The 262,895-nt window shown below is 39.9% G+C and overlaps 12 protein-coding genes and 1 non-coding gene across 24 annotated transcripts; 5 read left to right on the top strand and 8 right to left on the bottom strand.

Annotated features, from left to right (window-relative positions):
* Nucleotides 1-32,733: 32,733 nt before the first annotated feature.
* On the bottom strand, nt 32,734-34,725 carry LOC120288720. Its single transcript, XM_039302832.1, has one exon. It carries the CDS (start codon nt 34,723-34,725, stop codon nt 32,734-32,736), a length of 1,992 nt encoding a protein of 663 aa, XP_039158766.1.
* A 9,112-nt stretch (nt 34,726-43,837) lies between these two features.
* LOC120288927 lies at nt 43,838-45,342 on the top strand. Its single transcript, XM_039303205.1, has 2 exons — nt 43,838-44,139; nt 44,460-45,342. Exons 1-2 carry the CDS (start codon nt 44,056-44,058, stop codon nt 44,715-44,717), a joined length of 342 nt encoding a protein of 113 aa, XP_039159139.1. The 5' UTR covers nt 43,838-44,055; the 3' UTR covers nt 44,718-45,342.
* Nucleotides 45,343-55,485: 10,143 nt separating this feature from the next.
* On the bottom strand, nt 55,486-56,856 carry LOC120288721. Its single transcript, XM_039302833.1, has one exon. It carries the CDS (start codon nt 56,854-56,856, stop codon nt 55,486-55,488), a length of 1,371 nt encoding a protein of 456 aa, XP_039158767.1.
* Nucleotides 56,857-72,790: 15,934 nt separating this feature from the next.
* LOC104421952 lies at nt 72,791-164,450 on the top strand. 2 transcript variants are annotated; one of them, XM_039303467.1, is made up of 3 exons: nt 72,791-73,108; nt 73,453-73,793; nt 162,374-164,450. In XM_039303467.1, the coding sequence occupies exons 1-3, from the start codon at nt 72,910-72,912 to the stop codon at nt 164,237-164,239; spliced, it is 2,406 nt and encodes an 801-aa protein (XP_039159401.1). In that variant the 5' UTR covers nt 72,791-72,909; the 3' UTR covers nt 164,240-164,450. The 2 variants fall into 2 exon arrangements, with proteins under 2 accessions (XP_039159401.1, XP_010032439.2); XM_010034137.3 differs by lacking the exons at nt 72,791-73,108; nt 73,453-73,793 and adding exons at nt 160,965-161,292; nt 161,637-161,977.
* A 908-nt stretch (nt 164,451-165,358) lies between these two features.
* LOC104421951 (polygalacturonase) lies at nt 165,359-168,337 on the bottom strand. Its single transcript, XM_010034136.3, has 9 exons — nt 167,961-168,337; nt 167,671-167,799; nt 167,316-167,483; nt 167,186-167,206; nt 166,872-167,079; nt 166,629-166,710; nt 166,379-166,487; nt 165,807-165,923; nt 165,359-165,692 (listed from the first exon to the last, which is right to left on the bottom strand). The coding sequence occupies exons 1-9, from the start codon at nt 168,231-168,233 to the stop codon at nt 165,477-165,479; spliced, it is 1,323 nt and encodes a 440-aa protein (XP_010032438.2). The 5' UTR covers nt 168,234-168,337; the 3' UTR covers nt 165,359-165,476.
* A 4,640-nt stretch (nt 168,338-172,977) lies between these two features.
* On the top strand, nt 172,978-180,898 carry LOC104421950 (cellulose synthase A catalytic subunit 3 [UDP-forming]). 2 transcript variants are annotated; one of them, XM_018864164.2, is made up of 16 exons: nt 172,978-173,030; nt 173,155-173,312; nt 173,596-173,810; nt 174,256-174,451; nt 174,791-175,002; nt 175,090-175,204; nt 175,351-175,549; nt 175,786-176,052; nt 176,164-176,509; nt 176,633-176,770; nt 177,215-177,340; nt 177,458-177,670; nt 177,861-178,125; nt 178,434-178,636; nt 178,991-179,341; nt 179,993-180,898. In XM_018864164.2, exons 3-16 carry the CDS (start codon nt 173,787-173,789, stop codon nt 180,575-180,577), a joined length of 3,240 nt encoding a protein of 1,079 aa, XP_018719709.2. In that variant the 5' UTR covers nt 172,978-173,030; nt 173,155-173,312; nt 173,596-173,786; the 3' UTR covers nt 180,578-180,898. The 2 variants fall into 2 exon arrangements, with proteins under 2 accessions (XP_018719709.2, XP_010032437.2); XM_010034135.3 differs by having other exon boundaries at nt 172,999-173,312; nt 173,608-173,810.
* A 688-nt stretch (nt 180,899-181,586) lies between these two features.
* Nucleotides 181,587-190,573, bottom strand: LOC104421949 (protein DETOXIFICATION 43). 2 transcript variants are annotated; one of them, XM_010034130.3, is made up of 14 exons: nt 190,491-190,573; nt 187,971-188,160; nt 187,628-187,749; nt 186,523-186,801; nt 186,073-186,266; nt 185,110-185,245; nt 184,184-184,280; nt 184,002-184,102; nt 183,520-183,683; nt 182,985-183,056; nt 182,646-182,762; nt 182,466-182,561; nt 182,258-182,379; nt 181,587-181,815 (listed from the first exon to the last, which is right to left on the bottom strand). In XM_010034130.3, the coding sequence occupies exons 2-14, from the start codon at nt 188,045-188,047 to the stop codon at nt 181,752-181,754; spliced, it is 1,641 nt and encodes a 546-aa protein (XP_010032432.2). In that variant the 5' UTR covers nt 188,048-188,160; nt 190,491-190,573; the 3' UTR covers nt 181,587-181,751. The 2 variants fall into 2 exon arrangements, with proteins under 2 accessions (XP_010032432.2, XP_010032434.2); XM_010034132.3 differs by lacking the exon at nt 190,491-190,573 and adding an exon at nt 188,415-189,039.
* Nucleotides 190,574-202,279: 11,706 nt separating this feature from the next.
* Nucleotides 202,280-204,319, bottom strand: LOC104421948. The gene is made up of 3 exons (XM_010034129.3): nt 203,794-204,319; nt 202,896-203,084; nt 202,280-202,815 (listed from the first exon to the last, which is right to left on the bottom strand). The coding sequence occupies exons 1-3, from the start codon at nt 204,289-204,291 to the stop codon at nt 202,522-202,524; spliced, it is 981 nt and encodes a 326-aa protein (XP_010032431.1). The 5' UTR covers nt 204,292-204,319; the 3' UTR covers nt 202,280-202,521.
* A 2,361-nt stretch (nt 204,320-206,680) lies between these two features.
* LOC104423595 (7-deoxyloganetin glucosyltransferase) lies at nt 206,681-210,489 on the top strand. Of its 2 annotated transcripts, XM_039303142.1 has the most exons (4): nt 206,681-206,966; nt 207,463-207,709; nt 207,746-207,982; nt 209,219-210,489. In XM_039303142.1, exons 1-4 carry the CDS (start codon nt 206,892-206,894, stop codon nt 210,199-210,201), a joined length of 1,542 nt encoding a protein of 513 aa, XP_039159076.1. In that variant the 5' UTR covers nt 206,681-206,891; the 3' UTR covers nt 210,202-210,489. The 2 variants fall into 2 exon arrangements, with proteins under 2 accessions (XP_039159076.1, XP_018718882.1); XM_018863337.2 differs by lacking the exon at nt 206,681-206,966 and having other exon boundaries at nt 206,973-207,709.
* A 9,002-nt stretch (nt 210,490-219,491) lies between these two features.
* LOC104423594 lies at nt 219,492-222,884 on the bottom strand. 7 transcript variants are annotated; one of them, XR_001981617.2, is made up of 5 exons: nt 222,396-222,690; nt 222,110-222,258; nt 221,481-221,576; nt 220,672-220,765; nt 219,492-219,911 (listed from the first exon to the last, which is right to left on the bottom strand). It is a non-coding gene; the product is annotated as an uncharacterized LOC104423594 (transcript). The 7 variants fall into 7 exon arrangements; XR_005546870.1 differs by lacking the exons at nt 222,110-222,258; nt 222,396-222,690 and adding an exon at nt 222,764-222,884; XR_005546874.1 differs by lacking the exons at nt 222,110-222,258; nt 222,396-222,690 and adding an exon at nt 222,739-222,878.
* A 1,284-nt stretch (nt 222,885-224,168) lies between these two features.
* LOC104421947 (glutathione S-transferase TCHQD) lies at nt 224,169-226,814 on the bottom strand. Its single transcript, XM_039303709.1, is given in 5 exon segments — nt 224,169-225,048; nt 225,343-225,397; nt 225,400-225,461; nt 225,463-225,609; nt 226,681-226,814. Coding segments are annotated over 4 exon segments (837 nt in total). The 5' UTR covers nt 225,540-225,609; nt 226,681-226,814; the 3' UTR covers nt 224,169-224,405.
* A 19,488-nt stretch (nt 226,815-246,302) lies between these two features.
* LOC104421946 (probable L-gulonolactone oxidase 6) lies at nt 246,303-249,168 on the top strand. Its single transcript, XM_010034126.3, has 4 exons — nt 246,303-247,096; nt 247,753-248,008; nt 248,106-248,207; nt 248,304-249,168. Exons 1-4 carry the CDS (start codon nt 246,362-246,364, stop codon nt 249,023-249,025), a joined length of 1,815 nt encoding a protein of 604 aa, XP_010032428.2. The 5' UTR covers nt 246,303-246,361; the 3' UTR covers nt 249,026-249,168.
* Nucleotides 249,169-257,981: 8,813 nt separating this feature from the next.
* On the bottom strand, nt 257,982-262,068 carry LOC104421945. 2 transcript variants are annotated; one of them, XM_010034125.3, is made up of 6 exons: nt 261,340-262,068; nt 261,177-261,238; nt 260,698-260,753; nt 260,101-260,604; nt 259,486-259,657; nt 257,982-258,542 (listed from the first exon to the last, which is right to left on the bottom strand). In XM_010034125.3, exons 1-6 carry the CDS (start codon nt 261,518-261,520, stop codon nt 258,387-258,389), a joined length of 1,131 nt encoding a protein of 376 aa, XP_010032427.2. In that variant the 5' UTR covers nt 261,521-262,068; the 3' UTR covers nt 257,982-258,386. The 2 variants fall into 2 exon arrangements, with proteins under 2 accessions (XP_010032427.2, XP_010032426.2); XM_010034124.3 differs by having other exon boundaries at nt 259,486-259,660; nt 261,340-262,060.
* Nucleotides 262,069-262,895: the final 827 nt, after the last annotated feature.

Here is a 262,895-nt window from a genome sequence, read left to right on the forward strand (position 1 = left end):
CAATATCGTGATCAACTGCATCAGGTCCAAATCAACATCAAAGACTGATGTCTCTCACTTGGAAGCGAAGTTGATGTACACCATCAACATTGGTTACAAGTTCTCACTACCTCACACTATCCTCATGCACATGTACAAGACAGTTGTGAAGGACAAGGGTCAACTCCCTTACTCTGCGCTAATCACTCGACTCTTCAAACACTTCAAAATTCACATTCCCGCATCTCTGTGTGTTAGAACCATTGCTCCAATGGTGATTGGACTGAAAATGGTTTCAAAGATGCATTTGAAGGAACTGAACAAAGTTTTGGAGCACATGAAGGAGAAGTCCCCTATCAAAGCAAAACAAGACTCTGCAGCAACAAAGAGAAAAAGCAAGGAGCCCATGAGCACTCCAATGAAGAAGAGGAGAGCCCTTATCTTGTAGGACGAAAAAGATGAGGACGAGATCACTATCTCCGCCTTTGTTTTAAGGAATTTATGAAGTTTTGTTAGCTTTCAGGAGCAAGAGGACAAAGAGACAAGAGAAAGAGAAGAGAGATGAAGAAAAAGAAGGAAGGAGAATAGAGGAAGAAGAGAGAGGAAGAGAAGAAGAAGAGAATGAATAGAGAGGAAGAGAAGAAGAAGAAGAAGAAAAGGGTCAAGATGACTCTTTTGAGCCGACATTTGTTGTATCCTTGTCCAATGACTTGGAGAAAACAAAGAGTGGAACTGTAGGAGAAGGAAGAGCAAAACATCACTTCGGTGTTGAAGCAGAGTAAGAGCAGGAAGGAGAGTTCTTTTCTCCACCTGAAGGCACAGAAACAGGGGGAGCTGCTAAAAAAAGAGGTACTTCTTCGCCTGTCTTTACTAGTGATGTTAGTAAATCTCCAGTAGATCCAGAGGATGTGTATGTTTCTCAATACCCTGAAGAAGATGTTGAGGCATCCACTCTCAGTCTTGGTGATCGAACTGTTGATGTTCCCTCACATCTCAAGACTCCTAGAACTGATTCAGCTAGACCTAGTGCTGCACCAGAACAAACAGCAGACTTTTCAAGACTGCTAGATATCCTTTTAGATTTGAAAAAACAACAATATGGTTTAGAGTTTGAGAAAAAGGACCTTAAGAAAGCTTTCCAGGCTACTTCAGTTTCTTTGCAAGAACAGCTACAAGCCCTGAAGACTCAAATGCAAGAAACTATAAAGAGTGAAGATTTAGAGCAACTGAATGAGACTATAAGAAAGCTTGAGGAGACTGTCAAGTCTATGGGGGAGTTCCAGCTCGTTCGTATCCCAAAGCAGCTATGATTTTTTAACCCAACTGTTCTTATGGTTATTCTCCACTTTTTGCTATTAACAAAAAGGGGGACAGGTTGTGCAGATTTGACCTGACTTAACTTTTTGGCACTTTTTGTTTGGTTTGGACTTTGGTAATTTTGGTTTTGGTTTTGGACTATTATATTTGGACTTTTGACGGTTGCTTGATTTTGAATTCTTTTGACGTGTGCATTAACTAAGCTTGTGATATTGATTACGGATGGATAGTTATCTTATCTTACAGGATTAACATATTTTTTGTGGTTGCAGAATCGATGCTATCCAGGTCCTAATCAACTTATTTTTATAAGATATCATGTATTGCTTATGTGTTGTTTTGCAGGAAAAAGGTTTTCAAATCTACAGGAAAGTTTTGTCACCATGAAAAATGGGAAGATTGTTGGAAAAAACTCATTTACTGTTTTGAAGTTGACAAAACGTTTATGGAAGTTTAGTTTGAAGACTTGCAGACTCAAGTGTTATAGTCTAAAGAATTTCAGACTCTTCTGTCAAATTTTGAAGACCGCCAGACATAAGATTCAAAGTCTGCCCTCACTGACAGTTTCCAGACCGAAGAATGAAGACTTATCTAAATGACGGATTATCTTTGAGGATTCGATTCGAATGGTTTTTGGAAGACCTTATGGCTGGTTATAGCATCTACATGATTGATTATTCTTATTGGAATTTACTCCGATTTGAAGATCTTTTGAAAGGCGAGTAAACTTGGAAGGTTCTACTTATGGAAACCAAAGATCTTGATTGTATGGGCGAACAGGATTGCCGGGCTTTCATCACAATCATCTAACGACTCGAGATCACCTTAATTGATTCTATCCAACGGGTTGATTGGAAGAATTCCTTTGGTAAGTTCCAACAGTCATGAAGGCATGAAGGAGTATTTAAGGTGGACTCTCCAGTTGTTCGAAAGAGTGCATGAAAAAACAATTTCAAAGTCTGAGGCTTTTTTGTTCCTTGCTCTTTCATTCATCGAGCTCAAAGTTAAATCCAGCCAGTGGGCTGTCAACGCGGGAGAGTGGACGTAGGCTTGATTTAAGTCGAACCACTATAAACTTTGTGTTCCAATTCTTTTTCCTTGAACTCTTTACTTTTATCCGTAGCTTTATATGATTGTTTAAAGCTATTTACGTCCTTAGTTCATTATCTCCAAAAGGAATTTACTTTTACTAAGACTTGTGAAAAATTTTACACCTATTCACCCCCCCTCTAGGTGTTTGCACTAGCCCTTTCATGGCCATCCACCCCCGGTCCCAGCTCGTCCAGCTCGTCGTCTCGCCACCTCAGCCGCACCAACCAGCCACCTCAGTCCAGCTCAGTCCAGAACTGATCATTCCAACTGGGCCGTGAGCCTAGCAAGGCTTTTTCAGCCCCTTCCAGCCCTCCGTTGGAGACGTCGTAGGCCCAAGATTTCACCGCTGTCGTCCCGCCGTCGCCGTGAACCCATTTGCTCTCCAATCCGGTGAGTTAGCATCCTAATCTCTAATTAGGGGGTTAATTACACTTAGTAGGATTAGTTTAAGTTAATTATGGATTAGGGATTAGTTTAAGTTAATTAAGGATTAAGGGTGGTAAGTTCATGTAACTAGGTTAGTTAGGATTAGTTGGTTAGGCCAATTGGTTAGTTAGGTGGTTAATTAGGGTATTTAGTTAATTTAATTTGATAATGTAGTTAGCTTTGTAAATTAGTTTAATTAGCTTAAGTAGAGTAGCTCGGTTAGCTTATGTAGATTAATTAAGTGGTTTAATTTAAATAATTTGCAATTTATTTAATTAATTATTAATTAGCGTAAATTATATCGGGATAGCCGGTTTGTAGAATTTTACGCTGATCGTCATGAATGCATTGATTTGTGAAATTGAGTGTTAAATTATGCAATTGGGTGCTTAGTGATGATTTTTAATTATTATTGCAAAAATATGATTTTATGGTATTAATTAGAAAAATATTGGTTGTCGGGTTTTGATGCCAAAAATATTTTAAGTACTAAATAAAATCGTGGAATTTTCAAATGGGAGAATATCACGCATTATGGTTCGATTTGACTGTGTGACCACGCACAATTATTTTACCGGGTATTTTTAATACGAAAAAAATTGGTCAAGTCCATTATTTGAAATGGGAGTATTTGAGTGCAAAATACGATATTCTTGACCGAGCATGGATGTGCATATGAGCGCTATCGGAACCCATCACCCAATGAAAGTCTGGGAGGTGATGCCTGATTAAGTTCAAATGCCCTTGACAATGGATGCTAGTCGCAGTGGAGGCTAGGCCGATGCTCCTTCGAGAATGCCATCTAGATGTAGGCGTTGCCATGCCCGACGAAGCGGGATGACACCCAGTTATGCCAGATGACCGCCGATTGATGAGTTGGTTGTGGCTGTTAGGTCTTAAATAATTAGGACACGCTTGAGTGATTGAAATAGCCACGCCTAATTATGGGACAAAATTGTGTGACACGAAATGGGACGTGTCATAACGATTTGACCTTATAATCGGGACTCCTGTGAATATTTGATGAATGAGTTGAAGTGTTTCAATTATTGATTACGCTTGCCACATTTATATATGTTATATGAGATGTACTAATGTGTAGGGAGGTACTAAGGCGAGGTAAGTCCTATATGGTGCATGTTTAGGCTGCTTCTATGTGAATTCTCGTCCTAATTGAGGTTTAAGGTGTAAACTCGCAAAGACTTTGTCTTACCCCATCGTGGTTTAAATTTTTACAAGTCCTTAGACGGAGGTGCGTCCCGTTCGTTTTGGGTAGCCACGAGAGGCTGACACCGAGCGTACGATTCTCCCTATCCACGGGACCGACTGGACCCGTGAGCTCGTCGTTATCACCATTTAGGTCGATGAGGGCCTACCTCAATTGGTACCTCATTGTTTCAAAGCGTGGCTCCGCCACGGGCCTAACGAGGTTCGGGAGGGCCCCTTGGATGGTTTTAATGGACCTACCATCGATTTTAAGTATGTTGAGGTACTCGACCCCATCATGGATGCCGATATTTTAGCAGATAACGAGGCGGACCAAGGGCCCAAGACTGAAAAGCCCGTAGTAAAGGTAGCTGACCTTCTTGACATCAACATCCCAGACAATGTCGTGGTAGACCTAGAACCCAAGTAGGTAGGGTCTGGGGTAAAGTTAGCTTGGTAACTGCTTTTTAGGTCTAGATCTTTTGTGTAAAACTTTGTATAACTAACTTGGTTCGTTTATAAAATTTGTTTTGTGTTAATTGGCTGTCCTGCTTCTACTATCCCATGTGTTTGTTTGTTGTCTGGAGTTTATTAGTTCGCTTCCGCATGTGCATAAAATAAAAAGGGTTGGCGACGCGTCCTGGAACATCGCAATTTTATCGACCATCGAAAGATGTTCGCGCGCTCGAGATTCGGGGCATGACAGTATAGAAAGTAGAGCTTAGAGTAATTTCTTCACAATCAATTCACTCATCTACTAATAATATTGAGTTTGAAGAATCTGAAAAGGAACAGTATTCTATTGCTAGCGATAGACCCAGAAGGACAGTGAAGCCTCCACAAAAATATGGTTTTCAGATTTTGTTGCTTATGCTCTTTTCATTGCAAAGTCAATAGAGTTCAGTGAGCCTAAAACCTATAAAGAAGCCATCTCTTCAAAAGATTAAGCAAAGTGGTTGGTTGCTTTGAATGAAGAGGCGGAATCTCTTAAAAAGAATCACACTTGGGAGGTTGTCAAGCCACCAAAAGAAAAGAAAATTGTGAGTTGTAAATGGGGTTTCAAAAGAAAAGAACGTACTCCTAGAGTTCAAGACATCATATTCAAAGCTTATCTAGTTGCTAAAGGCTATCGTCAGATTGAGAGAATTGATTTTAATGATGTGTTCTCACATGTCGTTAAACACAGCTCTATTCGGGTTTTTCTTGCGTTAGTTATTATGCATGATTTAGAGTTGGAAAAACTCAATGTGAAAACAACTTTCTTGCATGGTGAACTTGAAGAGGAAATCTATATGGCTTAACCAAAGGATTTTCAATTTGAAGGTAAGGAAGATCACGTTTGTCTATTGAAAAAGCCTATATCTGGCTTGAAGCAATCACCTAAACAGCGGTATAAAAGGTTTGATTCGTTTCAATGCAAATTGGCTATTGTAGGAGCAAATGTGATAGCTGTGTATATTTGTGCGAACTTCCAAGTGGCTCTTTTATTTATTAGTTATTATATGTTGATTGCGGCAAAAGATAAATTTGATCTATAGAATTTGAAGGCACAGTTGAGCGTTGAATTTAAGATGAAGGTTTCAGGTGCAGTGAGGAAAATCCTAGGCATGGCAATTTGACGAGATCGAAAAAGGGGAAAATTATACCTCTTCCAAAAAAGCTACATCGAGAAGGTGTTAGATCATTTTGGTATGAAATATGCCAAGCCAGTAAGTACTCCTCTTACTATTCATTTTAGATTATCAGCTAATTTATGTCAACAAATAGATAAGGACATAAAATATATGTCAAATATTCCATACTCTAATGCAATTGGTAGCCTTTGTACGCCATGGTTTGTACTTAACCCGATATTTCACATGTTATTAGCATGGGAAGTAGATATTTATCATGCCTAGGCAAAGTTCATTGGCAAGTTATGAAGTGGATTTTGAAACATTTGAAGGTTACTTCTGATTTTGGTTTTGAGTTTGGGAAAACTGACGACATTTTGATAAGATATGTTGATTATGATCATGTTGGTGACCTCGATAAGAGAAGGTCTTTGACCAGGTACATCTTTACTATTGGAGGTTGTGCAGTGTGACATCCTGATTTTCAGGTTCTGTTTTCGATTGAATAAGTTGGGCTTTTCATCGACGTGCCTATAGTTCTTTTCCCTGAGCTGATCACTCACGGGATAATTAGCCTATCAGGTGAAGCCGTTAAGAAATCTAAACGCCATAGACTTGAGAATTCAACCAGAAATCGACTACTTGACCTTGTAGTACTCAACTCCGTCACCCTCCGAGACTGACCATAACGTACTGGAGGGGCCGCAATCTAAGGACCTGGAAAAATTGAGTCCACGACGGGGTGAGAAAATGTCTCAGCAAGTTCACCCCTTAAACCTCGACTAGAAGGAAATACGCCTAAAGGCAGTCTATACACACAAAATAGAGTAGCCGGCAGGGTCACCAAGCCAGAGACTGTCTTAGAAAATCGAGGAGACTACAACGGTTACCGCTACCACCACCAATGGGTCAGAATAGAGGGTTTGCGCCGCAGATTGCATAACAGAGTGGACCAAACAAACCTCCAGCGCAAGGATGAGTGTACGCCATCACTAGAGGACAAGTAGAGGACTCGCTTGATGTAATCACAGGTATGGTTTCGTTGAATGACCACGCTGCTTATGCTTTATTTGATCCTAGCGCGACTCATTCGTTTATAGTTGAGCAATTTGTTAAGCTAGTGGTCTTGAGTTGTTAGAGTTAGTGGTTAGCATATCTATACCGTTAAAGGATAAGGTGTTAGCTGCAGTGGGTTGTCCTAGTTGCAAGTTAGTGATTGGTGAGCGAGAGGGGAAGATAAATTTGATATTTAGTCATGTATGATTTCGATGTGATAATTGGCATAGACTGGCTAACCAAGCAACGAGCTAAGATGGATTGATATCGTAAAGTGATTCAGTTTAACCCGTTAACAGGTGAAAGTTTCGAGTTTATTGGGAGTCAAGGAGGACTCGCGATTACCTTAATCTCGTCGCTTGAGGCAACCCATTTGTTAGACGGGGGTTGTCAAGGTTACTTGGTGACTATCATGGATACGACAATTGAGGAGCTGAAGATTGAGGACATCGATGTAGTGCAAGAGTTTCCAAATGTGTTTCCAAAGGAATTGCTAGGCCTACCACCAGAGAAGGGGATGGAGTTTGTGATTGAGTTAGCCCCTCGGAATTGAGCCAATCTCTAAGGCTCCTTACTGGATGGCGTTGTCTGAGTTGAAGGAACTGAAGGTGCAGATACAGGAGTTGTTGGATAAGGGATTCATACGTCCCAGTGCATCACCTTGGGGAGCACCAATTCGGTTCGTGAAGAAAAAAGATGGTTCGTTGCACCTGTGCATCGACTATCGTCAACTCAATCAGGTGACAATCAATAACAAGTACCCATTACCGAGGATCGACGACTTGTTTGACCAATTGCAAGGAGCGTCGATATTCTCTAAGATCGACTTGAGGACAGGGTATCATCAGCTGAGGATCAAAAAGGAGGACATACCGAAGTCAGCATTTCGGACTTGTTACGGCCATTATGAGTTCACTGTAATGCCGTTTGGTTTGACAAATGCCCCAGCTGCTTTCATGGATCTGATGAACCGAGTTTTCAAAGAGTATCTGGATCAGTTTATGATCGTGTTCATCGATAATATCCTGGTGTACTCGAGAAGTCCTGAGGAGCACGAAAGGCATTTGAGGATAGTGCTTTAGACACCAAGGAATCATGAGCTGTACGCCATGTTAAGTAAATGCGAGTCTTGGTTGACTCGTGTGGCATTCCTAGGTAACGTGATTTCAGGCGAAGGAATCTCCGTGGACCCGACCAAGATCGAAGTAGTTATCAACTGGCCAAGACCGACGATACTGACAGAGATCAAAAACTTTTTGGGTTTGGTAAGGTATTACAGAAGGTTTGTGGAAGGGTTTTTTAACGCTAGCTTCGCCATTGACTGGACTATTGAAGAAGGAAGAGAAATTCATGTGGACAAATAAGTGCGAGCATAGTTTCCAAGAGCTTAAGTAGAAGCTGACTACCGCACCTGTGTTAACGGTTCCATCTGACCCTAGAGGATATGAAATCTATAATGATGCTTCATTAAGAGGACTAGGTTTTGTGTTAATGCAGCATGTCAGGGTTGTTGCATATGCGTATCATCAGTTGAGACCTCATGAGTTGAACTACCCGACGCATGACTTAGAACTCACAGCGATCATTTTCGCTCTGAAGATTTTGAGACATTATTTGTGCGGAGAAATATTCTAGATCTTTACAGATCATCAAAGTCTCAAGTATTTATTCTCTCAAAAGGAGTTGAATATGAGACAGCGTCGCTAGATGGAACTTATGAAGGACTATGATTGTGACATTCTGTATCATCTTGAAAAGGCGAATAAAGTCGCAAATGTGTTGAGTCAGAAGTCTTCAGTTGCGCAGATGATGGTTAAGGAATGGATTTTACTTGAGAGAGCTCGAGATTCATTTTTCAAGTTTGAGGTAGGCCACCTTTCAAAACTTATGGCCACCCTCAGAATTGAGCCAGAAGTGCGGATAAAATCAAGACGCTTCAGCCGATAGACCTAGACCTGCAAAAGGATACCAAAAAGAGAAAGGCTGACTTTCAGATTTCTGAAGATGGAACACTAAGGTTCCGAGGACAATTGTGTGTACCTGACGATGCAGAGCTTAAGGAAGAGATTTTGTCAGAAACTCATCGTAGTAGTTACAGCATTCATCCAGGTAGTACAAAGATGTATTAGAATCTGCGTCAACACTATTGGTGGTCCAATATGAAGGCAGACATCGCCAAGCTTGTCGCCAAGTGTTTGACATGTCAGCAAGTGAAGGCACAGCATTGTAAGCCAGAAGAACTTCTACAACCTCTCGAGATTCCCAAGTGGAAATGGGAACACATCACAATGGATTTTGTGACAGGCTTACCAAGGAGTCAGAGGGGTAATGATTCCATTTGGGTAGTGGTTGACAGACTGAAAAAGTCGGCACATTTCATCGCCGTACGAAATGACCTTACTTTGGAAATATATGCAGAGTTATGCGTGCATCAGATAGTTCGTCTGCATGAAGTGTCAGTGACGATTACATCAAACCGAGACTCAACGTTCATGGTTGTCTTTTAGAAAGTTTGTAAACTACTTTGGGAACGAAGCTGCAGTACAGTAAGACCTATCATCCTTAGATGAATGGCTAGTATGAGAGGACGATTCAAACCCTCGAAGACATGCTGCGAGCTTGCGTGTTGGATTTCAAAGGAAGCTAGGAGGAACAACTTCATCTTATCGAGTTCACCTACAACAATAGCTACCAGCAAAGCATTCAGATGGCACCTTTTGAAGCATTGTATGGCAGAGCGTGCAGAATGCCAGTGTATTGGGATGAGGTCGGAGAACGAAAGATCACAGGCCTAGAGTTGGTTCAGCAGTCAGTGGATGGAATTGCCGTTAACAGAGACAGATTAAAGACCGCTCAGAGCCACCAAAAAAGCTATATTGATAAGCGTCAAAGACCATTGGAATTCCAAGTTGGTGAGCACGTCTTTCTGAAGGTGTCACCGATGAGGGGTACTTTGCACTTTGGCAAGAAGGGAAAACTAAGCCCGAGATACGTAGGTCCCTTCAAAATTTTGGAAATGATAGGGACTCTAGCGTATCGTCTTGCATTGCCGCTAAGGTTGGCGCAAGTGCATGACCGCTTTTCACGTGTCGATGTTGAGAAAGTATGAGTTTGACCCGACCCACGTGCTGAATTTTGAAGAATTAGACGTGAACGACATGGTGTCATACGTGAAAAGACCAGTTCAGATTGTAGATTGAAAGGAGCAAATTTTGCACACCAAGACAATTCCGTTAGTTAAAGTAGTCTAGCAACACCACGGCACTGAAGGAGTAACCTGGGAAAGTGAAGATTCGATGAGATGACAATACCCCCACCTTTTTGTTTAAAGATTTGTAATCATTTAAATTTTGAGGACGAAATTTTCATAAGATGTGAAGAGTTGTACCATCCTGATTTTCAGGTTCTGTTTTCAATTGAATAAGTTGGGCTTTTCATCGACGTGCCTATAGTTCTTTTCCCTAAGCTGATCACGCATGAGATAACTAGTCTATCAGGTGAAGCCATTAAGAAATCTAAACGCAATAAACTTGAGAATTCGACCAGAAATCGACTACTCGATCGCGCTAATCTGCAAGGGTCATTACGGCACCGTCAAAATCAATTAGAGACCGGAGATAGGTCGATTCGACAGAGGTATGTGATTAGTGTGTGGGTGATTCCACCTGATTGTAAAATTTCTGTCGAACGGCACTAAACCGATTTTTCTGTTATTTCTGTACCCTATGCCCATATTTGAAACCTCAAGATTTTCATGACAATTGAAAGTCGCTAATGTGTCGAAGATGTACAATGTGGCTCGAAAATAATTGATCACGGGTCAAATGCGCTAAAAAAAATTCCTAAAAGCTACTCGGTAGGTTAAGTCACGCTAAAATTGCACCCGATTGAAATTATCCGTGAAATTGAACCTGATTTCAGAAATTTAAAGTTTTGTCATGTCATGATTCATTTTAGGAACATCAACTCAACCTTCGAAGACATTTCGGCAAATCGGGATTTTCGGCGAAAAATCAAGTTTAGGCATTTTTGGATCAAGAAAATTAGAGGGCCGTTTTTTGTTGCATTTTTGCCGTCAAGTTGGTTCAATTAACAAGGAAAAATCATGAGATGGACGATGGCACCTTGGCTGATTTTATGGGCTCCAATTTGAGCACAATTGGAGATGAATTGAATTCAATTTGGAGGGAAATGTGTCAAAATTCGTAGGTCCAAGGAGGCAACAACTTTTGAACCTCTTTAATGGCTTCTAAGGGAAGATTGGTGAGGGAAAGTGCTCAAGGGATAGGGCTGAAGGTGGTGGGGCATGGAACTTGAGTGAAATGGGATATTTAGCTTGACTTTATGGCTTGGTGGTCCCCCCTCTTCAGCAGCTCACTCCTTCTTCCTCCCTTGGCTTGCTTTCTCCATTTGTGTGCTAGTAGAGAGCTCAAATTCCAGAGAGAACCGGAGAAATTCCCCCCCCTTGCCGTCGACCGCCTGCCTGAAGCCACCGGACCCGTCGCGAGCCAGCCGCTCGCCTGTGAGCTCGATCCGCACGTCCCTTGCCGTCCCACCTCCTGCTTGGGCTCAAGCTGCCGTCAAGCCTTCGTCTAGCTAGCTGAGCCATGTTCGTCGCTGTTCTAGCCGCCGTCCACCTTCGCCATCACTCGCTTGGTCCGCCGCTGCAGCCCGCCATCTCGCCTAGCTGTTTCAACCCAAGCCGAGCCCCAACCAGCCCTCCATCGGCCCTTAGATAGAGGCCGAAGCTCAGCCTAGCTGAGAGCTTCTAGGCCCATTTTAAGGTCCGTCTGGACCTCCGTTGGCGTCGCCGCAAGCTTGGTTCTCGCCTGCCTTGGCATTACCATCGTCGTGAACTCATCAAATCGCAAAACCGGTGAGTTTACTTGCTAAAGTTTGCTTAGGGAGTTAATAATGCTTAAGGGTTGATTAAGTTTGGCTAATTATGGATTAGGTGGTTAGTTAGTTTAGATTAGTGATTTAATTGTTTAATTATGCATTTTAGGTGGTTAGATTTGATTAATTAAGGGCTAGATAGAATGTACTATTTATCTAGATAGATACATTAATTTTCTCGGCCCGTTTAGGTGGTTAGATTAGTATTTCCGGCCTAGGTTAGCATTTAATGTATTTAAATTGCATTATTTAATTAATTTTGCTATTTATTTTATTATTTAATATTTATTTTGGAAATTATACCGGGATAGTCGATGACCGGAATTTCATGCTGATTGCAATAATGTGCTTAGTTTTAACAATTAAATGTTAATTTGTGCAAATTGAGTGGTGATTGTAATTTTGAGTTATTATTTCAAAATTGTAAAATTTTGGTATTTAATTAGAAAATACTGGGCATCGGTTTTTAACGCCAAAAATGTTTTTAGGTACTATATTAAATAGTGGAATTTTTGAAAAAGAAGATATCGCATTTTGGCTCAAATTGACCGTGTACCCACACATGATTATTTTTATCGGGTGTTTTTAATACGAATAAAATAGGCCAAGTTCATTTATTTAATTGAGGTATTTAAGTGCAAAGCACAATGTCATTGGCCAGGATTAATTGATCGTGTGATGGCTAGGTAAACCCGTCCTCGACATGCGTCGGTAGGACGTTGCCCATATATGCGATGCCCCTAGACAACGGAAGCTAATCGCAGTAAATTTTGGACCGATGCTCCTTCGGGAATGATGTTCCCGATGTGTGTTGGTGGATGTTGCCATGCTCAAAAGAGTGAGACGAAGGCTGGCTACACCAAAAGACCGATGTGCGTCGGTATATTGTGCCTGTGCGAGCAGTAATCGAATTAGAACGTGTGATTGATTGAAATTGACGCGTCGGATTATGGGAAAAAACTTTGTGGCACGGTATGGGACATGTCATAACGATTTGGTCTTATAATCGGGACATTTGTGATTGATTGAGATCGATTGATTGATGGATCAATTGTATTAATTGAGATCGATTGATTAATTGACTGATGAATTGATTGATTGAGTAAATGAATTGTACTAACATGAAGGAGGGAACTGAGGCAAGGTAAGTCCTCTGTTTTGTGTGTATAGACTACCTTTAGGCGTATTTCCTTCCTAGTCGGAGTTTAGAGGGCGAACTTGCTGAGGCATTGTCTCACCCCGTCGTGGGCTCAATCTTTTCAAGTCCTTAGATGGCGGCCCATTTGGTACATTATGGTCAGCCTCAAAGGGTGACAGAGCTGAGTATTGTCTTTCCTGTTCCTGGGAGTCATTGGGTCTATGAGCTCTTGGTGACCATCGTCTGGGTTGATGAAGGCCTACCACAGAGGGTACCTCATCGATTTAAAGCATGGTTTCGTCACAGGCTCAATGGATACCGAGTCGGTCCCCTTCAGATTTTGAGATTCCAGCTGTGGTGGTAGACGCTGCTCTAGGCGAGGGTGCAACTGACCCTCTTGATGGGGCTGTGGAGGACCCAGAACCCCCAGAGGCTTCGGAGATTTCGAATGGGGATTCATGTGCCTAGATGGCTTGACGGATTATCTTTTTGGAGTAGGCTTTTGGTTGTAGACTTTTGTATATAAACTGGTGTGTTTATAAAAGTGTCTTGGTTGTGAAATTGTTGTTCTGCTTTTCTATCCCATGTTGGTTGTTGTCAGGGGTTATCGTTTCGTTTCCACATGTGAAATAAAATGAATGGGTCAGCGACGCATCCTATGACATTGCAATTTTATCGACCACCGAGGGATGTGCTTGCACTCAAGGTTCGGGGCGTGACATGTAGTTAGTTAGAAAGCTATTTGGCAACATACAGTTGCTTTGTCTGCTACAGAAGTAGAATATATGGCTATTGCAAAAGCAGTTAAACATGCCATATGGTTAAGAGGCTTATTTGAAGAGCTTAGTGTGGATCATGATGTGACTATTGTCCATTGTGATAGTCAGAGTATTATACATCTTACTAAAGATCAGATGTATCATGAGAGAACAAAGCACATTAATGTATGGTATCATTTTATTCGAGACATTCTTGCTAATGATTATATTAAGGTCTTGAAGATTGGTATAGAAAACAATCCAGTTGATATGTTGATGAAGCCTTTGCCTATTGCCAAATCCAAGCAATGCTTGGATTTGATTAATGTTTGTTGCAACTGGGTTTTACTCTAATGGGAGAAGAAAATTGTTTGTTATTATTCTTACCTTTCACCCAAAAAAAAAATTTGTTTGTTATTTATGTAGAATTCAAGCCAAGGTGGAGATTTGTTGAGTATGTCATTTTCTTTTTTATGGGCTTGGGCCAACGTTAGGGCTTAAGGGCGATATAAATATTGATTTTACGCAAGCTATTAGGTTAAGAAGTTGAGACAAAAAAAGTCTTCTCTTTCTAGAGCCACCTTTTTCTGTAATCCTCGAAATTTTATAGTGGATTTTGCTTCTCATCCTCCCGTGATTTTTCCTACAAGGGTTTCTTCATAAATCTAGTGTTATTTTATTTTTCTCACTTTCAATTTCATTAATGTTCCCGCATCTGCCATAATATCTACAAGCTAGAGATTGTGGGTATAGCAACTTGATTACACTACATTTCTCTAATGCCCTATCGGTACTGTTCTTTTATTAAAAAAAAATATTTGGCAGACAGTTTAAATCCATTTTATTACTTCATAATATGTGAGGTGACCATGGAGGTGCACAAATGACCAATTTAACACCCAATAAAGCAATAAATAAATTGCAAGACTCATTCATAACAACCAAACCATCTACAATGTTAGCTCTAAATCACATCAACAACTTTAAATATGATTTATAATTAACAAGTAGTCACTCAATCTTTTAGGGGTTTTCGCTTATTTAATGAAGCCTAAAAACTACATGCTATGCGTACAAAAGGTCAATACTAACACGACAGACAACATACAATTAAATACACCTAATCATGCAAAATTATATGTCATGTGAAATTAGTTAAATGACCTAATCTAATGACGAAATTAAATGCAACTATCCTAACATGTCACGCATTTTGATTTAAATGATCCTAAACATGGAATCTACAACATGGCGTGCGATATGCAAACTAATCCTACGTGTCATGTGCATGATATTTTTGTGTTTTCTCTTTAACTAAAAATTGAAATTAAAATTACCTCATATTTAAACATGCAATCTATTATAAAACAAGTAATATTTTGACAAGAATCAAATCCAATTCAAATATATTTTTGGCTTTTCTTTTCAAGGAAAGCAATCAAACAATGGATGGAAATTTAATTAAATAATGCAATCCACAATCTTATGTTATTTATCTAAATAAAGACACAAAATAAACCGATGATTGTATCCAAGTAGTTATGGATATTGTTAGAAGGTTATCTCTTCAAATTTGGAAACGGGTAAATCAACAACTGTATCCAAATAGTTACGGATATGATTAAAGATACTCAAGGTATGTTGTTAAGTTAGGCAAGTTTCCTAACTTGAGGAGGCATCTTAGGATTTTGTGGATATTACATTATTTAAGTAAGTATCCAACAGAATATACCTAATATCTAATGGAATATACCTAATATCTAACATAATAAATCAATCCATTCAAATAAGGCGGTTAAATATTCAAAATCTACTAAAGATATGCATCTTGAATTTTATTTTTCAAATTTGAACCAAGGGCAATCGGATCGGGATTGCAACCAACTCCTTGAAGCGGCACGATGACGAGTGGCGGCAAGCCTGTACGGCGACAATGGCAATACAACGGGACAGTGAGCTTGGGTAGTAGGGACGTTGAGCTCGCAATGGCGGATTGGCACAGCAGCAGGGATGCGATCGGGGATCAGCACGTGTAAGGCTCGACGGCAGCAGCAAGCGGCGGCAGCAGCTGGTGGCTGATGGCCAAAGGACGGTCGACTAGAGAGCTCGCGGAGAGGACCCACGGCAAAGGATCTCCACGGTAGTTGTCGTGGTGGGATCTCAAAAAGGCTCTATGAGACCTGAAAACGGCTCGAAGAACTGACAGCGGCGTCAACTTTTGGCTTTTTCCTCTTGGAGCTTGGACCAAAGAAATAGTGCGCTCCCAATTTCAATTTCCAGCACTTGAACTCCCTTCAGCAATAAAACAAATTTTCGCCCTTTGCTCTTCAGTCTTGTCTTCTTGCGTCAATAATTTTTGCCCTTGATGCACACGCGAGTGATCGTTAAGATTTTTACATCGGCTCATCGGAAATTGTTGGGACCGCCTGGAACAAGGACGCTGCTCGCGGTTGGATCATTAGTGGAAATTCGTTAGAGCTTGTGTCTGGTCCTCAGTCCCAAGCTCAACAAGGTCGGTCCTCTATTCCAAAAATTGAGACCAACATTGTGTGGGTTGGTCCCTGGGTTAGGTGCTAGACCGGCTCAATTCGGATCGTACTCACCTCTAGTATTGTTAGAAGTATAATGTGCAATTATACTGTCAAACATGAATTATATACAAAATAATAGTCAATCTAGCATTGAATAAATTAAAAAAAAAAACCAAAGGAAAAACAGAGATGTCATGACTTACAAGGGAAAACATGGCAATCGTGTTCATTAGATAAGATTCATTTGTGAGAAAATTATTATTTTTTTCTTTTTGCAAGGAAAAGAGCACACACTTTGCCCGTAGAAAAAAACAATAAAATCTATAAAAACAAAACCCAAGACTTACAAGAGGCTTCACAACTGCACTTCAGACATTGACAACTTATTATCATAAAGCGTCACACATTTAACAGTGTTCTGAACATCAACCAAGCTCAATGTAGTGGCTTCATTCCTTCGCGAGAATATGCAAATTGATCACCTCAAAGTAAATCAGACGCTAGTTCAGAACTTCAGACGGTAAACAACCAGAATACCAAACCAAAGCAAAAACTTGATGTAATGCAAATCCAGTCCCTAACCTTTAGCACTAAACCTGATCAACAACAAAGAGAAATCTGAAAAATCACGATGAACGCTGTTTCCGCGTGATGCCAACTCTGAAATTCAAGGCTTCCAAGAATGCCGTTGGAAAAATCTAAGATCTATTAGTCTAGGCCATTTATAGCTGATGTTTCAGCTATAGGCATTGGATTGGTCACTTAAAGGAAATTCAATGTTTTATTTGGATTACGACTGCTTTGCATCGAGCCTTCCTTATGAGATTAGGTAGAGGAAGCGCCACTACGAAGCATTTGCTTTGCTAGGCTCAGGCTATGGCTTTAATCCAATACGAGTGAACAATTGCAACGCCTTGGTTGGGGATAATATAATGTCAAGCTAAGGAGGGATGCTTTTACGGAACAAAAGAATTATTAATCTCACAAATATTTAATTATTTACAGTTTCTTGACTACAATTGTCTGCCTCTTTTTGGACTCGGTTCACTAGTTTTGAAGGCCACTTTAGCAAAGATGATTAACTACTGTATAAGTTTGGTAAATTTACAGTTTCCTGACTACAATTGTTTGCCTCTTTTCGTTGAACGACCATGCTGTTTATGTTTTATTCAACCATGGCATGACTCATTCTTTTATTGCTGAGCAATATGTTAAGCTAATAAAATTAAGTCATGAGTTGCTGGAGTCAATGGTTAGCATTTCTACACCATTAAAGGATAAGATGTTGTCTGCATTGGGTTGTTCTGGTTGCAAGTTAGCGATTAGTGAGTGAGAAGTGAAAATAGACTTGTTAGTCCTAGCCATATATGACTTTGATTTGATAATTGGTATGAACTGGCTCACCAAGCAACGAGCTAAAATGGACTATTATCATAAAACGATTCAGTTTAACCCATTAGAGAGTGAAAGCTTCGAGTTTGTCGGGAAACAAGGAGGACCCTCGATTACCTTGGTCTCCTCGCTTGAGGCAACCCGTTTGTTAAACGGGGGTTGTCAACGTTACCTGGCAACTATCATTGATACGATAGTTGAGGAGCTGAAGATCGAAAATATTTCGGTAGTGCAAGAATTTCTAGATGCATTTCCAAAAGAATAGCCAGGATTACCGCTAGGGAGAGAAATTGAGTTCATGATTGAATTAGTACCTAGGACCGAGCCAATCTCTAAGACTCCTTACCGGATGGCATTATCGGAGTTGAAGGAACTGAAGGTGCAGATGCAGGAATTGTTGGATAAGGGATTTATACGTCTCAGTGCATCACCTTAGGGAGCCCCAGTTATGTTCATAAAGAAGAAGGATGCTTCGTTTAAATGAACTAGGCTTTTCATCGACGCGCCTATGGTCCTTTTCTCTGAGCTGATCACTCACAAGATAACTAATCTATCAGGTGAAACCGTTAAAGGATATAAACGCGACAGACTTGAGAATTCGATCAGAAATCGACAGCTCAACCATGCTAATCAGCAAGGGTCAATACGGCACTGTTATAATCGATTAGATATCAGAGATAGGTTAATTCGATAGAAGCACGTAATTAAATTGTAGGTGATTCCACCTAATTGCAAAATTCACATCGAACGACACTAAATCGACTTTTTTGTCGATTCTGTACCCAGTACTCGTAATTGAAACCTTGAGATTTTTACGATAATCGAGAGTCGCTAATGAGTTGAAGATGCACAAACATGGATCGAAATGATCGACCATGGGTCAAACGCGTTAAAATTTCCTAAAAGCTACCGGTAGGTTAGGTCACGCTAAAATTGCGTCTAATCGAAATTAACCACAAAATTGAGCTCGGTTTCGGGAATCGAAAGTTCTAGCGTGTCACAATTTATTTTTAGGACATCGTCTGATCCTTTGGAGAATTTTTGGCGAGCCCGGATTTTTGACGGTAAATCAAAATTTGGCAAATTAAATTCAAGAAATTCGGAGGGCTACTTTTATGTAGATTATTGGCCTTCAAAAGGGATGGGTTGGTGATGGAAATGGTGAAAGTTGGTTTAGGCTGCTACCATGGCATTTTGGGCTATCAATTTGACTTGATTTAGTGAGGAATTGGATGGAAATTGGATGGAAATTCGTAGGTCTGCTGGGCTGTTGCTTTTTGGCCTTCAATTTGGCTTGTTTGAGAAGTTTAGGAGACAAAAATTGGCTGCTAGATAAGGCTTGAACTTTGGGGGCTTGTTCATCATCACATTGATATTTTCGCAAGCCATAGGATTAGCTCAAGGCTTGACTTCCTCTCCCCCTTGTCCCCTCGTCCCCCTCTCTTCCTTCTTGTCCCCTCCTCCCTCCTTGGTGTGCGACCAAATGCCCCTCCCCTTGCAGAACACTCCTTCTTCTTCTACACTTCATCTTCTCCATTTTTCATTCCCTCTTTGTGTGTTGCTGCCATCCCTTGCACCAAATAGCTAGCCAAGCTGCCCAGTCCAGCAGAGCCGCTCAACTACCCGCCTACTCGATCCGCCACCCCCCGTTCACATCTCTACCATCCCCGAGCTCGCTGGTCCAGCTCGCCCGTTCACCGGTTCGGCCGCTTGACCGACAGCTTGACCGAACCATCTGCAAGCTGCCATCGTCCACCTAGCCCCGTCCATCCCAGCAGTGCCGCTCGCCACTAACCCAAGCCAAACCACCTCAACCCCTCAGTCCAGAACCAGTCCTTCCAGCTCCAAGCCGTGTGTTGCAAGGCGTTTTTTAGCCTCCTCCGGGCCTCCTTTGGAGTCGTCATAGGCCCAGGTCTTGGTCGCCGTCGCGTCGCCGTCATCGTGGACCCGTTTTCACGCTAAACCGGTGAGTTAGCATCCTAATCTCTTATTAGTGGGTTAATTATGCTTAATATGATTAGTTTAGGTTAATTAGGATTAGGGTGATTAGTTTGTATAATTAGTTATTTGGTTAGTTAGTTGGATTAATTAGGTGGTTAGATAGATTAGTGGATTAGCCTAATTAGTGTAATGTACTTATCTTAGTTAGATTAATTTAATTAGTTCAATTAGGTGGTTATATTAGCTTATGTAGAGTAACTAAGGGTTTAATTTAAATAATTTACAATTTATTTAATTAAATGTAATTTATTTAATTAATTATTAATTAACGTAAATTATACCGGGATAGCCGGTTGTCAGAATTTTACACTAATCATCATGGTTGCGTTGATTTGTGAAATTGAGTGCTTGGTGATGATTTTTGAATTATTATTTCAAAAATATGAATTTTTGGTATTTAATTAGAAAAATATCAGGTGTCGGTTTTTGACGCCAAAAAGGTTTTATGTACTATATAAAATTTTGGAATTTTGAAAAGAGAGTATATCACGTTTTATGGTTCGATTTGACTGTGTGACCACACACAATTATTTTACCGAGTGTTTTAAATATGAAGAAAATTGGCCAAGTCCATTATTTGAAATAGAAGTATTTAAGTGCAAAGTGCAATGTTCTTGGCCGGACATGGATGTGCGTGTGATCGCTATGAGAACCCATCACCCGATGAAAGTCGGGGGCAATGCTCCTATATGGAATGCCCCACATCAACTGATGCCAGTTGCAGTGGAGGCTGAGCCGATGCTCCTTCGGGAATGCCGTCTAGATGTAGATCTTGTTGTGCCCGATGAAGCAGGACGACACCCGGTTATGCCGGATGACCGCCGACTGTTGAATTGGCCATGCTCATTGGGTCGTAATTAATTAAGACATGCTTGAGTGATTGATATAACCGCTCATGATTATGAGATGAAATTATGTGGCACGAAATGGGACGTGTCATAACGAGTTGGCATTATAATCAGGACCCCTATGATTGATTGATATATGATATGAGGTGTTCCAATTAATAGTTTACGCTTGCTACGTTTATATATGTTATATGAGAAGTACTAATGTGTAGGGAGGTGGTAAGGCGAGGTAAGTTTTATATGGTGCATGTGTAGGTTGCCTCTAGGTGAATTCTCGTCCTAATTGGGGTTTAGGGTGTAGACTCGCTAAGATTTATCTCACCCCATCGCGATTTAAAATTTTACAAGTCCTTAGATGGAAGTTCTACCAATTCGTTTTGGGTGGCCGCGAGAGGCCGAGACTCAGCTGTGACACCCCGAACCCTTCGCAGGTCGTCACCAGTGCCAATGTTACTCCTAATTACCTTTCTGCTTTGAAGAAGATGCGTCCTAATTCATAGACACATTTTTTTTTAAAACAAAACGGTCCCAGCGCGACTCATTAGCGGAAGCAAATTAAAACATCACCGTCTCTCCCCCTACCAACCATGATACAAATACACACCACTAATCACCATAATTTTTTTATAAACAAGCCACGACACTTTATTTACATATATTTTCAAGATGGGACTACTCTTGGGTCGGTACATCAAAAAGGAAAAGCTAGGACTCAGCCATGTCCAGCCTAAAACCTCAAAAAGAAACCTCAACCCTCAACATCACACGTGCAACAATCCCCATCATAAGTGTCGGCTAACTATCCCCAAAAAGAAACAACCCCTACTCGTCACACACAGGCCTCACACCCAGTCCGGTGCGTCAGGCGGCGGCGGTGGCAGCATCCCTCTCATCACCCCATCGCGGCGAACGTGGACAGAAACAAACTCTTGGACAATCGGGCCCCCAGCCAGGCCTATGTCGTACGAGACAAAACAGCGCACACGTATGTAGGTGAGTCTAGGCACGGAAGGACAGCTGAACTCCTCACACTCTACCTCGACGTCGGACGGTAACCCATAAAATGCACCACGCGTGACGGCAAGAAGCGGCATATTGCTAATCTGAAATGTGGGTCCCCAAAGGGGTGAGTACAACCACTCAGCAGATAGGGAAATCCAATAACAACTCAATGCATCATACAATCATGCATGCATTGCAGGCGCTACTTACCTTGAAGCCATGCACATACTATCATGTATCATCATATCAATTTATAACACATACATGTGTATCATCATCGTATCATACATGTCATCATCATCATCATCATCATCATCATCATCATCATCATCATCTCATTACACATGCCATATCATATGTCATCATCATTATCATCATCATGCATATCATCATGCATATCATATCATGGGTGATCATCATTATTTCACATCACATATCATCATCATCATCATCATCATCATCATCATCATATCATGGGTGATCATCATTATTTCACATCACATATCATCATCATCATCATCATCATCATCATCATGCATATCATCATGCATATCATATCATGGGTGATCATCGTTATTTCACATCACATATCATCATCATCATCATCATCATGCATATCATCATGCATATCATATCATATCATGGGTGATCATCGTTATTTCACATCACATATCATCATCATCATCATCATGCATATCATCATGCATATCATCTCATGGGTGATCATCATTATTTCACATCACATATCATCATCATTATCATCATGCATATCATCATGCATATCATATCATGGTTTAATTTCCACTTTTAGCTTTCAATTTGATCACCACATCACCCATTTCTCAAATCATCAATTTCATCATCCCCTCGGGCAAAGACCTCCGAGGCTTCCGGCATTCGCCTCCCAGCCACGGCATCCGGCCCCCCACATTCCGGGCATCTTGCATCTCAACTAGCATCACGAGGCATTCCCTTCGGGCAGAAACCTTCGACAAGGCTTCCGGCATTTACACTCCCTGGCCGGGCATCCCGCACCCCAATCCTAGCATCGCGAGGCATTCCCTTCGGGCAAAGACCTCCAACAGGGCTTCTGGCCCCCCACATTCCGGGCATCCTGAATCTCCCAGGGAATCCGGCAATGCATCTCTATACATTCCGGCCTCATCCTCCACCACGACCACTTCCTCACTTATCATTATCCACATTTACCATTATTTTGATCACAATTTAACATGGCATATGGCGTGACATCAAAACAAGTCATACTTGGCACACATGCATCACAATTCAATGTCATACATACACCAATATCTCATTATACATGCAACAATGTATAATTATTTATTAATAAATTCAATGGAATTTATGGCCAATAAAATAATCCATTTTATTTTATTTTATTATTTATTTATTTATTTATTTTCAATAAATAAATATTAAATTCAATATCTATAAATTCCCGAAATTATAAAAATTCAAGCAGTCATTAAACAAACCAATAGGATGACAATTTCATGCAAAATTCATGGCCAAATTGAATTTCACACAATTTCACAATTTCCACAAAACAGCACATAATATTCGGATAAAACCAGAATGCACAGTTTCCGAAGAAATTCGATTAAAATATCCATATGGCCTCCAAAACTTACGAACTTTTACAGAATGATAGCCAAGACATTTTCGTACAACTTTCATGAAGAACTCCAAACCAGATTATTTTTAGATTATTTTATACAACCTCACGAAGCTTCTGGATCCATTACCGCATCGTCCAGTGTACACATCTTCGAAATATTGAGATTTCACCTACCTATTCTCTTTAGTTTCCTCTGAAATTTGGATATGTTATACATCAAGGTATCCTATACAAGTTTCATGAAGATATCTAAGTCAAATAACCAGAGTAGAGTCATCATTTAGGTCCTTGAAGTCTCGGGTATCTCGAAATACATCACCAGAATCATCTCCTTCAAGATCTAGTCGATTTACTAGGCTATACTTGTTCATTTCACTTCAAATTTTAGTATGTTGTATTTTAAGATGTCTCCTACAACTTTTATGAAGAAACCGAAGTGATATTCTCAACAAAAACCAACATGCAACCACGAATCCAGCAAGAGGTCAGTAAAAACTCTCCAGATCTGAGGTCTCCGTATAATGAGACTTTAACCCCTCAAATCTCCATCAGTTTTCACGAAATTTCAGTATGTTTAAGTTCAAGATGTTAGATACAACTCTCATGAAGAAATCGAAGCCAAAATCGGACTCTAAACACACATGCAAGCTCAAACAAGTTACTGACTCACACGATCCAAGCACAAACAGTCACACCATTCACACACAACTCATCCATGCTTCGGTTTTTCTCATCTAACACCCAAAAATTCAACATGCAAACAACACACAAGCATGCAAGAGAAGCTAGAGGACTCCCACTTGCCTCTAGGATGGACGGTCGACGGCGTAGGGCAGCGAACACGGCGGACGGACGGCGATTCCCTCCTCCTTTCTCTCTCGGCCGCTCCTCCTCTCTCGCACAACTCTCTCTCTCTCTCGCACACCTCTCTCTCTCTCTCTCTCTCTCTCTCTCTCTCTCCTTGGGCGAGCAAAATGGCCAGCCACCCTCTCTCTCTTCCTTCTTATACCCCCAAATCCTCATGATTAACAATCATTACTTGCCTACAAACCAACCAATGCATGGCTTTCCCCCTTGCCACTTGTCATATTGAATTTTTTTTTTTTTTGAATTTGGGCTTGGGCTTTTTGGGCTTGGGCTTTTTGGGCTTGGGCCATCCGGCCACTTCTTGGGCCTCCTCTAGGGCTGGTCGACAGCCTACTTGGGCCGCCCATCTTGGCCCATTAAAGGCTTAGGCCAATGGGCCTAAGGCCCATTCCAAAAATTAACCTTCTATAAATATTTTTCAATTTCAATTTTCATCTTGGCCAAAGTCTTGGGGCATCTTGGTTATTGAAATTTAATTTATAAAGTACATGGCCAAGCATAAATTATTAATCTATCAAATTTAAATTTCCACACTCATATGCACAAATCATCTAATTAAAGACTAAGGGCTAAAGCATAAGCCGTGGAAATTTTTATCACCTAATTAGAAACTTTAACACACCTTATGGCTTGGCTTTGAATTTTGGGATGCCACATCAGCGTACTATTCTCCCTATCCACAGGTCTATTTGGACTCGTGAGCTCGTCGTTACCATGATCTGGGCCCGATGAGAGCCTACCTTAGTTGGTACCTCATCGATTCAAAGCGTGATACCACGATCTTGACGGGGTTGGGGAGGGCCCCTTGGATAGTTTTGACGGGCCTACCATCGATGATGAGTATGTGGAGGAACTCGACCCTACCATGCACGCCAATATTTTGGCTGATATCGAGGCGAACCAGTTGCCTAAGGCTGATGAGCCCGAAGTAGAGGAGGTAGCTAATCCTCTAGACCTCGACATCCCTGACAGTGTCGTAGTAGACCCAGATCTCAAGTAGGTAGGGTCTGGGGTAGGGTTTGCCATTCTGCTTCTTCTATCCCATGTGCCGGTTTGTTGTCTGAAGATTGTTAATTCGCTTTCGCATGTGTATAAAATAAAATGGGTCGACGACGTGTTCTAGGAACGTCGCAATTCTATCGACCACCGAGGGATGTGTACGCGCTCGAGGTTCGGGGTGTAACACTAACACTACTACACTGACTGAGGAATATAACAAATTAAAGAAGAAGAATGCTGGCCCGAAGAAAGGAAAACTGGAAAGAGGAAGAACTACAGCAATGGAGGAAGACTTCCCCCAACAGGAACAAAATATCAGGATGCAAGGTTAAGAGAATTGAAACTTTTAATTCTAAAGTTTGAAGAATGTTTTCCGATCAAATATATTTGATTTTGTGAACAACATTGTGTAATCATTTAGAGGTTGAGAGTGTGTGAGAAGTTATTCACATGAGCTTGAATATTTATTACTCAAATCTTGTAACTTTTGATTAGTTTTTAATGGTGTAATCCAACCAATAGGCTGTTAATGCGGTAAAGTGGATATAGGCTTGCAAAAGCCAAACCACTATAATTTTTAGTGTGCAATTCTCTATCCCTAACTCTCTTTATTTTATTTGTATTAGAATTGCATATCGATAAGATTTGACAACTACACTCTTTGTCACTAGAAGTTGTATCTTCGCAATATTAGTTTAAATTCTCTTAATTTCTGCAATATCACCTATTCACCCCCTCTAGGTGATCAATCTAGCTATAACAACCTCTTATATTTTTCCTGTCATTTTTGCAATAAGAGTTTTGTCATTGATGGAACGATTCGAACAGCGGCTATTAAACAGGGCTTGATTTGAAATAATGCTGATTTCAAACTGTGGATGGTACATAGCACTAGAACAATCAGCGCACTTCCAAGAAAAAAAAACAAAACAAAACAAAAATTTAACATGAGAACTCAACAACTCAAACTGCCAAAACATCCGAGTTATCAATATTATAGAAATTGAACAGCTGGAGTTTACAGAGAAGAACACTTCTGACATTATGTGTAATATCCTAAATTTCGACCCCGTCTTGATAATATGAAATGGGCATTTCGTTGATGCGCCTATGGTCCTTTTTCTCAAAGCTGATCACTCTCGAGTTAATTAACCTATTAGGTGAAGCTGTTAAGGGATATAAACACGATAGACTTGAGAATTCGATCAGAAATCGACTACTCTACCATGATAATTGGCAAAGGTCAATACGGCACCGTTATAATTGATTAGTGATCGGATATAGGTTGATTTGATGGAATGGCGTAATTAAATTGTAGGTGATTCCACATGATTGCAAATTTCACGTCGAACGGCACTAACCCGATTTTCTATCAATTATGTACTCGGTACCCGTAATTGAAATCTTGAGATTTTTACGACAACCGAGAGTGGCCTACAAGTCAGAGATGCACAAATGTGGATCGAAATTATCGACCATGGGTCAAACGCGCTAAAATTCCTAAAAGCTACCCAGTCGGTTGAGTCGCGTTAAAATCGCATCCGGTTGATTTTAACCACGAAATTAAACTCGATTTTGGGAATCGAACATTCGAGCATGTCACGATTTATTTTTAGGACCTCGTCTCATCTTTTGAAGAAATTCCGTCAAGTCGGAAATTTTGCGGAAAAATCAAATTCAACAAATTAAAATAAGAAGAATTCGTATGGGCTGCTTGGTGTGGTAATTAGGCCACCAAAAAGGTTTTGTTTGTGAAAGAAATGAGGGAAAATTGACCATTGGTTGATGCTTGGGCTTTGTGGGCTGAATTAGAGGAATTTTTTATGCCAATTTGGTTTATTTGGTGAAGAAAATGGAAGAAATTCATTGGGGTTGCTGCATGGGCATTTTTGGGCTGCCAATTGGTTTAATTTGTGGAGAAAAAAAGGGAAATTTGTATGGCAACTCTAGCTGGATTTTTGGGACACCAAAATGCATTGTTTTGTGAAGATTAGAAGGGAATTTTGCCATTGGATGGAGCCTTGACAAAAATGGGCATGAATACTTTGTGGCACAAGTCAAGAGTGCAAGATATTTCCTCTTGAATGGTCATTGGCTGCATGGTGGACTTTCATGGCCTTTGTCTCCCCTCTCTTCCTTCTCTCTTCTCTATCCCCCCCATGGTGCAAGAACCCTTGGCCGACCCTTGCTTCTGCTTTCCTCCTCTTCTTCCTCATTTTCTTCCTTCTTTGCTCTGGTTTTTGCTTCTCCTCATTCTGTTCTTGCTAGCACGTCCGATGCCCATCTTCAATGTCAACCCTTCCCCATAAGCCTTATCGCTGCCACTCTTGCTAGCTCCCACTTGTCCACACGCCAACCGTCCTCCATCATTCCTTTGGCCACGACACAACTGTCCAGCCATCCCCACCAACCTGCCGCCTGCTCATCCAGTGCTCGAAGCTAGCAGCTTCTTTCCAGTTCACCCCGCCAGCCACCGTCTGATGCTAGCTACCACACCACCTTGAGCCCAATAGCGTCGCCTCAGCCGAGCCCAATCGCAAGCCACCAAAGCCAACAATCCACAAAACCAATTTTTCCTCTTCAGTCATGAGCCTTGTAGGGCTTTTCAGCCTCAGTCGATCCTTCATTGGAGGCCCTGTAGTTACGGGATCTCACCGCCATCACACCGCCGTCACCGTGGACCCATTGCCTCGCTAGTCCAATGAGTTAACGCCCTAATCTTGGATTAGGAAGTTAATTGCACTTAGTTAGGTAGATTAGTGTTAATTAAGGATTAGTATTAATCTTTAGTTAGTTGAACTAGTTAGTTAGGTTATTTAGTTAGGCCAACTAGTTAGTTAGGTGGTTAGTTAGGTTGTTTAGTTAGCTTAATTAGATTAAATTAGTTAGCTTAGTTAGATTAATAAAGTTAGCTCAATTAGGTTAGTCAAGTTAGCTTAATTAAATTAATTAAGTGCATTAGTTTGAATAATTTGCAATTTACTTAATTAATTGTAATTTATTTAATTAATTTTAATTAGCGTAAATTGTACTATGATAGTCGGTTAGTGGAATTTTACGCTAATCATCGTGGTTGAATTGGTTTGTGAAATTGACTGCTAAATTATGCAGTTGAGTGCTTGATTGTCGTTGTGAATTATTATTGCAAAAATTTGATTTTATGATATTTAATTAGAAAAATACCGGGTGTCGGGTTTTGACGCCAAAAATATTTTATGTACTATATAAAATCGTGGAATTTTGAAATGGGAGAATATCACGTTTTATTGTTCGATTTGATCATTTGACCACGCAAAATTATTTTATCGGGAATTTTTAATATGAAGAAAATTGGCCAAGTCCATTATTTGAAATTGGGGCATTTAAGTGCAAAGCACGATGTTCTTGGCCGAGCATGGATGTGTGTGTAATCACTTAAATACCCTGAGGCGTTTATGCAGGGTAGTGAACTCGTCCTAATACATTTACGCGGGGTAGTGAACCCGTCCTGATGCGTTTAGGTGGGCCGATGCCTGATTAAGTTCAGATAACCTTGACAATGGATGCCAATCGCAGTTGTGACAGCCTGAATTTTCAGATTTCATTTTTTATTAAATAAATTGGGCATTTCATCGATGCGCCAATAGTGTAATTCTCTAAGCTGATCACTCACGATATAACTGGGCTACCTGTGGAAATAATCAAGGATTCTAAATGCAATGGACTTGAGAATTCAACCAGGAACCGACTGCTCAACCGTGTTGATCTGCAAGGGTCATTATGACACTGTCAGAATCGATCAGAGACCGGAGATAGGTCGATTCAATTAAGACATGTGATTAGTGTATGGGTGATTCCACCTAATTGTAAAATTCTCGTCGAACAACACTAGACCGATTATTCTGTCATTTTTGTACCCGATATCCGTATTTGAAATCTTGAGATTTTCACGACAACCAAGAGTCGCCAATGTATCGGAGAAATACATTGTGACTCGAGATAAATCGATTACTAGTCAATTGCACCAAAAATTTCTAAAAGTTACCCGGTAGATCAGGTCGCACTAAAGTTGCGCCGGAGTGAAATTAACCGTAAATTTGAATCCGATTTTAGAAATTAAAAATTATGTGTTGTCACGAGCCATTTTAGGAACGTCGACTCATCCTCCAAAACATTTTCAAAGATTCCGAGATTTTTGCGGAAAACCGTTTCGGACGTTGTGGAAAATTAGTGGAAATTCAAATGGGCTAAATCGATGGAAATTGGGACTTCCAAGCCTAGCCTTTCAGTGTTGGGGATTTACGAAAAATTATTTGGGATTTTTCTACAGCGAAATCGGACCTTGATTTGGGCAATCGGAGAGGAAATTGAAGTTTATGTGATGAAATTCGGAGCTTTGGTTGGGGGGTGCATTATTTACATCAAAATTTAATTATTATGGACTATTTTGGTGGAAAATTGGTTGGAAAGTATTAAGGAAACATTGCAATTAATGGAGGGGATAAAGATGTGAACTTTGGCCCCCCTCATCCTTAGCTTATTCAACACCTTAGCTGGCTTCTTCTTTTTATCCTCGTGCGTCTTCATCCTCGACCCCTTCTTCTGTTCACATCTCCCTTTTCATTTTCTGTCTCGCGCACGCCAACACCGCTTGAAGACACGAGCAGCCCCTTGCAACGCCACACGTCGGAAGCTGTCCGTCTGAGTCTTCATTCAGCTCAGTCAGCGCTGCAACGCCACCGACCTTCATCCTCCTTCGCTGCTTCCTCGTCCAGCATCAATCGCCCACGCGGCTCTTCACCGAATTTGCTCATGCCATAATCATCATCCCACCACCTGTCTCCTCTCCATCGAAAACAAACCCAGATCTGTCGCGCGTTCCCTCCGGTCAAACCAAGCGAAGCCTCCACCGAAATTTGACTCCAGCGGCTTCTTCGTGCAATCACATCTCCACCGCCCGAGGCTGACTTCCCGCTCAACCCACCGAATTACCCGACCGCCTGCAATAGAACTTCTCCTCGTGTCTTCGTCCGCACGGTCAACCTTCGGCAGATTTTTCCCCCGAAGTTGACCCGGGGCCTCTGCCAGTAGCTGCATCGAAGACGCCGCAACTCCTTCCTTGCATCGACACCAACGAAGCCAGGTCTTTGATCAGCCCAGTAGCGGCCGTTGCTGCTTCTTCTTCGTGCCAGCAGCCCATGAAACCAGCCCATCTCCAGCAAATTTTTGGCCCACGCAAGTCCAGCTTCAGTCAGTTTTGGAAGCCCACCTTCAGCAGCAATTCGGCCCAGTGACTTCCTCTTCGATCAGCCCAAGTCTTCAGCAAGCTTCAGCCCATCCAACCCAGGTTTTGGCCCAACTTCTTCAATGTTGGAGCCCAGTCCAAGTCAGCAACAAATCTCAATTTGGGCTGACATTTGTTGGGCCAAGTTTAGGCCCAGTCTGAGTGTCCACCGACGCCGCCAAAAATTCAAATTTCGGCTGCTATCACCCCGTCGTCGCGGTGAACCGATTTCCGCAATTAACCGATAAGTTTATACTTTAAACTATTCTTAGTAGGCTAATAACATTTAAGGGGTGTTTAGATTTATTTTATTAGGAATTAGGTGGTTAGTTAGATTAAATTAGAAATTTAATTATTTAATTGAGCATGTTAGGTGGTTAGCATGGTTTAGCTAAGGCCTAAATAAATTATACTATTTATCTAGAAGGGTTCGGGAATTTTCCGAGTCCGTATTAGTATTTAATTTAATAAGTTTGGTCAAGGTTAGTATTTTTAGAAATTAAATTGAATTATTTAAGTAATTTTTGAAATTAATTATTTTTCTGGAAATTAGTTCGGGATAGCCGATGACCGGAATTTCGTGCTGATTGCAATGGTGTGGTTAATTTCTGCAATTAGGTGTTAATTTCTGCAATTTGAGTGCTTTGAATTGATTTTTGGTATTTAATTCCAAAAATTTAGAATTTCCAATATTTTTTAGAAAATCCCGGGTGTCGATTTTGACACCAAAATGGTTTTAAGTACTATATAAAATAGTGGGATTTTAAAAGGAAGAATGTCAATTTTCTGGGTCAAGTTGACCGTGTACCCACACATGAATAATTTCATGTGAATTTCTAATACGAAGAAAAGGGCCAGGCTCACCATTTTAATTGAAGTATTTGAGTACAATGTACGATGCCCTGGGCCATATTTGAGTGATCATGTGATGGTTAAGAGAAATCGTCCCGGGCTGTTAAGCTTGACATTATCCCTATTTAGGATGCCCCCTAGACAACGGGAAGCCAATCATAGTAGATTCTAGACCCTATGCTCCTTCGGGAAAGCCATCTGAAAGAGATGTGCCGTGCTTAATGGGGTGAGACAAAGCCTAGCAATGCCAAAAGACCGCCAAACAAAGAGTAGGTCGTGCTATATGCCGAGATCAAAACTAGGAACGCATGTTTAATTGAGTTGAATACGCCGGATTATGAGACAAAATTGTGTGGCACGGTATGGGATGTGTCATAACGATTTGGCCCTATAATCAAAACTCATGTGCTTATTTGAGGATTTCAATATGGCGTTCCAATTGATTGAGCCTAGTTGTTGCTCATGCTCTCATGCTTTCTGAGTTATAAACTATACTGACCTGCAGGGTGGATCTGAGACCAAGGTAAGGCTCTGTGATTGTATGATTGCATGATTAGGATACTTCTAAGCATATTTCCCTCGTAATCGGGGTTTAGAGCATGGACTTGCTGAGACATTGTCTCACTAGTTATTGTATAACCATTTTCAAGATCTTCAAGTGGAGGACTTGGAGCTGAGAGGAGGTGAACTAAAGCGTAGGACAGTTAGGACCACTTCTTTTTGGAAAGCTAGTCTTTTGTAGTCTTTTGGCCATAGACTTTTGTACATGACTTAGTATGTTTATAAAGGCATGTTTGTTTGTGAATTTGTTGTCCTGCTTTTCTATCCCGAGATGGTTACTGTCAAGGGATTTATTTTTCGCTTCCGCATGCACAATAAAATGAAAGGGTCGGCGACTCGTCCTGGGAAGTCGCAAAATTTTAACGACTAGAGAGGGATGGGCACGAGCTTGAGAATCAGGGCGTGACAGCAGTGGAGGCTGGGCCGATGTTCCTTATGGAATGCTGTCCTAATGCATTTATGCGCGACGATGCCGTGCTCGATGGGGTGAGACGACCCCCGGTAATGCCGGATGACCACCGACTGATGAGTTGGCTATGGCCGTTGGGTCGTAAATAACTAAGATACACTTGAGTGATTGAGATAGCCACACCTAATTATGGGACGAAATTGTGGCACGAAATGGAATGTGTCATAACGATTCGGCCTTATAATCGGGACCCCTGTGATTGATTGATGAATAATATGAGGTGTTCCAATTATTGAATACATTTACTGTATGCATATGTATATGAGATGTACTAATGTGCAGGGAGGTGTTGAGGCGAGGTAAGTCTTATATGGTGCATATTAGGCTGCCTTTAGGTGAATTCTCGTCCTAATCAGGGTTTAGGTGGTTGACTCGCTGAGACTTTGTCTCACCCCGTCGTGATTTAAATTTTTTTCAAGTCCTTAGATGGAGAACCCGGGACCCGAGGCTGAAGGGTCTAGATCATAGGTGGCTCAATAGTTTCTTTTTGGGTCAGACTCCTATAAATAGACTTGTAGGTTTAACCGAACATGTATATAAAGTGTGTTTTATGAAAAAAGTGTTGGCATATGTTTTGACTATCCCTATGTTGATTGTTATTTGAGGTTTGTTCAATTCGCTTCCGCATGTGCATTAAAACGAAAGGGTCGGCAACGCGTCCTGGGAACGTCGCATTTTAATCAACCGTCGAGGGATGTACGTGTGCTCGGGGTTCGGGACGTGACATTGTGCAGTCAAAGCAAATTAGTACAAGTCAAAGCAAATTGGTACAAGAAGAAGAAGCGAAACAAAGGTGTAAAAAAGGTGAGATCCCCCGGCAATAGATTTTCAATGAAATCTGCGGGTGGGAGCCTCATCCTTTGCCGACCCGGCAGCTCGGAGGTCAACTGATCCCAAATTTTGATAGAGGCCAAGCTGTGCCATCAATAACCAAACCAAGGTGACAAGTTCTCCTCCTTTAATAAGTTGTTGAGAATGTGCGCACGGTCGACAATGAACTGCAGCATACTCCAGTAATTCCACCCATACTTCACTCATGATCCTCCACCTGTCTTTCCCGTCAATTTCCAGCAATCGTTTAGCGAGGATACGTGCATCAAAAAGCACAGAACTGATAGTCGGTACTTTCCCTGGATCTGGTTTCGCTTCTGGACCAACAAAAAAGAGGAGATTTTTGCACGCAGTTTCCTTCGTTTTGTTCGTTTTGCTCCCATCAGAGATATTTTCGCTGATGAAATTGTCCATCGCAGCACAAGTGCATCGGAACCTTATTTCGCCAAACCCAGCCACCGCAGACATCATATCAGGTTGTTTGATCATAAGATGAAGCATATAATCTGACAAGATCTTACTGTTTTCACGATTATTCCTACTTTCTTCAGTGTTGGAGCTGGTACTTTCATCAGTGTCAGTATTGTAACAAAGCTCGGTGGCAACATGCCACAGCAAAAGGCTCGCATCATAATCAAAATCACAGACGAATGGAAGCAAGTTTTTGGAATATTGCTCTGTTTCAAAATTCTCCAGAGCCCATTTACCTCGAGCAGCACATAACTTTTTCACGCTTGGTAAATCAAGGCCAATTATATTCTTCCGTGTCAGTTGATCAAGAATCAGATCACCTAATTTTTCACTGTATTGTGCTACTCGTCTAGGCTTCAAGTCTTCAAACAATTCGCCCAGAGAAATGAGACCAAGGAGTTTCTCAATCCATTTTGGCCACCTACTCAGCCGAGAATCTATCAAATTGTACTGGGAGATTGATCTAGACCACCTAGCATGTAGTATATCCAATGCGAATGGTGAGCTTTCGGATTTGAATTTATGGAGGAACTTAATGAAGATGCTTTTTCTAAACAAACTTTTACCATGTTTCTCAGACGCCCCTATTTTTGCAATTGTCCAGTCAGAGCAAATGAGCATACTAAGAGCTACAAATTCCAGGCCCACAGCTCCAAGGAGCAAGGTGTATGTAATCCATATATCATATTCGTGAAAACCATGCTTGTTCAGGACATGGAAAAGTGCAAAAGCAGTAACGACAGAGCCAACTGAGATAGCTCGGAAAAGGTACCCGGTTGTACAGTGAACCACGGCGGCCTTGGTATAAAGAACATCATAAAAGAAGTTGAGCTCAGCCTCAATGACCCGAAAAGCATCCTTTGCGGTTATCCTCCGGAAAAATGCATTGCTATAGTTCATTTGAAAGAAGCCGAAGGGGAGTTCCACAAGGAGGCCCTTGAAGGTTGTGAAGTAAAAAGACGCGACTATTATCACTACTCCGTCGTCCGAATCGGTTTTCTTTTGCTCTCCAACATCTCGGGATTCATCATTTGTCCCCGGCATCATCTTTATTGCAGCATCGCTATCCCGAATAACTTCAACAGACGAAAGCAGGGAACCACGGAATTTACTGAAGCTTGCAAGATACAGAGCACGTGTTCGCTCTATATATTTTATGGTTCCTCCAATAAACACGAGGATGGTTGGGACAATTAGCTTGTTACTGGGGAGGGATTGGTAAAACACATAGCATGCAGTGCCTAGTTGGAATAAGAGATTAAGCAAGTGCCTATGCCACAGCTCATTGTCCTCGAGCGCGAAAGCGGTTATGGTGTCTGGTCCTCCAAGGTGTAGCAGAAGAAATGGAGCCCAAAATGCGAAAAGGTCACCATATGCCTCGACCTCGAAGTCAGAAGTACCACCATTGATTTGGGCTTTGGCAATGAGTCCAAAGGCATAGATAGCGACCGAGTCGGCACCCAAGTAAGCTAACCACATGAGAGTGCTGATCCACCTGTTTGACCACCTCTTTCGCATGGGTGCAAAAAAGATGAGAAAGACTTGTAGAGATAGGCTCGTGAGGATCGCCCCTCGGAGATTGAGTTTCATCCATAAATTCTGAGCTTCCCCAAGAATTTTCATAATTCCCGTTTGATCTTTACTCTCTCACTAGATCCTAGAAGAAAATGTTTTAGCCAGCATGACCATTACAGTAGGGCAACAATGATTGAACAAATATGCAAACCGGAGAACATAATAACAGAAAAGGTTACTATTAAGGGCAGAGAGTCGATAATACCTCGAAATTTTTTTAGATCCAATACGAATGGACGTCTTGCCTCATGCAACCGAGTGTCAAGCAATGTGTAGTTATAGAAGAGTTAGAAGCGACGGGCTCGAGCAGAAGTCAGTACGAAATAGGATGAGTCGCGAGAAACTCGTGGAATAGAAATTAAAGGCATGAAAACCAGAGCGCTTTGGCTGTTGTTAGAGATGTACATTCTACTCTTTATCACACTTTAACCTTTCTTCTTTATCTTTAACCTCTCTTCTCATTCAAGCATCGTCATCGAACCTGCCACTCTCAAGCAGATTCTAGAGATGGTAGGGGAGAGAGAGAGAGAGAGAGAGAGACTTCTCTTGTCATCTGGTGCTTCTTGCTTTCGAACTAGCTTTAACACTGTTTGTTTCCAATTTTAGCTTTAGCCTCATTCACATTTCTCTTTTTTTCATTGTCTTGCTGGTTCTCATCTTCCTGACGAAGAAGGAAAACAAGAGGCTTCACAATCACAGCTACACTTCAGACATTGACAACTTATTATCTATAAGAAAGCATCACACAGTTAACAGAGTTCAGAACATCATCCAAGCTCAATGTAGTAGCTTCATTCCTTTGCAAGAATGTGCAACTTAATCACATCAAAGCGAATTGGACACTAGTTCAGAACTTCAGACGGTAAACAACCAGAATACCAAACCAAAGCAAAAACTCGATGCAACGCTAATCCAGTCCCTAACCTTTAGCACTAAACCTGATCAACAACAAGAAGAAAATTGAAAAATCACGATGAGCACTGTTTCCGTATGACGCCAACTGGAATGTGAGGTGCCGAAGAACACCATTAGAATAATCTAAGATCCATTAGTCTAGGCTATTTGTAGTTGATGTCTCAGCTATAGGCATTGTATGGGTCACTTATGTGAGCATTACCTTGTCAAGAGTAGTCCAGCACCAAGAGGATCTATCATGGATAAACTTAAAATCTCGCGTATAGTATTTGTTGCTGCAAAGCCATCATTAGCATTTGGAAGCAAATTTCCGGCTTATCTGCTTTGGAATGTTGGCAGGTGCGATGGATCATCTGTTTCTTACATGGCCAAGACAAAGCTTTATCGATATTTCTATTGTTAACATGTTGCAGCCTTTGCTTGGTCTTTTCCATTGGGAGCCTGAAGATGGTTTGTGGAAGCGGAAAGCTGATGCAGCTTTCTGTTTGTATATTAGTCTGTTCATTTTGATTGTATCATGTCTTATAGTCTGACCATTTGATTAACTTTAAGGCGGTCTTTGTAACTTGTAAATGATGAAGGGTGCGCGTGGTTCAACATTTTGAAAGCTCATTAGAAAAATACAAAGCAGTTTAACCTAAAGGATTTTTGGTAAATATAAAGACCATTTGGTAAATTATACTTTGAGAAACAACTTTGAGAGAAATGCCCTTCGGTAGAAAACACATTTGAAAAGCCCTTTAAGTGAGTAATATTAGTATTTTTATTTTTATTTGTTTAAAATTGAAAAATATAATATATGCAACTTATAATGCTAAAAAAATCAAATATATATAAATGCTAAAAAAATCAAATACATATAATTTTTTTAAAAACCAAACCCTTTGTTGGTTTGGCGAAGGGCTATGGCCACCGACAAGCTAGATTTGGTGCCGACGGCCATCAGTCGAGGTCACCCAACCCTAGCGAGGGCCGTTGAAGGTTGCCCAACCTCGAGCGACCCTTGGCAAGGGTCATGGGACCTAGGCGACCTTTGTTTGGGTCTCATAGCCTCAAGCAGCCCCTGCTTGGGTTGCACGCTGCCTAGGTCGCTTGAGGTTGTGTGACCTCCTACGGCCCTCTACAAGGTCGCATGCCACCTAAGTTGCCTGAGGTCGTGTGACCTCCAGCGGCCCTCGCCAAGGTCAAATGATCCTTGCCAAAGGTGGCCCGACCTCGAGCAACCTCGACCGACGATCATTGGTGCTAGATCTGGCTCGCTGACGGCCATAGCCCTTTATCGATGGCGCGCGGTTGGTTTTTTTTTTTAAATATATATATTTGTTAGCATTTAAAAAAATAATAACAATGGCAAAATTGGAAATTTGAAAGATAGGTAATGGTAGTTTTAGAAGAAAAAATGAGTTTCAGTATTTGGTTAAATGCTGAAAGCCCAATGCTAGTTCTTACTAGCTTTGAACTTTCAACCTTTCCAATACTGACTTTTATTTAAAAGCCGGTTGCCAAACGGTTCAATATTTTTCCAAGGAGCTTAAAAGGCCGAAAATCTCTTGGGAATGCTGAACCAAATGCACCCCAAGTCCTTTTTTGAGGAGACAATGAAATTCCCGGCTCTATGTTGGACGCACCTATTGCAGAGATTCCGCCCAGTTCAAAAATCCCTTTCGGCCAAAGTACAATATGTACTGCCTCCTCCATACGAGGAATGGGAACAAGAGGCGTGATATGCATAATCATCATTCTTTAGTTTGTGCTACGGCTCCCTCAGGTATCTTATAATACCAAAGTCGATAGAAAATGGAGAGATATTAGTCACGTAGGTCATCTATCATCACTGTTTTGGAAGGTGGTCTTTCTGCACTGTCATCCCATGCACCATTTGTGATCAAGAACTGTATAATCAGACAAGTGGTCACGGTTATCTTGTCCGTATCACCTGGTGTTTGCAATTTTCACATTTGTTTTGTTGTTTCTGAAAGTAATGATGAGGCTCTCAAGACAATCAGTCGACAATTAGTCTCATCGTCTCCCCACACTTGCCAAAAGGAGGTCAACGTGGTAGCTGTGATTATGTTTAGCCGTTGAGATATTACTCAGTGGAGGCTGTGTGATAGGAAACTGAATTCCCAAGAACCATCCTCTCTTTTGGTTCATTAGAGAGACAAAGAAGAATTATCCTAAAGAAGTCATTAGTGACTTCAAATAACATCACGCTATCGCGTATTTCCCATTGAATAAGCCAATGGACCTTAATCTAATGCATAATCACACGATGAAGCCCATCAACATTGTTCCTTTTTTTTCTTTTTCTTTTTTTGCGCACCATGCGAACAAAGTGGGTAATTGAATAGAATCAAAAGATAAAGATAGACCATAGAAAAAAGCTATAAAAAAAAAAAAAAAAAGATACCTATTTCCCTTCATTAGAGAAGTGGAAAGGCCTCTATTAGTTTGTTTGATCCAAATGAGTTAATTTTCATTTGAACCAAGAATAGCGTCTAAGCTTTTTGTCTCCTTGTTATCTTTAAACATTCCAAGCATATGGTTGTAATTGGTGTATGAACATATCCTCTTATCTTTTTTACTTTTCAAATGGGATGACATCGAGTATTGTTAATAGTATAACGTGATATGACGTCAAACATGAATTATATACAAGATAGGAGTCAATCTGACATTAAATAAATTTAAAAAATAAAATAAAGGAAAAACAGAGATCTCATAGCTTACAAGGGAAAACATGGCAATTGTGTTCACTAGATAAGGTGCACTTTGTGGGAATTTTTTTTTTTTTTTTTTTTTTTTTTTTTGCAAGGAAAAGAGCATACACTTTGCCCGTAGAAAAAACAATAAAATCTATAAAATCAGAAATAAATGTGTCCTTTTCCTTTTTTGAGAAATTGGGTCTACTTAGGAGACATAGACTTAATTTTTTGTAAAATAAGAGAGATTCAATTTGACAAAAACAAGAAAAGTTTATACTTAAGATTGAAAACTGCTGGCAATTTGATATAACTAAGATATTCCATGCACCGATGGAATATCATTCACAAGCAGACCCACTCAACTACACTAAATAACCTATTTTTGTCGGCCAGAGTAAATCTAGTAAATTAATTAGAAATTCCTTTTATAAAAAATTAGTGTTTATTGTCAGATCTTTCGCCAGTGTAAATGTGACATCCACATTTTCAACCCTACTTTCGACTAAATGGATTGGGCTTTTCATCGACACGCTTATGCTCTTTTTCTCTGATTTGGCCACTCACGAGATAAATAGTCTATTTGGTGAAGTCGTTAAGAGATCTAAACACGACCGACATGAGAATTCGATCAGAAATCGACTGCTCGACCGCGCTAATATGTAAGGGTCAATATGGCACCATTAAAATCAATGAGAAACCGGAGATTGGTCGGTTCGATAGAGGCATGTAATTAAAGTATGGGTAATTCCACCTAATTGCAAAATTCGCGTCGAACTACAATAAACCGATTTTTCTGTCATTTCTGTACCATGTGTCCATATTTGAAACCTCAAAATTTTTACGACAACCAAGAGTCACCTATGAGTCGAAAATGCTCAATGTGGATTGAAAATAATTGACCACGGGTCATTTGCGTTAAAAATTCCTAAAAGCTACCCAGTAAGTTAGGTTATGCTAAAATCATGTCCAATTAAAATTAACCATGAAATTGAACCCGGTTTCAAGAATCGAAAGTTCTAGCACGTCATGATTTATTTTAAGAACGTTGACTCATCCTTCAAAGAATTTTTGGCAAGCCCAGATTTTCGGCGAAAAATAAAGATTTGGTGAAATTGATTCAAGAATTCGGATGGACCAAATTGAGTGCATTTTTGGCATCCAAGATGGATCAATTGGCGAGGAAAATTATGGAATTTGATGTGGGTACCTTAACTTATATTTTTTGGCACAAAATGGGATTGAATTGGAGAACTTTGGTGGGAAATTGAAGGTGAAATGCTTGAAATTCGTAGGCCAAGGGGGCTGCAACATTTCAGCTTCAATCTTTGCTTGTTGGGGAAGCTTGAGGAGGGAAATTGCTGCTGGATCATGGCTATGGACTTTTGAGGCATAAACTCAAGTGTTTAAGATATTTTCCAAAGACTTTGTGGCCTCTTTGTCCCATCTCATCCAACAGCAATCTCTTCTTCTTCTTTCTTGCTCATTTGTGCTCCATTGTTACTGAAAAACCTCCATTCCAGAGCAAGTAGCCAACCACCACCCTCTGCAAACCAAACCAACCCCTGCCGTCGACCGCTCGACCTCGCTGAAGTCGAGCAACCGCACGCCCACCGGTAGCCCACGAGGCCAACGCCATCCTGCTCGTGCGTCCCCCGCCATCTCAAGCCCTTCGTCTACCCACGTCGCAGCCGGTCGAGCCACCTCTGCCCGCCATCCGCCACTCTAGCTCATCCCCGTCGCCCACCTAGTCTCACCATACCATTCCCGCGCCAACCAAGCAACCCGATCCAGCCTCTTCGGTTCAGCCACATAATGGAACTCTCAGCTTTGGGCTAAGAGTTTCGTGAGCCTTTTCCAGCCCTTTCCCGACCTCCCTTGGCGTTGCCCTAAGCTCGAGTCTTGCTCGCCTCCGCGTTGCCATCGCCTGAACTCATCGGCTTGCTAATCCGATGAGTTTACTCTCTAAACTCTACTTAGGGAGTTAATTATGTTTAGAGGAGGATTAGTTTAGACTAAGATTGGGTTAGGAGGATTAGTTAGTGTAATTAGTGATTTAGTTAGTTAATTAGATTAATTAGGTGGTTAGATTAGTTTAGTTAGAGGCTAATTGATTATGTGATTTATCTAGTTTAGTACATTATTTATTTAAGTCCAATTACGTGGTTAGATTAGTGTATACAGCCTAATTAGTGATTTATTTAATTATTTTACATTTATTTAATTATTTATTAATTAGCGGAAATTATACTGGTATAGCCGGTCATCATAATTTCATGATGATTGTCGTGGTGTAACTAGTTTATGCAATGGAGTGTTAAATTGTGCAATTAGATGTTGGTTGGTGATTTTTGGATATATTATTCCAAAATTTTGAATTTTCGGTATTTAATTAGAAAAATACCAAGTGTCGGTTTTTGATGTCAAAATTTTTTTAAAATACTATATCAAATAGTGGGATTTTTAAAAGTGAGGATATCACATTTTATGGCTCAAGCTAACCGTGTACCCACACATGATTATTTTACTAGTGTTTTTAATATGAAGAAAATAAGCCAAGCACATTATTTTAATTGAGGCATTTGAGTGCAAAGCACGATGTTCTTAGCCGAGATTGGACGTGCGTGTGATTGTTATGAGAACCCGTCACCCAATGAAGGTCGGGGGGATGATGCTCCTATATGGAATACCCTTGTCAACGGATGCCAGTCATAGTAGAGGTTAGGCCGATGCTTCTTCAAGAATGCCGTCTAGAGGTAGATGTTGCCGTGCTCGATAGGGCGAGACAACGTCCGTCTATGCCGGAAGACCGCTAACTATTGAGTCGGCCGTGCCCATGGGGCCGTAATTAACTAGAATGCTTGTCTAAGTGAGATATAACCGCGCTTGATTATGGAACAAAATTGTGTGGCACAGAATGAGACGTATTATAACGATTTGGCCTTATAATCGAGACCCATGTGATGGATTAATTTGAAAGTAAGGCATTCTAGTTATTGATTACATCTACTGCATTTATAAATGTTATATGAGTCGTACTGACATGCAGGGAGGTGCTAAGGCGAGGTAAGTCTTATGTGATATGTAATTAGACTGCCTCTAGGCGTATTTCCTTCCTAATCGAGATTTAGGGCGTGAACTCACCGAGACATTGTCTCACCCCGCCGTAGTTTAAATCTTTTTCAAGTCCCTAGATGGAGGCACAACAAATGAGATATGGGGTTCTGCAGACGATGGATTTTGTATTTGCCTATTTCCCTATCTCCGAGACCACCCTAACCCGAGAGTTAGTGGAGTCCGTGGTATGGGTCAAGGAGGGCCAATCTTAGTTGGTACCTCATCAATTTGTAGCATGGTTCATTAACTTTCCGCAATGGGGTCGGGAGGGTCCCCTACAGGATTTTGACGAGCCTCCCGTTAGACGGGGAGTGGAAGGTAGGTCATCCAATGGATCTTGACATAGGTCATCCGATGGATCTTGACACCTCTAATGGTATCGTGGAGGATCCGGAGCCCCTAGAGCCTATGGACGAGGAGTCTAGTGTCTAGATGGCTTAGGGTGTGTTTGTTTGTGTTCTTTATTTCTGTTCGTGAACACAATTTGTGTTTTTCTGTTTCGGGAAACAAAAAATGTTTGCGTTTTTGTTCCAAATCTATTTTTTTATTCCCGGGAATAAATTTGGAACAAAACAAGAAACAAAAATAAAAAACTTGTTTCTTGTTTCTGGAACAATTTTGAGAAACAAATTTTCTCTCTCTTCTTTATTTTCTTCTCTTTCTTTTCTTCTTCTTTTCTTCTTCTTTTTTCTTTGGCCGATTGCCGGCCTCGGCCATGACCGGCGACTGGCCGTTGAGGACCAGCAACCTCGCCGCCCAGATTCGGCGAGGCCGAGCCTCGCCGTGGCTAGGCGAGGCCGCTAGCCCTCATCGACGGTCGCCGGCCATGGCCGAGGCTAGCGACCAGCCAAAAGAAGAAAAAAAGAAAAAAAAAAAAAAAAAGAAAAAAAAGAAAAAATAAAATAAAATAAAAATATTTAAAAATTAAAAGAAACAAAAAAAGACAACAAATTTACCAAACGTTTTTCTTTCTTTTTTTATTTTTGAAACAAGTTTACCAAACGCGTTTTTCTGGTCAAAAATTGTTCCTTGGAACAGAAATAGTTTTTTCTATTTCTATTCCCTGGAACAATTTTTGAACATAAATGTTACAAAACGCACCCTTAGTAGCTATTCTTTTTGGAGTTAGGCCTTTGTGTATAAACCAGTTATGTATATAAACCTATTTATTTATAAAGTGTGGTTTGGTTGAAATTGATTGTCCTGCTTTTTTATCACATGTTGATTGTTGTCTGGGAATTATTTATTCCGCTTCCGCGTGTGCATGAATCGTTATGGGTCGACGACACGTCCTAGGAACGTCGCATTTTGATTGACCATCGAGGGATGCGAGCACGCTTGAGTTTCGGAGCGTGACAATAAATATTTTTACACATTCACAATTGGACTTTCTTATTGATTCATGAGAGATGTGGGCAATTTAATGGGTTTCCATTAGTGATGTAGGGATTATTTGAGCATAATCATCTCGAGATTAAAAACTTTTGGCATTTCTAACGTACTTACCTCAATTTAATATAATTAAAATATTCCATGCACCGATGGAATATCATTCTAAGAAGACCCACTCAATTCAAATATGTAACCTATTTTTGTCGGCCAAAGTAAATATAGTAAATTAATTAGAAATTCCTTTTAAAAAAAAACCTAGTGTTTATTGTTAGATCTTTCGCCAGTGTAAATATATTTTTACACATTCACAATTGGACTTTTTTATTGATTCGTGGGAGATGTGGGCAATTTAATGGGCTTCCATTAGTGATGCGGGGTTTATTTGCACAAAAATTGAAATTGCTATCTGTTGAGTTGGTTTGGAAAGAAAAAAAGAAAAGAGAGAGAATATTTTTGATTAATTTTACTGGATTAACTATAGTAAAAAGGGACCACCGCCTGCGGTGGCCGCGATGGTTAGAGCTTTCTCCCCCACCGAAGAGGGAGGGATTCGAAACCCCGCGACCCCATTGCGTGACTCACCTGCTGCTGGATCTGTGGTGACGGCTCACCCGCCCCGGGTTTACCCCGCCATGCCGCCGTACGGGGTTTCCCTGGTCATAAAAAAAAAAAAAAAAAAAAAACTATAGTAAAAAGGGGGAGGTTGATGGAAGATTTTTCGGAGGGGATATTTACGACTTCAATTTTTTTTTTTCTATGAAGTGTCAAATTTTCATATTTGCATAGTAATTTTTAAGGAAATTAAAAATTTTCAGCCGACATAAAAAATATAATCTTCCGATTTTCATATATGTAAAATATATATATATATATATATGGAGTCCATTGAGAAATCTGACATCACTAGACGTAAAATGGCACGCATCCCCTCCTCCCTCCTCCTTCCTCCTCCTTCTCTTCCTCCCATCCAGATTATCGAAATCGTCGCCGTCGCCGAGTGATTTCCATCGCTTCCCAGTTGAAGATTCAATCATGGGCTCGATCGCCGGAGAAGACACCGCTTGGCACGGCATCGCAACGAGCTGGACCGTCTCAGCCGGCCGTCTGGCCGACTCAGTGACCGTCGAATCGCCTCTTTCTCCGATCGATGATGGCGCGGCCGGCTCCGCTCCTAAAACCCCTCTCCCGCTGCGCCCTCCGTCGCCCGATCTCAGCCCCTGCGAAATCACTAGTAAGCTTTGCTGACTCACTCGCCGCTTACCAAGTGTCGGTGGGTTATATCGTTTTCATGCAGTGAATTTATTAATTAGTTATAATATATCCAAGTTTCGTCATTTATTGCGTTTGAATTTTCTTTGTCCTTGATTTGAAGCATACGAGTCAGACCATCGATTAGTGGCTTTCGAATGATTCATGTTAATGTGATGTCGTGGTTTGTGTGTCCTTTTCACCTCGAGTACCCGATCATTACTTGCTTAAGCATCGAAGAGAATTATTTGAGTGCCTTTGTTACGGTTATTATGAGTGACAGAAGAGTTCTGTGTGCTGCAGTTAGTTTCGCTCAGAGACGCGAGGTGCGCCGAGTCTATGTCCGAAGCACTGCTCGAGTTTATGAGATTTACTAAGACGGCCAATGAGTATCTCTGTAAAGTTCGATGTGGCATTGTCAAAAGGGACGGGGTTCGTGACGAGGATGTCCCTCAAGCAGCTAATCTTGCTTCTCATGGGGACTCTGTGGATGAGCTTGCCGAAGGAAGATCCAAAGTGAGATCAATTCGAATGCTGGTGAAGACGACTGGGTTGAAGTGAAGGCGTCCAGCACTTCATTTGAAACAAACACAAATGTCGCTGCGTCTTTGAAGTCCTCTGTCAAAATGGTTATAGACTTCTCTCTTGTGGATGTAGATATGGCTTCCTCCCCTTTCTCATTTTATGGTCTCATATCCTATAGTTGATTCTGAGCTATGCGTGTGTCGTATTTGTTGAGACCTCAAGGTGATTCACGGTTGTTATGCTTGTACGGTAGGCAAGACATATGTAGGACCTGAAGGTGCTTGGAGTGCTTATGAGATTGTATGTGGATCCAAATTTGGAAATAGGAGGCAGCCTTAACTTTGAAAAAGGAAAGAACAGAAAACAATGGATGGAATTTTGTCGGCATATCAAAGGAAGAGTCGGCTCGACTTTCTGAAATTAGATATCACTGTTGGAGACAATCACACTTTTATTTTTCTCCTTTGCTCTTCTTTTTTTATGCTGATTAAATCTTGTTCAGGATTTTTACGAGGCAACAGCTGAGATTACCAGTGCAAACCCCTGCAAGTTTCTCATGATTCGTCTTTTCTCATTTCAAAGTGGAGATTGCGTCTATATATATGTGGGACCAGAGCTTCATCACACTTTAGCCTTTCTTCTTTATCTTTAACCTCTCTTCTCCCGCATCCCTCACGACATGATCTACCGGTTTGAAGTCACGTGGGGAGGGAGGGAGGGAGAGAGGGAGAGAGAGAGAGAGTCTTCTTTTGTCATCTGATGCTTCTTGCTTTCGAGCTTTAACACTGTTTGTTTCCAATTTTAGCTTTAGCCTCATTCACATCTCTCTCTTTTTCATTGTCTTGCAGGTTCTCATCTTCCTGACGAAGAAGAAGAAAAACGAAACCCAAGACTTACAGCAAACAAGGGGCTTCAGGTTCTCATCTTCCTGACGAAGAAGAAGAAAAACGAAACCCAAGACTTACAACAAACAAGGGGCTTCACAACTACACTTCAGACATTGACAACTTATATCATAAAGCATCACACAGTTAACAGAGTTCAGAATATCATCCAAGCTCAATGTAGTAGCTTCATCCTTCGCAAGAATGTTCAACTTAACCACATCAAAGCAGATTGGACACTAGTTCAGAACTTCAGACGGCAAACAACGGGAATACAAAACCAAAGCAAAAACTCGATGCAATGCAAATCCGGACCCTAACCTTTAGCACTACACCTGATCAACAACAAAGAGAAATTTGAAAAATCATGATAAACACTGTTTTCGCACGATGCCGGCCCTGGAATATGAGGCTTCCAAGAACACCATTGGAAAAAACTAAGATCCATTAGTCTAGGCCATTTATAGCTGATGTTTCAGCAGTAGGCATTGTATAGGTTACTTAGAGGAAATTCGATGTTTAATTTGGATTACAACTGCTTTGCGCTGAGCCTTCCTTATAAAGATTAGAGTTAAGGTAGAGGGAACGCCAACGGAGCACTTGCTTTGCTAGGCTCCGGCTATGGCTTTAATCCAGTACGAGTGGGAACAATTGCAATGCCTTGGCTGGGTACGATATAATGTGAAGCCAAGAAGGGATGCTTTTACGGACCAAAAGAAATATTAATCTCACGAATATTTAATTATTTACAGTTTCTTGACTACAGTTGTCTGCCTCCTTTTGGAGTTGGTTCACTGGTTTTGAATGCCATTTTAGCAAAGATGATTAACTACCGTATGTGATTCCGGATTTCGTCAGACCTCGAATACGTAACGGTCCGTGAAGGGTCGACGAATTTGTCATCGGATTACATCATCGGCGCCATTTGTGGACGTCATTTCGTTACTATCATCGCCGGACCGAGACGTCACATTACGTGATGATCTTATGATGTACCTCGTAGTCACATCTTTGCCGCGCCGAGACGATCTAATTTTCGGTTAGCTTATCATCTCGTCGAAAATCTTCTTGCATAACGCCACACGCAAGGCCGCGGTTCATTCCAACTAATGCGTCGCCAAGCTATATCTCCCCCGGATTTCAACCGTCCTCCATGTGTGCGGGCACGAGGCCCGGGGACCGAGAAATTTCAGTCCACGCACGTGCAGGAGCGGAGCGCCCACGGCCACGCCTTCCCCTTCATTTCACCGGTCAACCAAGAGGGAGGGTTGACTCTTTGCACCCACGTCCTGCATGCGAGGACTGACCAGCTGCTGCCACGCTCCTCTCTCCTTCGACGGCCATCCAATGACTGCACCAGGACAGAACGCCCGCGCTGTCCTCGTCCCTTACTGCCACCAAGCCGGATTTGTTGATTTGCAAAGTCAACAAAAGAAGAGAAGGGACGCCAGCCTTCATTCGGTGAAAACAGAAGCCTCTCCTTCTTCCGCTCACAGCTTTCCCCGACCATCGACCCGAGCAACGGCACCAGCAAATTTTCTCTCTCTCGCCCGTACCTTGACGATCACCGCCCGCCGTTGCACCGTCCAGCTCGCCCCAGCCGCGCTCGTAGCTGCAGCTCACGGTGTACCTCGCTGCCGACACTACCGGACCTGAGGCAAGTCAATATCTACTAACCTAGATTATGTAGATGCTATCGTAGCTTGGTGAGACGTACTCCGTCGAAAATCTATAATCTAGCATTTGATTCGTGATATTTGCGTGAATTGGTAATTTCAGATGTCGTCGAACTAACTACGAACATTTGATATCGAAATTCCGTGCTTTCTATGACCAAACTCGGGTTGGGAGACCAGTGCGTGTATCGACTTGGGTGTTTCAAAAGTTTAAAATTTATTTTATATAAACGGGTTCAAAACTTTTCGAGTTATATCTTGAGATTATTGATCCATGGACTTACTGGCTTTGATGTTTACCAAAAATGTTTGAAGCTTTATATACAAGCTTTTCAGGTGGGAAATTCAAGTCCATGCATATGAATTTCGAAAGTTTTGGGGTGAGACCGTGGAAAATTGAGTGTGATGAATTCGATATTAAGCCCTCGATTTTATGAACTGTTTTCATCGACGTGAGCTTGGCATATTTTTAAAGAGTTGTTTGCACTATAGTTTATATTATGATTCGAGATTTTGGGAGTAATTTATTCCCATGCATGAATGGCATGAAAGATTTTTGGCATGAAATCGTTTCATTAGACTACTACACATAGTTGAAACGTTATTGATGCCGTCAGATCCTGAGACGACAATGTCTCGGGTTTCGGGTTGCCTGGAGGATCGTGAGGGTGATGCGTCTGGATGCCTGGGGACCGGTGAGCCCCGAAGGTGCCTCGGGTGTCGGGATGCCCGGAAGTGTGACGTAACACGTATCGGATGCCTGTGGACATCATGACATGATGAGCCCCGGAGGTTCCTTGTGATGCCAGATGAGGTGTGAGATGCTTGGGGATGTAACGTAACACGCTCCAGACGCCCGATGACTGAAATATGGAACCGGAGGTCATCGTGATGCCAGGTAGGATGCGAGAGCCTAGAACGGATGCAAACACTGGTCCTTCTGGAAGATGGTGGTAGTGAATTGAGATTTATTGAGTTCTAAATTCTCATTGGTTTTGGATATGTCGTTTTATTATAATAATCTTCTGATCTGATGCATATCTTTTGCTCCCGTTGTGTGTTCTGTTTTGGATTGCGTGAAATCGAGTAGTGGTAGACATACGTAATATAGTTTAGTAGAACTTTGACTGCTAAGTAGTTGTACTCCCCCCTTTTGAGGCTAACATATTACAAAGTGATAAAGATGCCATTGCAGCCCGCGTCCTCTGGTACATTTTATGGCATCCCCATCGACCTGCGATGGGAGCAGACAGAGCACCCTAACCTCGACCTGCCAGGACTCATCTTCACCCGGATTCGGGTAATTCTGACTATAGACACCGGACTCGCCTCGAGTTCAATGCACATGGAGTTCGTGGTCTTGTACGCTCAAGCAAACGGGCACACCATGGGGCCACTACCATCGCCGCCGGAGGATGATGATGGTGGCTCGAGCGGGGTGGAGTAGTGAAGGACATGGGAGGACGGCTGTGACATCCTGAATTTTAGGTTCTGTTTTCGATTGGATAAATTGGGGTTTTCATCGACACGCCTATAGTTCTTTTCCCTGAACTGATCACTCACAAGATAACTAGTCTATCAAGTAAAGCCATTAAGGAATCTAAACGCAATAAACTTAAGAATTCGACTAGGAATCGACTGCTCGACCGTGCTAAACTGCAAGAGTCATTACGGCACAATTAAAAATTGATTAAAGACCGAAAATACGTCGACTCGATAAAGGGATGTGATTAGTGTGTGGGTGATTTCACCTGATTGCAAAATTCTTGTCGATCGGCACTAAACCGATTTTTTTGTTGTTTTGGTACCATGTGCCCGTATTTGAAACCTCATGATTTTCACAACAACCAAGAGTCGTCAATGCGCCAAAGATATATGTTGGGGTTTAAAAATAATCAACCACGGGTCAATTGTGCTAAAAATTCCTAAAAGTTACCCGATAGATTAGGTTACGCTAAAATCGCGCTAGACTGAAAATTAATCACGCAATTGAACCCGATTAAGTTTTGTCATGTCACGATTCATTTTAGGAACGTCAACTCATCTTCCGAAGATTTTTCTGCAAACTAAGATTTTTGGCGAAAATTCAAAGTACGGTTGTTTTCGATCGGAAAAATCAAAGGACCATTTTTGGTCGCGTTTTTGGGATTCAAGTGCGTTCAATTGGTGAGGAAAAATGTGAATTCAAGTGTGGTACCTTGGTGGGATTTATGGACATCAAATTGGATCCAATTGGAGAGGAATTTGGTTCAATTTGGGGGAAAATGTTCCAAAATTCGTAGGCCATGGGGGAGGGAACATTTGGACCACTTGGTTGGCTTGCTAGGGAAGTTTGAGGGCTGCCAAGGGGCCATAGATGACAGTCATGGCTGGTGGGACCTTGCCAAGGGACCAAGGGGGATAAAATAGAAGATTTTTGGGTCAAGGGGGACCCTCCTCTATCTCCAGCTGTCTTCTTCTTCTTCATGGGCTTACTCATAGACGACGAAGTCTTTCTTTGAGGAGACACTCAATGCAATTCCCGGCTCTGTGTTGGACGCACCCATTGCGGAGGTTCTGTCCAATTCAAAAAGACCATTCAGCCAAAATCCAATATGTGCTGCCTCCTCCATACAAGGAAAGGGAACAAGAGGCGTGATATGCATAATCATCATTGTTTTGTTTGTGCAACAGCGCCCTCAGATATCTTTTAATACCAAAGTCGATAGGAAAAGGAGAGATATTAGTTATATAGGTCATCTGTCGTCACTGTTTTGGAAGGTGGTCTCTCTGCACTCTCGTCCCGTGTCCCGTTTGTGATGAAGTACCATATAATCAAACAAGTGGTCATGGTTATTTTGTCTGAATCACTTGATATATGCAATTTTCACATTTTGTTGTTGTTGTGTTCTTAAGACAAGTAATTTCATTTTTTTCCCCACACTTGCCAAAAGGAGGTGAACTTAGTAGCTGCAATCATGTTCAGCAGTTCAGACATTCAGTAGAGGCTTTGTGAGGGCAATTGAATTCCCAAGAAGCATCATCTCTTTTGGTTAATTAGACCCTGGTAACCATTCTATTCCCCTATTTTTATGTTCTTTTATTCCTCGAAACTGAAAAAGAACAAATTCCGTGTGATAATGTTAGCTAATTTTTCTATTCTTCAGAACAAATTGGTGGTCAGGAATAGTTTTAGAACAAAAACAAAAAGTGAAAAAATCTACTTCTTTATTCCCAGGAACAATTTTTTAAATAAGGTCATTTTTTTGTTCTCTTTCTTCTTCTTCTTCTTCTTCCTCTAGCCGATGCCGGTAGTTGAGCCTTGGTGATGGCCATGACTGGCTAAAGACAAGGGCTGGCAAGGTCAACCTCGCCGACCTCGCCTAATCACCACAAGATCGAGCCTCACCAGCTCTCATCTCTGGCAAGTAGCTGGGCCTTGGTGATGGCCAACGATCGACCAAAGACAAGGGTTGGCAAGGTCCACCTTGTTGACCTTGCCTAGCCACCACAAGGTCAAGCCTCACCAACTCTCATCTCTGGCCAGTCACAAGCCATCACTAAGGACTAGCGACTGAAGGATGAAGAAGGAAAGGAAAAAGGAAAAGAGAAAATTAAAAAAAAAATTAGAAAAATCTTAACAAATTATTAAAAAAACGAAAAAGAGTTGTACTGGACAAAAAATTTTGAGGGTACCAAATATATATTTCTATTTTTATTATATTGTAGGAAAAAAAATTGTACGGTTTCCATATGCGTTCAAATGCTCATAAATTCATTTAAGGAATGGAAATAGAAAAAAAAAACTATTTATGAATAAAAATTATTTCTAGAAACAGAAATATTACTAAATGCACTTGTAGGAAAACAAAGAAGTATCATCTTAAAGAAGTTAATAGTGATAATTTATACAACTCTGGACAATTTTCAGCTCAATATGGTGTTGCAATTAGGAACTATTGAGGTAGAGGGTACTTGTGTGATAATTTACACCGACGACAAGGCTTCACCTATAGAGCTAGTGGAGATTGACATTGCTAAGTTTGATGAGATCCAAGTTCGATCTTTTAACAACGATTGATGCAGTGGTGGCTGTGTCCGCAAATTCTTTTGCAATAGTTAATGTTGCAGGTGAAGTTGATGTCTTAATAAGTCCCCTGGTTACGACGAAATTCAAGTGCTGATTGGACTTGGAAGATCTTTATGGTGGTTGAGCCATGGAGGGTCATGGGAGAATAGCAGTTATCAGGTTCCAGCAAAGTGACTTGACTCAAACATTAATCCGAGGTCAAGATTGTTACATAATGTCTCGAATTTGAGAACATTAAAAAAAAAAAAAACTAATTTAATAATGTGCGTGTGGAGATCCTAAATTTGAATTTCAAGCATTTCCATGCTAGGCAAAAAGGACCAGACTAACCTTAAATGGAAGTGTTAGAGTAATTAAATATAAAATCACGTTTTTATTTAATATTTTAAGCTTTCGGAACAGTTGGCAATAATCTCATAAAGTCTCACATACACCCTAAAGAAATCTAAGGGCATTGAAACCAATGTAATATCATGGCTAAAATTTTCTATACTACTTTGTGAGATTGAGAGAGATTATTTCACGAGTAATTGTGATGGCTAAACATCGTGCGAATTATTGGTAAATTGGGAATTGAGAAATAATGAGAGTATTTGAATCAACTCAAGCGTTTTTATAATCTCTATTGTACCACTTGATTTATGATGGAATCTTGTGCTACTCTCTTCGTGAAGTAGGTTACGTTGATCGAATGACATGAATCCACTGTGCAATCTATTTCCTTTGTTTCTGGATCACTTGTTTTTCGCAACACCTTGCTCTTATAAAAAATTCAACTTAAATCATTCAAGAAGAGAAACGTTTCCTTGGGGTGTTCAAGGAAAACATAATCCGGACGAAATCAAACCATGGTTCATCAGTTTGGTTTTTGTTGGGGAGTAAAAAGAATAAACCAATGGGTTTGGCTTAGTTTTGGTTTACATTTTCCCATTTCAACCAGAGCACCGTTAAACGGCCATGGACATTTTAGCATTTATATAAGTATGGTCATTTATATGAAGAATAAGTACGAGATGAAGCGAGCGATATTCTCCAATTTTTACTTAAAAATATTACTTTTTATTGATGGTACAACATTAAACTTGCGATACGAATATAAAATTGGTGTAACTGGATATAATTTGTGTGAACTTCTCTCATTTGGTTCAAAGAAGTGCACAAAATCGCAGGATATTAGAGATATTGAACAACTAGAGTTCCCAGGAAAGGACACTCGATAATGTGTGTCGCGATCAATTTTTCGAGTGCATCACCTAAGGTTTGACTAATGGATTGCTAAATCTAAACTTAGCTCGCTCTCCCAAACCCATACCAATTCGCGACTTAGGTTCACATTCTTAACATGCAATTGATTCTTAATTATGAGTCATCACTAATCGGTTTATGGTGAGTCGATTAGAAACCCAAGTAAAATAATGAGAGGATTATTTTACTCTTACGAACCAAAGACTTTGGGTACGGGGACTTAGTTACACTAGACTTCTCTAATGCCATTTCGGTACCTTTCTTTTTATTTTGAAAAATGTTTGGCAAGCAGCTTGAATTGATTTTAATTTATTTCCCTAACATGTAAAGTTATCATGTGGGTGCGCAAACCATCAATTTAACACCTAGATAAACAATGAATAAACTGCAAAACTTACCTCGAAGTAACGAAAGCATCCGCAATGTTAATTCAAAATTCACATCAACGACCATAAATATGATTTCTAATTAACACGCAATTTCTTTTTTTTTTTTTCATTTATTTAATGAGATTCATGCAATGCATCCCACTAATTTAACATGAAATGATATGGCATGGCAATATGATTTACCTATATGGCATAAAATGCTGTCTATACTAAAGAATGAAATTGATTTCTTCTAAAGACAATTTTTTTTTATATTAATTTTGAAACTAGAAAAATGTGATAATTATCTAGCTAAATTAAGATTCTATCCAATTTAAACTAAGGATTAAGTCAGACTAAATCCCACTTTAAAATAAGATATTATCTTAACCTAAATAATCCTAAAATGCAATCTATTTAAGAAAATACCTAAACACATAATAAACTAAGAAAAATATTATCTAAAATTAAACTAAGTGCAATTTTACCATAATATGCAATGACGTGCAAAATATGCCATAACTCTACATGACATAATGATTTTTTTTTTGTTTTTCCTTTTTTCCTTTTTTTTTTTAAAAAATCGAAATTAATAATTGCCAAATAATTAAACATGTAATCCAAATTAAGAAAGAACTAGCAACCTAAATTAATTGATTTTTTTTCATTTTTTTCATTTTTTTCATTTTTTCATTTTTATTTTCAAAATTCGGAACTTCTATTTTAAACATGCAAACCCTAAAACAAGAAATAAACCTAATTCAAACCTACATTTTTTTTTTACTTTTTTTAAAAGAAAATTAACTTAAGTGATACCACAGCCAATCAAGCAAAATTGATACCCAAATTAATGAATCATACCTCGCGCATGAGATCGAGTTGACCAATTTTACCTAAATCACAAATCGAATCTCGGGCGGAAAATCGTATTAGCGATTTTTTTTAAGTGATTTCGAGTCGAATTTCGGGCGCGAAAATCGAATTGACAATCACTAATTTCAAGGCAATTTCGTATCATGCAATTTCAATTTCACATAAAAAGGATAATTACACTAAAAAGAGAAAATAATGAAATAACAATAATAATAATAAATCAACAAAAGATAAATAAAAAATAAGACTCACCTAAATTATTTTTTTCTTTTTTCTATCTTTTTTTAAAAAAAAAGAAAAGAAAGGAGGCTGGTGGCCGGTCCGGCGAGGGGGAAGATCGCCGGCTAGGGTACCGGCGAGGGCTCCGGCGAGGGTTCCGGCGAGGGAGTTGTCACGGGTCGGCACGGGGCAGCGTCGCGGGGGCGGCGTCAGGGCGCTCGAATCACGGGCTTCGGACAGCGGGGCGCTGCAGGGATGGCAGGAGGCCTCAGGCGGCTGCGACGAGGAGCTCCGGCGTCTGGATCTGGCTGTTGGGCGCGGCGTCCAGCGAGGCAGATCTATGGCAACGGCGTCGTTGGGTCGCAGCGGGGACGAGGAGGCAGGGACGGCGTCGGATCTGGACCGGCTGCTGTGGGGATCTCAGATCTGCAGGCGGCGTCGGGGCGGAGCGAGCTTCAGACGCCGGGGCACGCGGCGGAGGCCAGCGAGAGGTTGCAGGCGGAGCGCGACGGAGCAGGTGGGCGTCCAGATCTGGCGCGGCAGCAGTGCTGGTGTGGTGGCGACGCGGCGGAGGCAGAAGCGCGGCGGCGCGAGCGCGGGCACGACAGGCGGCAGCAGCAGACGCCGGCGGGGCGGATCGGTGGTTCAGGCAGAAGGGGGCGGCTCCGGCAGGGACGTGCTCGCTGAAGAAGAAGACTGTTCCTCTTCTTTTTTTCTGTTTTTTTTTTTCCTTCTTTTCCTGCTGCTGCACGCCCTCTCACGCTCCTCTCTGCTGTACTTCTCTCTGTTTTTACTTTTTTTTTTGGACCTTTTTTACCGAAAGAAGCCCCCGAATTAAATCGCACACCATGTCTTTTATAGGTCAAAAAAAATGTATATTCGCAATATATTCTTTTTCCATTTTGTTTGCGCATGATACCCCTAAATATATTGTTGAAATATACACAACTCGTGCAATATTCCCCTTTTGTATTTTTCGCATATTTCATCCAAAAGATTCCCTTTTTGTGCAAAATACATCCCTTAGTGTATATGTGAAAAATCTTAATGGAATATGTGAAAAATTCTTCCCTCAGCGGCGGTCTAAAATAAAACAAAATAAAAATAAAATGTTTCTAAACTATATGCCATGTATTTTTTTTTTTTTTTTAGTAAAGATTAACCTCAAGAATTATGCAAAATTTTAGGTGTCCACAATGTGCAATTAGAACAAACAAGGATAACTATTACATGAAGAAACAAAACAAAGGTGTGAACAAAGCATGAGTGATAACCGTCCATCAATCCACCGAAGTATGAACAGTACCCCCATTATATTTGGAACTGTTCGCTCAAGCCAAGATGTACCATCAATAACCAGGCCAAGGTGACAAGTTCTCCTCCTTTACTAAGTTGTTGAGCATGATTGTAAGGATGGCAATGAATCACAGCATACCCTAGCAATTCCACCCATACTTCACTAAGGATCACCTATTTGGTCTCCCCAAATTTCCCCAACTCTTTTGCAAGAATACACGCATCAAACAGCGCAGATTTACTTTTGTCTCCTTTCACATCAGCAGGCTTCACTTCTGTAGGAACAGAAAGGAGACATTGGCAAGCATATTTGTTCGTTTTGTTCTCATCAAAGAGTTTTTCATCGAAGAACCTATCCGCCTCAGCACAAGTGTCTCGGAACCTTATTTGGCCAATCCCAGCCACCATAGACATCATCCAAGGCTGTTTGATCATAAGATAAAGCATGTAATCTGACAAGACCCTACTAGTTTCTCGATGGTGGTTTGTACTTTCATCAATGTTAGTGTCAGTATTGTAACAGAGTTCAGTGGCAATGTGCCACAGTAAAAGGCTCTCATTGTAATCGACATCACGGACAGCTGGAAGCAAGATTTCGCAAACTTCCCCTATTTTAGTATGCTCCAGTGCCCATTTACCTCTAGCAGCACACATCCCTATGATGCTTTGCAAATCACCTGCCATTGATGCCTTCCGTTTCAGCTCATCAAAAATCAGTTCACCTAATTTGTCGTTGTATGGTTCTACCCGTCCAAACTTTAAGTCATCAAACAATTCTCTCAGAGGGATGAGACTAAGGGGTTCCTCAATCAATCTTGGCCACTGTCTCTGCCGAGCATCTATCAGTTTCTCAATCCATTTTGGCCACCTTCTTAGCCGAGAATCTATCAAATTGTACTGGGAGACGGATTTAGACCATCTAGCACTTAGTATATGCAATGTAAATGGCGAACTTTCAGATTTGAATTTAAGGAGGAGCTCGATGAAGATGCTTCCTTGAAACAAACTTCTATGATGTTTCTCATATGTCCTTATTTTTGCAATTGTCCAATCTGAGCAAAAGATCGTACCAAGGATTGCAAATTCCAGGCCAACAGCTCCAAGGAACAAGGTGTAAGTAATCTGTATATCATATTCGTAAAAACCATGCTTGTTCAAGACAATGAAACTTGCAAAAGCAGCAACAATGCAGCCAACTGAGATAGCTCGGTAAATGTACCCTAATGGACAATGAACAATGGCAGCCTTGGTACAAAGAAGATCATAAAAGAAGTTGAGCTCAGCCTCAATGACGCGGAAAGCATCCTTTGCAGTTCTGCTGCTGAAAAATCGCACGCTATTGTCGCATACATGCGAGCTGAAGATAAGATCCACAAGGAGGCCTTGGAACATTTTGAAGTAAAAATACGCCTCTTTTATCACTGTTCTGTCGTCCAAAATATTTTCATCTTCCGCTCCTACATGACAGGAATGATGTTGGGCCTTTGGCAACGAGGCTATTAAAGGCTGGATATTAGCTTCCCCCAGAGCAATGCATTCTTCCATGATCTTGGCATAGTTCGGCCCATTAGTATTGTTCTCCTTTTTTTTTTCGCACAAGGTGTGCGGGTCCAAATAAAAAAATAAAGGGTTACTACCTGAAAAAACCCCAAACAGGTACACCCGTAACAAATTTACCCCGAACTATTTTTTTGACAATGAAAAATCCTAAACTGGTACACCTATGACAAATTACCCCTACTAATCATAAAAAACCCTAAACTGGTACATTTATGACAAATTTACTTCAAACTAATTTATTCGACCGCAAAAAACCCCCAAACTGATAAATTTGTGACAAATATACCCTTCGCTAAATTTGATTAATACCACAAAAAAATCACAAAAATTGTAAACTGTGACACGGAGCGTAAAATTCTAAATTGGTATACCAGTCAATTAAATAGAAAAAAATAAAGGAAAAGCAGAGGTGTTATTACTTACCCGGGAAAAATAGCAAATCTCGTTCATTAGATAAGATTGGCCCTGAAAAAAAAAAAAAAAAAAAAAAAAAAAAAAAAAAAAAAAAAAAAAGATGGGAAAATTATTTTATTTTTCTTTCTGCAAAGAAAAGGGCACACACTTTGCCGGTAGAAAAAGAAAATACAACACAATCTATAAATTCAGATATAGACGTGTTCTTTTTTTTTTTTTTAAGAAAAAGGGGAGTCTACTTTTAAAAGGGGGGTCTACTTAGGGGACATAGACTTAATTTTTGTAAAATAAGAGAGATTCCAATTGACGAAATTAAGAAAAGCTCATACTATAGAAAAGTGCTAGCGAATTGGAGTTCCTCATAAAAAAAAACTAGTGATTATTGTTAGGTCTTTTATCAGCGTAAAAATATTTTTACACATACACAGTCAGACTTTCTTATTGATTCAAGAGAGATGTGGGCAATTTAATGTGTTTCTTTTAGTGATCCAAGATTCTTTAAACGTGCTAGCCTTATCATTAGATAAGATTAGCAATGGGAAATTGAAATTGTCATTTGTTAAATTGGTTTGAAAGGAAAATGAACATTTTTTTTTATTAATTTAGTGGATTAACTAAGGTAAAAAAGAAAAGGGAGGTTCATGGAAGATTTTCCCGTGGGGATATTATGACTTCTTCTTCTTCTTCTTTTTTTCCTATGAATTGTCAAATTTTCCATATTTCCATCATAATTTTTAAGGAAAAATTATCAAAAAAGTCTTACACCTACTATAATTGTGCCACTTCAATCTTTTTTCTTTTCTTTTTTTTTGTATCAATTCAGTCTTAAATTTTTTGTATTTATATTAGTTTCATCAATCTTGCCAATTTTAGCCGCGACGTGGACATCGACTTATGCCGACCATCTAGTCAATATTAACGTGAAAAATATTTTAACAATATTTTTATTTTTCAATTTTTTTAATTTTTTTTTTTCTTTTTCCTATTCTTTTTTTTTTCTTTTTTTCCCTTCTTTCTTCTTTCTTCCTTTGGCGACTAGCCAAAGGCAAGGGTTAGCGCAGCTCGCCTTGTCGAGCACTAGCAAGGGTGAGGCCTCGCTAGATTTGAAAAGGCCGTGATCTACCCATGGCCGACAAGGCTCGACTAGCACATGGCCAAGCTTCCCTAAGGTTGGCAAGGGAAGCTTGGGGAAGCCCATCTGACTGGGTGAGGCTCAACTCTTACTAGTAGTTAGGCGAGCCTCGCCAGCCATAGGCAAGTCGCAACCTTGCCAAATCTAAGGGGACCTTGCCTTGCATTGGGTGAGGCTCGCCCTTGCCTTAGCCTCGTCGATCCTTGCCTCTGGCTGGCAATGCCCAACCAAAAGAAAAAGGAAGGAGGAAAAAAGAGAGAGAAAAAACAAAAAATTAATAAAAATTAGGAAATTTAAAATATTATTAAAAAATTGTACACGTTAGCATCAGTCGCTTAGCATTCACATCAGTACTAATCGGCTGAATTGATATAAATGCAAAATATTTATAACCGAATTGACACAACCGTCCAGGGGGAAAAAACATAGGTTTAGAAGTATTACTTAAAAGGCGGGCCTACCTCCCTCGATTAGGTGCAGGCTCTCTCAAGTTTATACCTTGCATGACATTAAAGGTATTTAATTGACACTATAAGGATTTTGTAATGAGAAGTTGCCACTAATTTATTGAAGTCAGTCGGAAATTAAGAAGCATAGGAGTATACATTGCTGCCTACGCAACCAAAAAATTTAGGGCCGAAAACTTAATTACATTAATTGATCAACTAGTGCATTTTTGGTATTTAATCTTGTTCATTTTAAGCTTTCTAGATTGATTTTAAATTTATCTACTAATATATGAGATGATCATTTAAGTGTGCGATAAGTAAAATAACAATCAACAACCAATTGATAATTAAAATAGAAATGCGCAAATGATGACCTAGCATTTATCTCCAAAAACACTCAATTCCCAAGGTAAAGCCCTAAGAATTTATTCAATTTTAAGCACAATTTTTATTAACAAGGATTTGCACACATTTTAGTAGAAAACTACTAAAAAACAAATTTTTTAGCTCAAAATTCAGTCCATCCAAAAAAGAAACCTAAATAAACTAAGCTTAGACCAAAACAAAAAAAGCTTAATCTACAATTAAACGGCCCAATGGCCTTGCTTCAGCCTAGACGCGGCCGGCCCGAAGAACAAACAAGCCTGGGTCGGCCAGACCCGCAATCCGGGCTGACCGACCGGCTCAAGACCTGCTGCTTCGCAGCGGTCCAGCCGCGATGGAGGCAGCGTAGTGACAGGGTGAGGCGCCTTCTCAGTTCGGCCAAGTCACGACGGCGCCGCCTCGGCCAAGCCAAGCCTAGTGCTCTGCCCTCGTCTGACCGGCGGCGCCACCGCTATGGCCACGATGGTCGCCGCTCGTGCCCCGGAACTAAAGAGACCCGCGGCCTCCGTGGGTCACCACAAGGGCGGCCGCGGGTCCAGTGGTGTCAGCTACGCCTGGGACACCAAAAATCGCAGGAACGCCTCGACTACGCGGGACGATGCCCGGACGACTCGACTCCGGCTCAAAACAACGAAACAAAACTGGATCTCATTCAGACATTTTACCGAGCACGTGGAGTGCACCATCAAAACGGAGATTCCCGGCCCGAACGGGACCCGAATCGGCGTCCGGACTTTCAACACACGACGTACAAGACACACAGCGACTCGACGGGGAACCGGCGGGGCCAGACTTCGCGTGAGCCGGACGGCCGCGAGCTCCGCTTTGACGTGCCCAAAACAGGGCAAGAACAGGGCACAAAAAGGGGCTTACCGGGTTCAGCTCAAGGACGTTGGCCGAGAGAGGTCGTCGGACGGGGCTCGCGCGCGACCGAGGGGTTGGCTGAGGCTCTCTCGCTCTCTCTCAGTCGCTCCCCCTCGGTCTCTCTCTCTCGGACCCCGATTTCTCTCCAAAAAATCCCCCCTTCTCTCTCCACCTCTCTTTCATTTAATAGCCACCGGCGAGTATGGCCTGTGCCATGCCAGCTGCCGGCTGGCACCCGACAGGACCATAACGCCGCGACGTCCTTGCTCTCTCCTGTTCTGTACCGTCCCTTTCGTGCCGTCCTTCTCTACCACAGCCCGGCGTGAAGCACGAAGTGAAGGTGGGAAAAGGAAAGAAGAGAAGGCCGGGCCAGAAAAAGCGAAGAATGGGCCAGGGCCAGGCCCAGGAGAGAAGAAAAAGAAAAGAGCCGGGCCGGCCTGGCCTCGACCCGGTCTCATTTTTCCTTTCCTTATCTTCTTTTTTTCTTTTTCTTTTTTATATAATAATAAGATTTAAATAGATCATATTACTATTAATCCAAATGCACGTATGCCATGCAATTTAATGATAATTATATTTGTTAAGAGTTAAAAATTAATCCCTAACTTTCTATACATTTAATGAATGATTAAATGAATCATAAAAATTTAAGTGTCCACCATTTTGAACTTTTTGGTAATTTTCCTAATTTTTATTGAAATTAAATTTCTCAGCCGACATAGTATGGCCCCGTTTGGTTCGGCTTTAGGGGAATGTCATTGGAGAAATGCAAAGGCCTTTAGTCTAAAGGGGTTTGACGAAATGCAAATACTGTTTGGTAAACTAAAATTGAAAAGATGCCTTGAGATGTAACTTGGGAAAAATGTTGTTTGGTAAACACATACATTTGAAAAGTCCTTTCGTGTGCCAATTTTAAAATTTTGCAACTTTAATTTGTTTAAAATCAAAAACAAAAATCAATGGCCTTAATTTTTATATTTTTTTTTCAAGTTGAGAATAATGTATAAGAGACATTAATAAAATTTAAAATAAAAAATCACATCAAACTCAATTAAAAATAGAGTAATTTCATTACAATAAACATGACGACATATGTCCCAAAAAAATAATAATAAATTATCGTAACATATTACAAACGTCCTTAACTATTTATCAAGTTTATAGTTATTTCATCACGTAAACGTGCCATGTCAGGGAATGCATTATCATTTGAAGCATTTGTCCCCTCATTTACAACATCATGATCGACTGAATATCCATACTTGGGATCCAAATCTGCTGTTTCAAAATCCGTATCAGTTACGACATTTTTTCTTATAAAATTGTGTAAAGCCATTGTAACTATAACAATTTACACTTACTTTTCATAAGGATAACTTGTCATAATAGTTAAAATCTTCCACTTCATTTTTAATATGCCAAAGGCTCGTTCAATTTCTGAGCGAAGTGAGAAATGTGCACGGTTGAACACTTCTCGATGACCCATAGGTGTAGGACCTTGTCGAAATTCTGGTAAATGATATCTAACTTCTCTATATGGCCCCAAATAACCTGTGAGATTTGGATATCCGGCATCTACTAGATAATATTTACCTACACAAATATAATATAAATTTAATTAACATATGCCACATAAATATATATATATATATATATATATATTATATAGATGTACATAAACCATTAATTAACTAACCTAGAGGTGGATGGGAAAATTGTGCATCACGTCTTCCAATGGCATCATAGAAGACACGAGTATCATGAGCTTGTCCCTCCCAATTGGCACTAACATAAATGAATTCCATATTAAAATTACATACGGCCAACACATTTTGAGTAATCTTTCTTTTTCGACCAATAAAGCGAATTTGATCATACACCGGTACCATTGCTAGGATATGTGTACCATCCATAGCTCCAATGCAATACTAAAACAAATAATGCAAATATTACATGATTTAAATTTAGTTTTTCGTTTTTATTGTACAATCGTAACTTACCTTAAAATATGGATAAAATTGTCGATCTTTTCTAATCTTCTTTGGAATTTCCCGAAATTGTCGATCACTTGGTTGGATCAAATATTTTTGCATATTGCATACTTTATTTAAAACTTAACTAAAGTGCCTACTTATGGTTTCCCCAGAGCGTTGAAAGCGATCGTGCTACCCTGTTACCTATACCATGTCCCAACATATAAAGAAACATTCCAACCATTTCTACAATATTAGTATTCTTAGATCCTTTAAGGCTATAACATGTTACTAAGTCACGTGTTAAATTATTAAATACATCCCTATGCATTCTAAACATATTATAGCATCTTATTGGATTAGTATCTTCGGCCATCAACTTTATCATCCATGCATGACCTGTATATGATGAAGTCATAGAAGGTTGTTTGCAAAGGTGCGTTGTTTGATAAACAATTGAAGCATTAGCAATTGAAAGCAAATCCAGGAATTCATCTTCCTCTTGTTCACGATTTTCCTTTTGTTGAGAATCATCCATAATTGTCTAACGTAACAAAATATTGAGTTAGGATAAGAAAAAAAAAATGAATAATCTAGACAATCCATTAAGAAAAACAATAGTATCAATCAACATATATATGAAAGTCAACCACATAAAGAGAACCTCAATTAGAAACAATTCTCACATTAAAAATATTAATATAAATTAGGTCCATACATAATTTAAATAGAGTTCGGATATAAAAATAAAATAGCATATTCAAAAATTCAAATAAGAAGCTATGACAACATCTTAGTCATGATTAAGTTCTTCCATCTCAAGCTTGAGATACTTCACCCTCAAGGCATCGGAATTCAAGCTCATGAAGACCTGCCTATTGTCTATCTTTTGCTTAAAATGTTTGATTGCAAAAAAATACAGCTTTTCATCTTGCACAATCTCCGGTATGGCATCCAACATATATATGAGGTCCTTGTAAGGACTAAATCCATCATGTGCTCGAGAGACAATGGCATCGGCACTCCTACTTTCAACAGCAGAACAAAGCCTATTAATTTGACTTCCAAGCAATTGTGCCGGACTCAAATTCTTATCTTTCTTTCCTTGAGTTTGCCTCATTGAAGTCTACGCTACTCTTTTACGAGCTTGAGTTTGAATTGGTTCATCAATATTTTCACCAATATGATATTCCAAATTATCATCGGTAGATCCTATGACATCATCAATGTCGGGTTGTGTGGCATCAATACTCTCATCAACACATAAACATTGCGCGGGATACCAAGTGATTCCTCCAGTAGCAACCGTATCCCTGAACATTCTATCTAGCAACACTTCAAGATCAGGAGGTATGCTTTTCGTCCTAAAAACTTTAACCTTAGGATTAGCCTGTTATAAAAAGCATTTGAGTAAGTTGTCTATAATTGAAAATGAGAACTTAATAGAAAAGTAAAAGAATAAGTGATAAACACCTGGATTTTACTCTCCCACCATTCATCACTCGCATCAATGGTTTTCTTCCTTGAATCCCATCCTAATCCCGTTTCATTATAAACTAATGTCCTTTATCTTTTCCATTCTTCTTTAAGATTATCTCACTTACTCTTCATTTGAATTTTATCGTACTTTTTGCCCCTCAACTCCTTGAACTTATTAATTATGGCAGTCCATCCATCTCTCTTGTTGGTTGCAGGACAATTACCATTATCGATTTGTTCAACACACAACTTACAATATGTTTCCACATCTTCGATGGTCCAATATGCCTTTTCCTTTGTTGAACTTGCCATCTTCCAACAATATGAGCATGAACAGATTTGAGAGACATATAATAAAGAAAAAATTCAACAATTGAATTAAAGCCAAATCAAGGTGAACTAGTAAAAAACAAATCAAAGTGATATTGCAATAGGTATCAGCCCAAAAAACAAGAAAAAAAACCAACAACATGTCTAAAAGCCAACCATTCTAGCAAATATTTCTTGAAGTTCTTGATTTGCTACATTGCATGAGAACCAGGATCTAGGGTAAAGATCAAAATCAGCAGATATTTTTACGTCTTATGAAAGATAGAAAGGCTGACTATCATCTTAACCATTAACATTCTTCACTCAAGAATCGAATCAACAGGCAAAGTCATAAAGCATGTTACTTGGATGAACACAAAAGTCAGAACCTAAACCTCCTATGTCATGCAGTGCATTAGTGCATATGACAATCTGTAAACTACTCTCCAAATGAATACAACAGATCATTTGATATAATTATCGTTCAGCCTTGTGACATTTGGATTCAACGTTTTCCAACAACATTTCCAGCACAAAGAAAATGGGGAAAAAATGCTCCAGCCAATAGGACATCCCCTTGAGCCAAGACCTCAATCTTATGTAGAAAAGAGGAAAGCATGAAAAGCAAGTATATCCACTCTATCTTCCCTTGAATACTAAATTCCCAAGGACTCCCGAAGGGAGAAAATCTACACCCTATAAAAGATGGAAAGGCTGGCTTTCATCTTAGCCATCATCAACGTTCTTCATTTGAGAATTGACTCACAAGGCCAGCCATGGATAATAGATGATATTAGGTGTAAAAGAGCAGCCAGTCAATTCTCCTCTTTATCTTCTTACAAGGAACTTAGATGAATCTGCATCAGCATGCACCTTGGCTCTTGTTTCTCACTTAACAAAAGCCACCTAGCATAGTATGCTATCAGCTACTTGGGGTGAAATCTAAATGCAATACATAGCATTTCGTGACCAACAATTGAATTGCAAGCTTTTGTTTGATCACAACATTCAATGAGGAAATATACAAAAATAAATAAAATAGAAAACCTGCGGGAACCAAAACCAGACACGAACTGCAGACTCTTATTCAGGTTTGTAACCCGATCCGACGGCACAATTTTGGTGATGAGAGAAAGGAGAGCAGAGCAAGGCGTGAACCAGAAAAGCTCTGCAAATAGGAAGGAGGGCTCTCGGTTCACTCTCTGTCGTATTGAAGCTAGGATATGTAGGATTGTAGAAATTCCCTTGCCTGGTGACGCAACAAGTTCATCTTCTTCTTGGAAAACAGAGATTTTCCAATTTCATCCAATTTTTCATCAGAAGCTCATCATATGTGCAATGTACAGAGAGGAGTGTGTGTTTTGTGTAGGTGTGGAAGTGACCATTTGCTTATTTTGGGTTCTTGATTCACACTTACAACTTCCTCCATATCAAGATAAGTATAGAGAGCTAATCTGTATCTATAACGGAAGGGGTCAAGCTCTCCTCTCGGTGGAGAGCTTAAAAAGGGTCAAGCTCATGCATGCAGGTGAAATGGCAGTCTGGGATTTGCTTTATTGTCAACACAAAGAGACTCTGCGTTTGCTACAAGTCAACAATCGTGCTATGTCATCTTCTCATAAAAGAGCAACCCTGGATAATGTTGCACGCACTGTGATAATCTTTCTTCTTTTAGAGATAATAAAATTCTAACAGTGCTACAGCACACCACGCTTTACACAAAATGTTCCGGAAAATATTGAATTTCCAGAGTTATCAAATACCAGCATATCAACTGAGAAATGATGCTATTACATAAACATTTTCTTCACTGAATAGCTTTCTCCATAATAAGAAAGCAAACTGAGAAATGATCCAAAATAACATACATAAGAATTCACAGACCTATAAAACTTTGGTGACACCTAAACCCACACACATTAATAGCATCTACTTCTATTATAACCATCTTCTTATGCTACATAATCGCCAATATAACAAGAGCTACTAGCCTACATACCCTGCTGGTTAAATCCCATATTGAAACTTAACCAAGACTAAACCATCCGACGAGAAAACATTACAGCGAAAGCTACCTCAGAATCCACATTGCGCCTCGACCTAATAACATGCTACGATCTCTCGCCAAATCAGATAAGATATTCAATTACCCACACGAATTTCCACAAAAATTGCAACATGAATAAAGAAAATCTAACCTAGAAAGAAGTGAGCGTGAGCGCGAGCGCGACAGGAGAGCTCGAGGGCAGCGAGCGTGAAGGAGTGATGCGAGGCAGAGAACTTAAACCCTTGCCAACCGTGAGGGAACGCTGCTTCAAGCACGAAAGGGGGAGTCAGTCAAGGTAAGATAAAGGCGAGGGACTTCCATACATCCAAACAAAACCAAGGAAATCTTACCTGGAGAGGCGAGTGAACGTGAGGGTCGGACACAAACCAATCGTGAGGTAGAGAGAGTCGTGAGAGCGTAAAAAGAGTACTGCCCGCAGCCCTCGTGAGTAATCTTGTGTGGAATCTTCAGTGGCAACCGCAAAATCAAATGAATGAGTGATGGAATCAAAGCTTCCAAGCTTACCCAACTATCCTGCTACGAGCGCGACGCGAGCGTGAGAGCAGAACGGCGGGAGGTGATCTTCGAGGTTGGGATGGCTGATCTCCGATGGACACCGGAGAGCAACTCGCGAAGGAGACGGAGGGACGACAGAGAGAGGTGTGAGGCTACAAAAAGTGTGAGGATCTCGGATGGACACGGGAGAACAGCTCGCGAAGGAGAAGGTGAGGGACGACAGAGAGAGAGGCGTGAGAGTGTAGAGGAGGCGTGAGGCTGCGTGAGGCAACGATAAGGAAGAGGAAGCTTATGGTTTTCTTATTAGAAAAGGGCAAAAGTAGATTTTGGTTAATAAATGAGGACAAAATGGGCAACTAACAAATTTTCATTAAACAAAGAAGTTGCATCCCGAAAATGCTACTTTGAGAATGCACCTCCACCCCTCCATACCCCTAAAGGCCTTTGAAGCCCCTTGGAGATGCAATTACATCTCCCCAAAGTCCTAAAAAAAAATGAACCAAACACCACAGCATTTGGCCAAACCCCTTTAGAGCCCAAATGAGCATTCCAAATGTTGAACCAAACATGGCCTATATACAATCTCCTGATTTTCATATATGGGGCCATTGAGAAATCTGAGATCACTAGATATCCATTGCATGCTCCTCCTCGTCCCTTCCCCAACTATTATTTCTAAATTTCGAAATCGTCACCAGCATTGAGTAATTTCATCGCTTCCCTATTGAAGAATCAATCATGGGCTTGATCGTCAAAGAAGACATCGATTGGAACAGCGTCGCGACGAGCTAAACCAACTCAACTGGCTGTCTCACCGATTCAGTGACCGCTGAATCTCCTCTTAAGTATATGATATAACTTTTAAGCAATCTGTTATGAATGTGGAAATCGGTTTATGTACTTCACATTCTCAGTGGAAAGTTTGATTTGTAGCAGAGCTGAGCTAAATGACAATCAACTTGTGTCGAATAATAGAGACTTAATCAATTATCTCATGAAATATAAGTCTTGGCTTAGTTAATCTCAAATATGAGCTTGAGCTCAAACTCAAGTTTCATAACTACAATATAATTGATAATTTGTTATGCTTTACATGTCCTGCAATGAAAACAAAACAAAAGTTTAATTGCAAAATTAGGCTTAGGTGTAAAATATAGGTTTAAAGTAAAAAAAAAAGAGGGAAAATAAAAAAATAAAAAAACAAAGAAGGAAGAAGAGTTGAATGGTCAAAAGAAGAGAAATAAGAAAAAGGAGGAGGATAGATTGACAGCCTTTGGGAGACTGGAAGAAAAAGAAGAGAGAGAGAGAGAAGGAAAGAAAAGAAAGAGGAGATAAAAGGGAAATAAAGAAGGAAAAGAAGGAAAGAAGGAGAGAGAGGCACGACCAAAGAGCTCATGCAAGGGAAAGAAAATAAGGGAAAGGAGAAAGAAGAAAAGGGGAGAAGAGGAAGAAAGGAAAGAAAGGAGAAGGGGAAAGAAAGGAGAAGGAGAAGAAGAAGGAAAAGAAGAAAAAGGGTTTCACGCGATCTCGCTACGAGAGTCTCACCAAGCCAATTCCATTGCGGATCGTAACACTTGGCAAGCGCTCGTGCCCTGTTCATTCAATTAGAGTAGTTTTGGACTTAGGGCTTGAAATTCGGAATTATTGGAGATTCGTGCGGTGAAGTACGATTTTTGAATCGTTGATAGCTTAGGGTATTGTGAAGTTATAGGATTTGATAGACCTCAATTTGAACATATGGTTTGCCAAAAACAAAATTTCGAAATTTCCCGCGTGTAATGAACAATGCGCATCCAGCAACTTCGGGGCCATATTTTGTCGGTTTTCGACTTGATTTTGGAACAGTCAAATTGGAATCTTTCTATATATTGAAAGAACTTTCTATTGGCTATAAGAACATTTGAAACGAGGCTCTGTGAAAAAAGTTATGACATGACTAAGTTTTGTGCTCAAGCTTTGCATTGTGGACGGCTTAAATAATCGCTTTGGATATGAGATTCATTAGTGCGTAGGTATCGTTTTATTAGTCGAGTCGTTAATTGAGATAGTGTTTTACTTGATTTTGATGATATTTATCGCTTATATGATAGGAATTCGAGTTCATTGATTCGAGTGAATTTTGTTGTTTGGCATGGGGCATATTCAATAAGTGGTGTTATCTCTTCTAAAAATTCGTAATTTTATGTCTTCAAAATGATAAAATTTGATATATTATTATATATGAATAAGCATATTTGTTGCACAAAAAGAATTTGAATCAGGCATTTGCTACGTTTTGGTATTTGTGAATGGTATAAGAATTGGTTGGTGGAAAAATATATTATGTTTGAGGAACGAAGTTCAACAATATTATATATTTTGGGTTTGCGAAACTTTTTTACAAAAAGCTCTTAATTTTGAGATGATTTCTATAATATTATAAAGATATCGATTTGTGAAATGCTTTATGACATGCATTTGATTTGATTTGATTTGTAAAACTAGTTTATAAAACGAGTTTTGGAATGATTTGAGAAATATTTTACAAAAGGTATTTCTAATGGATGAGTTGAGTTATGAGAGTTTTTGGTGAAATATGAAATGAATTCTGGATTTGGCTTTGTGGATTATGGAGGATGTTATTAATTAGTATAGATGCTCAATATTGCTATCAACCCAGTATGGGGCCTGTAAGTATGCAGATATTAGTCTAAGATATCTTTGTGAACTAAGCCACAACCTAATAATAGATGGAGACCTTACCAAGGGGGAGTCTTAGTTGCCTTACCATTAGACATTGTGTCGTGATCATGATTTGATATTGAGCAACAAATTAGTCAATGGAGTTTACCATTGACATGTGATATAAGTTTGGTCAATAGAGTGGGCCATTGACATGTGATTTAGTCAATGGAATAGACCATCAACGCATGATTTGACATTAGTCGTTAGAATGGACTGTTAATGTGCGATTTCATTAGACCATTGATGTGTGGTATAAGATTAACCAACAGAATGGACTATTGGGTGTGATCAATGAGTTTGATCAATTGATTAGATCATTGATGTTTGTTTTGATATTATTGTGAAATGAATATTTTTGTTATAAATATAGTTATATTGAAATATATGTAACATATTCTCTTATTGTATGTTTGTTATATTCTAGATTTGGTTTAAAGAGTTGTGGTTTGGTTTTGTGAATATGCATAGTGGGTATTCGACTTGCTTAGAAGAGATGCACTACTTACTGAGCTGTAATTGTTCACCCCTCTATTTTCTAATCTTCTTCAAGTTTCTCTACTAGTGATGAGTAATAGGAGAGCGATATTGACGATGGGACTTTTAATAATTAGATTTTGGTAGTTTGAGGCTACATCCTTCGAGTAAAAGGATGGCCATGTCGTCCCCATTCTTGATGGTTTTGGGGTGACATTAGGAGCTACTTGGGTTCAAAAATTGAACTCAAGCTAACTGAACTCAATTATCTAGCAGTTCAACCTTGATCGAAATCGAATTGATTAAGCTGACCTTGAGTAGCTGCTCATGGATAGATTGAGATCTTGATTTGGTGATACTTAGATAGGGGAAACTGCCATTTTGTTTTGAGCTTGTGTAATAATCCAAGGGAATGTTTTATGGAATCGAAGAAAGGTATTATTTTGTTTTATGATATAAAAGGCAACGACGGAGATCATACTTGATTAGATTTTTAACTAAGTCAAGCTGTGCTCGCTTCATGGTTGTAAAATTTGATCAATGATTTGAAGTTGCTCATAAATTTTAACAGCCCACGGCAGACTTTGGCGTATGTAGATAGCGCCGTTTATGGTGTTCCAAGCAGTGGTGTCACTCTCCGTCAGGTATAGTTGTGCGTGTGGCTGGATAATTATTATCTGCTTAAACTGCCTCTGGTTTGCTTCGATTATTTCCCTTCTCTTACAATCATCCAATTCTCAGGTCCCTATAGAGAATGAAGTTTATGGAGATGCTTTTTCTCGGAATATATGGAAAGAAACCAACTCTACGTGACGTGGCGAAGGTATGGATGGAGGAAATGGTTTAAGTAGATAATCTCTTCTTTTTTGTAGTGTTCTACGGGTGGATATTAGTAGCCTTTGCTTTACTATGCGACTGTTCGGAAAAAATTAAGATCTTGTTGTAGGCCTCTTGGAATGTCGCCGAGTGGGATAGATCATCTGTTTCTTATATGGCCAAGACAAAGCTTTATCGACAATTCTACTGTTAACATGTTGCAGCCTTTGCTTGGTCTTTTCCACTGGGAGCCTAAAAATGGTTTGTGGAAGCGGAAAGCTGATGCAGTTTTCTGTTTTAATATTAGTCTGTTCGTTTCGATTATATCGTGTCTTATGGTCTGACCATATGATTAAATTTAAGGTGGTCTTTGTAACTTGTAGACGATGAAGTCTTTCTTTGAGAAGACACTCGATGCAATTCCCAGCTATGTTGGACACACCTATTGCGGAGGTTGCACCCGGTTCAAAAAACCATTTCGGCCAAAATACAATATGTGCTGCCTCCTCCGTCCAAGGAAAGGGAACAAGAGGCGTGACATGCATAATCGTCATTCTTTTGTTTGTGCAACATCTCCCTCAGATATCTTTTAATACCAAAGTCGATAGGAAATGGAGAGATATTAGTCATAGAGGTCATCTATCATCACTGTTTAGGATGGTGGTCTGTCTGCACTGTCATCCCATGGCCCATTTGTGATCAAGAACTGTATAACCAGACAAGGGGTCACACGGTTATCTTGTCTGTATCACCTGGTGTTTGCAATTTTCTCATTTGTTTTGTTGCAATGATGAGGTTCTTAAGACAATTAGTCTCATCTTCTCCCCACACCCGCCAAAAGGAGGTCAGCGTGGTAGTTGTGATTGTCTTTAGCCGTTGAGATGTTACTCAGTAGAGGCTGTGTGATAGGCAAGTGAATTCCCAAGAACCATCCGCTCTTTTGGTTCATTAGAGAGACGAAGAAGTGTCATCCTAAAACAGTCATTAGTGACTTTAAATAACATCACGCTGTCATGTATTTCCCATCGAATAAGCTGATGGACCTTAACGTAATGCAATCACATGATGAAGCCAATCGATATTGTTCCCTTTTTTTTCCACGCTATGTGAACGAAGTAGGGCATTGAATAGAATCAAAAGATAAAGATGGACCATAGAAAGAAGCTAAAAAAAGGTACCTATTTCCCTTCATTAGAGAAGTGGAAAGGCCTCTACTTGTTTGTTTGATCCAAATGAGTTAATTTTCATTTGAACTAAAAGTAGCGTCTAAGATTTTCATCACGTTGTTATCTTTAAACATTCTAAGCATATGGTAGCAACTGGTGTATGACATATCCTCTATCTCCTTTACTTTTCAAATGGGATGACATTAAGTTTTTGTTAGAAGTACAATGCGATTATAACATCAAACATGAATTATATACAAAATAGGAATCAATCTAGCTTTGAATAAATTAAAATAAATAAATAAAGGTAAAAACAGACATGTTATAGATTACAAGGGAAAACATAGCAATCGTGCTCCTTGGATAAGATGCTTGTTATGGGAAAATTATTTTTTTCTTTTTTGCAAGGAAAAGAGCACACACTTTGCCCGTAGAAGAAAAAAAAACAATAAAATCTATAAAATCAGAAATAGATGTGTCATTTTCTTTTCTTTTCTTTTTTCTTTTTAAGAAATTGGGTCTACTTAGGGGACATAGACTTAATTTTTTGTAAAATAAGAGAGATTCAATTTGACAAAAATAAGAAAAATTTATACTTAAAATTGAAAATGCCACTCAACTCCACTATGTAACCTATTTTTGTCGGCAAGAGTAAATCGAGTAAATTAATTAGAAATTCCTTTAAAAAACTAGTGTTTATTATTATATCTTTCGTCAGTGTAAATATTTTTTTACACATTCACAATTGGACTTTCTTATTGATTCATGAGATATGTGGGCAATTTAATGGGTTTTCATTAGCGATGCAGGGATTATTTAAACATACTCGTCTTATCATTTCATACATAAGATTAGCTATTGGAAATTGAAATTGTTATATGTCGAGTTGGTTTGAAAGGAAATGGAACATTTTTTATTAATCTTACTGGATTGACTATGGTTAGAAAAAAAAAAAAAAAACGGGCGGTTCATGGAAGATTTTCCGGGGGCGATATTGCGACCTTTTTTTTTTTTTTTTTTTTCTGAGGACCATCCGATTTTGATATTCCCATCGTAATTTTTGGGGAAATTAAAATTTTCAGCCGACATAAAAATATAAAATCTTCCGATTTTCATACATACATACATATATATATATATATATTTATATATGGGGGCCCACTGAGAAATCTGAGATCACCAGACGTCAATTGCACGCTCCCCCTCCTTCTCCGCCTTCCTCCCATCCCGATTATCGAAATTGCGACGGCCGCCGAGTTATTTCCATCGCTTCCCAGTTGAAGAATCAATCATGGGCTCGATCGCCGGAGAAGACACCGATCGGAACATGGTCGCCACGAGCTGGACCGTCTCAGCCGGCCGTCTCGCCGACTCGGTGGCCGTCGAATCGCCTCTTTCTCCGATCGATGATGGCGCGACCGGCTCAGCTCCGAAAGCTCCTCTCCTCCTCCGCCCTCCGTCGCCCGATCGCAGCCCCTTCGAAATCACTAGTAAGCTTTTTCTGACTCACTCGCCGCTTCTTTTCGTGCAGTGAATTAGTAATTAGTCATGACTCTGAGATGAGATGCAGTCGCTCTGTCGCGGGGTTTTACCAAGTTCCGTCATTTATTGCGTTTGGATTTTATTTTGTCCTTGATTCGAAGCGATACGAGGGAGACCATCATCGATTAGTGGCTTTCGAATGATTCGTGTTGACGGGATGTAGTGGGTTCATTTGCGTGTATCCTTTTCACCTCGAGTGCCCGATCATTACTTGCTTAAGCCTCGAAGAAGAATTATTTGAGTGCCTTTGTTACGGTTGTTATGCGTGACGAAAGAGTTCTGTCTGCTGCAGTTAGTTTCGCTCAGAGACACGAGGTGCGCCAAGTCTATGCCCGAAGCACTGCTCGAGTTTATGAGATTTACTACGCCCCCAAGCAGCAGACGGCCAATGAGTATCTCTGTACAGTTCGATGCGGCATTGTTGAAAGGGACGGAATTCGTGACGGGGATGTCCGTCAAGCAGCTAATCTTGCTTCTCATGGGGATTCTATGGATGATCTTGCCGGAGGAAGATCCAAAAGCGAGATCAATTCGAATGCTGGTGAAGACGACTGGGTTGAAGTGAAGGTGCCCAGCACTTCATTTGAAACTAACAGAGATGTCTCTACATCTTTGAAGTCCTCTGTCAAGATGGTAATAGACTCGCTCTCTTGTGTATGTGGATGTAGCTTCCTTTCCTTTCTTTTTTTATCGTCTCATATCCTATAGTTGATTCTGAACTATGCGTGTGTCCTATTTGTTGAGACCTCAAGGTGATTCGCGGTTGTTATGTTTGTGCGGTAGGCAAGACATATGTAGGACCTGAAGGTGCTTGGAGTGCTTATGAGATTGTATATGATCCAAATTAGAAATAGGACGCACCTTAAATTTTGAAAAAAGAAATGAACAGAAAACAATTATAAGAAATGTTGTCAGCATATCAAAGGAAGATTTCAACATGCTTAAATTAGGTATCATTGTTGGAGACGAGCGCAATTTTATTTTTCTCCTTTGCTCTTGTTTTATGATGCTGGTTGAATCCTGTTCTGGATTTTTACGAGGCAACAACTGAGATTTCCGGTGCAGACCCCTGCACATCTCTCACGATTCGTCTTCTCTCAGTTCAGAGTGGAAGATTGCGTGTATATATGTGTAGGACCAGAGCGCTTTGGCTGTTGTTAATGATGTACGTTCCGTTCTTTATTATTCTTTAGCCTTTCTTCTTTATCTTTAAAGTATCTTCTCACTCAAGCATCGTCATCGCACCTGTTACACCTGCCCCGCATCCCTCAGGAGATGACACAGAGAGAGAGACAGAGAGAGCCTGCCCCGCATCCCTCACCTCAGGAGATGATCTCCCAGTTTGAAGTCACAGAGTCTTCTTTTGTCATCTGATGCTTCTTGCTTTCGAGCTTTAATACTGATTGTTTCCAATTTTGAGCTTTAGCCTCATTCACATTTCTCTCTTTTTCATCTTGTTGCAGGTTCTCATCTTCCTGACGAAGAAGAAGAAAAACGAAACCCAAGACTTAAAACAAACAAGGGGCGTCACAACTACACTCCCGACATTGACAGCTCATTATCATCAAGCATCACACAGTTAACAGAGTTCAGAACATCATCCAAGCTCAATGTAGTAGCTTCATCCTTCGCGAGAATGTGCAACTTAATCACATCAAAGCAGATTGGACACTAGTTCAGAACTTTCAGACGACAAACAACCGGAATACCAAACCAAAGCAAAAACTCGATGCCATGCAAATCCAGTCCCCAAGCTTTAGCACTAAACCTGATCAACAACAGAGAAATTTGAAAAATCACAATGAACACTGTTTCCGCATGAGGCCGACCCTGGAATATGAGGCTTCCAAGAACACCATTGGAAAGATCTAAGATCCATTAGTCTAGGCCATTATAGCTGATGTTTCAGCAATAGGCATCGTATAGGTTACTTGGAGGAAATTCGATGTTTAATTGCATTACGACTGCTTTGCATCGAGCCTCCCTTATAAAAATTAGAGTTAAGGTAGAGGAAGCGCCACTACGGAGCACTTGCTTTACTAGGCTCCGGCTATGGCTTTAATCAAATACGAGCGTGAACAATTGCAATGCCTTGGTCGGTGACAATATAATGTGAAGCTAAGAAGGGATGCTTTTACGGACCAAAAGAAATACTGGTCTCGCGAATATTTAATTATTTACAGTTTCTTGACTAAAAATTGTCTGCCTCCTTTTGGACTCGGTTCACTGGTTTTGAATGCCATTTTAGCAAAGATGAATAACTCCTGTATAATATAAATTCTGATTTTCCTCTTTTGGCCACATTACATCCCAAAAGTTCTTTGCACTATATAGTTTTCAGTAAAATCATAACCTTTTAGTGAGCTGTCGTGATGCCTCAACATTTAACTTTATGGTGCTTGATTACTCTACAGGTGATTTCATTTTGTAAGGAATCCTCTCTCTCACCAACGAGACATTTCATTATACATTCTCATAAGGCCTTACTCTATGGCAACAACCCTGCTAAAATTCGTTGGGAAAATCTCAAATAAGGACCTAAAATGACCTCATTTTCTCAAAAGATGATCTGAAGTGGAATCTATCTCAATTAAGGTCCCAAGGTAGTCATTTAGTCTCAAAAAAGGACCTAATTTGCCGGCCGGCGAACTAATGCATTTTCAATGTGTATTCCAGCAACCTAATTTGGGGTATTTTTGTCCAAAAAATATTTTATTTTTATTTTCCTTCTCCATCTTCTTCTTGATCTACCCATGGTTGTCCCTGTTCATCGTCTTCTTTGGCGATGTTGAAGATAGGCATTGCACAAATCAAGAACATCAGAAGTGGGGAAGGGTCGGCGAAGGTTGCGAGACTGGTGAGGGTCGACCTCGCCTGGGGCCAGCGAGGGCTTGACGCCCATCGCCGGCAACAGGCGCTGGCAGGCCCTCGCCCACCCTCACCAATGGCCGGTGAGGTCGGCGAACCCTTGCCAGCCTCGCTGAACTCACTAAGGACAAAACCGCCCTGCAATGGCATCTTCTTCTTCTTCTTCATCCTCTTCATCTTCGCTTCCCTTGCACGAAGCGACCTAGACGTACTCCTGAAGCTCAAAACTGCCTTGGTCGAGCCTCCCTCCGCTGCCATTAGCAACTGGGTCGACTCCTCCTCCTCCTTGCCGCCGCCCTTTCCGCATTGCTCCTTCACCGGAGTCACGTGCGACGCCGGCTCATAGGTCGTCTCACTCAACATCACCTTCGTCAGCCTCTTGGGCTACATCCCACCCAAAAATTGGCCTTCTCCGCGACCTCGTCAACCTCACGCTTGCCACCAACAACCTCATCGGGACCCTCCTATTGAAGCTTGACAACCCCACATCCCTCTGGTTCCTCAACCTCTCTGGAATCTTCCCCAACAGAGTCCTGCGGGCGATAACCCAGCTCGAAGAACTCGACTTGGGCAACAACAAGTTCATGGGGCCACTGCCGCCGGAGATGGCGAGGTTGAAGAAGCTGAAGTGGCTCGATCTCACCGGCAATTACTTCACCAGTGACATACTGGAGGTTTGCTCGAAGATGGAGAAGATGAACAGGGGAAAGGAAAACAAAAAGAGAATATTTTTTGGACGAAAATACCCTGATTAGGTCACCTGAACATGCATCAGAAATGCATTAGTTCACCCGCCCAGCGAGTAAGGTCTTTTTTTGAGATTGAATGACTATTTTGGATTCTTATTTGAGATAGACTTCACTTAAGATCATTTTTTGAGAAAAAGAAGTCACTTTAGATCCTTATTTGAAATTTTCCCAAATTCTTCGGATTCCTCCTCTCAAGCACGTACCTGAAAATATGTTAGGGAAACCTATCTTTGGTTTTTTGTTTCTTTCTTCGCCTTTTTTAACGTTGTTTCTCATTTTTGTGCCGAGTATTTTCTTCAATGGTTTAATTATTGTGCTTGGGAAACAGTACAGTATGTTTAGCTTATCATATAAGTCTCTCATTTACAGATATGAATACCTTTTCAGTCTATTGCGTGAATTTTCAGACTTGAAGTTTGCAACAAATGGAGGCAAAGCGATTACTTGGTTGGGGAGTAAAGAGAATCAACCAATTTCGTTTGGCTGAATTGTGGTTTACATTTTCTCCATTGTCAACCAGACCACTGTTAAACAGCCACGGACATTTCAGCATTTATATTGGTATGATCATTTATACGAAGAATGTGCATTAGACGAGGTGATCGATATTCACTAATTTCTTACTTAAAAATGTTACTTTCTATTGATGGTACAATATTAAACTTGCAATCCGAATAGTAAATCAGAGCACTCGGACGTAATTTGTGGAGTGGGGGAGAGACGGAGAGTGACCGGAATCAATTAACGCAGCAACGCTAACACTACTGCAGTGACTGAGGAATATAACAAATTAAAGAAGAGATCTGGCCTGAAAAAGTAAAACTGGAAAGAGGAAGAACTACAGCAATGGACGAAGCCCCCCCGGGGGAGGGGGCGATGGGAACAAAATGTCGGGGGATTAAAGAGAAAGAAATGGAGAGGAGGAGACAAGCGTGGTGAGTTCGCGCCACGTGGTGTTGGACGCTTCCTATTTCCGAATTTCCCCCTACATTTTTCCGTCATTGTTGCAATAGGAGTTCTGTCCCTGATGGAGCGATTCGAACAACCGCTATTTAACAGGGCTTTTGAAATAATGCTAATTTCAAACCGTGGAGACACTTTTGACATTGTGCAGACGGAGCAAATCAGCACGCTCAGTAAAAGAAGACGAAGCGAAACAAAGGTGTAAAAAAGGTGAGATCCCCCAGCATTAGATTTTCAATGGAATTTGTAGGTAGAGAGCCTCATCCTTTGCCGACTCGGCAACTCACCATAACTATTTTAGAACAATCAGTCCTCTGGAGACGCGACTCGTCCCAGACGCTTATAGAGGCCAAATTGTGCCAGCAATAACCAAACTAAGGTAAGAAGTTCTCCTTCTTTACTAAGTTGTTGAGCATGCATGAACGGTCGGCAATGAATCACAGCATACTGCAGCAATTCCACCCACACTTCACTCAAGATCCTCCACCTCTCTTCCTTTTCAATTTTCTGCAATTCTCTAGCAAGATCACACGCCTCAAAAAGCACAGGTTTGATTATCTCTCCATGCACTTGTGGAATTTGTCGTGGACCACCAGAGAGGAGCCATTTGTACGCACTTTTCTTCGTTATGTTCGTTTCCCTCCCATTAGAGAAATTTTCAGTGAGGAGCTTGTCCATCAAATCACAAGTGTATCGGAACCTTATTTTGCTATATTCGACAACTGCAGACATCATATTAGGTTGTTTGATCATAAGATAAAACATGTAATCTGGCAAGACCTTACTGTTTTCACGATCAATGTTAAAGTTGGCACTTTCATCAGTGTCGACATTGTAACAAAGCTCGGTGGCAATGTGCCACAGTAAAAGGCTCACATCATACTCAACATCACGGACAAACGGTAACAAGTTTCTGTGAACTTGCCTTGTGTTAGGATGGCCCAGAGCCCATTCACCTCGAGCAGCCGTCACCACTGTCATGTCTCTCGCATAAGGAGCACTTAGTAGTGCCTTCTCTTTCAGCTTATCAAAAATCAGTTCACCTAATTTGTCATTGTATGGTCCTATCTGTCCAGACTTCAAGTCATCAAACAATTCTCTAATAGGGATGAGACTAAGGGGTTCCTCAATCCATCTGGGCCATTTTCTCAACCGAGGATCTATCAGTTCTCAATCCATTTCGGCCACCTACTCAGCCGAGAATCTATCATATTGTACTGGAAGATTGATCTAGACCACCTAGCTCGTAGTATATGCAATGTGATTGGTGAGCTTTTGGATTTGAATTTATGGAGGAACTTAATGAAGATGCTTCCTTTAAACAAACTTTTACCATGTTTCTCAGACGTCCCTATTTTTGCAGCTGTCCTGTCAGAGCAAATGAGCATACTAAGAGCTACAAATTCCAGGCCCACAGCTCCAAGTAGCAAGGTGTATGTAATCTTTATATCATATTCGTGAAACTATGCTTGTTCAGGATATAGAAAAGTGCAAAAGCAGTAATGACGGAGCCAATTGAGATAGCTCCGAAAAGGTACCCTGTTCGACAGTGAATTACAGCAATTTCGGTATAAAGAACATCATAAAAGAAGTTGAGCTCAGCCTCAATGACGCGAAAAGCATCCTTTGCTTTTATCCTCTCGAAAAATTTCCGGCTGCCATTCATTTGACGAACGTGGAAGGGGAGATCCACAAGGAGGCCTTTGAAGGTTGTGAAGTAAAAAAATGCGGCTATTATCACTTCTCTGTCGTCCAAATCGGTTTTATTTTGCTCTCCAACATCTCGGGATTCGTTACTGGGCCCCGGCATAATCTCTATTGTAGGATTGCTACTCCGCTCAGCAGCAACAGGCGAGAGCAGGGAACCACGGAACTTACTGAAGCTTGCAAGATACAGAGCACGTGTTCGCTCTATATATTTTATGGTTCCTCCAATAAACATGAGGATGGTTGGGACGATTAGCTTGTTACTGGGTAGGGATTGGTAAAACACATAGCACGCAGTGCCTACCTGGAATAAGAGATTAAGCAAGTGCCTAAGCCACAGCTCATTGTCCTCGAGCGTGAAAGCGGTCATGGTGTCTGGTCCTCCGAGGTGAAGCAGAAGAAATGGAGCCCAAAATGCCAAAAGTTCACCGGACACATCGATCTTGGAGTCTGAAGTGCAACCATTGATTTGAGCTTTGGCAATGAGTCCAAAGGCATAGATAGTGACCAAGTCGGCAACCAAGTAAGCTAACCACATGAGAGTCCTGAACCACCAGTTTGACATCCTCTTTTGCATTGAGAAAGACTTGCAGAGATAGGCTCATAAGGATCGCCCCTCGGAGATTGAGTTTCATCCATAAATTCTGGGCTTCTACAAGAATTTTCATAATTCCGATTTGATCCTCACACTCTCACCAGATCCTGGAAGGAAATGTTTTAGTCAGCATGAGTATTAATATAGTGAGGCAACAATGATTGAACAAATATGCAAACTGGAGAATGTAATAACAGAAAAAGGTTACTATTAAGGGCAGAGTGTCGAGATTATTGGAGAAAACTTCCTTACTTAATTTGAAGTTGACAAAATGTTTCCATCAGTCTAGTTTGAAGACTTACAGACTCTTTCGTCAAAGTTTGAAGATCACTAGACTCAAGATTTAAAGTCTGCCATCATTAACAGTTTCTAGACCGACGAAGAAGACTTATCCATATTCAAGTGTTTCTTTAAGGTTTTTGTTTCGAGCGGCTAAAGAAGATCTCTCGGCTAGAGATAGCATCTCAAGATCTATAATTCGAGTAATTTGGATCCATTGATTGACGAAATATACTTGAAAAATTCTACTTATGGAAACCTAGATTTTGATTGTATGGGCGAGCATGATTGATGGGCTATCATCACATTCCTTAAGTAGATCTCCCTAATTGATTCTGTCCAACGGGTAAATTGGAAAAACTCCTTTGGAATGTGTCATCAGTTATGAAGGCACGTAGGAGTATATAAGGAAGATGCTCTAGTTATTTGAGGGGGTGTGTGATAGAAAAATTTCAAAGTCTGAAACTCCTTGTTCTTTGCTGATTCAATTGTTGAGCGAAAATTTGTACTCAAAAGAGAGTTTAGACATTTATGAGACCTTGAGGAAATATAGCAGAGTCTCTACATTATGGAATCAAGGACGTGATACTGTAACGACTCTTTTGATTCATAGTGAAATCCAGCCGGTGGGCTATCAGTGCGGGAGAGTGGACGTAGGCTTGGATTAAGCCGAACCACCATAAACCCTGTATTCTTTTTCTTTTCCCTGAACTCTTTTATTTTGTTCGTAACTCTATTTAGTTGATAGAGTCTGATTTTCTTTGCAAAGTCTATTGTCAACCAGACTCAGGTTGAAAGTAAAGTTTTACACTATATTTTGCAATATTTATTTTTGCACCTATTCACCCCCCTCTAGGTGCTCATACTAGCACTTTCGATTGGTATCAGAGCATGTGTACTCATTTAAATTGAAGTGTTTTTACTTCAGAGTTAAAGATCCATGGCCAGTATGTTGGCTCTAGGTTTGGTTGAGGGGCAAAGTATCACCAGACTGCCTTATTTTGATGGAAATGAATACAACATATGGAAAAACAAAATAAAAGCATTCCTAAGATCGAAAGATCCTCTAGAATGGAATGTCGTAAACAAAGGAATCATTCCTAAAACTACAACAGTCTCAGAAAAAGGAAAAGAAGTTGCAGAGGCTAGCAAGATGACTCAAGAAGAGATAACTAACAGACAAACTCTTGATGCAAAAGCAATTACTTCCTTATATTTTGCATTATCTTCTACTGAATATAATATAATATTTTCTTATGAAACAGCTAAAGAAATCTGGGATAGGCTACACATCACCTATCAATGAACCGATCGAGTGAAAGAAACCAAAATCAATATTCTGCTCGGTTAATATGAAGCCTTCAAGATGAAGTCAGGAGAATCTATCAATGACATGTTTAGTCGTTTTATAGAAATCGTGAATAGTCTTGAGTTTCAAGGTCAACCAATCTTAAGACCCATGAAGGTTAACAAACTGCTGCATGGACTGTCCAAAGATTGGAATCACGTAAAAACATCAATAAGGGAAACACAAAGAATCATGCCACTCTCCATTGACGAATTAGTTGGCACTCTTCAGTCTTATGAAGTGGAGCAAATCAATGAAGATGAAGATCCCAAAGGTAAAAAATCTATTGCTTTAAAATCTAATGATGACTCTGATATTATAGATTCTGAAAACGATATGGATGATGAAATGCTTGCTCTCATGATAAGAAGGTTCAGAAAATTGAATAAAAAGGGAAGAAGATTCAATTGGAAGAAATAAAGCTCTCAAAAGTTTCAAAATAAATCAGCTGAGGACGATGAATCCAATAAAGATGTGATTTGTTTTGAATGAAAGAAAAAGGGACACATCAGATCCAACTGTCCCTTGTTAAAGAAAAAGAAAGGAAAAACTGAGAAATACAGAAAGACACTCAAAGCAAAAACTTGGAGTGATACCAAATGCGAAGAAAGTGATGATGATTATGCTAATATTTGTTTAATGGCAAAATCAGAATCAGATTCAGACTCTGAGATAGAAACAGACTCAAACTCAGACAGTGAAATCGAAGTAAGTAATTTAAAAATTCCTACTAAAATCTCTAAATATATTGATGAACTGTGTCTTAGTCTCAAAACTTCTCTCAAGAGGATTTCCGAGCTAAAAGGGAAAATTTAACACTGAAGCAACAGGAGATTGTTTGGAAAGAAAAGTTCGAAAATTTAGATAAAAGTTTTATTACTTTGAAAGAAAATGCAGACTCTCTTTAAAAAAAAAAAAAAACACTTTTGAAAAATGATATTTCAAGTATTTCAAAAAGGTTTTCTATAGGATCCGAGAAATTGGAAGAGATTCTTTTAGCACAAAAACCTTACTTTAACAAATCAGGCTTGGGAATGACTTCTAAAACCATTTATCTAATTGATTTTCCAAAAGTAAAAGAAAGAATGAAACAAAGATTTACAAAATAATTTTATAGAAATCATTTTCAAAAAATCTTTGTAAAACCTGTTGGCCGTAGTGTTCTTAAATATTCTAAGTGCAACAGCTTAGAACACTTTGAGAAAGAATGTCCCATGGTTTGGAAACCTGTTAAGAAGGATTGGGCAAAGACTGTATATTGTACTAACTCCATTGGACTCAAGAAAGTGTGGGTACCAAAGAAAACTTGAGTTTCTTTTTCAAATGCAGGTCAATATGAAGAAAAAAGTCAAATGGTACTTGGATAGTGGATGCTCAAGACATATGACAGGAGATTCAAGTTGTTTCATAAAGCTTATGCAAGTTAATGGTGGAAAAATTTCTTTTGGTGGAAATAGCAAAGGAAAAATTGTCGGATGTCGAACAGTAAAAATTAGAAGACTCACAATCAACAACGTCTCCTTAGTAGAATGACTCAATTACAACTTGCTGAGTATCAGCCAATTGTGCGACACAGGTTTCAAAATCAATTTTCAAGAAGGAATATGTTCGAGAACTAGTAAAGACTTATCTCAGATTTTCATAGGGCGAAAACATGGGAATATCTATCTTTTGGATATCAAACCAGAAAAATCCCAATGTCTAATTTCAATACAAGAAGAAGCTAATCTATGGCATCGGAAACTTGGCCATATCAACATGAAGCAAATTGCCAAGATCTCTGCAAAGAAGCTTGTTCGTGGACTACCCAACCTAACATACCAAAAATTTAAATCATGCACACCATGTGTGTTAGGAAAATAGGTTAGAAGTTTTTTCAAACCAATTAATCAAGTTTCCACTAATCATGTGATGTAGCTCCTACATATGAATCTCTTTAGACCAACTAGAACTTAAAGCATTGATGGAAATAAATATTGCTTAATAATAGTGGATGATTATTCATGATTTACTTGGGTATACTTTCTAGCAAGTAAGTCTGAAACCTTATCTTATTTTTTAAAGTTTGCTAAGAAAGTACAGAATGAGAAATGGTATGTTATTTCAAGCATACAGACATATTATGAAGGTGAGTTTGAAAATCAAGACATTACTAAATTCTATGATGAATTTGGCTTTCAGCATAAGTTCTCCTCTCCATACACTCCCGAATAGAATGGAGTTGTGGAAAGGAAGAATAGAACGTTACAAGAAATGGCTAGAACACTTTTAATTGAAAGCAACATTTATTCTCGTTTTTGGGCTGAAGCAATTTCTACAGTATGTTATATCATTAACAGAGTTTTCCTAAGGCCGATTCTGAAAAAAAAAAAAACTCCCTATGAGTTGTTCAAAGGAAAGAAGCCAATTGTTTCCTGTTTTCATGTGTTTGGTTGTAAATATTTTATATTGAAAAATGCAAATGATCGAATTGGTAAGTTTGAAGAAAAATTATATGAAGGAATCTTCCTTGGATATTCAACCACCAGCAAAGCTTACAAAGTATACAACAAGAAGACTCAATTTGTGGAAAAATCGATGAATGTCAAATTTCAAGACCTTATACAAAATCAATCGATCCAAACTCAACCCGAAGAATCTGAACCTACTCCAAACTCTACAAAGTCCAATTCTCCAGAAGCAGCCCAGACTACTAAAGGTCAACAACAAACGAACGTTGAAGAATCAAATGAAGAAAAAGATCAGCAGTCTATCAAACCAACCAGTTACTTGAAGCACAAGTCTAGTCATCCAAAAGATCTCATTATTGGTGACATTAATGAAGGGATTCGTACAAGATCCAAAAGGCATGAAGAGTCTAGCGCTATGGCTCTTATTTCTGAAATAGAACCCAAGAGCATAGAAGAATCTTTAATTGATGAAAGCTGGACTGAAGCTATGCAAGAAGAGCTCAGACAGTTTATAGTTAATAATGTTTGGGAATTAGCACCTAAACCAAAAGGTAAATCTGTTATTGGAGCTAAATGGGTTTTCAGGAACAAGATGGATGAGAAAGAAAAAGTTATAAGGAACAAAGCAAGACTCATTGCCAAAGGATATATGCAAGAAGAATGGATAGACTATGATGAGACTTACGTACCAGTAGCAAGGTTAGAAGCAATTAAATTATTACTTGATTTTGCTTGTTATAAGAATTTTAGGTTATTCCAAATGGACGTCAAAAGTGCATTCCTAAATGGATTTATCCAAGAGGAAGTCTATGTGGAATAACCTCTCGGTTTTGAAGACCCAAGGAAACCAGACTCTATATTCAGATTGAAAAAGGTGCTATATGGTTTAAAGCAAACACCTCGAGCTTGGTATGACATGTTAAGTAAGTTTTTAATTCAAAATGGTTTTGTTAAAGGTAAAGTAGACACTACTCTGTTTATTAAAAGAGAAAGTAAAAACTTTTTACTTGTTCAAATCTATGTTGATGATATTATTTTTGGATCACCTAATGAAAATCTGTGCAATAAATTCTCTAAGTCTATGTTAGATGAATTCGAGATAAGTATGATGGGTGAACTATCCTTCTTTCTCGGAGTACAAGTGAAACAATTGAAAGAAGGAATTTTCATTCACCAAGAAAAATATGCCAAAGAACTTGTTAAAAAGTTCGGTTTGGAGAATTGCAAAAAGACTGATATACCAATGTCATGTTCTTCGAAGCTGGACAAAGATGAAGGAGGAAAGAAAGTTGATCAGAAATTGTATAGGAGTATCATTGGTTCACTTCTTTATCTTATTGCCTCAAGATTTGACATTTTGTTCAGTGTTTGCATTTATGCCAAATTTCAATCAGATCCCAAAGAATCTCATCTAAGTGTTGCAAAACGCATCATCAAATACATTGCAACTACTTCGAAGTTAGGTCTATGGTATCCTAAAGAATGAGACTTTACTCTTCTTGGATACTCAGACACAAATCTAGCAGGATGCAGAGTTGATAGAAAGAGCACCTCGGGCACTTGTCAATTGCTTGGTAACAGGATAGTATCTTGGTTTTCAAAAAAGCAAAGTACTGTAGCTCTCTCAATAGCAGAAGCAAAGTATGTGGCTTTTGGGAGTTGTTGTTCTCAAATCCTATGGATAAAACAACAACTAAAATACTTTGGAATCAAAGACTCATGCATTGAGATCAAATGTGACTACACCAGCGCAATTAATCTTACCAAGAATCCAATTCTTCATTCAAGAGCAAATCATATAGAAATTCGACATCATTTTATTAGAGACCATGTTCAAAATGGAGAAGTCTTGATTCAATTCATTAACTCAAAGAATCAGCTGGCGGACATTTTCACAAAGCCACTGGAGAAAAATCTATTTGAATCTATTCGATCCAGACTTAATATTTTAAAAGCCTAAAGATGCTCAGACTCAAAAGTTCAAGAATCTTGACTGTAAGTCATTTCAATTCTAGCAATTTATCTTTCAGATAAAATCTCGAAAAGGTACGATTGTTTATCTGCAATTGATTGATGTTATCTTCTCAAGTTTTTTTTTTTTTAATTTATAGCAATTATTCTTTTTCGAAAAGGAAGTTATCTTTTTGAAGATGACGGTTATCTATTTTCAAAAAGGCGGTTATTTTTTAAAAGGCAATTTTTATTTTTCCTTTCATGACGTTACGTATACCTTGTTTCAATTTCCTTATATATTGTTTTTCTTCTTCGTTTTAACTCTCAAACCCTAAAAGCACAAAACATCACCTTTCTTACTTTTTCTCTCTAGTTTAATCCTTAAAGTTTTCATCTTTCTCGCGAATCGAGTTTGGAAACTCTCTCAAAGACTGTGATAATGTCTTCTGAAAGAAAGTCTTCAAGGATTGCAAGAAGGGGACCACATCATATGCGTGAGGGTCCTATGCATTTTGACCTGACCGAGGAAGAAAAATCTCCAAAACATCAACAGAGTCCACAACATTCTCAACCGCGCCATTCTCCTCAGGCTAGACCACATAATGTTCAGCAACAACAAGCGAAGGAAGAAATTTTGGAGGATGTCGAACTTGTAAGGACTCTTAAGCCTGTTTTTACTTTCAAGCTCTACTTTGCCTTAAAGAATGGAGGTTCTTCAATGAACTTTATTGATGAATTTTTGAAAGAAAAGGGGTACAAAAATGAAACCATTTCTTACAAACGATGGAACGTTTGGGGATTGCTCCTGTTGGCTCGGCAAAAAGGACTTTCGCGAATTTTCCAAGTGATCCACGTGTTGGAGGTTTTAGTCAACCTGATGGAACGAATGATGATGAAAATATGTTCACTCATTTTAAGCATAGAATAGGTGTTGGTGCGAACATTCGAGGAAGAAGAACTGATCTGTTTCGTTTTGAGGAACATAAGCGAGTTTACTCTAAGTTGCTGAAGCGAGGGGTGATGAACCCCATAAGTGTGGATTTTGATTTTCTCGACTCTCTGAACGTGAAGTTACGAGAAAATTTTACTTTACTTTAACTTGAACGATTTTGCTCTGAGACGACAGTTGCTCATCAAGAACTTACTGCGTATTTCTATTCCAATCTAAGCTTTTTGGATGCGAATAGATTTTCTTTCAGTGTTAGAGACCAGGATTATGTGGTTGATATGGACACTATGGCTGACGTGATTGGAGTATGAGAGAGATGTTCCAACCAATTAGTGTGTCTATTGGTCGTGCGATTGTGGAGCTTGTTCGAGATTGAATGGCAGAAGGCCAAATTTAGTACTTGAGGATGAATGCTTCAAATATCTTGCTTCATAAGATTGTGATTAACTGCCTGAGACCCAAATCCACATCCAAGACTGACGTCTCCAATTCAGAAGCGAAGTTGATGTATGCTATCAATGCTAGTAAAAAGTTCTCTGCCACATACCATCATGTTTCACATGTATAGATCAATGGTAAAAGACAATGGTCAACTTCCTTATTCAGCATTTGTTACTCAGCTATTCAGACATTTTAACATTCAGCCTTCCAAAATTATGTGTGTTCGAACTTGTGATCAAATGGTGGTAGGACTGAAGATGGTTTCAAAGATGCGTCTGAAAGAGCTAAACAAGGCTTTAGAGAGATTTAAGGAGAAGACTCCTGTCAAGACTCATCAAGACCTTGTAGCTGAAAAACGGAAAGGCAAGGAGCTCATGACAACTCCATTTAAAAGAAGGAGAGCACTCATATTGCAGAATGAAGAAGATGAGGATGATATCACCATTTCCGCTCTTGCCTTAAGGAATTTATAGTGTCTTGCTCCAGAGAGAGACAGAGGATAGAGAGAACCAAGACAGAGAAGAAGCAGAGCAGAGGAGTGAAGAGAAGGAAGCAGAGGAAGGAAGAACTGAAGAAGAAGAGCAAAGCAGAGAACAAGATCATCATGTAATTGAAGAATAAATAGAGCATGAAGAGTACTTCTCTCCACTTGAAGGCACTGAAACAGGGGGAGCTGGTGCTAAAAGAGGTACTCATTCACTTGCTTTTACTAGTGATGATGTTAGTCATTCTCCTGCCGATCCAGAAGATGTATATGCCTCCCAATTTCCTGAAGAAGGTCATGAAGTTTCATCTCCGAGTTTGGGTGCTCATGTTGAAATGCCATCATCTGCCAATACTCCACAAACTGATCATGCTGAAGCAAGCACTCAAACTGACAATTCAGCAAACTTCGGAAGGTTATTTGATGTTCTCATGGAGATGTGAGGTCAGATTAATGCTTTGGGATGCGAATTTCAGAATATGCAGAATGCTAATCAAGCCTCTTCAGTTTCATTGCTCAATCAAGTTCAGGCCCTTAATCTTCAAGTTTAGGCAACTGTCAAGGGTGAGGAAGTAGCGTAACTGAAGGAGGATCTGAGAAAGCTGGAGGAGACTATCAAGTCAATGGGAGATTTTCAGCTTGTTCGCGTTCCAAAACAATCTTAATTTTATCCCATTCTATTTTTCGTCTCTACCTTAATGCTGACAAAAATGGGGAGAAATTGGTGCAGATTTGTTTGGAATTGACTATTTGACTTTAATTCTTGTTTGGTTGTGACTGGTTTGAACTGTGTTTTCTGGTTTGGACTGTTTGATTGTTTAATGCTTGCAGTATCTTAAGCATTGTTGGTATTCATGGCAAATATAGTTATTTTTACAAGACTAATTCATTTCCTGTGGATGTAGATTCGATACTATCTTTATCCTAATCCATTTATCTTTTATGAGATATCCTTGTTTGCTTGAGTATTGTCTTGCAGGTCAAAAGTATCCAAATCTGCAGGAAAGTTTTGTCACCACAAAAAAATGGGAAGATTGTTAGAGAAAACTTCCTCACTTGTTTTGAAGCTGACAAAATGCTTCCTTCAGTCTAGTCTGAAGACTTGTAGACTCTTTCGTCGAAGTCTGAAGATCGCCAGACTCAAGATTTAAAGTTTGCCCTCATTGACAGTTTCTAGACCAACAAAGAAGACTTATCTAGATTCAAGTGTTTCTTTAAGGTTTTTGTTTCGAGCGGCTAAAGAAGATCTCTCGGCTGGAGATAGCATCTCAAGATCTATTATTCGTTTTGAAATTAATTTGAGTAATTTGGATCCGTTGATTGGCGAAGTATACTTAGAAGGTTCTATTTATGGAAACCTAAATCCTGATTGTATGGGCGAGCAGGATTGATGGGCTATCATCACATTCCTTAAGTAACTCGAGATCTCCCTAATTGATTCTGTCCAACGGGTAGATTGAAAGAACTCCTTTGGAAGGTGTCATTGGTTATGAAGGCATGGAGGAGTATATAAGGAAGATGCTCTAGTTATTCGAGGGGGTGCGCGATAGAAAATTTTCAAAGTCTGAAGCTCCTTGTTCTTTGCTAATTCAATTGTTGAGCGAAAATTTGTACTCAAAAGAGAGTTTAGACATTTGTGAGACCTTGAGGAAGTGTAGCAAAGTCTCTATACTGTGGAATCAATGACGTGATACTGTAACGACTCTTTTGATTCATAATGAAATCTAGCCGGTGGGCTGTCAGTGTGGGAGAGTGGACGTAGGTTTGGATTAAGCCGAATCACTATAAACCTTGTGTTCTTTTTCTCTTCCTTGAACTCTTTTATTTTGTTCGTAACTCTATTTAATTGATAGAATCTGATTTCCTTTACAAAGTCTATTGTCAACCAGACTCATGTTGAAAGTAAATTTTTACACTATATTTTGCATCATTTGTTTTTGCACATATTTAACCCCCTCTAGGTGTTCGTACTAGCACTTTCAGAGAATACATTTGAAATCTTTTGACGATCCGATACAAATGGATGTCTTGCTTCATGCAACCAAGTGTCCAGCAATGCATAGTTCTAAAGGAGTTAGAAGTGACAGGACTCGAGTTGAGGTCAGTACAGAGTAGGACGAGTTGCGAGAAACTCGTGGAATGGAAATTAAAGGCATGACAACCAGAGTGCTTTGGCTATTGCTAGGAATGTAAATTCTACTCTTTATCACACTTTAACCTTTCTCCTTCATTGTTAACCTCTCTTCTCAATCAAGCATCGTCATCGAACCTGCCACTGTCAAGCAATATTTGGAGATGGTAGACTTAGAGAGAGAGACAGACAGACAGACAGATAGATAGACAGACATACTTCTCTTGTCATCTGGTGCTTCTTGCTTTCGAGCTTTAACACAGTCTGTTTTCAATTTTATCTTTAGCCTCACTCACATTTCTCACTTTTTCATTGTCTTGGTTCTAATCTTTCCTGATGAAGAAGAAACATAAGCCAAGGCTTACAACAAACAAAAGGCCTCACAACTACTCTTCAGACATTTGACAACTTATTATCTTAAAGTATCACACGATGGACAGTGTTAAGACAATTTAGAACATCATCCAACTTCAATGTAGTAGCTTCATTCCTCTGCCACAAATGTGCAACTTAATCACATCAAAGCAAATTGGACACTAGTTCAGAAATTCAGAGGGCGAGACCAGAATACCAAACCAAAGTACAAATTCGATGCAATGCAAATCCCGTCCCCAACGTTCTACACTAGACCTGATCAACAATAAAGGGAAATTTGAAAAAAGATAAATACGGACCATAGGGACAAGCTGAGAAGGTTATCTATTGCCTTTGATTGGAGAAGTGGAAAGGCATCTACTAGTTTGTTTGATCCAATGTATAATTTTCATTTGAACCAAAAACAGTTGTCTTTAAACTTTCTAAAAATAGTGTATGGACATATCCTCTATCACCTTTACTTTTCAAATGGGATAATATCGACTATGGTTAGGAGTGTTAACATGATTAGGACATCAAACATGAATTATTTACAAAAATAGAAGTCATGCTAGCTTTTAATAAATATATATTTAGGAAAAACATAGGTGTTGTAACTTACCAAGGAAAATACAGTTCATTAGATGAGATGCATTTTATAGGAATTTTTTTTTCTTTCTTCAAGAAAAAGAACACACACGTTGCCCGGAGAAAAAAAATACAACAAAATCTATAAATTTAGAAGTCGATGTGTCCTTTTTTTAAAATAAAGAAATTGGGTCTACTTAGGGGACATGGATTTAAATTTTTAAAAAAATAAGAGATTTAATTTGACGAGAATAAAATACTTAAAATTGAAAAGTGCTGGCGATTTGAGATCATTAAGATATTCCATGCACCGATGGCACGTATCTCCACTATCTGACCTATTTTTGTTGATAGAGTTAATCTAGCAAATTAATTAGAAATCGATAATTAAGACATATGTAAGACCTGAAGGTGCTTGGAGTGTTATGAGATTGTAAATGTATCCAAATTTGGAAATAGGATGTGGCTTTGACTTTGAAAAGGGAAATGAACAGAAAAGAATGGAAGAACTGCTGTTGGCATATCAAAGGAAGAGTTGGTTCGACTTGCTTATTTTAGATTTCACTGTTGGAGACGATCACAACTTTATTTTTCTCCTTTGCTCTTTATTTATGATGCTGGTTAAATCCTGTTCAGGATTTATATGAGGCAACAGCTGAGATTATTGATGCAGACCCCTGCACATCTCTCGATTCGTCTGCTCTCAGTTCAAACTGGAGATTACGTGTGTGTATATATGCAAGACCAGAGCTTTTTGGCTTTTGTTAGTGATGTGCATTCTATTCTTTATCACACTTTAGCCTTTCTTCTTTATCTTTAACCTCTCTTCTCGTCCAAGCATCGTCATTGGACCTGTCACCCTGCCCTGCATCCCCCAGGAGATGGTCTACCAGTTTGAAGTCATAGAGAGAGAGAGAGAGAGAGTCTTCTTTTGTCATCTTGTGCTTCTTGCTTATGAGCTTTAACACTGATTGTTTCCACTTTTAGCTTTAGCCTCATTCATAGGTTCTCATTGAAATAGCTAGTATAAACACCTAGAGGGGGGTGAATAGGTGCACAAACAATTTATCGAAATACGGAAGCAATTCTTAGCATATGATAGAAAGGAAATTTTCTCTTGATTAACAAAATGAAATACGATCGAGGTAGAGAGAGTGAGGAAGAGAAAATTGAACACAGGATTTATAGTGGTTCGGCTTATTCCAAGCCTACGTCCACTCTTTCGCACTGACAGCCCACCGGCTAGATTTCACTATGATCAAAAGAGAAGTTACAGCACAGCTTTGCCTTGATTCCGCAGTGTAGATGTTCTACCACACCTCCTCAAAGTTTCTCACAAATATAGACTCTCTTTTGTATACAAGTATTCGCTCAAAGGATTTGTCTAAACAAATAGGAGCTTCAGACTTTGGAATTCTTCTATCACGCACCCCTTGAACAACTAAGACAGTCTTCCTTATATACTCCTTTATGCCATCATACCCATTGGCACTTACCAAAGCAATTCCTCCAATCTACCTGTTGGACGGAATCAATTAGGAAGATTGTTCAAGCTATTAAAGGAACGTGTTGATAGCCCATTAATCATGTTCGCCCATACAATCAGGATCTCGGTTTCCATAAGCGAGAACCTTCCAATAATATTTAGGCAATCACCGGATCTTCAATTATCGAGTCAATCTTCGATCAATCAAAGGACTCCGTTATGTCTTCTCCAGCCACAAGATCTTCTCCGAGTTGATAAGGTTAAATCCTTAACGAAACATCCAGTTCTAGATAACCTTACTCCAACGGATTAGAGACTCAATCAATGAGGATAGACTTTGAGTCTTGAGTCTCGCTGTCCTGAGGAGGTCTTCGAGACTTTAAATAGCGAGTCCGCAAGCCTTCGAGACTAGACCGATAGAAACATTTTGTCAACTTCAAAATACTTCAAGAAGATTTCTCCAACAATCTCCCCCTTTTTGATGGTGACAAAACTTTCCTGCAGATTTGGATATTTTTGACCTGCAAAACATTTCTCAAACACATATGCATATCTTATAGAGATAAATGGCTAATAGAATAACACTAGAATCTGTAACCACAGAAAATAGGTTAGTGCAGTATATGATGAAGCCATTCATAAGATATCAATATTGGTTAATAGAAGCAGTCAAGTCCAAGTCTAGTTCAGTTCTTATCCAGACACAAACCAAAGTCAAACAGGTTCAAACCACAAAACAATCCAACAAACAATTAAAAGTTTAATGAATGAAAAGATTTTGATCAAATCTTGCATCTCTCCCCCTTTTTGTCATCATTAAAAAGGATGAGATGAAGTCGGGATTGCTTGGGAACGCGGACAAGCTGGAAATCTTCCATAGATCGAACGATGCCTTCCAGCCTTTTAAAGTCTTCCTTTAGCTGTGCAATCTCCTCACTCTTAGCATTGGCCTGATTCTGAACAGAGAGGGCTTGCATTTTATCATTCAATGAACATGAAGAAGCTTGACCTTCATTCTTCAAGCTTTGAACTTTGCATTCGAAGGCAGAAATTTGACCTCACATCTCCAAGAGAATATCCATGATTCTGCGAAAATCTGCTCCATTATCTGTCTGAGTACTTGCTTCGGCTCGATCTGATGGAGTAAATATAGACGATGGTAGATCAGCATAATCTTGCAGGTTTGGCGATGAAACTTCATGATCTTCTTCTGGAAATTGAGATGCATAAACATCCTCTGGGTTTGCTGGTGAACGACTGACTCCTTCACTTGCATCAGGACATGAAGACTTCACACCTTTCTCCTGATCTCCCCCTGTTTCCATGCCTATAGGTGGAGAAGAGTGTTCTTCAGGTTCTCCTTCTTCTCTTCTTTCTTCTTCTGGTCTTTCCTCCTCTGTTTCTTTTTCAGCTTCTATTTCTTCTTCTTCCTTCTCCTCTGCTTCTTTCGTCATTTGCTCCGATTCTTTTACGTGGAACAGACGACTTAAATTCTTCAAAGCCAATGCGAGAGATGGTGATGTCTTCCTCAAAGATCTTCATCCTCAACGAGGAGAGCTCTTCTTCTCTTGGATGGAGTAACCATGGGCTCTTTCCCTTTTCTTTTAGCTGCAGAAGATATTTGATGAGATTTTGCAGGAGTCTTCTCCTTGAATTTCTCCAACTCCTTGCTCAGTTCCTTCAGACGCATTTTGGTCACCATTTTCAGACCTACCACCATATGATCGCATGGTCGAACACAAAAGATTTGTGGAGGCTGAATATTCAGATGTCTGAATAACTTCGTAACAAGGCTTGGGTAAGGGAGTTGACCTCTGTCCTTCATCATTGCTCTATACATGTGAAACATCACAGTGTGAGGGAGAGAAAACCTTTTTCCAAAGAGAATGACATACATCAGCTTGGCCTCTGAACTTGAAACATCAGTCTTGGAAGTTGATTTCGGTCGGAGGCAATTAATCACAATCTTGTGAAGCAAGATGTTGAATGCACCCATCCTTAAGTAGGTGATCTTTTCATCTGTTCTCCTGTCCTTCACTAGTTTAAGTGTGGCCCGAGCAATGGAAACTTTGATTGGCTGATATCTTCCTCTTTCTACTTCTAACACATCTGCCAGCATATTCATATCCACAACATAGTCTTGGTCTTTAACGCTGAAAGAGAATCTATTCGCATCCAAAAAGCTTAGATTTGAATAAAAATATGCGATTAATTCAGCATATGCCTCAGAGAGTCGGAGCGAACTTTTCAAGTTGAAGATAACCGAACTTTTCCCTCAAGTTCACATTCACAGCATCCAGAAAATCAAAATCAACACTCCTAGGGTTTATTACCCCACGCTTCAGCAATTTCGAGTACAGATCCTTTTGCTCCTTTGATCTGAACAAATCTCCCATTTTTCCTTGATTTTCAACCGCAACACCCATTTTCGGTTGAAATTGACTGTATAGTTTATCATCATCATTCCCATCTACAGATTCGGCCCCATCACAAGGATCACTTGGGATATTTGCAAGGGTTTCCTCGGCCACCCATTTTCGAGCAATTCCCAAACTTTCCATTTTTCGCGAAAGATATATTCGTTCCCATGTCCTTTGTCTTTAAGAAAATCATCAATGTAGTTCAAAGGAGTACGAATTCCTTTTAGGGCATGATATAACTGGTAAATATAAGCGGGCTTTTGAACTCTTACAGGGTCTGCATCCTCGATGATTTCTTCCTGTTGTTGATGATCAACGCCTTGAGGACTAGATGGAGGAGAATGACGCTATTGAGAATGTTGTGGGCTCGCTTGCTGTTCCGGAGTCACTTCATCTTCATAAGATCGAAGTGCGTAGGCCCCTCACTCATCCGTCGTGGTCCCCTCGCTTGCGATTCTTGAGGACTTTCTTGAAGATGACATCTTTCTCAGTTTTTGGAAGTTCCTTGCTTGACTTTCCCAGGAAAGATGACAACTTTTTGAGGATTAAATGAAGAAGACAAACGGAAATGGAGGATCGATGCTTTCTAGGGTTTTTTGAGAGAAAAGTGAAGAGGAATCGACAGTGCACGATCGGTTAAAAAGAGGGATAAATGAACCGTCACAAAGGAAATAAAAGAATGCATTTTCAAAATAATTGTCTTTTTCCGCAAAAATAGCCATTTCAAAAATAACTTCCTTTTTGAAAATGAAACGATGCAATATTTACGTCAATTAAATATAGCAACAATTTACACACAGTCGACGATCGTACCTTTTCAAGATTAGATTCAAGGGAGAAAGACTTACGGTCGACGGACGTACCAAGACTCGTCTTTCGAGATAAAGTCTTGTAAGTCTCGAGTCCGAAAGTCTTTAGACTTTGATATCCTCATACCTTAAAATGTTGAGTCCGGGAACGAATAGACTCAAATTGATTTTTCTCCAAAGGCTTTGTGAATATATCCGCCGTTGATTCTTTGAGTCAACAAATTGAATTGAAACATCTCCATTTTGAACATGGTCTCTAATAAAGTGATGTCGAATCTCTATATGCTCTGCCCTTGAGTGGAGAATTGGATTGTTGGTGAGGTTGATAGCGCTGGTGTTGTCGCAATTAATCTCCGTGCATGAGTCTTCAATTTCAAAGTCTCTTAGCTGTTGTTTTATCCATAGAATTTGTGAACAGCAGCTTCCCAGGGCTACATACTCGCTTCGTTGTTGAAAGAGACACGTGCTTTGTTTCCTTGAAAACCAAGACACTCACCCCGCTTCCAAGCAACGGCAAGTTCCCCGAAGTGCTCTTTCTATCAACTCTGCAACCGGCCAGATCTGCATCTGAATATCCCAGAAGATTAAAGTCTCCCTTCTTAGGATACCAAAGACCGATGCTTGATGATGAAGCAACGTATTTGATGATGCGTTTCGCAGCACTGAGATGGGATTCTCTAGGATCTTATTGAAACCTTGCACAGATGCAAACACTCAACAAAATGTCAGGTCTAGAAGCAGTAAGATAAAGGAGTGAACCAATGATGCTCTGTACGGCTTTTGATCAACTTTCTTCCCTTCTTCATCTTTGTCTATCTTCAAAGAACTTGACATCGGTATGTCGGTCTTTTTGCACTTTTCCAGTCCAAATCTTTTGACAAGATCATTAACATATTGTTCTTGATAAATAAAAGTTCCTTCCTTCAATTGTTTTATTTGAAGACCAAGAAAGAATGTTAACTCTCCCATCATACTCATTTCAAATTCATCCTGCATAGACTTAGAAAATTTCTTGCACATATTTTCATTAGAAGATCCGAAAATAATGTCATCCACATATATTTGAACAAGTAAGAAACTTTTGTTCTCCTTTTGATAAATAAAGTAGTATCTACTTTACCTTTGACAAAACCATTTTGTATTAAAAACTTACTTAATCTGGTCGTACCAAGCTCGAGGTGCTTGCTTTAAACCATACAAAGCCTTCTTCACCAAGACCGAGTCGGCTTCTTTGGGTCTTCAAACCCTGGTGGTTGTTCCACATAAACTTCCTCTTGGATGACTCCATTTAGGAAGGCGTTTTAACGCCCATTTGGAATAACCTGAAATTCTTATAACAAGCAAACGCAAGTAATAGTCGAATAGCTTCTAACCTTGCTACTGGATCGTAAGTCTCATCATAGTCTATTCCTTCTTCTTGCGTATATCCCTTGGCCACGAGTCTTGCTTTGTTTCATACGACTTTTCCTTTCTCATTCATCTTGTTTCTGAACACCCATTTAGCTCCAATAACAGTTTTGCCTTTTGGTTTGGATGTCAATTCCCAGACATCATTAATGCTGAACTGTCTGAGCTCTTCTTGCATAGCTTCAATCCAGCTTTCATCAGATAAAGCTTCTTCTATCCAGCTTTCATCAGATAAAGCTTCTTCTATGCTTTTTGGTTCAATTTCAGAAACAAGAGCCACAGCACTAGACTCTTCTCGCCTTTTGGATCTGGTGCGAATTCCTTCATTAATTTCGCCGATTATAAGATCTTTGGGATGACTGGACTTATGCTTCCAGTTACTTGTTGATTTGTCTCGGTTGATGATCTCTCTTTTGTTTGGATCTTCACGAACATCCCGATGCTGGTTTTCAGTCGAGATGCTTCTTGAGTTGTAAGCTTTGGAAGGTGCGGAGCGGTTCAGACTCTTCTTGATGAGTCTGACTTGATTCATCTTGCGTTGAGTCTTGAAATTTGACATTCATTGACTCCTCCATAGACTGGCTCTTCTTGTTATAGACTCTGAAGGCTTTGCTTGATGTAGAATATCCAAGGAAGATACCTTCATCTGATCTTTCTTCAAACTTACCAACTCGATCTTTTGCATTTTTTAATATAAAACATTTGCAACCGAATACATGAAAGTATGAAACAATAGGCTTCTTATCTTTGAACAATTCATAAGGGGTTTTCTCTAGAATAGGTCTTAAGACTCTATTGATGATATAACAAGCTGTTGAAACACTTCACCCAAAATCGTAAAGAAATCTTGCTTTCAATTAAAAGAGTTCTAGCCATTTCTGAAGAGATCTGTTCTTTCTTTCCACAACTCCATTTTGCTTAGGAGTATATGGAGAGGAGAACACATGATTTAAGCCAGATTCATCACAAAATTTTGTAAAATCTTGATTTTCAAATTCACCTCCATGATCTGTTCTTATACTTGATATAACACATCCTTTTTCATTTTGAACCTTTTTAGCAAACTTTTCAAAATATGAGAAGGTTTTGGACTTACTTGCAAGGAAATATACCCAAGTAAAACGGGAGTAATCGTCCACAATTACTAGGCAATATTTCTTACCTCCAATACTCGTGTTCTGGTTGGTCCGAAGAGATCCATATGCAGCAACGTAGTACATGATTAGTAGAGACATGATTTATTGGCTTAAATGAATTTCTTACCTCTTTTCCCAGAATACATGGAGTGCATGGATCGGTCTTTTGATAAGGTAATTTGGGTAGTCCTCGAACAAGCTGTTTTGATGAGATTTTGGCTAATTGCTTCATGTTGACATGACCAAGCTTTCTATGCCATAAGCTTGCTTCGTCTTGAATTGAGATAAAACATTGCGATTCATTTGGTTTCACATCCGGAAGATAGATGTTTCCATGTCTTCGACCCATGAAAGATCGAGTAGAGTCTTTACCGATTCCGAACATATTCCTTCTTGAAAGAAGATCTTGAAACCAAGATATCACGCAATTGACTATGCTTTGAGAAGATTGTAATTGAGTCCTTCCACTAAGGAAACATTACTTATTGTGAGATTTCCAATTTTCACAGTTCCAAATCCCACAATACTTCCTTTGATGTTTCCTCCATATGAAACTTTTCCACCATTTACTTGAGCAAGCTTTATAAAACAATTTGAGTCTCTGTCATGTGTCTTGAGCATCCACTTTGTCAAGATACCACTTTACCTTTTTCTTGACGGTGACCTGCATTTAAAAAAGAGTCTCAAGCTTTCTTTGGTACCCAAACTTTCTTGGGTCCTTTGGAGTTAGTAACATAAGCAGTATTAGCCCATATTTTCTTAACAGTTTCCAAACCATAGGACACTCTTTTTCAAAGTGATCCGGACTGTTGCATTTTGAACATCTGAGAGCATTTCTACCTACAGATTTTACAAAAACCTTCTTGAAGTGATTTTTGTAAACCTCTCTCAGTATTTTCTTAATTCTTTCTTTTACTTTAGGAAAATCAATCAAGGGAATTGTTTCTGCTGTCATACCTAGACCGGACTTATTGAAGTAAGGTCTTTGAGCTGAAAGAATTTTCTCAAGTTTTTCAGACCCTATTGAAAATTTCTTTGAGATATTTGATAAGTCTGTTTTTAAAAGAGCATTTTCTTTTAAAAGATTATCTTCATTTTCTTTAAGAGTGGAAACAGTCAAGTCTAGACTTTTAACTCTTTCTACTAAAACATTTTCCTTTTGCTTTAGAGCTGAGTTTTCCTTTTCGGTTCGGAAATTCTTTTGAGAGAAGTCTTAAGACTAAACACGGTTCATCAATGTATTTAGAAACTTTGACAGGAATTTTAAAATTACTTGCCTCAAATTCACCGTCTGAGTCGATCCAGTCCGAGTCGATTGTGCCATCGACATAGATTGGCATATTCATTATCACTTTCTTCACACTCGTGTCACTCCAGTTTCGGCTTTGAGAGCTTTTCGAAATTTTTCAGCTTTTCCTTTCTTCTTCTTCGAAGAGGACAGTTGGGTCGATGTGTCCCTTTTTCTTACATTCAAAGCGAGACTATGTCTTTGTTTGGTTCCTCATCATCAACGGACTTGGTCTGCTGTCTTTGAAAGCTTTGTTTCTTTGAGTTGAACCTTCTTCCTTTTCTATTCAGTTTTACGAATCTTCTTATCATGAGAGCAAGCTCCTCATCGTCCATATCTTCTTTAGAATCTGTATCATCGAATCATCATTTGATTTTAATGCAATGGATTTCTTACCTTTTGGATCTTCATCTTCATTGATCCGTTCCACTTCATAAGACTAAAGAGTTCCAATTAGCTCGTCGACGAGATAGTGGCATAATTCTTTGCGTCTCTCTTATCGAAGTCTTTATGTGATTCTAATCCTGGAGAGTCCACACGTAGCTTGTTTACCTTCATGGGATCGAAGTTGGTTGACCTTGATTTTCAAGACCATTCACAATATCGTAAAAACGACTAAACATGTCGGATATTGATTCTCCCGGTTTCATTCTCAAGGCTTCGTATTGACCGAGAAGAATGTTGATTCTTGTTTCCTTCACTCGATCTGTTCCTTCATAGGTGATATGCAATCTGTCCCAAACTTCTTTTGCTGTACCACAAGAAGATATTCTATTATATTCAGTTGGTGATAAAGCACAATATAAGGAGTAAATTGTTTTTGCATCGAGTGCTTGTCTCTTGATTATTTCTTCCCGAGACATTCCGCTGGTTTCATCGGTTTCTTTTCCTCTTTCGAGACTCGATGCGATGGTAGGAGTAATTCCTTTTTCTACAACATCCCATTCCCGAGGATCCTTTGATCGTAGGAAAGCTTTCATCTTGTTCTTCCGGATGTTGTAATCCTTTCCATCAAAGTAGGGTGGTCTGGTATTGCTTTGCCCTTCCATCAGCCCTGGTGCTAGCATACTAGCCATGGATCTTTTACTACGAAGTAAAACACTTCAAATAGAGTAAGTACACAGGCTCTGATACCAATTGAAATAGCTAGTATAAACACCTAGAGGGGGGTGAATAGGTGCACAAACAATTTATCGAAATACGGAAGCAATTCTTAGCATATGATAGAAAGGAAATTTTCTCTTGATTAACAAAATGAAATACGATCGAGGTAGAGAGAGTGAGGAAGAGAAAATTGGACACAGGATTTATAGTGGTTCGGCTTATTCCAAGCCTACGTCCACTCTTCCGCACCGACAGCCCCACCGGCTGGATTTCACTATGATCAAAAGAGAAGTTACAGCACAGCTTTGCCTTGATTCCACAAAGTGTAGATGTTCTACCACACCTCCTCAAGGTTTCTCACAAATATAGACTCTCTTTTGTATACAAGTATTCGCTCAAAGGATTTGTCTAAACAAATAGGAGCTTCAGACTTTGGAATTCTTCTATCGCGCACCCCTTGAACAACTAAGACAGTCTTCCTTATATACTCCTTTATGCCATCATACTCGTTGGCACTTACCAAAGGAATTCCTCCAATCTACCCGTTGGACGGAATCAATTAGGAAGATTGTTCAAGCTATTAAAGGAACGTGTTGATAGCCCATCAATCATGTTCGCCCATACAATCGGGATCTCGGTTTCCATAAGCGAAACCTTCCAATAATATTTAGGCAATCACCGGATCTTCAATTATCGAGTCAATCTTCGATCAATCAAAGGACTCCGTTATGTCTTCTCCAGCCACAAGATCTTCTCCAGTTGATAAGGTTAAATCCTTAACGAAACATCCAGTTCTGGATAACCTTACTCTAACGGATTAGAAACTGTCAATGAGGATAGACTTTGAGTCTTGAGTCTGGCTGTCCGGAGGTCTTCAGACTTTAAATAGCAGAGTCCGCAAGCCTTCAGACTAGACTGATAGAAACATTTTGTCAACTTCAAAACACTTCAAGAAGATTTCTCCAACACTCATCTTCCTGACGAAGAGGAAGAAAAATGAAACCCAAGACTGACAACAAACAAAAGGCTTCATGGCTACACTTCAGACATTGACAACTTCTCATCATAAAGCATCACACTGTTAATGGAGTTTAGAACATCATCCAATCTCAATGTAGTAGCTTCGTTCCTTCGCGAGAATGTGCAACTTAATCACATCAAAACAAATCGGACACTAATTCAGAACTAGTTCAATCGACTGTTCTTTAATAGAGAAAAAAATATCTAGTAAGTTCAACAATTTGTGTTTCCACTTTTAGCTTTAGCCTCATTCACAGGTTCTCATCTTCCTGACGAAGAGGAAGAAAAATGAAACCCAAGACTGACAACAAACAAGAGGCTTCATGGCTACATTTCAGACATTGACAACTTCTCATCATAAAGCATCACACTGTTAACAGAGTTTAGAACATCATCCAATCTCAATGTAGTAGCTTCGTTCCTTCGCGAGAATGTGCAACTTAATCACATCAAAACAAATCGGACACTAATTCAGAACTAGTTCAATCGACTATTCTTTAATAGAGAAAAAAATATCTAGTAAGTTCAACAATTTGTGTTTAGTTTTCCTTTACGTTATTATATGGCTCAATTTTATATTTATGGTGTTTTTTTTTGCCTCTTTTTCAAGTTCGAATAAGGCAAGTTAGAGCTCAACAACCAACAAAAAGGCCAACTGAAGGGCCAATAAAAGGTGTCACTGAAGCTAAAGCTGAAGGGCTAGATAGAGGAATGACAACTAGAAGAAGGACAACTAAATAGCTAGTTACAAGAATGCCATATAAAAGATGCTCAATTGAAGAATTGGCCGAAGAAGCCCCTTTCTATAGCTGAAGGGCCAAATATAGCTGAAGCTAAACATCTAAGTGAAAGGCCAAAAAAAGGGTTAAAAAAATCATAGGCAAGAAGAAGGGCCAACAAATTACAGGTTACTGAAAGTAGCTCTCCTTTGAACAATAAGGGCTCTTGGGAAGAGATTAAGACAATGTGATTATGGCCTTTATACAGATGAGCATATTAGAACAATCATTCTTAATGTAAGTTTTATTGGCTACATTTAATTTAATTTATAGTGCTTGTTGATGATTTAGTAGTCTTTTTGTAGCTTGGGAGAAGTTTGAAGGTTTTTATCTCTCAAGGCCCAACTCAAAAATCAACGATTGTGCCAACAAACAAGAAGACATTGGCTGCGTCAACAAGAAAGAAGAAGAACCCACTTGCAGCTCCATTTGGAACCTAGGATATTTGCAGCTCTATCTAAATTAGTTCAGCTTGGGATAGTTACAACTCTATCTAAATTAGTGCATCCTGAGACAGCCGAAGAAGAAGTTGCTTGTTTAGTTAGAAAGAGTTCAATGATTATGAATCAAGTGAAAGGTCCATTAAAATGAGCATGGACATGGGGATTGTGCATATTGATTGGTGAGATGGCATGGGATGAGATGAGGTTTGTGGGGCTTATGAGTTAGTTTTGTTTATAACTTGCTATGGATGGTTTTTTTAGTTTATCATTGACTTTGTGAGACTTAGTTTCAATATCAATGGAATGATCTTACTGCTTTTATTTTTTGGATTCACTTTTACTTGTTACTTGTATTAGTTGGTGGTTGATGGTGCTTTTGGTTGTTCGTGTTGTGGTGGTGACTGGTGGTTATATTGGTGGATGGTGGCTGTGGTGGTGGGTTTGTGGTGGTGGTTGGGGATTGGTGCAGCACTTGATGCAAGTGTTAGTGTGCACATCTTGCACCAAGTGATGCTGGTGCAAGCTGGTGCAAGATCTAGCTTGCACCAGCACCTTCTGCAACAAACTTACCACCAGCATAGTGGTTGTTGCTGGTGAGTTTGTGGTAGTGGCTAGGGTGCTAGTGTGGTGGCTAGGATACGAGCATGGCTGGTGGTGGTTCCTAGTGGTGGCTAGTAACGGTTAGGAGCTTCTGTAGTACCTGGTGCAAATGTGCAGTGTGCATATCATTACACCAAATGGTGGTGGTGCAAGATAATGTAAAGCTCAACTTGCATTAGCACCTTCTTTGATAAACCTACCACTAGTACTGTGGCTACTGGTGATGGGTTTGTGGTGGTGGCTAAGGTGCTAATGTGGCGACTGGGGTGCTGGTGTATGGTGGTGACGAGTGGTGGTTGGGAACTCTTACAATATCATGTATAAGTGTGTAGTATGCACATCTTACACTAGGTGGTGTTGGTGTAAGCTGGTACAAGGCTTAGCTTGCACTAGCACATTTTCAGCAAACCCACCACCAGTATAGTGGCTGCTAGTAGTAGGTCTGTGATGGCGACTGGGGTGCTGGTATGGCGATTGGGGTGCTTAATGGTGGCTGGTGGCATCTAGCGGTGGCTGGTGGCAATTGAGAGCACCTACAGTAACTGGTGCAAGTGTGCAACGTGCACATCTTGCACTAGGTGGTGCTAGTGCAAGTGTGTAAATGGCATATCTTATACCAGGTGGTGGCTTGAGATGATAGCTGTGATGCCTGGTGTGGCTGGTGGTGGCGGTCGGTGGCCAGTGATGGTAGCTAGTGTAATTTTTAGGAAAAATCTACAAAAATTGGCATTTAACTTATTATATTCTAATAAACTTGGTACTTAAGTATTTACTTTTAACCACAAATGGAACTTATGTGATCACTTTTAATAATAACCTTACACTTAAGTAAAAACTAAATACAACTTATAACACTCGAGTAATCACTCATGTCTGTCCTATGTATATGCTGGTTTGCAACAAACTAGAGAAGCAACTTATTCAATTCAATGCTTGTCGGTTTACTTTCACTTCAAGTAAAGAAGCCATCACAACACATTGACCTAATACACATCCTTGCTAGTTTATATTCGAGAACAAGCAAAAGCGTCATTTTATTCATTCATTCCATGTCCTTGACCTCATCACAAGCATAAGAAGTAACTTACAATACATATGACATCATAAACAACAGCAAAGTTATAACGATCTCGTGGGCAACAAAAAATGTTTTTCACTTAAAAAAAAATGGCCCACATTTGATCTAAAACAACTATTTTTGTCCACTCATTTTCAACTATAGTAGCCTGAGAAACTTCTTCTCATATTCAAGTACTTTACATTTCATTATAAAGTAGGATAGACAACAAAACAATACCACAATAAACGCTTGGTAACACTTCTGTTCAATTTTCATCTTTGAAACTTCATTTTTCAAATGGTTAGCCAATGATGCTTTAGCTTGCATTGAGTCAACAACGTTCAAGTCATCCACGAATGTAGATGGAGGTTGATATCATCCATCAAGTAGGTCCAATATCACACATGTGGCTTAGTGAGAAAACTTCGTATCGACCCATTTGAAATATTTGTATTTCGACCCTTCTTTATATGGGGCGCATTCATAGAATCTCCTCCGAGGATTCATTTGAGTCAACGATGTTCTTCTCAGACTTGGTAACCCACAAAAAAAGATACGCTTGCCTTCTCTTTCGCTTTGGTGAGAAGAATTTGAGCCGCTGCTAAAAATCCTACTCTCTATTTCTAATATTTGGCGGTGGAATTTGGGGTAAATCGAAATTAGGGCTTAGGATTAAGGTTCAAGCACTTCAATGGGGATTTTGGCTGATTTAGGGTTTTAGGTTTGGGGCAATTGGGGAGATGACGTCGTTTTGACCGATTTAGGGCTTTTATTTTAACCAACTATGGAAATGGCATCATTTTGGGTGAGTTAGAGCTGAGTCATCTCTCTGGCGAGCCACGTAGGCGAGCAATATTAATAAAAAATTGTCACACAGGATTTCTAATAAGGTTCACTGGACTTGGCACTTCGGTGTCCCATTTTTAAAAAATAATGGTATTTATGTGTCACTTTCCTAACTTTTGACACTTGAGTATCATTTCAGGAAAAGTACCAAAATAATTCTAAATCTTTTGTATCGGTACCAATTTAGTTCTAAACTTTTTAATTGGACAAATTTAGTCCTAAATATTTTCATATTGGTACCAATTCAGTCAATCCGACTAATTTAAGCCGGAAATTACTGACGTGGCTGCTAGCGGTCTTATGTGGTGCCACGTGGACAAATTTTATAACAAAAAATTTTCTTTTTTTCCTTCTTTTTTCTCTTTTTTCCTTATCCTTGGCCGGCGAGGTCGTCGGCCAGCCAACCATCACCGGCCACAAGCTGGTCAGGGTGAGGGACCCCACGCCCTCGCCGACCACAAGCGAGGGTCGCCACGCCCTCACCGGCCACAAGCGAGGGCGACGGCCCCTACCCAGATCCAAGCGAGGGCGCGGCAGCCCTCGCTTGTGGCGAGCGAGGGTGCAGCGGCCCTCACCCAGATCCGGCAAGGGCGTGGCAGCCCTCGCTCGTGGCGAGCAAGGGTGCGGCGGCCCTCGCCCAGATCCAGGCGAGCTGTGTCTGCCGCATCTGGAGCTTCGTCGCCTCCGATCGCGACATGGTCACCCGAGCCTTCGCGGCCCTCAGAGGTTGAAGGAGGTGGTCGACATCCTAAGCTCGGGTAGCTTCTGGAGGGATAATGGCGTGGGGAAGTTCGCGATCTCGCATCAGATTAAGAACGGCGATAGTGTCGTGAGCCTTGCCAGGCGGGCGAGGCAGTGTGGCCCTTGCCTGGATCTGGGTGAGGGCTGCCGCAACCTCGCCCGCCACAAGCGAGGGTTGCCGTGCCCTCGCAGGCCAACAGGCAAGGGTTTCGGCCCTCGCTTGTGGTCGGCAAGGGCGTGGGGCCCCTTGCCCGACCAGCTTGTAGCCAGCGATGGTCGGCCGGCCGGCGACCTCACCGGCCAAGGGTAAGAAAAATGAAAAAAAAAAAAAAAAAAAGAAAAAAAGGGAAAAAGAAAAAAATTAAAAAATCTGAAAAAATATAAAAAAAAAAATCATAAAATTTGTCCACGTGGCACCACATAAGACCGCCACCGGCCACATCAGCAATTTTCGGTTTAAATTAGCCGGATGGACTGAATTGGTACCAATGTTAAGAGGTTTAGGACTAAATTGATCCCATTAAAAAATTTAGGACTGAATTGGTACCGATAAAAAAGGTTTAGGACTATTTTGGTACTTTTCCCGTATCCTTTCGTGCCAAATTTTGGCACTCCAGGTATTCTTTTGCCCCCAACTATTCCGTCCAGATTATTGAAATCGCAACCACCACCGAGCAATTATCAATCATGGGCTTGAGAAGACACCAATTGGTCACAACGTTGCAATGAGCTGAACCATCTTAGCTAGCCGTCTCGCTGATTCAATGACCATCGTTTCCCCTTTTAAGTATCTGTTGCAACTTTTAAGCAATCGGTTATGAATGTGGAAATCCGTTTGTGTACTTCACCTTCTTAGTGGAAAGTTTGATTTGTAGTGGAGCTGAGCTGAGGACTATAAATTTGATTCAACTCATGTCGAATAATAGAGACTCGGGTCAATTATCTTATGTAATGAAAAAAAAATAATACTTTAATTACGCAATTAGGCTCAGGAGCTACTTGGGTTCAAAAATTGAACTCAAGCTGAGTCAACTTAATTATCTAGCAGTCCAAACTTGATCGAATTGAACTAATTAAGCTGACCTTGAATAGTTTATGGGTAGATGGAGATCTTGATTTGGTGATACTTAGGTTGGGAAACTGTCATTTTGTTTTGAGTTTGTGTAATAATCCAAGGGAAAGTTTTATGGTATTGAAGAAAGGTATTATTTTGTTTTATGATGTAAAACCGCAACAATATAGATCATACTTGATTAGATCGTTAGCTGAGTCGAGCTGTGCTCGCTTTATGGTAACAGCCCATGGCAGACGTTGGCATATGTAAATAGCGTTGTTTTTGGTGTTCCAAGCAGTGGTGTCAAGCGCGATCAGGTATATGTGGCTGGATAATTACTATCTGCTCAGTCACCGCCTCCTGTTTGTTTCAAGTATGCCCCTCTCACAATTTTCCAATTCTCAACTTCTTAAAGAGTATGGAGTTTATGGAGATGCTATTCTCGGAATATATGGAAAGAAGCCAACTGTGCGTGATGTGGCGAAGGTATGAATGGGGGAAAATGGTTTAACAAGATAATCTCTTCTTTTGTAGGTGTTCTAGGGGTGGATTTTAGTGGCCTTTGCTTTACTATGCAACTGTCGAATAAATTTAAGATCCAATAGTCTAGACCATCTATGGCTAATATTTCAGCTATGGGCATTGTAAAGGTCACTTATCTGAGCGTGACCTTGGCGGGGAGTAGTCCAGCACCGGGAGGATCTGTAATGGATATCTTTAAATCTCCCTTATAGTGTTTATTGCTGGGAAGCCATGATTAGCATTTGGAAGCAGACTTTCTGCTTCTGTGGTGTTGGAATGTTGCCGGGTGTGATAGATCATCTGTTTCTTATTTGGCCAATATGAAGCTTTTTTCAATAATCTTATTTTTAACATGCTGCAGCCTTTGCTGGTCTTATGCATAATCATTCTTTGTTTGTGCAACACCTCTCTCAGATATCTTTCGATTCGAAAGTAGATAGGAAAAGGAGAGAAATTTAGTTAGTTAGGTCATCTGTTGCTATGAGACAACATGGCTAGTTGAGAAGGTCTTGGGTGTTTGCATTGAGGTAAAAGTTTGATGTTGTTATCAAGATCAACCATTAAGAGCTTTGATTTGAAAAAAAAAAGAGGTTAGTATGACGATCAAGTATGTGTCGACTTTCAATAGCGTGAAGTTTTGCTCGAAGTTATTAAACCAATTTTGAATGAAGAACTGCACTAGTGCTTGTGAATAACAGCAGGTTACAGATTTCATGAACACAACGTTACTAAAGATGCCCCATAAAATTCTCTCCATTGTTGGTATAGTAGTAATTTCCAGACTGATGCAATTAGTACAGTGAGCTAGATTTCCATTAACTGCGATTGGGTGTTGAACTTTTAAAAGTTAGGTAAAAGTGATGATTATTTTATTCTTGAAATATTTGGTACCCCTGTGTTTGAGTTGTTGGAGAAATCTTCTTGAAGTGTTTTGAAGTTGACAAATCGTTTCTATCAGTCTAGTCTGAAGGCTTGCAGACTCTGCTATTTAAAGTCTCGAAGACCTTGGGACAGCCGCAGACTCAAGACTCAAAGTCTATCCTCATTGACAGTCACTAATCCGTTGAAGAAAGGTTATCCGAATCGTATGGTTCGTTGAGGATTTAACCTTATCAACGAAGAAGATCTCATGGCTGGAGAAGACATAAACGGAGTCCTTTGATTGATCGAAGATTGATTCGATAATTGAAGATCCGGTGATTGCCTAAATATTATTGGAAGGTTCTCGCTTATGGAAACCGAGATCCCGATTGTATGGGCGAACAGGGATTGATGGGCTATCAACACGTTCCTTTAATAGCTTGAACAATCTTCCTAATTGATTCCGTCCAACGAGTAGATTGGAGGAATTCCTTTGGTAAGTGCCAACGGGTATGATGGCATAAAGGAGTATATAAGGAAGATTGTCTTAGTTGTTCAAGGTGTGCGCGATAGAAGAATTCCAAAGTCTGAAGCTCTTTTTTGTTTAGACAAATCCTTTGAGCGAATACTTGTATACGAAAGAGAAAGTCTATATTTGAGAGAAATCTTGAGGAGGTGTGGTAGAACATCTACACTGTGGAATCAAGGCAAAGCTGTGCCGTAACCTCTCTCTTGTTCATAGTGGAATCCAACCAATAGGCTGTCAGTGAAGAAGAGTGGACGTAGGCTTGATATAAGCCGAACCACTATAAACCGCGTGTTAAATTTTCTCTTCTCTCAGTCTTACTTTGATTATCGTTTCTTCCAACTGTCTAGTATTGTGCAATTGCTTGAGAAAAATTCTTTATATACCTATTCACCCCCCTCTAGGTACTCATACTAGCAATATCAATTGGTATCAGAGCCTGTGTACTTACTTTATTTGAAGTGTTTTACTTCGTAGTAAAAGATCCATGGCTAGTATGCTAGCACCGGGCTGATGGAAGGGCAAAGCAATACCAGACCACCCTACTTTGATGGAAAGGATTACAACATCCGGAAGAACAAGATGAAAGCTTTCCTTCGATCAAAGGATCCTCCGGAATGGGACGTTGTAGAAAAAGGAATTACTCCTACCACCGCATCGCTCTCGAAAGAGGAAAAGAAACCGATGAAACCAGCGGAATGTCTCGGAAGAAATAATCAAGAGACAAGCACTCAATGCAAAAGCAATTTACTCCTTATATTGTGCTTTATCACCAACTGAATATAATAGAATATCTTCTTGTGGTACAGCAAAAGAAGTTTGGGACAGATTGCATATCACCTATGAAGGAACAGACGAGTGAAGGAAACAAGAATCAACATTCTTCTCGGTCAATACGAAGCCTTCGAGAATGAAACCGGAGAATCTATATCGACATGTTTAGTCGTTTTTACGATATTGTGAATGGTCTTGAAAATCAAGGTCAACCAACTTCGATCCCATGAAGGTAAACAAGCTGCGAGTGGACTCTCCGAGGATTGGAATCACATAAAGACTTCGATAAGAGAGACGCAAAGAATTATGCCACTATCTCGTCGACGAGCTAATTGGAACTCTTCAGTCTTATGAAGTGGAACGGATCAATGAAGAAGAAGATCCAAAAGGTAAGAAATCCATTGCATTAAAATCAAATGATGATTACGATGATACTGATTACGAAGAAGATATGGACGATGAGGAGCTTGCTCTCATGATAAGAAGATTCGAAAACTGAATAGAAAAGGAAGAAGGTTCAACTCAAAGAAACAAAGCTTTCAAAGACAGCAGACCAAGTCTGGTGATGATGAGGAACCAAACAAAGACATAGTCTGCTTTGAATGTAAGAAAAAGGGACACATCAGACCCAACTGTCCTTTTCTGAAGAAGAAGAAAGGAAAAGCTGAAAGATTTCGAAAAGCCCTCAAAGCCGAAACCTGGAGTGATACAGAGTGTGAAGAAAGTGATAATGAATATGCCAATCTATGTCTAATGGCACAATCAGACTCAGACTCAGGATCAGACTCAGACAGTGAATTTGAGGCAAGTAATTTTAAAATTCCTGTCAAAGTTTCTAAATATATTGATGAATTATGTTTTAGTCTTAAGACTTCTCTCAAAAGAATTTCCGAACTGAAAAGGAAAACTCAGCTCTAAAACAAAAGGAAAATGTTTTAGTAGAAAGAGTTAAAAGTCTAGACTTGACTGTTTCCAATCTTAAAGAAAATGGAGATAATCTTTCAAAAGAAAATGTCTTTTTAAAAACAGACTTATCAAATATATCAAAGAAATTTTCAATAGGGTCTGAAAAACTTGAGAAAATTCTTTCAAAGACAAAGACCTTACTTCAATAAGTCTGGTCTAGGAATGTCAGAAGAAACAATTCCCCTGATTGATTTTCCTAAAGTAAAAGAAAGAATTAAGAAAAGACTCTCGAGAGAGGTTTACAAAAATCACTTCAAGAAAGTTTTTGTAAAATCTGTAGGTAGAAATGCTCTAAAATGTTCAAAATGCAATAGTCCGGATCACTTTGAAAAAGAGTGTCCTATGGTTTGGAAACCTATTAAGAGAATATGGGCTAATATTGCTTATGTTACTAACACCAAAGGACCCAAGAAAGTTTGGGTACCAAAGAAAGCTTGAGACTCCTTTTTAAATGCAGGTCACCGTCAAGAAAAATGTAAAGTGGTATCTTGACAAAGTGGATGCTCAAGACACATGACAGAGACTCAAATTGTTTTATAAAGCTTGCTCAAGTAAATGGTGGAAAAGTTTCATTTGGAGGAAACAGCAAAGGGAGTATTGTGGGATTTGGAACTGTGAAAATTGGAAATCTCACAATAAGTAATGTTTCCTTAGTGGAAGGACTCAATTACAATCTTCTCAAAGATAGTCAATTGTGTGATACTTGGTTTCAAGATCTTCTTTCAAGAAGGAATATGTTACGAATCGGTAAAGACTCTACTCGATCCTTCATGGGTCGTAGACATGGAAACATTTATCTTCTGGATGTGAAACCAAATGAATCGCAATGTTTTATCTCAATTCAAGACGAAGCAAGCTTATGGCACAGAAAGCTTGGTCATGTCAATATGAAGCAATTAGCCAAAATCTCATCAAAACAGCTTGTTCGAGGACTACCCAAATTACCTTATCAAAAGACTTATCCATGCACTCCATGTATTCTGGGAAAGCAGGTAAGAAATTCATTTAAGCCAATAAATCATGTCTCTACTAATCATGTACTACGGTTGCTGCATATGGATCTCTTCGGACCAAACTTGACACGTAGTATTGGAGGTAAGAAATATTGCCTAGTAATTGTGGACGATTACTCCCATTTTACTTGGGTATATTTCCTTGCAAGTAAGTCTCGAAACCTTCTCGTATTTTGAAAAGTTAGCTAAAAAGGTTCAAAATGAAAATGATGTGTTATCTCAAGTATAAGAACATATCATGGAGGTGAATTTGAAAATCAAGATTTTACAAAATTTTGTGATGAATCAAGCTTCAATCATGTGTTCTCCTCTCCATATACTCCTCAAGAAATGGAGTTGTGGAAAGAAAGAACATATCTCTTCAGAAATGGCTAGAACTCTTTTAATTGAAAGCAAGATTTCTTCACGATTTTGGGCTGAAGCTGTTTCAACAGCATGTTATATCATCAATAGAGTCTTCTTAAGACCTATTCTAGAGAAAACCCCTTACGAATTGTTCAAAGATAAGAAGCCTATTGTTTCATACTTTCATGTATTCGGTTGCAAATGTTTTATATTAAAAAATGCAAAAGATCGAGTTGGTAAGTTTGAAGAAAGATAAGATGAAGGTATCTTCCTTGGATATTCTACATCAAGCAAAGCCTTCAGAGTATGACAAGAAGAGCCGGTCCAGGAGGAGTCAATGAATGTCAAATTTCAAGACTTAACGCAAGATGAATCAAGTCGACTCATCAAGAAGAGTCTCGAACCTGCTCCAGATCTTCCAAAGCTTACAACTCAATAAGCATCTTAGACTCTGGAAAACCAGCATCAGGATGTTCGTGAAGATCCAAACAAAGAAAGAGATCATCATCCAGACAGATCAACAAGTAACTGGAAGCATAAGTCCAGTCATCCCAAAGATCTTATAATCGGTGAAATGAATGAAGGAATTCGCACCAGATCCAAAAGGCGAGAAGAGTCTAGTGCTGTGGCTCTCGTTTCTGAAATTGAACCAAAAAGCATAGAAGAAGCTTTATCTGATGAAAGCTGGATTGAAGCTATGCAAGAAGAGCTCAAACAGTTTAGCATTAATGATGTCTGGGAATTGACATCCAAACCAAAAGGTAAAACTGTTATTGGAGCTAAATGGGTGTTCAGAAACAAGATGAATGAGAAAGGAAAAGTCGTACGAAACAAAGCAAGACTCGTGGCCAAGGGATATACGCAAGAAGAAGGAATAGACTATGATGAGACTTACGCTCCAAAGAGCAAGGTTAGAAGCTATTCGACTATTACTTGTGTTTGCTTGTTATAAGAATTTCAGGTTATTCCAAATGGACGTCAAAAGCGCCTTCCTAAATGGAGTCATCCAAGAGGAAGTTTATGTGGAACAACCACTAGGGTTTGAAGACCCAAAGAAGCCCGACTCGCCTTCGGGATCAAGAAGGCTCGTATGGTTTAAAGCAAGCACCTCGAGCTTGGTACGACAGATTAAGTAAGTTTTTAATACAAAATGGTTTTGTCAAAGGTAAAGTGGATACTACTTTATTTATCAAAAAGGAGAACAAAAGTTTCTTACTTGTTCAAATATATATGGACGACATTATTTTCGGATCTTCTAATGAAAATATGTGCAAGAAATTTTCTAAGTCTATGCAGGATGAATTTGAAATGAGTATGATGGGAGAGTTAACATTCTTTCTTGGTCTTCAAGTAAAATAATTGAAGGAAGGAACTTTTATTTATCAAGAAAAATATGTTAATGATCTTGTCAAAAGATTTGGACTGGAAAAGTGCAAAAAGACCGACATACCGATGTCAAGTTCTTTGAAGATAGACAAAGATGAAGAAGGGAAGAAAGTTGATCAAAAGCTGTATAGGAGCATCATTGGTTCACTCCTTTATCTTACTACTTCTAGACCTGACATCTTGTTGAGTGTTTGCATCTGTGCTAGGTTTCAATCAGATCCTAGAGAATCTCATCTTAGTGCTGCGAAACGCATCATTAAATACGTTGCTTCATCATCAAGCATCGGTCTTTGGTATCCTAAGAAGGGAGACTTTAATCTTCTGGGATATTCAGACGCAGATCTGGCCGGTTGCAGAGTTGATAAAAAGAGCACTTCGGGAACCTGCCAGTTGCTTGGAAGCAGGACAGTGTCTTGGTTTTCAAGGAAACAAAGCACTGTATCTCTTTCAACAACAGAAGCAGAGTATGTAGCCCTGGGAAGCTGCTGTTCGCAAATTCTATGGATAAAACAACAGCTAAGAGACTTTGAAATTGAAGACTCATGCACGGAGATTAATTGCGACAACACCAGCGCTATCAACCTCACCAAAAATCCAATTCTCCACTCAAGAGCAAAGCATATAGAGATTCGACATCACTTTATAAGAGACCATGTTCAAAATGGAGATGTTTCAATTCAATTTGTTGACTCAAAGAATTAACGGCGGATATATTCACAAAGCCTTTGGAGAAAATCAATTTGAGTCTATACGCTCCGACTCAACATTTTGAGGTATGAGGATATCAAAGTCTAAAGACTTTCAAACTCAGACTTACAAGACTTTATCTGAAAGACAGTCTTGGTACGTCCGTCAGACTGTAAGTCTTTCTCTTGAATCTCATCTTGAAAAGGTACGATTGTCAGACTGTGTTTAAATTGTTGCTATATTTAATTGACGTAAATATTGCATCGTTTCATTTTCAAAAGGGAAGTTATTTTTGAAATGGCTATTTTTGCGGAAAAAGACAGTTATTTTGAAAAGGCATATTTTTATTTCCTTTATGACGGTTCGTTTATCCCTCTTTTTAACCGATCGTGAACCGTGATTCCTATTCACTTTTCTCTCAAAAACCCTAGAAAGCATCGATCCTCCATTCCCGTTTGTCTTCTTCGTTTAATCCTCAAAAAGTTGTCATCTTTCCTGGGAAAGTCAAGCAAGAAATCTTCCAAAAACTGAGAAAGATGTCATCTTCAAGAAAGTCTTCGAGAATTGCAAGCAGGGGACCACGGCGGATGAGTGAGGGGCCTACGCACTTCGATCTTGCATCAAGATGAAGTGACTCCCGGAGAATAGCAAGCGAGCCCACAACATTCTCAACAGCGTCATTCTCCTCCATCTAGTCCTCAAGGCATTGATCATCAACAACGAAGAAATCATCGAGGATGCGACCGTAAGAGTTCAAAAGCCCGCTTACATTTACCGCTTATATCGTGCCCTAAAAGGAATTCGTACTCCTTTGAACTACATTGATGATTTTCTTAAAGACAAAGGACATGGGAACGAATATATCTTTCTGAAAAAATGGAAAGTTTGGGAATTGCTAGAAAAGGGGTGGCTGAGGAAACCCTTGCAAATATCCCAAGTGATCCTCGTGACTGGGGGCCGAATCCTGTAGATGGGAATGATGATGATAAATTATACAGTCAATTCCAACCGAAAATGGGCGTTGCGGTTGATAATCAAGAAAAAAAGGGGAGATTTGTTCAGATCAAATGAGCAAAAGGATCTGTTCTCGAAATTGTTGAAGCGTGGGGTAATAAACCCTAGGAGTGTAGATTTTGATTTTCTGGATGCTGTGAATATGAACTTGAGGGAAAAGTTCAGTTATCTTCAACTTGAAAGGTTCTACTCTGACTCTACAGAGGCCTATGCTGAATTAACTGCATATTTCTATTCAAATCTAAGCTTTTTGGATGCGAATAGATTCTCGTTCAGCGTTAAAGACCAAGATTATGTTGTGGATATGAATATGATGGCAGATGTGTTAGAAGTCGAAAGAGGAAGATATCAGCCAATCAATGTTTCCATTGCTCGGGCCACTCTTGAACTGGTGAAGGACAGGAGAACAGATGAAAAGATCACCTACTTAAGGATGGGTGCATTCAACATCTTGCTTCACAAGATTGTGATTAATTGCCTCCGACCGCAATCAACTTCCAAGACCGATGTTTCAAGTTCGAGGCCAAGCCGATGTATGCCATTCTCTTTGGAAAAAGGTTTTCTCTCCCTCACACCGTGATGTTTCACATGTATAGAGCAATGATGAAGGACAGAGGTCAACTCCCTTACCCAAGCCTTGTTACGAAGTTATTCGACATCTGAACATTCAGCCTCCACAAATCTTTTGTGTTCGACCATGCGATCATATGGTGGTAGGACTGAAAATGGTGACCAAAATGCGTCAAGGAACTGAGCAAGGAGTTGGAGAAATTCAAGGAGAAGACTCTGCAAAATCTCATTAAATCTCTTCTCAGCTAAAAGAAAAGGGAAGGAGCCCATGGTTGCTCCATCCAAGAGAAGAAGAGCTCTCCTCGTTGAGGATGAAGATGATGAGGAAGACATCACCATCTCTCGCATTGGCTTTGAAGAATTTAAGTCGTCCCGTTCCACGAAAGAATCGGAGCAAATGACGAAAGAAGCAGAGGAGAAGGAAGAAGAAGAAATAGAAGCTGAAAAAGAAACAGAGGAGGAAAGACTGAAGAAGAAAGAAGAGAAGAAGGAGAACCCGAAGAACACTCTTCTCCACCTATAGGCATGGAAACGGGGGAGATCGGGAGAAAGGAGTGAAGTCTTCATGTCCCGATGCAAGTGAAGGAGTCGGGCCGCTCACCAAGCGGACCCAGAGGATGTTTATGCATCTCAATTTCCGAAGAAGGTCATGAAGTTTCATCGCCAAACCTGCAAGATTATGCTGATCTACCATCGTCTGCATTCACTCCATCAGATCGAGCCGAAGCAAGTACTCAAACTTATAATTGAGCAGATTTTCGCAGAATCATGGATATTCTTTTGGAGATGCGAGGTCAGATTTATGCCTTGGGATGCGAAGTTCAAAGCTTGAAGAATGAAGGTCAAGCTTCTTCCTGTTCATTGAATGATAAAATGCAAGCCCTCTCTATTTAGAATCAGGCCAATGCCAAGAGTGAGGAGATTGCACAGCTAAAGGAAGACTTTAAAAGGCTGGAAGGCATCGTTCGCCTATGGAAGATTTCCAGCTTGTCCGCATTCCCAAGCAATCTTAACTTCATCTCATCCTTTTTAATGATGACAAAAAGGGGGAGAGATGCAAGATTTGATCAAAAACCTTTCATTCATCTTTTAATTGTTTGTTGGATTGTTTTGTGGTTTGAATCTGTTTGACTTTGGTTTGTGTCTGGATGAGAACTGAACTAGACTTGGACTTGACTGCTTCTATTAACTAATATTGATATCTTATGGATGGCTTCATCATATACCGGACTAACCTATTTTCTGTGGTTGCAGATTCTAGTGTTATTCTGTTAAGCCATTTACCTCTATAAGATATGCATATGTGTTTGAGAAATGTTTTGCGTCAAAGATATCCAAATCAGCAGAAAGTTTTGTCACCATCAAAAATGGGGAGATTGTTGGAGAAATCTTCTTGAAGTGTTTTGAAGTTGACAAATCGTTTCTATCAGTCTAGTCGAAGGCTTGCGGACTACGCTATTTAAAGTCTCAAGACCTTGGGACAGCCAGACTCAAGACTCAAAGTCTATCCTCATTGATGAGTCACTAATCCGTTGAAGAAAGGTTATCCAGAATGTATGGTTCGTTGAGGATTTAACCTTATCAATCAAGAAGATCTCATGGCTGGAGAAGACATAAACGGAGTCCTTTGATTGATCGAAGATTGATTCGATAATTGAAGATCCGGTGATTGCCTAAATATTATTGGAAGGTTCTGCTTATGAAAACCGAGATCCGATTGTATGGGCGAACATGATTGATGGGCTATCAACACGTTCCTTTAATAGCTTGAACAATCTTCCTAATTGATTCCGTCCAACGAGTAGATTGGAGGAATTCCTTTGGTAAGTGCCAACGGGTATGATGGCATAAAGGAGTATATAAGGAAGACTGTCTTAGTTGTTCAAGGTGTGCGCGATAGAAGAATTCCAAAGTCTGAAGCTCTTTTTTGTTTAGACAAATCCTTTGAGCGAATACTTGTATACGAAAGAGAGAGTCTATATTTGAGAGAAATCTTGAGGAGGTGTGGTAGAACATCTACACTGTGGAATCAAGGCAAAGCTGTGCTGTAACCTCTCTCTTGTTCATAGTGGAATCCAGCTAATAAGCTGTCAGTGAAGAAGAGTGGACGTAGGCTTGATATAAGCCAAACCACTATAAACCGCGTGTTAAATTTTCTCTTCTCTCAGTCTTACTTTGATTATCGTTTCTTCCAACTGTCTAGTATTGTGCAATTGCTTGAGAAAAATTCTTTATATACCTATTCACCCCCCTCTAGGTACTCATACTAGCAATATCATGAGTGAGTTATGATAAACTCAATTGGAGGGTAAGAAAATGCATATATTTTTTAAAATTATGTACAAGTTGAGCAGAGCTATCGATTGTAGTGTTTGGAATTAAATTCACCTGTTGTGAGCAGAGAAGTCACAATTGACGAGTCTCCAATACTTTTGGACAGGAGTGATTGTGGTAGTGTTTCTACGAATTTGGGTGGTTTTTTAGCTCTAGATGGAGTTGCAACTAGACATCCCGTGTAGAGGGTACTTGCGTGGTAATTGACATAGACAATACTTGTAGCAAGGCTCCACCTACAAAGCTAATGAAAACTGTAGTTGCTGAGTTTGACAAGGTATGAGTTTGATTTTTTTGACAATTATTGACGTAATAGTGTTTGTGTTTATGAATTCTTGTGCAGCAGTTAATGTATGCACGTAGAGTTGGTAGCTTGATAAGGTCCTTGATTAGGATGATATTCAAGTGTAGCCTGGATTTGGAAGATCTCTAGGGCAATTGAGCCCATAAAGGGGCGGTGGGAGAGTAGTAGTTATCACATTTCTGGTGATTATGACTTGACTTAAATATAGAGCTAAGGTAGAGATTTTTAGAATATATCTCGAATTTGAGCTTTCTTATGAAACTTGATCTAATAGTGCCCAAAAATGTGGCCCGATGTGCAACCCTTAGATGTGACATGCTAAAAGAGTCCAAGACTAATTTTCTTAACAAAATTTAAAAAACAAAATCAGTTTTCTCGTTCAATTTAGAAGTCAGCCGCATGATATCCTAATTTAGTTGGAAATAAAAGTTTTGGTCTTCATGCTGCCGTGCCTTGCGTGTAATAGTAGGGCACTAAATATACGGCTTATTCATGAATTATTCCCTGAAGCAATGGCATTGAAGCCTGAAGGGGTAAGACTTTGTGTACCACGTTATGCGATTTGAGATTATTTTGCAAGTAATTGTGATGGCTAAATATTTAGTGAGTTATGAGATAAATTGGGCGTTGGGATTATTGAGAGTTTTGAGTAGACTTGAGTGTGGTTATAATCTTTATTATATTGCCTGATCTCTTATGGAATGTTGTGTTGCTCTTTTTTTGGGTAGATCACATTGACCAAACAACATAAATCTAATGTCTAGTTTATTTTCTTTTTCTATTTATTTTATTGCTCATTCTTGTGTTTTTCGCAATATCTTACTCCTATGGTATATTCAGCTTAGTTGTACAAGAAAAACGTTTCCTTGGGGTGTTGAAGGAAAGCATAATCCGGCCAAAATCAAACCAAGGTTCATGAGTTTGGTTTTGGCTGGGGAGTAAAAAAGAATCAACCAATTTAGTTTGGCTTCCTTGTGGTTTACGGTAGACCACTGTTAAACAGCCACGGACGCATTTATATTGGTATGATCATTTATATGAAGAATGTTTATCAGACTAGGTGACCGACATTCACCAATTTCTTACTTATAAATGCGACTTGCTATTGATGATACAATATTAAACTTGTGATTCAAATGGTAAATCAGCGTCCTCGGACTTAATTCGCGGAGTGGGGGAGAGACAGAGAGTGACCGGGATCCAAATTAACGCAGCAACGCTAACACTACAGCACTGACCGAGGAATATAACAAATTAAAGAAGAGGAATGTTGGCCCGAAGAACGGAAAACTGGAAAGAGGAAGAAGTACAGCGATGGACGAAGACTCCCTCCGACGGGAACAATGTATCGGGGGATGCAGGCTGCAAAGTCGCAGAAGAAAGAGAAAGAGATGGAGAGGAGAGAGAGAGAGAAGGAGAGGGGCAAGCGTGGTGGGTTCGCGCCACGTGGTGTTGGACGCTTCCTCCTCATTTCCGAATTCTTTCCTCTTTTTTTCCTGTCATTTTTGCAGTAGGAGTTTTGTCCCTCGTAGAGCGACTAAAACAACCGCTATTAAACAGGGCTTGATTTGACATAATGCTAATTTACATAGCACTAGAACGATCAGTGCACTGCAAAAAAAAAAAGAAAAAGAAGAAAAATTTAACCTGTGAACTTATCAACTCAAACTGCCCAAACATCCGAATTATCAATATTATAGAAATTGAACAGCCGGAGTTTACAGGGAAGGACAGAGAAAATCAGCACGCTTAGTACAAGAAGAAGAAGCGAAACAAAGGTTTAAAAAAAGGTTGGATCCCCCAGCATTAGATTTTCAATGGAATTTGCGGGTAGGAACCTCATTCTTTGCCAACCCGGCAACTTACTCAAATTATTTTTAAAAAATATGGAGGCATGTCTCCTATCCCACATCACTTAGGGGGGAGTGCTAGGTTAGCTCATAAAGCAATGAGCCCTCTAATTGTATATATGCGTTTTTTAGAGTAGTATGAGCTGCCTCCAGCAGAATAAAACTATGAGAACTATATGTGTGCCCTGGAGACTCAAAGGTTCTTAGGTTGCCTCCAGACCTCTAAGTATTGCTGCCGCTTCAACGGCTCCTGTCGCTTCCGCCACTGCCGCCGCTCTCGCCGCTACAGCCACCGCCGCCATTTCCACTGCTTTCGCCACTCTCTCTGCCGCTGCTGCTCCCGTCACTCTTGCCACTCCCGCTGCCGCTCCCGCCATCGCTCCCGCCGCGGCTCTCGCCTTCGCTCTTGCCGCTCCTATCGCTTCTGCCACTCTCACCGCTCCCACCGCTCCCGCCGCTCTCGCCGTTCTCGCCACTCCCGCCTCTTCCGCCTCTCTCGCCGCTGCTGCCTCTCTCGCCGCTGCCGCTGCTCTCCTTGCTCCTGCCGCTCCTGTCGCTTCCGCCGCTCTCACCGCTTCCGCCGCTCCCTCCTCTTCCGCCTCTCTCGCCGCTGTCGCCGCTCTCTTCACTGCCATCGCTCTCATCGCTCCCGCCGCTCCTGTCGCTCTTGCCACTCCCTCTGCTTTCGCCACTTTCGCCGCTCCTGCCACTTCCATCGCTCTCGCCATTTCCACCGCTCTCACCGCTGCCGCCTCTCTCGCCGCTGCTGCCGCTCTCACCTCCGCCTCCGCCGCCGCCACCTCCGCCTCTACCGCCACCGCCTCCGCCTCTGCTGCCGCTCTCCTGAGCATCACCCTTCTCAAAGGAGACTCGACTGCTTCGAGACGTTGATATAAGCCAAGCTGTGCCATTAATAACCAAACCAAGGTGACAAGTTCTCCTCCTTTACTTAGGTGTTGAGCATGTGTAGACGGTCGACAATGAACCGCAGTATACCCAGCAATTCCACCCACACTTCGCTCATGATCTTCCACCTGTCATTCTTTTCAATACTCCGCAATTCTCTAGCGAGAAAACACGCATTAGAAAGCACAGAACTAATTTTCTCTCTGCCCTCATGAGGTGGCTCCACTTCTAGGAGAGTTCTGTGTTAGACGCAAATTGCGCAATCCCAAGATCTCCATAACCAGAACAAGAACGTAATTGAGTAGAAAGATTAACGCACCTGATTTGGGATCCATCGAACATAAAGCGGAAGCATAAAAGGATTACCCACATATATCAAGGGGATCCACGCATCAAGTCCTTCTCCTCTATTGCCCTCCGTATCATTGGCTCAATGAGGCGGCCCCCTCACGTGCAGCGTTAGGTAAACGCCCCTTAGGTGAGGATACATGTGAGAATTCGGGTTAGAGGAGAGACTTGAGCACTATTTATAGAGTTTCCAGCCAGTCCCTCTCATTACAGGCCAGGCTCAACTCGGCCCACACTAACCAGCTCATATTAGACTAATTAAGAAACCTTATATCTCACCTTAGACCAACCCTGTTTTACGGTAACCGTAAAAACAGTAAATTACAATATCAATTAATTTAGTCCACATTAGGAAAAACTCTTACATTCTCTCACTTGGACTATATTAATTGAAATCGTACCGTATGTGCGCACATTTGGTCTAGAGATAATTCTTAATAGTCAATCCTATCCCATAAAGTCTTAAACACCGAATCATGGCGGTAACTGCATGTATACACACAGAGCCTTCCATGGTCACGAATGTTCTCAACTTTATTGATATGGATTCAATATGGTGGTGTGTCAAATGGATAACGTCTCTCATAGAGAGATCCCATTTGTCAGTCACCATTCTCTTACCTTAGGTGTCACAAAAACTTGTGCCACAAGAGAATGCTTTATGGTTCCAATGAACCCACATATGTCTTGTCCTTATGGTTAACATTTCTTTATGTATCACAAGACATATGCACAAGGCTAATAACCGGATGCCCGGATGCCCCTAGCCTTCACTCAAGGTTTATACAATCCCTTGAGACTTTATCAATATGTATTCAACATAATAACAATACATTCAAAAGGTTTTATTGAATGCAAAAGTTGATATATATTAAACCGTTACAAAGTGTAACGAATACATATGAAATCTTTATCAGAGTAAAGCCAAAATAGCTCCCAATAAACAACAGTATCCGAAGATAGTCCTAGGCCCATGCTAATGACATGTCACTCAAATACACATGGGCGTAGGCCTTTAGTTAGTGGATCTGTAACCACATCATCTATGAAAATATGTTATATTATAAGTCACATTTCTGTACTGTTTCTTTATGTTAAAAAATATTTGATCACTATATATTTAGACCCCTTGAGACCTCTGTAGTAAATAAATAATACTACAAATTTGTTATCTCAATACAACCATATGGGTCTATCCATAAAGTTAAAACAATCAACTCCTTTCATGAGGTTCTGGAGCTTAAAAGCCCAAGTAACAGCCTAAAAGAATGTTACTAACACTGCTTACATAGTAGAATATGACATAAAACTTTATTTACTGCACTTACTACTAACATAAATATGTATTCTATTATTGATTGCATGTTATCAGAACAGCCAACAAAGTTTACATCTAAATACTCTACTAACTGCAAGAATTGAACATGTCTATAATTAGCATATAATCTCTTGTCTTTTTTAAGTACCTTTAAATCTTCTTGACAGCAACTCAGTGATTGCGTCTTGGATTTGATTGATATATGCCTAGAAGTCCCGTCACAAAGACAACATTTAGTCTAGTGCAAATTCGAGCATACATTATACTTTTAAGTGCATTGACATAAGGTACACCATTTAATTAGATTTTCTCAATATCTAAATAAGGACAATGTGATAGATTTAATCCATCACCCTTAACAACGGGAGCAATTCCTGGCTTGCAATGATGTATATTGAATATTTCCAATATACAATCAGCAAATGTCCTCCGAGAAAATCTAATATAATATGGCAAAAACAATTCTTACAGACCTCAGTACAAATGATATAAGATGTCTCGATGTCACAACTTGTAAGCAAAACATCATGTACATAAAGTATGAGAAAAAATAAATTTCCTCCCACTGACCTTGTAGTATATTGAATTACTTTGTTCTCAATTGAACAAAATAATAACACTATGAAACTTTAATAATATTGTCTGAAAACTTGCTTAAGACCATGAATTAGAACTTTTCAGTCTACATACAAGTTTACCTAAATCTGCTGCAAAATCATCCAGTTGCACTATATAGATTTTGTATCTATTTGGCGTAACTCCATATCAAAATAAATTATTAATGCCACATTCACTCTGAAAGAATCTTTTTAAAAAAAAATACTAGAAAGAAATATGTATTTCTTCACTATAAACAATACACCCCTCTTTCATAGTGAAAACTTTAGTTACCAATTTGGCTTTAAATTCCACAATCTTTCTTTGAAATTCTTTTAATTTTGTACGCCAATTTGCAATTAATGAACTTGTAATCTTTAGGCAAGTAAGTTAGTTTCCAAACACTATGATGTTTCATAGATTGTATATGGCCTTTTATGGCATCTAATCACATACTTGATTGAGAATAAGAAACGACATTTATAAATATGTCATTACATCAACCATATAGTGGATATTGTAATCATGCTCTCACAAATAGACTATATAGTCGATGGTATAACTGATCGTCTTTCCTTAACAAATCTCCTTAATAAAGCTGCAACCACTTCATTCTGCACTTGAGAGGTTTAAGAAATTTCATTATAAACTATATCAAGAATAGTACCTTAAACCTCAACAAATTTAGTCTATGGTACAGGAGATTCCATAATTGTATGTACCACAATTGTTTATATAGGCAAAGACAAAGATACAGTAACATCCATCATACTCATTACCATGTTTAACATGGTGCATTTATGCCTTTCGGCCAAATCTTTTTGTCAGGATTTTCAGGTATAGTAATTAAATTACCACCCTAGAATTTACCAAGTATTTGACAAATGACCCTTTAAGCAATTTAGTATTGTCATATTTGCCAAAATACTTACCGCTACTATTAGGCCTGACAACCTTCAAGACTAATTTGAACCAGTTTATTCTTTATCTCAATCAATTTCTTTAAATAGAAAACTTTCGGAAATAACCTTTTAACCATATACGAGATGTATATGTCATTAGAATTTAAACACAATCTTTGCATATGTGTCCTAATTTCAATATCAGACAAGACATAATTTCAAGCAATTAAGGCTTCCATCATCTTATAGCAGTGCAGTCCATAGGCAAACCTCTTTTCAAGTGTTCTAGAATGGAACGCTTCATGGACAGTAAGCAAATTCAATTGCTTATTTCTCAAGCAACAAATCATACGTCAATAACTTAAAATTTTAAGCAGTAAAAACCTCAATAATAGTGGAGTTATTAATTACAGAAAATGTGACTGAAAACCAAGCAATATATATAATTAGCATCATGTGAGTACTATGTAACTTGACGTACAAGTACACATCCAGAGAGTTACATGCATAATCATATAATCACCTTTGGGCAGAATACATGACATGCAGTTGTATACTCCCCACATGATAAGGGTTATGAGAATATATTCCAATCTTCGTGAATTCATCACCTTTGGGCATATGAACCATTAAGATTGGTTACTCCTCCACCACACTATCATGTATCCCTCCATGAACTAATACACAATCACCTCCTTTGGGAGTATGACCACGCATTAGATCAGGAGACATCCCAATCATCATACGAGACCGAAATTTCTCAAACCCAATCAAGCGTGCCACTTTGGCGGTCACTACTCAATTGAATCATTGAAATTCTCTCATACCAGGGATATAAAATTTACTCCTCACATACACCATATACATGTGATTTTAACTTTAGTGATAGGGGCAGCATATCACCAAAATCACATATCATGCTAATTACATTGCTTTATTCATTAATAAAAATTAATCATACATATATATATATATATATATATATATATATAAATATATATAGCGAACTTGTTTTGACAGATTCTAATGAGATCATTGATTACAAGTAACACAAGAAACTTCTCATAACAGAGAATAAAACATCTCTTATGCACCCTGATTACATATTACCAGAACAACATAAAAAGAATGCTGATCTAAAATATCTCTCACAAATTAACATCAATAGTAATATAGGGTACACCAAATCAACAAGCACTATTGCTCATGAATTTCATACGGCAAAACATGACTCCAAGGCCAACATCTAATTTATTAGCCAATTTTAAGCAACAAATTATGATTGTAATCAACTAGTGGCCTATTAATTGAGTCAAACCAGAGAACCAAATATCTAAAATTTAACAGTAGATACTATTGCTCTGCGTAAATATTGCCATACTCCTTTACCATAAAAATATTCAACTTGATAGACATTAACAAGTGACCAGATGAGTTCATGTACAATATGCAGTAATTTAATTGACATGCATTACTCACATACAGCAGATATGTTAATCAGTACAATTAGTTTGGTCACGAGTTCTTAAGACGTCTATCATTCAAAGATTACCAGCGTGTAAAAGAGTATGCATGAGTAATAAAAATTTCATGACTTTTACTTTTTCTCATTATCTCAAGATATATTCAATTACTATCTCATAATGATTGAATCTCATTAAGCCAGCTTCAGTTCACAATAAAGTTTGATTTTTATTGATGAATTTATAATGATTATGTGATAATATACCTATAACCCAACATTTATATTTCCAAAATCATAGAAAATATAAGAAAAATACGCAAAAATACACGTATTTAGGGTTCCGTATGTATTTTCACATCTATAAAATCATCAAACATATAAAATAAATATACCACGACATAGGAAATCACCGTACGAGTCCAACACCACCAGACACGCACCAAATGGAGCCTCCACGCGCCCGCACGCGCCGCCTGAGTGCGCGGCGCGTGTTCGTCGCGTAGGAGGCGCGTGGCGCGTGGCCGCGCGTAGGGGCGCGTGCGGCCTCCTCCGGTGACGCACCGCCCACGGTTTTCTTCGCCTCGTCGAGCCCAGTCCGAATATATAATTTAATTTAATTTTTATTGAACAAAAAGTCTCGAAAATCGTAAATTAGGGCAAGATCCGCACTAATTAGGGCTAATCCGTACAAATTAGGGCAAAACCAATTGCGTTCGAGTTCTAGGGTTATGGTTGCTCTGATACCACATGTTAGACGCAAATTGCACAATCCCAAGATCTCCATAACCAGAACAAGAACGTAATTGAGTAGAAAGATTAACGCACCTAATTTGGGATCCATCAAACATAAAGTGGAAGCATAAAAGGATTACCCACATATATCAAGGGGATCCACGCATCAAGTCCTTCTCCTCTATTGCCCTCCGTATCACTGGCTCAATGAGGCGGCCCCCTCACGTGCAGCGTTAGGTAAACGCCCCTTAGGTGAGGATACATGTGAGAATCAGGGTTAGAGGAGACTTGAAGACTATTTATAGAGTTTCCAGTGGGTCCCCCTCTCATTACGCCGGCTCAACTCGGCCCACACTAACCAGCTCATATTAGACTAATTAAGAAACCTTCTATCTCACCTTAAACCAACCATGTTTTACGGTAACCGTAAAAACAGTAAATTATAATATCAATTAATTTAGTCCACATTAGGAAAAACTCTTACATTCTGCACACCTTTTTCTTCATTATGTTTATTTTGCTCCCAATAGAGGAAATTTCTCTGAGGAACTTGTCCAGCTCATCACAAGTGTATCGGAACCTTATTTCGCCGAACCCAGCGATTGCAGACATCATATCAGGTTGTTTGATCATAAGATGAAGCATATAATCTGACAATGCCTTACTGTTTACACGATTAGTGTTAATGTCAGTACTTTCCTCAGTGTCCATATTGTAACAGAGCTCGGTGGCAACATGCCACAGTAAAAGGCTCTCATCATAATCAACAGTGCGGATGAATGGAAGCAAGTTTGTGCAATCTTGCTTTGTTTCGGAATGCTCCAGAGCCCATTCACCCCGAGCAGCACATATCTCCAACGCGCGTTCCATGTCTTCTGTAGTCGATCCCTTCCGTTTCAGCTCATCAAAAATCAGTTCACCTAATTTTTCAGTGTATGGTACTTGCCGTCCAGGCTTCAAGTCATCAAAAAATTCCCACAGAGAGATGAGATCAAGGAGTTTCTCAATCCATTTTGGCCACCTACTCAGCCGAGAATCTATCAAATTGTACTGGAAGATTGATCTAGACCACCTAGCATGTAGTATATGCAATGTGAACGGTGAGCTTTCGGACTTGAATTTATGGAGGAAATTAATGAAGATGCATCCTGTAAACAAACTTCTATGATCTTTCTGAGATGTCCCTACTTTTGCAAACGTCCTGTCAGAGCAAATGAGCATACTAAGAGCTACAAATTCCAGGCCCACAGCTCCAAGGAGCAAGGTGTACGTAATCTTTATATCATATTCGTGAAAACCACGCTTGTTCAAGACATAGAAAAGTGCAAAAGCAGTAACGACGGAGCCAACTGAGATAGCTCGGAAAAGGTACCCTGTTAGACAGTGAACCACGGCAGCCTTAGTATAAAGAACATCATAAAAGAAGTTGAGCTCAGCCTCAATGACCCGAAAAGCATCCTTCGCGGTTGTGCTTCTGAAAAATTGCCAGCTTCTGTTCATTTGACTGAGGCCGAAGGGGAGTTCCACAAGGAGGCCTTTGAAGGTTGTGAAGTAAAAAGATGCGGCTTTTATCACTTCTCTGTCGCCCAAATCGGTTTCATGTTGCTTTCTAACATCTCGGGATTTGATATTATGCTCCGAAATCATCTTTATTAGAGCATCGCTATCCCGGTCAGCATCAAGAGACGGGAGCAAGGAACCACGGAATTTACTGAAGCGTGCAAGATACAGAGCACATGTTCTTTCTATATATTTTATGGTTCCTCCAATAAACACGAAGATGGTTGGGACAATTAGCTTGTTACTGGGGAGGGATTGGTAAAACACATAGCATGCAGTGCCTAGCTGGAATAAGAGATTAAGCAAGTGCCTACCCCACAGCTCATTATCCTCGAGCGCGAAAGCAGTGATTGTGTCTGGTCCTCCGAGGTGTAGCAGAAGGAATGGAGCCCAAAATGCCAAAAGGTCACCATCATATGCATCGACCTTGGAGTCTGAAGTACAACCATTGATTTGGGCTTTGGCAAGGAGTCCGAAGGCATAGATAGCAACCGAGTCGGCAACCAAGTAAGCTAACCACATGAGAGTCCTGAACCACCTGTTTGACCACCTCTTTCGCATGGATGCAAAAAAGATGAGAAAGACTTGCAGAGATAGGCTCGTAAGGATCGCCCCTCGGAGATTGAGTTTCATCCATAGATTCTGAGCTTCTGCAAGAATTTTCGTAATTCCCATTTGATCCTCACTCTCTCACCAGATCTTGGAAGGAAATGTTTTACTCCGCGCGAGTATTACAGTAAGGCAACAATGATTGAACAAATATGCAAACCGGAGAACATAATAACAGAAAAGGTTACCATTAAGGGCAGAGAGTCGATAATCCCTTTGAAATCTTTTGACGACCCGATACGAATGGACGTCTTGCTTCATGCAACCGAGTGTCAAGCAATGCGTAGTTATAAAGGAGTTAGAAGCGACGGGACATTAGCTGAGATCGGTACGGAGTTCGAGGAGTTGCGAGAAACTCCTGGAATGGAAAGTAAAGGCATGAAAACCAGAGCGCTTTGGCTGTTGCTAGGGATGCACATTCTACTCTTCATCACTTTAACCTCTCTTCTAATTCAAGCATAGTCATCGAACCTGCCACTGTCAAGTAAAATCTGGAGATAGTAGACTAGAGAGAGAGAGAGACATCTCTTGCCATCCGGTGCTTCTTGCTTTCGATTTTTTTGACACTATCTATTTCCAATTTTAGCTTTAGCCTCATTCACATTTCTCTCTTTTTCATCGTCTTGCAGGTTCTAATCTTCCCTGATGAAGAAGGAACATAAGCCAAGGCTTACAAAAGACAAGAGGCTTCACAACGACTCTTCAGACATTTGACAACTTAGTAACTTAAAGCATCACACGATGGACAGTGTTAAGACAATTCAGAACATCATCTAACCTCAATGTAGTAGCTTCATTCCTCCGCCACAAATGTGCAAATTAATCGCATCAAAGCAAATTGGACACTAGTTCAGAAATTCAGACCGTGAGCAACCAGAATACCAAACCAAAGCACAAATTCGACGCAATGTAAATCCAGTCCCTAACCTTCTGCACTAGACCTGATCAACAATAAAGAGAAATTTGAAAAAAGATAAATACGGACCACAGGGAGAAGCTGAGAAAGGTATATATTGCCTTTGATTAGAGAAGCGGAAAGGCATCCACTTGTTTGTTTGATCCAATGTATAATTTTCATTTGTCCCAAAAATAGTTATCTTTAAACTTTCTAAAAAGAGTGTATGGACATACCCTCTATCGTTAGAAGTATTAATATGATCAGGACATCAAACATGAATTATTTACATAAATAGGTGTCATGCCAGCTTTTAATAAATAATAAATAAAGGAAAAACATAGGTGTCGTAACTTACCGGGGAAAATATAGCAAACGACGTTCATTAGATAAGATGCATTTTATAAAAAAATTTATTATTTTTCTTTCTTCAAGGAAAAGAGCACACACTTTGCACGAAGAAAAAAAATACAACAAAATCTATCAATTCAGAAATAGATATGTCCTTTTATTTTTAATAAAGAAATTGGGCCTCTTTAGGGGACATAGACTTAAATTTTTGAAGAAATAAGAGAGATTTAATTTGACGAAAATAAAATAATTAAAATTGAAAAGTGCTAGCGATTTGAGATAATTAAGATATTCCATGCCCCAATGGCACGTATCTCCACTATCTGACCTATTTTTTGTTGACCAGACTTAATCTAGCAAATCAATTAGAAATTGATAATTAAAAAATAGGTAGGACCTGAAGGTGCCTGGAGTGCTTGTGAGATTGTAAATGGATCCCAATTTGGAAATAGGACGCAGCTTTAACTTTGAAAAAGGAAATGAACAAAAAACAATGGAAGGAATATTGTCGGTATATCAAAGGAAGAGTCGGCTCGACTTGCTTATTTTAGATCTCACTGTTGGAGACAATTACAACTTTATTTTTCTCCTTTTTCTCCTTTTCTCTTCTTTTATGATGCTGGTTAAATCCTGTTCAGGATTTATATGAGGCAACAGCTGAGATTACCGATGCAGACCCCTGCACATCTCTCACGACTCGTCTACTCTCAGTTCAAACTGGAGATTGCGTGTGTATATATATGTAAGACCAGAGCTCTTTGACTTTTGTTAGTGATGGGCATTCTATTCTTCATCACGCTTTAGCCTTTTCTTCTTTATCTTTAATTACTCCTCTTCCAAGCATCGTCGTTGGACCTGTCACACTGCCCCGCATCCCTCAGGAGATGATCTACCAGTTTGAAGTCAGAGAGAGAGAGAGAGAGTCTTCTTTTGTCATCTGGTGCTTCTTGCTTTCGAGCTTTAACACTGTTTGTTTCCACTTTTAACTTTAGGGTCCGTTCGTTTCGCAGAAATAACTTCCGAAAAAATATTTTCCGAAATTTCCGGTATTCGGATGGTAGAAAATAGACGGTCAAAGAAAATATTTTCCGGTCATCGGAAAATTCCTTTGTAACACTGTGGAAAATGATTTCCCCTTTCCAAAAGAGGAAATCATTTTCCACGGCCTTTCGTGCGGAGGAAATCATTTTCCCTTACGCATGGACTCTCGCACCCTTCTTTCCCTAGGGTTTCTCTAATCTCATCTCCTCCTCCTTCGGAGCATCCCCTCATCGCACGATCAACGGACTCTGCTGAGTCGCACACTCGCCTCGGACGGTTTCCCCTCGCCGGAAGCAAAGAATATCCGCGATCCAAGTACGCGCCTCTCGCTTCGGCCGCCGGATGGTTTTCCCCTGGCCAGCCGCATGAATCGCCGACATTTGACTTCATGTCTCTACTCTGTTTTCACTTCTTTCCTTTGCCCGGATGTTTCGGATTCTCGATTTACTCATGTTGCAGAAATTGTTTGCGGATGTGATTTTGCTGTTGTGCTGTTCTTTGATCTCGGTGGCGATTGTGGTCTGAGCTGCGCTCGCCCAGGTGTTTCCTAAATGCGCGGAACGTCTCTGGACAGTGATGTGACACGGCCCACGGACAAAGCATGATCCAAGATCGTCCGTGACAAGCTGTGTCACGCACAAGGGGTTGCTCGAGAGCAGCCCGCGATCGACCTAGGGGCAGAACGAGCGAAAGGCCCATGCGCAGCCCATGAGTGACCCACGAATGATGTTCGAGCAGCCTGTGACGATTCGGCTGGTCGCGTGTCAGACGGACCTGCAACCCTGATCTCGCTTCTGACACACGCCCATGGTCTGCCCAAGGCCTGGCGCGCGCGACCCCTAGGCTTCCGTGCGACCCATGGACTCCCCAAGGACCTGCCGTGTGCAGACCATCGAGTAGCCTTCGAGTAGCCTGTTGTATAGCTTGTAATGATGATACGGATTCAAAGTGAACCGTTGGATCGGAGGGACGATCCACGGCTGAGATATGACCCGCTCATGTATAAATAGGGATCCATCTCCCACTTTGTAAACAGTTCGTTCACAAGAAATATACACTCTCTTTGCCCATTTGATTCTTGTGTTCGAGCGTGCGTGTGTGTAAGGCTGACTTGGGATCACCGATCCTAAGGCCGCGCGGTGTTTGATTGACCGAAATTGATCGACCCGTGACAAGTGGTATCAGAGCCAACATTCCAAACGCAATGGCTGATCCTCGCGCTGATGTTCCAGTCGTTCAAGGTGATGAACGTGAAGATCGTGGACGTCCAACCGAGAGGACTACCCGGTCAAAGAAGGCCCGTGCTGCCTCGTGTGCGAGGGATTCGAAGGGAGACCTTGACAACCGTCTGACGGCCCTAGAGGAGACCGTGATGGATGTCCAGGCGTTGATGGACGACCTGCACCAGGCCGTCGAAGGAGCGGAAGCTGGTAGGGAGGAGTTCTTGGCCGAAGTGCAAGAGCTCCAAGTCGGCATGGGAGAGCTCTGTGCCGAGGTGCAAGGATCCTTCATGCACGAGTTGCAGCAGCGGGATGAGACTTGGGAGGCCGCGATGGCGGCCATGCGAGCGGAAATGACAGAGATGAAGGGCAAGCTCGTGGAGCTTGAAGCGGACGCGTGAACGGGGTGATCACCGTGCGCCCCATGCCAATGCACCCAAACCAAAGGAGTTCAAGGGCTCCCGGGTGGCAAAGGACGTGGACAACTTCCTGTGGTACATGGAACGGTACTTCCAGACCATGGGAACAACCGACGACGTGATCCGGGTGAACACCGCAGCCATGTATTTATCTGATGATGCGCTGTTGTGGTGGAGACGTCGGTCGGATGGTAAGAATGGCGATCCTATCGTGACATGGGCTCGGTTCGTCGAAGAATTTCGGCGAACCTACTATCCGGCTTATGCGGAGGAAGAAGCCCGAGGTGAACTCAAGTGCCTAGAGCAAAAGGGCGGAGTTCGTGACGATGTGAAGTGGTTCTCGGAGCTGCTGCTCCAAATTCCGTCCATGACCGAGACGGAGGCGTTCCACCAGTTCATGGGCGGACTCAAACCTTGGGTCAAACAGGAGCTCAAACGGTGCAATGCAACGGACCTCACCACAGCCACTTCTGTGGCCGAGTCCCTTGTCGAATATAGATTGGCAACAACCGCCAAGCCCGATTCTCGACCGAGAGAAAAGGCCATTGGTGGGGGAGATCGAGGCCGATTCCCTCGACCGAATGCTGGCAGACCGCTTCCGACCCCTCATAGGAATCAACCCGAGTCGAGCCATGGAGGATACCAACGCAAGGTACGCACATACAAGTGCTTCTTTTGTGACGGTCCCCATATGGCTCGGGATTGCCCGAAGAGAGGAAAGCTGGCGGCCCTGTGTAAGGAGGACAAGCCGCGAGAGGAGGCACGGTTGGGATCGTTGCGGATCCTCGGAACGATCAAGGCCAAAAAGGCCAAAGAATCGAAAAGAATGATGTTCGTAGACATGAAGATCGGAGGTACCACGATGAGCGCACTTGTGGATACCGGGGCGTCCGATCTATTCATATCCAAAGAGGTCGCGAAGAAGCTGCGTCTTCCGGTCGAGGCAAATGAGTCCGGTTGGCTCAAGACGGTGAATTCCAGAGAAGTCCCGACCAGCGGCATGGCCAGGGGCATGGAGTTCCACCTAGGTCCTTGGACCAGCAAAGAAGATATCGAGGTAATTCCCCTTGACGACTATGACTTCGTACTCGGCTTAGGATTCCTCGACCGGATCAATGCGGGTGTCATGCCCTTCGCGGACTGTATATGTATCTTGGACAAGCGGTGCCAATGCATGGTCCCGATTTACCGCGAATCGGGACGAGATCGAAAGATGTTATCGGCTATGCAGCTATCCAAAGGGCTGAAGAAAGGCGAGGTGACCTTCTTGGCGGCATTGAAGGAGGAGGGCGCGGAGGAAGGCCCGGTACCGAAAGAAGTATCCCGAGTCCTCGATGCCTTCCAAGATGTGATGCCACCCGAGCTCCCCAAGAAGCTGCCTCCCCGGAGAGAGGTCGACCATCGAATTGAGTTGGTGCCCGATGCTCGACCACCGACCATGGCTCCCTATCGCATGGCCCCGCCCGAGTTGGAAGAGTTGAGGAAACAGCTCAAAGAGCTACTGGATGCTGGATATGTTCGACCATCCAAGGCCCCGTTTGGTGCCCCGGTCTTGTTCCAAAAGAAGCACGACGGATCCCTCCGTATGTGTATCGATTACCGGGCATTGAACAAGCTGACCGTAAAAAATAAGTACTCGATTCCCCTCATTGCTGACTTGTTTGATCAGCTCAGAGAAGCCCGATGGTTCTCCAAACTCGACCTTCGATCGGGATACTATCAAATGCGGATTGCCGAGGAGGATGAGTCGAAGACAACATGTGTGACCTGCTATGGATCATACGAGTTCCTCGTCATGCCATTTAGCTTGACCAACGCGCTAGCTACGTTTTACACACTCGTGAACAAGGTACTACATCCGTTCCTTAATCGGTTCGTTGTAGTTTATCTTGATGATATAGTGATATATAGCCGGACGCTTGAGGAGCATGTTGAACATTTGAGTCGAGTTTTTCGAACCCTCCGAGAGAACGACTTGTATGTGAAACGAGAGAAGTGTGCCTTTGCACAAAAAGAGATCCCGTTCCTCGAGCACATCGTCGGGGGCGGACATGTGCGGATGGACCCAGCCAAGATCCATGCTATTGTTGATTGGGAGTCACCAACCAAGGTGACAGAGCTGAGATCCTTTCTCGGTCTCACGAACTACTATCGACACTTCATCCGAGAGTATTCGCGCCTCACCGTGCCACTCACAGACATGCTGAAGAAAGAAAGGCCGTGGGAGTGGACGGATCGGTGTCAAGAGACATTCGAGCGGTTGAAGCGGGCCATGACCGAGGAGCCGGTTCTTGCGCTGCCCGACTAAACCAAGCCATATGAGGTAGAGACCGATGCTTCTGATTTTGCCATCAGTGGTGTCTTGATGCAGGAAGGTCATCCGGTGGCCTTCGAGTCCCGAAAGTTGAATGATGCGGAGCGGCGATACACAGTCCAAGAGAAGGAAATGACTGCGGTGGTGCACTGCCTCCGCACATGGAGGCACTATCTCTTGGGATCTCAGTTCGTCGTGAGAACCGATAATGTGGCTACGAGCTACTTCCAAACTCAGAAGAAGCTCAGCCCAAAACAAGCTCGGTGGCAAGACTTCCTGGCCAAGTTTGATTATGCGCTGGAATACAAGCCCGGAAAATCCAACTCCGTGATTGACGCCTTAAGCAGGAAGTTCGAATTGGCCAGTGCGATGAGTCGACCCGACTGTCCATGGGTTGATCGTATCAAGGAAGGGCTAAAGCATGATCAAACAGCCCAAGCCCTCCTTCGATACGCCTAAGAAGGCTTGACGAGAAGATTTTGGCTCGAGGATGACCTCCTCTACACCAAAGGACGGCGACTCTATGTGCCGCTCCACGGGAAACTTTGAAATGAAGTCCTAAAAGAGTGCCACGACTCCAAATGGGCAGGACATCCGAGAATCCACCGCACCATGGCCCTTGTTGAAGATCAATACTACTGGCCGCACATGCGGAACGATGTGGAAGCATATGTGCGGACATGTCTTGTCTGCCAACAAGACAAGATAGAGCAATGGTCCCCCGCGGGACTCCTTGAGCCGTTGCCTATCCCGGAACGTCCATGGGAGAGCGTCTCCTTGGACTTCATTGTGAATTTGCCCAAGTCCGAAGGATGTCAAACCCTCATGGTCGTGGTGGATCGCCTCTCCAAATATGCGACGTTCGTGCCAACAACAAAGGAATGCCCAGCCGAGGAAGCTGCCAAACTGTTCCTCAAGTATGTCAAGTATTGGGGCGTTCCACGCACGATTGTGAGTGATCGCGACCCTCGATTCACCGGTCGGTTTTGGACCGAGCTCTTCAAATTGCTAGGAATGAGCCTCAACCTTTTCACCAGCATGCATCCACAGACCGACGGACAGACCGAGCGGGTGAATGGGTTGCTGGAAATCTATCTTCGGCACTATGTGAGCAACACGCAAGTAAACTGGGCACTGCTGATCGATGTGGCCCAATTTTCTTACAACTTGCAGCGGAGAGAGTCCACGAACCAGAGTCCGTTCAAGATCATGACCGGGCAGTAGCCGCTCACACCAAGCGCAATCGCCTCGGGTTATCGAGGGAGCAGCCCGTCCCCGTATAAGCTCGCTAAAGAGTGGGGTGAGCAAGCTGACTTAGCTCGGGCATGTCTGGATAGGGCCGCGAGACGCACAAAGAAATGGGCCGACAAAAAGCGACGGCATGTGGAGTTTCAGGTCGGGGACTTGGTGCTGGCCAAATTGCACCTCGTCCTTCGGTACAAGAATGTGAACAAAGGGCTAATCTGTCGCTATGAGGGCCCTTTCCGAGTGATACAGCGGATCGAGAAGGTGGCGTACAAGCTGGACTTACCGCCCAAGTTCAGACTCCACCCTGTGTTCCACGTGAGCATGTTAAAACCGTTTCATGTGGACAAGGATGATCCGGATCGGGGCACATCACAACGAGCGCCCCTTGGGGCAAAAACCTCCTATGATCAGGATGTCGAGTGCATCATGGCCGATCGGATCATACGGAAGAAATATCGGGCACCAAGGAAGGAATGCCTCGTCCGGTGGAGAGGCCTTCCCGAGAGTGAAGCAAGCTGGGAACCCTCCGAGGCTCTGTGGCAATTCAAGAAGCACATCGAAGCCTTCCATGCCACGAACGCGACGAGGGTGTCGCCTGATTAGGTGGGGGAGAATGACACGGCCCACGGACAAAGCATGATCCAAGATCGTCCGTGACAAGCCGTGTCACGCACAAGGGGTTGCCCAAGAGCAGCCCGCGATTGACCTAGGGGCAGAACGAGCGAAAGGCCCATGCGCAGCCCATGAGCGACCCACGAATGAAGTTCGAGCAGCTTGTGATGATTCGGCAGGTCACGTGTCAGACGAACCTACAACCCTGATCTCGCTTCTGACACATGCCCATGGTCTGCCCAAGGCCTGGCGCGCGCGACCCCTGGGCTTCCGTGCGACCCATGGACTCCCCAAGGACCTGCCGTGTGCAGACCATCAAGTAGCCTTCGAGTAGCCTATTGTATAACTTGTAATGATGATACAGATTCAAAGTGAACCGTTGGATCGGAGGGACGATCCACGGCCGAGATATGACCCGCTCATGTATAAATAGGGATCCCTCTCCCACTTTGTAAACAGTTCATTCACAAGCAATATACACTGTCTTTGCCCATTCGGTTCTTGTGTTCAAGTGTGCGTGTGTGTAAGGCTGACTTGGGATCACTAATCTTAAGGCCGCGCGGTGTTTGATCAACCGAAATTGATCGACCCGTGACAGATGCATTCCGTTTTTTCTGGATTTTCGAGATTGTGTTGTCGGGAGGTGCAGAGATGATGGTGTCTGGACAGGAGGAGATTGTATCTTCAGGATGCATATGCTTCTCGTTCGCGAATGTCCGCTAATTTTGTCTAGGATCATCAGCCTTTTCATCATTCGCTTGGAGCTTCAGTGAATATGCATTGTTTTTTTTTTTTTTTTGTGATGATCATTTCTTCATTGTGGACCTCGCTGTCGTATCATGTTGATTTTTGTAGCTTTGAAGTTCTAGTTCTCCCTTGTTCTCTTTGTGCCGTTTGGGCTGCTTGATGATGGGACTCGTGGTCGGTTACCTAAGCGTGGCGACGCACGTCCCGGAGGTTTACTTCTGGGGCAGTCACCTTTCCCCTGGAAATCGATTCGATGCTCTTTGAGAAGAAATAGCTTCTCAATGTGCTGCAATTATCATTACATGCCCTTCTTTCAGGCAATTTGGCAATCGGCCCGAAAAATTTCGCCTTTAAAAATAAGTGCTGTGCTGGTGGTCCAGCTGTGTTCTGTGTGTGTCTAGGGAGTGATAAGAGTTACGGAGCGTGTGCCAGTTATAGGAATCACATGTTGTTTAATGAGATTACAGCTCCATGATTCTATACTCATAAACACTTATTCTACACCTTTGTTTAGTATTGTTTGATCATTCTTTTCACTATGGCTGCCCATTAGAAGTTTGAGCGTAGCTCTTTTTTAACCAACGAAAGGTGATTATAGCATTTGGAATATCAAATTTTTGACTATTAGCCATATGAGTGGCGTGGTTGCTGTTTTTATTGTCTGAATAGACTGAAATCTGGTGATATTGATCACATTCCCTATTGACAAAAGAAAAGACATCCACCGAGTCACTATCTCAACTTACTTTTCGACTTTTTGTTTTCAGTCCCATTTGCATTATAGGATTTTTGAATGCTTACGTTTTGCCTTTATTTTCAGTACGTGCTCCTGTTTGCATTCCATTAGCAAGTTTTGCTAACTCTGTTTTTGTTTCTGGTTGTCCCTCCTTTGTGGGTTTTCTTGATACTTGGCAGTAAGGGTATTTCAGCTTCTGCTTTGCCCTACAAGAGGACTCCTCTAAGCTGGCTCAAGATTTCTTCTCAAGATGTAAGAATATTTTCAGCTGCATTTGTTTGTTTTTGTGGGATAATGGGTAGTTTGTAGCTGTCGCCTTCCTCTTAGGATCTGGTATAAGATGTGTAAAATGAAGACTATTTTACTTGTTCGTATATAGAGGCTCACATGTCAATAGATTTTGTTCATATCAAGTTGAAAATAGTTGAGCATATTATCATCTGCTGTCCCCTATTTTTTTTACTCTTCTAGTATTTCTCTTCTTGTATTTCACATGCATTTTGTGTTTAATGATTAATGTGTTCCAATATAGATGGATAACAAAATTCAAGCGGTGGTAACGAGTGCAACTGCAGCGGTTATGACAGTTATCACATTAGTTATGGATGATTATGATCATTCGGAGAATCGCATACCGAGATAGCCTCATGTGAATCGAGATTATGAGAGAGAGTTATATATGAATCGTGTGTTATATAGTGGTGATACTCATTGTGTAGATCAAATACGGATGACACCAAATGCTTTTTTAGACCTTTGTAAGGTACTTGGTGCAAGTAACTTGTTGCGTTCTACTGTAAATGTTTCTATTATGGAGCAAGTTATGGTATTTTGTCATATCATTGGACATAATGTGAGGTTTTCCCTCTCTTTTTATTTCCTCTTGTTTGATTAGAGGAGTTCAAAGTGGAGCTTTTACTCAGATTTCTCTTTCTTGGTTTGCTCTGGATTACTGGGCACACCTCATTTTGAACATACCGGAAAGTCTTCAAAGAATTCATCCACTGCTCACGCAATTTAACAATTTTAGTGAGAAAGAGTTGGGGATCAGCGTGAACTTGACGGGCGTCTTCTTAGGGACCAAGCACGTTGCTCGAGCCATGATGCCGTCGCGGGGCGGAAGCATCATCAATGTCGGCAGCGTCAGCTCGAGCGTGGGCGGGGTCGCGTCCCACGCGTACACCAGCTCCAAGCACGCCGTCATGGGGCTCAAGAGGAACGTGGCCACGGAGCTCGGGCGATATGGAATTTGCGTGAACTGTGTCTCGCCTCATTTCATTTTAGCACCATTGACGAAGGAGTTCTTCAAAATCGACGAGAGTGCAGGAGTCCGAGTGTATTCTAACTTGGATGGGAGTGAGTCTACAGGAAGAAGATGTGGCGAAGGCTGCTGTGTATCTGGGGAGTGACGAGTCCAAGTACACTGGAAAACATTTTCCGAAACATTTTCAGGTTTTACCCGAATACCGGAAAATATTGTCATTTTCTTGGAAAATGACTTCCGGGAAAATATTTTCCGAAATTGGTCCATTTTCCGCGAAACGAAGGGACCCTTAGCCTCATTCACATTTCTCTCTTTTTCATTGTCTTGCAGGTTCCATGAATAAGTACAAGAGCCAAGGCTTACAACAAACAAGAGCCCTCACATCTACTATTCAGACGCTGACAACTATAATCCTAAAGCATCACACGTTGGACAGAGTTAAGACAGTTTAGAACATCATCCAACCTCAATGTAGTAGCTTCATTCCTTCGTGATAAATGTGCAAACTAATAGCATCAAAGCAAATTGGACACTAGTTTGGCGAACAACCAGAATACCAAACCAAAGCACAAATCTGATGCAATGCAAATCCAGTTCCAAACTTTCTGCACTAAACCTGATCAACAACAAAAGAAATTTGAAAAAATCACAATGAACGCTGTTTGTGCGCGAGGCCGGGCCTGGAATTGGAGGCCTCCAAGAACACCGTTGGAAAAATCTAAGATCCATTAGTCTAGGACATTTATAGCTGATGTTTAAGCTGATGTTTAAGCTATGGGCATTGTACAGCTCGCTCAGAGGAAATTCCATGTTTAATTTGGATTACGACTGCTTTGCATCGAGCCAGCCTCATAAGATTAAAGGTAGAGGCAGCGCCACCGCGAAGCACTTGCTTTGCTAGGCTCCGGCTATGGCTTTAATCCGATACGAGTGTGAACAATTGCAATGCCTTGGTTGGGGACTATATAATGTCAAGCTAAGAAGGGATGCTTTTACGGACCAAAAGAAATATTAATCTCACAAATATTTAACTATTTACAGTTTCTTGTCTACAATTGTCTGCCTCCTTTTGGACTCGGTTCACTCGTTTCTAAGGCCACTTTAACAAAGATGATTAACTACTGTATAAGTTTGGTAAATTCTGATTTCCCTTTTTTGGCCACATTACATCCCAAAAATTCTTTGCACTATAGTTAATTCAGGAAAATCATAGCCTTTAAGTGAGCTGTCTAGATGCCTTTAACTTTATGGTGCTTGCTCACAGGTGATTTCATTTATAAGGTTTCTTCTCTATCACCAACGAGACATTTCATTATACATTCTCGTAAGGCACTATTCAATGGCATCAGCCCTGCTGACAATTGTCGGGTTCCTTCTCTCAAGTGCGTACCTGGAAATATGTTAGGGAAACCGAACTTTAGTTTTTTGTTTCTTTCTTTTTCTAATGTTATTTGTTATTTTTGTTCCAAGTATTTTCTTAAATGGTTAAATTATTGTGCTTGGGAAACAGTACAGTATGTTCAGCTTATCATTTCAGTTTCTCATATGCAGGTATGAATACTTTTCGGTCTATTGCGTGACTTTCCGGACTTGAAGTTTACAATAAATGGACGCATAAACTCTATCCATGAAAAATCGTACTTCAGTTAAGTTAATTTTAGACTGAATTATTGAGCCCAGAAGTGGACAGACACGATCGGCCCACTATAGTCTCCTGTTATGCTAGCCCCTCCATTATTCTTTTGTTTGCGCAACAGCTCACTCAGTATCTTTTAATTCCAAAGTAAATACGAAAAGGAGAGAAATTTGCAACTATTTTGGGAGGGGGTCTGTCTTCACCGTCATCCCATGTCCCATTTGTGATTAAGTACTGTATAATCAAACAATTGGTCATGCTTATTTTGTCTGTATCACCAGGTATATGCAATTTTCACATTGTTTTTCTTGTTTTTTAAGTAATTATGGGGTTCTTAAGACAAGTAGTCTCATTTTTTCCCCACAATTGCCATAAAGAGGTGAACGTAATAGCTGCAATCATGTTTGGCTGTTCAGATATTCTGTAGAGGCTTTGTGAGGGCAACTGAATTCCCAAGAACCATCATATGTTTTGCTTAATTAGAGAAACAAAGAAGTATCATCCTAAAGAAGCTAATAGTGATTTCAAAAACTTCATCATGCTATCGTAAGACGATCAACCATGTGCAAGTTTATAATAGTATGGAATATTGCTCGAAACTGTTAAAGAGGTTCTATATGAAAGATGGCATAATGAGACACTACACTAATATCAGTGAACTACAATAGGTTGTAGAGTTGATGAGCAGAACATTATTAAAATGCTCCATAAAATCCTCTCCGGTGCTAGTATGGTAGGAAATTCCTAGTGGAATGAGGTTAGTACGACAAGCTGGATCCCCTTCTGCTATCATTAGGTGTCGAATTTCTAAAGAAGTGTAGTTAGGTAAAGTTATTGAATATTATGTTACTAAAATATTTGGTACTTGTGTTATGTTCGAGCAAGTTATGATTGTTTGAGTGTGACTCATACTCCCCATTGATAAAAAGACACATGCGGCCCCCAAAGAAGTGTAGTAGAACATTTTGCTGATCGTAGCCCTAATTTAAGAATGAATCAAGATAAAACTTTGTGTCTTAATTTCATTTTCTCACTTTTATTATCTATTTTATTGTGATTGTGAGCCGAATCCTAATAATGATAAACTTGATACAAGGACAAGAAAGTGCAATTTCTAAGGTATATACAAGTTGACTGGGACTACTGGTTGTGATGCTTGGACTTAAATTTACGTAGTGTTAACAGAGAGGTAACAATTGACAAGTCTCCAATACTTTTGGATATGAGTGATTATGGCAGTGTTTGTACAAATCTTGACAAATTTTTAGCTAAAGATGGAATTGCAACTAGGAACTCTTGAGGTAGAGGGTATTTGCAATGTAATTGACAGACAACAAGGCTTCACTTGTAGAGACAATGGAGATTGTAGCTACTATTGATACATAAATTTTGGTGACCTGATCATTTATTTATTGCATAGAAAATTAGGGATTAACTTTTAACCCCTAAAAAAAAAACTAGAATTAAATTGTGTAGCATATAGTTTTATGAGCATTTTGTTATTATTTTGCCTCCTTTAAAGAAAACCCAAGAAAAAAATAAATATATTTGAGTTGGATTAGGTTCATGCTAGAATATTGTATGTTTTAGGATAATTTGCATATTTAGATTAGGTATTTTATTTATTCCGAATTTTTTAAATAAAAACACCAAAAAACATTAATTGAAGATGTTAGATTTTCTTTTCATTAATTTAAATTTCATGTTCAATTATTATGCAATTTTAATTTCGAATTTTATAAAAAGGAAAAAGAAGACATGAAAAATATCATTCGTGTGTCACCTAGAATTAGGTCATTCCGTCATCTAGTCGTTGCATGTTTAGGATCATTTGAGTGTGTGACATATAGTTGCATTTAATATTTTCTTGTCATTAGATCATGTTAAATAATTAATGACATGTGACACATAGTTTGCATGATAAGTTGCATATTACATGTAATTTTAGTTAGGCATTTTGTTGTGTCATTGCATTGCATTCTACGTAGACTAAGTTTCATTTAAATAAGAGAAAATTTTGAAAAAGATTGAGTGATTGCATGTTAACTAGAAATCATATTTAAGACTGTTGATGTGAATTCTGATCTAACATTGTAGATATTTTCATTGCTACAAGGCAAGTCCTATAATTTATTTATTACTTTCTTGAGTGTTAAATTGGTAGTTTGCGCATTCGCATGGTCACCTCATATTATATGAAAGTAAATTAAAATCAATTCAAGTTATCTACAAAACATTTTTTTTCAAAATAAAAGAGAAAAGGTACCGAAATGACGTTAAAAAAATCTAGCTTAATCAAGTCCTTGAATTCACAATCTCTGGTTCGCATGAGTAAAATAAATTTCCCATTACTTTATTTGGGTTTTTACTTAACCTACCAAAAATAGATTAGTGGCACATTTTAATTGAAAAATCATTTGTATATTAAGAACTTGAACTTAAGTCGCAAGTTGGTATAAGCTTGAGAGAGCCCGAGCTAAGTTTAGGCTTAGTAGTCTATTATCCAAACCCTAGATGATACACCCGAGGTTAAGTCGCAACAGCTATTAAGTTTGATAAGATTCGAGTTCAATCTTTTGACGGCTATTGATGCAATAGTGGGGTAAAGTTGATGTCATGATAAGTTCTATGATTATGGTGAAATTCAAGTGCAACTTGGACTTTGAAGATCTCTATGGCGATTGAGCTCATGAGGGATTGTGAGAGAGCAGCAATTATCAGGTTCAACAAAGCAATTGTGACTTGATTTAGACATTGAGCCAAGGTAAAGATTGTTACAATACGTCTTGAATTTGAGCCTGTAAAAGAAACTTGATCTAATAGTGTGCGAAAATGTGGCGTGATGTACAACTCTTGGATGTGACATGCTAAAAGAGTCCGGGACTAATTTTCCTTAACAAGACAAGAAAATCACTTTCCTCGTTCAATCTAGAAGTTGGCCATAAGGTTTCCTAATTTCGTTGGAAATATATATTAATGTTCAGTCTTGGGTTTAGGTCTTCATGCGGCTGGCACATGATGGTGTACTTTTTTGGCTTGTGCAATAGCGGGCACCAAAGGTACGGCTTATTTGTGCACTACACCGAAGCAATCTGGGAGCGCTAAAATCGATTAAATATTGAGAGTAAAATTTTGTATACTGCTTTGTTAGATTGAGAGAAATTATTTGTGAGTAATCGTGCGAGTTATTGGATAAAATTGATGGTTAGAAATAATGAGAGTATTTGAATTAACTTGAGTGTGGTTATAATTTCTATCATATCGTTCGATCTATAGAGCAATACTATACTGCTCTCTCCACAGAATATGTCACATAGACCGAAACATCACGAATCTAATGCCCTATTTATTAAATTTTTCTGTTTATTTTATTATTGGTCGCTTGTTTTCTGCAACAGCTTGCTCCTATAGTAAATTCAGCTTAGTAGTATAAGAAAAAAAAAACTTATCTTGGGGTGTTCAAGGAAAACATAATCCGGACGAAATAAAGCCAAGGTTCATCAGTTTGGTGTTGGTTTGGGAGTAAAAGGGAATTGGTTTGGCTTAGTTGAGGTTTACGTATTCCCCACTTCAACCAGAGCACTGTTAAACAGCCACGGACATTTCAGCATTTATATGAAGAATATGTACTAAACAAAGCATCAAATATTATCTTATTTTTACATTAAAATGTTAATTTCTATTAGAGGTACGACATTAAACTTGCGACACGAATATCAAACCAGTGCAATTTGGATGTAATTTGTGCGAGCTTCTGTCATTTATATTGGAGAAGTGTACCGAATAGCAGGATATTAGACATATTGAATAACTAGAGTTTCCAGGAAAGGATACTCAATGATGTGCAATCAGAACAAACAAGCACATCTATTCCATGAAGCAATGAAAAAACGTGAGATTTGCCATGGAATTGGCACGTAGGAGCGTCAACTTTTGCCGACCCGGCAATTGTCCATCAGTGCATCGAAGTTTGAAGGAAGCCCCCTTCTATTTGGAACTGTTCGCTCAAGCCAAGATGTACCATCAATAACCAGACCAAGGTGATAAGTTCTCCTCCTTTACTAAGTTGTTGAGCATGCATGTTCGGTTGGCAATGGATCGCAGCATATGCAAGTAATTCTACCCATACTTCACTCAGGATCTCCCATTTGGTCTCTCCAAATTTCCCCAACTCTTTTGCAAGAATACACGCATCAAATAGCGCAGATTTGCTTTTGTCTCCTTTCACATCAGCAGGCTTCACTTCTGTAGGAATAGAAAGGAGACTTTCGCAGGCATATTTGTTCGTTTTGTTCTTACCATAGAGTTTTTCATTGAAGAACCTATCTGTCTCAGCACAAGTGTCTTGGAATCTTATTTGGGCAATCCCGTCCACTGCAGACATCATGCCAGGTTGTTTGATCATAAGATAAAGCATGTAATCTGACAAGATCTTACTGGTTTCTCGATGGTAGTTTGCACTTTTATCAGTGTCAATGTTGTAACAGAGTCCGGTGGCAATGTGCCACAGTAAAAGGCTCTCATCATAATCGACATCACAGATAAATGGAAGCAAGATTTCGCAATCTTCCCCTGTTTTAGTTTGCTTCAGAGCCCATTTACCTCGAGTAGCACACATCTCTTTTATGCTTTGCAAATCCTTTGCAATTGATGCCTTCCGGTTCAGCTCATCAAAAATTAGTTCACCTAATTTGTCGTTGTATGGTTCTACCTTTCCAGACTTCAAGTCATCGAATAATTCTTTCAGAGGGATGAGACTAAGGGGTTCCTCAATCCATTTCGGCCACTTTCTCAACCGAGCATCTATCAGTTTTTCAAACCATTTTGGCCACCTTCTCAGCCGAGAATCTATCAAATTGTACTGGGAGACAGATTTAGACCATCTGGCACTTAGTATATGCAGTGCAAATGGTGAACTTTCCGATTTGAATATGAGGAGGAACTTGATGAAGTTGCTTCGTTGAAACAAACTTCCACGATATTTCTCAGATGCCCCTATTTTTGCAATTGTCCAGTCTGAGCAAATGATCATACCAAGAATTGCAAATTCCAGGCCAAGAGCTCCAAGGAGCAAGGTGTATGTAATCCGTACATCATATTCGTGGAAACCATGCTTGTTCAGGACATGGAAACTTGCAAAAGCAGCAACAAAGCAGCTAACTTGGATAGCTCGGTAAATGTACCCTGCTGGACTGTGGACAATGCCAGACTTGGTAAAAAGAAGATCATAAAAGAAGTTGAGCTCAGCCTCAATGACCCGAAAAGCATCCTTTGCAGTTCTGTTGCTGAAAAATCGCATGCTATCATTGCGATCATGGAAGCTGAAGATGAGATCCACAAGGAGGCCTTTGAACTTTTTGAAGTAAAAGAATGCCTCTTTTATCACTGTTACGTCGTCCAATTCACCTTCCGCTCCTACATGACGGGACGGCAACGAGGCTTTTTCACCTTCCGCTCCTATATGTTGGGACGGCAACGAGGCTATTAAAGGTTGGATATTAGCTTCCTCCTGAGCAATGCATCCTTCCATGACCTGGGCATAGTTCGGCCCAGGATCCGGAGATGGGAGCAAGGAACCACGGAGCATACGGAAGCTTGCAAGATACAGGGCACGTGCTCGCGCTATATATTTAATGCTTCCTCCAATGAACATGAGGATGGATGGGACAATTAACTTGTTACCGGGGAGGGATTGGTAAAACACATAGCATGCTGAGACTAGATGGATTAATAGATTAAGCAAGTGCCTACCCCACAGCTCATTATCCTCGAGCGCGAAAGCGGTTATGGTGTATGGTCCTCCGAGGTGTAGTAGAAGAAATGGAGCCCAAAAAGCCAAAAGGTGACCGGATTCATTTACCTGGGAGTCGGAAGTACCCCCATTGATTTGCGCTTTGGAAATGAGTCCAAAGGCATAGAGGGCGACCGAGTCGGCAACCAGGTAAGCTGACCACAAGGGAATCGTGACCCACCAGTTTGACCGCCTCTTTCGAATGGGCGCAAAAAAGATAAGAAAGGCTTGCAGAGCTAGGCTCAATAGGATCGCCACTCGGAGATTGAGTTTCATCCATAGATTCTGGGCTTCTGCAAGAATATTCGTAATTTCCATTTGATCCTGACTCTCACCAGATCCTGGAAGGAAATGTTTTAGACCGGAGCACGAGTGTTATTACGGCAAGGCGACAGTTATAGAATGGATATGCAAAACCTGAGAACATAATGACAGAAAAGGTGACTATTAACGATGGAGGGCAGAGAGTCGATGATACCTTGAAATTTATTTACGATCCGATAGGAATGGACGTCTTGCTTTATGCAACCGAGTGTCAAGTCAAGCAATGCGTGAGGTCCAGAGCGACAGGACTCAAGCTGTGAGGTCCAGAATGGAGCAGGAGGAGTCAGGCGAGTGGAATCTAAATTAAAGCCATGAAAACTAAAGCGCTTTGGGATCTAAATTATTTTTTTAATCATGCTTTAGCCTTTCTCCTTCATCTTTGTCTCTTGTTAAGGATGTGAATTATATTTTAAACACAATTTAGACTTTTCTTATTCATCTCTGTCTTTTGTTAGGGATGTAAATTATATTTTTAGTCACGTTTTAGACTTTTATTCTTCATTTCTGTTTGTTAGGATGTAAATTATATTTTTAATCACACTTTAGCCTTTCTTCTTTATCTTTAACCTCTATTCTCATTCAAGCATTGTTGTTGATTGGATCGAAATTGTACAAACACAAATTGTGCCAAAATTTAATCAACGATGCAACACTCAGGATAAACATACACACCAAAATTTAATCAACAATGTGATTCTGGAAATTAAAAGTACACTACAGGAAAGTAAAGATAACTTAAGATAGTAAATTTGTTTGTGTGCAAGGGCCTCCAAAAAGAGTACTATATGACTCTTTAAAGCATACTATCAATGATTATTAACAGAGGTTACAAAGCGAAGTTACAAATAGATGTTTTTTTCTACTACATCATCTTGATAGTTTCTTTGATTCCACTATCTCAATGATTGCTTTACTCCACTACATTGATGATTACTTCTTTGATGATTTTATTAGAGATTGTTGACTCCGCTCTTTATCAATTCCTTCAAGAGATGGATTCATCAAGTAGTCGATTTTTATAGTTGTTAATAATTTTGTTCCTAAATGACCAAAATATTCTCTCATTAACTAAGGGTGTGTAAGGTAATGTTTTTGTTCCTGCAAATAGTTTTTTTTCAGAAAAAAAAAAATTTCTATTGCTGTTCTTGAGAATAATTTCCGAGCATTTTAAGGTGTTTGGTAACTATAAAAAATTTATGTTCCAAAAACATAAATACGTTTGGTACAACCCCAAATATTTTTGTAACTTAGAATTTCTTTTAATATATTAATAATTTTATTACTTTTTTCCTTTTTTTTTTTCTTTTCCTTCTCTTTCCTCTTAGCCGATCGCTAGCCTTGGCCATGGCTAGCTGGCTAGCAACCGGCCAGACAAGGGCTAACGAGGCCACCGACCTCAGGGGAGCTTTGTTGACCATCGATGAGGTCCCCTCGAGCCTCGCCAGTGGTCAACTCGGCTCCGCCGAGGTCACCAAGCCTCATTTGGCTGGTCACCAACCATCGTCGAGGCCGGCAACTAGCTAGGGAAGAAGAGAGGGAGGAAAAAAGAAAGAAAAGAGAAGAAAAAAAATTGAATTGTTCCCGAAAACAAAAAAATAACTTTTTTTTCTTGTTTTTGTTGTAAATCTATTCCCAGAAACAAATTGTTCTAGGAAACAAAAAAATTATCAAACGCGTTTATGTTATATTTATGTTCCGAAAAACAAAATAACAAACACAGGTATTCCTCGGAACATTACCAAACAGGACCTAAGACTTTGTTTGTGTTCTTTTTTTTGTTCCCCTGCTCTTTTATTCCGAGGAACAAAAAAGGAACAGAAACGCATTTGCTTACACTTTTGTTTCCGAGAATAAAAATTCTATTTTTTTTGTGGTGGCCTAGTTGGATAAGAGCTCCCATGACGTCTACCCAAAACTGAGGGGTTTAAATCCCGCAGGACGTACGGGATCTTAAACATGATGTCGGGGTGGTGGGTCCTCTGTTAGCGTCGCTTCAGGTTTACCCGCCGTCTGCCGGCTGTACAAAGTTTCCTGGGTATAAATAATAATAAAAAAAACAAAACAAAAAACAAATTTGGAACAAAAAAAAGAACTTGTTTCTTATTCTCAAGAACACTTTCGAGAAACATTTTTTTTCTTCTTCTTTTTTCTTTTTCTTTTCTTCTTTTTTGTTATTCTTCTTCCTTTTGCCGGTCACCGGCCTTGGCCATGGCCGGCGCCGGCTACTAGCCAAACAAGGGCCAACGACCTCGCCAACGCGAGGCTAGGCCTAGCCATGCCAAGGCGAGGCCGACCTCACACTACCTAGGCGAGGCCAAGCCTCACTAGTGGCCTAGCGAGGCTCCGGCAAGCTCGCCGGACATCACCTAGCTAGTCACCGGTCACGGCAGTGGCCGACGACTGGCCAAAGAGAAAAAGAAAAAAAAAATTATACAAGTTTACCATACTTGTTTTAATTCTTTTTCTATTTCAGGAACATAAGTTACCAAATGTATTCTTCTGTTCAAAAATTGTTTCCCGGAACAAAAATAGAAAAACTATTTCTGTTCCGGGGAACAAATTTTTAACATCCTAAAGAAATCATTCGTGACTTCAAACTTCATTAGGTAATCGTGTATTTCCAATGGACTTTTAGTCTAATGCAATTAAATGAAGAATCTCGTCAATATTGTTCCTTGTTTTTTTTTTTTTTTGGGTACCTATGAATCATAGGGAAGGTAAGAAGGATATCTATTGCCTTTCATTAGAGAAGTGGAAAGGCATCCACTTGTCTGTTTAATCCAATGGGTAATTTTCATTTGAAGCAAAAGTAGTTATCTTCAAATTTCTAAGCATATGGTGGTTATCATTGTATGAACATATCGTCTATCTCCCTTACTTTTCAAATAGGATGACATCGAGCATCGTTAGAAGGATGACATGATTAGGACATCAAACCTGAATTATTCACAAAATAGGAGTCATGCTAGCATTAAATAAATGGAAGAGATAAAGGAAAAGCAGAGGTGTCATTACTTACCGGGGAAAACATAACAAATCGTGTTCATTAGATAAGAGAGGAATGAAAGATAATGAAAAAGAAGAAGAAGATAATATGGGAAAATTATTTTGTTTTTCTTTCTGCGAGGAAAAGAGAACACATTTTGCCTGTAGAAAAAAAAATACAATGAAATCTATAAATTCAGCAATAGACGTGGCCTTTTTAAAAAAAAAAAAAAAATGGGTCTACCTAGGGGAATAGACTTATTTTTTTGGAAAATAAGAGAGATTCCAATTTCGAAATTACGAAAAGCTTATGCTATTTAAAAGTGCTAGCGAATTGAGATAATTAAGATATGCAACCGCCCCTACATATTTGATACATTCTCCGAAAAAGAAACTTGTAAGATCGAAACCATTCATAATTCCACCTAAATGGGGCATTAGTTTTTTTCTTTCGTTCTTGAATCGATTGTAGTGGAATAAGAAATTGATTTTTTTTGCATCTTTGCCAATAAATCATAATTCTCATGGAAAGTAGTAAGATATTTGAGATTACAATGAACAATAGATATGATTCGATTAAGTTCTGAATAATTAGGAATCTTATCTTCTTTTATTTTACTAGAAAAATAAGAACTACATAATTCGTATCTCATTTGACCATCATTCACTGAGAGACTCGAAATATATCTCTGTTCTCTTTCTGTCGACGCACCGGTGGAATATCATTCACAAGCACAACCACTTAACTCTACTATCTAACCAATTTTTGTTGACCAAAGTAAATCTAGCAAATTAAGTAGAAATTCCTTCCTTCTGACCAAAAAATATAGAAATTCCTCAACAAAAAAAAACTAATGGTTATTATTAGGTCTTTTATCAGCGTAATTTTACACATGCACAGTCAGACTTTCTTATCAATGTGGGCAATTTAATTTGTTTCTATTAATGATCCAAGATTATTCAAACGTGCCGGCCTTATCAGATTAGCAATTGGAAATTGCAATTGTCATCTATAGAATTGGTTTGAAATGATAAGGACATTTTTTATTAATTTATTGGATTAACTATGGCAAAAAAGGAAAGGGAGGTTCATGGAAGATTTTCCCGAGGGGATATTACGTCTTCTCTTTTCTTTTTCCTTTATATGCCCAACAAGCAACCTAGGTGAGGCTAGAGGTTGGACGAGGCTAGAGGTTGGGCAAGGCTCTACTCTCGCTGGTGACTAGGTAAGCCTCACCAATCATGGGCAAGTGGCGGCCTTGCTAGATCTATTAGGGCCTCGCCTAGCGCTAAGTAAGGCTCACCCTCACCAATGGCTGACAAGGTTGAGCCTCGCCAGCCCTTGCCTCTAGTTGGTGGCGATCGGCCAAAGAAAGAAGGAAGAATGAAGAATGAGGAAAAAAATAAAAATAAATAAAATATTACTAAAAAATTATCCATGTTAGTGTTAGTTGGCTAAATTTGACCGTATGAACCGAACTAGCACAAATACAAATAATTTATGATTAAATTAGTACAATTGTGCTAGATTTAAGTCACAACCTACATTTTTTGTATGGGGGGAAAAATACATAGGTTTACTAAAAGGTGGCCACTCCTCGATTAGGTGCGAGCTCTCTCAAGCTCATATCCCGCACGACTTTATGGATATGTAATTGACACTATAAGGATTTTCTAATGATAATGAGTTACCACTAATCTATTGGAGTCAGCTAAAAAACAAGTGAAGCGTGTAAGTATCTCACTTCTTACACAACAAAAAATCTAAAATCAAAGACTTGATTACACTAATTAATCAATTAATACTTTTTAAGTACTTAATTCTATTCATTTCAAGCAATCTAGGTTTATTTTAAACCTATCTATTAATATATGAGGGGATTATGCGAGTGCGCAACAAGAAATATAGCAATCAGCAACCAATTGATAATTGAAATAGAAATGCACATATGACGACCTAGCGTTTCTCTCAAAGAACACTAAAATTCTATAGTATAGCCCTAAAAGCTTGTTCACTTTCAAGCATAATTTTTATTATCATGGATTTTCACACATTTTAGGAGAAAACTACTAAAATATATATAACTTCTCCCTAATTTTTAGAAAAACAAAAATATTTTCTGGAATTTTTTGAAATTTTTATTAATTTTTAAATATTTTGATAAAAAAATTATCCGGACTGGGCCTGAACAACGGGCCCAGTCCAGCTCAAAATTAAGTCCATCCGAAAAAGAAACCTAAATAAACTAAGCTCGGCCAAAAAAAACCTAATCTATAATTAAACCAGCCCAATGGCCTTGCTTCAGCCCAGACACGGCCAGCCGGAAGAACAAACAAGCCCGGTCGGCCAGACCCGCGATCCGGACCCGGACCTACCCGGATCCGGGATGACTGACCCGGCTCGCCCCGCAACGGAGGGGGGCCAGTTCAGCCGAGGCAAGACGGCGCCGCCTCGGCCAAGCCGAGCCTAGTGCTCAGCCCTCGTCCAGCACCACCGTGATGACCATGATAGCCGCCGCTCGTGGCCCGAAACAAAAGAGACCCGCGGAAGCCGCGGGTCGAGTGGTGTCAGCAACGCCTGGGACACCAAAAATCGCAGGAACGCCTTGACTAGGCGGGACGGTTCCCGGACGACTCGACTCCGGCTCAAAACAACGAAACAAAACTGGATTTCCTTCAGAAATTTTACCGAGCACGTGGAGTGCACCACAAAAACGAGAGATTCCCGGCCCGAACGGGAGCAGAATCCGCGTCAGGACTTTCAACACTCGACGTTGTACAAGACACAAAGCGACTCAACGGGGAACCGGCGGTGCCGCAATTCGCGTGAGCCGGACGGCCGCGAGCTCCGCTTCGGCTTGCCCAGAACAGGGCACAGAAAGGGGCTTACCGGGATTAGCTCGAGGACGTCGGCCGAGAGAGGTCTTCGGACGGGGCTCGCGCGTGGCTGAGGTGTCGGCTGAGGCTCTTTCGCTCTCTCTCAGTCGCTCCCCCTCAGACTCTCTCTCTCTCTCTCTCTCTCTCTCTCGCTCGGATCTCTCTCTGGGACCCCGATTTCTCTCCAAAAAAATCCCCCCTTCTCTCTCCGCCTCTCTTTCCTTTAATGGCCGCCGGCGTTTATGGCCTCTGCCATGCCAGCCGCCGTCTGGCCCCCGACAGGACGATCACGCCGCGACGTCCTTGCTCTGCTCTGCTCCTGTCCTGAACCGAGCCTTCCGCACGGAAGCACGGACACGTTCAGAGGGCCTCCGTGTCGTGTCGGACACGGTCGGACACGGTCGGACACGTGGTCAACTCTTTCCGACACGCGCGTCGGAGGGTGTCCGGAGGTTTGTGGGCGGATCTGCAGGTGCGAAGGGAAGAAGGTGATGGAGGGTGGAGGCAAGGGTGAGCGAGCCGAGGCGACGCTGCGAGCGACGGCGAGGGAGGGCTGCTACCGCCGACTGCAACGCCGACTGCAACGCCGAGAAGCCTTCTCGATCGTCTTGGTCGGCTGCGACCGCCGACTGCAACGCCGAGATGGAAAACCGCAATGCCGTGATGGAAGGCTGGACGCGAGGCTACGACGGCAAAGGGGGGAACGGAGGCGAGGCAGCGGCGAGAGAGGTGGAGCCGAGCAGGGGAGAGGAGAAAGAAGACGACTACTAGGGTTTTTTCAATTTTGGGAAGAAGAGCAAGGAGAGAGACGACGCGTCGATGGCTTCTGGGGAAGAAAGAGAGCCCGTGCAGCGCGATTTGGGAAGTGAGGCGCGTCGGTGGGGTGGGGTGGGGTGGGGCCGGTGGGGCCGGTGGGGGAAGAAAATAGAGGCTGAAATAAATGGATGGGACCCATTTAGCTCTAAAAAAATATTGAAAATTAAATAATTTTATTAATACATGGTAAGGCTTATAAATAAATAAATAAATAGATGAGTTAAAAAGTTATTTCGAAAAATGAAAGGATTAGACATTAAATAATGATAAATTTTGATCATTGTAAAAAATATAAATTTATTTTGACTCTAATCTCTCGTTAGTTATTTATTTCATCGATAACTTTTGTTTAAGTCAAAAAATGTCTTTCTAATTTTTTATAAATAAATTTATTAATTTTATTATTATAGATTTATTATAGGCCTTTTTTATTATTTATTTATTTATGAATTTGAATAAATTAATTTAAATACAATAATTAATCATGTATATATAAAAATATTTATTTAATATATAACGTGTCGAAATTCTTTTTTTGAAAAATGAAATGTTGGCGTATTGTGTCGTGTCGCGTAGCGTGTCTTATGTCCATGTCAATGCTACATAGGCCTTATGTGTTGTCCTTCTCTACCTCATCAAACATCAACGTGAGAAGAGAAAAGAGGAGAAGGCCAGGCCAGTGATAAGGAAGAATGGGCCAGGCCCAGAGGAGAAGAAAAAGAAAAGAGTCGGGTCGGCCTAACCTCGACTTGGTCTCATTTTTCCTTTCCTTATCTTCTTTTTTTTTCCCTTTTTCTTTTTTAAATAATAGTAATAAGATTTAAATAGATCATATTACTATTAACCCTCAAGGGGTTGGAAAAAATTAATTTTCTATACAATTCATGAATGATTAAAGGGGTCACTAAAATTTAGGTATAAATAATTATGACTTTTTTGGTAATTTTCTTAATTTTTACTGAAATTAAATTTTTCGGGCAACATAATATGTAAAATCTCCTGATTTTCATATATGGGGCCATTGAGAAATCTGAGATCACTAGACGTCCATTGCATGCTCTTCCCCAACTATTCGTCCAGATTATCGAAATCACAGTCAACACCGAGCAATTTCATAATTTCCCAATTGAAGAGTCAATCATGGGCTCGATCGTTAGAGAAGACACCAATTGGAACAACGTCACAACAAGCTCAACCATCTCAACTGGCCGTCTTGTCAATTCATTGACCGTCGAATTGTCTCTTAAGTATATGATGCAACTTTTAAGCAATCTGTTATGAATGTGGAATTCGGTTTATGTACTTCACATTCTTAGTGGAAAATTTAATTTCTAGTGGAGCTGAGCTGCGTTGATAGAGACTATAAATTTCATTCAACTCGTGTCGAATAATAGAGACTTGATCAATTATCTCATGAAATATGAGTCTTGGCTCAGTTAAGCCCAAATACGAGCTTGAGCTCTCACTCTAGTTTCATAACTAAAATGTAATTGATAATTTGTTATGTTTCAAATGTCTTGTTATGAAATGCAAAATAATACTTTAATTACCAGATTAGGCTCAGGAGCTACTTGAATTCAAACATTTAACTCAAGCTGACTCAAGTAAATTATCTGGCATTTCAAACTTGATCGAGATCGAACTGATTAAGCTGACCTTGAGTAGCTGCTCATGGATCGATTCAAATCTTAATTTTGTGATAGTTAGGCTGGGAAACTGCCATTTTGTTTTGAGTTTGTGTAACAATACTAGGGAATGTTTTATGGTATTGAAGAAGGGTATTATTTTGTTCTATGATATAAAATGCAACGATATAGATCATACCTGATTAGACCTTTAGCTAAGTCGAGCCGTGCTCGCTTTATGGTTGTAAAATTTGATCGGTGATTTGAAGTTGATCGTAAATTTTAACAGCCCATGGCAGACTTTGGCGAATGTAGATAGCGTTGTTTATGGTGTTCCGAGCAGTGGCGTCACGCGCCGTCAGGTATAATTGTGCATGTGGCTGGATAATTATTATCTGCTAAGTCACTGCCTCCAGTTTACTTCGAGTATATCCTCCTCTCACAATTTTCCAATTTTCAGGCTCTTAAAGAGTATGAATTTGCGGAGATGCTGTTCTCGGAATATGTGAAAAGAAACCAACTCTGCGTGATGTGGCCAAGGTATGGATGGAGGAATGGTTTAACTAGATAATCTCTTCTTTTGTAGGTGCTCTTGTTGTTAAAATATGGCTTGGAATTAATAAAACAATCATGTCAAATTTTGAAGTGCGATAATAATTTTTAAGGATTTACTTTATTTAACAATGGAGTAAGAGATAATCAAAATCATAAATCAAGACATGTTCAAATTGGACTAATTCAATGAGAACAACTTTGCTCGCCGAAGGGAAAAGATGATTTTCCTACTCATTACCTTGAAGATTTCCTATATACGGGATCTTAACATTCCGAACTTTTATAATTTTGAAAAATACTTTATAAACAAAAAAAAAAAACCTTTAAACTAACGAAAGTTTAATAAGATAACTATACGAAATAAAACAAAAATAAAAGAATAGTGTTAAGTATGCCTAATAATCGTACAATTATTCACACACCCGTATACCTAGCCCACACCCAATCTTTTCTTTAAACGCACTAGAAAAGACTCACAATTATAAATTGGTCAATTTCCTCCCAACTTTCCTATGTGAGACAAGAAAAAACACATTTTCTTTGTTTTATAAATAAACATCCAACAACTCTAGGGGTGTATTTTAGTGGCCTTCGCTTTACTATGCCACTCTTGGAAAAATTTTAGATCCATTAGTCTAGGGCTTTTGGAATGTTGCCGGGTGTGATGGATCATCTGTTTATTATTTGGCCAAGACAAAGCTTTATCAATAATTCTATTGTTAAAATGTTACAGCCTTTGCTTGGTCTTTTCCATTTGGAGCCTGAAAATGGTTTGCGGAAGCGGAAAAGCTGATGCAGCTTCCTGTTTGTACATCAGTCTGTTAATTTCGATTATATCGCGTCTTATAGTCTGACCATTTGATTTACTTTAAGGTGGTCTTGTAACTCGTAAACAATGAAGTCTTCCTTTGAGGAGACACTTGATGCAATTCCCGTCTCTGTGTTGGACGCACCTATTGCAGAGGTTCCGTCCGATTCAAAAACCGCTCTCGCTAATATACGGGATGTGCTGCCTCCTCCAAACAAGGAAAGAGAACAAGAGGTATTATATGCATAATTATTCTTTGTTTGTGCAACAGCTCTCTCAGATATCCTTCAATTCTAAAGTCGATAGGAAATAGACAGAGAGATTAGTTAGTTATGTCATCTTTTGCAATTATGTTGGGAGGTGGCCTGTCTACTCCATCATCCTGGGAATAAGCATATTAGAAGTGCCAAAAATTATAAACAGTACTTATTTTATTGTCAATTTTTTTTTTGGATCATTTAAGTGCCACTTAAAAAAAAAAACAATCATTTGAATGCTAAGTCCGGTCTGAGTCGTCAGAAATCCGATGTAGTTATATTTTATTAATTTCTTAGTCCTACATAACTCACCAGCGTGCCTAGTCAGTATATAACTCCTAAATGATGTTGTCAAAAAGTTGTAAATAATAATCTTTTAAGTGCCAAATTTTATTAAAAGCGATAAATTAAGTGCCGATCATTATTAAAAAGCGATCACTTCAATGCCAAGCATGCTAGGTGGCATGTGGGCTGGAGTTTTTAAAAAATTTGCCAAATCATATTATAATTTTAATTATAAGTTGCACATAATTAATTTAGTCGAAATTTCTCATCATTGGCATTTAAATGATCGTTTTTCTCTAGTTTAGCATTTAAGTGAGTCGGCAAAAACTTTTAGCACTAAAAAAAATGCCGTACATAACTTTTGGCACATTTAGTGTACTTATCCTATCATCCCATATCCCATTTGTGATTAAGTATTGTATAACCAAACAAGTGGTAATAATTATTTTGTCTGTATCACCTGGTATATGCACTTTTCACGTTGTTTTTGTTGTTTTTGAAGTAATCATGAGGACAAATAATCTTATCTTCTCCCCACACTTGCTAAAAAGAGGTGAACGTAGTAGCTGCAATCATGCTTAGCTGTTCAGACATTCAGTAGAGGCTTTGTGAGGGCAACTGAATTTCCGGGAACCATTATCTCTTTTGGTTAATTATTGAGACAAAAAAGGATAATCCTAAAGAAGTTAATAATGATATCAAAAAATTCATCACTCTATTGCGTATTTCTTATCGAATAAAACGATGGAGCTAAATCTAATGCGATTAGACAACAAGGCCGGTCGAGAAGGCCTGGGTGTTTGAGTTAAGATACAAATATAATGATTATTTTGTTTGTGCAGCAGCTCTCTCAAATATTTTTCAATTCCAAATTGGATAGGCAAAGGTCATTTGTCGCAACTATTTTGGGAGATGGCTTGTCTGCATTGTCATCTCAATGTAGAAAAAATTGTCCAAAAAATCCTAAACTTATTACACTTTTGCCAATTTAATTATAAATCTTTCAATTTTGCCACTTGTATCATAAACATTTTCACTTCTTACCAATTCAATCCATCCAGTCAATTTTAGTTAAAATTCGCTGATGTGGACACCAAGCGTCCTACGTGGTACGGCCGGCGCTGACGTGGATAAAATTTATTATTTTTAAATATTGTTTTCAAATTTTTTAAAATTTTTTATTTTATTTTATTTTTTCTCTCTTCTTCCTCTAGCCGATCGCCCTCTGACCAGTCGCCCAACCTCCAGCAACCGGCCAGAGGTTGCGATCTATGAGGGTTAGCCTCGCCAGCCTTAGGCGAGGTCGCCTACGCTAGGATTTGGCAAGGGGTGACATCGCTAGCCTTGGGCACTGCTCGCCCTTGTCATAGGCCAGCGAGGGTTGGCCTAGCTGGCCTCACATGAGGTCACCCTCACTGAGATTTGGCAAGGGACGACCTTGAGAGCCTTGGGCGAGGTCTGCGAGGTTGCCCCTCGCCTACTCCTGCTTCCAATGAGGGAGGGGGTTGGCTTCGCTGGCCGCAAGTGAGCCTCTAGCAAGGGAGGACCTAGAGTGATGCCGGCAAGGTCGCCCCTTGCCTGTGACCGGCGAGGCTAACCCTTGCCGGTCGCATCCTGTTGGTCGCTAGAGGCTAGGCGACCGGCTAGAGGAAGAAAAGAGAAAAAAATAAAAGTAAAAATGTTTTAAAAATTTTGAAAAAATATTTAAAAATAATAAATTTTGTCCATATCAGGGTTGGTCATACCATATAGGATGACCGACGTTCCACATCAACGAATTTCAATCAAAATTGGTCGGATTGATTGAATTGGCAATAAATAAAAAAGTTTACGAGTCAATTGGTAAAATTGAAAGGTTTATAATTGAATTAACAAAAAGGTAATAGGTTTAGGACTTTTTGGACAAATTTCCCTCCCAATGTCCCATTTGTGATCAAGTACTATATATTGAAATTGTCGTTTTTGAACCATCATCTCTTACGTTTAATTAGAAAGACAAAAGAGGTATCATCCTAAAGAAGTCATTAATGACTTCAAACTTCATCACATTATCGTGTATTTTCGATGGAATAAGCCGATGGACCTAATATAATGCAATCAGACGATGAAGGCAATTGATATTGTTCCCTTTTCTTTTTCCAAACTGTGCAAACGATGCGAGTCATCTAGGATATATACTGACTATAGGGAGAAGCTAAGAGGGATATTTGTTGCCTTTCATTAGAGACGTGGAAAGGCCATCTCTTTGTTCGTTTGATCCAATGTACAATTTCAATTTGAACCAAAAATAGTTGCCTTTAAATTTTCAGTATATGAACATATCCTCTATCACCTTTACTTTTCAAATGGGATGACATCGACAATGGTTAAAAGCATGACATGATTAGGACATCAAACATGAATTATTTACAAAATATGAGTCATGTTAGCATTAAACAAATGAAAATTAATAAAGGAAAAACAGAGGTTTTATAACTTACCAGTAAAAACATAGCAAATCGCGTTCATTGGATAAGATGCATTTTGTGGGTAGACTTTTTTTTTTTTTTTTTTTTGCAAGGAAAAGAGCTCACACTTTACCTATAGAAAAAAAAAACTCAATAAAATCCATAAATTCAGAAATAGGTGTGTTCTTAAAAAAAAAGAAAAAAAGAAATTGGGCCTACTCAGGGGACAGAGACTTAAATTTTTTTAAAATAAGAGATTCAATTTGACGCAAACAAGAAAAGTTTATACTTAAAATTGAAAAGTGCTAATGATTCAAGATTATTAAGATATTCCATGAACCGATGGAATATCATTCACATCCCGACCCACTTAACTTCAATACCTAGTCTATTCTTATCGGCTAGGGTAAATCTAGCAAATTAATTAGAAATTGCTTCCTATGATAAAAAAAAATAATAGAAATTCCAAAAGAAAATAGTGCTGGCATAAAAATATTTTTACGCATTCACAATGGGACTTTCTTGCTAATTCACGAGAGATGTGGATAATTTAATGGGTCTCCATTGGTGATGCTGGGATTATTTGAATGTAATCATCTTATCATTTTGTAGATAAGATTTGCGATTGGAAATTGAAATTACTATCTGTTCAACTGTTTTGAAAGGAATGGGAACATTTTTTTATTAATTTTACTGGATTAACCACGGTAAAAAAAAATTGGACCAAAAAAAAAAAACTACGGTAGAAAAAGAAAAAAAGGATGGTTCATGGAAGATTTTCCGGAGGGGATTTTACGCCTTATTTTTTTTTTTTTTCCTGTGAATCTATCGTAATTTTTACGGAAAATAAAATTTTCAGCGACATAATATATTTATCTTCCGATTTTCATACATATTGGGCCCACTGAGAAATCTGAGATCACCAGACCAGACGTCAATTGCACGCTCCCCCTCCTTCTCCGCCTTCCTCCCATTCCGATTATCGAAATTGCGACAGCCGCCGAGTGATTTCCATCGCTTCCCAGTTGAAGAATCAATCATGGGCTCGATCGCCGGAGAAGACACCGATCGGAACATGGTCGCCACGAGCTGGACCGTCTCAGCCGGCCGTCTCGCCGACTCGGTGGCCGTCGAATCGCCTCTTTCTCCGATCGATGATGGCGCGGCCGGCTCAGCTCCGAAAACTCCTCTCCTTCTCCGCCCTCCGTCGCCCGGTCGCAGCCCCTGCGAAATCACTGGTAAGCTTTTTCTGACTCACTCGCCGCTTCTTTTCGTGCAGTGAATCAGTAATTAGTCATGACTATGAGATGAGATGCGGTCGCTCTGTCGCGGGGTTTTTCCAAGTTCCGTCATTTATTGCGTTTGGATTTTATTTTGTCCTTGATTCGAAGCGATACGAGGGAGACCATCATCGATTAGTGGCTTTCGAATGATTCGTGTTGACGGGATGTAGTGGGTTCATTTGCGTGTATCCTTTTCACCTCGAGTGCCCGATCATTACTTGCTTAAGCCTCGAAGAAGAATTATTGGAGTGCCTTTGTTACGGTTATTATGCGTGACGAAAGAGTTCTGTCTGCTGCAGTTAGTTTCGCTCAGAGACACGAGGTGCGCCAAGTCTATGTCCGAAGCACTGCTCGAGTTTATGAGATTTACTACGCCCCCAAGCAGCAGACGGCCAATGAGTATCTCTGTACAGTTAGATGCGGCATTGTTGAAAGGGACGGAGTTTGTGACAGATATGTCCCTCAAGCAGCTAATCTTGCTTCTCCTGGGGATTCTATGGATGATCTTGCCGGAGGAATATCCAAAAGTGAGATCAATTCGAATGCTGGTGAAGACGACTGGGTTGAAGTGAAGGCACCCAGCACTTCATTTGAAGCTAACAGAGATGTCACTGCATCTTTGAAGTCCTCTGTCAAAATGGTAATAGACTCGCTCTCTTGTGTATGTAGATGTAGCTTCCTTTCCTTTCTTTTTTTATCGTCTCATATCCTATAGTTGATTCTGAACTATGCATGTGTCCTATTTGTTGAGACCTCAAGGTGATTCGCAGTTGTTATGCTTGTGCGGTAGGCAAGACATATGTAGGACCTGAAGGTGCTTGGAGTGCTTATGAGATTGTATATGGATCCGAATTAGAAATAGGATGCACCCTAAATTTTGAAAAAGGAAATGAACAGAAAACAATTGTAAGGAATGTTGTCGGCATATCGAAGGAAGATTTCAACATGCTTAAATTAGGTATCACTGTTGGAGACAAGCGCAATTTTATTTTTCTCCTTTGCTCTTCTTTTATGATGCTGGTTAAATTCTGTTCAGGATTTTTACGAGGCAACAGCTGAGATTACTGATGCAGACCCCTGCACATCTCTCACGATTCGTCTGCTCTCAGTTCAAAGTGGAGATTGCGTGTATATAGACGAAATCTATGTGTTTGCAGAACCTGTTGAATCTAACTTTGAAGATGAGGACAGGCAATCGGGAACTGCATCTGGAACTTCACTAATGGCTATGCTTGTGCCTAGCATCCTGCAATTATCTAAAATGAGAACTGCTGGCCAAGTACAGGATAAAGATGCTTTTGATTTGAGGAATGACCAGAAGTGCCCACCTGCTGTTTCAGAGACAACAGAACCCAATCTGGGTTCGAAAGTAACTGTAACAGCCGATGTTGCAAATAGAAGTGGACATGTTACCGGCATTTTTGATACTCAGCATATGGAGAGGGTTATTTCTGAACCAGCTCAGGAAACTGTACGGGAAACAGATACTAACAGAAAGCAGGATGTTTCTTACAGTCATTTTGAAAGTGTCCTAGAACAGCTTGTTTCCCGAGTTAGCAGAATAGAAAGTCTCTGCTTGAGATTCGAAGAAAATATGATTAAGCCAATTAGCAGCATTGAAGCGAGGCTGCAACGGGTAGAGGAGCAACTTGAAGTGATTAACCACAGAGTGGTGAGTTCAGGACTGCAGACTTGCAAGAGATTTTCGGCCCCAGAATGTTCCTTTAGTGAGTCAAATATAACCTCCTTGTATGAAAGTAATCGTGGAGAATCTCATTCTGACGGGGGTTCTTCAGATATATTATGCGTTCCACCTGATGAAACCCATGATACTGTGAGTACCTCCCAATTGCTTCCAAGTTTTACCATGTCAGCTCCAGACTTTCCACATGGAGAGGATGATGAGGAAAGCCACTTATTACAGCAAGTTGCTGACTCTCCAGAGGAAAAACCTAGACCTGCATCATCTATAGATGATGCTTTGGCATCTGCCCTTGCTGGGTTTGCATCTTCTATCACGATTTGCCCTCCAAATTATACACAGGCACTGGCTGTCAAGGCTCCCGAGTTCTCAAATGAAGATGAGGAAAATTTTGATGAGAGAACTTCACCCGAAATACCATATGATGGAGCACACAATTCTGTCTGCATGACTGATGGGATGGAGTGTGTGATGGAAATAATTTCTTCTGAGTTACCTTCCGGTGATGGTGAGAGCAATACTGATAGAACTATTACTAGCTACGATGGTTGCTCTGAGAAAATCAATGAGGAAAGTGATTATTGGTCGCCTTGTGATAAAGAAAAATGTTATGTACATGTTACAGGTGGTGAACATAAGAGAGAGGAGATAAATGAACCCGAAGAAGCCAGCAGCCAAGTGAGATGTGTCCTAGCTGGTGAAGATACTGATGTTAAAGATGGGATGCCTTGGGTACAGATTGACAGTAGCCCTCATCTTTTGAAGGAAGTGGAGTCTGTTGATTGCACTAGAGCTTTTGAAGTTGCGAATGGAAAGTCTGAGGGGAGCATTCTGCATGATATTCTCACATTTTCACAGGCTGCTTGTGCGTTGGACTTCAAGGCCCCAATTTTGGATGTGAAATTTATAGCCCAAGAAAAATCTGATTCACAGCATCTCCTTAAAGCTCTATGGGATGAAATGCCGGAATCAAATGTTAGCCTTCCCTGTGATGACAGGAGCTGTGATTCATCTGGCGAGCAAGATGACTTGATTGTAGTGGACAATGCGGAGTTGCTGAGCCATGCAACAGGCTGTTGTTTCACAGTTGATTTTGACTATTGTGATTTGCTTGAGACTCCTGTCAACATGGATGCTGAGAAACCGCAGGATAATTCGGCAAGCAGCCACGACGTGCTAGCGGGTGACAGCCTTATTTGAGAATAACGGTGGTTTTATTAGCTTAATGTTGATATATTTATGTACATACACACCTTCCAGGATACATATCTCCTGTACTTACCCATCTTCTCATCCCGTTTCTCTTGGTAAACTCACTTTCAATTGCTAATTCTCTAGATATGTATTTGCAGTAACTTCGACTGCATTTAGCTATTATAATTCAACTGCATGGAAAAGATCCTGTTTGTTAGCTCTGCTGTTTATGCAAATTAGCTTCGGGTAATGGGAGGAAAAAATTGGAGGGGCTTGTCATAGGATAATCCTAGAGATTAGTTGGGATGTAGAGGAGGTGTAGTAGACTAGGATAGTCTTATTACAAGACCATAAAATCACATGGAGCAAGGCAACGAAATTACGTGGAATCGACTGTGTTCGATAGCTCTGATTGACCCATAATAAGAACTTCACGAGGTTTGATTCTTACTCAGATGGCAGAGAGACCATCTGAGTAATTAAGCTGTGCAAGGCCGATTAGGGAAGCCTGAATTGAAATCCTCAACAGGATTCTTAACAAGCGAGCAACCTAACAATCTAACCTGTCTATTGATTGGGGACGACCCAAGCAAAAAATTCATGTTCAAACAGATGGGGGCTCCACTGTGGAAGCTCGACGATACGCTCAAAAGAATGGATTATACGTATATGCGGTTGTGGTTGGTATATATCAACTGTTTACAATCAGCTTTAACAAGTGCCTTGTCCATTGTCTACCTCTTGAATTTATCGAGCTCTTGATATTGGACAAAACACTGCCGTATAGGGTGTTGAGTCATGTATGAAGACGTCCTGTTCCTTGGAAAACTACAATTTTCTCGAAGAGGCCCTGTGTTTTGATGGGAACGAACCTTGAAGTTGAAAACCATACCTCAACTGAGGAGACTACGGGAAATCCTGTTGGTGCTGTTAATGTGTCATTGTCTGGGAGTAGTAGGCTTTTGTTGGTGACATCCTTAATATAGAATCGATTCGTGCTCTAATTATGCGGGAAGTGCTCCTCTTTCTTCGGGGTAAGTATCCTACTCTATCCACTTCTCATCCCCACTTCACCTAAAGAGCTTCATATTTTGGAGGAAATTCCCTAAAGAAGTTGCGTGAAAAACGATTTTATTTAATGTAAAGTTCGAGGTTACTATTCCATTCTAATTGATAAAGCACACATTTACAGCGCCAAATTATATAAAGGTTGACAAAAGATAGCAGCCCCTTCCCTTTGTCCTTAGGTACAGTGAGGGGAGACTCTTCCAGTTTGGGTAAGTCTAACATTTGAGCAAGAAGCTTCGGTGACTGAAGATCCGCTTTGGAGGTTGATGTTTTGCAAGAAAATATCTTGACATGGATGGTTCTTGCTGCAGTCGAATTTTATGGCCTCTTCTGAAGCGCTGGTTCCTCTGATATTCATGTAAGACACGTCCGTTACTTGAACAGCTGCGGCCTACCATTCCACCAAATAGCGATCAAGTAATCAGTCAATCATGGTAATAAGAACCAGCTGATCATGACCAGTGGAGCGAGCTAGAAGAAGATAGGTGCACAGATGTTCTATTACCTGCTGTGGACACGATTCCTTTTGATCACAATAGTTCTGATCTATGATTATGGGATTCTCCACGTTGGTCATTGCAATGTTCTCAAATTTGATGTTTCTCGCATACCCTGATCCTCCCTGGATGGAGATGGGTCAACATTGAGATTATGCCCCTCATAAACTTTCTAAACGCTTCGAAGTCAGGATGAATGTATGCTAAAGTCATCCATTTAACCGACGAAGTCAGGATGAATTTATGCTAAAGTCATCCATTTAACCGACGAAGTTGATATATTTGTTCTAAGCGCAAGTCAAGAGTTTGGTTAAGAAAAACTTGTAAGCTCACACCAAGTCAAAAAGCAATTTCATCATGCCAAATTCTCCTCGACTCGTAAACAAATTATCCCTTCCTCATCTCCCCTCTTACGGTTTTGCAATCAAAAGGAGAAATTAAATATATCCTGGAAGTGTTTTACTATTCTGTGACACCATTTAATTGTTCAAAACCTGCAGCTAGTGGATGCGCTCACGACCAAGCATGTCAATATCCTGGCCGAAAAAGTAAAAATGATAATCCATCGCCCTAATCTCACCTGCCAAGTCTTTATTCTCACACCGTTCTTGGTTCCTGAAAGTTTTGCTTTATTTATTAGGACATCCGAAACATAGTCAGCTGATTTATCTGCTCCCAAGCTTCCAATGCTGTATATAAAATAGATAAGATATGAGCTTCGAGTACATTATAGTAGGAGGAGCAGTTAAGCGGTGTAGAATATATATTTCTTTTTAAAGTAGGAGAGTTGTATTTCGTGTATGTTAGTTAGAAGGACGGTAAGAGGAAACCTGATGCCATGGCCGGGGCCACAGGTTATATCCGTAGCTTGAACTTTTCTCGACCCACTTACTATAGAAATGCAATCATCCCCTGAAACAAGATCATTAGGAAGAAATTTATCACCCAAGGTTTAGTTCACCCGGACATGATGATTTGTGAAAGTGAGGATATTGTTCGCATTTTGTTGCTAGAGAAATATTAGAGCCAGAGCCAGAATCTGTGCATGCCGAATAGGTGTCCGTTTGTTATACCTGTCCCAATGACACAACTATCAATGATGATATTTTGAGTTTCTGTGACATGAATTCCATCAGTATTTGGGCTTTCCTCAGGAGCAGTTATCTGGAGGTTCACTGCTCTCACGTTCACACACTTCTGGAATACAAGATGCATTTGTTGTGCATCTTTTATGGATAAGTCAGCTACCCTGAGATTGTTGCATTCTTGGAATGTCAACGCCTGCAAAGATAGTTCTCCTTAGGAAATCCAGAGGATATAAAACTTCTTCTCCATTCGAATTTAGATTGACATATGTCTTTGATCATGGGCAGATCCAAGAACTTACTGTTGGTGCGTCCTTGCAAGGCTGCATCGTAACATTCGAGGAAGAAGAGAGGAATTGCTTGTGTTAGTGCATAGGGAATTCTAGGTCAATATTCAAATGTAGTGAAAAGGATGCAGCTCCAATGACTCACGAGGTTTGGGTCTCTTTTGCAGGATTTTTTCCACCATGTTTCTCCATTGCCGTTTATGTAGCCACCGCCTTCTACTGCCAAGTTTTCCAAGTTTTCAAACTTCAGCCATTGTCTTGGATCCTTTTGGTAGGCTGATTGGTCAGTAGAAGCCTCGATTGTTCCATAGATCTGAAACAAGTAAATAGAAATGAAGAACAAAGGTGTTCATGTTCACTCAAGATGAGAAATAAGTGTATTACTTGGATGTATATTCATTTGTTAATACTATAACAACTGGAAGACACTGGGTTCATTACATTTCTGGTGAATACTACTCCCTGTTTTCTTTTTCTTGTGTGCATCGCATGAAGCTCACCTTCACTGTGACGTCAGATTTGCAAGGACCTGAGAATGTGATGGGCGTTAGACGATAGGTTTTGCTCTGAGGGACTACTAGAGCAGCTCTCTGAGCAGAACAAGCAACCTCCCAGGCTTTCATGAATGCCTACATGCATAACCAAAACACCTGACTGTTACTTTCCCAAGAAGAGCTTCAACATGAATCAGACAGATATAAGAGCAGGAAAAGAAAAAGGAAAACAAAATATATCTACTTATTCAGTAAGACTTTATTAAAATGAGGGGGTTATTTGTGCATTTATATACCTCAGTATCATCACTTCCATCTCCTCTAGCACCGTAGTCATTTACGTTCACCAACTTAAGTGAAGTTGATGAAGAGGCAGCTCGACTCCGCTTCAGCATGAGCTGCCTCCAGGAGTCAGAGTCATAGTAGGAGGTTCGACCCCTGCTGGCGGTCCTAACTGAGGAGAGGCGGGCCATTGGGTTGTATGGGTCATTTCTGTGGCTGCCAAAGCAGAATGATGAGGAGGTGATTAAGATGATGGAGACGCAAAATTGGAGCTTCTGCAAATACATTTTGTATCTGAGTTACAAGAGTCTTAGGCAAGGCTAGGGAAAGTGTCTAGTATATAGATAATGATATGGAGTATAGAACGATTGTGTTTGTGCAAGTAAGAACAAAGTCATGCAACATATATATAGAGAGAAATGGAGCTGATGTGCTTGTCAGGAGAAAGAGAGAGAGAGAGAGAGAGAGAGAGAGAGAGAGAGAGCGATATGGGAGATATAATTGGAGAACGTAGTTATCAAGCTAATGAGACAGATGAGGGATGGACTAGAAGTGTGACTCGGAACAAACAAGAAGCGAAAATGAGCAGGTGGAGCTGACTTTAGGAGTTCCAGCAGTTGAAGAAAAATATAAGCAGTTTTGGTTAGTTACATTTGCTGGTTAACCAAGACGCACAAATTTCATGGTTCTGACGTATTAGGTAGGCCCTCCTCAGTCATACCATGTACACAATGGGATACCACCCGAATCAACCGCTAAGTGTGCACAACATAGAATATGAGAATAGAGTCGCCTAAGAACTTTTGTGGGTATAACTACTCGCTTCTCAAAAGTACATTGGATTCCAATTTAACATGCTGGATTTCCAGGTTTTGACCTGGATGCATTTGGTCATACTCGTTACATACACATATACATTTAGTTTAGGTACATTACCCTATTTCCATTTTGTCCAGGGAAGTACGAAACTTACTTCGGTGGCCAGTGAGTTAGGTATTATTTGGTAAACATTTTTTTCGTTTCTTGGGATTAATAATTATAGTAATGGACATTCGGTGCATAACCACCTATAGTCTGTGGCTGTGGAAATTTGAGCTGTTGACATATGGCATTCAATCTGGTTTGACGTTTGTGGCTTAATCAAGCTTAAATCTAGGCGCATGCCAAGATGAACACACCATGTTTTCGTCATAGTTCCAACGTTTTTTGACCCAACTTTCTACAGTGATTCTAGTCCACCATGACTCTGAGCCCAAAGTTAGAAACTCTCAAAAAGCATGGGCCAATCAACGCCGGTTTGTGTGAGTCCAATGCACCGAAGTCGATGAATCGCATGAATCTCAAGGGGGACGCATCGAAATTTCAGGTCGTGATTTGTTGTGCTCACGAGAATTCACAGTTCTTCCTTATATTATGCCGATGGTTCTGTAAAACATAATCGCCGGTGAGTTTGAAATTCTCTGCTTCTCTTTACTTTCTTTTCAGATGAGCTCCGTAATTTCGTTCCCGTTCCTCATGGGAACCGTAACAAAAGATGATAAGCAACTTCCGTGATTGCCTCCCGATGGGTGTAGGACCCGTTCATATCCGAAAGATCAAAAGGCATCATGGACTAGGGGGAAGAAAATGTACAGCACTAAAAGTCAAAAGGGATTTGGTTGACCATCCTTCAAGACGTGCCGAGAAATGCAACGGAGGATGGACCATCGTGTTGTGTGGGGGCAAGAAGCAAGAAACATGGGGTGCACAGAGGAGAATATATCAGAAAAGTTGGCGACTTCATCGACGGGGCGTGGGTAAATCACGAGTCGTTCGAGTCAGGGATACGAGAGGGAAGCGAAGAAATGCATCTGCAGACATCATGGCGAGGGTTGGCGTGTCTGCAATGAGCTGAAGACATCTTTGGAGGGGGAGGGGAATGGGAGTTTTGAGTCGCTTTCTTGGCGACTAACTTGGGTTCGTTAACGTTAACGCTTGCTTTCTCGTTTCGTTTGGGGAAATCTTCGGTTGGATGACGTCTGCATGTTGATCATTTTGTGCACTACGGATTTCAGCTCGTAAACGTCGGGTTGGGACTTTAACTGGGCTGCCTCGATCCAACGAAAGCCATGATGTCACTCTCGTGTCACGTACAGCTCAAGAAGAATTAACGACATTGAGTCTTGCATAAATGGGAAAAGAGACTGGTTCGCATGACTTTCGCAATACATAAGTACATGTTTCTGCGACGTTAAATTTGGTTGTCTATATATAGCTAAAGAACCCAATTCAATATGATATACTTTACAATAGATTCTTATAATTGATTGCAGGGATAATTGTTGAAAAAGTCAAACTTATGGTGTGACACCTTTTAACAATTTGTTAATTTAATGCTAAATATTTCAATTATATCAATTGAATCATAACCTTATTATTTAGATAATTAATCGGGAATACTACATTGACAAATCGTCCAAAACTTTCAGGACTAAATTGATAAATTATCAAAAGATTTATGATTAAATTGGCATAATTAAAAGTTTAAGACTAAATTGGTATAATTGAAATGTTTAGAATAGAATTAGTCAATAATTTTTGAATAATTTTTCTAATGATTGCACGTTCTCTCTCAACTTTATTTTATGGAACAAAAGAAGAAAAAGTGGTTTTGGCATGACGCAGAGGAATGTTCTGAGAGAGGAAACTGTGTTTTCAATGCATGGCCTTGCGAGGCATTTTTTCACCATGTTTGCATAGCTAGTGATGATAGAATTTACGAGTGCTGACAATCTCTCCAGTTTCTACACATTGATTATGATGTAAGCACTGAGCAATGGTGAACAAAAGTTAGATTGAAAAGTTGCGAATCCTAATCCTAATTAAGGAGAACAAAGATAGGTAACTTACTTGTGAAAAATTTAGCAGAGCATAGCGTAACTATAAGAAAACTTGCAAATGGCCTCTTTTGGACTATCATTCGATGTGAGTTGTGAGGTATAAGATTGTCGCAATGAAATGAATTTTGAGAGGTCGAAAAGGCTTGTCAAGGGTGTTTTTGTGGGAACTAGGGCATTCCTTGTTACTATTGTAAAGATGGGGGTTTAGAATTCAGGAGAACTCCACCTTAAAAAGGCTTTTGATGTGCTATGGAACTCAAGCTTTGCTTATAAGGGGAATGAGAAGATTGGCAGAGTGATTGGGTCCAGGGTGGGTAGGGTCTAGACTTAGACCTGTACCCGACCCTATTATAATTGGTTCCCATTTTCTAGATCATGTACTTGATCCTATTATAATTAGTTCCCATTTTCTAGACCATATATTCAACCCTGTTTGTATTTGACCCTGTACCCGATCCATTCTATTTTTCGGTCCGGTTCCAAGGTTAACACTATTTCCACATGAACCTATTTTGCAATCTCCAAATATTCTATACGATTTCGAATTTTATATTAATATGCGAGAAAATAACGTAACCTTTCTAATTTATATCGAAACATTAAGCACTTGTAATAAAATAAATACATGAACTTTTTTACTAAACATTTTTACTAAACAAATTAAAGATCCATAGGGCTAATTATAATAAATAAAATTATAAGGCAAAGATTTAGCAACAATTATAGGTCTAATATTAATCTTATTCCCACAACTATTACATGAAGCTGCTCATTTATACAATGATAACTCCTTTTATAAAAGAGAAATTAGGCGAATTAATTTATGTGATACACAAGAATTTAAGCAAATGAGGAAAAGAAACGACAAATGAGGAGTGCCGTGCGCATTTGAAAGAGCTGAGAGTTGAGAGAAAATTATCATGTGATTGCGAGAGTAAGAATAGAAATTGGGGAAAAAAAAAGGTTTGGACCTTTACTTACAAAGCTGGTTCGAGAACCGGTTTCTAGGTGAATAATCACTCGGAACCTGTTCCAGGATCGGTTTAAATTGTTCTGAATTTTGGGAGCCGGTTTCAACAGAACCGGTTCCCAATCTTATTTTCCAGGTGGGCTTGACCTTCCCAATATTGTTTTCCAAGTGGACCGGTCTGGTTTCCCAGTATACCCGGTCTAGTTACACACCCCTAGATAACAAGGAAGTACAGAGAGGTCTACTGCATGTCTCTGTCCTACATGCTTGAGAAGAGGTGCATCTGGTTATGTTATGAGGTCATTACCAAAATACAGGACGAGGCATCCCTGAGCACAGACGATGCCAGGACAGATGCACCTGCTTTTGTGTGAATTATGCAAGAACAGGTGCTCCATATCAGAATCACCACCTGCACTTGCTCGAATAGTCTAACAGCCAACGGTAGCCTGACGACCCTTCTCATAAGACTCGCCCAAATTCGCCACCGGCTAAAAACAAAAGAACAAAAAAACCAAGAAACTGCAATGTCACGAATACAAATGAAGTGAGGTCGCATATATTTGAGGGTGAGATCGAACAGGAGTCGACCCATTTGGGGTTCTGATTATGGTGATGGGATGGGGACCAACCACGGAAGAAGGGAATCCCTCAGAGAGAAAGCCTGGTATCCACCTGCTGGCAATGGCGTGAATGCGAAATGGAGGATGGTAACCTCGACCTCTTACAAGAGGGAGCACCCATGAACCACTCCATTTCGATTCTTCACGCGCATCCTTCAGATTACTAAATACTTCATCATCGGGATTCCTTCACACCACCACCACCACCACCACCACTAATCTACTACCACAAGAGTGATGTGTACTGAATGGAGAGCATCCAACAGAGGGAAGAGTCCCCGAGTCCGGTCACAGCTGAGACCGAGAGAGAGACGCAGGACGTCGGAAGTTGGGAGGCAAACGGGAGGAAGAAGAAGAGAGTCTTAAGTAAGTAGTAGGGTTTTCCCATTCAATGGGCCCAAGGCGATGGCTATATATCGATCCGATTCACGTTCTATTCGGGCCAGGCTTTTACTGATTGGGCCGACATGGCCATGGATGAACTCCCCAGAACGCAAACTTAAAAAAAAAAGACGTTCGCTTTCTACTTTAGTAACATCCCTCGCAGGAGTATGATGGACGGTTGGTATGTCTGATCTCCGACAGTTTGCGCTCCCTCGACTGCCGACGCTGGTGAGTGTCGGTGGAGTTGCGGTTGCACTGTCGCTGTCGTTTCCTTCGCGTCGTCGTCATTCGTACAATCGGCTGCTTTTTCCTCGTTTAACTCGAAGAAGTTTGCGCTTCGTATCATATCCAGCTATCGAGTGGCTTTGGAATGGGAGGCTGACGCATCGACATCGACCCCGCGCTTTGATGATCCCCATCGTCGCTGTCCTTCGTTCTCCATTTCCCCCTCTTCGATTCGATCACCCCCCCGACCTTCCGCTCGATTTCAGATCAGTTTCGGATTTCGAGGTGAGACTCGCATCCCCTGTTCCTCGCTTCTTGAATTCGGACATCGGTCTGTACGTATCGATTCGATCCTCTGGCAAAGCAATCTCGCATGTCGCCTTCGCTTCAGCGGCGAGCCAAAACAGAGGAAATGCGTTTTCCTTCCCCTTCCTCGAGCATCGATCGATGGATGAAAACTGGGTCGTTTTGGCTTTTGCACTTTATGCGGCAGTTGTGTGACTAGATTGTTCTGGCTTGCTGGAGGTGTCGAACTTTTTCCGTGAATTATCTTCCCACTAGTTTTTAGTCTTTGGAGCAGGCTTTTGCAGAAGTATAGAAGCTGCCTTGGAAGTGGAAGGACTCCGATAAAGCAGATTCCGATTGCCTCTTTAGCACGTGCGAAGGTGCATGTGAGCCTCTACATATGCACCGATCTTGTTGACGCCGAGTCAGTTTTGTGTTCTTCTCTTGACGTCTCGGCAAAGAGGTGCTCCAGTGATGGAATCCGATGCTGAAAATGGGGTGAGAATTCCTTTCCACTTAACAAGTTCTTTTTGGTAATTACTATCAGTAGCATTCGGTTCTTCTCTGCATAACGTAGTTCAGGTGTGCAACTTGGCAAGCATGAGTGCATCGACCTCTCTCTATTTATTGCAGATCTTTTCTACGATGAATAGAACTGCAGCAATTTATTTATCTCACAGAGTGTTGAGCTGCGTCATTAGTTGCTCCAGATCCAGAAATTTTTAAGCGGATACTTGCCGAATTGCTTCTTTCAATTAATCTGACTACTTGAGTCAATTTGGGGCCTCCCCTGTTTGCTTCTGTATACTATGCCACACTGATCTCTAAAGCACCGACATTATTTTTTGAGTTGGTGATCATACTGTGGTTGCAGATATTATGGTAGGAGGGTTGCTGCAAAATAGATTGACTCATTGGTGTGAATTTTGTCGCTTTTGCCCAGGGAAAGCCCTTGAAAAGTCTGGGGGGCCAAGTCTGCCAGATATGTGGTGAAAATGTCGGCAAAACTCTTGATGGGGAACCCTTCATTGCTTGCGATGTCTGTGCATTTCCTGTCTGTCGGCCCTGCTACGAATACGAGAGGAAGGATGGAAATCAGTCGTGCCCACAATGCAAGACCAGATACAAGAGGCACAAAGGTATATAGAAGTAAAGTAACCTCAGTGCTACTTTTAAAGTTGACTGCTTTTCCATTTTCCAATATTGTTGCAGTGTGCTTTTGTTTGCATCAAGATTGGTATTTGAAGCCTCCGTGTTTGGAAGACTCCCTATAATTCATAACTGCTTATATGTGTATCTTAAAGTCAGACCCCACTGCTTTATGGTGGACTGTCCATGTGTGTTATTTCCACAATGTTTATTGGAATCCCTAATTCCAAGTGCCAACCCAAACAGTCCTGGGGTTTCAATTTGTCAATTCTACTTCTTATGAGATAACCCTTGTTCTACCTGCCTTATTATACGCTTCTGTCTTGCAGGAAGTCCTGCCATTCTTGGTGACCATGAAGAGGATGGAGATGCTGGCGATGACTACCATTACTCTTCTGAAGATCAAACTCAAAAGGAGAAAATTGCAGAACGCATGTTGAGCTGGCATATGACATATGGACGAGGGGAAAATGTTGCTCCGGCCAACTATGATGGAGAGGTTTCTCGTAACCATATTCCTCTGCTTACTAGTAGACAAGAGGTACTCTAAAGAACTTGTGGAAAGCTACTTTCCTCTACTGGTTGACTGTGTCACTGAACTTGCTCACGTGCCGCTCTAAATTCTCAGGTTTCTGGAGAGTTATCTGCTGCTTCACCTGAGCGACTTTCTATGGCATCTCCTGGAGTTGGTAGAGTGCATCGCGTTTGTCCACTTTCTTATGCATCTGATGTTACTCAATCACGTACGTCTCTCTCTCTCTCTCTCTCTCTCTCGACCACGTGCATGGTGCCCCATTGAAGGTCAAATTTAAGCTTCTAACTGATTATGTCTATTATCTGGGTTAGGCATGCTCTCATAGATATTGATAAAGATTTCTTGTCTTCACAGCTAACATAAGGGTTGTGGATCCAGCGAGGGAATTTGGTTCACCTGGAATTGGCAATGTTGCTTGGAAGGAGAGAGTAGATGGCTGGAAGATGAAACAAGAGAAAAATGTTGGACCAATGAGCACTGGCCAGGCAGCCTCTGAGCGGGGAGCTGGAGATATTGATGCTAGCACTGATGTGCTTGTTGATGACTCTTTATTGTGAGTTATTACTTTATAAGTTCCTGAGCTCTGTTATTCTTCCTTTTCTTTTCCTGGGGATAAACCCTGCTCAAAGTAATGGATTATTTCCCTGTGGCAGCGAATTACATTGATATTCTCAACATTTGTTTTTCTATTGGTCAAAAGATAATTTATTAACAAAACAGGAGAGTCGTCAGATAGCTATTGCTATAAAGATGCTATTTCTTCATTCTTGTATTCTTTCCTCCACACAGGAATGATGAAGCTAGGCAGCCTCTTTCAAGGAAGGTCTCTATTCCATCCTCCCGAATAAACCCGTACAGGATGGTCATTATGCTGCGGCTGGTTATCCTCTGCATTTTCTTGCACTACCGTATAACAAATCCTGTGCCTAATGCATATGCACTTTGGTTAATATCTGTAATATGCGAGATATGGTTTGCAATATCATGGATATTGGATCAGTTCCCCAAATGGTTCCCTGTAAATCGTGAGACATATCTTGACAGGCTTGCCCTCAGGTACGTGAACTTGTCAGTCATAAGTCTGGTTAGATCTGTGAGACAGATATCATTTTTATTTTTCAGTAATTGCAATGTTCATAACAGTGGCTGTGTGTTCACCTGGAACAGATATGACAGAGAAGGAGAACCATCACAATTGGCAGCTGTTGACATCTTTGTCAGTACCGTTGACCCACTGAAAGAACCTCCTCTTGTTACAGCCAACACCGTGCTATCCATTCTTGCAGTTGACTACCCAGTTGACAAGGTCTCTTGCTATGTATCTGATGATGGAGCTGCCATGTTGACATTTGAGGCACTCTCTGAAACTGCAGAGTTTGCTAGGAAATGGGTTCCGTTCTGCAAGAAATATAACATTGAGCCACGGGCTCCAGAATGGTACTTCACCAAAAAAATTGATTATTTGAAGGATAAAATTCAACCATCATTTGTCAAAGATCGCAGAGCTATGAAGGCAAGCCAACCTCCCCCCTCCCCCTCTCTTCTCTCTCTCTCCTTCATTTTTTTAATCTACTTGGTTCTCTTGTTTTCTGTTCGGAATTGTGTTTTTTATGCTGTTCTCTTTGCATGTCTGTAGAGAGAATATGAAGAATTCAAAGTCCGCATCAACGGGCTTGTTGCTAAAGCACAGAAAATTCCTGAAGAAGGATGGGTTATGCAGGATGGCACACCGTGGCCAGGAAACAACACCAGAGATCATCCAGGAATGATCCAGGTGAATTAACTGTTCATCATACAACACAAATTCTCTTGGAGGGAAGTTCTAACAAGGGCTGTTAGTCACTTAGGTCGTACAGCCACATCAAGCATGGTGTGCGCACTCATCTCGTGCCTTTCTCTTTGCTGCATAGCCTTGTATCATTCATTTTCCTTGTGGATGTCTTTGAAAAGGTTACCGAGTCTGTCTTTTCACCAAGCACTGATAGAAATGACACTTTTCTACACGTCTTTAGTTATAGTTTTCTTTAAGCATGGTTTTGCATTAAAATTTGCATCCTATAACTCTGTTAAGATTCTCCATTGTGCCTTTTGTGTCAATGCAAGTATTATATCCTGTTTTATATCCATTTAATATGAGTTTGATATGTTGGGCTGTCAGTTTCACATTTAGTGTTTGTGCTCCTCAGAAATGTAATAATCTTTTGTCTGTTGATTGCAGGTGTTCCTTGGGCAAAGTGGAGGACTTGATGCTGAGGGTAATGAGCTGCCACGATTGGTTTATGTTTCTCGTGAGAAGCGTCCTGGCTTCCAACATCATAAGAAAGCTGGTGCTATGAATTCTCTGGTGAGTTTGATAAATCTTATCAGATATCAACTTAATGTTTTGCGCAAGTCTTATTCTGCAAAATTAATAATCAAAATATCAGTTTGGGCATACTCAGCTGATATGGATCCCCTGCAGGTCCGTGTATCTGCCGTGCTTACTAATGGACCTTTCTTGTTGAATCTCGACTGTGATCACTACATAAACAACAGCAAGGCCTTGAGAGAAGCAATGTGTTTTCTTATGGATCCTAACCTCGGCAAACATGTTTGTTATGTTCAGTTTCCCCAGAGATTCGATGGTATTGATAAGAACGACCGATATGCAAACCGGAATACTGTGTTCTTTGATGTAAGTTGTGTATCACATCACGGATTGATGTACTGCTAGTCCTTATTTTAGATTTATGGAGGCATCTAATTTGTTCATAGAGGGGTCCTTCACATAGCATGTCTTTGTTTGTGGAGCAAAGCTTGCAAGCATTTCAGGTTATGAAGGGTTTTAATTATATAATATTGTTTAATTTTTATTTGTTCTCCAGATAAACTTGAGAGGTTTAGATGGTATACAAGGTCCTGTTTACGTGGGAACTGGGTGCGTCTTTAATAGAACAGCTTTATACGGTTATGAACCTCCTCTAAAACCTAAACATAAGAAGCCAGGAGTGCTGTCCTTGCTATGTGGGGGATCGAGAAAGAAGAGTTCAAAGTCGAGTAAGAAGAGCTCAGACAGGAAGAGATCTGGGAAGCATGTGGATACTACTGTCCCTATTTTCAGCTTGGAGGATATAGAAGAGGGGGTTGAAGGTAATCTTACTGTACCTTTTTTCAGAAGTACTCACAAGATTTCCAATTGAAACTTGATGTGGACCTGTCAATTGCAGCCACTGTGTTGCTCGTCTTTATGTGAGAATCTTATTGTTTTATTGCATGGGTTCAACACTGTTTTCCATCTGGGGGTTCCTTTTAAATGACAATGTCATTGAGTTCTCTTATTTACTGTTAATCTGAGAGTTTTGCATGTCTTTTCTGGTTGCTGTCAGCATGCCTATCAAATAGTAGCATTGGGCATGCCACCTTGGTTTAATCCTGAAGCGTGAATTTTCTTCTGTAAGGTGCTGGATTTGATGATGAGAAATCTTTATTGATGTCCCAAATGAGCCTTGAGAAAAGGTTCGGTCAGTCTGCTGTTTTTGTAGCCTCGACTCTCATGGAAAATGGCGGTGTTCCTCAATCTGCAACACCAGAAACCCTTCTTAAAGAGGCTATTCATGTTATCAGCTGTGGGTATGAGGATAAATCAGAATGGGGCAGTGAGGTATGCAAGTGAATTACGAGGCTTTTTATAATTTTGTTGTAGGCCAGCATTTTGTTCTATGCCAACTTTTTTAATTTTGCTTTATGATAGTATTGTGTCTTCAAGATCAGTTGCTAGAAGGCTTAATTATATGAAGAACAATGACATGTAGTTTTTGAGTAAGGCACTTACAAAATTATAGCCCGAGGATTGGTTTATCATGGGTAGTGTTATATTTCACTGAATCCTGAACGTGTTAGAATTTTGTGTCTGCGTATTCATTTGGTACTAAGGTATTTATCCTCTCATGTTCTTTTGCATATATTATTGTCTTTGTGCTAAATTATAACTGTGTGAATTGGCTATCTTTTGTAGATTGGATGGATTTATGGTTCTGTTACAGAAGATATTCTCACAGGATTCAAAATGCATGCCCGTGGTTGGCGGTCAATCTATTGCATGCCAAAACTCCCTGCCTTTAAAGGTTCTGCCCCTATCAATCTTTCAGATCGACTGAATCAAGTGCTTCGATGGGCCCTAGGTTCAGTGGAAATTCTTTTTAGTCGGCACTGCCCCATATGGTATGGCTATGGTGGTAGACTGAAGTGGCTTGAGAGATTTGCATATGTTAACACAACAATTTATCCAGTCACTGCCATCCCTCTCTTGATGTACTGTACCTTGCCAGCTGTCTGTCTACTTACAAACAAGTTTATTATTCCACAGGTTTGTTATATGCTCTTAAATTTTTATGCACGTTTATTGGGTAGAAATAATCTTTCATTGCAATAACATGTTTCTTTGTTTGGTGATTTATTTGAAACGGTCCATTGGCTTATCCTTGCAGGGAAACTCCTTTAGAATGTGGTCTTCTTTGCTCTATTTTTCATTTGTTTACGCTCATCGGTAACAATAAATAGTGAGCAGCATTATGTGTGAGTTTGTTATCTATTTGGAGATTTTGGGATGCATCTCCTTATGAACACGAGGCATCCATTTTCTGCAGAAGGATATGAATGAAACCGTATAATGTCTTCGATTGAATATATATCTCCAAAGATCCAGACATGGAAATTATGAGCGAAACAAACAATGGACAGTCTTTCTCAACTTTATATCAGTCCACCAAACAGAACTTAATTGTAAAGAAAAATAAACAGAACAAATGTATCTTTAGGTTGTGATCTCTTGTTTCCTCGATAAAGTCAATAAAAGTTGAGTATGCCTATATGCTTAAGTTGTTTTTGCTAAAAATACATTAGAGGCTCCTTGCATTAAATTATGTCAAAAACTTCCCTTATCATTCCTACTGCTACGCATTTGTATGCTGTACATATTTTTAGGATGTACTGATTAGTTGTGGTTTTTCTTGTGCAGATTAGTAATATCGCAAGTATATGGTTTATCTCTCTTTTCCTTTCAATTTTTGCTACTGGAATCCTGGAAATGAGATGGAGTGGTGTTGGAATTGATGAGTGGTGGAGAAACGAGCAGTTTTGGGTCATTGGTGGTGTTTCGTCCCATCTCTTTGCTGTTTTCCAAGGTCTACTCAAAGTGCTTGCTGGAATTGACACCAACTTTACTGTCACCTCGAAAGCATCAGATGAAGAAGGGGATTTCACTGAGCTCTACACGTTCAAATGGACAACTCTGCTCATCCCACCCACAACGCTCCTCATTATAAACTTGGTGGGGGTTGTTGCAGGGATTTCCTATGCTATCAACAGCGGATATCAGTCCTGGGGGCCTCTATTTGGTAAGCTCTTCTTTGCTTTTTGGGTGATCATTCATCTCTATCCCTTCCTCAAAGGTCTCATGGGACGCCAGAACCGCACTCCTACTATTGTTGTCGTCTGGTCAATCCTTCTTGCTTCCATTTTCTCTTTGTTGTGGGTGAGGATTGATCCATTTACAACTAGAGTCACTGGGCCAGATGTCGAAGAATGTGGAATCAACTGCTGATGAGACGCAGCAAGTCCAACCGGAGTCTTGGTCACTTTACATCACACTATCCTGAAACTTGCGAGCTCTGTAGTTACCAGTACCTACTTGTCCAGTATGTTGCTTCTCTCTGTGATATACGTGTATAGAAGGTTATGAAGAATGTCTAGTTCTGTAAATAGAGGAGAGATGTGCCGTTGGATGTAAGCTTGATCCTTTGCTTTCTTTCAAGTAATCAGAGTAGCTAGTCGAAGGATGATTCGCTCTGTTCTTGTGCCAAGTTTATAAGCACTTCATTCAGCAAATGAACGTCCACAAGCAATTCAGTGTCGTTAATACTCAGATGCTCGTATTTATACCATCTTTGTTCTCTCAATTAAGTCAAACTGAGGTGAAGACGTCCGAAAAGATTTTTGCACATAAAACCATGAATTAGCACCCATAATGAAGCAATCTAATTACAACAATCAACTGTTATTCTGATTTCTGAATATGCAAAAATTTGTAATCTTTGCTGCTCCATTGGAATTAACAGCGCCCATCTTCCATTCAATACCTAAGCAAGCATCTTTTATTGTTTTTGACATTTACTAACCCTCCAATTAGGGAAAACAATAAATTGAAACCCAATCAACTGAAGAAACCGTGTGTTTGGAGGTATAAAAGGCAGTCATGCGCCCTCAAAAAATGGAGGAATGTTTTTAAGGTGGGATACGGCCTGCTAGCCGTTATGTTGATGATTGGCGTTCTTCTATCTTAAACTCGAAGCAAAAGCTAAAGGAGGTTTGCTTCACTATGGTATTATCAAGGGCCTCAGATGACCAGACACCTCCGGTAGGGAGAGCTTGAATTGGAACAAAGTGTTCCGTGCAAACACAGCCATGTTGTTGACAGGAACAAGTTTCAGTGCTTGATATCTGTCCCTGAGAAACTTCTCTTCTGGTCTTACCACCTTTTACGAGAGGTGCATCCACGAAGATGTGTGCACAAACACGAGAGAGAGAGAGAGAGAGAGAGAGAGAGAGAGAGATCCGACAAACATGTACAGCAGCATTTGAACAGATCTATTGAATAGGTCCATCATGATATAAGCATGAAACATGCACGAGACAGACAACTTATTTCTTCGCATAAAACAGAAGGAAGTGGAGGAAAACTAGTAACAAGAAATGCCGCCAGATTGCATATGCTAGAATTATGAAGCCTGCGGTGTACGTTGACCCCTAAGAAATCTCCAAGGACCAATTCCAGTTCCCATCCTGCAGATGCAATAACCAATTCAGTCAATTACAGGAATGATGGTGATGAACATAGTTCAAAAAAGAAAGAAAGGTAGATGAGCAAAGGAGTGGAAGAGAAGCCCCATTTACGGGTGACACTATGGTCATTCTGAAAAATTAAAGATAAACGTTGGCCTGATTAAACAAGAAATTTTGTTTGCATGAAGAGGCAAATTTGGATTGAGTGCCCACTCCTCGCTCTCGATTTCTTTTTTTCTCCTTTTTTTTGGCCCGTTTTATTGTATGTTTCACAAACACTAATGACATAATTCCTAAGATTCTACCAACCAACAAAATGAACAAAATGAAGAAGTCAACTTGTCACTTAATCAGACCTTTCAGGCCTTTCTACGCAAATCCCGAGGTAGAGATCACATTAAGTCAGATTCTTGCAAATGACTCAGTTAAAAGCCAAAGTTACCTCCAGACACCAGCAAATGTACGCAGACCCATATAGATTGTTAAAGCAACCCAGATTCCGACAAAGCCATTGCTCCTAGAGAGAAGGAACAAGGAAGCAATGCTAACAATAGCCACCAGAACCTGGAAGTTAGGAAAAGAGGGCGATGAAATTAGAAAGGAATTTCGGCTGAACCAAAGTCATGAGATAATAAAGTTTCAGCACTTGCCATGGAGTATGCAGAGTAAGCAAAATCCGAAGCTCCAAAATTAACACCATCAAAAACAAAAGCTAATGAGTTGATTGGCTGCGTAGCTGCAACAAACTGATTGGCATATGAAGGAACATTAAGTTTGTTCGTAAAACAGTCTTAATTAGAAAGGCACGCTGCCGATTAGCGGGGACGTACCGGAAGGCCAACAAAAATAATATGTTGAACATTGACATCTTTTGTAAATACACCCAATCCAAATCGCAGACCGACCCCAACGACAACGGCAAGTCCAAGGCCTAGGACAAAACCCATCTGCAAACAGAGGATGCCATTGACCACGTGATAAATCATTCCTTGATAGTTATTTAAAGTACTTAACATGAATAACTCAGGGACAGCCAGACTGCTTATCTCATATTGGCATACACGTCAAAACAAAAGTATCAGAATTCCATGTTGATGATACCGTACGAGAAAACAAAAGACAGAAGTAGATCACTTCCAACAACCTCATGTTCATTGTAACCAGCATACCTGTAATACCCTGGATGCAGCAGCTGTTGCCTTGCTATAATCTTTCTCAGCAAATGCACTCGCTAATATTGCCTAAAATTTTGTTAGGAAAGGAAAATATCTATTATTTATCAGTCAAAACTTAAACACTGATTCAATGAGTATGAATAGAAAATTTCCCATTGACACGAGCAACGTTATAAACATTACTTCGAGACCAATGCATGACCAAAGGAAATTGGATCCAGAGTATACTCTAATTAGCTCTATTTTCCAGTTCATGTTACTAGGCTCTGCCGAGGTTTAACTGGGTTTTTATGAAGTGAAAATATGAGCAATTCTTTCAAGAGATTTGACCAGAAGCTGATGAACATTAAATCCTTGAAAAACAAGGTTTTTTATTTTTTCTTTTTTTATATATGTCTAGAATAGGCAAATGCCGACTTTTATGGTGCCTCTGTATACTCTTTGATACAAGGTTTCAACGTTTTGTGACTGGTATATAGCAATACAAAACTCACTGCTTCAAGGTTAAGACAGAAAGAGAAGCATTTACCTGTCCAGCTACAGCCAAACCATCAGCCAGGAGTGATGATGTCATCCACACCTGAAGACATATCTGGAATGCAGCCATAGGTGTTGAACCGAGCCTTGCTGCCATTGATGCAGCTAATGTAACGCAGAATGTAACAGCTATCACTCTAGCCAACAGTAGAACACCTGCAGGCACCAGTGAGCAGAAAGTAAACATTAACCGATACCATTACAAGGTTCAAGTAGATATTTCAGATACACTAATCTAGAACTACAGAAGAAGCAAATTCCAGGTTAATGTTCCAGGTTTTAATGGCATGAACACTACGTTAGCAGAATGGGCAGCAAGTCTTGCAAAATTTTTTACTGGAAGTGCATTAACGATACCATTTCTCCACATCTCAACTTTTTTCATCAGGTGGGCAAACGGTCTGAATTGAAACTTCTTGATTTGGAAATTCACATTCACAAGCAATCCATTGATGTTAGAAATCGACCACCTACCATTTTTCAAGAATCGATGAAATTGCAACTCTTTGATGCTGGGAGGTAAGATCTCAACTTGCTTCATCAGCTTCCATAAGAGAATCGCTGATATCAAGTACCTGAAAGGATCGTCTGCCATAATTTACCAGTCCTAATGGCCCAAACGAGTAGAGAAGTGAAAGGAGGAAAATTTTACTCACTGAGAAAGAACATGTGCTATGGCTGCACCACTAACTCCCAAGCGGCAGGTAAAGATAAGTATGGGATCCAAAATGATATTTGCAGCATCTCCTATAACTGTTTTGAACCAATAAACAACGAAATCAAGTGGAAGGTCTATGAATCTTGGGAAATAAATTTCTTTTTCTTCCTTGATACATTAACAAGGGAGTTAATCCCACTCCACAAAATCAAGAAGTGTGGTTTACAGATGCAAACTGTATGTAGATGCAGTTATTGCAATTTATCAGGAATAACAAGTGTCATCTTCCTCTCAAAGCAATCAGGAGCAACAATTTAGATTTAAGCTCCTACAGAATTTACTGTTTCAAGGATTTTACCAAGACCTTTGGTCAACACAGTGTCTTTTTAAAAGATGTAAAATTTGCTTCTTACATTTGATTTGCAACCATTAACCGAAGTTGTAAACAACAGACGTTAAATAGTAAGACTTTCTAGCAATTAATAGTCCATGTCCTTCAATTAATTAGTTGTGGCTTTTCTCGTGAATGCCAAACTCATTTAAGTACTTGAGGAGCAAAACTAGGACTGAGAGACAGGATAGACGGCTATGATGCTTCTCTAAACCAAGTAATAAAGAAGTCATTAAGAATCAGTCTTAGGTGAGTGGTTGTGGGTCATAGGGCTTGAAAGCCATCCTTCTCGCCTAACACCCTTTGGCCGTTTTGCATGCTTTACTAATTTCTGTTCTAGCGTGCAATTACATCTGGAAGTCATCTTCCAGGCTTTCTAACGTGCTTCTGTACTTTACCAGAAATGTTCATGGTCTCAACCAAAAATAGAACATAAATTTAGAACATTTTATTCAGGATCTATGCAGTCATACCACTCCAAAGGAATAGCATTGCACAGGAAGAAGAAGAAGAATAGCAAACATCTTTCTGACCTGTGGCATAAAGAGGAGTTTTAGTATCCTTAAATCCTCGAAAGACCCCTTGCGTGGCCAAAGAGAGAAGAACTGCTGGAGCACCAAGTGATCTTAATGTCAAGTACTTTTGTGCGGGAGCCAGCATGGGAGAATTCTGGAGAAAGGTACAATAAGGGACTAATTACATATGCAGGAGATATGTATGCTGGTGCCAGATAGAAGTACTTTAGACCAACAGAGAGAATTGCCTTATTGTCGGAACATGTGAAGATGATGAATCTCGAGTAAGTTCTTCACAATTATCATTTGTAATGGACATGCAATGTGATTGTACAAACAACAGCAATAATCTTGAATCAGAAAACCCTGGTCAGGTGATGCCCAAAGCAATCTTTACACCATACTCAATTTTTCTTTAGTTGAGCCATGAGACAACATGGACAAACAGGACAGAAAATATCAATTTTAACTCATTCTTTCGTGCATTTGTTCATGTCAGTAAACATAAATAACTGAAAAAAAAGATGCCACTCCACAACAATTTTCTAATTGAGTGCTTTCAGTATAGATATAGTATTTCACTACAAGTTTCACGCTATGAGGACCTTGGAAAAAAGCCAAAGCCGAAAACCCTTTCTTCATCCTCTTAGCTATAAGTTTGTGAGAATTGGCTTCATCTTTGCCTTTCTGAGATCACAAAACCAGTCAAGAAAGGGGACAGGTTGAAAATGAAAATCTCCAAAGTCAGATTTGTCTCAAAGACACAAGTAACTTATGCAGACCTTTCAATAATTAAAGAGCATTTTGTTATCTCATGAAAGGCGTCACCAATATAAATCTTAAAGTTGATTATCTACATTTGATAAGGAAATTTTGAGGCACTCATATGATCAAGCAAGAGAATTGATGGGAAATATGCACATAGCGCAGCAGTTAGCAAAATACTACAGATGGGCATTTTTAGACTGCAAAGGATCTTACAGATTTGACACCCATGAAACCCAGGAGAGTTTTTGCTCCCAATATAAGGAGCAATGTTTGCAAAAGACCGAGAATGCAACCAATTACTAATGCTGTTGAAGCAGATGGAATATGTCTCCTCTCCTTGCACGATTTAAATTTGTCTGCATCGCTGTCGGTGCCAGATGGAGACTCACAAGTACTTGGTATCATATCTGACGACCAACAAGGAAATTGTCAATAATATATCAAAATAGTTAGAATGTAACTTGCAAAATTTTTAAAGCAGTGTGATAGACGAATCTGCTTGCATATGACAAAAGACAATGCCAACCGGCCACAAAATCTACATTCACTGGACATCCAGAGCCTAACTGATATTAAGTTTGATTTTCCCGTCTTTGTGTGTGCGCGTGTGTGTGTGTGTGTGTGTGTGTGTGAGAGAGAGAGAGAGAGAGAGAGAGAGAGTACCTTTTTCTTGCATAAGCTCTTTATTTTCACTCTTAGTTGCTGAACCTTTTTCAAGGTTCTCAAGCGCAACATCTTCTGCAATCACTTCTTTCATTTCACTGAGTTTGATAGAACCTTTTTCTGGTTCCTCACCTGTTGCGGATTCATTACCAACTCTTCCAACAGTTTCCTCCTCAGCAACAAAAGATGTAGTTATACTGACTAGGGGAAATATGGTAATCCTTGAAGCTTGATTAAATATAGCGATCGAAACTCCGACAGCAGCAATTTCCACCGGACCTACGTAAAATATGATCTCAGCATAAAATCCATGTATATCAGAAAAGCAATTCATTCATAACATAAAAAAATCAATTTGCAATAAGCTGTCTTTTTTGTGGGTTTATAATGTTTCCCTCCCTAACTACCTGACAGAAAAATCACAATTTACCATTTGGCAAATATCACAAGCATCCAGCATGGTATACAAACTGGTGCGAAAGCTTCCCTGAGCAAGTGCTACAAGTGACTAGTAAGAACGTATCATATAACCAACAAGGAATTCAGCCTGCCAGTGAATATTAAATAATAACAGACCAATCCTATGAAAAATGTCCAAATCCTTTTTCCCTAAAGTGAATTTGGCAAAATGTTTATAAGCAATATAAAATCATTGGGATGCATATCCATACTCCTGTTCATTAAAAACTATTTCCAGTCTGCATCAGAAAAATGCGGATCCATTCGATCTCACGTAGTCCTATTGGTAGTGCAAAGTAGGATCACATACTACAACGATAGGTGTAAAGGCAACTAGCTTTTGCTTTGCTGGAATGAATTTAAGGCTTCATCAACGAAATAAGGTTTCATCAGTGAAATTTATCTTTCTTCAGTATAAAAAATCTAATCAAGACCAACAAATTGTTGCAGGTGTGGTTATGCATCTTTTCGATATACTGCAATACACTATTTCAATATACAAAAATGCAAAAGTGGTTTTTGGTGCATGGTCTGTTATGTATGACAAGTGATTTTGACAATCATTTATTGGGAAAAGAAAAGTACTCTATGTGATGAAGTCCTACATATTTGCTTCAATTATGAAGATAGAGTTCAGTAATCAGACCTAAGCGGCCAATAAATGCAGTGTCAATTAGGGAAGCAACAGGATCGGCAGCTAAAGCCAAGGCTGCAGGAAATGCAATCCTTAGTATCTCTAAGCCAAGCGCATCCATCTTGAAAACAAGCCTGAAATTAAATTTGCATGAGCATCAGCTTTCCAAAAGAAACAGATAATGCTTTTCCACTATCCATATAGGCCGCAGCTTGAAGGAGCAAAAGGAGATGATCATATAGAAACCAAAATATGTATGTGTTTATGGAAATGAACCTCAGAATTGCCTCCAAAGGTTTAACTTCAGAAGTGAATTGTTGGAACTGAAAAAAAGTAGAGAGGCATCATGCTGTACCTTGTATCTCTGAAGAAAACAATGAAGGGCATGTTCCACTTGCTCTTAGATAGATGCTGAACACTGTCCTCTGGCATCTTTTCCAGTAAATTCAAGTCACTTGGCCCAGATATATTACAGTAAATGCAAAATGAGAGGCGATTTGTCTTTGGCTGGTCCTAAAGCAGGGGACCTAATATCTTTTTGGCAACTGCAGAAAATGAACTATCATCAAGTTTTCACCAACATTGCTCTGCATCATATGCGAAGTTCATGATGACCATGCTACAGCCATCAGATATGATATGAAGATTGAAGAAGCGTGCAAAGCATGGACATTTTCTAAGGAAAAATAGTCCAACTAGATGGACCAAAGGCTAGTAAGTTAAACAGCACTGGCTGAGGAACCACCATGGAACTTTAGGGTCACATATAGAAGAAAGATAACCAGCACTTTAGACCAACCTCTCTGGTGGGATAATGCGGTGGAGAGTGGAATGACGGAAGAAACAAGATGAGCTGAGTAGCATGCACAATGGAGATTACATGCGATAAAACTTGAGCCTTATTTATTACAGTGTAAACATCCGCACTCCTCTAAAATGGTGGCGGATGAAAGGAAATATATTTATTATATCTTTAAGATGCCTCCAAGTACTGCCAGCCTTCTTATGGAGTATCCAGTATACCTCTAGTTTTGTTCGGCTGAAAAAGGTTCCAAAAGAGAAGTAAAGAAAAAGATGCTCTTATGGGGATGTGACCAAAGAAACAATTGCCACGCACTGGGTGGTGCATATGATGTGGCATCAAACTTAGATATTGTAAAGGCTTCCATAAAGAACATGCATAAAAATTTCGGGTGCAAGGATTGGCAGAAATCAGTGTCAACAACTAGCTTCGCCTTTAGGTCGCAACTGAGATATAACAACCCAGGATACTGTGGACCAAAATATAGCATCAGATGAACAATGATTAATTGAGTAAAGGAAATTCCATGCGAATGCATTTGCATGTCAAAGTGTCCAAATTAGCAAACTAGAGGGAGTAGCCGAGACGGCAGATATCGGAGACTAAGACATGTGTTACTAAGACAGGACAAGGGACCTTCCCTAGTTCCAACTTCCCCTGGTAACAACCAAACATGAGAGAGACAGAGACAGGGAAAGACAGAAAGAGACGCTTCCATTGGAAACAGAGCTCCTCCGTTACACGCCCACGATAACTGCTCTGCCCCTGCTCATGCGCATTGCTCAAGAAAATCGGAGGGGTAATTGTGCTGGGTCTCGCGAACAAACGCCGTAAAAGAAGCAAGACATCAGCAAGAACTCACTGTCAAGTCCTTACTCTGTACAAACAACAGAAAAAAAAAATAAAGCACATAAATTTAAATGCACCAACATCATCCTTTTGACTTCATACAATACCAACACAACACAACCATTAAACAAGATTCAATTGAGCATAATCGTCTCCTTCGACTCATTATAATCACTTGGAAGAGTTTTCTCGATTTCCGAACACGGTGTTATAGCTTTTACCTATATGAATTTGACTCGAGCACTCTTCGTTCTTTCCCACTTAATGTAGACTCATATAATCCATAAGATCATACTTCATCCATCGCATTTGTAGATCATGCTGATACTAATGGATGACCCAACTAAAAAGCTACAATGTAACTAAAGTATATACCGTAGTTGATTCGACATGTCCTATTTGCACCTATCATAGTTAGAGTCTACTCATTGATTTTGCCCATGAAAAGGTTAATAATAAATTATCTACATGTGCACGCCTTTTTCTTAACCATCGTTATTGCACGCAATTTTATATATAAGAGACAAGGGACGTGTCAATTAATCAAGCATCTCAAAACTACTGTAGATCAGCATTGACGATATACATTTTGCAACGCCAATAATGCATGCTAAAGTTCTTAAAATGTGATTTTCCTGGTCCAGCAGAATGAGTTTATGCAATACTTGCTGCTAGTGCATAGTGATCACCTCGTTGAAAAGCCGGGCATTGGTAAAAATAGATAAGCGTTGAATGAACAGTCAAATCTTTTTTCAAGACGACTCCAAGATATGAAAAATAACATTCATATACGATGATCAACCCGTGCTTGTATATATGCAGAAACTTCAACTCTAATCATCAACCACCATTTTTCAACATGGTCGAGGTCATCTCAACGGTGCATCATCATTTCCCCAGCTCAAAGACGAACACTTGATTAATTAACCGTCCGTTTCCGTGGTTCCATATATGAAGATCTCACAGCTCAGCGCAAGGAGCACACATGTACAAACAACATGCAAAATGTACTGGATGAACTAAAGGTACTAAGTGGAGGATCTGGGTTAGTATTAATCCTCTCAGAAGCAGAGAATGCAACCTTGGAAGCTTAGAAAAATGAAATGTGCATCTGCCATGTACTTGAAGTTGATGAAGCAAGCTTGTCGTCTTGAAGAAAAAACACTCATCTTTTGACATATGCAAGGGAACCAAAACAAAACGAAAAAAAAAGAACCCACGAACCTTTCTGATTCTTTTCTCTGATTGTGTGTGATGTAGAGAGAACATGCAAGGTTCTTTCCACCAACTCCTTTTGGCACACATGCAGAAACCATTTGCCTGCTCTTCCCCTTTTAAAGTGTGTTCATCGTCCTCTCTGCTTTTTTTTTTTTTTTTTTGGGGGGGGTCCGAGATCCTCACGGCTCGAAACAAAAATAAATTATATTACTTTTATTATGCATACTAGCAGCATAGAAGTTTCTTTGATATAAGTGGCTTTTAGAGAATGGTACATGATAAAACATTTAAATAATAAATCAAGCTTTTATCTAGCGACTTAAGTTTTTAGAATAATTGACAGTGGTTCCATTAAATCTCATATAATATCGTTAGAAGGTCATAATTGAATCTTCTAAGCATCCCTAATTGTCTTCCCTAGGTCGACATTTCTATTCTAAGACTATTTGTGCGAAAAAAAATATTCTTTTACACTATCGCTTTTTACTTGCCTAATTATTATTATTATTATTATTATTATTATTTGTGACCCAGGAATCCTATACAGCCGGCAACCGGCGAGTAAACCTGGGGGCACACGTAAATGAGAGGATTCACCGCCCCCGGTGTCCCACTTAAGACTCCAAGCGACTGTGAGGGGATTTGAACTTCTCCCCTTCGTAAGGGGGAGAGAGTCCAAATCATCGTGGCCACCAAGGCGGTGGTACCTAATTATTTTTTATTCTTGTTATGAAGCCAAAAGCAAACTATTAACATGTCAACATAATGTTTACACATGCCATGTTATGCTCGTGATATCAACTTGAACTTATCGTTAAAGGCTTTGCGCAACATTTGATTTCCAAGATTAATTCAATATGTTTTTAAGAACGTTTAATATTTCTTTCTTTACTAAAGTGACACTAAAGCATCAACTATCGCACTAATTTAATATCAATGGTTACTTCTGTTAACGTGATAATAAAAATCATATAAAAGGAAAAGGGTAAGAAGAGATTCTCAACCTCCAATAATATCAAAAGATGCATGCATGAAAAAGGAAAAAACTGGTCCTTCCAAAATTTGAATGCATGAAAATTTAGATACGTCAGCATGACCCTAGGAGCAGTCAATTAAAGGTTTGATGTGGTCATCGACAACCGTGCCATGCATTAGTTTAAGTGCTTTGGTGGGTTGCTTGCAACATCTTCAAATTGGAGACCACGTTGGAAACCCAATACCCCATCAATGTATGCCATGTCTCGATGACCTAATTTTTGCTGGTATTCTCTATCTATGCTTGCTATATAGTTTGATTTGATGAACTTTGACCTATTGGGTTTCAAGGCCGAAGAAACTTAACCAAGAGGTAAACATGGATGATCAATCCCCACTTGCAGGGCTTGAGTGTTTTCATTTTATAAGGGCCACCTAGGGTTATGTTAGTATAAAAAATTTGTATGCATCCCAAGATAAGACCCACATAATTAATAATTGAAATGGTGTCGGTCAACATGGTTTATAAATAGTGCAATAACCTCTCAGTGGAAATGTCTCTCTGATGATCACCCGACGAATGGATCTAATGCGATTATGCAGCTCCACTTAAGGAAAATATTAGACTTACTCAGAAGCTTAACTAAAAAGGAGCTGTTACTAAATGATGAGTCTACGGCCAAAAAAAGGTTGTCACTTCATTTAGTAAGAGAGTTTTGGTACAATTTCTTAATATGTCTATTGTCTAGCATTCCTTCATCACTTAATTGGTAAAAGCTACGGGTTTCTTTAGCTTTAGGGATGAGAAAATTGTACGGTCGCAAAATGGAAATGCAAGAATGCGACCAAACACAATTCCGTTTCTCTTCTTCTCCTGGTGTCAGAGATACTGATAAATTGTTAACTTCTTAAAAGTTCACAAGGGGAATATTCAGATTGGAAATCTAAAGTGGAATGTAATGAAAATAGACCAAGGACAACAATAGTAGGTGATAGCCACCAGAAGATATCACGACGCATTCTTTTGTCTCTTGTTTGGTTTGTGAATCAGGTTATCAAAGTTATAAAACATGATCAGAGATTAGTGCATTCGCAACAAAGCTAATAGAGAAGGTGGACGGACCTAACTGATGGATGTTGATGCTCGCATTTGAAGATAACTTAGTTTATCGTAAAGGAATGCCATTAACCTCTTAAGGGTTTGTTGCTTTCTTGAAATCCCTACATCTTCATTAGCCCTTTCACGACTATAATTAAGAAATCCTAAGTTGACCTTTTCGACGACGAATTAATTAAGACATCTCCACCTTAATTCCATTTCCATGTTTATGAATATGTGCCCGAGGCCGCGGGCCTGGAAGTTCTATTGGATTTACATGTAAGTTAAGGAACAACTTGCTTATCAAAGATTAGAATTGGCATTATGCCAAAATTAAGACGGAAACTTTGGCGTAATGGAGGTACAACGAGTACATAGGTATTAACGTGTGATTTATATTTATCATGGAGTATATTTGTAATATGTTTTTGTCGGTACCATTATTGTAATTAATCGCTTCTATAAATACATATCATATAACCATAATTGAGATTGAGACACCGTAAATGCTTTATTGTTATTTTTCTCTATCAAACTCCACAACTCTATCAATCTTCTACTTGGAGGCTGATCTTCAAACAAAATAGCAATAATCTTTCATAGTCCTTATCTTTGTAGCTCAAATTGTTCTAGTGCGTCAGCCTCCCTCGTTAGCTGTTGACAGTTTATTAACATATTTGTTGGATTTTTTGCACCGGGAATCTTCTTCAATGACAAAGTCTTATCAGATATCAACTGATGAATTTGATGATATTTTAACTCAACGTGTCCTTGAATGACATACCTGATTCTTTGCAAGATAAATAGCACTCTGATTGTCACTGAAAATAACACTATTATCTTGTTCCTTGCCTATATCTTTCAGAAAATTTTCCAACCAAATTATCTCATTACCAGCTTCAGATATAGCAATATACTCTACCTTAGTGGTTGAGAGAGACACATGTTTGAAGTCTAGAGATCCAACTAATTGCAGTGCCACCTAAAGTAAAATTGTAACTCGAGGTGCTCCTCTTATTGTCCAAGTCACCACCAAGATCTGCATCAACAAAACCTTATAAAGTTACATCGTTTTTATAAAACATAATGACATACTTGAAGTGCCTTTCATGTATCTTAATAACCACTTTACAACTTCCCAATGCTTTATTCCTGGATTTACCATGTATCTGCTCACAACTCTCACTACATGAGCTTTGTCTAGTTGAGTACATGCCATAACGTACATTAAACTGCCAACAGCTGATGCATAAGGCACCTTAATCATATACTCTCGAGAGCTTGTAGCGTAGAAAAATAGCATACATGTAATTTTCATATTAATTATGTATGCCCCAAACTCTTGCTATATATAAGGCAATATCTTTTATAGTTATAACACTGAAACTTGTAACCCTAGAGCTTGTAACACTGATACTAATAGTAGAAGATTGCCTAGTGCGGCACCATGGTTTTTCCCTTTTTTCCTGATTTTGGGAAGGGTTTTCTATGTAAAATTCTCCCTTGTTTTATTCTCTATTTTTCTCTTCATATATTCACGTTCCTAACATATACTAGTAATTTGTTTCCAATGTAATGGTATTATTCAACGCTTCTCTTGTCCAAACACCCCATTTCAAAATGGTTTGTTAAAACGCAAATCAAACCGCTTAATCGAAACGTCTCAAGTCTTATTAATCCATGCTCATATGCTTTATTCATATTGGGTTAATGCTCTTCTCTCTATTGTTTACTCCATTAATCATCTCCCCACTCTTGTTCTATTATGATATTTCTTGTTTCCATTGTTTGTTTTCTGATGTGATTACACGTTCTTCAAGATTTTTAGGTGTGCTTGTTGTCATTTTCTTCCATGTCTTGTCTCCCATAAGCTAGCACCTCAATCTGTCATGTGTATTTCTTAGGTATGCATCAAATCGCAAAGACTATGGTTGCCTTGATCAATCAAGTAGTCATGTTTTTGTCAATCATCACATTCGATTTGATGAGAAGAATTTTCCCTTTTCACAAAATCCTTCAACTCTTAGTCCCATAGCCCATCATTGTAGTTCAACCCCTTTGTTTTTTCTTTCCTCCAATCAATCTATGTTTCCTTCTACCTCCTTTGACCCTCAACCTCCTCATCTGCCTCTCTCCACTCCTCTAGCCTAGCCTTCTAACCCACCTCTCTCCTCTTGTCAGGCCTACCCAATCGGTTTCCAACTGTTTTTCACCTCCACCGCTACTCCATTTGAACTCACTCACCGTGTCTCAACCTAACAGTCTCCCGACCAAATCTCTTCGACATCAACTCAAAAAATCATCTCTACATCTCTATCTAGCTCCTCAAGTATTGTTTCTTCTTTGCACACTCATCCTATGCAAACTCATGCCAAATTTGAAATTTCCAAACGTAATTTTTTTTTAATCTCTATCTCTTTTCACGAAAAGACATCTACTTAAAAATCTTTGGCCATTCTTGACCCATGTTGGAAACAGTCATGATAGATGAATTTGACACCTCAGTCACAAATCAATATGGGATATTACACCACTTGATGCCTCTAAGAATTAGTCAGTTGTAAATAGGTTTTTAAGGTTAAGGAAAAATCCAATGGAACTATTGAACACTTCAAGGCTCACTACGATGCACAAGGATTTAAGTAACAGATTGGATTAGACTATGGCGAGACTTCTAACTCGACCGTTAAATTCAATATAATTCGAGTTGTTTTCTCTATTGCGATTTCAATAGAATGGGTCATAAGTCAATTTAGGCTTCATTCATTTCATGAAAAATAACTTCTAGAAAAACTTTTGGCGAAATTAAAAATGAATTATTTTTTCACTATTGGAAAAAATACCTTCAAAAGTAGGGAAAATGTTTTACACTTTCTAAAAAGTGAAAAACGTTTTCCATAACTTCTTCCACCTCACTTTCTTTCACCAAACACATTTATTTTATTTTTTTTTTTTTATTCTTTAAAAAAAATTGAACAGTCTTTTTATATTTTTAAGAAATTGAGTTTTCAATTTCTGTTTTCTTTTTCTTTCTTTTCTTCTACTTCCTTAGCCTTGACTAGTTGAGCCTCGGGCCAACTCAAGCCTAATTGGCCTGTGGCGAGGTCAAAGCTTGCCAATGGCCAATCGCCGACCACTATTGTGGCTAACGACTAACCAAGGCGATGGAGAAGAAGAAAAAGGCTATAGGCGATAGGCCACAGGCCAACTCGAGCCTCGGCCTATGGCGAGGTTGAAGCTTGCCAGTGGCCAGTCCCAGCCACTACCATGACCAACGACTAGCCAAGACCAAGGAAGAAGAAGAAAAAAAGAAAGAAAGAAAAATTAAAAATTGTAAAATAAGTTTTTTAAAAATAAAATAATAAAAAATTATTGAAAATGAGTGTATGCAGGAAAATATTTTCCTCACTAAATGGAAAAGAATATTTTATAGTTTATTTTCAAGTTTCAGCTAAACACTGAAAAATATGGTTAATTTCCTAAAAAATGACTTCTTGAAAAACAATTTCCAAAAATGCCGCACTTTCTATGAATCCTATGGAACCTTAATGTTAAGAATATCTTCTTGTATGGCATCATTTGTGAGGAAGTTTACAATCTTAGTTTCTCTCTTATTAAGTTCCCAAATCACGGGTCATGTTTGTAGAAAGCCATTTGTGGTTAAAAGCATGTTCCACATGCATGGTTTATGTGTTTCAATAGTTTTTTTATTATCTTTGGGTTTCATGGCAAGTAAGGCGGATCTGTCATTATTTGTCTATGCTTCTTCTTGGGATTTTCTATTTCTTCTATTATATATTGAGGATATTCTTGTCACCGATGATATTCCTCATTTATTAAGGCCTCTGATTTCTCGACTCTCACAAGAATTTGCTATAAATGATCTTGGACAATTTCACTATTTCCTTGGCATTGAGGCTTATCACCACTCTGATGATATGCTTTTATCTCAAGTTAAGTATGATGATGGCCTTTTACACAAGTTTGACCTTTATGAGGTCAAGCCTATATCTACTCCCTTGGCCTTAAGACTCCGTTGTTTGCTAACGATAGTAAGCTTTGTGATTCTTCAATGTATTAACAAATGGTTGATGCTCTACAACATGTGTTCATGACTAGACCCGATAGTAGTGTTGATGTGAACTTGGTTAGCCAATTCATGCATCAACCTAGATTACCTCATCTCCAAGCTGTCCAATGTATGTATCGATATTTAGCTATCACATCCACCCAGGGATTGCTCATTGAGCAATATTCTCCAACTTCATTGGCGGCTTATGCAAATACAGACTACATTGGGTGCTCCCATACTTGATATTTCACCTATGGCATTTGTGTTTTTCTACTCGTCAACCTTATTTCATGGAGTGCCAAGAAGCGAACCACTATAGCTCGCTCTAGTATGGAGGTTGATAATCACGATGTCACTTGTTGTGTTGCTAAGACTATTTGGATTCATCATTTACTTCATAAGCTCAGAGTCCCCTATTTTAATCCTCTCACCATTTATTGCGACAATATCTCTACCGCATATTTTGCTCTCAACCCTGTGTTTCATGCTCACACCAAACTTATTAAGTTGGATTTTCACTTTGTTTGAGAGCAAGTTGCTTCTAGTGATCTACATGTTCACTACATGCCTACAGTGAATTAGCTAGAAGACAACTTCACCAAGGGATTACCTAGTTCACGTCACGAGGTATTGACATCTAATCTCTTAGTTGTTACACTTAATTCAGATTGAGGGGCAATATTAATGTGTAATTTATATGTAATATAAATTTTTTCTATAATTATGTTTCTATCTATATTCTTACTGTAATTAATCACTCCTATAATTATAGATCATATAACCTTAATTGGGATTGAACAACCATAAATACTTTATCGTTATTTTCTTTCATACTCTAAATATCAACACTAGGAAGATACCAAAGCCTTCTCAAATTCGTAGGGCTGGTGGAACCGCAATTGGCGTGTTGTGGTGGGCGTCCTAGATTGAGCACTGAAGAACCGAGTGGGAAGACGGATGAGCTCCAACGTCACTTCATAATCCGGAAAAGAAAAATATGCAAGTCTATCGAAATGCATTAGTTTTAACGGAACCAGAAAAGAGGGTTCCACTTTTGTGTGGAAGCCACGATGCCAACACGATCAATATTAATATTTCTTGTCATCACATGCTCCTCCGCATGCGCAAAGCTTTTCATTTTCTTCATTTGCAAGAAAAAGAAAATAATAATCAATTTGTATTCGTCAATCATATCATCAACTTTTGGTACACATTGTCTTATGTTGATTCCAATATGTGTGAGAATGTGCTTCTTTTGTCTTGTCTTGTCTCCCTGCCTCTTTCTTTTCCATTTCTTCCGAAGCACATAGTTCAGACCATGAATTCGCTTGTTGGACCACCTAGTGTTTTTTTCTTAGGAAATGAAGTTCTCTACGTCTTTCAAAATCTCCACAATCTGGTTAACCCTATCTAACACGTCAGTTGATAAATTTTAACTTTGAACATATAAACGAGGGGTAAAAATGTACCGAGATTTTATGGTCGAACCGAGCCAAACTCCGATTTAAATAGCTCCAGTATCAAGTCCAGACCAGCTCGTACTTGTGAACTACCATGATCCAATTGACTTGCCAGCCCAACATAATCATGTTTTTGTGAATAATTGGTTAGCAAGCATAGTAAGCATACATAATCCCACGAAGTTCTTTTAACTTTTTTTTTTTTTTTTTTTTGGTTCTTGTGTATTGCAAACTCTATGTATAGTTTCAAGCTCGAGCTCAAGCACAATAGAAGCACAAACTAGCATTTTTAAGGAGATGTTCAATTTTACATCATGAAAAAACCAATTAACCAATTGATGAATTTGATGATGCATGTCGAAATAACAATTGTCCTTTGTCTTGAATTTCACCCACTGCCATTGAATGAAACTCCAGTTCGGAATTAAGTCTAATAATAAGACCTGAAAGTAATCTTAAACAAAACAAGTCGAAACTAGTAAATAGTGTGTCGATTGACGTGGCTCAAGATACAATCTTGTAGACTATATAGTAAAATGGCCAGTGACTTCTTCTTCTTTTTTATAAAGAGAAAATTTGACTCCATTCAAAAAATTGGTGTACGTGCTGCATCGTTGAAATGTAGTGCCTGGGTGGTAAGTGTTAGTGCGGTGTTAGAGTTCAGTGGCACTCCAGGATGAACCAAAATATTCACCATTTGTCCCTTGAAGCTATTTGTCTAGTGCAGCACTTATCATGCAACCCAATGCTGCCATTTAAACAGCACTTATCAGCACATAGGTACCGTCCAGAGTGTAAGCGTGTGCTGGGTACTCAAATGATTCATTTGCAAAATCGAGATGCTAAGTGACGTGGACCGTTGAGGACAGCAGAGTGGCTCTGACACCGCTTGTCGGGTACGGAAGCGCGATGGTGGAAATACAAGAAAATTGCGATAGGCAATTCGAGACACGCTTATACCAGAACACGACACTAGTATAAAGCTTAAATAATATATTATTACTGACACTATATGTGAATAGCGAAAGACAACATCTCACTTTGATAATTTATTTTCTCATATACGCACACAAAACACTCAAGACAAAACTAGCTCATTTTCGGAAGCTTTTTGGCTTTCAGAGATGCTTCCACTTTGGCTATGTGGGTTGCACTCGAATGCTTCACCAAATGCCTTGTTTCTAGGCTAGCATGAACTGCTCAAACGGTGACCAAACATTGATCCTCCTATGCCACACAAGGAACTTGTGTAGGTGAAATTCTTGAACAGAAGTTGAAGACCAACTCTCAGTTTTCTTCTTCCAGATTCTGATGGCAAATAGGAACCATTAATGGCCTTTGTACCTTTAGGTTACTATTCGTGCTCTTTATCCTGGACGGTAGCTCGTTATTTGTCATGGAGCATCGAATGTTGATTTCAAACATAATCTTCATATGATTATTGTCGAGTATTGAATATGGCTTATTTGTTTAAAAGCCCATTTTGCAGTCTACCGTATCATTTAATATATAAATTTGTAGATAGGCGGTACTAAAACTCTATGACAATATTATCCTCGAACTATTATATACGTAGTTAGGTGAGGACTTTTATCTGTAAAGCGGACGCTAAAGGCACAAGTTTTGTCGGGAACCAGGAGATGAAAGAGGGCTAATCAAACCCTAAGAGTGTCATTTGAGGCGTGTCAAATACTAACAAGATCCTGAAATATCTTGCTGAGTTGAGCCATTTCAGTGACTCATCAAAAGTTTTCTTTATTACTTCCTGTCTGCTTTTCGCAATGAGCTTCTAACACGTCATGGATTAGCGAATAATGGAGGGATGAAGCCACTTGCATGCATGAAGAGATACGCTTGGGATCTTCACTAGGTGAGGGAGGCAACAAAAAGAAAAAAATTAACCCATCTTAATTACTAATTAGTAGGTATCTTTAGCTTAATTATATATACTTAATCCGACATGCTCAAATTCCTTTCGCATCGGTTCTTTTTCCTCCCTTTTTCTGTGTATCCAGCACAACTTTGTGGGAAAGTAGTGACTAATATCTTGTTAGTGTCATCCTACTTGCTAGGGACGAAGATCGAGCCTTTCACCCCACTTGTAAAGATGTCGATTTCTATGTATTTGGTAGAAAAATCTTGATGAAATAGCAAGTACAAAATAATTGATCGTTAAATGAACAATTTTCCTCTTATTATAATTCAGATTCTTGGCTATTTGAAGGTCTATGAAACTTATGAACTAACATTATAATCTCAAATTGGATGATTGCAAGCAGAGAGAACAGTCAATGGAACTCTACACCGGATATGTATTGGAATGGGGTGAAACTTTGTGGGTAAAATTAGATTCAAGTGGATTATAGAAATGGATGCCACTTTCGTGACTAAAATCAAATGTGGACTATGCATTCCCATATGCTTGTAGCTCATAAACTAGAGGTAGAGAGAAGCACGGAAAAACATAAGATTTATAATGCACATATTACTTTTGAAATATAAGATTTTCGATGTATCGAGTGAATGATCAAGGATCTCGTCTACCGCGCAAAGACAGTTGTGTTTGTTCCAAGGTCCTTTGTCATTTTCCAATGATACCACGGTTGCAAAGGCTTCATACGATTGATTAAAATAGCTAACTCTACGCGACGGCATGAGAGGGCCGCACCAAAAAAGGTCTACACAGTCACCCTCTAGATGCTCAAACTTGGCAGCGCTTGGACTCGCTTTAGTAGCATATAATCTTCCGCCGTGGATGTGCAGGAAAAAACCACATTTTATAATGCCGCTGCTTAGTTCAGGTCCTTCGTCTCCTGGTAATAAGATTAATGAGTACGTGCAGCCTTCAATAGAAGAGCTGAAGGAAAATCGGATCGATGGAGTGGACCCATGTGCCGCATCTCACTGTCAAACTTTTAAACTGAGTGCAGTTCTTCCGTGGACCATCAACCTCTCACCCTGCCCATTCCATTGATTATGGCCCTGAACTGCTGCTAATGGACATTAAGCAACTATTCCGTCCCAACGTTGCACTTCTATCTAACCCTCACAATATTAAGCTCCATCTTAAAGTTGAGATGGTCAAGAGGATGAATTCTTGTTCCCCGAAAGAGAAAAGAGGATACCCGTACTTAACTTTTGGACTCTAGTTTGGGAAATTGCTTTTTTAAAATATGGGTGACTCGATATATGTACTAAGAAAACAAAAATGAGAAATTGAATCTCACCTAAAGCAATATGGAGGACAAGACAACATCATACATTAACGACAAGTATGTTTGATATTTCAACAGTTTTGAAATTCAAAGTCATTGTTTTGTAACGATTTTAATAGAAGTTATGACCACCATCGATTCATAACGATTTTAAAAGCTATTATTTTGTTACGGCTATAATGATTTTATGACGATCATCAAATTTATAATTATCAAATAATTTGTAATGGTCTCGTAATGGCTCTCTTTCATTTGCCTATAAATTGAAACTCCAAACCATAATGCTTCAAGACACACTTCAACAAGAAAATTCTCCCATCTCCTTTCATTTCTTTTTTTGCTGGGTTATACATACAACCGAAAAGTTTGGACTAGAAACACATAGTTTATGTATGGACCAGAAACCAGGAGATGGAAGTGGGCTTACCAAACCTTAAGAAAGTCATTTGAGGGATGTCTAGCTGAACTTGCTCTTTTTCGTCTCTATTTCTGTACTTTGTGTTAGTGACTAATATCTTGCTAGAACCGTGCCACTAATTCATAAACTCTGAATTCGTTTTGGTGGATGATATGTTATGAGAAAATGAGCGCTCGTACTGCTTAATGTTTTTAATAGGACCCATGGGGCGATAAATAGTCTCTATCAATGAGATCCTTTATCATATTGCAACATTCATCCCTCTAGTAAAGATATTTATTTCTACGTACTTAGAGATATAGATGAAAAACTATATACAAAGTATTTCTTTGTTAAACGAGCAATATTATCTTTCATTATAATCCAGTGTTCCGACTATTTGGAGGTCCATGCAACACATAAAGTAATATTAGAACTCACATGGAAAAATTGGAGGCTGGAAGAAAATCGGTGGATCCTTAGGTCGGCTATTAATTGGGTAGGGTCAAACTTCGCGTGTGAAATAGGTGCCACCTACGTGACTAAAAACAAATCTGGGCAATGCATTCCCATATGGTTGTACCTCATCAATTAAAGGTGCATAAAAATTTTCGATGTGTATATTACTTTGAAATAGGCTCGAGTAGTAAGATACATTACATTCTTGCAGAAGTTTGATCCTTCATATGTACACGATGATAATAGATGGAAGGAACTTCAGCAGAAGCTTCAGAATTTTGAAAGATTTTCCACCTTCGATGTAGATGTATGGATGTGGTGACGTGCTGGGTTGGCCTCAACCTGTCATGCATGAATAGATCAAGAAGCTGTAGGAGGCACGAGTGCGCAGGTGCTGTTGAATGTTTGGGCGTCGTCCGCTTTGGACAGCAACAACAAGCACTGGGCTTGGTGATGGAACCGGACGTGCACCAGTCCCTCCACCACGTGAATGCTCGACCTCAATTTCACCCCAACCCTCAGAGGCAAACCTCCCTTGCCTCCCTCCAGCATGTCTTGCATGCTCCTCCCCGCCCCGTACATCGCCTTGTTCCTCGTCCCCACGTACAGACCGAACAACGTTGTCCCACTGCTTCCCGCGTATAACTCCCCGCCCTACGAAGTTCAATGACATTAGCAACATGCATATTTCAAATTGGATCGACTTGTGTTGAAGAGAGGCAAGGGAAGCTCACAGGACGAGCAATGGCGAGAGGCAGGCGACCGAAGTAGAGTTGAATGAGAGGGGGCTGAATGTGAAGGCCGAAGAGCTTTGACTTGTTGTCTACCCAAAGTCGCACCGATATGTTGCAGCTCAAGATCTTTGTGGACACTCCCGTGCCGTCCACTCCCTCTCCCAATACGAAATTTGGGATCCCGTCCACCTGCATCCCAAATGCTATCCACATCTCACATTCATATTTTTTTAAGAGAAATCTGACTTTACATGTTGTTCTACTATCACCGGGAATCTAGGAACTTGCTAGTAATGGAATGGGATTGATCGTGATGAGTTAAATCAATAAACACGTCCTTGAAATTTAGGGAATCCAAAGGATCCTTCGACTGCTAACATTGGGCATGTTCCTTCTGCTCATTTCGACGTTGCCAAAGAACGCTTCTATTTGATCTATTACTGTTTGGCCACCCCAGATTCTACCTAAGTCGTGTGGAAGAATAGTCGTCGTAGCCACGCCAAGAGGGTTAACCTTAGTTATTCCAAAGATGCAAGTTCTTGTTCTTTATAATAAGAAATGTGGGCTCTAGGACAACCATACACGTGAAGGATGGGTGCCCACCAACGCTACTCTAGACTTACTGTTATCCAAGGGATCGGATCGGTCTAATTGAAAAATGGGAAAGTGGTCAATCCCGTTTCTCATCCTCCCAAAATCACAAAGTTGCTCAAACATTCAGCTTTCAAATCGACAAATCACAAACAACAAAAATCCGCATATTAGCTACAAGTCCGTAGTTTATTTAAGAATCAATGCCTAGCATGATAAGCTACTAGATTTCACGAGAAGAAGCATGTGTGAATTAAATCATTTATTGTGAGGACATTGCATAACATATAAGTATAAATTAAATTACCTTCACGGAAACCTCGGGCTTTGGGGGTTTGGTGGCTAAATAGAAAACGAGCAACGCCACTCCCAAGCTCACTATCATCCTCCAGCTTATCTGCAACAAGATCCAGGCATTGGACGAGGGATTATAACCGAAGGACAAGTACCTCCACCACTCCACTTTCTCTTGGTAATACACTTGCTCATCTGCATCCTCCTTATCACCACCACCACCCATGTCCCCATCGAACGCAATGAGACGCTTCTCAGCGTTATCGGAAACCGCGGGGTCGGGATCGTTCGTGTTTTGGGGCAACAAGGCCAGCGAGTTGTTGGATGCGCGGGAGGAGTGGCGAGAGAGGGTGTATGTGGAGACGGCTTGTTGGGTGGGATGGTGGAGGAAGGATGTGGAGGGTGGCTCAGGGTTGCTGTATGCATGAGAGACGGTGGAAGGGCTTTGCACGTAGTATGCACACTCGTACGTTGGGAAGGGGAACAACCCTTCTGCCTCTTCCATGTCCATCTCTCTCTGCTGCTTCCAACGTTAGAATGCCCTGTATTTAAACTGGAGTTGTGTCCCCACTCCATTTTCTTGGTCACGAGATTGGCTCCAACTGCGACTTTTTTTTAGAGTGTTACTAAAGAAATTCCATAATGCTAGTGCTAGGATCACGAGGGAGTGTGCTATCATAACAATTGATCATGAACACTGTGACATGATTCCCCGCAATTCGAACCTAATCAGCGTTTTTCTAAAGAAAAAGCTGGCCACAACATGATTGCCCATAATACTCTCACAAATAATTTAGTAGTGAAGATAATAATTCGTGCTTCAACATCAACTATTTTCGATCGAAATCCATAATATGATTATGTGGGTCAAAGTTGAGGGGAAAATTTTCGAAAAGTATTCTAATAAAGGAGTGTAGCTTTTAGGCAATAGCTTTATGCTCCCCAACTCTCGAGCTTAGGGACACCCTTACCCTAAATTAAAGTCCGCAAATTGAGGGTTTACCTCGAGCTCTGAATCCCACCTAGAGCGACTGGCCTTTGCTTTACACCGAATTGCCTTTGTTCTTTTTTCCTCCACACCCTGAGAGACATCATAGCCTTTTAATCACGCCTTGCCGAACTGTTCTTTTCATCGCCTTCCTTTTACATAATTGGAATAAACTAGTTGGGGTTGTCAATAAAAGAGAGGGCAGGCGGATCTTGACACGAGGTTAGATTATCTTTCAATACACTTTACATTCATTCACTCACTGCAAGTGTAATAATGAAGTGTCGACTCTGTAAGATCAACTTAACAGGCTTGTATTGACGTTCTTTTGAGACGATATATCTACATACACCTTTCCATCCACCTCTGTATTTTACTAGCGGAAGCTTGTTTAATCTCGACGACCCACGAGTGTACTTGTATGGGGTAATATTGGAGAAGGCCGTGTCAAAGGATATTGAGAACTTGAGAGAAATCTTGTAGCACGTGTCTGTACAAATTGATCAAATTTGGAGTGAACTGGTGCAACGCAAAGTGGCAGCGTAGTAGTGTCTATGAATCTATGACTAGTAAATGATTAGCCAGCCAATGTTTTGCCCGAGAAGTTTCTTTCACATAGAAAATGCTCACAAGACAAAAGCACACTTGATGCAGTTTGGTACGTGAAAGAGGAAGGGAGTCAATTGAAAAATTGGAGAAAGAGGAGAAGCGTCGGATGCAAATTTGGAGCCTTGCTTGCTCAGGAAGAGATGGCGCATAGGAGTCGAGGGTTCCACATGCGGTCATGATGAGACGCAGGTATTCGAGAAATATTGGAGCGAAAAAGAAATTTTGGCTTTCACACCAAGGCATTATGAATGGCCCCTTTCTCCATCATTGCTTTCTATTCCCCTCTTGCCTCATAATATAGTAATCTGTCCCTTCGACTAGATCCAAAATACGCAATTCCAGAGAGACGGCTGCTATAAGAGCTCTATTTATTTCGTGAAAAATATAATATTTTTAAAAAAAAAATTTAAGAGTAGAAATAGTGCTAAAAAGTGGGGCGGCAGGATTTTTTTGTTAGAAAAATAAATAAATAGTGCTAAAAAGTGATTTCAAAAAATTAAAATACTGAAAATTAAATAATGATAAATTTTTATCATTATAGAAAATCATAGATTTATATAAATAAGTTTATTCTAAAAATTTTTTAGTCATTGTCTCATTGATAATTTTTATTAAAGTTAGAAACGTGTTTCTAAATATGGGTACACATCAACTGTAGATATGTCTTTCGAATTTCCTATAAATAGATTTATTAATATATTAGTGTAAATTCATTATAAGCTCATTTTTATTATTTATTTATTTGTGAATTCGAATCAAATTAATTAAAAATAAAAATATTATTTAATATATAATGTGTCATAACATGTCGAATTCTCTATTTTTGAATAATGACGTATCGGAGTGTCGTGTCGTGTCGCGTGTCCATATTCGTGTCGATGCTACTTAGGTTCTAACCACGGTGGATTTTACGCCTTGTGTTTTGCGTCCAATTGAGTTGTTTAGTTATAAATACATTAAGTTTTTTTTTTTTGGACAGTATAAATACATTAAGTTTGGATGTAATTTATATGTGCAAAACACTTCAATAGGTAAGTATTTATAACTCTTATTCTCTTATTATAGTGAATTATTTATTATTGGTTCCTTCCATGAAGTAGGTTTCAATACTCTCTGGTGTTTTTTTTTATCATTTTTCATTTATTTTTCTAGTGATTTCGCGTTGGTTAAAATTGCAAGATCAATTATGTCAATTTTCGTGTTAATTTTACAATACACTAGGCTGTGTTCACAATGTGCAATTCATAGCTATCGATCCCCATGAATAATGAGTTTAAGAAAGATGAGCGTACATGAATATTGTTAATTATTATGAAACCCACCAGATGAGCAACCGCTTAGAGTTTTGCTACTATTTTTTTCACCTGAAAGTCGTGTTGGAGCCATACTCTTCGGGGACTCGTCTAAGGTATCGACTGCTAGGTGTGGACGAACTCGTGATTTTATATACTTGATGCATCATCTCAATATCAGAAGCTTTGTGATTTACCCCGAGACACAGAAAAAAGAGAGAGATGGACGATGTCAATGGAGAGAGCGATGGTGGTGGAAGAATGAGTAGTCAGGAGAAGGAGGAGGAGCAGGAGAAGGTGAAGAAGGAGAGAGGGCACTCTCTGGTGTTTTTTTTATTATCGTTTCTCGTTTATTTCTCGAATGATTTCGCGTCGATTAAAATTGCAAGATCGTCAATTTTCATATTAATTTTACAACACACTAGGCTGTGTTCACAATGTGCAATTCATGGCTATCGATCCCCATGAATAATGAGTTTAAGAAAGAGGAGTGTACATGTATATAGTTAATTATTATGAAACCCGCCAGATGATCAACCGCATAGCGTTTTGCTACTATTTTTTCACCTGAAAGTCGTGTTGGAGCCCATACTCTTCAGGAACTCGTCTAAGGTATTGACTGCTAGGTGCGGACGAACTCGTGATTTTATTTACTTGATGCATCATCTCAATATCAGAAGCTGTGTGATTTACCCCGAGACACAGAAAAAAGAGAGAGATGGACGATGTCAATGGAGAGAGCGATGGTGGTGGAAGAATGAGTAGTCAGGAGAAGGAGGAGGAGCAGGAGAAGGTGAAGAAGGAGGGAGGGCACGCGGCGTGTCTCCCATGCCCACTTCAAAGCCACATATGCGTGATGCTGAATCTAGCCAAGCTCCTCCACCAACGTGCAGGCTTTCGCATCACCTTCGTCAACACCGAGTTCAACCGTGCCCGCTTACTCAGGTCTGACCCTTCTTTCTTCTCCACAAGTCTTGATGATTTCCAATTTGTTACCATCCCAGATGGCCTCCCACCTCTCTCCGATCTAGATGCGACCCAGGACGTGGCCGAGCTCTGCTAAGCCACTCGGAGCTTCATGGCTCTTCCCTTCTCTCACCTCGTCGCCACTCTCCTCGAAACATCATCAGATGAGTCCAGAGGCGTTTCTTGCATCCTCTCTGACATTTTCATGTCGTTCACCGCCACTCCTGCGGCTCAGCAGTTTAACATCCCTCTACTCTTCGTTTGGACCAACTCTGCTTCTTCCTTCTTGGCCCCCAAACATTATCGCGCCATCATGGACAAGCTGCGTCCTCTTTCACCCCCTAAACGTCAGCGACGCTCTCGTATTTCAAGTTGTACAAATTCACTCTCCATATGTGAAATGGATTCGTGGTGTACTGCAACAAAACCTTGTCGGGTGTTCAAGTATATAAGTTTCGCCTGCTTAAATACACCAGTCTATACACCTATGTCGTCACTTGAGATACTGTACTTGTTGTAATAACGTTGGACGTACTGAGAGCCCATTTAAGTATAGCTGTATGACTGGTCATATATATTCTACAATTACAATACTTACAAAAAAAAAAAAAAAAATCATGAAATCTTAAAACATAATGTCAGGCATGCCCAAAGGTATTGTTGGGAGCATTTTTATGATTTTCTACAGACTAATTACCAGTTCGTAGTCCGGTTCTTGCTTTCCGACCAGGTATAGTCTGAACTTGCTCATGTTCGAACCAAAAAAAAAGAGGACTTGTTCATGATTTTCTTGATTCTATGTTTTTCATTAAAATATGAAAGATTTATGTGAAGGCAGCGATATGTAAAGCTTTGGGTGTGAAGATGGAGAACCAGATGGAAATATGAAGATGAACAAATGTAGATGGAGATGAAGAATAGAATCTAGGATAGAGTAATCGGTTCTGGAAGTACTTCGTATTTCATTGTATCAAAGTATCATTGTAGTACAAAGTATTTGAAACAACAATGAATATAGATCCTCTGTTCTACCTCCTCTGCTCTATCTTACTTGTATCTTTTGAATTGAAACCTTCAGCCCTTGATCATTCCTTCGAAGCTTTCATTTGATACTGTGATGCAGAGCATTCATGGAGGATATCTCTCTCTCTTTCTCTATATCTTCTCTCTCTACCTTCACTTCTTATTATAGAAGAAGAAGTACTTTTTCCTATTAACAGATCAAACTGAATATTGTTCATAAGGAAAACAGAATACAACTGACAGATTACACCACATAGCACACTTGTTAGTTTTATATATCTTGGCGATCCATGTCATTCTCCATTTCAGGAATCTCCTTCATTGATGTCGATCCAAGCTGGTCTTCATCATGAGTTCTTCACCGTTGATCATCATCTCTTTGTAGTTTGCTGTATCGCCAAGTCCTCCTTTCTTTTGTTTCTTGTTTTTCAACACGTGCCGTTCTTCTTCAACTCTTGTTCCTTTATATTTAACATTGGGTACCTCATAAAAAATATATATATCATTTATGCATGCAGATGCTAGCTCTTCTGAAGCAAATACTTTCTTTACGCATGCAGATGCTAGCTCTTCTGAAGCAAATACTTTCATGGATACGGTCATTGACTGGATTCCGGGCATGAAGTGCATGAGGGTGCGCGATCTCCCAAACTCCTTCGGCACCAAGGATGGCGACGATGATTTCGTGCTCAACGCTTGCCTGGAAGTGGTTCAGAATATTGTCGATCGCAATCCCACTCATCCCATGATCGTCAATACCTGCGAAGCCCTGGAGCGAGATGCTCTCAAAGAGCTCTCGTCCATTTCCACTCCCATCTACTCTATCGGCCCACTCCATCTCCTCAATAAAGTAGTAGATGTTGATGATCGGAGTCATGGGCTGAAGCAAATCAAGGGCCACTTGTGGAAGGACAACGCAGAGTGCCTTGAGTGGCTCAATTCCAAAGAATCTAAATCAGTATTGTACGTGAGTTTCGGAAGCGTAGCATTCTTGCTCCGAGAACAGCTGGTGGAGTTCGCAATGGGACTTGCCAATAGTAAGCAACCCTTTTTGTGGATAATTAGGCCGGACCTTGTGAACCAAGGAGACAATACTAGTGCTAATCCTGTTCTTCCTCGTGAGTTTCTTGAAGAAACCAAGGGGAGAGGCTTCATCTCTGGATGGTGCCCACAAGAGGAAGTGCTCAACCACCCTTCAATCGGAGGGTTCTTGACTCACTGCGGGTGGAGCTCGATAATGGAGAGCATGTCAGCCGGAGTTCCCATGCTGTGTTGGCCATGCTTTGGGGACCAGAAGGGCAATTGCAGATACGTATGCAGTGAGTGGGAGATCGGTCTGGAGATTGGAAATGGTGTGAAGAGAGATGATGTGGAGAGCTTCGTTAGAAAGCTCATGACTGACGATGGAGATGATAATGAGACGGGGAAGAAGTTGAAGAAGAGGGCCGTAGAGTGGAAGAGGATCGTACATGAGGCTGCCCTTGGCTCTTCCACTTCGGATTTTAAGAAGCTGGTGAATTACCTTACTTCTCTCCAAAATTAATTATGAATACTATAGTACGTGGAGAATTCGGATTGGACTCAAGCCTCAAGTTAAGGATGTACTATAGTAATTTCCTTTGTAGCAAAAAGTTAGGCAAATCACTGTTCATAATAATTGTTTATATCATTTAGAATAATGTCGGTTGGAATTCCCGGAGCCTGTGATTGTCATTTTTAAAACCCATGAGGATGTTCTTTGTCTTGTGTGACGTCTTGAGGCCTATAAAAGGCAAGGAAGATGTAACGTCTAGGGCAAAGTCCTCTTAAGTAAAGTGTGTGCTTATGAAAATTTTCTCTCATGTATTTCTAAACTTTTCTCTTGTTCTTCACCTCAAGAGGATATTATTAGAATCCTATTGTTAGTTTGATAAGATGATCTAGTTGCACGTATGCTCTCCACCTGCCACTCTATGGATCTTGTGCATTGAAAAAATCTTGGAACTTTGAAAGTTCTGTGGTTCAGTTCATGATGTTTGGAGATTACAGGCAACTGTGAGATAGCATATCTCTCTTAAATATTCATGTTCTGCATCACATATCCTTCAATATATATATATAGTCGAGATCTTAAATTTCTGAATTGCAAATCGAGAATTCAAATTGAATTGTAAGTTTCAATGAAGCATCCAAATTAGTTTATTTGTGCCATTAGCATTTATAAGTTGCATAAACAATACTTCATAATATGATACTTGAGTAAGACCAGTGATCCATGATAAAGTAATCTTAATTTCGAGCACCTATGACGATTCCTATGAATAAAAAGATATAATTTCCTATTGTCTTATGAACATTATGATTAGACTAAGATATAAGTCACAAATATTTATCTGCCCTTTCTTTTAATTATACTTTGTAAAGTGTGAAAATTTACTTTCAATTGTTCTATAACCATCAAAATATAGCACGCCTTATAAAAAAGATAAAACTTACATCATTGGACGAGTTCAAATCGCTTGAATTGGCTGATACGAACCAACATATACGTAACAAACTGTAGATTCACTAGTGAATTGGCATATTCGTATACCATTCACAAGACTATTGATTCACCTAAAGTAGATATGGCTTATGTAGGGAAAAAAAATCAATGGAAGAATCGACTAACCTCTTTGATGCGCAACAAGTGAATTATCCAAGAATATACGTTGAATCATGAGTAAACGATAGATTATACGACTTCATGATGATTTGAATACAACAACAAGGAAGGCATTCACATTCCATAGCACTAATGCCAATTATCTTTGCAAAGTAATAATGAAAGCCTTTTGTATAATATTCTTTGAGGAGAGAGGAGGAGAAGAGAGAACTATTCTCTTTTAGAACGTTCTTTGTATTTTTCATGAAGGCGGTCATCTCCAAAAAATAACTTCCCCTTAATAGATAACCATTCATACCTCTTAAATTAGTGTCTCTCCATCATATCATATTAAGACGAACTAGTGCATGTTAATTGCACCCCATCATAGACAAACCAACGAAATATAATATATCCCACTTGGACATGATGGGCTTGATGGTGCTCTATCAAGAATATAAAGCATTCAACATTCATCAACATTAAAATCTTCTTCATTCCTAATCAATATCCAAGTAGTCTAGTAAGTGTAAATCGTTCTCTCAATAACAAAATCAATAGTCCGTGGTGCCTTTCAATTATCTTAAGATCCTCTTCATTGTTTTCCAGTATGCTTGACTAGGATTTGGCTAGTATTGACTCACCAATCCCATGGCATGATATATGTTGGGTCAAATATACATCATGGCATACATCAAACTTCTAACCGCACTAACCTAAGGAACATTTTCCATTTCTTTATTTTATTTTATTTTATTTTTATTCCTAAGACACATCTTAGAAGTTAGGCATTCGCCTTTCATGACAAGAGTATTAATGGGATCACAATGCTATATATCGAATTACTCAAGAATCTTCATTTTACAAGGCTCTTGTGACAGAGTAAGTAGTTTCCCTAATTAATATCTTTCAATCTTATCCTCAATATATAAGTAGTTTATCCCATTTGAAAATTAGAGGGCAATCATTTTTTTATGGTGATAACTAAACTCTTTTCATTCCTAGTCAACAGAATATCGTCCACATATAATAATAAAATCACAAATTTATCCTTGAATCGTTTGATATACACACCATGATCTTTGATCACCATGAACCCAAAAGACATTAGGGCTCAATGAATCTTCATTTTACAAGGCTCTTGTGACAAAGTAAGTAGTTTCCCTAATTGATATCTTTCAATCTTATCCTCAATATATAAGTAGTTTATCCCATTTGAAAATTAGAGGGCAATCATTTTTTTATGGTGATAACTAAACTCTTTTCATTCCTAGTCAACAGAATATCGTCCACATATAATAATAAAATCACAAATTTATCCTTGAATCGTTTGATATACACACCATGATCTTTGATCACCATGAACCCAAAAGACGTTAGGGCTCAATGAAAACAAAAATGCCACTGTCTAGATTATTACTTAAGACTATAAATGAAGTGATAAAACTTGCAAACTTTATACTCTTGACCTTTAGCAATAAAACCTATTAATTGCTTCATATAAATTTTCTCATCTAGTTCTCCATTGAAAAATGTCATCTTTACATCCATTAGGTATAATTCTAGATCCAAATATACGACAATGGCTAAGATAAGGCACATAAAGGCAAACATTACAACTGGTGAAAATGTTTTCTCATAATTTATACCATTTTTGTTAAGTATAGCCATTCGCCACAAAGCGAGCCTTATACTTTTTAATGAATCCATCCATTCTTTGTTGAATCTTGAAAATCCATTTATTTCCAATAACACTACGATTGGGTAGCAGATCAACCAAGTCACATACGTAATTTGCCCTCATAAATTCTATTTCATCTTCCAAAAATTTTCTCCATTCTTTCTTAACAAGGGATGAGAAAGCCTCTTGGACAGTCTTAGGCTCAGTATTATATTGCAAAGCAATTATAAATGTTTATCCTTCAATTTCAAAACAACAAAGGGAAATACTTTTACGAATATTTTTATCTAACTGAACTTCTTCCAAATTCAATTCACCAAACGATGCAACAATCTCACTAGGTCTTATATATTGAGATAAATTTTCATTTTCCTTGACAACATTAGTGGATGTATTGTCATGATCTTCCATGTCACATAATTGAAAGTTCTTATTAATCTCACCTCTACTAGGAAAATCATTCTTCAAGAATGCGATATCCCATGGCTCCATTTCAATCACACTCCCATCAACTTATTCACCTATAAACACGTACCCTTCAAAATTTTCAAAATATCTTATAAAGATACATTTATTTTCTCTAGGTCCTAATTTGTCATATTTATGGGAAGAATCATGAACATGTGCCACACACCCCAAGGTCATCCCCATGTCCCCAAGCTTTCTAGTAGTCCCCGTCAAGATCCATCCCCCCCTCCCAACATGATGTTGCTTTCCGAATGTATGTCTTTGGACTTTTAGAGATATAGTTTCTTGGAAAATATTCCAACTTCTATATTAATCATTCTGCTTCAGGACTAGCCAAATTATCACTCAATTGGGTAACGTGGGCATCTTTGTCTTGCTTTCAAACAGATAACAAGAGGTTAGGTTTTTGGGAGTGTTTCTACGTAAGAAATAGACTTCTTTTCGTAAAGGGACTTTGGCTTCTATAAATTGTTAAGCTCAATAGTGAGGTCACAATACTCGGTGGGTTGCTTAAAGAGGGCCTTATGTATGCTTTCAACATTTTTTTTCTAGTAAGAAACAAGACCAACGTTATCATAGTCACTAATCTATTAGGTCTACAAAGAAAATACGTAACCTCATTCTTTTCACAAAATCACTAGATTATGGTGGGGGTTGCATTACTCTGTGATGACAGGACTCCTACATAAGGCAGTGCATGTTCTTGGAGCCACCTTCATGAGTGGAAACATGTGGATGCTCGGTAATTATCCGGCACGTGTAGGATGAGAGGACTACCATATCCACTATGATGACAGGACTCCTACATAAGGCAGTGCATGTTCTTGGAGATAAGTTGGGTGCTCAAAAAGCCCTGAACACTCTTCATCGATATAATAAAAAGAAACCGGATTACTCCATGGTGTTTTTCTAATAAACCTAACCCCCCATTTGGGAAAGGATAACTTTTAAAAGGCATTTGGCAAGCTTAAAAACATGTCAAATGTATAGTAATTAAGCTTCAAGGGATTCACTGAGTGATTAAATGCTTGATTTGAATAACATAAGTATTGTTTTCAAATCACAATGTCACTTACTCATATTACTATTTCGAGAGTCATGCCCGTCACTCTGTAAGTCAAACATTATCAAATGCACATAGATGGGACAATTATCGGGTTTTGTAAGAAAAATTATCAATCTCCAAACTTGGGATATTGCATATTCTTAATAAAAGAAACGAGCTATAAAAGTTATAGCTGTTCCAAAGTAGGTTTCCATTGTGTCCTCCACCAGTGCTATTGCAGCTTAAACTTCCAGTGTTAATGGTGCGATGTTTCTACCACACCCGAACCTCCTTTTTCCAAAACGGAGTTAGCCCGAATGCTTGTTTGAAATTACCATCATGGTACATCGCCGCCTTTGGCTAAGTATCAATGCTGCAATAGCTCCAAAGGTACCCTCGATCATGAACGCAATTAATAGGATTTTCATTCGCATTAGTCACCTTATTCTAGGGTAGCCATGAGATCTCGAAAGCCCCAAAAATGCCAGTGGCTAACCGATAAAAGAGGAGGAAAAACTCATGCGTTGCTTCCCCATGCAGCATCCAGGAAGTTGCCCCCTTCAAATTGCAGAACCTGTCTTCAGGAAATCATGAGGTACATTTAGATGCAATACAAGGATAACGAGACAAAAGGCATGACTCGCATTCTTCCAAATTATGTAGCTGAACGTATAACAACAAACTTCATCAAAGAAAAAAGGATTGTACAGCCGAATGTGCAAAAGACTAAAAGTCCTTTTTCTTTTCAACATTGAGGGATTGATTGAGTGGTTAAACAATTATTTTATGCAACTAAATATATAACAACAAACCCCATAATAGAAAAAAGATTGTACAGCCAAATGTGCCAAAGACTGGAAGTCTTTTTCCTTTTGAACGTTGAGGGATTGATTGAGTGGTTCAGAAATTGTTTCTATGCAACTGATTGTATAACAATAAACCCCATCACAGAAAATAAATTGCATAGCCAAATGTGCAAAAGAGTAAAAGTCATTTCTCTTTAAAATGTCGAGAGCTTAATTGAGTGGTTAAGCAATTGTTTTAGATGCGACAGATCCGATATTTATCGTCTCCTATTCAAAGCAATTTGAAGGTCATCCCTGAAACTCTATGCATAGTCTTATTTATGCGCATGGATAGGGCAATTTGCATGCATTCATGAGATTAATTCAGCCGAAAATTTGAATGCTCCTTGAAATTCGAAAATGATTAAAAAAAAAAGTAGAAAACAAAAGCTTTTGCCTTTTGGACCTTTAGAGGCTCAAGCCCAAACACTCTCGTCCTCTCAACTAAACTTATGGGGCGACTGAATTGATTTAAGGATATCTAAGAGAACTTTGGTTAGGAATTAAATGAAAGATCTATGGCGCTCATCCCCTCATCTGGCCTCTTCTATTTGATTGAAATATCCTTTAGGATGACCATTATCCTCTCTTTTCTGGTTGCAATTGACTCATTAGTCACTTCACTAGTGATGTGGCCTTTCTTTGCTATGGTCTTTTCTCATCGTTTGGTTGCTCTACAAAAAGTGAGTGACTTGCGCCACTACATTATGCTAATGACTTGGTAATTTTCCACCATTCTCTCGATCATTTCAATGACTAGAACAATGATTAATGTGAGCCAATCGAAGTGGTAAACTGTATCTTGTGTTGTTGGAAAGAGATTAATCACCATAGTACAATGACGTAATCTTTTGAGGGGAGAAAACTTTATCAAAAGCTTTAAGTTTTACACGCATACGTATAATAGAGTCCTAAAATATTTTTCAATTAATGTTACAAAACCCTAAGTTACTTTTAAAGGTTTGGGTTGTACTAATTGTAAGGAATTAATTGCATTTTCTGATGACACTCGCCTAATGTTCATTGCTATTTGATTCTTAAGCATAATCATATTTGACAAAGATTTCATCATCTTTCCACTCACGAGGCATTAAGCTATTCCACTGAAAAAGCGAGGGGTTATATCAAAGGAAAAGAAGAACTTATAATTGCAGCTCCTACTTCTGTAGTTATCTTTCAGCAATCTGATATTTTTGTGATATCCTTTTCATTCAACTTTCGTATATAACTTTAATAGGTAGTGGGATGTCTTATATCATATATAAATCACGACAAGTCGTCATCTTCTCTTGTTGCATCATCAGTCTGAATCAAAATGTTCAAATAAAAATGGATTAGAACCAAAATATTTAGGTCATGTTTAGCCATCGTCACAAAGATTAGAATTGGATAGAATATAATAAAATAATAAATGCAGGAGGATTTGTTATATCCTATTTTTTTGTTGGGTGAAATACCGGATATCACAATGTATAAGACTTGTAAAAAGAGGAAATATATATATAGCAAATACAAAGTTTCTTTCTCGGTCGGAACAGAAAAATAAAGTTAAGAAGTAAAAAAAAAAAAAAATTAAAAGAAAGGAGAAACAAAAAGGACAGTTTTATTTCCACCCTCATTTATACTAAAAAGACAACATTATCATCAATCTTTCAATTGCAATTTATAATGATGGCCCCTTTCTTTTTTTTATTTAGGATATTACCATAATTAAACATTTCACATATTTTATTTTTTAGCATATTAAAAAAAAGTGTATTATTAGATATTCCTATAACATTTTATATACTTCATGTAAAATTATCTCGCTACTAGTAAAGACAGTTTTTAATATAGTATGAAACTAAAAAAGCTCTCCTTCATCATTGATCTTATAATAACTTGTCTATTTTTCCACCCTTCTATCTTAAAAGTCTCCCTTTCTTTGTGAACTTTTTATTAATTTTATTAGTCTAATATATTTATCAAGTCTCTTTATTTACTATATCAAAGAATTTACCGACCAAAAAAAAAAAAATCAAGGAATTTATCTTTTTTCCTTATTATATTGGCCAAATACTTTTATAGAGAGCATGTAAGACTACTGAAATATCTGTGCACAATGAGGTATCTTGATATTTTTTCATAAATAGCTCATAGACGATATTGATTTTTGTTAATCCAAAATAATGACATTTCACTAGCATCTTCAAAACAAGGTTCTTATTTTGTGGAATGTTTAGGTTTAGTAAAATTTACATGGATACAGAAATACTTAAAAAGGAAAGTAAATAAATTTGGGACCACAAATTTAAATTGCGATTGAATGATAGAGGGCAATTTTGCCTTTTTGGTTAAAACTAGGTGGATTTAGTCATATAGGGGTGGAAATAGCACTACCCAACATAATATGGCTTTTAAACCACTAGGATTCGCCCCAGTAGCCACCCTTCCAACATGGAATGGGGAGGTGAGGGGTTCAAATCCCCACATTCTCAGGGGAGATGGGGTTGGGGACGCGTAAGTTTCAGGAGTGGGTTTCGACTCTCACGCCCTGCAAGAGGCAGGATAAAAGTCTAAGAGTGAGTATAGAGTAGGAATAGAGTATGACTGACCAAAAAAAAAAAAAAAACATAATATGGCTTTTGATCTTGTTGCGAATATCATTTTTAAATAAAGTGATCTCAAATAAAACTCCTCGCATTATCTCCTCTTTCCATTTTTATCCCCACCTTTCTTGATTAATCCATTTGATCCCCAACTACTCCCCAAGTTGCATTAAGTCTTGTAACAAAATCAAGACATCAAGATTATAAGCCTACCATCATGTAGAAATTGGCCAAGGTAAGACTGCTATAATTTTGTTAAGTCAGCAAAATGGGAATTTGAAGCCCCCAAGATTATGATTCGGTTGACTTAGGAATTTAAAGATTTTAAGGAAAGGGCTGCATGATATAGCAAGGACTAAGGTCACTAATCGTACCGATGCAAGTCTCCAAGATCCATCATTTACATTTTAGGGTCAGTGCATCGTCCCCTTCAACAGTGGCGATTGATGGATCAGTCCTGATCTTCGCAGATTTTTTCTTTTTTTCTAAGTGGTGATTATGATAACTAGGTAATGTGACCATATTATAGGAGATTAGGATTTGACTATCATTCAGATTATCGTGGAAAAGAAGGTACTTCGAATTTCTAATGACATTTGCAATGTCCCTATGACCATTTCTAAGTCATACACAAGGACAACGATTAAGAATTATCTTGATAACTCCTTAAAAAGTTCGAATGAAAAATATGTTGTTTACAACATAATGATAATCATCATCTAGACGTCGTGGAGGCGAGATGGCTTCGCGATCATGCAAAAGGGACGAAAGTTTCAAGTCCGAATTGCTTAACTGAACTGTTAACGATATGCAAGAGATATGGATGTTTTGATTATGTCATAATGGCAATTACCTGCTCACAAGAAATGAAGTTTTTTCAAATTTGTATGAAGAATAGTTAAAATAAATAGTAGAGATGACAGTTTTGTTTTATCACGGAATTTCTGCAATATCATTTCTTTCACGATTACTTAGTATTATTCTTGGCCGGCATCCTATTAACATCGATTTGGAAAGACGAATTGTGCTGTGCTTCTTGATAGGCTTCGTAGAACTCTCCCTCTCATGCAAGTCGCATAGAAATCCAGCCTTGATAGGAGGTTCATCGATGGCACTAATGTTTCTTCGCACAAGAGCCGAAACTAAGTCCATGTTCCCCCAGATTTCGACTCAACTCGACTATACTCGCCCAAACTCGAACTTGCTTAGGAAAAAATTGTCCTAAGTCCCTCGTGCAATTACGGGGTTGGGCAAGGTTTACTAGACTCATGCTGGGTTAGATCCTGTCCCACCTTACCAACGAGCCTATAACACTAACCAGGCTTGGCCCCTTCAATAATTTGGTCTAGAATTAGTCTATACTGACGAAAATGGCTCTAGTGAAGACTTTGATCATTATTCGACCAAAAAAAAAGACCTTGATAATTAATTCAATGCTCTGATTTTGTTCATATGCGAGTATAAGCAGTGATCATCTGTAGTATCGGATGGAGATTGGCCCCAAAGACATCTTTCTTAGGCTTTTAGTGAAGTTGCACCAAACAGGACCAAGCTTATGTAGATCAGAGAAAGGACATGCAACAGAAGCTTCAAAACTGACATCTCCACATGAGCATATGGAACTTTTTTTTGGACAGACAACAAGGAAAGTGTAATGACTTCTTAGACAGGACATGATTTCACCAATCGAATCAATAAACAGCTAAATTCACAGCAGCGCATAGGGTTAATTACACCCATAAGGAGAAAACAAGAAGAAAGAAATTGTGATATCCAGCAAGAAAGCACCGATCGAAATATGCGAACTCGGAAAAGACGCCCTCGAGCAATTTTTCGAGCCTTTCACTTACATGACGCCCCTAGTCCTTCACAGTGGTCACATGCTTCAACAGCATCTGCACGACGTCCTGAGATATTCTTGTGGCCTCCGTCTTCAGGTGGGCAATCTTCGTTTCCGTTTCATGCTCAAGCCGCTTGACATTAGCACCAGAATCTCCACTACTCTGCTTGATCGGCATACATGGAGATGGAGACAGACTTAATTAATCAGTACGGACCAGCCTGCTGCAAGCAATTATAAAGAGAAGACAATACAAGCTCCTAAACTCTAAAGCTGATAAAATTGTGAAATTTAATTTATGCTGTATCACAAAGGTTGTAATGTGCTTCGGCAAAGCTGCAGAGCTTGTCAAACTAAGACTTTATGATGAATGTATACTACTTTGAACAAGTGCAGGGCATGAGATCTGCGCAAGCATTAGTACACAAGCAGTTCGCCGCTATTATTAGGTTCCAACAGACATTTCTTTATCCTAAATTTTCATGACCCATTAAAGCAACTTAAAGTTCCCTACAAGACAACAACACTGAGTGCTTAACAAGTTTTATTGAACAGATTCCGGAAAATCAACCTAACTATTGCTCTCATCAAAAAAATATTCTTGCAAGACCATTTTTTATTGATGCATATTTACATAAGTATTGTACATCCAGAGTCCTTGTGGCCACAGAATAGTCATCAGATAGAAAAATATGACTACCGTCATAAATTTATCGTATGAAGACTTGCTGAATTTATAGAAAGCAACCAATCCCAATTGAAGTTTGCTTTTCAAATATTACAGAGATGCAAAGTTTTGTCATTTTGAACTTCCAATTACATGCATTTCTCCTTCACAAGCGGAAATACCAAATTAGGATACTAGATGGAGTCAAAGCAACTATTTTTCCTTACATCTAGTTTGAATGCTGTCCTGTTCTTACCTCTGCAACCTTTCTCTGAAACTCAGCATCCATTTGCACACAAAATGCAACAATCTCCTTCTCTGCCTTTTCTTTGGCTTGCCTTAGCCAAGCCCTGTAAAGAACCAGTTGAGTCTCTATTTATACCAATCAAGCAACAAGCAATTACTATGAGCAAGTAACAGCTTATGAAGTGACGCACATGTTTATGGTGCTAAACCAAAGTCCAGTGCATGATAATAAGTAAAATTCAAAGTATACTAATACTAGTTTACTACTCCACAGACAATCATAGTGGGGCCCAAAAGTGCTGTCTGGGTTTAACAACTAGTAGATGAGTGTGAATTAGGAGCACAATATATGTTCGAATCCTCACACCACGAGGTCACAAAACTCCATATTTGGGCCACCACTTGAGATTTGCTCGCGTTGTTTGTTTTTCCCCTTGTCCAAGAGGTTAGTGGAGCGTTTTATGGCCCAATGGTTTACCTACCTAAAATAGGCTTCCTCTATATAAAGAAAGGGATTAGATGTGTCTATAATTAGTCTTGTATCTGGTTAATCATAATATGTATTATCCTATCATCTCCTAACAGGTCCACTCTCAAGATCTTAACAACCATACACATCCTTAGAGTTCTAATTCTCCAGAGAGAACAAATAGCACCGAGATCATGCTAGTCAAGACAAAAGTAAATGCATTGGTATAAGTCTGTGATAGATGGCAGATCTAAAATGTAATAATAGTATGTAGACAAACTTCATTCCAGTAAACAAATGGAAATGCTATGGAACTAAGAAACCAAAAAGCGAATTCAGAGACACATTACCCTCTCTGGCAGCATTGACAATGCGCTGTGCCTCTTGTTCTGCAGCAAGAAGCAATTGAATTCCATTTGGTTGTCCCCTGTTGGCTTCCATGGGTCCTGAAGTTTTCATGAAAAGTAAGTAAAAAGGAACAGCTACAAGTCACTGTGAATTAGCACTCACTGTTATTAAAAGGATTTTGCTTCCGACTACAGCATACTCAGGACTTCAGTAAGCCATTCAAAAATTTAAGTTCAAATGGTATATGAAGATTCCAGCAACACATAGTTTTGTGGGAAACTTAATAAGACGATAAAGATCTAAAAGAATATTGTATCATTTATCAGGAGAATTTAAAGTGAGTAAACTCTCCACCATACTAATGGCAGCAAACAATGAATCGAAATTGCCAACTCAGAAACAAAAACTATATTACAATTTAGGAAACCAAAACGAAATAATTACAAGAGAAGCAAAGAAATATGATAAAAGATCGAGAAGAATCAAAAACACATGACGGTTGACACAATGACTTGACAAATTGTCTCTCCATTCATGAATCTCTTTGATACTGTCTCACTCAAAACCCTCTATTTTATCATTAAAAACAGTGGAAAAGGGCGACCAAAATCGGCGACTCCCTGGGCGTTACTATGGGAGCTCCACACCCATTACAGAATGGGCCTACTGCTCGTTTTGAGCAAGTTTGTCACTGTCGCCCTAGCACGGTGCCAATGGGAGTAGACCCGGGATTATCCTGCGCCATGGCACTGGCCAACCTACGTCACAGACGAACCGCGGCTTCTCAAGGCCAAGGATCCACCGGAGAAATTCGAACCAATGACCAGGGGCCCAAACAAGGAAAAAGTCCTCAGTTTGCTATTTCCAGCGTGAAATCATCATTCAATTTCTGTAAACGTCCTCAAGCCGCCACATACCCGAATTGCCGATTGGTACCGATCAAACCCATAAATAAGACAGAAGGCGTCTACACAATTACAATGGCACGGATCAAGGAGGAAAGGCCAGGAATTTTTGCTGACACGTAACTACAAAAAACCTCAAAGCTTTCAATAAGCTACCGGGAAGGCACCCAGTTCAGTTCCCAACATCTTCTGACTAAATTTATGCAAGAAAGAGTTCAAAGAATCGCTTTTCCAACCAAAACAGAGCAAACATAGATTAACTTATATGCGAATCGTGTGTCCAAGCAAGAAACGACCCCTGCTCCACAGTTTACCGAAGGTCTAAAGCTGGACGGCTGATGAACAGACGGTTAACCTGGAACAACGACGGGATTGGGTACCTTCTTCACCAGCCCTTTTCACCAGCAGACGAGACTGAGAAACGGAAGATGCATAATCGGCTTCGGTCTAGATTCGATTCAAAGACTGATCACGACGCTTTTGAGAAACTTCAAAGAGCACTTGTTAATTATAGTAATATATATATATATATATATATATATATATATATATATTCAATTACTTAATAATTTGGATCCCAAAAAAAAAAAAAAAATCCTTTACAATGACTATTTTCGTTTTTCAAATTTTTTTTAATATTACTATTCGTGAAATGAATTTTCATTAACGTGAGTTGTCTATGTTTCTTAAAGTATAGCATTGAAGACGCACACTTATCGTGTTTATTGAAGAAAGAGACATTTCAAAATTATGTAAAATCACCCTATTGAGAAATATTTGAATCAAGGAAATTGACAAAAATGCCTGATTTTTTTTTTTTTTTTTTGGGTCAGTGCAAAAATGCATGTTTACATCGAAATTGTACACATATACAAAGAGAAAATTGCTTTGAGATTCAAAAAAATAAAATAAAAAATAGAAGGCTTTTAAAGAAATTAGAGAATTCAAAATTTGTTAGTGTGAGTGTTAACATAATATATAAATTTACACATTTTTCCATGAATGTAATATTTGTAAAATAAGTAACATGAGTATATTTTGGTAAGAAAAAAAAATTATGGATGTCCCATAGAAATAGAAAGTACTTTTTTATTTTATATAATAGTATAGATTATATAGATTAATTATATCATCGAATTTAACCTAATAAGAGTGAATAACCCACTTACATCATTACATGAGAAAGATCAATAATTCGTTACTTAGCTATTATGTGATAAGGACACTCATCACCAAAGAATTTTTATAAATTTATTTATAGATCCCTCTCTATATGCCCAACAATATAATTACACTTACTTCACTTATAAGGTGTGGTCTGGTTTCATTTTAGGGTGCGCATGGAAACACTTCTTTTTTTTTGTTCGCAGGAAACAATAAAAAAAAAGTGTTTACATTAACAAACAGTTTACGGAACAAAAGAACGCGTTTGGTAAGTGTAAAAAAAACTGTTCTTGGAATAAAAAAAAAAACATGTTTGAATCGCTGAAATTTATTTTAGAAGAAAAAAAAAATGAAACACGTTTGGTAAACGACAAAAAAATTTCTGTTTTATTTTTTATTTTTATTTTTAAAATTTTTTTAATAAATTTTAAAATTGATATTGAATTCTAATTCTTATGAAATGCTCATTAATTTTATTTTGTTCATGGTTAGTGAAGACAAACATTTTTAGCATGATCATATAGCATATTTCGTAGAATACGGATGAACTGTGCTCTAAGACTGCAAACTCAATGAAGTTCACTGCTTGCAATCAAAATAATCGAACCTTTACAATTTTTATTTTCATAACATGCTTGTTTTCTACATAATTATTTCAACCTTAAAGGGAATACAGAACAGAAAGCAGTCCAGTACATGAAAAATTCAACTGCCTGCTCTTTCAACACTAAAAGAGGAAACACTACAGAACCTATTTACAGCAATTCAAAAGGTAAATTTTGCCTAAAGACTTTTCACAGCCAAAACTTTCCCCACCCTCCTTTTACAGTTTTGAGATATTCCTACAGCGTCAAGAAGTTAATACTTCTTCAGCGTGTTCCTCAGCCGAATGAAGCACCAAGTTTTAGCCAGGGTCCTGTACTTCCTCCAGCCGCCAAAGTATCTTCCTATCACTTTTTTGTAGGAAGGCCTTTGCTGAACCAAACTCCAGTATTTGGCCATGTTTGGACTGCTGTTTATATACTCGTCTTCCAAATTCAAGAGTGCCAAACGAGCTAGCACCGGAATGAACATTACGTCTGCCATGCTGAACTCTTCCCCTGCAATGTAAGCCGTCTTGCTCAACCTGTCTGCCATGCTGAACTCTTCCCCTGCAATATAAGTCTTGCTCAAACTGTCCTCAATTTCATCGAGAAGTCTGATTAGATGTTCCTTGCTCCGCCTTACAACCTCTGGGTCTCTCAGCTTCTCTTCGGTGTGATATGCCTCTTTTAGCTTGCGGTGGTAGGAACTTGCCAGGTCAGGTGACTCGGCCATCCGAGCAATCAAGACTCTCCTAAAAAACTTGGACACTGCTTGCCGATACTTCTCAGGGACGTGGGATAATGTGAAAAACTTTGGATTCCACTCCTGTATTTTATGCATCCATTGAATGACCTCATCACTGCTGAAGGCGATGCTATCATTATTAACAGAGACAACTGCAATTCTCTCTATATACCTGTAAATTTCTAAAGCATTATAAACTTCCACAAAAGAAGAGAATGAAGACAGACAGACAGAATAAATCTGCAAAGAATATGGTACATAATAGAGCACAATACCCCATCCTGTCAACAGATACATTCAGTTACTCAGAAATCCAGAAATACTTTTATTTGGCATACTTAGCTAGAGAAGCTGATATTTCTCATTATCACATGCCAAAACAGTTGAAAATTAGATCAAACAAACATCCGTCATAACCATATCAAAAAGAAGAACAAGTATGCTGTAAGAATAGGATGAGACTTACTGAATGATTTCAATAGTATCAAAGATGACATGCGAACCATTCTGGAAAACGGGAGTTTTGCAGTCGGGTTCATTCTGAAGAAGGAAGGCCTCAAATTTTTGCCTGTTATATGGAAGGATGTAATCAATGCCCTTCTCTTCCAAAGCCAGCCTTACCTTTTGGCTGTCCAATGAATATGGGTGATGATACAGTTGCATGATTCTAATTGCTTTCCTTTTATTGACTTCAATTATGAAGCACAAGCTTCACACAAAATCAAGAGGCCTGCTGCAAGTCAAATTGAAACAATTACATAGCCAAAGAGGAGGTTTAATTAGCAGTTAGCATGATTCAAAAGTACAACTTTTCTACCAATATTAACACACGTCACTCGTTTGAGATTGCAAGTTTGACAACCATCACCCCTCTCAGATAAGACTGAGGTTTTGCTAATCTAAAAGGTCCACTCTATACTGTGATGAAACATAGTCAAAATCAAAAGAGAAACTAGAGGCTTCAAAAAACTTCTTGGCATCCCCAACGAATTAATACACAAGCATTGAAGAACATTTATTGACATACCCATTTTGAGTAAAAGAAGAATCTCTAGCATATCTTAGTCTGTGGCCATCAGCAATTACCTCCCCAAGGAAACAAACCAGACAGCAGTTCAGACAAACGTCAACAATGAAACCCATTCAACAATCCTCCTTTCAGTACCCAATCTCCAATATAGTCACTTAGTCAGGTTAGGCCTCACACGATGTACGGTTCCACAAAAACCCAAAAAAAGCGCTGAACTGAGACGCCATCTTATGTAAAAGCTCCAAAACCAAAAGGTTCATTTTCCAGCAGGAAAGCATTTAAATTTTGCAGACAGTAAGATTAGAATAAAGGAAGTATTCCCGATTCAGTTAACAAATACACACAACGAACTCACACCAACTCCTGTCGTGCTTAGAACAGTATTGACGGTTCAAGAAAGGGGCAAAACGGGTCCCGCCACTTCTAATTCGGCCATCAATACAGCAAGGAATTCCAACGAAGAACTTCACGAGGCGATCAAGAACGGTCTAGACCACACGGTCGAAAGAGGTTCGACTGACCGGATGACATGCAGAACCAGAACCGCCACGCCCCCCACTCCAACACTCCAACCCCAACTCAAGACCCGCTGAAGTCAACGCGCACAAGCACGATCAAGTTCACAACAAGAGCCCGCAGCGCAGCGACCAAATTGACCAGGGAATCAAACTAAAACGGAAACAGCACGCAGCAACGACGAGAGAACCAAACGAAGAAGGACGGCCAAGTGTCGAGCGCGATCGAGACAGATGGGGTGGTCGGACGGAACCTTACCCAGAAAGCGTCGACACTTCTAGAGATAACTTCGACTTTTGCTTCCCACAACAGACAACAGAAAACTACAAGAACCAAGACGAATACTAGTAAACTCCAGGAGTTGTTATAAGGACAACACTTTTAAGCCTTCGTTACCGTTCAAAGTCACCTGTTACAGCACAACCCACCTAAATTTTTCAATGGACAATCTTCTGCAGGCACGCGAGGTTTTGCTACACGAACCAAGATGAAGAATTCCATCACTTACCGAGAGGGTATCCACCCAGAGCTGAGAGACGAACCCCAAGCCAAGAGCAGATTCGATGCTGATCACTTGCTTCGCCACCATGCTCGATCGCCTCATCACCTGTCGCCCACCCCTCGCCCTCAATTTACTCTCCGATTCCTCTTCGCTCCTCAACGCGACGCCGGCATCGCCGCCGTCGCCGCTTAGGAGCACCTCCTCCTCTTCCACACCGGACCGCGCCGGCTTTTCGGCGCCCAAGTTTCCGCCTTCCGCCGCATCACTCCCGCCGCTCCCACTTCCCTCCCTCGATCTCGCGCCGCCGCCTCGGTCCGTCTCCGAGCTGCGCCGCCGCATCACTGGAGCTGCTGCTCGAGCGAAGGGGGAGCTCGAGCAGCTGCAGATCGAGCTGCAGCTCGAGCTCGCTCTCGAGCGAGCGTTGCTCCCCCTTCGGCGCGGCAGATCTGGGCGAGCCGTCCCAGATCTGTCGCGCCGAAGGGGAGAGCAACGCTGACCGGAGAAGGAGCGCCGAAGGGGGAGCAACGCTGACCGGAGGAGGAGTGCCGAAGGGGGAGCAACGCTTACCGGAGAAGGAGGAGCACCGGAAACGTACCTGGAGTCGCCGGAGTGAGGAGTCGCCGGAGAGTCAGCCGAGTGGGAGCCGCCGGAGAGATGGGAGAGACGCCGGAAAAGGAAGAACGAAGCTTCAGCCGACGAGAGGAGCGACGAGCACGCACGAAGGAGAAGAGTTCGTCGCCTTTGTTCCGATTTTGTTCTTTTGTTTCTTTGGTTTTTGTTCTTTTGTTCCGTCGAAGAAGTGTTTCTTTTCAAAAGAAATAACTTTTTTTTTTTCTTTTTTCTATTCCTATTTCGTTCCAGAAACAAAAACAAAAAGGAACAGAAAAACGCAACCAAACGCGTTTCTTTTTTTTTGTTAAGACACTTTCCATAATGAAGTGTCCGGAAACGTTTCTTAGAAACGTTTCCATGCACGCCTTATTTTATCTTCAAATCATAAAATCGTTTAACTTTTTTGAAGTTTTTAATGTTTGTCAACGAAAAACAATGTCTGGTCGTGCCGAATAGAAAGCTTTGTTTAACATCATTTTCATAATGTTTGTCGTGTCTAAGTGCTAATTATATATATAATATATATATATATATGTATATATATATACATTGTATTATGATTTAGTTGTTCATGATTTAGTTGTAAGTATATATATATCTCATTTAGTTACAACTAATCAAAGTAGCCCAATTTGAAACAATATGTATATTATGTAAGAGTTTTTCTAATTGTGGACTACATTAATTGATATTGTAATTTACCGTTTAACGTTTATCGTTTTACGGGGTTTGGTCTAAGGTGAGATAGTAGGTTTCTTAATTAGTCTAATATGGGGTTTGGTTTAGTGTGGGCCGAGTTGAGCTGGCCCGTAATGAGGGCCTACTGGAAACTCTATAAATAGTGCTCAAGTTTCTTCTCTAACCCTAATTCTCACATATATTCTCACATAAGGGGCGTTTACCTAACGCTACACGTGAGGAGGGGCCGCCTCATTGAGCCAGTGATTCAGAGGGCAATAGAGGAGAATGACTTGCGCGTGGAACATTGTGTTTCCGCTTCCGCTTCAAGAATGATGGATTCCAAAACAGGTGCGTCAATTCTTTCTACTTAATCATGCATGTTTTTGTTCTAGTTATGGAGATCTTGGGGTTTGCGCAATCTGCGTCTAACATGTGGTATCAGAGCCTCCATAACCCTAGAACACGAACATAATTGATTTTGCTCTAATTTGTACGGATTAGCACTAATTAGTACGGATCTTGCCATAATTTGTGATTTTCGAGACTTTTAGTTCAATACAATTAAAATTAAATCACAAATTCGGACTGGGCTCGACGAGGCGAGCAAAACCGTGGGAGGCGCGTCGCCGGGGGAGGGCCCACGCGCCTCCACGCGCCCACGCGCGGCCACGCGCCGCCGGGCGTCGAACACGCGCGCCCACACGCTCCCACGCGCGGGGCGCTGCTCGCGCGTGCGGCACACACGAGCGCGACGTCACGATGACGTCGCCGACCCGGATTCGGTTCCGCACGCGCCGACGTCATCATGACGTCGCCGACCCGATTCCGAGGTCGACCCGACGACCCGACCCGACCGATTACCCGACCCGTTGACCTGACCCGACCCGGTCAGTCGTTGACCGAACCGGTCAACCGGTCGGACCGGGCGGCTGAACCGGATGGTCGGACCGGGAACCGGTCGGACCGCCACCGGTCGGACTGGTTTTGACCGGATTTTGAAGCCCGCGCGTGGGCTTCACGCGCCGCGCACTCAGGCGGGGCGTGCGGGGGCGTGGATGCTCCGATTTGCACGTGGCCGGTGGCGTTGGACTCGTATGATTATTTCCTAAGTCATGGTGTATTTATTTTATATTTTTAATTATTTAATGGATGTGAAAATACATGCAAAGCCCTAAATACGTGCTTTTTAGTGTATTTTTTGCATATTTTTCTTGTATTTTTCTGTGATTTAGAAAATACAAGTGCCGGGATACAGGTATGTTATCACATAAACATTATAAAAGTGTGATTCATTAATAAAAATTAAACTTTATTGTATTTTATTAATGAATAAGGCAATGTAATTAGCATGGCATGTGATTTGAGTGATATGATGCCCCTATCACTAAAGTTAAATCACATGCATATGATGGATGTGAGATGTAAAGATTATATCCCTAGGATGAGAGTTTCAAGGATTCAATTGAGTTGTGACCGCCAAAGTGGCACACTTGGTTGAGTTTGAGAAATTTCGATCTCGTATATTGATTGGGATGTCTCATGGTCTAATGCATAATCATACTCCCAAAGGAAGTGATTATGTATTAGTTCATGGAGGGATACATGATAGTGTGGTGGAGGAGTGACCGATCCTAATAGTTCATATACCCAAAGGTGATGAATTCACGAAGATTGGAATACATTCTCATAACCCTTATCATGTGGGGAGTGTACAATTGCTTGTCATGTATTCTGCCCAAAGGTGATTATGTGATTTTGCATGTAACTCTCTGGATGTGTACTTGTGCGTCAAGTTACACAATGCTCACATGATGCTAATTGTATATATTGCTTGTCTTTCAGTCACCTTTTCTGTAAATGGTAACTCCGTCACCATTGAGGTTCTTGCTAGTTCGAATTTTAAGAGATGGAGAGAGGATTTTCTGTTTGCTATGGAAATGGCAGATGTTCATATGGCTCTTACTATTGATCGGCCGGCAGTTTTGACTGCCGAGAGTACAGAGGCTCAAAAAGCAACTTTTGCTGCCTGGGAAAAGAGCAATAGAATTTGCTTGCTATCCATGAAGCGTTCCATTCAGGAACACTTGAAAAGTGGTTTGCCTGCAGACTGCAATGCTAGGCAAATGATGGAAGCTTTGATGGCTAGAAACCGTGTGTCGCCTAATGCTTTGAGATAGGGACACATATGCAAACACTTTTTACTATGAAATATGATGGTTCGGTGGAGTTAGAGATTATGTTCGAGGATGGTTGATTTGCAAACAAAGCTTCGGGTTCTCAATGTTGAAATTCCTCTTTTGCATTGTCCATCAAGCTCTAAATACTCTTCCTCCTGATTTTGGGATTATTAAGACCAATTATAATTCCCAAGATGAAACATGGTCTGTTAATGACCTGATTGCAAGGTTGGTGGCAGAGGAAGAGAAATTAAAGACAGATAAATGACATATTGCTCTTTATGCTTCTAGTTCTGCTAGTGACAAGGGTAAGAAGGTGAAAACTTATACCCATAAAAGCAATTCAGAAGTTGCTGGTCCTTCCAACAACAAAGGAAATTCTGAAGGAGCAGGTCCTTCTAACACTCTGGGTCCTAAGAAGGCAATCATCAAGAAGGATGGTGTTCTTTGCTACTTTTGTAGGGAGAGAGGACACGTGAAGAAACGTTGTAGCAAGTTTAAGGCTTGGTTGTCTAAGAGAAATAAGAGAGAGCCTAAAGGGGTTCATAAACCGAAGGATGCCAACTCAGGATGAATCAAAGCTCACTATTGGAAACAACGTTGGAGTTGACGTTGAGTTCGTGGGAGATGTTATTTTGATTTTAGATTCTGGTTTTCGGATGGTGTTAAGAAACACTTTTTACATACTTTCTTTTAGGTGGAATTTAGTTTCTGTGTCTTGTTTGGACATGTGTGGATACTCTTTTGAAATAAAGAGTAATACTATTTCCATGTTTTTTGATTCAAATAAGATTGGGTGTTGCAATTTATTCGATGGATTATATAGCTTGAGCTTATCTCCCAACGACATATACGTTGCTTATTCCGCTGAAAAGGTTGTTTCCAAACGACCTCTACCTAAGGAACAGTCTTATGCATTGTGGCATAAACGTCTTGGTCACATCTCTAAAGACAGAGTAAAAAGGCTTATAAAGGCTGATATCTTGCCTACTCTTAAAGATGATCAAGAGACTTGCGTAGACCGGCTGTTGCGAGGTAAGATGACTAAGATAAAGAAGAAATCTGTTGTACGAAGTTCGACTTGTTGGAGGTTATTCACACTGATATTAGTGGACCATACACGGCTACTTTGTGCAGAAATTTTTATTTCATCACATTTATTGACGACTATTCCCGATATGGATACTTATACTTTATTAAAGAAAAGTCCGAGTCTCTTGATAAATTCAAGATTTTTCGGACTGAAGTGGAGAAACAGTTGGGAAAAGTTATTAAGATTGTCAGATCTGATCGTGGTGGTGAGTATTTTGGTAGTAACGGTGATGCTGGTCAACTTAAAGGGCGGTTTGCTAAATACTTAGAGGATTCTGGGATAATAGGTCAGTTTACTATGCCCGGAAGTCCTAAACAAAATGGTGTAGCTGAAAGGCGGAATCGTACTCTTATGGACATGATGAAAAGTATGATTAGTAGGACCAATTTACCTAATTTTCTGTGGGGAGAAGCTTTGAAAACAACTCTTTATATTCTAAATCGTGTTCCTACTAAAGCAGTTCCATTGACCCCTTTTGAGTTATGGACTGGACGTAAACCTAGCTTAAATCATTTTAAAGCTTGGGGATGTCCAGCAGAAGTGAAGTTATATAATCCAACATTGAGTAAACTGGATTCCAAAACTACTCAATGTTACTTTGTGTCTTACCCAGACCATTCAAAGGGGTATCGCTTTTATAACCCTAATGGAGGTACAAGAATTGTGGAATCTCAGACTGCAAAATTTCTAGAATTTGATGTAGCTGAAAAGGGTAGCTGCTCACAAGCTATCGAAGATGATAGTATGGTGGGGATTACTGGATCTCTGTCTCATCCTGTGCAGACAATTATGGAGCCTCTTGCGCCTCAAAATGAGCCTATTGTGGCCCATGATCCTATTGTTGAGACAGTTCCTGATGAAATTCCTCATGCCCCTCAAATTCAGAATGAGGTTGACGTAGCTCCACTTAGAAGATCAACTAGAGAAAGACGTTCAGCTATACCACCAGACTATCTAGTCTACCTAGGAGAGCATGATTATGACATAGGCTGTGTTGTTGATCCCATGACTTATACTTAAGCCATCTCATGTCATCAATTAGATTTGTGGTTAGATGCAATGAAAGATGAGATGCTATCTATGAAACACAATGGTGTTTGGGAGCTTGTTGAATTGCCTGAAGGTTGTAAACCTATTGGCTGCAAATAGGTATTCAAAACCAAAAGGGATTCCAAAGGAAAGATTGAAAAGTTTAAAGCCAGACTGGTAGCTAAGGGTTTCACTCAAAGAGAAGGAATAGATTATGAAGCAACATTTTCTCCAGTTTCTTCTAAAGATTCCTTTAGAGTGATCTTAGCATTGGTAGCTTATTACGATATGGAGTTACACCAGATGGATGTTAAGACTGCTTTTCTAAATGGAGACCTTGATGAGGAGGTTTATATGGTGCAGCCTGAAGGTTTTGTAGCAGATGACTCAAGTCAGCTTGTTTGTAGATTGAAAAAGTCTATTATGGCCTTAAGCAAGCTTCTAGACAGTGGTATTTCAAGTTTCATAGTGTTGTTACTTCATTTGGTTTTATTGAGAACAAAATAGATCAGTGCATATACACCAAGGTCAGTGGGAGGAAATATATTTTTCTCATACTTTATGTAGATGATATCTTGCTTGCTAGTAGTGACATTGGTTTACTGCATGAGACAAAGCGGATGTTATCGAAAAATTTTGACATGAAAGACCTTGGTGAGACGTCTTTTGTTCTTGGCATTGAGATCCATAGGGATTGCTCAAGCCGTTCATTGGGTTTATCTCAGAGGGCATATATTGATCGCATTTTAGAAAGATTCAATATGCAGGATTGCAAACCAGGAATTGCTCCTGTTGTTAAGGGTGATGAATTGAGTCTTTCACAATGCCCTAATTCAGATTTTGAGAAAGCTCAAATGAAGGATTTGCCTTATGCTAGTGTGCTTGAAAGCATCATGTATGCTCAAGTTTGCACTAGGCCAGATATTGCTTTTGCAACAGGGCTTCTAGGCAGATATCAGTCTAATCCAGGACGCGATCACTAGGTTGCTACCAAGAAGGTTTTAAGGTACTTAAAAAGAACAAAAGATTATATGCTGATTTATAAATATGTTCCAGACCTGCAACTAGTAGGGTATTCAGATGCAGATTTTGCTGGTTGTCAAGATGATAAGAAATCAACGACCGGATACATATTTATGTTGGCGGGAGGTGCGGTATCATGGAAGAGCGAGAAACAGAAATCCATATCTTCTTCAACCATGCAAGCGGAGTTTGTAGCATGTTTTTCAGCTGCTACTCAAGCTATTTGGCTCCGGAACCTCATTAGAGAGTTATCAGTTTATGGTTTTGTGAATAGACCCATACAGTTATATTGTGACAATAACTCTGCAGTGTTGTTTATTAATAACAACAGAAGTTTAAAGGGGTCTAAACACATGGAGGTCAAGTTTTTGACTATAAAAGAATCAGTACAGAATGGTGACGTTGCGGTAGATTATATTCATACAGATGATATGGTTGCAGACCCACTAACTAAAGGCCTACGCCTGTGTGTTTTTGATCGACATGTCATTAGTATGGGCCTAGGAGCATCTTGGGATGCTGTTATTTAGTGGGAGCTGTGTTTTTATTTTTCTTTGAATAAAGTTTACATTTGTTTTGTTACAATTTAGTAACACTTTAATATATATATATGTCAACTTTTGCATTCAATAAAATATTTTGAATGGATTGTTATTTTGTTGAATATATATATATATATATATATATATATATATATATATTGTTAAAAGTCTCAAGGTATTACTTAAACCTTGAGTGAAGGCTAGGGGCATCCGGGCATCCGGTTATTAGCCTTGTGCATATGTCTTGTGATACATAAAGAAAGGTTAACCGTAAGGACAAGACAGAACCATAAAGCATTCTCTAGTGGCACAAGTTTTTGTGACACCTAAAGTTAAGATAATGGTGACTGACAAATGAGGTCTCTCTATGAGAGATGTTATCCATTTGCCACACTACCATATTGAATCCATATCAATAAAGTTGAGAGCACTTGTGACCATGGAAGGCTTTGTGTGTATACATGCAGTTACCGCCATGATTCAGTGTTTGAGGCTTTATGGGATAGGATTGACTATTAAGAATTATCTCTGGACCAATGTGCGCACATACAGTACGATTTCAATTAATATAGTCCAAGTGGGAGATTGTAAGAGTTTTTCTAATTGTGGACTACATTAATTGATATTGTAATTTACCGTTTAACGTTTATCGTTTTACGGGGTTTGGTCTAAGGTGAGATAGTAGGTTTCTTAATTAGTCTAATATGGGCTGGCTAGTGTTGGCCGAGTTGAGCCTGGCCCGTAATGAGGGGGACTGGCTGGAAACTCTATAAATAGTGCTCAAGTCTCTCCTCTAACCCTAATTCTCACATATATTCTCACATAGGGGCGTTTACCTAACGCTACACGTGAGGAGGGGCCGCCTCATTGAGCCAGTGATTCAGAGGGCAATAGAGGAGAAGGACTTGCGCGTGGAACATTGTGTTTCCGCTTCCGCTTCAAGAACAATGGATTCCAAAACAGGTGCGTCAATTCTTTCTACTTAATCATGCATGTTTTTGTTCTAGTTATGGAGATCTTGGGGTTTGCGCAATCTGCGTCTAGCATATTAGACATAAGCAAATTATTTATTGAAATGTGAACAAAAATGTTTATATGAGAGGGATTGTCCCGACCAGTAATGATATGCAATTATGATTTGAATTTGGTATTTTATCTCGCACGCAGAATTTGAGTACTAGTAGCTCTTATTTATTTTGTGGCGAAAAAGAAGAAACTATTGGTTTTGAAATGGAATACTGTTTTGGCGTAAGAAAAACTTCTCTCCATTAAAGCTTAAACTGAATATGCTAAGAATTGATTTCGTGGTTAAGAAAAGAAAAAATTTCTACTTTTAAAACACTGGCTTTATTTTTGAATTAATCGCTTTTATACATAATCAATTAAAGGGTTTTTAGATGGAAAATTATTTTATCTATTTTCAAAAACTAAAAAAGTTTTTTACGTGGATTTAACCAAACCACGTCAATCGTGCCTCGGACTGGAAATCATTCTTCTCTTTCTATTTTTTCCTGTTGGACGATCGGGTAGTGTCCAGACAGATTTTTGTGCACCTTGATTAAACCACCTCCCATAGGATCTTAAGGATGCACTCTTGCATTAAAATGTTGTGCCTTTTCATTTTTATGTTTTTCTATTTTTAGACAAATATTTCAATTCTATATAGAAAAAATCACACAAATAGTCCACAAACTTTAACATAATATATAATATAGTCTATGAACATTTAATTTGTTTAATATGATCTTAGACTTTTTGTACATGTTCAATTTAGTCTCTAAATTATATGAAAATATTCAATGTTGTCCCCTAAACTTAAATTAATTAGAGAACAATATTGAACATTTTTATATAATTTAGGAACTAAGTTAAATATAAACTAAAACTTCAGAAAGTACATTAAACAAATTCCGAGTTCGGAGACTTGTACATCATCAAAGTTCAAGAATTATTTGTGTCTTATCCCTTCTATGTACACCCCGCATTATTTCCAAGAAAACTATGAGATAATGTGAAACTAGACTAATTTTATAAGCACAAACTATTATGATGAGAAGGTAAATTGAAATTGAATTAAGAACAACTGTATCGTCCCCGACCAAGATCCACGTGAACCAATGAGAAATAATAAATAAATAAAAACCTCATGACAAACAAAATAATACAATAGCTGATGATTGGTGATTAGGAGCATAAAAGAGAAATTGAAAATGGGAAAAAGGTTAAAGAGCGCCCCCAAAACGTTCCACAAGAGCCATTAATCGTGCTTTAAATATACCAACAATACTAGTCGCATCTCCGTCGCAAACCAAAAATAAATAAAAAGCCCTAAGGAATTCAAAATGTGTGTGTGTGTGTGTGTGTGTGTGTGTGTGTGTGTGTGTGATACCAAAATTACCAATGTAATTAAGGAATTTTAATGGTAAATACCATTCTCTATCCCATCCAAAACTTTCTCGGCTGGCCAAGAGACCCGAGCCTCCTCCTCCTCGAGCTCCCTGGCCTAACTTTCTCGCACAACACCCACCCTCCATAAACCAAAAGGCCAGACCCGCCCAGCAGCATCAGCGCCGCCCCCGCCTTCTGCTTCCCGTCGAATCCGCTTAAGAAGCCAATCGTCTCCACATCTTGCTCATCCAACTCCGAAGCTGTCACCCTTTCCTCATACCCGCCAGAGAGTGCCCCCGGTGATGGAGCTGGCGGGGTCCACGCAGTCGATCCTAGCAGTTCCGCGCCGGATGACGGGGCCGGTGGGGTTTGGGGGGTCAATCCCAGCGGTTCCGCAGCAGATGATGGTGCCGGCGGCAATTGCAAAGAAGAAGGAGCGGGCGTCGCCATCAGAAGAACGATCGAGGAGAAGAGCATGGAGCGGAGAACGTTGGCCATATCATTTGGTGTCAAACACAAAGCTAAGCTGAGAAGTTTGGGAGACTTTATGACCCTAAATTTTGAGGTGCCGTGAGAAAGACAATGAGATGGGACAAGAAGTTCGATTGATAATAGGGACGGAGAGCAAAGGCCAAAAAGAAAAGGATAGATTTCGTGGAAAAGTTCGAAGATAGAGTAAATAGTGAGTCGGCAGGCCCTTATAAAACCATCAACAATCTTCATAGTCTTTTATCGAATATGATATTTGTTGGAAAATTCCATAATGAAGTAAGGTTTGAACACTTAATATGTATTTTATGTCATAATTGTCTAATTTTGTAATCTTTTCATTCTGAGATTGAAGTATCGAACACGACATATTTATCAATCATATAATGGGTTTGAAACTTAAACAATATATATGAATATATATAAAAATGTGATCAGCTGTATTTAAGTATGTCTAAATGACATGACATACCGTTTGTGCCTACAACATGACCATGGTTTGATCAAACGTGCTATGCCTATGCTCTAAGACATTTAAATACCTTGAATAAAAAGACCATAATCCAAACCGTTTGTGCACCTTTAAAGTCATAGATAGACTCAATAATCTATTCCTTTTCGCTTGATGGAATGAATCTCTGAAAAGCATCACATTCATGGCTAAAATTCTCAATTTGAGACCTGATTTACAACTCAGCAGTTCATTTCTACCGAAAGAATTGCAGCTACAAGCTGTAAATGGTGAATTAAACAAAAGCTATCAGTCACCTACAAAATGCCAACATCTTTGGAGTCAAACAACCCAGCCAAACTCCAATTTTTCTCTCCAAGTACGAACTCCTCATCACCACTTCCGAAATCGAAACGAGCGCTCGTCTCGCTCGCGACTGCAGACGAGCAAGCTCAACTAAAACGAGCTCTCACAGCCCTCGCGCTAGAAAAGCAGTGCAAAACCTACTTCTGCATACCGAGGTCAACTCCTAGAAGGCTCGCGACAAGCTAAAAAATAAAGAAGAGAAATCGACAATCGAGGAGGCATGAGGGGCTGCGCGCGCGCACAGCTCCGGCAACGAAGAAGAGAACGATCGATTGATCGATCGAGGACAGCACCTGCAGAGATCGACGAGGAGCTTCTGCGAGGGGAGGCCGTTCTTGGACTGCTCGAGGATCGACGGAGGACGACATCAGCGGGTTACTCAGCTGATCAGGAAGCTTTTTTTTTTTTTTTTTTTTTTTCACACTTTGCGATGGGAGGAGGCATGAGGCGGCTGCACTGTCTTCCACCGCTGCTTCTCCTCCTCCTTCTTCTTCTTCCTCGCGACGGCAATTGGCGCTCCATTCAATTTTCTTCCTCGGCTGCGACTGTCTACAGTGTCGCAACTTCAGGTGGAGCCGTTCAGCTTTTACCCGAACCGGAACTAGGTTATCGAACTTGCACAGCTGAGCCCCCCCGCCGAAAGGTTGTACCTATCCCCCATGTTATAATCCTTACACAGATGATCCTGAACTTTATCTTATTGTATAATATCGTCCCTGAATTTTTTTATTTATCCAATTGGTATCTATATTGTAGTCCAACATATAATGTGGCATCTGAACTTTTAATTTGTTAATGTGGTCCATGAACTTTTAATACATCTTTAGATGCGATATTATATATTGCATTAAATTCAATGCTTATATTAAACAAATTAAAATTTTATAGACAATATTGTATATCAAGTTAAAGTTTATGGACCGTTTATATCATTCTCTCTTTAAAATTCACAAATCCGAATAAGCTCACATGTTACGCATATAAATGTCTTTCTCATTAATTATGCTTTTGCTAACTTTTTGATACTTTAAATCATAGTAATGAAAAATAATGACTCAATCCGAATATTTGTAGAGGGTTTAAGACATAATATCCCTAGCTCCAATTGTCTCTTCCGTTATAAAAAGGGACAAGGGCAAGTGCAATGAAGCAGAATAAGGGTAGCAAAATTGAGCCGCATCAGCAAAACTTAAAAGAAAAAGAGAGATCTTTGATATTACTTTGGCAAGATCCAAATTAAGCTTTGTCAAGAGCAACATTACGAATTAGATGTGTTAAGGGAAGAGCTAGGCATTAGATCAACTTGGGAATCACCCGATTTAGTTCGATTTTGAGGTATCCGTTCGTCGGACTAGATCAGCTTGATTCTTAGTTCTCAAGAGTGTAACCATCAAAACGGCTCTAGGTTGAACCCCTTTTGAAATGGTTTTGCACCAATTTATTATAAAGGATGAGCATTGCATTCACCTAGATTTGAACATGGTGTCCACTTTAAAGAAACACTTCAATAAGTATCGATCATAACTATTTCTTTATTTAAAAAAAAAAATTGCAACTCTAATATTTATGATAATTTTTCGTATTTTTTGTTTAAAAAAGAAAAGAAAAGAAAAGTGACTAGTTTTTTTAGTACAATCAATAACATACCAGCTCAATTCTTAATTCCAATCTTTCGAAACTTGGGAATCATCAAGTCAATTTTGATTCTAGGTTGCAAACTGTCGCACCTTGATATCCCTTACTGCTAGCTGAGGATAGAAGAGGGAGTGAAATTTTCTTAGATTAGATTAATCAAAGATATAGTTGGAAATTCGAAAAGTATAGAAATTGGTCAATTCTTTGATACGTCGAGGGCAAAGTTGGAAGTTGAATCAATTTATATCAAATGCGCTTTCAGAGCCAAATTGAAAATCTTGAAAGTCCGAAAACAAACTGATTCTCCGTATTTTTATAAGTGGTAAAATTTTTAGTAAACCTAGATATGTAGCATAGTGATAAATATGGATAAATGAATAGATGCAACTTATTATAGAAATTTGACAAGTGCCTAGCAGCTAAAATGAAGAAATATCAGTATCTTTGACGTACTATTAAATATTTTTGAAAATGAATAGTTTCAAAGAATTAAATTTAGTTTGTTTCGCATAAAATGAATGATTTGAAAATATTTTTTTAATAATGATCGCTCGAACACTCGAGATAATTAGCAAATGAATATTATTTTCATTATTTGATAATAATTTATGTTTAAATATTTTCGCGTATAGTAAAAAGCTAAACCCTTCGATACAAATGCACATTTGATTGCTAATCTCATTTAATTAAGTATGACCATATTACTAGAAAATGCTTGAGAGTATTGCAAGGTTACTTTTCGATAATTTTTCCTTCTTTCGTACACAATCCTAATGACTATATAAGTCCCTTAGGACACATACAGAAGTCAATTGAGGCCCTATCATGGTCTGACACATCTTCTACCTTTCAAGCTTAAAAGTAATACAGCTCCCGAAATTAGCGAAAAAAAAATTCGTATCATTATAGAAAAAATCAGTATATTATGTATATATTGTGCGATGGAAGTTGACTTAGACTTTATTTATTTTTCGGTTGACTTAGACTTTATTTATTTCACAAAAAATGTTGATGTTTTCATTTGGAATGAAAATAGAAATCATTTTCTAGGCGCTCTTTTCATAGTGGGCCCCACTTACACTTATCATGGGCTTTAAACGTGATTTGAGCCCAACTGTTTACTTATCATTTTCGGTTTCAGATCATCCATCCTTAGTGTTCTTTAATTTTTCATGTATTACTTCCCTTCTTCGTCGTTCACAATAAGAATTAACCCTTTAAGTCCAGTCAACAACTCAACTATGGCAAGCCACGCAAACTCAATTGACGCTAGAAATCGTAGAAAGCCCCACCAATTTACAATTCAAGATCATCAACCCACCTTGATTGGTGAAATTTCTGGCCACCTTTTCTCTTTTTTTCAGATTGTTGATAAGTATGGCCATAAAAATTGCAATGGGCAACTGAGTTGGTTTGGCTTTGGGCACTTCATCGCAGAGGTCCCAGGGTCGAAACTCCGGAACTGTTAACACGTCTTAAGTAGGGTCATGGTGATGGGGTTCTGTGTTAACTTTTCCTCAGGTATTGACGCTTGGTCCGGGGTGCACCGCACACTCTACGGGCCATGGGCTGCCCGGCGTAAACCTGGCGGACTCGGCAGATCCTAGGCATCAAAAAAAAAAAAAAAAATTGCGTGGCTGGTTGTTTCAGATGGTGTCTATAGAGGTGGAGGGCCGGTTTTCAGGTGGTGCTAGAGGTTCACGACCTTTATCGTGGTTGGCGGTGGTTGTGGGTTGGGAACGGTGGTCAGTGGTGGCCATTTTCGCAGTTGGTGGATTTGTAGCAAACAAAATTGGCAGCGACAAACGGTGTCGGTGGCTGTGAAGACGGAGAATCCGGCGGTGGCATCAAATTGGTCCTTCTTTGCAGTCGAACGGTGGTGGTGGTGGGATACATCGAAGATGGTGCTATGGATGTGTTTCAACAACATGTGAAGGATGGTGGTGGTGGTGGCGGGATACATCGAAGATGGTGCTATGGATGTGGTTCAACATGTGAAGGATGGTGGTGCATGTTTGCCGAGCTAAGAAGACTTGTCAGCGGAAAGCTAAGAAGGCATGTCAACGGAAAATGATTTCCGCGACATGTTCCCAAGTTTGAGTGTGAATTTTCTTCAAGATGGAAAACATCTTCCTTCACCAATTTATTTTCCGACACCAAACACTAGAAATGAATGAGATGACTCTCTTGGAAATCTTTGTCTCAAACAAAATCTTTCACCGATAAAATTCTCTAATATGGCACAAGAGAAGGACATGCCGAATTCAACTTTTTTTTTACCCATCATTTGTTTACCCGCTTATACAAAAATATGAATATGCATGTATGGAAATTGGCTAGTTGGATTAGCGGAATGAAGCAAGGTGTGAAAGAATAATTTTTCTATTGGGAATAAAAGGGGAATGAAAATAACCATGCACTTTAAACATGCAAACAATTAGCAAGTTCATTTACGGGTGTTTTGAAGTAGAATCTAAGGTCCCTGTGAATGGCATTGGAGGTATGGTTTGCGAGTTGTTCTAAATTGTTTGACGGCTGATGGGGACGTACAGACTCGACCAAATGAGGCCAAAATATATTGGAGGGAAGGGACGCAGGGATGGATCAATCGATCGACATGTCCATGAGACTTCTTCATCAAGAAGATTTTCACCAAAAACAAAAATACACATTGAAAGTGGTCCACCAATCAATCATTGATTCTAATATCACTTGTTGAGAGGAGCAACGGAAGCCCAATGCTTTTCAACTAGTCAAACCACCAAGAGAGAATCGAATCCAAGCATACTAAGCATATCTAGTGAGAACCAACCTCAACTTTAAAAACTTGAAATAATGAAATTACCGACTCACTCGGATACGTTAATTGCACCACATTAAATCTCTTTGATATAAGATACCATAGTTACAACTCACATGTGTATCTCATTGCAAACGATCATAATTTTAGAAATAATAATTTCAATAAAAAGTTTATGTCCCTTGAGAAGAATGAAAACAATATTGCCTACCCCAAAATAAAAAATAAAAATCCCAAGAAATCTTAAGAGGAGAGAGATAAACAAATTAGCCAATAAGGGATTTCACGGGCAACAACAACTGGACAAGACAAGCCCTCTCGTAATCTATTCTCTTGGAGATAAGCCATGGTCCCACCACTCTGCCCGATCATGCCTGTCAACGTCGACCGCATCATGTAAAACGACCGGTGTCCGCATCAATGATTAATCGAATAGATTCAATTGATAAAATATGAAAAAGTTTAAAACTCAATTGGCACAATTAAAAAATTTAGAACTGAACTGACAAAAATGCAACAAGTTTAAGACTTTTTGAACAAATTCCTATGATGAGCGTTCTTTTTTTTATGATTGCACTCAAATGAGTACCGTGCGAAAATTATGACACTCATAGTATTTCTTTCCCTTCAAAATGCCATTGATGGTTAGTTATGCCCGATTTATGAATCTGGTCACCACTATATTGAAATTGCAAGGCCACGGTATTTTATGGACTCAAGTGCATGATACTCTATGGTCTCGTGAATCTAATTTTTAGAGATCTATGAGATCAGTGAGCTAATTTTTGTACTCCTCATGCCCCCGACTAATCTGTCGTTCCATTTCCGGGCTCATCCTCCCAATCTCCTAGTCACCATCTTGCAATTCTTTATATTTTACATGCGTGCGAGTTAGGTTTTAACACAATATCGTCGAATATTTCTCTTTCATGAGGTCCAATTTATTTCATATAAACCAAGAAACGATTTGCACCCGACGCTCTCTTATGCCATCCTCTAAACAAGATGTACTTGCTCAAGTTACTTACGCATTCATCCTAATAACATGTCTCTATCGGATGTTTCAATGCCCCCATCATTTTATCTTGAGTTGTTGCACTTGAAAAGTACTTGGAGTGCATAAATACGTATTAATTTATATTGCGAAAGTAAGCCATCAAACAATAAAATGGACAAAATAAGAAAATAAATTAAACACTAGATTTACGTGATTCGATCATAATGATATACGTCCACGAAGAAAGCAACAACGAATTCAAACAATATAATGAAGATCACAATAATATTCGAATCACTTAAACACTCTCAATGTTTTTCAATATCAATTACACCCAATAACTCACATAATACTTAGCTCCAAAATTTCTCCCAAAATAATATTTTAATTTCGCAAAGTAATTACACAAATCTTACCACAGGAATTTGCTGGTCAAATCACTAAAGGGCTTCTCTGATTTCACTCGCGAAGAAGACGCTAGGATGTAATTCAGATTGAATTGCCCACAGCCCACTCTCATCAACAACGGTGCCAGAATAAGGATTTTATTTGCAACACCGTCTGAACCCTTGCCGACTCAAATAAGGATTTTATTTCCCTCTTTATATATTTATTTATTTTCGAAATTTAAATTTATGTTCTGAGGTATGTTCTGACAGCTTGTAGTTGCACATCGTAAATTGGGTAGTTGCACATCGTAAATTCGGACGCATGCGAAACCAACTAATTCGTTCATCGCCCGGAGGGAGTGGCCCAAGCTGCTTCTTGAATAATTTCTGCCCGAGACTGAGTTGATCAGCGATGGCGGTTGCTTAAATGAACGAGGCAAATATGAGAAGAATCATATCGAGGCGAGGCGGATCCAATCAAAGCTGGAGAGCTCCCCGTGCTGCGCTGACAACCTCTGTATATCCAAAAATGGAGGTTGAAGACATTAATTCACTTTGGCTGTCGCCAGCGAGTCCCATTATCGGTGTCTTGTCCGATCTTTATGTAGTTTAAACCACATCTCATTGTTCAGGAATCCAACAAAACCTGCCTAACATCTCGATAATTGGGGTTGACAATATATGCAAAGTTCGTACAGGTAACACCTCAACCAACGCGCAATTAAAGCACGGCGACAGCTATATCAAGAAAGCAAACGTGATGCTATTTTTAAACGTTTTTCATTCAAGGGTCCGGACATGTTTAGATTTTGACAAGTTCAAGCTGGAGGAACTACTTTTTTGACTTCTTTCGCAAGATCGCCTCTCCGTTTCTTCAACATTTGAGTTTATTATTATCTGTTTATCGGCATTCAAGATACCAACCAACTTAATGTCTTATTTAAAATGAAAGCTTTCATTACTTTTTTCGGACTCCATTGGCAAATAGTGGAGTATAAGAGTAGCCCTCCAAAATTTGTGATGCCTCAAAACTACATACTACTCTAAATAGTTTTTAACATTGAAGCAAGGCCAGCTTGCTAAAAGAAAGGTGCTAATTTTTAGTCATCCCGATCCTCCAAACCTTAAAATAATTTTTTTTTTTATACAAAATTGCAAAGTAATGTCTATGCATCTTCGTGACACGGGTCGAAATTCTAAATAGTGGAGTATAAGAGCAGTCCCCCAAAACTTGTGATGCCTTGAAACTAAATACCGCTCTAAATAATTTCTGACGTTGAAGCAAGGCTGGCTTGCTAAACGAAAGGTGCCAATTTTTAGTCGGCCCGATCTTCCAAACCATAAAATAATAATTTTTTTGGATATGAAATCACAAATTAATGTGGATGCATCATCATGACTTGGGTCGAAATTCTAAATAGTGAAGTATAAGAGTAGTCCTTCAAACTTTGTGATGCCTTGAAACTAAATACCACTCTAAATAATTTATTATGTTGAAGCAAGGCCAACTTGCTAAACGAAAGGTGCTCATTTTTAGTCGGCCTGATCTTCTAGACCATAAAATAATTAATTTTTTTGGATACGGAATCGCAAGGTAATGTTGAAATTACAAATACTAGAGTATAAGAGCAGTCCTCCAAAACTTGTGATGCCTTGAAATTAAATACCGCTCTAAATAATTTCTTACGTTGAAGCAAGGCCAACTGGCTAAACAAAAGGTACTCTTTTTTGGTCGGCTTGATCTTCCAAACCATAAAATGATAATTTTTTTGGATAGAGAATTACAAAGTAATGCGGATACATCTTCGTGACATGGATTGAAAATCTAAATGAGCTTCTTCATCTTTGCTTATCAAACATTTGATTGGCTGGACTTGGTCGCCATTCAGCCCATTCTGCAGCTGTTCTTATCGCCTCCTGATTATGTTCCGGAGGTCAATTAATATTTCCTTCTCGCCAAGTTGTGAAGAAGGAGGCAAACAATATGCAGGTAGAATCTCTCACTTTGACCTGGGACAAGCTAGAATTGCCCCGCGTAACTATTGGCGAAATAAATTAGCCAATTCAAGGTGAGATTGAGGATCAAGATTCAATGTATGAGAGCTGTATTTACTACTCTTCTTTATTTAAGGAGAATGGATCTCCCCCAATGAGCTAAAAAATATGGGGATTTCTACTTTGCATGTGGGCTTCCATGGAACTTTCTCAATTGACCAAATTACATAAAAAATTTGTTCATCTTTTCCTTTCTTTGTCTCCTCCATCTTCATATTAATGCGCTGTAGTAACTCTAATAATCCAAAGCATCTCTCGATGCTGCTCCTTGCCGAGAAATGCTTCATGTTAAAAGATTCCTCCGAAGTGGTCGCCAGTACAATCATGGAGCGTGAAGGCGTGTGCACTTTTTGAGCATTGCACTATTTCATCACATGAAGGAGTATATGTAGCACCAAGTCCCATTATTTATCGTTTTGTCAGGATATGTGTTTTGCTCCGAACCATCATCCTACACGCACACCGTCGAATACATTCCAGACTGTTCTCCCACAGAGCCAATCGAAATCGACAATTTCCCCACCAGTTCAGCCATCGACATTCCTTCTTGACTTAAAAGCGTGCTCACAAGTCACAACCACCCTCCTAAATCCCTCCCTACTTTTTCTTGGACGCCAAACTAGTGATCCAGTGTGCGTTCTTGAACTACAACCAGGGGCTATCCTCGCTAGCTATAGGTGGTGGAAGGATCGACCCTTGATTAATTCACGATGACACGTACATCTCCTTGCTTGAGCAAGGTGTTCAGGTTCGGGAGGCCTGGTTCTGGAACAGTATGGGCTTCACTACACATCATTGTAATGGCCGCGACCGCCATGATGATGTCTGTGAGTGCAAGCCCACCGGCAGACCCCATCAGATGCACCTCAAGCGGCTGCACCATAACAAATTCCTACGGAACCTTCCCTGACCGAAGCACATGCAAAGCAGGGGCTGCGGCATTTCCAACGTCGGAAGAAGAGCTGGTGTGGGTGGTGGGAAATGCGACGAAGTCCAGGAGGAAGATGAAAGTGGCGACACACTCCTCTCACAGCATACCAAAACTCGTGTGTCCGGACGGGGAGGACGGGCTGCTGGTGAGCACCAAGTACATGAAGAGGATAGTGAGGGTGGACCGGCAAGGGATGAGGATGAGCGTGGAGGGAGGGGTGACTCTGAGGCAGTTGATAGAGGAGGCGGCCAAGGCAGGGATGGCGCTGCCATATGCGCCATACTGGTGGGGTGTGACGGTGGGAGGGATGCTGGGGACGGGGGCGCACGGCAGCTCCTTGTGGGGGAAAGGGAGTGCATTGCACGATTACGTGGAGGCAATGCGAATAGTGAGTCCTGGAAGGCCCGGAGATGGTTACGCCAAGATCAGGACGCTGGATGTGAATAGGAACAGCACTCGTGCAGAGATGGACGCGGTCAAAGTGTCGCTTGGGGTTCTAGGAGTCATCTCCCAGGTACAGTTGCTCTCTGGTCTTTTCTCGTTTGGGTGCTTGTGTGACTACTTTCGTCCCTTCTATTCCTCACTCACATCACAAACCCCTGTGGTGTATATCATGCCCTTTTCTTGTTTCATATGTTCTATGTGGTGAACCTTGATGTCGGGATCTCACTTGGTGATATTTAAGTGAAATTGCAGCTTACTCGTTATTCTACGTACTTTGACCCCATGTATTATTCTGCACTATAATCGGAAGAAATATGTAAATCACAGAAAAGAACAGAATTTTTTTTTGTCGAATAGTAGACAAAGATTCACCTTTTCCACTTGATTAGGGTAACAGCGTGGTGGGTCTAACTATACATTATTGAGTTTTTAGGATTATTTCTTCCTATATTATAAGACGAAATTCAACAAATCTCATTCACTTTTATCATCTTTGAAAATGGTATATATTTTAGGCGCGTGATATTAATTGTGATGTGAAAACTGATGAATGGGTCCTCCACCACAAACATTTTAGGTCCATTCCAACTAAGAATTAAATGAGAACTAACATAAAGGACATTTGAAGTGATTTGGGTCTTTGTAGGAAATTTTCTTTTGTGAAAAAAAAAGAAAGAAAGAAAAACAAGATGACAACGATTTCAATATTTGTATATATAATTGCAGGTAACACTGAAACTGCAACCGCTATTTAAACGATCCTTAACATACTTGATTAAGGATGATTCAGACTTGGAAGAACAGGCAACCAGTTTTGGTAAACAACATGAGTTTGCAGATATTATGTGGTATCCGAGCCAACGGAAGGCAATCTATCGCATTGATGACCGAGTCACTTTCAATGCAGTCGGCAATGGACTCTATGATTTCACCCCATTTCGTTCCACACCTTCTCTCACTTTGGCACTAGTCAGATCTATTGGTAAATAAGTAAAACAGTGTAAGGCTAGGTTTAGTAGTTGATGTAGCTCAACTCTAAACTTTTTTTTTTTAATACTGTTGTGATGCTGCTCTTGCAGAGGAATTGCAAGAGTCCCTAAATGATGCCGAGGGGAAATGCAACAGTGCAAAGCTAGTTTCTTCTACCTTCGAGACCATTGCTTATGGATTGACAAACAACGGTATCGCATCCTAAGTTAACTAATGTAGTTCCATGTCATGGTGTCCCCTATTCGAGAGATTTTGCTCACATTGATTTATATGCACGTTATGATTAGGTATCATCTTCACCGGATATCCAGTAATTGGGTATCACAATAAGCTACAATCGTCAGGAACCTGCCTAGACAGTCCCCAAGATGGTCTGATTACTGCTTGTCCATGGGATCCACGGGTCGAGGGGGAGTTCTTTTACCAAACCACATTTAGCGTCGGACTCTCTATGGTAAAGAACTTCATCAAAGACATTCAACAGCTTATTGTACTTGAGCCTAAAGCATTGTGCGGAGTGGAGCTCTACAATGGCATCCTCATGCGATATGTTACGGCCTCTAGTGCTTACCTGGGCAAGCAAGAGGACGCAGTAGACTTTGATATCACTTACTACAAGAGCAAGGATCCGCTAAGCCCGAGGCTATACGAAGATGTGCTTGAAGAAATAGAACAGATGGCGCTTTTCAAGTATAACGCACTGCCTCACTGGGGGAAGAACAGGAACTTGGCATTTGATGGAGTGATAAAAAAGTATAAAAAAGCCCGAGAATTTTTGAAAGTGAAGGAGATGTATGATCCGCTAGGGCTGTTTTCTAGTGAATGGACAGACCAAGTTCTTGGACTCAAGGAGGGTGTGAGCATAGTTAGGGATGGATGTGCACTTGAGGGATTGTGCATTTGTTCACAAGATGCACACTGCGCACCCAAGAAGGGCTACTATTGCAGATCGGGAAAAGTCTACAAAGAGGCCAAAGTTTGTACTCGAATCAATTCCAAAATGCGGTAAAGACCTGATTTCATCACTCTTAGGTTTCAAGGTGGAACAAAGCTCCTCACAGCTTCATATGGTTGCACTAATTGTGTATCCTGTGTGCTGGTACGGAGATCATGTTGTATTTGAAAGGAGAATGAGATCAAGAAATTAGAATGTCCCGATTGCCATGGGAGGGAACTAATTCAAGATGTACTGTCTTTGCTCTTAACCTAGAGTTACAGTTGCCATAGCATTTTATTGTTCCCATATCTCTATGTATTTAGCAACAATTTATGTGATTTTCTTACGCGGATTGACATGCTTTGTATTGGTGCACAAGTCTTCAACATGTTAGATTAATATACTTATAATTTTGATTCGTTTCAGCTTAAATACCGAATCAAACATATGAAAATTGTTTGGTTTACACTGTAGAGTGATAAAAAAATTAAATCAAAGTAATAATTTGTTTTCATATTTACCGGACTTAAAACCAATTTGTGCTTCAAGCCCGGGCCGAGAGTCCCGTCAAGTCTAATGCCAGCGGGTTGGCTTTGAACAGGCTTTGCGAGGCCCAGCTCACAGCCCCATGAGCGCGATGCTGGAACTAGCCGAGCTCCTCCTCCTCCACCGGCGAGCAGGCTTTGGCATCAGCTCTGTCAACGCCCAGTTTAACCATGCACACGCTTGCTCATGTGTCTCACCCTTCTTTCTTCTCCAGGAGCCTTGACGATTCTCAATCCATGACCATCCCAGATGGCTTGCCACCTCCCCTCCTATCCAGATTTGACTCCGGAGGCGAGCATTCGGCGCTTCATGCCTCTTCCCTTCTCTCGGCTCATCGTCACTCTCCATAAAACATCAGCAGATGATTCCAGTCGAAATAGATTTGCGGTATACCGCAACAAAGATCTTGTCGGGTGCTCATGTAATACGCTTCGCCTACTTAAATACGCCTATTTACACAGTCAATGCACTTGTTTGAATAACACTAGAACAACTAAAAACCCATTTGATATAGCCGTAACACTGCTTATACAAATTTTAGGATCTGTTTGTTTGTAGAAAAACTGTCTTCAAGAAATTATTTTCCAACTTTCCAATATTTTGGTGATGAAAAACTAATCGATTAATGGAAAAGAAAAAAAAAATGTGTTCCTGAAACTGAAAACAACGGGTTTATATTAAAGGAAAACGACTTTTCTTCTTGACAAAAAGAAAGTCATTTTTCTTAAATTATAAAATAAATGAAAACCAGTTGTGTTTTTTCCTTGAAAATGATATGCATAGAATGTATGTTCCTTTATTTCAGTCAAACAAAAGCATCCTTAAAGTTAAAGTAATAGTAATATGACCTTTTAAAAAATTGTTACATGGTGTAGCGATGATTCTCAAAAACATATAGGTAGGCAAGTTCAAAGGTATTGCTAGGAGCGCACGTATTGTAATTGATGGGTTTTTTATAAAACACGTTGGGCCAAGCCAGGTTTGCCTACCCAGTTGGGTCAAACCTGGCCCGTATGAGTAGGGCCCATAAGAGAGAGGAAGGTTATTTTTATGTAAAATAAACTGTTGTATAAAAAGAATATTGAAAGTGAAAAACCGTACATAGGTTGTTCAAGTTGTCACTAGATTTGATTTCATTTCCTATCTGGTGGGCCAGTCATAAATGTCGAAGAAGTAGCTGGTACAATTGGAAATGATTCAACAGCAGGAATTGAAAAGGAGGAGGAAGAGAAGAGAGATATTGAATCTGGTTTCAAACTTGAATTTAAATTGATCGAAAGAATCACCATCAGTCCATTAAAAATTATTGATGGAAACGAATTTCTAAAAATTAATAGATATTGGAACTATCACATACTAAAAATAAACGCAGAAACAAACTCGATGATACATGTAACACTGATTGAAAAGCACGTGATTAAATTTTTTTATATTTTTTAGATACATAAGTTAATGAAAAATATATTACGCTAAGAATATTTAATCTTCACATGATATATTAAGAATCAATTACAAGATAAAGAACCATATTCTCCGGTCCAAAGTCACTAAGTGATCTACCAGAGAAATAAGATATTCCATTCAAAGATGGGAATAGCCTTTGATATTTCCCTTGAATTTAGTAGTTTAAAGTAAAGAGAAGTTTACCTGTTAATATAGCAATAGCTACATTATCATTCCATGTTTTAAAAAGTCAATACTTTACATCAGCCGATGGTTGATTAGACCATTAGATTTCCAACTAAATAATGATTAATTTACCTATACTTCCAATAACGATCAATCAAATGTCTTCTTCTATGTGTTTTCATGGTGTGGAACCGCATGGAAAGTGGAAGCTAAACCCTTTAATACAACTAGAAAATGCTTGAGAGTATTGCAAGGTTATTCTTCGATGATTTATCCTTACTTTCGTACACAATCCCAATGACTATAAGTCCTCTGGGGCACATATAGAAGTCAATTGAGGCCCTACCATGGGCTGACACATCTTCTACCTTTCACCAAGCTTAAAAGTAATAGAGCTCCCGTAATTAGAGAAAAGAAAGGCCTTCGTTCGTCATGAAGCCAAGACCAAAAATTGGGCAGAGTTTCTTTCAAGACTAATTTTAGAGTCCTTCGAGAAAACTTTAGGGCTTTTTGTGAATTATTTTTATGAGCAGAGGAGCAACAATCCATTTTTCCTCTCTTTTTTTTTGTATATTTTAAAGCTACTTTACAAAAAATACGCCTGAGCCAAATGATATTTGCTTAAAGCATGTACATCTTGAGTCAAAGATATTTGGAAAATGCAAAGTCATTTCCCCAAGATTTAACCAAACGTAGTTATAATTAGCACTTGACTGGTTCCAACTTAAATGGAAAGTACTGATGCGCAACGCAGGATCTGCTACTGAAAATGAGCCACTGCTGGGACCTCACTGCTAAGAGCGAGGGCAAACAAACTGCATCGGCATGACTTGTCGTCATATTTATGCCTCACACACACACACACACACGTTTTGTGTGTAAGGATCCGAGAGAAGGGTTCCAGGGATGAATTTGAATCATCAAAACTACATGCCCTTTGTGTCCCAAACCCATTACTGAGCCACATGGGTCCAATACCCAATTTGGCCAAACTTCTCCATCACAAAGGATTTTTCATCACCTTTGTCGACGCTGAGTTCAATTACGCATGGTTACTCAAAGCAGGAGCCGGTAAGTGGCTGAATTCGAGGGGCGGTGATTGCTTTCAGATTTTAACGATCCTGGACGGGCTCGTGCCATTGGATGCCGATGCTACACAAGATCTTGCTGTGCTCTGCGAGGAGGAAGTACATGGCCGCTCCTTTCCCACATCTCGTGTCCAATCTTGTTCATTCAACTTCTAGTACCACTACTGCACAGCTTAGGTGGAAGGCGAAGAAGGCATTTTCCTCTGCTTTCTTGCATCGTTTCTTATGGTTTCATGTCCTTGGCAACATGCCCTGCTGCTGAGAAGTTTGGGTCTCATAAATTTGTGGATTATCCTTGCCTGTGCCTCATGGGGTTCATGCAATTCCGAACCAACAAGAACAGGAACTCTCATACCCCTCCCAGGTGAGTGAACTCATCCATATCATTGATGTTTATTTATACATGCAGTTTGTTTCGTCCACTCCGCTTTACTTTGCACTAAAGACAGCATGCTTTATACCCCTTCGCATTCAAGTTAAAGTGATTCCCCAGGATAAAAGCAAGAAGTATGCCGAAATTTTGGGGTAGATACCCTATTGCAGATGAATCCTCTGTGAGCAATGCCTATTTGGACACCTGCATTGATTCGATCCCTGGTATGAAGAACGTGAGGCTACACGACATGCCAGCTTCTGCCAGATCACAGATCCTGAAGACGCCTCATTCAACCGCTCCATGGAAGTGACCGAGAGAACTCATAAGGCCACAGCAACCCTCATTCACACTTTCGAAGCGCTTGAGCCAGAGGTGTTGAGCGCCCTGTCCTCGCTGACTCCTCAACTGCACACCGTAGGTCCGCCGCATCTACTCCTAAACCAAATTACTTAGAACGACCCATGGAAGCACGTCGAATGCGATCTGCGAAAGCGCACAGTGAATGTGTCCAATGGCTACACTCGAAGAGGTCCAGGTCAGTGCTTTATGTCAATTTTGGGAGCATAGCATCCCTGACTCACCAACAGCTGGTGGAGTTTGCAATAAGACTGGCCAATAGGCCAGATTTGGTGATGAATGCAAGTGGAATGGATGAGTATCTTGAAGAAATTACAAGAGAGGGGGGTTTTCTCTCGGGTTGGTGCCCACAAGAGAAGGTGTTGAAACTCAACCCTCGAAAGCTTGTCGGCTAGAGTGCCAATGCTTCGTTGGCTGTGTATGGCCAACCAATGTAAGCACGTCTGTGATGAGTGGAAGTCTGGGTTGGAGATTGCGAGTGATGTGAAAAGAGAGGAGGTGGAGAGGGCTGCGAGGGAGTTGATGATGGAGGGAAAGCTGGGGAAGAAGATGAAGAAGATGAAGAAGAGGGGCCATGGAAGCGGAAGGAGCTTGCGCGGGAGGCAGCTTGCTCCACTTGGTTCATCCTCCATTAATTTGCACCAGACTGTCTGAGGAAGTTTAGTCCGTAAATAATTAGTTGATGTCATGATGTGAGTTTAGTTTTATAATAAAAGAATTTGTTGAAATCATGCTCGTGGTTTTTTCTATAAAACATGAAATATTAATTTTATATTCGCCACACGAAAATTATATATATTTTCTCTCCATCATTGATAGAAGAATCGGACTTCTAATCAATAAATTATATATATGCTAGTCACCTATAGATATCATTATTTAAGTTTCCATACTAGTAACGTTTATATTTATAATCCACCAATCAAACACATGGATCCAAGATAGAAAAAAAATGAGGGAAAAACATCAATAATTTTGGTGCCATGAATAATTCAATTAATCATTCTATTAAGAGATTGCATGTCTAGGAATCTCTTCAATATATAATGTCAAGAAAACCTATCATTTTGCCAGCTGTTAGTTATTAGGTAAAGATATAATTGTATCAATTTGGATATCCCATCTTTATTTTATATATAAATTATCTATTTGATCTTCAAGTTGCCTATCCAATTAACAATTTTTTTCAAGCACTTCTAGAACACGGAAGTGGGATTTCCATTTGCAACTCCAATCAAATATCCGTGAATAGATTAGTCGAAAATCCGTGTAATATGAACATAAATGACATTTTGGGGTTAATCATGAATAAATTGATCGTGTAAGTTGTGCTGTACTCAAAGCCCGTCACGTCCGTCACTGTGGATGCAATGCAAGTACGTAATTATATCAATGTCCACAGAAGCAATTATTAATTATATAGAGTTTGGACACATCATATACGAATCCTTAACCCCTGTGATCATTTCACGATTAATAAAGATGATGTAAAAAAGCATGATTAGTTAGTTTGTCTTGTCGAGAAAGCGAAGAGCTTGACAGGGACGTATTCCCTCCTCATTTATCCTTTCTTCGATCCTGGATAAATCCATTCGGAACGTGGTCTTCTGCAACCTTCGGCTCGAGATTCCACGTCAATTACGTCTCTCATGAACAATCCAGAAACCGAATTTCCATTTCTGGTTTCTTTCTCTCTTTTTGTTGTGGGCCGTACCGCATAACCAATAGCAATAATGACTACGAGAAAAATTATCCAAATCATCATAAATTTATTTATATTAAACATTTCAAATGTGTAAATTAAATGAGTTTATAATATTTTTTTATTTTATCAATTGAGTCCATCCAATTAGATTCATCAAAAACTCATTAGTCATAGACACTCTTTGGAAATATTCATGTCATGTCGAATACTCCGATACGTGTCCAACACTCGATCAATAAGTGTTAAAAATCTCGACACCTACTCGCTCAGTTCGGAAATCTAACATGTAAGTTCGGAATTTTGACACGTAATTCTAACACGCATAAGGTTAATTTTAAAAATTTCAATAAATAATGAATCAAAATGTAAATATATAAATAATAAAAATAATAAATGAAAAAAAAAAAAATTAGTATTCTCTTATTTTCTGATTCTCACTCACTTCCTATAACACACATTCACCCCATGTTTGTTTTTTTTTCTCTTTTTTCCCAATACGCTCTAACATGCAAGTCTAGAAATGTGGATTGCTTGTTTTTTCCTCCAAGTTTTATGGATTATTGAATATGATTGAATTTGATAATGATTGTGTGACAATTTTTAATGTACTGTGAAAATAATAGTTTATTTTAAACCATTACAAAATAAATCACAAATAATTATAAATTATTATAGGACTCACTTATTCAAAAATTTGTAACTCACAATATAATGTTATTCTCACAACATCCCAACAACTATTATGCTAGTAAAACATTTTGTCAAATTGAAATAACGAATGATTTTAACAAACGGTTAATTGATGTTTTTAATTTAAATTTATTCTAGGCTCTTTTTTCATTATTTATTTATTCGTGAATTTGAATCAAATTAATCATTAAAATGATATTTTATCATGTATATATATAAATATACATTTAATATACAATATGTTCCAACGTATTAAAATTTTCTATTTTTTAAGAAATGATATGTCGACGTGTCATGTCGTATTACGTGTCATACGTTGATGTCAATGCTATTTAGGTCATAGGTGAAAGTTAACAAGGTCACAAGGCCCTTGTCATGCGCATGGCCCTTGCCCAGATTTGGTGAGGGCTTCACGCCCCTTGCTTGTGTTCGATGATGGACGGCCGACAACCCTCACCGAACTTGATAGAAAAAAAAAAAAAAGATAAAATAAATAAATAATCAATCTAAAAATATATGAAAAATTATCCATACCAACGTCAACTGTCTTAGCCTACTAAAAAAGAAAAAAATCAACCCTCTTACAAGACACCATCAATATCCAGGTCAGCAATTTTCGACTAAAATTACCAAGCAAACTCAATTAACAAAAAGCAAAAAAGAAATTTAACATTCAATTGACACAATTGAAAGATTTAAAATTACATTGGTACTAGTATAATAGGTTTAGGAGACTATCCTCCTAATGAAGCTAAATTAAGATTCATCTAATAAGGATTGAGTTTTCATTCTTTATATGTTAGGACTTTTGTTACCATATTTTACTTATTTTTGGGCCTATTCTCACCATCCGGCCTAATTAGATCTCCTTTAGAGATGCTCTTCAAAACCTTGTTAAGCAGCCGTAAGAGCGAACTCGATTTCACATATACTTAATTCCTTGATAATTTGCTACTTACGGTGATTGTCCAACATGGGAATGCCTTTCCAAAAAAGTTTGGAGAAAAAACCCATTTTCAATATCGGATCAATCATCACATCAGGACAATGTCATGACTTAAATGTGCAAATCAACTAGGCATGGAAGACACCGAGAAAGGCGAAACGAGTTTGCAAACGTAGAGCAGAAACAGGGATACGAAAATCGATCAGAACCCCCAATAACACATGAATGCTGCGTTTGGACGAGGAAAGAAAGGAAGAGAAAAGGCGAGGGGGAAATACGAGAGGATCTCAAAAATGCGGTGGCGTGTTTGTCTTTGGAAGGAGTCTGGGATTCGCTGTTCTCTCGTCAAACATGGCGGTACACATCTAGACCATTCCTGATTCGTCCAATTTATATATATTTTCCGTGAATGGAGAAGATCACAGATTCACAGCCACTCTCTGTGTAGGAGCAATGAATGGCATTTATAATTTGACGGGTCAACCCCCAAACCCCAAAAGCCAACAACCAGTCCGACCTTTCCTCATTACATCCTCATAAAAAGTCCCCAACATCACGAGTTTTCCAGGGTTCTTCTCATTTCCCTACCTCCTCTGCAATTTCCAGATCCCCCATCATCGCTCCCTCATCCTCAGGCACCCCCGTCTCGGGCTTCCTCTGGACCCTGGAAATCTGTCAGATGGTGTTGCAGTTGTTCTTCACCGTGGCCTTCTCGGCGGTGCCCCTCACGCTGTACGTGCCCCCGATCAGGAGCTTGAATCTGTTCGTGGAGACGATGGAGGACCTGCTGCGAGAGTCGAGGACCTACACCCACCGTGTCTATCCTCGCGTTCGCCATGCCTGGGTCCGCATGGTCGACTGCCTTCTCTGTAGTACGGCCTGAGCCCGATCCTCCACCCCCGGTTCTCTTGTAAATTTCTTCTTCTTTTTTCTTTTTTTTCTTTTTTTCCCTTATTACTTTAGCTTCTTTTTTTCTTGGCTTTGGATTTTGGGTAGGATGTTATATAGATGTTGGAGGGAACTGAGAGAGGCTGTTCTTGGTGGTGGTGCTTTCGCTTTTCTTTTTGGGTTTGCGGGATGATTGTCATCGTGTTCATACGATTCAAGAAATCATGAATAGAGAGCTTTTCAAGGCATATAATACTATATCTGGTCTATCTTTCTTGCTGCTTCTCGTTCTTTTTCAATCTATATCTGGGAGAGCGGATTGGATCATTTGTCTCCAGAGATCATTTCCGGTCAATTTCGCTCAAGGGTCGTCAATCTTTATCACCAGAGGAGCTGTCCAGATTGATGTAGATAAATGGGCAACTATCTGAGAGTCTGAGTTCTGCAACACTTGCGACTGCATGTGTGGCTTGATCTTTTACTTTTCTTAAACAAAGCAAATTCCAGAATGGAATTCGGAAAATCATGGCAAAGAAGGGAAATTGCTTTTGGTGTGGTTCGCAATCCTGACGATCTTCACAACACCCCAGAAGAACCGATATTCACTAGTCACTTTTAACAGTTTCTTTCCCTCTCTTGCAAAAACATTTTGATGGAGCGGCAGAGGAACGGCGGTTTTGTAAATTGCCCACTTTCTAGTCAGCATTCGGTTCGTCATCACCCCGAATATCTATCTGGGACGCGAAAGAAGACATAAGAGAGACAAAATATGCCAAGAAATCATCGGATAAGGCCGGTACAAAGCTCTGGAATTATCAGTACTTATCCTCCTCGGTCCAACACCTAAAGTTCTCAGAACGAGTTATTTATAGCTAAAGGGAATGAGATAGTTTGTCTTATCCATATAGCATTGGGAAATGGGCTGTGTGGTTCGTCTCATCCTGAATTCTTATCTACGGTAGAAACACGAGTTTATTGTGTCCATCGGTACAGTGAATACACGTTTGGTTATTGTATCCCCCATCAATAAGGAGACTTACAGGAAAGCAACGTTGTGCGGACCAGGGGAAAAAGTTCGATGAGAAAGTAATGAATGAAAGAATGAATGAATATTCTGCTACTATACTTTGATGCCCCAACTAGAGCAACCGTTTGATGGCTCTTCCCTGTGATCTCTCTAAGTAACTACTCCCTCGAAATTTCAAGTGTCAGCTTGACAGAGTGCAGGGCTTCAGAAACCAAAGCACATCGAGCGGCCTTGCGTCTCTTCCATCAACCATAGGAACAGTTTTTCCTTTGTCAGGAGTTTCCTCCTTTGCCACCGCCCCCTTGTTCAACTTCACCTCTTGAAGGATTTGTCTCTCCTAGCAACCAGAAAATTACAGAATGTTAATAAATACTAACATAACGTGCACATATGGGGGAATCTGAATAGTAATCTGGTTTAAAACCAGATATTAGATATATGTGATATAGGTCAGTTTAGTTGAGAACTAGCCATAAAATTACAGGTTTAACGCATATGGCTGAGATATTCATAATAGGCCAATTACGTGGCTGACATTTCTAGTCCCAATTTCCAAAACCAACTTCTTCAAGTTGACCTTTGTTCTGCTTAGCAAGCCCTTGAATTGCAGCCCGCTGTCTTTGAAAAACATCAGTCCACACAAAATGGAAAAAACAACAGAGAAGATCGCCCACAATTTTTTAGACTGGCATTCTCTGTTGTAGAGGCATGTCCCTACATAAACAATGATGTTTAGCGTCCCTGTTGTGCATCAAGCTGGATTTGGGCTTCCAGAAATTTCTGCATTCTCTCTTAGAAGATGCCAACCAGATTGAAATGGTTTGGAGCCAATCCAATACATTCTGGTGGTGAAAGCGAGGAAAAACATGTGGGTGCTTGATTAACATTTTCTATCTCAGATAAGTAAAGTTTGAGATTGGCCTAATCAGGTCACCCCTACAAAAAATTTTATGTCCCCATCTAAATGAACTCAACCATGGGAAAGCAAAAATTTTATATGTTTCCAAACGCATGGTTACTTGTTTTAAGGACCATGGCATATTCTTTTAAGTCAACAGAAGGATGGACTAGTAGGTGTTTTATGTCACATTTTCTCCAGGGGGCGTTCTAGGATGATACATCCATGTTTTTGGCCTTGTAGGTTAAGTAATCCATGGAACAACCCACATAAGGCGCAAAGCGAAAGAATGCTATCTAAGGCAGAGACAAGAATGATGATAACATTTTCATCTTCTCATTTCTGAGCAAATGAAGAAAAAGAAGATGAGGCAGTAACATACCATAAACCTAGATTTGGTAGCTTTTGATGGTGTCGATTTGCCAGGCTCGCGAGTAGCTGAAAAACACTGGGGAGTGGGAGGGCTAGTGCGGATTTGCGACAAGGTCTCCTTCCCACTGTGCCTCACATTCTCCAAGTCTAGCTTGATTGGAACATTTTCTGCCTCTTCGACTCTTCTGTACGGTACAGTCATCAAAGTCAATTACCCAGTGACAATGCAGGCACATGATATAACAGAGAGATCATATGCAGTCTAATCTCCTTAAAATTACTAGGAGCTCACTAAACGTGGCACCTCTCTGGGGCTAACTTGCATAAATTCTGGATAACTGACCTCGAGATTTCTTCAGACGATGAAAATTAGCTTTCACCGAGTACAGTGAATCAACTTGGGCAAGCATAACCTAGCAAACTATCATTCTGGTTCGCAAAACTAGGATTTTTGTACAACACTGCTATATCCTACTAAGTTGCGCATGAAACCCAAAACAAGACAGCTGATCTTTCCTCATTGCACACCCCAACATATTCATACAAGCACACAGACATGCACCCCTATTCACGCAAGCGCAACAGATTATGAGCTGAGAGAGAGAGGGAGTGAGAGGGAGATTACTTAATCCGTCGGCCCTTTTCCTTGGTGTTGCTCTTCTTCATGCCATCAAATTTCTCAATACTGACTTCAAGTAGCGGCTTTCTCTCTTTCCCTTCCCCACCTAACTCCTCCAAAACATCACTAGGTTTGTCCTTTTCTGTAGGAGCTACATCCTTCGCCGCATTCTGCTTCTCCAAATTTTCTTTCTCCTTGGTCCTGGTTGCCAGTTTCTTTAGTTCGCTGCAAAATTCCGAAATCTGATTCAAAATGTCACGACCAGCGAACAAATTCCTTGCTGAGAGTGTGCTTCTGAGTCTTGGCAAAGCAGTAGCCTCCTCCGACGCATCGTCCACTGCTTTCTTCTTCTCGGCGCTTGATTTGATCGTTTCTTTAGGGATAGAATAGAGATTGAGAGGAGAAGACAAATTAGGGTTCTGGTTTTCACTATCTTGATGGGGTCTGTTGGGACTTCTGCTGGGCGGAACTCTAGACTGGGTAGCCCCTCTTCTCTTGAAGACAACATCTCTAAATGGGAAAACCAAAAAACGCATTGGATTCAGCTGAATGTACAGAGTAGTATCACAACAACCTGCTTGGAGAGAATGTCATCAGTAGTACCTTTGATTCCGGTCGCCAAGTGGAAAGATTTCATACATACTAGCCAGTCTCCGGAGCTTCACCACCCGAAAAAAAGAGAGGCAAGCAAACATTAGGACGTTAAAAACCAATCGACATGAAATATCTTTAATTATTGCTTTGGTTTAAGAGAACTGAGAATTGATGATAGAAAAGTGGAGCTAATGGGGAGCTCCTGCTCTACCGAGAGGAGCACCCATTTTGAGGCGATTGTGAGGTAAACTTAAAGGTCAAGACGGACAACTCTTAGAACAATCGAATAGAAAAAGACCCAGTTGATTATGTGTTTAGTAATTGAGAAATTCAAGCAAAGAACATCCAGTCTCATCTGAATTGGGCCGGTGATTAGGGCAATTCAAGCAAGATGGGCCAGCAGCTTACGTAGCTGAGATCTTGATTGGACTGCTTCTACACTAGCATAGTAAGAAAGTAACGGAAAGAAGAGATGGAGATGGGGAAACCTTGGAGCTGGAGGTGGGGGTCGATTTGAAGAAATCCTCGGCCGTCTTCGGATGCTTGCAGTCTGCGAATGAAAAAAAGAAAGAAAAAAGAAACCAATTTTTCAGTGAGACGGGAGGCGTGAGGCGAAGAAGAAGAGGGGGAGAGAGGGAGCGATCGAGTTACCGGGTCGGCAGAAGAAGCGGACGTCGTCGTCGCCGTCGTCGCCGACGCGGTCGCCGCGGAGGGGGGAAAAGGAAGAGGAGGAGGAGAGGTCGGCCCATTTGGGGGCGTCGAAGTGCTCGTAGAGGTCGTCCACCACGAACACCGACTCTATCTTCTTCCAGTCGATCTTCGCCGGTTCCATTCTTCTTCTTCTTCTTCTTCTTCCTTCTTCCTTCTTCCTTCCTCCTTCCTCCTTCCCACCCACCCACCACCACCACCACCACCACACAACGCAAAGCGCAAGCGAAGGAATGCCGGGGGTGTCGGTTCTAAGTCTGGGCTGCGGGGGTTGTGGCGTCGGGGGTGGCGTCGGAGAGGAGGAATTCGGAGGAGAACCCAAGATTCCCTCTGCTCCACTCACTGTTAATCAGTTCACACTCTACAGGAACTAGGAAGGAAGGACTCTCTCTTGCTTGGGCAGAGAGACACCCAGATAGAGATAGAGAGAGAGAGAGAGAGAGAGAGAGAGACGTTGGCGAGAGGAGAGAGTGAACGTTACGTTAGGGGAAGGAGAGAGGTGGAGGAGGTCGCGGTGTTGTTAATGGGGGGATGACCGTTGGGAGATTCGCTTTCGTTATTTTGTATATTCGTTTATTCCTGGAACCACCGGCCAGCCAGTCTCTCTCTCTCTCTCCCAAATCTGGACTTTGGGTTGGCTTTGGGGTTGGGTTAGAAAAAGCAGAGGAAGAAAAGCACACCGGAGCTCAAAGCCATCCCCACCTTTGTGATCGTCCCCCCACCACATTCCCTCAGAAGAAGCATTACAGCTTTGACTCGCAGCACCTCTTTATTTGTTTTTGGTCTCAAAAAGAAAGGGACCTAGGCACCCGTTAACCCACCATGTCAATCCAATTATGCACCTCACGTGTTGCTCACCTAAGATCCAAACCCGACGAGAATTTGTTTCTTCATGCCCTTGTTAAAATTTGATTGTTTTTCTCTCTCTCAAATTGTGGGAACAATTAGGATAGACGAACTTCTCACTATCGCCTTCTTCCTCTTCCAATGCCAAGAACCCTAAATTTATGTCCCTCTAAACCCTCATTTTGCCCCCAAATGAAGGACCCCCCCGGCTGCAATTGAACATGAATGACCCTCGTTTTTCCCAAAATTCTGAAGGACGTCTCCCTCATTTTGCCCTATTTGCCAAGTTATTACCGGCATGAGGTGCGCGGTCCAAGTCTATCACCGTGCCAGCATTTTAACGGTGGAATTGCTCGGCAACTTAATAGGTGTCGATCCCAAATGAAACTCAGTGCGTTTTATTTTAGACAAAGGAAAGTTCATGTTGGATTAGGCATATAGCCATAAATTAGTGCCTTTTTCAAGGAATTAGGCCAAACAACGGCACGAGAGTTATAATTTGCACAGGCAGACTCAACATCCTGACTTCGTCTGTGTAAGAAAGAATGAGGGAGCAACCAACGGGTCCGCCAATGGAGTCCCGTCCTATGTTGTAGCAACCCAACCCCCTTCCCATTCTTTATTCCTTGACCTCTCTTTCTTAGCTGTACAGT

The sequence above is a fragment of the Eucalyptus grandis genome, chromosome 10, assembly GCF_016545825.1.
Source record: "Eucalyptus grandis isolate ANBG69807.140 chromosome 10, ASM1654582v1, whole genome shotgun sequence".
Classification (NCBI taxonomy): Eukaryota; Viridiplantae; Streptophyta; class Magnoliopsida; order Myrtales; family Myrtaceae; genus Eucalyptus; species Eucalyptus grandis.

Coding starts and splice junctions, on each gene's coding strand:
- LOC120288720 (XM_039302832.1), bottom strand. CDS start 34,725: ATGCGAAAGAGGTGGTCAAACAGGTGGATCAGCACTCTCATGTGGTTA.
- LOC120288927 (XM_039303205.1), top strand. CDS start 44,056: ATGATGGCGCGGCCGGCTCCGCTCCTAAAACCCCTCTCCCGCTGCGCC. Junction 44,140..44,459: donor CAGCCCCTGCGAAATCACTA/GTAAGCTTTGCT, acceptor TGTGTGCTGCAG/TTAGTTTCGCTCAGAGACGC.
- LOC120288721 (XM_039302833.1), bottom strand. CDS start 56,856: ATGGAAGAATGCATTGCTCTGGGGGAAGCTAATATCCAGCCTTTAATA.
- LOC104421952 (XM_039303467.1), top strand. CDS start 72,910: ATGGGCTCGATCGCCGGAGAAGACACCGATCGGAACATGGTCGCCACG. Junction 73,109..73,452: donor CAGCCCCTTCGAAATCACTA/GTAAGCTTTTTC, acceptor TGTCTGCTGCAG/TTAGTTTCGCTCAGAGACAC. Junction 73,794..162,373: donor TGAAGTCCTCTGTCAAGATG/GTAATAGACTCG, acceptor AATTCTGTTCAG/GATTTTTACGAGGCAACAGC.
- LOC104421951 (XM_010034136.3), bottom strand. CDS start 168,233: ATGTATTTGCAGAAGCTCCAATTTTGCGTCTCCATCATCTTAATCACC. Junction 167,207..167,315: donor GCAAAAGAGACCCAAACCTC/GTGAGTCATTGG, acceptor GTTACGATGCAG/CCTTGCAAGGACGCACCAAC. Junction 165,693..165,806: donor AGGAATCGTGTCCACAGCAG/GTAATAGAACAT, acceptor GTGGAATGGTAG/GCCGCAGCTGTTCAAGTAAC.
- LOC104421950 (XM_018864164.2), top strand. CDS start 173,787: ATGGAATCCGATGCTGAAAATGGG. Junction 173,811..174,255: donor AATCCGATGCTGAAAATGGG/GTGAGAATTCCT, acceptor GCTTTTGCCCAG/GGAAAGCCCTTGAAAAGTCT. Junction 178,637..178,990: donor AATCAGAATGGGGCAGTGAG/GTATGCAAGTGA, acceptor TATCTTTTGTAG/ATTGGATGGATTTATGGTTC.
- LOC104421949 (XM_010034130.3), bottom strand. CDS start 188,047: ATGCCAGAGGACAGTGTTCAGCATCTATCTAAGAGCAAGTGGAACATG. Junction 186,802..187,627: donor TGCATTTATTGGCCGCTTAG/GTCTGATTACTG, acceptor TATTTTACGTAG/GTCCGGTGGAAATTGCTGCT. Junction 182,380..182,465: donor CTTACTCTGCATACTCCATG/GCAAGTGCTGAA, acceptor CCTAACTTCCAG/GTTCTGGTGGCTATTGTTAG.
- LOC104421948 (XM_010034129.3), bottom strand. CDS start 204,291: ATGGACATGGAAGAGGCAGAAGGGTTGTTCCCCTTCCCAACGTACGAG. Junction 203,085..203,793: donor AGCCCGAGGTTTCCGTGAAG/GTAATTTAATTT, acceptor TTTGGGATGCAG/GTGGACGGGATCCCAAATTT. Junction 202,816..202,895: donor CTCTCGCCATTGCTCGTCCT/GTGAGCTTCCCT, acceptor TGAACTTCGTAG/GGCGGGGAGTTATACGCGGG.
- LOC104423595 (XM_039303142.1), top strand. CDS start 206,892: ATGGACGATGTCAATGGAGAGAGCGATGGTGGTGGAAGAATGAGTAGT. Junction 206,967..207,462: donor AGGAGGAGGAGCAGGAGAAG/GTGAAGAAGGAG, acceptor GAGCAGGAGAAG/GTGAAGAAGGAGGGAGGGCA. Junction 207,710..207,745: donor CTCCGATCTAGATGCGACCC/AGGACGTGGCCG, acceptor CCACTCGGAGCT/TCATGGCTCTTCCCTTCTCT.
- LOC104421946 (XM_010034126.3), top strand. CDS start 246,362: ATGACACGTACATCTCCTTGCTTGAGCAAGGTGTTCAGGTTCGGGAGG. Junction 247,097..247,752: donor TTCTAGGAGTCATCTCCCAG/GTACAGTTGCTC, acceptor ATATAATTGCAG/GTAACACTGAAACTGCAACC. Junction 248,208..248,303: donor TTATGGATTGACAAACAACG/GTATCGCATCCT, acceptor CGTTATGATTAG/GTATCATCTTCACCGGATAT.
- LOC104421945 (XM_010034124.3), bottom strand. CDS start 261,520: ATGGAACCGGCGAAGATCGACTGGAAGAAGATAGAGTCGGTGTTCGTG. Junction 261,239..261,339: donor CCGCTTCTTCTGCCGACCCG/GTAACTCGATCG, acceptor TTTCATTCGCAG/ACTGCAAGCATCCGAAGACG. Junction 260,754..261,176: donor CCCCCACCTCCAGCTCCAAG/GTTTCCCCATCT, acceptor CGGGTGGTGAAG/CTCCGGAGACTGGCTAGTAT.